The 239,999-nt window shown below is 33.7% G+C and overlaps 4 protein-coding genes and 1 long non-coding RNA gene across 6 annotated transcripts; 1 reads left to right on the top strand and 4 right to left on the bottom strand.

Moving 5' to 3' along the window:
* Positions 1-8,236: 8,236 nt before the first annotated feature.
* Positions 8,237-10,950, bottom strand: LOC126879088 (uncharacterized). Its single transcript, XR_007695966.1, has 3 exons — positions 10,153-10,950; positions 9,360-9,517; positions 8,237-8,417 (listed from the first exon to the last, which is right to left on the bottom strand). It is a non-coding gene; the product is annotated as an uncharacterized LOC126879088 (long non-coding RNA).
* Positions 10,951-12,913: 1,963 nt separating this feature from the next.
* LOC126879080 (integrator complex subunit 10) lies at positions 12,914-15,112 on the bottom strand. The gene has a single exon (XM_050641995.1). The coding sequence runs from the start codon at positions 14,872-14,874 to the stop codon at positions 12,943-12,945; it is 1,932 nt and encodes a 643-aa protein (XP_050497952.1). The 5' UTR covers positions 14,875-15,112; the 3' UTR covers positions 12,914-12,942.
* Positions 15,113-15,139: 27 nt separating this feature from the next.
* Positions 15,140-19,877, top strand: LOC126879086 (DNA-directed RNA polymerase III subunit RPC8). Its single transcript, XM_050642002.1, has 3 exons — positions 15,140-15,485; positions 15,539-15,982; positions 19,742-19,877. Exons 1-3 carry the CDS (start codon positions 15,375-15,377, stop codon positions 19,790-19,792), a joined length of 606 nt encoding a protein of 201 aa, XP_050497959.1. The 5' UTR covers positions 15,140-15,374; the 3' UTR covers positions 19,793-19,877.
* A 19,064-nt stretch (positions 19,878-38,941) lies between these two features.
* Positions 38,942-113,925, bottom strand: LOC126879085 (F-box/LRR-repeat protein 16). The gene is made up of 8 exons (XM_050642001.1): positions 113,590-113,925; positions 107,587-107,801; positions 77,590-77,702; positions 55,383-55,563; positions 55,035-55,326; positions 54,055-54,250; positions 47,816-47,964; positions 38,942-41,831 (listed from the first exon to the last, which is right to left on the bottom strand). The coding sequence occupies exons 1-8, from the start codon at positions 113,753-113,755 to the stop codon at positions 41,683-41,685; spliced, it is 1,461 nt and encodes a 486-aa protein (XP_050497958.1). The 5' UTR covers positions 113,756-113,925; the 3' UTR covers positions 38,942-41,682.
* A 2,311-nt stretch (positions 113,926-116,236) lies between these two features.
* LOC126879081 (dynein axonemal intermediate chain 2) lies at positions 116,237-207,191 on the bottom strand. 2 transcript variants are annotated; one of them, XM_050641997.1, is made up of 8 exons: positions 207,131-207,191; positions 145,426-145,639; positions 144,726-144,987; positions 135,474-135,735; positions 132,281-132,673; positions 127,600-127,837; positions 122,644-122,860; positions 116,237-117,189 (listed from the first exon to the last, which is right to left on the bottom strand). In XM_050641997.1, the coding sequence occupies exons 2-8, from the start codon at positions 145,576-145,578 to the stop codon at positions 117,077-117,079; spliced, it is 1,638 nt and encodes a 545-aa protein (XP_050497954.1). In that variant the 5' UTR covers positions 145,579-145,639; positions 207,131-207,191; the 3' UTR covers positions 116,237-117,076. The 2 variants fall into 2 exon arrangements, with proteins under 2 accessions (XP_050497954.1, XP_050497953.1); XM_050641996.1 differs by lacking the exon at positions 207,131-207,191 and adding an exon at positions 154,744-154,904.
* Positions 207,192-239,999: the final 32,808 nt, after the last annotated feature.

Raw genomic sequence — 239,999 nt, 5'->3', positions numbered from 1 at the left:
TTTTTTCAAATGTTTGTCAATGTTATTTCTATACTAAACGTAAAAGCGTTGACTGATAAATATACTGGTATACTACATTCGCTCTCGCGAGATTTTTTTTGACACTGACGTTAGTAATTTCTTTTTTGAAAAATTCAGTTGTCAGAAGTGACTGGAAATTACTACAAAACCAACGCACCTGCTATATCCAATATTATTAATAGTAAACAGACATAAAAATAACATAAACCTTACGCCAATCAATATTTATTTATCTAAACCATTATAATGTATTGATAGCAAATGAGAAAATTATTTATTGTACAAAATAAAAATATTTTGTAGAAATAAACTTCACAAAATTTTATGAGATTAGTAGACACTCCCACTATTTCTAATAATTCTTCTTTTTTTAATGAAAGATTAAGTTGATTTGAGTTGATTTTAGCAGTTAATAGTGTGAGGTAGGAATTTTTGTGTTGTACGTTTCCTATTCCGAATGTCTCAAAAAAAATCTCGCGAGAGCGAATGTAGTATACTATATACTATACAGTGTGTCAATTTTAAAACTTACAATGGCTATATCTCACGAACAAAAGCTGAAAACGAAAAATGCTTGAAACCGTTTCTAGGATAGTAAGGGGGAACTAAAATGGCATGAAAGAGAACTCACCCCCATCAACCCCCTAGGCCCCACCCACCGCAACCAAAAAAGTTTAAATTGCAAACCCCTACTTGTGATACATCATTGAAAAGTCTATAAAAAATGCTATCCAATGGTATAAACAATAATTATACAGGGTGAAGCAATAATTGTGAAACTTTGGCTTAAATGAAAAATTTAATGAGGTTTTGTTGAATTGCAAATTTGATAAAAATGTCAATTAAGTAAATGTGTAAAGTGAGTTCCGTTGTTTTGTAAACAATAATACAGTCTATTTTCAAATTCTGCACGAAATTTGGCAAATGTTTTTCTAGTAATAGGGCGACATGCTTGAGTAATTATTTCTCGCAATTTCCCAAGTGACGCAACTTAAGTTTTATAAACAACTGATTTAAGGCAAAAATAGCAAATTAAGTTTTAATTAACAAAAAAAAGTACGAGCGGACACTTACCATTTAAAATAATAGTCCGGGAGATACCATTACAAATACAAAAGTCATAGTAAGCCAGCTGATATTAACACCCTGTATAATTATTATTTATACCATTGGATGGTATTTCTTATAGTAGGATAGTATATTACTTTTTTCTATGGGGTTACCTTAAATCAGTTGTTTATAAAACTCAACTTGCATCACTTGGGGAATTGCGAGAAAGAATTACTCAAGCATGTCGCCCTATTACTAGAACATTTGCCAAATTTCGTGCAGAATTTGAAAATAGGCTGTATTATTGTTTACCAAACAACGGAATTCACATTAAATATTTACTTAATTGACATCTTTAATCAATTTGTAATTCAACAAAACCTTAGTAAATTTTTCATTTAAGCCAAAGTTTCACAATTATTGCTTCACCCTGTATAATTATTATTTATACCATTAGATAGCATTTTTTATAGCCTTTTCAATGATGTATCACAAGTAGGGGTTTGCAATTTAAACTTTTTTGGTTATGATGGGTGGGTCCTAGGGGGTTGATGGGGGTGAGTTCTCTTTCATGTCATTTTAGTTCCCCCTTACTATCCTAGAAACGGTTTCAAGCATTTTTTGATATCAGATTTTGTTCGTGAGATATAGCCATTGTAAGTTTTTAAATTGACACACTATAAATATACTGATAAATATCCGTATTTATCAATCAACGCTAATAATATTGTTGATAGACAGGTAAATGTCATTTTATACCAGGTGTAACAATCATACTGTGTTTTTTCCTTAAATTTTGGAGCACTCTGGAATATTATCGCATAGATAAAATATTGAAATTAAAACTCAACTGTAGCTTTAGGCTTTCTTAACATTTTCTTTTTTTGATTCATTTGCTTATGTTGGATAATAAAAAAGTTAGGTACTTTAACAACTAGCCATGCTCTTCATCAATACAGGGTGTTTCTAAATAAGTGCGACAAATTTTAAGGGGTAATTCTGCATGAAAAAATAATGACAGTTTGCTTTATATATATATATGGATTCAAGATGGGGTTAGGGATGGTGAAATTGTTGATACAAGTATGTATAATTTAATACGGGCAGATAGGGATTTAGAATTTACTGGAAAAACTAGAGGAGGGGGAGTTCTTGTGGCAGTAAGAAAGGAGTATAAAATTGCACAAATTTTCAAACATTGTACAAAATTTGAGGCAATAGCGATTCATATTAAATTAGCAGGTAATGAAAAACATACAATTTTTGCTTTATATGTACCCCCAAACAGCTCTGATAATATATATGAACAACTAGTAAATTTTCTTCAAGATAACATTGTTGATATTGAAAAGACGTATATATTTGGTGATTTTAATATACCAGAAATTAAAGGTTACGTGAGTGAGATCAATGTTTCTAATACTAAATTAAATATTTTGCAATCATTTTTAGATTTTAATTCATTTAAGCTTTTTAATAACATTACAAATTTTCAAGGTAAAACACTTGACTTGATAATATGCTCTGAAAATCATTCATCAAAATATGTAGTAACACAAGACTTAACGCCATTTGTGAAGGAAGATCATTATCACCCTACTCTTAATTTTAATATAGTCTACAATAAAAGTAATAAGCAAAAATTTGAAGTAAATTTGTCCAATGAATATAATTATAAAAAAGCAAATTTTGAACTTTTGGTTAATAATGTCCGAAATACAAATTGGGACGCAGTAAAAAATGAAACAAATGTAGACTTAGCTTTAGAAACTTTTTATGAAATATGGAATAAAATTATACAGAATTGTGTACCAAAATTTAAAACATTCAATAATTCCAAATTATTTCCTAGTTGGTATACACAAGAAATAAAAGATTTAATTAAAAATAAAAATAAATTCAGAAAATTACAGAACATCTCAAATTACTATTTAGAAAAATACAAGGAAAGCAGACGTGCATTAAAATACTTAATAAAAATAGAAGAGAATAAATATTTAAAAGAAGTGCAACAAAATGTGGAGGGTAATATAAATTATTTTTGGAACTATATTAAAAACAAAAAATCCAATTGTACTCATGCTGGAAATTTTGTTTACTTAGGTCAGAATGTTGATGGTGAAAATACAGCTGAAGTATTTGCTAAGTTTTTTGCATCTACATACAACTCAGATAAAGCGACTTATAATTTAGATTTTGGTAATAGTTCTTACTTGCATAATGATTTTTTCGCAATTGAATCAATAGATTACAATGATTTTAAAGAAGCTGTAAAAAAATTAAAGCCAAAGAAAGCTGCGGGTACTGACGGTATTCCACCTTATATATTAAAAGGTTGTAGTGAGTGGTTGATTGAACCGATGGTACATATTTTTAATAGCATAGTTAATTCTAAAGTCTTTCCTACAATTTGGAAAACTGCAGTTACTACACCAATACATAAATCTGGAACATTACAAAACATTGAAAACTACAGACCTATAGCAATAATGTGTGCTCCCGCCAAACTTTTTGAACAAATTATACATAACAAGTTATATTCATATATAGAAAAGTACATAATGTCTCAACAGCACGGTTTTGTGCTAAACAAGTCAGTAAATACAAATTTATTTATTTTTGCAGATCAGGTTGCTGACACATTAAGCACTAAATTGCAACTTGATACGATATACACGGATTTTAGAAAAGCTTTTGACCGCGTTAATCATGATGTGTTACTAAAAAAGTTAAGTACTTATGGCTTGTCTAATAATTTTATTGAACTCATCAAAAGTTATCTGGAAAACAGACGTTTTATAGTTCGACACAAAGGTAATGTATCAGGAAAGTTTTACGCCAATTCCGGAGTTCCTCAGGGTTCAAATTTAGGACCTCTTCTCTTTATTATATTCATTAACGACCTTCCTTCTATTTGTAAATATACTGAGTGTCTTTTATTTGCAGATGATTTAAAAATGTACAAAATTATTCAGTCAGTACGTGATTGTATTAAGTTACAGAGAGACATTGATAGTATTTACGAATGGAGTATAGTTAATAAGTTAGAGTTTAATATTAATAAATGCAAAGTTATGACGATAACTCGGTTACAGGAACCAGTTATTTTTGATTATGAGATGGGAGGTGAGAGATTGGCTAGGGTTACTGAAGTAAAAGACTTGGGAGTAACATACAATCAAGTTTTTTCGTTTGGGAAACATATAAATCAGTCGATCTCAGCGGCAAACAAATTGTTTGGATTTATTAGAAGACAGACAATGGCATTTACAAATATTAATACAATAAAATTTCTCTATTTTACTTTAGTGCGACCTAAATTGGAATTTGCAAGCGTAATATGGTTTTGTGAGTATATGTCAACGCTTAAAGAATTAGAAAAGGTACAAAATAAAGTTCTTCGGTATTTGTATTTTAAAAAACACAAAAAATGCCCTGATTATAATTCTGTTAGGTCGGCTCACTTGAGAAACGAGTTTAAAATATTGTCTCTAGGACAAAGAAGGGACTTAATGGTAATTATGTTTATATACAATATAATTAACAATAAGATTAACAGCCCATATTTACTTTCACTCATTCCATTCAATATTGCTCCTCGTCGGACACGATCTTCATTCATGTTCAATATACCTTACAATCTTGTTGCAACAAGATCTCCCCTTGCCAATGCACTTAAGTTATTAAACAATTTTAACAGTTTAATTGATGTAGATTGGTCCTTGAATCGGACAAAGTTCTATAAATTGATACTAAGTCAAATTTTAAACACCTCTATGTAAAAAATATTCAAGCCTCTACAATGCTGGAAGTGATAATGAGATAATTTGTATAATTTTTATATAACTCAGAAAGTCATCTATTTAAAACTATAGAATTGTAAATGTATATTTTTTTTAGCCATGTAATGAGACATTTAGTCTGTATGGTTAATAAATAAATAAATAAATAAATAATATATATATATATATATATATATATATATATATATATATATATATATATATATATATATATATATATATATATATATATATATATATATATATATATGTCCGCAAATGCTTCGTTTCCGAGATACGGGATGTTGAATTTTTTCTTACAAACTGACGATTTATTTTTTGCTGATTGAGATATGCAAATGAAGTTTGGTAAGTTCTAAGATGTAGTTATTGCGCATTTTTAGACATACAAATAAGAATTTTATATTCACCATTGGTGTGCATACGAGTATAAACATTTTAGATATATTCCGTATGCACGCCAATGATGAATATAAAATTCTTAATTGTATGTCAAAAATGCGCAATAACTACCTCTTAAAACCTACCAAATTTCATTTGCATATGTCAACCGGTTTTAGAACAACAAATAAATCGTCAGTTTGTAAGAAAAAATTCAACATCCCCTATCTCGGAAACGAAGCATTTGCGGACATAATGTTTATAAAGCAAACAGACATTATTTTGTCATGCAGAATTACCCCTTAAAGTGTGAGCGGCCGTGGGTAACGGCATAAACGCTGGCCTCATACGCCAGTAGACGTGGGTTCGATCCCTGCCAAAGACAAACCATTTTCATTTCCAATAATGACACGAGCCGTCTCACCGTGCCTCGGAGAGTACGTTAAGCCGTCGGTCCCCCTGGGCTAGTGTACATCGACACTAGTTACTTGAAACAGGGTTAAAGATGTAATTGGCGCTGGAACTATCCGAAAGGATCTCCCCGGCAAAAATGCCATACGATATTATTATTATACCCCTTAAAGTTTGTCGCACTTATTTAGAAACACCCTGTATTGATGAAGAACAAGGCTAGTTGTTACCTAGAAAGTACCTAACTTTTTTATTATCCAACAGAATCAAATGAGCCAAAAAAGAAAATGTAAAGAAAGCCTAAGGCTGCAATTGAGTTTTAATTTCAATATTTTATCTATGCTATAATATTCCACAGAGTGTTCCGAACTTTAAGGAAAAAACAGCGTATGATTGATACACCCGGTATAAAATGACATTTACCTGTCTAGCAACAATATTATTACATTGATATTCTTAAATAATAAGGCTATAACATACTAAAAAAAAAAGAATGTGTGTGTACTTTGTACGCCCGTAAGAAGTTATACTTCTATTATACATATGACTTCTACGAAATATAAAAAAAAATATAAATAGGTTATATACAATAAATACGAAATATAAAATAATTTAAATAGTTTATTTTTATTTTATTAAACTAATTTTAATACTTACCACTTTCTAAAAATCCAAAAATTAAAAAAAGACAGCACTTGTCCGCATTTGAACCCGGAAAATGTTTTAATATTACGTATTATCTTACTCTTGAGGAAGACAAATCCAAAGACACAAAAATTATACATACTAAATATATTTACTAAAAACACTAATATACTTTTTCCACACCTTTTTTGGACTGATACATACATAACTTAAAAGATTTAGCAACGAATAACATACTGTATCTGTGCGCATGCGCGCAGAATAATAAAAATTCACTCTCTATCGGGCCTAAAGAAGTGTAACTTCAAAAATCACTCAAATAGGACAACAGGTTTAGGAAATTCGAGACATAAAACGTGTATAATTCATCGAGTGACCCGATTTTTTTGCTCGCAAGTGTAGTTAAAATGCGTAGTTTCTCATAATCTATGGATAAATGAGGAAATGGTGCCATATTTTGAGACATAGATGTACATAAACGGAAAACGAAACGAAATGGGCCAAGGAGAAACCGTTGTGCTGGATTTGTTGTCAGTTATTCAGCGAAAATCTAATCATCACATATTTTTTGATACCTTTTTCTCAGCTTACAAGGTATTCGGTTTTAAAGAAAAAGGATTTTAAGCTACCGGAATAATTGACGAAAACCATACCTGTAACAGTACAATGGAAAGTAAAAGAAGATTGTGGTACTTACGATTTTTTTACGATACTGAACAAAGTGCATTGTTAGTTAGATGGAATAACAATTCTGTAGTGACAGTTGCAACAAATGATTGTGCCATTTGAACCCCTCGCAGTTGCAGAAAGATATAACAGAATACAAAAGAAAAACCAACTAATTCCTCAACCAAAATAGATGAGTATAATCAACATATGGGTGGTGCTGATTTGCATGATAATGGCATATCAACCTACAGAATAAAGTAAAAAGGAAAGAAATAGTGGTGGTCCCTTTTTATAAAGATGTGTTTGATAGTGTTATTGTTAATACATGGAAAATATACAGGGTGTCCCGAAAAGATTGGTCATAAATTATACCACAGATTCTGGGGTCAAAAATAGTTTGATTGAACCTCACTTACCTATATACAATAGTGCACACAAAAAAAGTTACAGCCCTTTGAAGTAACAAAATGAAAATCGATTTTTTTTTCATATATCGAAAACTCTCAGAGATTTTTTATTGAAAATTGACATGTGGCATTTTTACGACAGCAATATCTTAAAAAAAATTAAGTAAAATTTGTGCACCCCATACAAATTTTATGGGGGTTTTGTTCCCTTCCCTAATAACACAAAACATTCCATGAATGTTCCTAGAATGTACACACAGGACATTGAAAACATTCCTGGAATGTCCCCAAATGCACACGAATGTCCCTGGAAAGTACCAGGAAAGTGCTGTGTCAGCATTTTAAATATTCTTAGAATGTTCTGTTGGAACATTCCATGAATGTCTACGAATGTTCTTTGGACATTCACAGTCTATTTTTTAGACTGATTGTCTTGTTGGAACATTCCATGAATGTTCTTTGGACATTCACAGTATATTTTTAGACTGAATGTCTTGTTAGAACATTCCATGAATGTCTACGAACGTTCTTTGAACATTCACAGTATATTTTTTAGACATTCACTGAAATATATCGTCAGTAATGTGACAATATCTCCTGTTTTTTCATGAGGTTTGCAGGAGACGAAAAACATTTTTTAAGGTCACTTTCTGGTTTCGTACGTATTCTGACTTTTTTTGTAGTAAATAGATAGTTGAATTTACTGCAAAACAAGTCAAAAAATATATGAAAACAGGAGGTGGCCGAAACAAGTTTTTAGTCTATCTTACAAATCTCTTGAAAAAAACAGATAGGAGGTACTGTCACATCACTGACGATATATGGCCATACCAAATAATACATCCTTGATAAATATAAACATTTTTATTGCAAAAAATCTTTACATACATTTTTTAATGTAATTTGCTGACATTCCTAAATATTATAAAAAAATGTGTCACATTTGCTTTGTAAACCGATCTTTTGCTTTTCGTAGCCACATATTCCGTTTCCTTTCTGGTTTTTTGTAGACCACTTCTCTCAGCTGATTCTAAAAGAAAATAAAATAAAAGGTAATTTTTCTATCCTTTACAATTAACAATCAGAAGAAATATTATTTACAGGTAATAATATGCATAAATAATAATAATAAAAAAATAAATATTAAATAATATTTAAATAAATAATAAATAATATTTAATAAATAAAATAATAATAATGAACATTTTGTATTTTGACAACGACATCCGATGTGGAAGTAGAAACCTTAATAAAATTATTTTTTCAAGTAAATTGTGGCTTATTTCCCCATTAAAATAATTAATTACAAAAAAGCCACAAAGAAATAGATTTTTCACAAACAAATAAGTATTTAATATTCATTATATTTATTGTTTTTATTATTTACTTTAATGTCCTACTGGTACATTATTTGACAAATAATGACATTTCGAAGTCTGTTAAGTACGATATAACGCCCTTGGGCATTAAATTTAAATAACGACTTAGATACTGTCAAGTTGACAAATATCAACCTAAGTAAAACTATGGTTACCACAATTACGTTACTACTGTTACTGGTAAATGTACTTATTTAAAAACTAATCAATTCAAAATTCATTCAAATTTTTCGCATATAAAGAATAATTTAGTCGGACATTAAACGTTAAAGGCACCACAGGTATTATAATAATAACGCTTTCGGTCAACGTATATCCCTATAATACCCTTGGTACCTTAATAACTGTAACATAAGATTATACCTTAATTCTTGTTTTCGATTTCTGATGTTTTTATTTATTTACATTGAATATTAATCTATTTTGTTGTATAATCTACTTTGCAATAATTATGTGATATATTTGACTTAAAATGAATTCAAAAATTTTTTGTAGTTGGGCAACAATGTCAACTTAGATCTCCGATGTAGATAATGAATTACAACAGTATCTATATTGTACGGACTGTATTATTAATTAGGTTATACATATACCTGTGTGACATAAGCTATTGGAACAGCACAGTCTCTCAAACGAACAGATGAAAGTGAAGTTCTGTCAATATCTTTTTCTAAAAAGTGTTTTGAACATACTCCTCTATTAACAAATCTGATCTATACTTCATGTCTTCTTCCCAGGATCTTCTGGAAAGCTAAAAATACAAAATATATGCATTACTAAGCATTATTAACAAATTTTAGTTTTAAATAAAAAATATGATTAATGAACTCACAAAATTATTATAAAACAGCTTAGAAATTGTTTATTAGTATAGTCGGTTCCCCAAACTCAGACACAACTGGCTAGTGATTTTAGTAGGTAATTTTTTTTGTTTTTGGCCAATTTTGCCAAAATTACAGTAATTAGTACTGAGACTGAGTTTAGCAAATCGACTATAATATTCTGTGTATTCATTAGTTGGTACTGCATATTATAGTGTGTGGTCTACCATGCTATTTATAAACGCATACACTAGCAAAAACGCAAAAAGAATTATTTTAGTTTTACAAATCCTTTTGTTATTACCTATCTCTATTTACTATTTTAGTTAGGAATAAGCGAAGTTTGTGGCTTATTCACAATTATTATTAAAATAATAAATGGATATGACCAATTATTAACTTATAAAATAAAATAATAATTCTTCTGATTTATGCCTTTTATTCACTTTGTTATATCTACATTACTTAAAAGATTTTTTATGAATAGTATTATTAGGGTATTAATAGTATTAATTTATTTTCTGAAATACAGGGCATGCTTTCGTTTACATATTTGCATACTAACCTTTTAATAGGGCTTTTCATTCACAGTCATTTGTTTTGAGCTTCTGTCATAATTGAAACGTTATTCCTGCAGATTTTTTTATCTACATTTGTTTCTGCTACTCCAACTGCGTTAAAAACAGGACACCATTTTATGCACTATGTTAATAATACTATTAAAGCTATTATAAAAGTATCCGAATTAAAAAAATATTCTTAAAAAGCACAAATAATACAAACAATAATCCACGGCAATGCAAAGTCGCCAAGATGAAGATGACAGATGAAGATGCCAAGATGGCCGAAGCGAGGTCGTTGGTTGGTCGTTTTTAGTCACGTGATGCCCTCTCAAGCGCCATGCACAAAAATGTATGCACGGCGAATTTGAAAATGAACGCAAAAGAAATAAATATAAATGCCTCTCTTGGGTTTTGCATAAGTTATAAGTATTTTTTTTATTAACAAAATCGCATTCCAAATTGAATATTCGCGAACAATAATTTTTATTACATTTGTATGTTTATAATATTGTATTAATTGAACTTGGGAAACTCTTTAAATTTGACATATTATTGCACTGTAGGCCTAAAATGTCACTTAGTTTGTCTGGTATGTTATAAGTAATGTTGTATCTCTTACACGTATGTATTATTTCGCAACTTAAAATATAGGAACATTGGTAGTATGTTCACAGAATGTCTTATGGTAACATTCCAGGAATAATTTAAACAGATGTTCACCGAATGTTCCCTAAATGTCCAGGACATTCAAATATTGATAGAACTTTGGTAGTACATTCCTGGAATGTTGTGTGTTGTTAGGGTTAAACCCCCCCAAACTTTTGTGTACGTTCCAATTAAATTATTATTGTGGCACTATTAGTTAAACACATTATTTTTAAAACTTTTTCACTATAATTTTGTTTTTAAGATGTTCCTGACATAAGAATTATACATCTCCATTTTCAATAAAAAATCTCTAATAGTTTTCGATATATTGAAAAAAATCGAGTTTCATTTTGTAACTTCAAAGGGCTGTAACTTTTTTTGTTAGCACATTTGTACTAAGGTAAGTTAGGTTCAATCGAACTATTTTTAACCCCAGAATGTGTGGTATAATTTATGACCATTATTTTCGGGACACCCTGTATAACGTGACAAATAAAACCAACGCATGTAACAAATATAATTTAAGTCTTACATAGCAGTTATTCTTATGAGCATGGAAGTACCGCTGATTAAAGATAACATCCAATGAGAGGGTATAGTTCGTCCGCTAGAACTTTTCCCATGCGTCACGATTCATTTTCAAACAAATTAAGTCAAAACATAAAGTGAAACGTACGCCTATGTGTGTAGTATATATACACTATACAAAATGTATATACACATCGACGTTCGTTTCACTTTATGTTTTGACTTAATTTGTTTGAAAATTAATCGTGACACATGGGAAAAGTTATAGCGGACGAACAATAATATCAGCTTCAAATGATCAAATCAAGAATCCTACAAGACCCAATTGTGGATGACTATCCAGAAACAGTTTGTTGTTAGAAATTATATTTGATAATGTAGGTCATTTCATTGCAGAGGAGGAGAATAAAGCAAGACAATGCAAAAGTATAACTGTATATACAGGATGTTTTGTTCTATAAACATATGTCCGACCATACTAGGTTTCCAAGATACGGGGTGTTGAAATTTGTCTTAAAAACCGAAAATCTATTTGTTGCTCTAAAACCGGTTGAGATATGCAAATGAAATTTGATGAGTTTTAAGAAGTAGTTATTGCGCCTTTTTCGACATACAATTAATAATTAAGCACGCCACTGAGATATTTCAAATTAAAAATTATTTTTAAAATCCTCCTTTAATTTATGATAAAAATCCTTTGTTTTTTTTTATGAGAGATACCAACAAATAAAATATCTTAAACATTTACAATGTATTTTCTATGCAATATATATTTGAATACTTTGTAAGCGTCAATATATTTTATATTTTTGCATAAAAACGGCGCCTCATATGAAAAAAGGGAAGATTATATTTTTTGTCACAAATTGAACGGGGAATTCACAAATGCCTTTTAGCTACAAATTATCTCGGTGCTGTACTATTTTTTTTCTTTAAAAAATTAAGCTCAGTATCTGTATGATCACCAATGATAAATATTAAATTATTAATTGTATGTCAAAAAATGCGCAATACCTTCCTGTTAAAACCCACCAAACTTCATTTGCATATCTTAACCAGTTTTAGAGCAATAAATAAACTTTCGGTTTGTAAGACAAATTTCAACACCCCGTATCTCAGAAACGAAGCATTTGCGGATATACATTTATGGAACAAAATGTCATTATTTTTTCATGCAGAATTATGGCTTAAGTTTGTCATACTTATTGTATGTGTGTGAAGTGTAAAATTCGTCTACATCCAAATTCCTTTGAACAATTTCACAGTAATTAAAAATGAAAAAAAAATTGTTCTGAGAAATCCTATCCCTAAGCAATCTTTTGTTATGAGAAAACTAAGGACTTTATTTTTTTTTAACTTGGTAAAATATATTTTTAGCAATAAAATGTAATAAAAAAACAAAATCTTTTTTTTTCTAAAAAGTGATCTAAAGAACAATGTCAAAAAACACTATTAATTTGCGAGGTAACAATATCAACTGTGCTATCTTGCATTCTCGCAAGTCCGTATTGCATTGATGTTTGCCAACATTTGGAACAGATAGGGACCGAAAGAAAAAAATATTTAAAGAAAATGTATCACATGAGCTTATTTTAATTATTTATTATAAAACAATATTACATAAGACTCTGTAAAATCTGCTTTCTTTCATTCATTATAAAACTTATTAAGAGTTCATCTAGTTTTTCATTACTTCTTGAAATTTGTCGTCTAATAGCCTGTTTAATCTCCTCTTTGACTCCTTTATCAGCACCTCTTGTACCAATTCGCCTTTGCCCTAAATGTGGAAGTATATCCAATTGAATCTGCCCTCCTTGGGTGGTCCATAGGTATGTTAACTCTTCCAAAATATCTACATTTACTATATAACTTTGGAACAAGTGGTACTGGAATGTTCTTCGTTGTTGGATGTATTCTAGGAGAGGTGGAACAAAGTCTTCCTCTTGAGGCCAATCTAGCTGAGTCAGAACAAAGATGTGCCCCATACCTAGATCAGTGCTGCTGTGCTTAGGCATGTTTTCTTTAATACATCTTAACAACAGTTTGACTAAATATTGTAAAACGTTCAGTCTTGTAAGAGGAAGGTAATGTAAATGTTTTTGGTGACCTCCGATGATGAGATTATTACTTAATGATCCTTCATTAGTAGGTAATAAAGGCAGTGCTAAAATTATAGGGTCTAAACAGTCTCTGTAGTTCTTTTTATTATACAATATACTAGCTATCCTTATATACTTCTGTAAAAACATGGAGGAATCTGAAATTTTGTGTATAAATACTAAGGCATCATCATATAGACCTTTATACAAAGTATAATCAATGAGGAACCCTGACAATAATTGATCTAATTTTAAGTGTGAGTTTAGTTTAATAAATTCCCTCCTCAAGTTTTCAGATGAGTTGATAAGGTCCCAACTGTTCAGGCATAACATAAAATTGTTCTGGATACACTTCAACTGTGGTTTTTCAACTGTTATGCAAGGAGCTGCAAAATGCGACATATCTGCATCATTTTTACGCTTCTTTCCTTTTGGTTCTGTCACCAAATTTGGTAAACTAATATCAGAAAATGCTTCAACCATTATATATGAAGTAGCTGTTTGTCCAGGACTTGATTCGGGAGTTAAACTATTATTGTAATCAAACAAGCAGTGTACAAAAAATATTGACAAGCAAAACCACAGCTGCTTTTCATTTAGAGGATAATTCTTGGATTTAGTTTGACAAAAAGTTACTATCCTCTGCCAGTAGCTTTCTTTAGACCAATTATTCGAGAAATTAATTAGGTATGGTTCCCAACTCAATTGTGTTCCAATGAACTCTATTACACTAAACAGGCTAGCCCAAGGATCTTCTATTTTTGTATCACTGTCTTGCAGAGCACCTTTATTTAATCCTAAATAGCAAAAATAAAACTCAATACTCTTATGTAGCAATTTGTGTAGAAGTTTTGAAGGTAAATCTACTTTAACCTTTTCGTTTGCCAAAAGTGGCAACAAATCACAAACTAAAAGTTTTCTGTATGGATTAACTGGAAAGTTGCCATCAACACTATGTTTTTCAGCACTGATCAAAGTATCTACAAGTCGCGGACCATTGCTAGATATAGCTGTTGGAAATCGTTGCAAAAGTAGCAAAAGCAGTCTACAGTGTTCCATAGTATCTTCACAATGATCAGCAGTGAAGAGCAACAACTTATGCTGAACATCTGATGATAAATGCCTAAACATTTCGCACAAAAATTGCTTTTCAGGATCGTTGTTGTCAGCTTCAGCTCTTAAAGCAATTGTAAGTTTCTCTATTTCCTTCCAAAGTTCTTGGTGTTGCTGAAATTTGATAGTCAGCTCGCTGAAACATTTCGCAGCCTCTTTAACATGTCCAGCATTTTTCTCTATATGATAGGCTTCGAATTGCACTCCGAAATTGTTGGGGTACATTATTTTTGCAGTGATCATCCATGCTTTGGCAGCAACAGGATTGTTTTTAAATGAAGCTTTTGCTTTTTCAATAACGTAATCCTCGTCAGATATCTCTAAGTCAATCTCCATCTTAGTACACAAAACTCAAAAAAACTAAAAACTCAATATTCATTCAATAATCTGCCTCATTATTTGTTATTATTATTTTGACTTGCTTGACATGGACATGCGGAGCAGTTTGAAGTTAGTGATGTTTTCTAACCTATATTGCCTATATCATCGCCTATTTTCTTCTTCTTTCGATGCCTAGACCTAGGTCCCCTAACGTTGACATGTTCTTGAACCATGACATCAGCTCCTTTGAAATTCATCTGCAGCCCTCTATTTTACTTCTCATCATAAGGTGAAGGCTTATGTACTGGTCTCCTCTGAATGTACCGTACAAAAAGGTCTAATTTTTAATAGTTTTCAATTATTTATTATTCCTCTTTTGTGGATTGATTATCATTCGGTCTCAGTCATATTCATCATTCTTCTTTTTTTAAAACGTCAGTGTCAGATCAAGAAAGTAAGGTTATGAAATGAAAACAACATTTAAATTCTTGAGAAAAGGCATTTAAAATGACAAAATGTTTATCTTAGCAGAGATGAAAAATGTGACTAGGATACCACCAGAGCTATTTAATATGAAACTGAATGACGCAATTGCTGGAGAACTAAATGAAAAGCTTGCTAATAAAGTAAGTAATTTTTATATGCTATTTCATTATTTTTATTACTTATTTTTTGTTAGGTAGTACTTAATGTTGGCCTCTGCATTGCCCTTTATGATATCATTAATCTTAAAGAATCTTTTATAATACCTGGAGATGGAGCTTCACACACTCGAGTCAATTTTCGCTTTATAGTATTCCGTCCTTTTATCGAAGAAATCCTTGTTGGAAAAATTAGGAGTTGCAGCCAGGAAGGCGTTCACGTAACTTTGGGATTCTTTGAAGACATTATAATACCTCCAACTGCTCTACAACATCCCTCTAAATTCAATGAAACTGAACAAGCGTGGGTTTGGGAGTATGATACTGGAGATGGCAGTAAACATGATCTTTTTATGGATGCTGGAGAGACTATAAGGTTTAGAGTGACTGCTGAGGCTTTTAATGAGACTTGTCCCACTGGGCCAACTACAATTCAAGATTCTCAAGAGAATACAGAGAGTAAAATACCATATATGCTTACAGTAAGTATATGGTAGAATATTGTAAAATTCAGTAACCTTTTTTTAACAGAATCAATCAAAATGATGTTGGTTTTCTGTTTTTAACTTTGTTTTCCAATGGTTTTTACAACTCAAATAACTATTTCCTCCAGGCCCAGATATACAAATTTTGGTCCCCCTAAAAACCACACAAAGGGCCCCCATGAGCGGTTCTAGTCATTCCAGGTTCAAATGAAATACGCATTTAAATAAATAAAACACAAAATACCAAATACATTACATTCCAACACCATACTTTTTTCTATTCTTTCAAAATTGCATTGTTGCAAAATTTTGTTGGTATTTTCCTCCTGTCAAGTTGGGCAGCTTCCTCTGAGTTGATTGCCAATAATCCAAGGCTACTTATTCTCTCCTGACTCATATCATCCTTAAATAACTTTTAATTCGATTTAACACTGAACATGACCTTTCAGTTGATGCAACTGAAAAAGGCAACATCAAAAATAACAATAGGTCAGTCAGTATTTCAGGATAACTTAAAGATAGTGTATTGAACTGATTAATTAGTTGGCAGGCCATTTCATATACTGTTGTTAGTGTTGCTAAAGTCTTTTTACCCTATGACGGCCGATATGCAATTAATAGATGATCAGTGGGTCTCAAACAGTAGGACGTTAATATTTAATTCCGACCGCTTGAAAAGTAAAAATATTTAATTTCCTGTATTTTATGTTCAGTAAGAATATTGGATTTTACTCTATCAAAGGCAAATAAAATGAATATATGTATATACAGGGCATGTTAAAAGAAGTGGGATGGAATATTTCAAATACTCGAAATTATTTGTCGACATCAAATGTTCATTAATGTTCATGCAGTAAAATTGGAAAATACTTGACAAGTTGCTGGTATGTCCAAATTTGAATAAAATACATCCAGGATTTTACTTTCTATAGACACTGTATTAAATATAACCTTGAAACAAACTGGCACTAAATCACTTCTGAGTTTTCAACAAAACAAAAGGTTTAAACAAGTGTAGTGATTGCAAAAACAGTTCGCATGTTTTAAATAAGATTTTTGCTGATTATGTATTTTGCTAAAATATTAAATAACACCAACACAATTCACAATGATTGTTGACTTGTTGTGGATAACAGTGTCGTTAATAGATATTTTTAAATACCATGAATCATTTTCCAATGATTGGGTGGATTTAAGAAATACATTTACTAAACAAATTTTTTACATGTATAAAGGAGATTATAATAATTATGACACATGGTACTCCTTCTATTTTTTAAATAATATGGTTTTGTAAAGGCATAACTTTGACTATTGGCTAAACCTACATTATACTATATGTCACAAGAAATTAAAAAAAATTAACATGTAAATTCACTGTTTATACGTGTTACCCCCCCCTTAATAACTTATTTATTTCTAGCACATAAGCAAAACACTCGGTCAGGTCGATTTTTAAAATAATGAAAGTATATTATAACATCAATTTAAAGAATTATGTTGCAAATCGTATTTAATGTCTCATGTGGCTTCTAAATGTGTTTTTTAACTACGTGTAGTTTAATGTAATATTTTGAGTAATGTAGTATTTTTAATGCTTGTATTGTTATGGAATATTTTAAGTGTTTTTTTTGTTTTTTGTTTTATTTTTATTATTATGGCTTGGATATTGTATCTTAATAACACTTTCTATTGTCAAATAATTTAAATTGTATTTACATATTATAAAATATCTCAGTTGTAACTGTATATTAGGGTTACCTAATTTTGAATAAATTCTTCTTCTTCATCAATGTTTCGAACTTTAGGCAATCCCTCTTCAGGTGACAGGCAAAACTTTGATTTTTTTAAAATGGGAAAGTACATCATGTGATAGCTCATTTAGAAGCGTTAAAAATACTGTATTACAAAAATGTATAATACTTTAATCCTTTTTAAGGGCGTAGGCGCAAAATTTCGATCGAATTGTTTTTAAATGCATTCATTTTTTTCGAATCCTGAGAAAACTATTAAGTATTTTAGAAAAATTTAAACACAGAATAAAAGATTACATTATTACCGAGGGCTGAAAGTCCCTTAGAATAAACAAAAATTTCTTTTGAATGATATATTTGAAATAAAAAATCCGACTAAATTTTCTTTTTTTTTTCACCCCTGTGACTTAATAAAATAATCATTATAGAAGTTCTCAGGGACTTTTGACCCTCGATAATATTGTAATATTTATATAATTATAATAAGTATTATATATTTTTGTAATAACTCTTTCAAAAGCGTTTAAATGAGGTGTCACATGATGTACTTTCCCATTTAAAAAAATCAAAGTTATCACTGTCACCTGAAGAGGGACCGCGTAAAGTTCGAAACATTGATGCTATAATATACTATGATTATTTTAAAAATCGACTTGTTCGAGCGTTTTGCTTATGTACTAAAAATTAATAAGTTATTAAGGGGGTAACACTTATTCCAGCGCACTGTATATTTCGTACTATTGCAATAAAATATTAAAACGAATAAAAACTTGTTGCGTAGTGCTGATTGACACAACAGACCAGTAAAATGTTATTCATACATCATCATCATCATCAATGGCGCTACAACTCTTCGTGAGTCTTTGCTGCGTTTACTATTGCCTTCCATGTTTGACGGTCCTGTGCCACTAATTCCCATTGTCGCACTCCCATTTTCTCTAGATCTTCGTTGACTGCATCTTTCCACCTTTTTCTAGAACACATTCATACAGATAGTGTAAAATATATCGCCGCTTATCTGGTCCACTAGTAATAAAGTTATCAGCTTATAATTGCAAAGCGGTCTTCTTAGGTGGAAAATACTTTATTTCAGTTTTCAACTCTTCCCGAAGAGAAATTAATTCCAATGGTAGAGAAGCGCCAATATCATTTTCATACTTTTTTTGAAGCTTTTCTGCTTTTTGCATAGTTTCATCCTCGGTCAATTTTATAAGCACAGTAGGAAATATGCATGCAAATGTATCAACTACATCCTGCAGAGAACTGAATCGTTATACAAGGTCTGTTCCTTTGTTTTCTAGTGGAATACTTTCGAGTATAGGTTCAATGACATATAATAAATGTAGACTCCGCTACTGCTGTAAAAGGTGGGAAGAACATGATTATCTCGCCGAGGTAATTGCGGAGGTAATTTTGTTCATTGTTTTGATACGAAGTAGGAGAAATCTTTATGTCGTAAAAAATCAATAAAAACAATAAACAAAATTACTTCGGTGAGATAATCACGTTGAGATCCCACATTTTACAGCAGTTGCAGAATGTACCTTCATTATATGTCATTAAGCCTACACTCGAATATCTTGTTGGATTCAACTTCTTCAAAGTCCATTGGATTCACCTGTCAATGACGACAATACAACTAACTCCGATGTCTTTTTTTAACGTAAATGTAACATAATAATTTCTTATCAGCCTTTCAAATGAATATAGTCCATTTGATTCTTGCGTCGGGGCCCCCCAGTCCGCCGGGCCCCCCCGCATTGTGGGGTCACGTGGTTCCTAGATCCGAGCCTGATATTTCGCCATCAGCTGTTTTGCTGAAGTCTCTTTTCTGTTTTAACTTTCATATTTTTTCTCGAATGTTCTTTTGTGATAATAAAAAAGTACATATTCTATAATATAATTGATTGATCTTCTTTCTTTCTGCGAATGTTCTTTTGTGTTAATAAAAAAGTACATATTCTATAATATAATTGATTGAACTTCTTTCTTTCTGTTTCAGGGAAGCATAAACGAACCTGGTTTGGGTTTGTTAACTTGGTGGGACAATTGAACTTTTTATTACAAATATTTTTTACTTTTATTGTTAAAATAAACTATTAAAAAGGCTAAAAAATAAATTTTAGATGTATCTTTTATTAAGCTCTTTTTTCTTAGGTATATTATTATAGGAATATACAGTGAGAACGTTTAGGTTGGAATAAATTCACTTTCTCGATAATGGGTGATTTTGGAGATAAATCCCGAAACAGGTTAATTTTTATTTTTGAATTATGATTTTTTGGCAGGTATATTTATATGGCATTTATATGTATTTATTTCATAAATACACATTGCTTTTTGCTTAAATTCAATGTTCAAACTGCTAAGAGACAGGTGGGTGCCAGCTTTAACATAAAATTTAAGTGAAAAACAATATTTTTTATTTGTCAAACAAACATTTCTTTTTGTTTTCCGACAGCACTAAAATGTATTTTTAATTAAATGAATTACATATGTATTCTTCTTTTTGTCTCTATTTATTTTAAAATATTTTTTTTGGCCACCATGTATAAATAATTATGTTAACGTTTATATTACTAAATAGAGAATGAAATAACCGTTCAAATGAGCTATCACGTAACCCCTACTCTCATTTAAAAAAAAATCATTGATTACGTCATCACGCCCAGATGTATGACATGTCACTAGCATGACATATATGCCAAAGAATCATAATTTAAAAATAAAAATCGACCTGTTTCAGGATTTCTCTCCAAAATCGCCCATTCTCGAGAAAACAAATTTATTCCAACTTAAACGGCCTCACTGTATAACAATATCATTCCTAGTATCATTCCTAGATTGGAGATTATTGAACAATTGAATCAGTTATTTCCAAAGCTCCAAAAATCATAAAAAATAAATATACAGGACAAGCAAAAACTAATTTTCAGAAATAGTATTACATATTTAGAAAAGTATGTAGTCTTTATGTGAATATTTTACATGTGTTTAATTTATTAATTTTGATATCTTCAATACATGGTCTAATTTTCAAATACATACCTAAATATTATCTTCTTTTAAAATGGAAATTCTTAAACATTTTAAAAGGCATAAGGTTTTTCAAAAAGCCAATCATAAATTTCCCTTACAACATATGGAGCGAAAGGGTTTGTAATTTGCGCTCATATATCACAAGAAGAAAGTTCTTTGTCTTGTCTTCTGCATTACTACGAAATAACTTGCAACAAATATCGTTAACACTTGTGCCTTTTGACAACCCAAATTCAATAGGAAAAGGGACTTATCTTTTTCTATCTCTGGGGATAGAAGCTAGGACACATCCTTTCTGATTGGTTAAGTGCAGATCAGATTCCAGTCAACGTGCGAAACAAATGTACGTACTCTTGTGCTAAGAAGCCACTCCAATCAATGGTGCATCTTTAGTTACTACGAAAAGGGGTGAGTGGAAAATTGAAATAACTATTATGCTGTGTAGTAACACAATTACCAATTTATTTAAATACCTATACATTTTATTTCCTTACGTTATTTATTGAATCATATATGTCTTATTTTAATTCTTTATTACGTACTTAACCAATACATATTATTGGATTTTGATTAATCAGGTAGTAAGGCCATGAAATCAATTCTTTTAGGATATATACCGGGTGTTCACTTATATTTTCCCCCATTTTAACTGCCTATAACTTCTAAACGGCTTAAGGTAGAAATATGCGGTTTTCGATGAAATGTTTTATTTTAGTAAAAGTTTTGTCTGAATGGATTGAATTTTTTATATCGCTTTCAAATACGAAAAAAAAATGGCGGATTTTTGAAAAAAACGTTGTTGACTTTTTTTTAATGGAACACCCAGCATATTTTTTGTTCAGCGATATAAAGTTTTTCAAAATCGGTTGTCAAATCACTGAGTAATTTATTTTTAAAATGAGGGGTGCAACGTGGATATCACATACCTAAATAACATAACTGAGCAAAATGATATTATTATGTTATGTGATTTCCACATTGCATCTCTCATTTTAAAAATTAATTGCTCAGTCATTTGGCAACCGATTTTAAAAAATTTTATATCGCTGGATAGGTAAATGACCGTTTTTTCAAGATACAAAAAAATATACTGGGTGTTTTAATAAAAAAAGTCAACAACGTTTTTTTCAAAAATCCGCCATTTTTTATTTAAAAGCGATATAAAAAATGGTCACTTACCTAAAAATTTGAAAAAACGGTCATTTGTCTATCCAGCGATATAAAATTTTTTAAAATCGGTTGTGAAATGACTGAGCAATTAATTTTTAAAGTGAGAGATGCAATGTGGAAATCACATAACTTGGTTAGTTATGTTATTTAGGTATGTGATATCCACGTTGCACCTCTCATTTTAAAAATTAATTACTCAGTGATTTGACAACCGATTTTGAAAAACTTTATATCGCTAGATAGGTGAATGACCTTTCTTTCAATTTACAAAAGAATATACTGGGTGTTCCATTAAAAAAAGTCAACAATGTTTTTTTCAAAAATCCGCCATATTTTATTTCGTATTTGAAAGCGATATAAAAAATTCAATCCATTCAGACAAAACTTTTACTAAAATAAAACATTTCAGTGAAAACCGCATATTTTTATCTTGAGCCGTTTAGAAGTTATAGGCAGTTAAAATGGGGGAAAATATAGTGGACACCCGGTATTATAAATCCTTTTTAGGAGGCATTAATGGACATCTTTTATTATACTCTGTTTTTAAACAAGGAGGAGTAAACTCAAAAGACATATTCACAGCCAATAATGTCACTAGAAAAATCACCAGATTCATCTTCTTTTTTGGTTGATCAAGTTTGCCTTCGACGGCAATCCATAAATATTATATTATATTAATAATGTCACTAAAGAGTAACGCAGAAAACACACAAAATCGCTGATATAACTTAACCTATGACTCTTAAATGCCAATAATGTCAAAATTTTATAAATTTCAATGGTGTCAAAAGTTCATAGTTTAGTGGAGTAAATTTGTCTGCAGTTGGACCAATTACAATCAAGCATTACGGCTTGGTAAATTTGAATTACTCCTCCTAGTTTAAAAACAAAGTATAGATAGTTTTACTGTATTCTTAGTGCTATAATATTAAAATGTTCGTGAAAATAGTTGTCACACATAAGGAAAAAACTATTTATAGTAGAGGATTCTTTCTGCTCATATGGAAATGGATGGAATAATGGAATAAGTTTGAAATAATTATTTGAAAAATATCAACAAGTGTTTAAGAATGTAAACGTGTTGTTAGCAATTGTTGAGAAATGTTGTAACAGTGGTAGTGTGTTGTGGCAGCTCAACCAATGTTACGGAAGACCTCAACGGTAGGCAACATTGCACTTTTACTGGGGCCTGCCTGGTTAAACTCTTGCGGACATTTTTCAGACACTTATTTCAAACTTGGGCAATTATTCTGTATATTTCTGTTTGAGCAGAAATAATGCTCTCCTCAGTTGTGAGAACCATTTTGATAGTAGAGCACTGTAAATATGCCAGTTAATGACATATTGGGCTATGTATATCGTGTGTGTAATTTCAGAGCTGTCTAAATTTCGGTACTGGTTTTTTTATCAAATACCATATTTTTATGAATAAGAAAAAAAACAATTACAGTTTTACGCTTTGTATTTGAAGATTTACATTAAATATCATTACCATTACCTATACATCTCCTTTTTAGTTGATTCTTTTCGTTCAAATGGCAGTGTCTGAAAATGAAAAGGAAATGCGATGTAGGAAGAAATAAAAACACATTTCTTACAAAATATCTATATTTGTCGACATGACACTTAAACATGGGCTTTTTAACATATAATAAAGTCTTGGAGATCACATCACAAAAATACTATGTCAAATGGTCCACAAAAATAAATTATTTTGAGTCAATTTTTCGATGATTAAATTTTGGATGGCCTCATCTTTTATTTTATTAAACTATAGCTAAGCTAAGATATGATTTTTGATTGTTTCAATGGAATTAGTTATAATAAATCTAATAAAAAAGTGAAAATCGGCAAGATAAAAGGTAGTAAGTACATACATTTTTTTATAGGGATACTTTTTATAGTCTGCTCATTTATATAAGTAAAATTTTCTTAATCTCGGATATAGAATGGGCAAAAAAAAGACTTGGTATGGCATGTTACGCAGATGATGCAGCAATTATTGCCGAATCAGAAGATGATCTTCAGAGACAGCTCTTTCAATTCTTTCAAATAAGCCGCCAACTAAATATGAACATTTCTACAAACAATACTAAATGTATGACAATAGCAAAAGATCCGCTCAGATGTAACTTAGTGGTTGAGAACAACCCCATAAAACAGATGATGCAATTCGGATATAGTAAAGGACCTGAGGAGTCAGATCAAAAAAGCATCTGCATTGTCAGGATGTCTACAGGAGATAGTCTGGTCAAATCCGTATATTCGCACAGACAGTAATTACAATCAAGACAAAATTATAATCAAGAAGACTTGCATACGACCGATCATTATAGCCACATCTCAAATGCACAAGGGAGGATTTCCTGTAGCTGGCTGTATAACATTAATTACAAAAATTGAAGAAAAATCTTCTGCGTAAAAGGTATATCCCAAAAATGGTATATCTCAAATGCTTCCAATGCACATATCTTCGTTTAAGATTCAACGATTCAACACCATAAAGGAGAGAGAAGACGCAGAATTCTTACTTTGATAACAAGAGAGAGGTTGTTGCTCTTAAAGTAGGCCCCCATCCGGTTGAAGATCAGGTCTTACCTCCTGGTTGTTGGTCCATTTTTCATTTATTATGGTACCGAGGTAGTTCTAGTGCCTCACTCTTTCTACAGGGGTTTGGATGACGTGCTTTGGTCACGTAATCTCTTAATTTGATGATATTATATTTTACTTATTAATAGTGGATCTTCACAAAAATCGGTAGGTGTTATAAGTCGTGGCACAGTGATATGTGACAAAAAAAAATTGACAATAAAACAATAATAAATAAAGCAATAATGACATGTTTTGCTCGTAATAAATACATTTTTTCTAAAATCACTAAAATGAAAATATTTTAAAATCGACTTTATTTATTATTTATTTATTATTGTGACTGGCCTATTTACCTATACCTACATTTGATGGCCAGTAAAACCAGTAAAATTTTCCTAATTTAATTATGTGATGTCTTCTCCACCACTTGAAGTACCTAAACTGACAGATTTCGACAGAAGCAATATCCTGTTAATAAATGCAATAGGTTAGCAATAATATTATGTAATTCCCACAACTTTATTAAAAATCTTCCTTATGTGTTAAGACTAAGCCTGGCAAGTACTTTTTTAGTACCTACTTACACTCTAATTACTAGCACCCAAAAGTTTTCTCTTGGGATTTATTAAAAGAGATTCTTTATCCCCAATATCCATTGTAGTTCTTTTTAGTCTATGCGCCAAGAGGCACCGATTGCTGAAAAGATGAAGGTCCTCAATAAACGTCAACTTTTCATTATAACTGGTAAACAAAAGCCTACTTTATTAAGCGATTTTAGACAAATAGGTACTATTTAATCGTATGAGTTAGAAAATTTGATTTTACATATTGTTCTGAAGCTGTTTCTTTATGTCATCCTATGCAATTTACGGGAAAATTGGGAAATAAGCCACAATTTAAGTTAAAAATGAAATTTATTGACGTTTCGACTCCCGGAAGTAAGTACTTCTATCGTTATCGTATTTAGATAACGACTTCCGAAGTGTGTCTTATTTTCATTTTTAATTTAAATTGTGGCTTATTTCCCAATAAAATAGTAAATTGATTTTACACAATTTAAATATGATTTAAACGATTAAATAAATGTATCATGCGATAGCGCGTTAAGAAATTATTGTTATCAAAATAGTACAATACTTTAAGACGTTTTTTGGCAATCAGTTATTGCTTCGTAAAATTATTGCATGTGATATGAATGTTTATTTCTCTTTATGGACCATTCGAAGACTCAACGCCTATAAGTATAAAAATCATAGTATCGAAAATAGCGAAAACATGGTTGAGATGAGTTTCAATGAAGCAAAACTCCCAAAATTTCCCGATCTTATTAATGCATTGGGTACCTATGAAAAATTATTACTCGCAAACACATTTTTTTGAAAATGCGTTCTTAACTCGTTCAGTGCCCACGTCGACAGTGTGTCGGCACGAGAGTTTCATCAAAAGTACCGACGACGCACGATTGTCGGCGGTAGTACTGCGTTACTAAATATACCATTTAAGTACGTGGTACCAGTTATGTGGCGTTTGTTCAAGATGGGCACCGAACGTGTTAAATATTTATTTTAATAACCGTAAAAAACATTTGCCAAAGGAAAATTAATTGGACAGGCCAAAACTTATTACTACATAGCTTACTACAAATTACGGAACATATTGTCTGTTTAAACTTAAAGCGATATGTATTTTACTTTGTCAACGGCTTTTTACAGTTAACAAACTCAAATTATACATGATTCAGTTATGTAATATCTTTTTCCGTGACGAACTTCTCGTAACACGACAGTTCGTAATCCCGAAAATTGTAACGGACAATTAGTAACACCGACACGTCGTCACGTCGACAATTCGTAACTATAACTATTCGTAACGTCAAAATTGGATTATTCTAAAATCCACAAGGAAAATAAATTCCTGTATCTGGCTGTATACCATAAATCACAAAAAATATTAAAATTTCTCTTTGTAAAAGGTATATTTAAAATACCTAAAAAATACTACATTACAACAGAACGTTTTTGAAATTAAGATATCAGAACACAGAATCTGTGTTTATCACAGGTCACATTACATGTTTTGGGCCACCAGATATATTGATAATAATAATAAAATTGTTTTTATTATTATTATCATAATGTTGTTTTTAAACCTAGTAAAAACCCTAAGTTGTTTTAAAGTTATAAAATTACCTACATTATATTATTCACTGTGTGCAAGTACTTGGAGGGGATATGAGAAACGATCGTGCGCAAGTAGCGGAGAAATCTTGTAACTTTCTTAAATAATTGATATGGTCAATATTTTTAATTATCATATTGACATATTTTTACCTATTGTCATTAAAGAAAATGGGATTTCGCAAATGTTGTGATATACATTGTAAAAATACAACAAAAAATTGCCAATTTAAGTTCTATTCGTTTCCAACTTCTATGCACAAATTAATACAAAAAGAAAAGTGGATTTTCATCATAATAAAGCAGAACTAATGCATGGTTGCACCAACAGATCTTAAGCTCCAGCTTAGCTAAGCTCTACTTAAAGATAGGTATCACTTATCCTTGAGTATCACTTATGTTGCACCATAATTTTAGATTCTTACCTTATTATCAATTATATCTATTATTATATTATGGTATTCTTATTGTAATATATTATAATTGTATTATATTAATTCTTATGATATTCTCGACTTAAGCTTAAGATCTGTTGGTGCAACCGGGCAAAAGTGACTTTATGTACTTTATGCATTTTAGTCTATAATGAATCCTAGTTAAAGTGTACTTTAGGTTGTCATTATGAAATCGGGCATTTATGTTGCTTCACAATATTGATATCATATGTAATTATTAAAGTGAGAAATAAATGGAGAAAGTAGGTACTTTGACAGCTTATTACATGAAGAATTTGACAGACAGCCTGTAGAGTCAACGGAGACAGTAGCAGCAATGGTCACCAAAATACCCAACGAGGAAGTGGCACAAGCGCTTCAAAAAATAAAGAAAGGAAAAGCGGTAGGACTAGATGATATTCCTAGGGAAGTATGGAGAGCATTGGGAGAGACAGGAACAAGGTGGCTAGCAGGTCTATTTAATAGAATTATGGAAGTTTGACAAATGCCAGACGAATGGAGAAGCAGTATACTGGTACCTGTTTACAAAAACAAGGGAGATATACAACAATGTACAAACTACAGGGCTATAAAACTGCTTAGCCACACCATGAAACTATGGGAAAGAATAATTGATAGACGGATACGTGAAGAGACCAAAATATCCGAGAATCAATTTGGCTTTATGCAGGGTAGATCAACAACAGATGCAATTTTCATTATAAGGCAGTTGATGGAAAAATACAGGAGTAAAGAAACAAACGCTCATATGGTATTCATTGATCTTGAGAAAGCATATGATAGAGTTCCTCGAGAGATTCTGTGGTGGAGACTCAATAAGAAAGGAGTCCCTGGTGAATATGTAAAGATTGTGAAGGATATGTATGAGGGAGTAACGACTAGTGTTAGGACAGGTGTGGGAGAGACTGATAAATTTCATGTGAAAGTAGGATTGCATCAAGGTTCTGTGCTTAGTCCGCATTTATTCTCATTAGTTTTGGACCAGATAACAGCGAAACTACAGGGTAACATTCCATGGTGCTTAATGTATGCTGATGATGTCGTGTTAGTAGGAAATAGTGAAAGAGACTTAGAACAAAAACTGGAACAGTGGAGACAAGCTCTGGAGGAAAAAGGTTTAAAACTTAGTAGGACAAAAACATAGTATTTGGAATGTTCATTTAAAGATGGAGCTACTACAAATAAAATGGTATCTTTGGATGGTGAAATGATTGTGGAAAGCAATAGTTTTAAGTACCTAGGATCGGTATTACAGAGTAATGGAGAAATAGATCGAGATGCATGCAGTAGAATTAGGGCTGGATGGATGAAGTGGAAAGAAGCGAGTGGTGTGTTGTGTGACAGAAAAATCCCAATGAAGCTGAAGGGAAAATTCTATAAAACAGCCATAAGACCAGCTATGATGTACGGAACTGAATGTTGGGCAGTGAAAAAGAAAGAGGAACAACGAATGCATGTGGCGGAAATGAGAATGCTTAGATGGATGAGTGGAGTGACAAAGAAGGATAAAATTAGAAATGAGTATATTAGGGGAAGTCTAGGTGTGGCACCAATTGATGCCAAAATGAGAGAGCATAGGTTAAGATGGTTTGGTCATGTTCAACGTCGAGACGTTAACCACTCAATACGAAGAATAGCTGAAGTGCAGATTCCTGGAAGGAGTAGGAGAGGAAGACCAAAGAAGACCTGGGGGAGACGATAAGGCAGGACATGTTGGTAAAGGGGCTTAACATTGATATGGCCCAAGATAGAATTGTGTGGAGAAATGCAATTAGGGAAGCCGACCCCGCATAGGGATAAGGCAAAGAGAATGATGATAATGATGTAATTATTAAAGTGAATTTAATTAATTGTGTTTTAATTGTAATACTGCATTTTAATATATAATTTTTTTACTACATACATAATTAGCCAATATAATTAAAAGTGCTACAAATATTGCTGAGCTATGACACTAGGTGTCGCTCTTCCGAACTTGCACGGTCTCAATAAAAATTGATGTGATGTTAGAAATATTCCTGGATTTACTCCCTGCATCACCCGACTCTCCCCATGCTGAGTTGCCACTTAAAGTCCGTTAAGTGAGGTCTAACCTTTAGACATAACCACCAGCATGGGAAGAGTGATAAACAGTGTTAATGGTGTCTTAATTCCGAAAACGTTTTGTTGTGTTTTTAGGGATTTTTAAATATACCTTTTATAAAGAGGAATTTTAATATTTTTTGAATTATTCTGTTTATTTCTGTTAACGTGGAAACCAACTTTTATCACAGTTGTAATTGAAATTACGTTTATCAATTTAACGAAGCAGCATCAGGATAAACATTTCATAGTTCATATTTCGTCGAAAAAGATATTTTGAAAATTGTTTCTTAAAATAAATATAACCTATCTGTAACAGTAGCTTTACGCTTTACTACCTTAAAGTGATAATTCATGATCCTCCTCCTCTATGTTTTTTCATTCGTAAGGAGTAAGGATGTAGTGGAGTCATGTAATGTTGTTTGACTATTTCTGTCTAATTACTGTTTAACTATTTGACTATCTCTATCATGTGCGTGTTGTTTTGCTTCGGAGAATGCGTCCGACCATAATACTGGAAATATTCCTCTGGATATTTCGCTCTCTACGACCTCTACGTTGCCTCCAACTATCATTCATTCCATCTCTTCTCTTCTTCTAGTTACATAGTTACATGTCCAAAATACATATCTCAGAATATATTGGTTGATAGTTCTGGTGAGTCTAGTTTTTATGTTAAGTTCTGCTAGAATTGAAGTATTTGTGCGATGTGTGGTCCATGTTATTCGCAACATTCTACGGTAAACCCACATTTCAAATGCCATGATACGTTTCGAATCGGCTTTTTCGATCGTCCATGTTTCTGAAGCCTAGGCTAGCGATAGGAAATATCAACGCTCGAACAAAGCGTAATTTTGTGTCTTTTGTAATGTCAGTGTTCTTCCATATTTTTGTGAGTTTAACTGTAGCCGATCTGGCCATAGTGATGCGCCGACGAATCTCGTCTTCGTATCATCTATTGTTAGTAATACGGTAGCCTAAGTAATTAAATTGTCTGACCACTTCGTAACCTGCCATATTTCTTATCTCTGCTTGGTTGTTTCTGATTCTATCGATGATCATTACTTTGGGTTTCTTTATATTTCTTTATATATAAGTTCTTCTGGTGAAGACGTAAATATAACAGTGTCATCATCATAACGTAGATTTTTGATTTTTCTTCCTCCTATAGTTGCACCATCTTGCTCCCCACGAAAACCTTGACGCATAATGTGTTCACTATATTATATTGAATAGAATGGGGCATACTAAACATCCTTGCCACACTCCAGATTTTCCATTTTTCCAAACCACATTATTAACTTTAACTTTAGCGGTCTTATTTATATTCTAATAAATAAATTAGATGTTCTGACTTACCCATTTCTCTAAGTATACTTCACAGATTATCCCATTTTATATTATTGAAGGCTTGGAGTAGTCAACAAAGCACAACTATGCTTCTATGTTAAACTACTCTCTAGATTTTTTGATAATTTGACAAATGTTAAGAATGTGTTCTCTTGTTTCTCTACCCGGGACGAATCCGTATTGTTCTTGGGAAATTTGTGGTAAGAGAATTGATTTTAGTCTTTCATTGATAATGGTTGGATGCTATGCTATTCTATTACTGCAATTTGTCCGTTAACCTGTTTTAATATGAGAATAAACATGATTTACCTTAGTCGTTTGGCAATTTTTCGATATTCCAGATCTCATTGCAATTTCTAAACGTTACCTACTTCCTCCCTAATTCTCCCATTTCTTTGAGTATTTCAGCTGTTATTCCATCTTCCCCTTCTGCTTTTCTGAATTTTAGCTTTTTTATTGCCGCCTCAATTTTTGATTTCAATTTTTGAGGTTTTTTTTCATAACTTCTTTTCACTGTATTATTGTCATATAATATAATTCAGAATAAAAAATTTAAAACAAATCTTTAGTTGTCATATTTACAAAAATACATGCAAACATATATATGTAGAATTTATTTAAAAAGAAGTGGTCTTAAAAAAGTACCACTACTTTTTGTGTAGGAAAGTATGCAAAATACATTCATTGTATACATTCAGTAATGCTAAAAAACTAAATGTTGGCGTTACGAATTATACCGTTACGAATAGTTATAGTTACGAAATGTCGATGTTACGAAGTGTTGCCGTTACGAGTTTTGAAGGTGTTACAAATTGTCCGTTACCATTTGTGCGGTTACGAACTGTCGCGTTACTAGAAGATGTCACGGAACCATCTTTTTCTTGTAGTTTTAACAGTTTTATCATATGTACAAAACAGGCATGTACATATATAGATATCAGGAAATTATTTAAGTGAAGGGAAAGTTCTAGGAGTTTTCATAAACCTAACAGTGCTATAGAAACTGCCTTAGAATCACAAGTAGGTATTTTATATGGACTAGATTTAAACTTATAAGGAACAAGGCTGGCGGAATGATGAAAGTTTTAGGTAAGAGTATTAAAACTGAGGTATTGACATGTTAACAAAAAATCTGCACTTAAATATAGCAATCAAATAAGGTTTGAGCTACTCAAGTAATAAAAACACTACGGAGCTTAACATAAGAAATCATATTTTGATTACTGGAGGAAGTTTTAATAAATAACAAACTTTGTACAGATTTTTGATTAACACTTCAACCCCATTTGAGTACTAATATGTGAAAATATTTGTCACTTAAACAAAAGAAGCCGTCATTTGAAAGAAACAAAATCATTTTAATAAATTAAATTTTATTTATACAAAAACATAATTATGTCTGCTCACAACACCATAACATTTTCACAGAATATATTGTTAATCTTTTACGTGGGAATGAAATAACTTTATGGCTGTATATGCGAATTTTTGTTCTCTTTGTTTGATTTTGTGTATTTTTGGTGTGCAAAAACTTAAGCCGAAACAAACCTGTCGAGACTCTCCCCTATTCTTTCTACTGCTATTTTACGATTCTTCTGCTGATTAATTTATTTTTTTAGCGTATGGCATTTCGACACATTTACATATTACAATAGGTTAGTTAAGTTAAAATTGACTCGATATAAAAATACTTAAATCATGCCCAATTTATAGGCAAACGTGGAGATTGTTTATGTAGTTGATAGACACGATCGTCCCAAACAGAAAATCCTGGGAACTGCTCTCGTAAGCTCGCTGGTGGCACTCCTCCGTTATGTGCTTGATAGATTGGACCTCGCTTACCCCATTGATGGTAGCTTACCCCATTTGTGCAACATATACGCACATCGACCATGTTGAGTTCTGATGGCGGTTAAGTGTGCACCTGGTCTAACGTGGTAGGTCAAATCCAGGAGGTGTCTCTGTGATACAAGGTATAACTGAATTTGCTTGAGCTTCCGACCATTCATGGATCCATTTGGTGATCATGCTGAATCCGGTGGCTGCGGTTGATTCTGAGGTTTGTATTGGAGATTTTCAGGAGTGCAGTAGACTTGTGGTTGCATCTTCTATAGTTATAAATCGGCAGCGCCCTGTTGGTAAGGATCTTTTTATATTCTTTGGTTATATTAGTAGATAGAGTCGGTGAAGGTGCGGTGGTGGAATTTCGCTCATCACCAGTAGCCAATGGGTTGGTGTAGATTTGATTACTCCAGCAATCATTCTTATGGTGTTATTCATCTGGACATCAATTTTTTGAAAGTGAGCACTGTTGACCCATATTTGTGAGCAATATTCAGCTACAGAATAAACAAGAGCTAAGCCTGAAGACCTGAGTGTGGATGCAAATGTCTCCCATGTTGTACAGAAGAGCTTCTGAATGATGGTATTTCTGGTTTTTAGCTTCTCGGCAACTGTACTTAAATGTTTTCTAAAATTTAACATTCTGTCTAAAGCCACGCCTAGGTATTTTGGATGTTTATTGTGGTTGAGTCGTGTGTTATGAAAGTGAAAGTTAAATGTTCTTGACGCCAGTTGTTGGTTAGATGGAAGCAGGTTACTTCGGTTTTAGAGGCCAGTTGTTGGTTAGATGGAAGCAGGTTACTTCGGTTTTAGAGGCATTGGGGCGAAGTCTCCATTTTTGAAAGTAACTTTCCATAACCTCTAGGTCTTCCGTCAGAATCTCTTCAGCTTCTTCTAGTGATTTTGTTTGTGTTAATAAAGACCAGTCATCAGCAAAGCCAAACTTGTCTATGGTCTTTATATTATATTATATGTATATCTATGGTCTTCAATATTAAGTCTAACCAACTCTTCTGTTTCTTAACTATGCACAACATCTAACATCAGTAGCTTCGTCAAACCGCATAACAAAATGTGAGCTCTCTAACTTTTTTGACTGTTTGACAATATCAAACAGATTTATAGCGTCTGTTGTCGCTGTCCATTCTGTAGACTCCTCCTAGATCTTCTTTTACCTAACTACATCTCATCGTAAAAGTTTCTCTAGCACATTGAATTCTAATGTTACGTTCCCCATTGTTTTGGTTCTATACCATACCCATGACTCCTGCGAAAATTCACACTCTACACTCTGATTACTTGTAAGTGAGTTCCCAGTTTTGATAACTCAAACGATTACGGCACTACAGGCCCTAGAGTCCCTTGGCTTCGATAGTCTTGACTAAGTTCTTCCACTTTTTCCGGTCTTTCACTTGCTCTCTCCAGTCTCTTGTACCCATTTCTTTTATATCAGTCCGGACGGCATCAAACCACTTCCTTCATGGTCTGCCTCTTCTTTTCTTCTCTTGTTCTCCTGCCAACAAAACTCTTAGGACTTTTCTTTCTTGTGGCGTTCGTGAAACATATCCCAACAATCTAACTCTCTGCGCCCTGATTGTCTACGTTATTTTAGGTCTCTTATACATCTCCATTAGCTCCTGGTTTGATCTTGTGCGCCATTCCCCGTTAGCCTCCTTTATACCACCAAAAACAACTTTTCTCAAGATTTTCCTACCCCAAATCTTTAACTTTTTTTCTTCTTTCTGATTCATTATCCAAGTTTCACATACATACAACACCGTTGGTCTCACCAGGCTCGCCGAGAGAGGGGTACAGCCGGTACATTTTACCGGGGCCCGGCAATGTAAGGGGCCCGGCGTCGACCAGACCAAAGACGTAGTTTTTTCCGTTTTTTTTGCTCTTCACTTTATGTGCATAATGCGTTTGGTTAACACTCTGCTATATTTTATATTAGTTTTACTTCTATTTTGAAATATGTTTTATTGTTTTAGTCTAAAAACGGCGCAAGAAACTTGGCAGATTTTTTGATGATTTGCCTAGGCCTAGTAGTGAAGAGACTGATAATTTTGAGCCCGACGAAATATTTAATCTTGTCATAGATTGTTTAAGCAGTTTAACCCGCTGAAGAGGAAAGATCGTTTTGTTGTCTTTCTCGCATTAAAAATGCTATAAAATCTACAATGAAATAGGATCGGTTGACTGGCCTAGCAACTTTATGCATTGATAATGATTTGGCAAAATCATGCGATTTTTCGAAAATTATAGACATCTTTGGCAATCAGAAAACTCGAAAAGCACCTGTATTATAAAAAATTTCCCTTCTTCTTTAGCCCACTTCTATCTAACTTTGGACATAGGCCTTCCCTAAATCTTTCCATAACTGTCTGTCCTTGGTTGCGCTTTTCCAGTGAATTCCTGCAGATTTTACAATATCGCCCTTCCATCTCCATCTGAGGTCTTCCTCTTCTTCCTTTCCAAGGTCTCCAGTTTTGTATTTCAGCATTCCATCTTTTATCTTCGTCTCGCATTGTGGCCCGTAAATCTCCACTTTAACCCTGTTATATGTTCAGTCACATTTTTTACTTTTGTTTTCTCTCTTATCCATTTGTTTGATTTTATATCTTGCAGTTTTATTCCCAACATGGATCTTTCCATTTTTCTCTGAGTTATTTCTATTTTGTTTATGTTGGCCTTTGTTAATGTCCATGTTTCTAAGCCATACGTCACAACAGGAAGGATGCACTGGTCAAATACACGGGTTTTTAGGTACTGTTGTATCTTTGCGCTTTTTAGTATCCATCTTAACGTTCCAAACCCTGGCCACGTTAAATTTTCCCTATTATAACTATAATCAAAATTTAATAAAATTTATATTTGAAATGTTTCTTATTATTTAAAATTGATAATTTTATACCTTATAAAAATTAAATAATTTTTTTTGGCTGTTTACTTTTTGCGGGGGCCCGCTCTTCACTTGTTACCGGGGTCCGCTCATCCCTCTCGGCGGCCCTGGGTTTCACTGTTGTTTCATAAGTTCGAATCTTGACTGCCTTGGACACGTTTTTTGCCTTCAACAGTGCGTTTAATGATCCTACTCCTTTGCTACCTTTCAGTAACCGTCTATTTGTAACTGTTACTCCAAGGTAAGTACTCAAATTCAGTTACCTTCTCAAATTTATACTATCTGTCATTCGTCCTTACTTCCATTTATTTTCTTCTGCATTTTCCCCTCTCATTTCCATATATGTACTTTGTTTTTTATTGGTTTATAGTCAGGCCATATTTTCTAGCTTCTTATACAAATGATTTGTACATTTTTGAAGTTCTATTCACACTATAATATATGCAAAATAAAAAAATATATATACAGTCGCCATCTATCACCTACAATACGAAAAGCATTTAAAAAATATTCGAAATTTATAATTTTTCACATACTAGCACATATTTTTATTAATTTTTCAAAATATGACAAAAATTTAGTAGGTTTTTTGTTTCGTGTATTGCTTTCTAGGAATTCATCAAAAGAAACGGTTCATTAATTCATCAAACTATTTGTGTATGTTTTAAAGAGGCCATTTTCTAACATTACTGTTTTCTAGACAATATTATGTATATAAGGTAAATTTGTTTTGAATGTCCAAAGGCGTATTTCTAAAGCTAAACAATGCAGTGTTCAAAAATTTCATTAAAAAACCATAAAATGCCATGATATACAGAAAAATCAGTGAAAATTCACAAAAACTTCTTTTTACAAAATTCTGGATGCCATCACAATTAAAACTTTTTACATAAAAAAACTTCCAAACGGTATGTTACGGCATTAAGACGCTCTTTTTAAGGTTATATTTTATTCGTCTTTTTTAATAGCGCGTATTCGTTACAGAATGTTGATTTTATTTATTACTGCGTTATAAGTTTATACAGTCGAAGAAAAGTTTAAAATGATCTGGCCATAGCTTAGGGCTTAGGCAATTTAATTTATTTTTCATACGTGGCAACGTGGCGGCCTGATGTCAACTCTAATTTATAGCATCCCTTAAATTCTCCCGATTTAGTAACATGTGATTTTTACTTTTGCACAGATTTTTCTTTTATTTCTGCATACAACCAAAATATAGATAATTTCTATATTAACTTTGGGGTATATAAATATTTCTTTCAGCTAAAGTGACTCCTAACAAATTTTTAGAACTAAACATGAAATTTTTATTCATCTTGTGCCTTAATATATATTTGCCTTCTCTTTATTTATTAATGAACCATTCCACTAAACTACTGTACGTAATTTGCTTCTGGGAATAATTTTCTTTTTTTAAATTTTTTATTGCGTATTTTGATAATTTTCGTATACTGACGTTATTACTGGAATTATTCATAAATAAAATAATAAATTAAGTTTCCAAAGTTTACAGAATCTAAAATAACAAACTACACAAAAATATTGTAAAGAGATCTATATGTTGGAAACATATGCAGCATTCGATTGATGGCCAAAATAATTGGACGTATCGAGATAAATCCATACCACAATTTTTTTCTTCTTCCCCTTTATAAGCAATTCTGTTTATTCATTGGCGAATTCATTCCTCTATGGAATGTTGTAACTCCATCTTTTGCGCGGTCGACCGATTCTTCTGCCGATTTATTATTTATCTCTTGTTATTTTAACCACACGGGTCTCCCCTATTCTGGTTATGTGGTTATTCCATTCTATTTTTCTATTTAGTGTCCATTCATTTATACACTGTACGTTACATCGTCTTCCAATGTCTTCACTCATCTTTCGATCTCTCAGCGTATTTCCTGTAATTCTTCTCAGGACTCTCATCTCTGACGTTTCCAATAGTCTTTGTGTTGTGGCTTTGTCGCATGTCGGGCCTTGTTTCTGATGCATACCTAAGTCATTATTCGTCTTACACTGGCTTTATAAATCTTGACTTCATTTCAGTGTTAATATGTCGGTTTCGCCATATAGTGTTATTAAGTCATCCTCTCAGTCTATTTGCTTTTTGTACTTGATCTCTCCTTTGTCAAGGCCTCCATAGCTGGACATTGTAATTCCAAGATATTTTATTTCCAGTACTTGTTCAATATTGATGCCATCAATTTCTATTTTACTTCTGATTGATTCTTTGCTTATTACTATTGTTTTAGTTATCTAAGATGAGATTGCCATAATAAATTTTTTGCTCTTATGCTTATGCTAGATCTGTGGACAAGTCTCTTCAGACTATCTTCTTCGTGGGTTATCGATATTGCGTCGTCTGGATAAGAGAGTATTTTTATTTCTTTGTTTTCCTTCTATTGGCACTATTCTCTTCCTTTGTTAATACTTTTGATGATTATATCCTGTGATTCAGGTGTATTCCCATCTCGGCTCACTATAATAATCCTTCAATCCTTTATGATACCCCAGGTACATTTTAAAAAACCCCCAGGCTGGCTCGAAGATTAACAGGTAGGTATTAGTAGGTATAGGTAATAATAATTTTATCTAGGAATTATAGATTAGGGACAATTTCTTATTAACATAGAAAAACATTCTACCCTGAATACCCCTTCATTCAATATTGTACAGAAATTTTGGGTTCTTTGCGAATTTAAGAAACATTTTATCTTGGTTGGAAATGTTGGCCGTGGAATCGATTTCGCTACTGATACCTAGGATACAGCTTGGTTAGATGTTTAAGACATATTGACTGTTTGGGTATTTGCTACGCCGCTGCTCATGTAGCCAAAAACAATTATTTCTAGTTGAAGGTACACTAATGTCACTGTTTTTGCACTATGTTTTACAAAGCACGACAAAATACGGACCGATGTTACTCGCTCGACACCTCGTAGAGGAATCAATTTATCGTTCAATTAACTACTAGTTCAGTATCCAGACAAAATAGAGTATAATGACATCTTTAAAGCCCAGTATAAATGAAAGGTTTAGTCAAAGAGGAAAATTGTTATTAATTAGTGTGTGAACATTATAAATTTAAAGAACAAATACGAAAATTAGCTTCAGGTGAAACAAAGTGGAGATGTGTAAAGGATAATTGCAAAGATTTCATCAAAACAATTGGAAAAATAAGAATCGAATTACAACTAGTATAAACAATAATCATATTCATGATCCAGAATCAGAAAACCTATTAGAAGGACAAGTCTTAAATATTTTATAATACAATAACTTGAATATGATATTGTATAATATATCTATTTAATAAAGTTATTCTATAAATGTATTTTTTTTCAAAATTGGAAAGAAATCCTTTGTAAAGGTATAAAATTTTTTTTTTATTAAAAATCCCTTAAAAGGGCGACATCACAACAAAACGTTTTCGATTTTTATAAAAAATCATCATCAGTGTTCGATAAACTGGATGCTAGCTGAGCCACAAAAGAAAAATATTTGGGTAAAAACCCTTTACATAAATTAAATAATATTTTATGTAAAGGGTTTTTACCCAAATATTTTTCTTTTGTGGCTCAGCTAGCATCCAGTTTATCGAACACTGATGATGATTTTTTATAAAAATCGAAAACGTTTTGTTGTGATGTAGCCCTTTTAAGGGATTTTTAATAAAAAAAAAATTTTTATACCTTTTACAAAGGATTTCTTTCCAATTTTGTGATTGATGGTATACAGCCAACTACAGGAAAACCTTTTTCTTTTCCTTGTGGATTTTATTTTTTTTCATTGAGATGTAAAATTATTTGATAGTAACAATTGATATCCCATGAGCCGAGCTGGTATATTTTATTTCGGGCAGTTTTAATCTTTGCGCCGACTTGGGACATTTTTAAGAGACCTACCTGTTTCTTGGGCCGAGATGGGCACTGCTCGTGATTCATTAGCGCTTATAAATTTTTGGTGGTAGTTTTTAACAAGTTTATACATCTGTAGTTTTCTGGTTTTTATCTCCTATTTTTTGAATAGTAGCATTAGGTCGGTCGTTCTCCATTCTTCCGGTATTTTGTTATGTTTTATAATTTTATTAATTGATGTTTTTAATGTTTATTAATTAATTGTGGCTGCTCCACAATATTTCAGCAATTCATTTGGTGTTTCGTCTTTGCTTGCAGCTTTTCTGTTCTTAACTTACTGCAGCTTAACTTCTTCATTCGTGGTTACTTCTGGTGTCTCTGGTTCTGTTCTGCTATTTTTTAAATAAATGTAAAATTTGCTCTTATTAAAATGTTCCTTAACTAAAACGACAGAACATTTTAGTTAAGATTCCTGAATTCGACATAGTTAGGTTCTCACAATGTACTGGTTGTTATATTAACCAAAGAAGAAGATTTTTACTAACGAACTATATGATACTTCGGAATCTCTCTATATAATATTAGCCAGATGACGCATCTTATCATTATTTTCGGCACCTGGCATCTTTGACATGGAAGTAAAACGAAATTACAATTATTTCCGCCACGGACCGAACTCAACATCTATTTACAATATTATTATAAAATATAAACATTCGTATAAAAGTAAAAACAGGTGGCCGACAAATAAGTATATCAATTTATAGTTTAAATAATAAAAGCTTTACATCACATGATCAACATTATTTATTTGCTCAAAAAGACATCAATTAGTTTTTAGTCAATAGAGTTTTTTTTATAAATCATACAAAAATGGCCTAGATAACTAGTAAATATCGCGTCCCTATAATTTCTTTTCTTAATTATTATTACAACTCCCTTTGACATTAATTTTGGTAGGGGAGACCAAGCGGGGATTTTTGCAGTTACTCGAGCGCGTCAGACTATCACATGGAAGAAACCTTGTACCTTGTAAATGTACCTCTATCATATATTGGGTCTTAATACAGGGGAGTTCGTTAAGGGGGGTCCGAAAAAAAAAATTATCCTTAGAAAAACTCGAAATCGTCATCTTAAGATAAGGTAAGTTAAGTACATGCAAAAGAGTGTATATTTAAAAAATCTGACGATTTGAGCGAGGCGTAAGGAAATGGACGAGTCACAAAGTTTCACAAAAAAAGCGAATAGTTCGCGAAATGAACGTCAAATCGAAAAAGTAAAAAATGTGTATTCAATATTTTTCAAAAATCTATCGAACAATACCAAACACGACCCCCAGGGAGAGGGGTGGGGGTAAATTTAAAATTTTAAATACGAACTTCGCAATATTTCGCGAAATGAACATCAGATCGAAAAACTGCAAAATACACGTATTCAATATATTTGAAAAATCTATCGAACGACACTAAAACACGACCCCCCACGCAGAGGGGTGGGGGTAAATTTAAAATTTTAAATACGAACTTCGCGAAATGAACATCAGATCGAAAAACTGCAAAATACACGTATTCAATATATTTGAAAAATCTATCGAATGACACTAAACACGACCCCCCACGAAGAGGGGTGGGGAAAAATTTAAAATTTCAAATACGAACTTCGCGATATTTCGCGAAATGAACGTCAGATCAAAAAACTGCAAAATACACATATTCAATATATTTGAAAAATCTATCGAACGACACTAAACACGACCCCTCACGGAGGTGGGGGGGGGGGGAGTTACTTTAAAATCTTAAAGAGGAGCCCTTAATTTTTATTGCAGATTTTGATTCTTTACGTAAAAATAAGCAACTTCTATTCGAGACATTTTTTAGAATATGGATAGATGGCGCTATAATCGGAAAAAACGATTGTTGGAAATGGAAAATTAAATTAAAAAATGGAAAGTCCCCACTAAAATGGAAAACTTAACTTATCAGGTTATACTCATTTTAGGTAAGCACTGATGATGATTGGTCATCCAATCGAAAACTAGTAATGGAGCCCTTCTGTGATGTAGCCCTTTTTAGTGATTTTTAAAAATATACCTTTTATAAAGAATTTTAGTCGTTTTTTGTATTATATGGTATACAGCCAACTACAGGAAAACTTTTTACTTGTGGATTTTTAACTTTTTTTGGTATTATAACCTATTCTTCAAAACTCAATAGGTCCCCATAACGCTCGACTGACTGCAAATTTAGCATACTTTCCTCCCCTACTATTTGTCAAACAGAGCAAATTAAGTACAGTCCTATAAGAAAAACTTATATAAAAACCTTTTAGTATACAAAGCGAATCAACCTAAATAAATATAGTTAGTACTAAAGGTGTAGAATATATAAAAGTTGTCATGAAGTAGTTGTAGGTAGGTTTCTAGTGTTATTGCACAGTCAGTATCAAATGTAACAATTATTGGACAAATTGGCGTGTTACTCTATGACGAGGCAGCGAGGAAGATGCTCCCTAAGGTAGTCGAAGAGTTCCCGAGACGCTCCTGGACAATTTGTTAGTTCTAGTTCTCGCATGTGTCGCAGCTGTATCAAGCTGGACAGGCCACTGGAAGTCAACAACGGACACCCTGAAACACACATTTTTGTATTTGTAAACTTTAAAGAATATTTGGTTTTTTCCTTGAATTGTCCCAGTAATTTATTGTTATGATAAATAAAATCACAGGAATCAGAACAATCCTTCTTAAAAATAACCAACAAATAAGTATAGGCTAGGTATATGTATGTGACAACAGTCCCGGCCCTAGGATATAAGATGCCCACCTGCAAAACTAGCATAGACGCCCTTCGTTTTTTTTAATTAGTCCCTATTTTGTATAACACCAACAGAAATAAGCTCATTTTGGCGACTCCAAAAAAGGGCGTCCGCCTGCAGTGCATACCTTACAGGCCCGTTATCGCCGGCCCTGTGCGACAACAAAATATTGTGACAAAATAAAGCAAATGGTAAAGACGACAAAATACTAACAATTTACATATTTATTAAACTCTGGAAAGTTGACAGACATAAGACTATAAGGACCGGTTGTTCGAACGCTAATCAACAATGATCACTATCAAATATTTAATTACTGTCACCGACTGTCAATGTCAACTTTGATTGGGTAGTTGAAAACAATTGATTACAATTATGAGATTAGTTAATCAATTAACATAACAATTATTAACATAATTGATTAACTAATTTCATAATTGTAATCCATAATTCTGTGCTCTGTGCGTAAAGAGAGTTTAGTCCTAAAACACAGTTCTGAGATAAACGCGTTTAAAGTTTGCAACGTCCCGTGGCGCAATTAATAACTCATTAGTGTACAGTGTGTTAAGTCCCAAAATTGTGGGACTTAACACACTGAGTCTTCCTGTTTCTTAAATAATCATGCGTCTAAGTTCAGGACTTAACACGCTTTACACAGATTGTTTTTCATTAATATCTCAGTTTAGAAATGGAATTGGACTTAACAGATTATACACACATGTAGATATTAAATTCTAACATACAGATAGTGCAATGGCTAATTTCGACCATTTTTGGACTTAACTTGCTTTACGCAGAGAGCACAGAATTATGTTTTCATCAACCCAAACAAAGTTGACATTGACAGTTGGTGACAGTAATTAAATATTTGATAATGATCATTTTTGATTAGCGTTCGAACAACCGGCCCTAAGTGTTAGTTTATCTGTTTGTACTTTTTCTTTACATATTATTAATATTACCGTTGAACACACGCAAAATGGTTGGTGGAATTTCTACTATTAAAATAATCGTAAATAATTTGATAATTCACAAACCACAGTTTGTAATATTATTATAGCATAGAAACAACTGAAACAATCTCTGACAATAAAGATAAATGTCAAAAATCTGATCTGATCCCGAAATTCAGAAATAAACCTTTTTTTCGGAAGCCGTCTGCCAATAGGGAACTTGCACTAAAAAATGTTTTTGCATAAAATTGTTAATTTATGTTTTAAAATGTTATATTCAAAATATTACGTCTTAACAATGAATAGTGTACGTACAACATATGGTCAAAGTTCCGCGCCTAAAATTTCCGTTTCAAACAACTTCAAAAGCGAGAGCTGGGCTCTGACGTCACAGGCCACTCGTATCGTTTGCCCGTTCGGTGGGCTATTGCATTTAATGCAGTTCGATGCAGTTTGCCCATAGATAAATAATAATATAGTTGAAATATCTTGTTTTACTGTGGCAAAAATGATTTTTTCTGTGACAGGCAAAATATTAACATTTGATCTCTGTTGACATGTATCAAAAAGTTCTTTTTTATGAAATTACTTTTGTCGTTTCTTGTATTGAAGAACAAAGAAGAAACAAGTAACTTAAAAATAAACAAAACTTTTAGTAACAAAAGTAAGAGTAACTAAAAATATTGGTGCTACTATAGTATGCGGTCTACAGTCGGGTTTCTACTATAGCTTGCGGTCTACCAGGGATGCGGTGTAAGTATAAGCTGAGATGATAAAGATATTAACTTGAATAATGATTCTTCTTATTTATGCGTATTATTAACTTTGTAAAGAAGGATTTTGTTGGCTATGTACACGTTCTATCGGTACGTCTGCCAATCACCATAATCTTTTCTCAGAAGGCTTTGAACACAATAATGAAAGGCTCCAGTAGGTACTAATAAACATTACAATAAAATATAATCTTTATTATAATGCAAATTACACCGTAATCTTTTTCAGGATATACGAAATCCTTCGATTAGAGGTAGGTAGATCAAACCCACGGAGTAAACCGTATACTATAATATAATGGTACCAAACTATTGTTATAAACGGTTTAAACATGCTTATTAATAACTCTTACTTATTTGCCTTGACACCTCGTATTTCTCCAATAGAATAGCTTTCACTACTTTTTATAAAAGTTGCCACCATGAAGACATCAACGGTAGGTAAGTTGTCAGACTTACCCTCGCCCGTCATATTATGCGTTTTAAACTCTTTACAAAGTAGCACTCAACTTTATCAATTTCAGTTTAAAACTAAGCTGATTGGGGAACTACTTATTACAATATATAAGATGAACATAAATAGTACCTAGGCATTTTCCATTAAAGACGATTAAAATGTAATATACCCGTGATACCTACCCTAATCGCTTGTTTCCGACTGCTAGGCCTGGTTGACCGTGGCCCGTGACGTCGAACCAATAGAAGGACGTTCAAGAGCCTCCTAAGATATTTGAATTTTATAGCATTTTCAAAGCGTCGTAATTAGCGTACGGGTTAAAAATATTTGTTTTTTTCGCATGCAAGCAACGAACTGTCAACACTGATGGAATCGCCATAAAACGAAGTTAATGGCGTCAGGATGAGATAGAAGATAATCAGGTAAAGGAGGGAAGATAATCGGACAATGCTAGTCACCTAGTCAGGTACGTTGTAGTTGTAGCTTTTACCTGAAAATTCTCTGTCTCTCATGTCTCTCTAGAAGTGCTAGAACCTCTCTCTTGTATGTTGGCGCCTATCTCGCTTCACTGTTGGAATGGGATGGGGCCATTCCATCAGTGTTGACAGTTCATTGCATGCAAGCGTTTTAAGATCATGTTACCTTATATTTTTTAATATCATTTTAATATTTAAAAATTTATGCAAGTTCCCTATTGACTTACTATTCATCATTCATTTTATCACTATACTCATTTCAGTACTAATTCTGCGACGAATATATGTTCAAATATTTTGTGCATTTTGCCATGTTCTTGACCGGGTAAACTTTCCCAATGAGACTTTCAGATCTAGGTTTTCCCCGGTCGCCGACAGTGCTTTTTGGTACTTCTAAGGCAAGCTCCGAATCTATGTATTTTGTAGCTGATTCTCTTTCTAGCAATTTCATCAGCTCTTTCATTGTAATATGTTCTCAGACGACCTGGCACCCATACAAGAGTGAAACTGTTATGTTCCACAAGTGATATAACCTATAGAGGAATTATTTTATTTAGCCTTCAGCTACTTATTTGGTCACAGTGTTTGTTCATAATCGATCAACGATTCAAACGGGCATAGGTAAATTGAGTCCCGTATACCTGAATTAAAAAGGGTCAAAATATTTAGATGGTCGAATTGAGTCCCGGGCATCGTAATCCTTCTAATTACCTTTTAATAGCTTTTTAATTTGTAAGTATTTTGTTGGTTATGCATTTATGGTAATCAAATATAAAAAGTAATAGGTATGTACACTATAAAATATTTAGTAAAGAGTGTGATCTATCTGTATATGATACGGTGTTGATTGCCAAAATTAGTTCTGTGAAAATTGTTCTTAGTGGAAAAGGAAAACAATTGATTGTGTTGAATGGCTTCAAATATCGTTTTCACAAATTTTTAAAAAATGACTGCAAGCGTTGGATTTGTTGTACGCAGACGAAAGAAAAATGTAAAGCATTTTTAAAAACCCAAGGGAACAACGTAGTGACGGAAATTATGGATGACCACAATCATAGTGAATTAAACAATGTTAAGTAAAAAAAAATGTTATAACTCCTTGAAGCGAAAGACCGTAGAAGATATCAGTGAACGACCTATGAAAATGGGTGATATGAAAAATATGCATAAGGAATCACGAAATGGCGATATTAGTACCTTGACAACCAAAGATATGGAATTGGTCCGAAAAATATTTATAACGCCCGACGATCTTTTCTGCCTAAATCGCCAAAAAGTGTGAAAGAAACTCATTAAGAACATCACAATATTTTAGTAAAAACCAACAAAAACGAGGATTTTCTAACGGTAAACGACATAGAATTCAAAATTATTATGTTTTCCTGCAACAGCAATTTACAATTTTTAGCAGGTTTGGACACCATTTGTACTTATAGATGGAACTTTTGAATGTTGCCCAAAGCTCTTTAAGCAAATGTTCTCCATCCATGCTCTAAAAGAATATAATTATATACCTTTGGTTTTCTTCTTATTGACAAATAGAGAAAAACATACATAGACTGGCGTTTAAATACCTTACTTAGCATGGATTTAGCATGTAAATGTAGGTTATATTGTTTACTGTAGATATTTGAGGTATTTCTTTTGTGGTAATAAAATTATATGTTATAAAATAAATTATTGATTTCTCATTCCTAAAAAACATGACGTACACCGACTAAGCCCCAGGTAGGCACGGGACTCAATTTACCCATCTTCGGGACTCAACTCGGCTATTGGAAAGACGGATTATAAATTCTGGGACTCAACTAGGTTACTCCGATTCAAACATACGTCAGATTTGTGGACTTCGAAAAGACGTTCGATTGGGAACGCCTTTGAACTATGGGAGAAAACAAAGTAAGAGCCCGTGCGTGAATCTATAATGAGAAAGAAATGTACATGTACATGCATTGGCCACAGACTTAGGAAATATGAAATAATATAATGAAACAAGGGTCGAGTACGAGCCAATGGGTAAAAGAAAAAAAAAGAACACCAGTAAATACTTTACTGGTTTTTAGAGACTTTACTTAGAGAAGTAATAAATAAAGGTAAAAACAGAAATGAATGGAAATCATCAACAAATAAAATAAATAAAGTATGAAGTGCCTACATAGCAAATAGTGACTAAGGAATTGCATCGATCTAGCTAATCAACCACTAGAAGCCATGCTTGGCAAAGAAATAGTTAACGCTTCCTTTGCTCCTTTTAGGAACTGAATGTCATGGAAAAAGAGAGAGAAGGAAAGAGTGAGAAATAGGAGAAAGAGAGAGAACTTTGACAATGAGCGAAACTTGAACCCACGACTTGACGACTTTACTTGGCTTAAGAAGGAGAGAAGTATAAGTACTGTAATTTGTGCAATTAAAGGAAGAAATCTCGAAAAATCTGCCACAAAATGAAATATCCAAAAATGATTTTTCACTAAGACAGTATGACAAGGCGACCGCAATCATGACAAAAAAATGTGCATGACATTAAATGCACTTAAAACTGTTTTTGCATCCGCCGTATTCTTCAGATCTCTCTTAGAGACTACTGGCTCTTTGAAAACCTTAAAAGAATGCTCTAAGGAAAGAGATTTGGAGCAAATAATGAGATTATTAAAAGTCCGAACTTATTTCAATGCTATACAAATCGTTATATAAAAATATATTAAATTGATAGAGAAGGTCTGGAATGAATCTATCATCCGACAAAAAACTATTAATTGAGTAAAGTTTTTTTTAGCACCTTTTTTTAATTAAATAATAATAACGAAAATATGTATATATTCCTTGTTCTCATCTCGCTAAGTCGCGTCGAATAATATATCGCTTGTATTATTTCGGCGACTTTAAAATAGTACTTCTGGTTGCAACTTTGGAACCGGAAGCCCGAGGTCAAATTTCTTAACTTTAATACCATCTTTGGGTTATAAACTCTCATTCGACAACTCATTTGCTATTCTTTCTGTTTTAATAATGGAGGAGTTGTGTTTCTAATAACAAACATGGATACTTCAAGGTTTTCACTTTTTAATGTTGTTCAATGCTTGCAAAAAACAGGATAAATCAGCATTATATTATTCTAAAGGAATTTAATCTACACTCACCTGCTAAAGACAGTATTTGTAGGTTGCGCATTCCGCACAAATGTTGCAGTCCAAAATCTCTTATTTGGGAACACCAACGCAAATATAGGGAAGATAACGACAACATTGTAGAAATATAACCAATACCTATATCTGTTATATGTACACACCTAAAATGTGAGCCCAAGTGAGTAATAATTTTTAAATATTATATTTATTTAACAAGTATTTTTATAAAACGAGTTGCGATAAAATATTTTTTCTACGACTATGCAATAAAAACTCTTAATGTCCGACTGGTATATTATTTGACAAATAATGACATGCTTTCGAAGTCTGTTAAGTATTATATAATGTCCTAGGGCGTTATTTTGAAAATAACGCCCTAGGGTATTAAATTTAAATAACTAGTTAAATATTGTCAACAGTGGCGACGCGTGACTTTTTCTAAAGTGTTACCAAAACCCGTTGCCTAAATCGACTAACCAATGAACATTAAGGGTGAGATTACGTCACGAGAGTTTACTATCATTTGAATCATAATATGATTTTTTTCGAATCCTGAGAAAACCAAGTATTTTAGAAAAATTTAAACGCAGGATGCAAGATTACATTATTACCGAGGGCGGAAAGTCCCTTAGAATAAACAAGCAGATTCTATTGAATGAAATATTTGAAATTAAATATCACACTTCTCTTTTATTTTCAGCCCTGTAACTTATTAAAATAAACATTATAGAAGTTTTCAGGGACTTTCAGCCCTCGGTAATAATGTAGTCTTTCATTCTGAGTTTAAATTTTTCAAAAATATTTATTAGTTTTCTCAGGATTCGAAAAAATTTAATACAATTAAAACACATTGAGAATTTTGACGTGCGTCAAAGTTTTGCATTAACTCAATGTAAAATTCTGAACTGTTGAATTCCAGCTTCCCTAATAATTATTTTACATCAAAAGACATTAGAAACTATTTGAAGAGGATTGAAATCTGTATTGGAAATAACTGTTAAAATTGGTCTACGTAATTAAACATATTCCAAAATTTTGTAAAAATGTAATACATTTTAGTTTTCAGCCCAAACTTAGGCCACACACAATGCAATAATGTTCACATTTTTGAACTGTCAATATTTTTATTTTATCACCTATAGGGCTTTTCATCGATTGTCATTTGTTTCGAGCTTCTGTCATGTGTCACATAATATTAATATATCTACGCCATACGTCTTCGATTTGTATTACTGTATATACCAATAACGTATGACGTAGATATATTAATATTATGTGACACATGACAGAAGCTCGAAACAAATGACTGTGAATGAAAAGCCCTATTGTTTAAAAACAATACAGTTGATAAGATACCCTAAGTTGCGGAGAAAGGATTAATAATAAAGACTTTTTTTATTCAGTCAATGGTGTGAGCACAGTCAGTTAAATAGTAACGTGTGGCCTTACTTTTACACGCAAACCTATTGTGGCAAATGTATCATATTTTTCAAAATTTTGGAATGCATTTAAATCGTAGAACAATTTTAACTTTTGATTTTAATACAGATTTTAATTCTCTACTAGTATTCTCTCATGACTTTTGATGTAGAATAATTAGGGAAGCAGGAATTCAACAATTCAGAACTTTACATTGAGTTTCCTATGACCCTTTTTACGATTCGCCACCCGGTATAAGATAAAATGTGTACTATTTGTCTTATTATTTCATAATAACACAAATAATACACATATATACACAATAACACACATTCAATGATCGAAAATAATTTAAAAATATGGGAATGTAAACTCTTGTGACGTAAAGTCAAAAATATAAGTCTCCCCACCACCGTCGGACAAGACAACCGTAATAAAGTCTAATAACCGTGACCAAAACCAGATGCAAAAAATCTTATTTAAAAAAATGAAGATATAGCTAAATGTATCAATAATATCATTTTGTATATCACTTGAAACTCTTGAAAAAACAGTTGATGTTTCTAGATGTTGGCAAAGTTGGCAATTAATGCATTGGCATCTTTTTTGGCAATTAATGTTAACAATTCCCTGTAATTGCCTCGATTGTCAGAGTCGTCGCACTTTCAAAATGACCACGAAACGCTAATTCCTGTTTGGCCAAAAAACATACGGTATCTATTATAAGTGTGCTAAGGATATACCTATCTATTTTTTAACAGACTCATTATGTTTAGCAATATTTGCTTTAAAAGCTTGGTTAAGAGATCTTTCGATTCTTGTTTTGCCAAACTGAATCAAATTGGGTATAAATCTTACATGTAGGTAACAGAGAAATTTCATGTCTCCTTTTTAAAACTCTAAAACTATTTAAATCGTGAACCTGGTCCACCCATTTTTTCTGTAGGAACCAGAAGACATTGCCAACAATAGAGTCTATTTTTCTTGCAGCCACATAACCAAGGATTTTCACGGTACCAACTAACTTTAAAATATCGAACTACTTTTTTTGATTCCTTTTTTAAATTTTTTAAAATAGGTCTTTGGTTAACTGAACGCACACTTTTTATAGGTACTGTAACCAAATTTAAATCTGGTAACAGGGCTACTGATATACAAAGCGCGCTCACGCCGTCGCTGCTTCAAAATTTTCAGACACTAGCCGGTCCCGAGCGACAGCGATGATGTAACCATTGTAACCACAAATGAAACTGGTAACAGAGTAGGTATAATAAGGTGTAACTGAGTCACATAAACTCGCCAATATTTTCGTGTGTCTACGAGTAGTTGGCTATTTGAATTAGGTACTATTAACACATAATATAATAATTATATTTCTATTGGTAAAAATATAGGTAAATATATTCATCCTCATAAAATATTTATTTGTAAGATTTTTAACTGTTGCCAATGGTAACAGTGGTTACATGGACGCTTTGCCAGTGATTGTCAAGTTGACAAATAACAACCTAAGTAAAACTATGGTTACCACAATTAGGTTACGACTATTGCTAGTAAATGTACTTATTTGAAAACTAATTAATTGAAAAGTCATTCAAATTTTTTGCATATAAATAATAATTTAGTCGGACATTAAACGTTGAAGGCACCACGGGTATTATAGATAATAACGCTTTCGGTCAACGTATATCCCTCGGGCCAAAGGCCCTCGGTATATACACCATTGACCTCAAGCGTTATTATCCTTAAAATACCTTTGGTACCTTAATAACTATTACAAACCACATATTTAAATTAAAAATTGTCATTTGTGTTATTGGTATTAATGTGTTGTTATCAGTGGGTGATCTAGACCTTTGCCTTTTGGGGAGGGGGAACTTCCAATGAAGTACCAACCAAAAGAGAAGATAAAAAAGATAAACTCAAACTACATAAAAGATAAATAAAAACTTATATACATTAAGTTCCCTTAATTTCCCTAACTATCGTGTTTATATTAGGTTGAATTTGTCTGTCGGTAGTTTAAGATTCATGTTAGCTAACATATGTTTATGTTTCAATAATTTTTTCCTTTAATTTTGGACCGTGTTGGGAGTCGGAATTTCCCATAATCCCCCTAGATTCGCCACTGGTTCTTATGTTATTGGTACTACTTATCCAGTAGTAGTCATGTAAATTGTTATTGAAAGCAGTTGTTACTGACATTGGCACAGGGGAAGAAGTCCATTCCTCAACTTACAAAAAGAAGGAGACAAAGTGGCCAAGCTTCAAAAGACTAGTTAGCGAAGGAAGTGGAAATAATTCAACCATAAACAGCCCAGAATAATTAGAGGCAAGGGTCCTAGCCCTAGACACTACCGAAGAGATATCAGCAACAGATGTAGAGAGCCAGAAGAATAAGAGCCAAAGGCGACAAAAACAGAGCAAACAGACTAAATAGACAGATCAAAGATGGGCTCAAAAAACACGAGAGCGAGAAATGGAACAACCATGTGAAGCAACAAGGAGAAAACGGAAAAAAATTGAACATATGTAGAAACTACAGAAAACCCTAAGAAACGATAGGAAACCAATATGCCACCTCTGCATGGAGCAAACAACGTAGTATACACCACCGAAGACAAGGCTGAAGTCATGAAAATCATCCTAGAAAGACATCATCTTCATGATGTCTATGGGACATCAATGTTACATGATGTTCCCAGATGTTATCCGAGAATGATGAGGTCGGACGTTATCGTTTATTAGAAGAATGATGAGGTCGGGCATTATCATTTATTAGAAGAAAATCTTTCTCTTTGTTGAAAATATGTCGCAGTAATGGGCAGAATATGAACCAAATCAGAATTGAACCAAGTGAGAATTGAACGTGTCTCACAATACAACTACTTGATACCCAAAAAATCCCAAGAGATTAGATGTCGCAGCGGAAACTCAAAAAGTGCATTCTTGACTATGAGCTCTGTGTTTAAGAGCCATGACCTCACCCTAGAAAAAAAAATAGGGCTTCTTAAATGTTACGTGTACTCAGTGCTTCTATACGGAGTAGAAACGTGGACATTGAAGGCGGAAACTCTATCGAAACTTCAGGCTTTTGAGCTATGGTTGCACAGATGGATCCTGAAGATACCATGGACAGATAAAGTCGCAAATGAAGAAGTACTAGGGAGGATGAACACAACCGCAGATTTAGTCAACATCGTGAAGGGCCGTAAGCTGCCGTATTTGGGACATATAATGAGAAATCAAGGCAGATACGAGCCACTCCAATGCATTTAGCAAGGTAAAATTGAAGGAAAAAGGGCCCCAGGACGAAAAAGAATATCCTGGCTTGCTGACCTGGGATCATGGTATAAAAAGACCTCAACACAACTATTCCGCATCGTAACCAACAAAATCATTATAGTCAGAATGATCGCCAACGTTCGCCCCTAAGAAGAATGGGTAGAATGTAAAATAGTCAAGTCTCTATAACTTTCTGCATTAATTATCGATACTATCAAGACTTATCCCATCCCAAATTGAATAAACCACTTCCGAATGTTACAGTAAGGCCGTTATTTATTTTTTGACCAATCATATACCAATATATTTTTCTTCATAGTCTCGTGTTGGTGCACACTTGTACTACATTTTTTTTATGCTTTATTGTCAAAAATGTTTACGAATTTGTGGACAAAGCTTATACAAAATAAAAAAATACAATAAAAAACAAAAAATAATAAAAAACTACAAACAAAACAAAAACAGAAACAGACACCAAGTAAATGGCGTGAGTTATACTACTTAATATAATCTTATAGTTATTAAGTACACATTAAAAAATTAAAAATTTTGCAAACAATATGTATACAACGTCAGAGCAAAAAGAAGGCGAACGAGGAAAAGAGAAAGGGAAAGTAAATCAAAAGTTCTATGCCGCTGCAAATATGTATAAAAGTACTCGAAAGTAATAATCCTGCAAGTCAATTTGCTGAATTCAAATCGTTTATAAAAAAGTCACTCACTGTATAAAAAGCTCTCTCCAGCAAATAAGCTTTCAAGGCCTTGCGAAAAGCGGGAAATGCTGCAATAAATTTGATGTTAGATGGCAGGTGATTGTACATTTTTCTCGAATTGTATAGTATAGAGCACTTAACCAGCTCAGACCGTGGGGTTGGCAGATAAAGATTATGCTCCACGTTTCTAAGGGGATAGTTGTGAGTGGGTCTCTCTGGACCTTCTGATGCATGTTTGCGGATTAAACAAACGGATTCAAAAACAAACAAAGAAGGAAGAGTTAATATCTTAAATGTTTTAAAGAAAAAAATTTTTTCATTCACATTTCATGTACCTATTTTCTTCTCATCAAAATATTTATTTAGAATGAAATTAAAAAAAATTAACAATCTTAAAATCTGGGAATATAAAAAGTATATTCAAGCTTGCTTGAATCGTCGTCGACGTTCATTTTCATTTGTTTCATCGTTCCCCGTTAGAGGTCAGTCTCACCATACTCCGGTGTAAATATTTGAATATTTACACCGTCTTCTCGGTGAGCTTTATTTCAGATCAGTCATCTTGCGAAGTCTCTTTGATAAGGGGTAGACTCCGAAACACGGTGTCAGAGGACGGCAAGAGACTCGATTTGAATCAAAACGAAACCGTTTATTTTGTTTTTACACTTTACTCAGTATACGAGTATACAAATGATGACGATTCGCATAGACAAGCTGAAATGCATCGATGGAATATTTTCCCTAAGCGTCGTCCGTTTGATATATCTGGGCTAACAGCTTGCTTGCATCGTCGTCGACATTCATTTTCGTTCATTATATAAAAAAGTTATTTACCTATCTAGAGTAAGTTCTTCTAACTGGTTAAGATCGCACGCTATGTATTCCAAGGCAGCATCAGTGATCCTAGGACACCATGACAGATCTAGCGACCTCAATTTTTGTAAATTCTCGGCTATCAGTTCGACTCCGTCATCGGTGATTTTACTACAGCCAGATAAGCTCAAAATTGTTAAATTCGGTAGTGAATGTACTAAAACAGAAAACATTTATGTTAAAAAAAATAAGTTGTTAAATTTTTCACCTGCGAAAAATAATATTTTATTTTTCACTGTATCTTATCGTAAAATCTCGACCTTAATATTAAAAACTATTCCTTAAACAACTCCTTAATAATAATTCCTCCTCCTGACTTGACCCACTCCTTTAAAAATACAGACATTCTTAGATACTGCAAAATGAAAATTCTCTCTTTTGTTGACCCCCACAGGCAACATACGTACGAATAACTCTCTCTCTATCTCTCTGCTTTCTTCTTTTGAAGGCAACATACGTGCGAATAACTCTCTCTCTCTCCCTCCCCTCTCTCTCTCTCTCCCCCTATCTCTCCCCCCCCCCCCCTCTCTCTCTCTCTCTCTCTCTCTCTCTCTCTCTCTCTCTCTGTCTGCATTCTCCCCTTAAGTGCGACATACGTCCTTAAGTATCACGAATCGCTCTGATTCCTCGTAATACATAAACGTTTTTTTTCCTTGTGAAATAGTTTAAAACGCAAACAATGGCGTGTACAGGTATACTCGCAAAAGACACAGTCCTGATATCTCTGAAATTATTTTAATAATTTCACATGTGTACATGCATTAATTGTCCATATTTTGGGCTTTTCGAACCGGATAACCAGATAAATGTTTATTTCTCTCTCTCTCTCTCTCTCTCTCTCTCTCTCTCTCTCTCTCTCTCTCTCTTTCTCTCTAATTATTTCTTTTGCATATCTCCCTGGTCCAATTGTGTACAAGTATCAGAAAATTTGAAGGCTTTACCTATATTTACAACACCGTGATTGGTGATTTCCCAACAGGAATGCAGCCTTAGCACATTGAGCGAATTGCTTTGCTTCGGCGAAAAATATCCTAAAGCGGCATCAGTGACGTGGTAGGCTTGCAGGGAGAACTCGTAGAGCGCGGGTAGTAGCTGAGCGACCGCCCCTACAGCTTCGTCGGCTACGTTTATGCAGTCGGTGAGGGTAAGCGAGACTATCCGAGGGTTGAGACACGCCCACAACCCAGCCTCCGTTATCTCGTTACAACCAGCTAGTTCCAGTTCATAAAGAGCCTAAAATATCATGGATTAGTAAAAAGCTTTTGATAGTGTACATAATGTCGTTTTACCTGAAGATGATCGAGAAGCGTTTCTAGTCCTCTATCAGTAATGCTAGAACATCGTAAACTAAGCGTATGTATATGTTTTGAAGCTAAAGGAAAAGTGTTCACTAAGTCCATGGCATCTTCGTCAGAAGCTCCCATCAACGACAAACTGTGGAAACCCCTCCTAAGTAACGATCCATATAATCTGGAATATTTTGCATACATTAATAAACAATAGCTATTAGCCATAATTATTAAGCTATTCCTTTATTTATTGCAAAGTGTTATCAATAAACAATATGATTGACAGAGATAGAAAAAAATGACACAGTGGGAGCTGCACCCAGTGGTGAGCTCCTTTTACTTATATTTAGTTCACATTACCAAACTTCTCATTTTTATACAAATGAGTAAATTCTATCCAGTTCCTAGCGGTAGAGAGATCTAGAGTCAAGAGGATCGAACCCTTTTAGGGTACGAACATGCCGAAGATACATGGATGAGCGCGGTGTAGGTCGCGATCGCGGTCGATGTTTACATCCATGACGGGCAGAACATACCCAAGATATAATACCTTCCTTTCAGTGTTCTTTGCGGTTTCCATATAACCAAAACTTGTCGTAACCTGATTACAAGAAATGAATAAATACACCAGCCGTATCTCCAGCGAATGTCACGTGGTTTAAAAACCACCAATAAACTTTAATTTACCACCCGATCAGCAGCTCTATCGCGATGTTAAACAAACTATTTGGTTTCGGCATCGACATCGCTGTAAACCGCGATGATAGGTCGCGAGGGTGAACGGGTGACACATCCTTGGTATGTGCGATCTCATAAGAAAATAAAGGTTTGTTTTGACATCGATGTAGCGACCGCGATCGCCACCTACACCGCGCACATCCATGTATCTTCGGCATGTTCGTACCCTTACTCATCGCGGACTTACTCGGCTCGCCGTCGGTGATACACGGCAGACGTAAAGTACGCGGTTGTAAAGATCGCGGTCGCCGTCGGTGGTTTGTGCTATTTAGGAATTTTATCGTATTATATACTTCGTATCGTATCCTATCGTGTTATATATTTGTAATACTAATAAAAAAAGACGAAATCGAAAAGTGTGGGTAACAAACAAAATATCATAGATAAGAGGGTAATATTTTCACCAGAAGGATAAAACAGCCTATAAATAATTAGGTTTACTCAAAAACAAATAATCAAAAATAATTTTTTTTTATTTAGCTAATGCCTCGACAACTAATGGCCATTGGCATGGTAGGTACGGTAATTTTGAACAGTTAGGTACCTAGTGTCATGTGTAGTGTGTGTGTTGAGTAAGTGTCTTGTTACTTTGCAAAGTCGACGTCATTGTCTTTGCAAAGAGACGCTAATTGTATCCGAACGTCTGCGGTCCCTCCGGTGAGTACAAAAATAATTTAGTATAGCTTAAAATAGTGTTTTACGGTTAAACTTATAAAATGTAACTTGTCTCCTTTCAACAATAAGCGATTGAATTATTTCTAGGCAATTTGCTTAATTAGTGAAAATATAAGTGTAACTTTAAACGCAATAACATGATGGCTCGAGGCTCGTGGCAGTGATACACGTACGGGTTACGTGTAAGATTTCAAACTTGTTGGATCGACGGCGTACTTACTCGGCGGACTTAAAGTACGCGTACTTGCTGTGATACACGCGCGAAAAAGGTCGTCGAGCCATAAGCTTGCGTACTTACTCGCGTGTGTATCACCCATTTAAGCAGTGAGGTCAGGATATCATAGGCAGGAGCGTCATTTGAAATTTTGATAGGGGGGGGGGCAAGCATTATTTATTGTATATACAATATTTTGTAAGCAAGCATTGTATATACAATACATTTATATGCAAACATAATACAAAATTGATCTATTTTTTGTAAATTTCAGTAATTTTCAGGGTCAGGGGGGGGCAAATGCCCCCCCCTGTCCCCTATCAAATGACGCCCCTGATCATAGGCGAGTGGATTTGGATGAGCTGATAGTCTTTTGAAGTAGTTTGTACACTGAGTAACGGTTGCTTCTTTAACAGTTGTTTTAACATTCAGGTCATGATGAATAGCAAGCATATTTTAGTACATACCATGGGACATTGCAGACATCAAGAAGGACTTTGGATTGAAATCTTTCTAGTCTGCAAATTTGTATTATTGGCTTTTCACCAGATTTGAATCCCCTGCATCTAGATCAATCGTAGTATTGCTTTATAGAGAAGAAGTTCTGTATATGTAAACCTCATAAACCAGTATATTATGATCTATGTGGATAGCTAGATATTTGACATCTTCCCTAACAGGCAGTAATTTTCGTTTTATATAGAGGGCAGTTCTCTATTTTAACGCGAACGTTATGTGATTTGATTTAGTATTATTTATAGTTTTGCAAATTTCTGGTCATCTGCATACGAAGCAATCGTAATATTATTTGTGGGAGGGATGTCAGCTGTGTACAGAAAATATTCGTTCCGTGCATGACTGACGCGACACCTAGAGTAGTCGCCTGACATTTTTGGCGACCACAATTTTTCATTAAGAGGCTACAGTAGCGATCAACAGGTAGCAACAAACGCGTTCCAAGATTGCGGCTCTAATTTTGAATATTTTGTCGAGATATTTGGCACACATATTCGTAATATAATAAAGAATGGCGGTACAGAGCCCAATTTCAGAAATATGTTAGTACGTGGAAATTACTCTATAACTAAATAAAATATTGAAAAAAGGAGCCTGTACCGCCATTAAGAAGAAAAAATAAAATATGTGTAATCTTGGAACTACTAAAAATTTTTATTTCTAACAAGAAATCGAACATAATATTATAACTAAATAACTAATTAGGCAACATAGAGAAATTATCACTGTCATTTTGACAAACCTGCGTCAGATGATTTTCTCTAATCTGTTCTTTCTGTCATCTTTATCGATATCTGTTCAGTGCAGTAGTGTGTTAATTTAAGAATTCGTTTTTGTTGTTTCATAGGAAAGTAGTTTTCATTGATAGTTAATTTATTATATATTTGTTGTTGTTGTATAAGTTGTTGGCCTCTTTGAAAGAATAGATTGTTGTTAATTGTGAGTTTTAGTTATATGTAGGTAGGTAAGTATATTTTACGTAAAAATATTTCGAATTCTAACGCGAGTACCTATATAAAGTTTTAGGAGGATTTTTTATTCTAAAAATATTATCAATAGTTTAACAAAATGGAAAAAGTAAATCAAACGAAAAATAAAGTGAAACCTTCCAAGAAAAAGTCCATTAAAAACCGTGCCAAAATTATGCGAAAATCGAAATTTGTTTCGCTTCACAACAAAAAATGATTATTTATTATTGTTTTATTATTAGATATTTCATGCAAATACCTTTCTAAATACCTATCTTAACATAAAATTATCACCCATTTTGGTTTATTTTTATAAATATCTATTTATTAATAATAAAATCGTTTTCTATTACTTCCATTTAGCGCGACTATGATATTGTCAAAATATTAATCTTAGGTAATGTTAAAGATTACCACTGTTGCCAAAGTTTATGATACTATCTCCCGTTATATTTTGTTGCTACCTGTTGATCGCTACTGTTTACTCTTAAGCATATGATACACATATGACATATTTGACGTTATTATGTAATATTTATTTACCATTTTTGATAAATTGTTATATAAACATTAAGTGGGTTCGCGGAGACAGTCAGGGACTAGTCCACGACAAGTGGAGCATGCGCACTTTAAAATAATATAAATAATACCGTTGATAGATAAATGTACAAGGTATATTAATAATATTATTAATTAATTATTAATGTACTGGTATATTTATCAATAAACGATAATACATTAAATAGGAAGAGGGAATATACATTGGGAATACGATAATATGGTTCATTCCACGAATATACGGCTGTTTTGGATTATCGCGACAACGAATATTTTAGTGTACAACACAAGAAGTACGAAAGTAAATGGCTCTAATAATTATTCCAATAAACAACAAAGTAATTTGAAATTTACTTTCGTTCTTCATATTTTGCACAATAAAATATTCGTTGTAGAGATAATCCAACACAGTCGTATGTTCGTGGAATAGGGTATACATTGGCAATAACAAGAAGAGATATAGTACAATAGTGAGAGGGAGGACTAAAGTGACAGATGTCATAGAAAAAATTGCACAAGCCAAATGGCAATGGACTGTTTAAATGGACACATGGAGCACGTTTAAATGATAATAGATGGACCAAAAGACTCATGAATGGAGACCTAGAGAAGATAAAAGACACTGAGGTAGACCACCAAAAAGATGGATGGACGACTTCAAGTACCGGCGCTAGGGTATAAGGTGCCCGCCAGCAAAACTAGCATTTGCGCCTTTTAGTTTTTTTGTTTAAATTAGTATTTTGTATAATACCAACCAAAAAAGCTCATTTTGGCGCCCTCCAAGCAGGGGCCCCCGCCTGCAACGCATCCCTTGCAGGCCCGTTTTCACCGGCCCTGGATGACTTGAGAAAAACAGTGGGAAATTGGATATGGAAGGCACAAGATAGAGAACCGTGGAAGAATATGGAGGATACCTATATCCAACAGTGGATGCAAGAGGCCGAGGAACGATAATGATAAATGAACTACAATGAAATCCATAAATGATTTATAAAGTTATTTGAAATCACTCTTTATTTTTATCCTTTTTTATCGGTCTTTCTTTATTATGGCTTATTGTTTTTTATTTGTAGAAACAGATTGCAATAAATAAAGGATGTTTAAACAAGAATTATCAGTAGTAATTGCACAAGAGCTCTGAAATTATTGAATTTTTCCCGAGTGACACTTTGACAGTTTTAATTTCACGAGCCGAAGGCGAGTGAAATTATGTCAAAGTGTCACGAGAGCAAAAATTGTATATTAATTTCAGAGGTCGAGTGCAATTTGTTGCGATTATTTCATGAATAAAACTGTTCAAAACCAAAATTTTATTGTAATTTATTTATGTAAGTACCATTAAACACACAGTTTTTATAAATATTTTACGATTGAAAGTCATCACTTTTATAATTTTTAAAACATTAATTGTCATTAATGTCACATGAATGTATTTTTTCGTAGCAACGAAGGGCATCTGACGTAATATACTTAACGACGGGAGATTATCAAAAATTATCGATTTAATTCAGATTTCTGTAGCTTTCTATTGGTCAGAATCTCCTATGAATGAAATAATCCAAAAAACAACAACTCAACCGAATGCGATAATTTGAAAAAGGTTCCATATGATTGCTCGAGCCACTATTGGAATGACATCGTGAGTTCAAGCCATCGCACGTTCAAAATTATTGATGTGTTAAAGGAACGTAAGGGCAAAATAAGACAAAACGGACGAAGTACTAATACAACGAGGAATCCGTCAGCGATTCGTGCTATACCCTTTGTTATATTTTCGATAAGACTTTACAAGATAGAGCCAATGGTATAAAAAGAAATTCCGTCTCAGCATTGATTAAAAGCTACCCACTGTGTAGGTAGTTATTAATCTTCTTCTTCTTTTTTATATAGGCAGTACTGCCTGTTTTTCTTCAACGGTGCCTTTCATTCTGCCCCTAAGTTGTCATTCCATCTTTTCCTTGGGCGTCCTATACTTCTCCTGCCTAACGGCGACTTGTCCCTGGCTATTCTTACTATCCTTGATTCAGACATCCTGCTTATGTGCTTATTCAACTCTTCTTTTCTGTTCTTTACCCAGGTATTTATATTGTCTACCCCACATATGCGTCTGATTTCCTCATTTCTTACCCTATCCTGTAGTCCTTTTCCAGCAATCCTTCTTAAGATCTTCATTTCGTTGGTTTCCAGATGTCTTCGTGTTTTGCTTGTTAGTTATTAATCAATTGTGTCAATTAAATATACAGGGTGAGTCATAACTATAGGGACATAGACTAAGGACAGGTTATTTGGACCAAAATATGGCTATTGGGCCAAATATGCCTTAATAAAATGTTGCTGAGAAAAAAGATACAGTTTCCCTGTATATTTATAAATTGCTATCAAAATTGGCACAGAGGTATAATCTTAGACAAGAAATAGTATTTTATCTACAATTTTACGTTTTGTCATAGAGGGCGCCACGTGGATCATTCCTGATGATCAAATTGAGTCTAAACTTTTTCTGATGAAACTTTTTAGTAATTTTTTACGTAAAATTGGTACTCTTGTTTAAACATGATAATTTCAACCGTTTTCGATAAAAACGCAATTGAAGATTTCAGGAACTCAGAAGGGGATATCAAATACCAAACTAATAAATAAAGTTGCAACTGAAATGATTGTGACGAGGCATTTCAATCAAAAAAGTAATGATTACTTTTAAAAAATGCAACACTACACTACACTGCCACATCAAAAATAATTTACTCTGAACAAATGACATTTACCAACAACAATTATCTGACAGTCCAAAGCATATTTTTCAAAAGGGTTGAAATTATCATGTTTAAACAAGAGTACCAATTTTACGTGAAAATGATGTTTACGTCATATTTCTAATAAAAATTACTAAAAAGTTTCATCAGAAAAAGTTTAGACTCAATTTGATCATCAGGAATGATCCACGTGGGGCCTCTATGACAAAACGTAAAATTGTAAATAAAATACTATTTCTTGTCTAAGATTATGCCTCTGCGCCAATTTTGATAGCAATTTATAAATATACAGGGAAACTATGAGCAAAAAACGAAAAACAAAAATTAACTTTAACACCCTGTATCTTTTTCCTCAGCAACATTTTATTAAGGCATATTTGGCCCAATAGCCATATTTTGGTCCAAATAACCTGTTCTTAGTCTATGTCCATATAGTTATGACTCACCCTGTATATATACTATATGCAGATAATACTCTGATTATTGCTGACAACCCGAAAACGCTTCAACAACTTCTAAACTAGGTAATTCACGAAGAAGATCTATTGGGCCTTAAAATTATTGCTACCTATACGAAGAAAATCATTATATTTCACTATTTTCTATATTCTTCTATATTAGAATTTTCTTAATTTCTGTATGATCGTTGGTTCCGTAACTTTTTCTGAATTCCACCTGTGTTCTAGGTTGATATGTCACCAGTTTTCTTTCCATTTTTGTAACTATTAATCTCGTAAACCACTTGAATCTTGTCTCTCTGCCATGAAGGTTGGCGATTGCTTCTGCAAATTCGTCTCTATCCAGTGGCGTAGCTGAAGATTGCCCCCCCCCCCCGCGACAATTTTTGTGGGTCCCCGTATTACAAACATAACGACAACTAATATCAATACAATTACTAAAATATGTGTAAATGACAATAGGTACATATTTGGTCTGCCTCTTCGTCAGTTAATGTTAATAGATTTTTTGGGAATAGACATGAAAACCTTCATGTCTCTTAATCCGACAAACCTATTAGTAAGTTGTTGCAATATTATATCTAGATTTACATTGAAAACATTAACTTCAAAACTTTTTTTGCTATAAGTTATTTTTTCGTCGCAGCTGAGCTTATCGTAATTTTTTTTAAAAGTTTTATCCATTTATGTTTAAACTCCGGTAAAATCCCTACTATTCTGCTACTCCTGCTGCTTCTGCTAAAATTTCGGAAAACGAATTTCTCAGTTCTCGAAGATTTATCCACGAGTTTTTTCAAAAAGTTGAAGGACCGTTAACTCTACTGTTTCAGATCGCAAAAGTTTTGATGTTAGATGAATAAAGTTAAGTATTTTAGATTGAATAGTAATGTGAACGGCAAATTCAAAACTATTCATATGGTCTAATAATGCATTAGCTTTTAGTTTTTCATAGTTTTTTGATAGCAATAAAATTTTCGTTAAAGATTTCATTACTTATCGGAAAGCTCGACGCAAAGCCATAACAGCATCATGTCTGGATAACAACCGGTTTTCACATAACCTTTTCGTGTTGGCAAATGCGGTGAATCCAAAGTCGTAATAGTAAATCCCAGCTTTTAATACTTGCACTAAAAAAACATACAATCTCTTAATTATATCGTAAAAAAAAACAACTCATATACACCAGTACACCAGCAACGGCATCATTCAACACTAGGTTCAGATTTATAGGATGCACAATGAACATAGGAAACTGTTTTTTCAATGTCAGTTATGCGCCTGCGGGCCTGTCAGCTACGCCACTATCTCTATCCTATTCTTATGATAGGCCTGGATCCCGCGTACCAAAAAAAGTTTATTAATAGCAAGCTGAAAATTTGTTAATAGCTTAACGGTGTCTAGTCGGACAAACTTTGACGTACGGGAACACTGGAACAGGGGAAGTTTTAATTATGGAACGTGATTTTAATTGGGGTACTTGCCATCCTGACAAGTTTATTGTGAAACTTAGCAGGTTGTTTTTAAGATTATTCAATAGCAAACTTTATATAATATATGAAAAAATATTTGTCCGGCAATTATGTTGATCATTTTAAAAAGTCCGACACGTAGAACATGTCAAATGACAGGAGTTAGATTGGTGGCAAATAGCAGTCGGATTTTTGTATGAGAGTTTAATGAAAGGGTAACAAATCAATTGGAAGTTCTATCCGACAAAATACATGGGACGTTTTCGTAGTCTGACGTTCGGAACCTGTAACCTGTTCCACAATTAAAACTTCCCCTGTTCCAGTGTTCCCGTACATCATAGTTTGTTACTATAGACACCGTTAAGCTATTAACAAATTTTCAGCTTGCTATTAATAAACTTTTTTTAGTACGCGGGATCCAGGTTTGTTAGGATTTAGAGGTCCAGTCCTAAGGTACAAGAAAAGAAGCAACTGTGGAAAAAATACCTAACAGATAGAAAGCAATAAAGCTATGACAAGTACAAAGAGAAAAGAACAGAAGTTAAACAGATGGTTAAAAATAACAAAGACAGAACGTGGATAGAATTTGGAAATAAATTAACAGAAGCATTCGGTGAAAACCAGAAATTGTTCTATAGCACACTTAAGAGCATGAGAAAACCAAAACCAAATACATTGAAAATCGTGAAGGATAAGAATGGAACCATACTCACAGAAGAGAATGAGATTATGGAGAGGTGGAGAGAATACTTTGAAGAACTCTTGGAAGTGGAACAACTAGAAGGAGATAAGATAGAACAAAACAAAAATCAACACACTCCACAAGAGCAACAGGAACAGATAGGAAATATATCACAAAAAGAAATAACAAATATAATCAACAAAATCAAGATGGGAAAAGCACCGGGACATGACGATATAACTGCAGAAATGGTGAAATACATGAATGAAGAAAGACAACAAGAATTACTAAACATCATGAAACAAGCTAAAAATGAAAAGAAAATACCACTAGACTGGCAGATAGGCATTATAACACCATTGTATAAAAAAGGAGATAGCAAAGAATGCTCAAACTATAGAGGAATAACACTTGGAAGTACAGTAGGAAAACTTTATGTTAGTATACTAGAAAACAGGCTAAGAGAAAAACTGGAAAACACCTTTGAGGAGAGCCAGAGTGGTTTCAGAAAAGAAAGAGGGACGAACGATCAGATTTTCATAATAAGACAAATAATAGAAAAAGCTCTTAAAACAAAAAAAGAAATACATGTATGTTTCATGGATATGGAAAAAGCTTTTGACAGAATTAAAAGAGAAGATATTTGGAAAATACTAGAGAAGAGAAAAATTGAAGAAGATCTAATAGGATGCATCCAGAGTTAATACGAAAAATCGAAAAGCTATGTAAGGACAAGAAATGAAAAATCAAAAGTATTCGACAGCAACATTGGATTAAAACAGGGTTGTGTCCTGAGCCCACTACTCTTTAACCTAGTACTAGATGACGTAATAAAAGAATGCAAACACAAATCGAGAAAATATAATGTAGGGTATTGGAAGTTGAGAATGATACAAATAACAGAACTATCCTACGCAGACGAACTGGTGATCATTGGGGAGCCAGAAAAACAATTACAAGAAAATATAAACATATTGTATGAAGAGCTTAAAATCAGAAATATGAAAATAAACAAAGAAAAATCAAAATCAATGATAATTGGAAGACAAAAAGGAAAACATGAAATAGAAGTAGATGGCAAGCAACTTGAACAGGTAGACAGATATAAGTATTTGTGGGTAATCATAAGCCGAGATGGAAAATTAGAAGATGAGATAAATGAACGAATTGGAAAGACTGGTAAGCTGTACAATATTATTAAGAGTAACTTTTTAAAAAAGAAAGAAATATCTAAGAATATAAAAACGGAAATAGTAAAAAAGATTGTGAAACCCACTCTAACCTATGCCTGTGAATCTTGGGCATTAACAAAAAGGTAAAAGAATAGACTAATAAGCACAGAAATGAGATTTTTGAGAACAATAGAGGGGAAAACAAGGAAAGATAAAATTAGAAATGAAACCTTTAGAGAAAATCTGAAAATACATCCAGTTACAACAACAATCGAACAACGACAACTTAGATGGCTCGGACATGTACTGAGAAGAGGAGAAGAGAAAATAATAAGACAAATATATGAAGCGAGAGATATGGGAAGAAAGAAAAGAGGAAGACCAAGAAAGACGTGGACAGAAGAAGTGAGGGAAGCGGCCGACAAAAGAGGAATAAAATGGGAGGAAACAAAAGCATTGGCCATGGATAGAAGGAAATGGAAGGAAATGTGGAAGAAAACGACGGAGAACCTAACTCCGTAATAACTCACACCGGAAGGTAGACGAGTTCTGGAATAAGTAAGTAAGTAAGTAAGTATGTTCGGCATTTTAATAAGTCCGACACGTAGAACATGTCAAATGACACTAGTTAGGTTGGTGGCAAATAGCAGTCAGATTTTTGTATGAGAGTTTAATGAAAGGGTAACAAATCAATTGGAAGTTCTGTCCGACAAAATACATGGGACATTTTCGTAGTCTGACGTTCGAAACCTTTTCCACAATTAAAACTTCCCCTGTTCCCTGTGTTCCCGTACATCATAGTTTATTCCTCTAGACACCGTTAAGCTATTAACAAATTTTCAGCTTGCTATTAATAAACTTTTTTTAGTACGCGGGATCCAGGTCTATTAGGATTTAGAGGTCCAGTCCTGTCCAGTCCTTGATGTATTGTTTTTCTTTTTATCTTTTTACTTTTTATCAAGTAAAACTGCCAGTGTGAAGATAGAAGTCAAAAAGTAGTAGTAATTTATTTAAGTAATTCTTCTCCTCCAGCTTTATTACTTCTGCCACTACAAGTAGGTATATCATCTTTACTTGATACTACACACTACTCTTTTACGAATTAAATGTGAGTTAGGGAGAAAATGTTTTGATGATAAGATCGCATGACCCCATAAAAAACACTTCTGTCAGACTTATGTGGCTGACATGGCACGCAATTTATGTTAAGGATTTTTTCCCGTGTTAATTACCCAGCAATTCTACATTTACCATAGAAGAATCTAATAATTTCTTTTTGTACTCACAATTTCTTAGAATGTTCTGATATTCAGTTTTGCTTCGTTTTTTATGATCATCGTACCAGTAATACCCCGTTCGTGTTTTTCATAAAAACACTCATAACTCTATTAAATCTACAAAATGCCATTGTGAATTGTGAATAGTCTTTTGCGTGCTCAAACTTGACTCGAGTTTCGACTACATAAAGGTTAATAGATTTCAAAATCAATTTTCCTATAGTGCAGTCACTTAGTGTCCAAATACAGCCTGCGCGAACCTCTTTATTTTATTTTGTCATTTTGGATTGGAAGTTCCGTTTAGTATCCGTATTTTAAAAAATTTTCTTCCCATCGATTTTGCAAAGTCCTCTCCATTTTATTTTTCAATAACAGGATTTCGGTTTAAACTAAAAAATTAATTTAAGTACTTTTTTTATGAACACCTTTAAGTACCTTTTTTATAAAAGATATTCCCATGAGATTTTTTTGCACAATCACATTCGTGAGACACCCCAGAATAAGGTTCAAGAAGTCGCCCACTCGAAAAGTGGTCCAAATTTTTTTTAACAATTTTTTTTTAATCAAAGTGCAAAAATCAATATTTTTGGCCCGGACAAATTTTTTTTAGGTTTTTTGGACCATTGTGGACAAAAAGGTCTCTTTTATACTTTTTCTTTAAAGTTGATATTTTTCGAGTAATAAACAGTTTAAAATTTGAAAAACGCGAAAATTGCCATTTTTAAGACTTAATAACTCGGTTAAAAATTATTATTATGAAAGTCAGAAAGTTACTAAATCAAAGTTTAAAGCCCCCGCTACATGATCCTAAAGAAATCTGCGTCATTAATTTATTACTTAGCTGTTATGTTTCATTAATAACAATGAGCGGTTAGATCGTATAGGGCTTTTCATCGATTGTCATTTGTTTCGAGCTCCTGTCATATGTTGTATAATCTGTGTATAATATTAATATACACTATACACGGGTCACGGATTATACGGCATATAACAGAAGCTCGAAACAAATGACTGTGAATGAAAAGCCCTATTGACGCGGCTGTAAATGTGAGTGCGATTAAGATGCACAAGTGGACTGCCGGAATGGCATCTCTCTCGCACTCAGCATTTACGGCCGCCTAACACGTGCATGGCGCTCATTATTATTACTTAAAAATAACAGCTTAGTAATAAAATAATGACAAAAATTTCTTCAGGATCTTGTAGGGGGGGCTTTAAACTTTGATTTAGCCACTTTCTGACTTTCATAATAATAACTTTTAACCGAGTTATTAAGCCTTGAAAATGGCCATTTTCGCGTATTTCTAATTTTAAATTGCTTATAACTCGAAATAGTCCAGAAATCCACTGCGCATCCGCTAGGAAAAATATTCCGATTTGGATTTTTTGCACAATCTTACTCAAAAAGACTCCTTTTAACAAATTTGCATGTTGCCAGGACCAAAAGTGGGTCAAAAATTTTTTAAACGTTTTTTTTTTTGTTTTTTTCCTAAAATTATTTTTTTTAATGGAACAAAGTTTTTTTAGGTTTTTGGATCATTCCAAACAGAAAATGTCTTTAGAGACTTTTCTCTAAAGTTGATAGTTTTTGACATATAAGCGATTAAAAATTTTACCTTCAAAAACTATGTGAAAAACTTAAAATTTGAATGTTGCCAAGGTAGGTAGATATTCTTTAAACAATGATTGATGAAATCCCGAAGAGTTTTTTGCAATACAGTGTTCAAAACTCCTTTGTTTTTTAATTTCTAATCACGCGTGCGCGACACTATTTTCCACCGTTGCATGTGTTTACAGTATGGTGCAAATGAACGGAATAAATTCATTATTTCGTAAACCGGCGACTTTACAAAAAAAAAAACCCGAAACAGGTCGATTTTTATTTTTAAGTTATGATATTTTGGCATACGTGGTATACTAGTGACGTCATCCGTCTGGGCGTGATGACGTAATCGATGATTTTTTAAATGAGAATAGGGGTCGTGTGCTAGCTCATTTAAAAGGTTCTTCAATTCTCTATTCAGTAATGTAAACATTTACATAATTATTTATACAGGGTGTCCAAAAAATTTTCATTAAATTAAATTATTTGACAAAAAAAGAAGTAGAAGGACACCCTGTATACACAATTATATAAATGTTTATATTACTGAATAGAGAATTGAAGAACCTTTCAAATGAGCTAGCACACGACCCCTATTCTCTTTTAAAAAAAAATCATCGATTACGTCATCACGCCCAGATGGATGACGTCACTAGTATACCATATATGTCACAATATCATATCTTAAAAATAAAAATCGACCTTTTTCAGGATTTTGCCTTAAAGTCGCCGGTTTACGAAATAACGAATTTATTCCTTTCATTTCCATACTGTCAGTGGAAAATAGTGTCGCGCACGCTTGATTAGCAATTAAAAAACAAAGGAGTTATGAATATTGTATTGCAAAAAACTCTTCGGGATTTCATCAATCGATGTTTAAAGAATATCTACTTACCTTGGCAACATTCAAATTTTCAGTTTTTCACATAGTTTTTGAGGGTTAAAAATGGCTGATTTCGCAATTTTTCAATTTTTAATCCCTTATATGTCAAAAACTATCAATTTTAGAGACTAAAGTCACTAAAGACCTTTTCTGTTTGGAATGATCCAAAAAACCTAAAAAAACTTTGTTCCATGCAAAAAAAGTAATTTTAGGAAAAAAACAAAAAACAAAAAAACGTTTAAAAAATTTTTGACCCACTTTTGGTCCTGGCAACATGCAAATTTGTTAAAAGGGGTCCTTTTTGAGTAAGATTGTGCAAAAAATCCGAATCGGAATATTTTTCCTAGCGGGTGCGACTGTTTTCTGGACTAAAAACGATCAACTTTAGAGAAAAAATAATATAATATACCTTTTTTGTCCAGAATAGTCCAAAAAAATCTAAAAAAAAAAAAAATGTGGGGGCCAAAAATATTGATTTTTGCAATTTGATTAAAAATTGTGTCTCACGAATGTGATTATGCAAAAAAATCTCATGGGAATATGTTTCCCAGCGAACCCGCCGTTTTCGCCTTGTCTATAACACATTACTGCCAATTTTATAAATTCCTTAACTTCTCGTTCGACTAGACGTCTTTTTGCTGCTCATGTCTGTATTTTATTATTTTCTGCTACCTTAAATCATATTACAAAGTAGATCACTGCCAGTTTAAAGACATAATTAAAACTCCCCATTAGACCATGGCATTTATCACAAAATAAATCGATTTTTAAATACAGCTCTCAGAAACGTTCAACTTTTTGCATTATGTTCCGGATGATATCAAGATAAAAGTCTACAATATAAAAAACGGTGGAAATGCATGAAATGGGTGCAATGTAATGAACCCGCATTTTAAAGTGAATAAAATACATCCAAAACTGCATAAACGTGTCAAAATAAGTGTATTAAGGGTCATATTTTGTTATTCGGGGTTTTTGGGGTCACTGAAGACGAACACGTCGTCAGAATGGACCACCGGATCACCTGGTGCCAAGGTTCTCTGCTAAGTTATCTGCACATCATCTGGAGTTTCGAGGATTTTCGGCACTAAATTGATGCAAATAGATTTTACTCGAGGGTTTTTGGGTTTGTTGAACAAAAAAAAAACGCCATCAGAGCCAACTCCAGAAGATAACATGTCTGAGCAGTGACATTGGACACCAGGTGGTCCGGGAGTCAGTTCTGATGTCATATTCTTGTTCAGTAACCCCAAAAAACCCGTCAGAAGATGACGTGACCCTAGAGACCAGGTGCTCCGAGGTCGTTCTGATGGCATATTCGTTTTCATCAATTCCAAAAAACCCCCGAGTAATATGTTTGCATTAATTAAGTGCCGCTAACCCACGAATCTCCAGATGACGTGCCATAGCAGTGAACCTGGGCACCTGGTATTCCGGATGTCGGTTCTGATGGCGTAGTTGTGTTAAGCGACCCCAAAAACACCCGAGTAACAAAATCTGGCCTTTAATATGCTTATTTTGACATGTTTATGCACTTTTGGATGCATTTTATGCAATTTAATGCAATTTATCCATTCCCACCTGTGACGATAATATAATTTTATCGTCTAGAGTACGCCAATGAATTAAGTAAAACGTGTTTTTGTACCGTCTTGGACGATATAAAAGTCGGATCGAAAAGCCTAGTTGATTATTATTCTTGGAGGGTTGATCGAAGAATAATAAACAACAGCGAGGTATAAGAGGTGAGTTTATGTAGGTAGTATTTCCCGACCATTTCCCGCTGTCGTTTTGACGAGCTGAGCGAATCCGACAGTTTTCCTCTTACCTATCCTTTTACCTATCCTTATACGAGCGGTGATCGTATATCCCTAATGTCTTTTCATCTGGCGAGCTGAGCGAAATTCCCTTTTCTCCATTTTCTTATATATTCATGTCGTATTAATAAAAGCAATTCCTATTTCACGCGATCGTCAAAATCATTCATTCATGTACAAAATATCGTCACATCATCGGCCCAAACCGAAAGCTCGATGCGTATATTATAAATATATTTTATTAATGAAATTAACGAGTAATTAAGGCTAATTATCTTATCTTTTGTATGTTTTGATTCCAAATAAAAATTTCTTAAAAAGCGAACTCTTTTCTTCGACTAATTTAGTTACCTGTAGCAACAACGCAACGACCTCGTTACATTGGCGCCCGAGTATTTATTTTAACAGGGTTTAAGACATTTAAACAAATATATTATAAATATGGCGGAATCCGAAGGTACCTACGTTAGGCTTAGAAATAGCAGATGAGACGGTAGGATGGGTATATAAATTAAAGAAAGAGGAATTAAGCAATGTTATGGCAGAATTTAACTTAGATACGACAGGTAAATTAGACGATCTTCGATCAAGAATGGTCTTACACTTACGCTCAAAAAAGACCGGCACAGTTACCAATATCGAAACTGAGGACCCTAAAACAGACGATACACAAACGGAAAATGAACACAGTCAAATAATGGACACAGTTAGAAATTGGGGCTTACATTTTGACGGATCCAAAGTAGGGATGGGAAAAACCTACCGGTTTAAACCTAAAACCGGTTTTTTACTTCGCAATAACCGGTTCTACCGGTTGTTTTTTTGTCCCGGTTATAACCGGTTTTTTCTTTTTAAAGTAAAAACCGGTTATTAGGTTTTTACGGTGATTAGGATTAGGTTAGGTATTATTTTAAATCCCAATCATAATTATTATTCTCAAGTAATTATTCCAAACAAAACCATAATTCAAATTTTATTTTATTTTATAAATGCAGAAGCAAACTGAAAGTGCAATCTCACATCAACCAGAAACATTTATTAAGTTTTATTATAATATTTCCTTGAAAAGGTATTTGTAATCACAACATTTACATAAGAAGTCACCTGGTTGAATTAGACGCAAACATCATCTATTTTTCACACTTAACTCTTGACATTGAAAGTGGGTGAATGACTTTTTCTGATTACCAAAAATAATGCTCTGACTATGAATATCGAATTACTGATTACGAATACGAATCTCCAAGAATTTCCCTACGTTTTCAAAACGATACACCCATACAGGAAGTATTAAATGAGTTAAAATGTATCTATTCTACAAATATACAAACGTGTTAAAAGTAATGCATGATAAATTTTTTTGATGGTTAGTGTAGGAAACAGAGGTTGAACCTTGCAAAATGGACACAAGTCGGGTTTTATTTTTTTTCTGGTAGATCAAGGGGTGCTTATTATAAGACTAACTTTTTCTGAAAAAATTTCGCCCCGGAACCCCCTTTTTCACCCCTTTAAAGGGGGTAATTTGTGGTTTTTGCGAAACGTAGCCCTTCCTGTACCTTTTATAAAAAAATTTTTTTATAGAAATATAAAGAGGACTATATTTTCTATGATTTATTTCCCGACAGCATAGGTCTATCATCCACCGTTTAGCGGGGGTGGCGCCCCAAAGTTGACAAGTTTTTAAAAAAGATGTTTTAAAAAAAAATATATTTTTCCCTAACTTCAACGGAAATTAAGAAAAAGTGCTGCGACAATTTTTCACAAATAAGTGACTGATTTTTTGGTATAGGTTTCACTTAAGGGTAATTGCCCTATTTTTAATTACAGGGTGTTACATTTTAAAAAACCCCTTTTTATACCATCTTAACCGTTTATGCTAGAATAAAAAGACTTTCAGCGATTACCCATGTACTGGTGGTATTTACAAATTTATATAATACATCCCCATTTTTCCCCGGAACCACCCAAAAAAAAAGAAGAATTAATAAATAAAGTGATTCTCTTGGAATCCTTCACACACAATGCCCTTTATTAATATGCTTCATATATCATTTTGTGAACGTTATTATTACCCATGCATGGACACCAAAAGCGATTTCCTAGTGCAACCCCTGTAGCCAAAAATAAATAAATAAAATGGGGGTTGAAATTTTTTTTTGTTTTTTGCTTTTTGATCCATATGGGCATATGCCTCATCAATTCTGCTATTCAAAAATATATATGGTTATTGCAACATTCCTGCGGAAACCATCCCTATCCTTGAAAATATACTGCAGAAACTACCCCTATCCCTTGGCGAGCATATTTTTACGATTTTCTCATTACCTATGCATTATTTTTAAACAAAACTTATACAAAGTTAAAGATCACTATTAACTCTAAAAATTAGGTCCTATTCATTTTTTTCGTATAAGCAACCGTTACGGCACAGTGGCGCCGTAAAGTTCGTGATATGCTTTGGCGGGCTGCAGTTTTTGTTTTTTATTTCGTCACTTGTTTGTTTTATTGATAAAGTACTTATGTAAAATAAAACAACACAGTGTAAGCTACAAATTATGACCTATACACATTTTATATTCTTTGCCCCCCAAAGCCACAGTGGTGGCCCAAATTCAATTTTTGCATATTTTCGCCACCTACACGCATTTTATTTCATTAATGCTACCTTAATAGCACAATATTCGCCCTTAAGTGGTCGCTAAGCAGTGGCGGATCCAGGGAGGGGTGATGGGGGCGATCACCCCCCTCTCACACCAAAAGTGATATTATATTTAAAGATTATAAAAATATTCATTTATTTTTATAGAAATTTAGCCAATTGGCACGCCCCTTAACGATGCTGGATCCGCCACTGTCACTAAAACATAAAAAGGACGCCATCATTATAAAAATAATAATATAAGTATTTCTATAAAAATAAATGAATATTTTTATAATCTTTAAATATAATATCACTTTTGGTTTGAGGGAGGGGGGTGATCGCCCCCATCACCCCTCCCTGGATTCGCCACTGCTTAGCGACCACTTAAGGGCGAATATTGTGCTATTAAGTTAGCATTAATGAAATAAAATGCGTGTATGTGGCGAAAATATGCAAAAATTGATTTTGGGCCACCACTGTGGCTTTGGGGGGCAAAGAATGTAAAATGTGTATAGGTCATAATTTGTAGCTTACACTGTGTTGTTTTATTTTACATAAGTAATTTATCAATAAAACAAAGAAGTGACGAAATAAAAACCAAAAACTGGAGCCCGCCAAGCATATCACGAAGTTTACGGCGCCACTGTGCCGTAACGGTTGCTTATACGAAAAAAATGAATAGAACCTAATTTTTAGAGTAAATAGTGGTCTTTAACCTTGTATAAGTTTTGTTTAAAAATAATGCATAAGTAATGAGGAAATTGTAAAAACATGCTCGCCAAGGGATAGGGGTAGTTTCTGCAGTATATTTTCAAGGATAGGGGTGGTTTCCGCAGGAATGTTGCAATAACCATATATATTTTTGAAAAGCACTATTGATGAAGCATATGCCCGTATGGATCAAAAAGCAAAAAACAAAAAATAAGTTTCAACCCCCATTTTATTTATTTATTTTTGGCTACAGGGGTTGCACTAGGAAATCGCTTTTGCTGTCCATGCATGGGTAATAATAACGTGCACAAAATGATATATGACGAATATTAATAAAGGGCATTGTGTGTGAAGGATTTCAAAAAAATCACTTTATTTATTAATTCTTCTTTTTTTTGGGTGGTTCCGAGGAAAAAATGGAGGTAAATTATACAAATTTGTAAATAGCACCAGTACGTGGGTAATCATTGAAAGTCTTTTTACTCTAGCATAAACGGTTCAGATGGTATAAAAAGGGGTTTTTTAAAATGTAACACCCTGTAATTAAAAATAGACCAATTACCCTTAAGTGAAACCTATACCAAAAAATCAGTCACTTAGTTGTGAATAATTGTCGCAGGATTTCTTCCTAATTTCCGTTACAGTTAGGGAAAAATACATTTTTTTTAAAAACATCTTTTTTAAAAACTTGTCAACTTTGGGGCGCCACCCCCGCTAAACGGTGGATGATAGACATATGCTGTCGGGAAATAAATCATAGAAAATATAGTCCTCTTCATATTTCTATAAAAAAAAATTTTTGTAAAAGGTACAGGAAGGGCTACGTTCCGCAAAAACCACAAATTACCCCCTTTAAAGGGGTGAAAAAGGGGGTTCCGGGGCGAAATTTTTTCAGAAAAAGTTAGTCTTATAATAAGCACCCCTTGATCTACCAGAAAAAAAATAAAACCGGACTTGTGTCCATTTTGCAAGGTTCAACCTCTGTTTCCTACACTAGGTAGTAAAAATAAAAGATGAATTGCATTATCCAATTTATTTTTAAGTAAAATATTTATGTTGATATTATTTTTTTAAATCCCATTTCTTGTAACCTATTGGATTAAAAAAACCGAAAACCGGTTTTTCCAAAAACCGGTTTTTTTGGCCGGTTATAACCGCCAGGTTAAACCGTAAGCAAAAAAAAACCGGTATAACCGAAAACCGGTGTTTTGTCAAAAACCGCCATCCCTAATCCAAAGACCCCACAGCATTTTTGGAGAGGCTATACGAACTAAAAAGCTGTTACCGGATTCGAGTCGATGCTTTATTGAAAGCACTAAGAAGTATTTAGGAGAAAAGCGATACTATGGTTCCGAAACAACGTCTATTTTTCTATTGTAGACTTTTTTCCTGACATCATCCTAAACACAATGCAAAAAGTTGAAAGTCTCTAGGTGCTGTATTTAAAAATCGATTTATTCCGGTATTTTTAGCACTAAATGCGCTGGTTTACATAGATCCAAAAGGTTTGTGTGGAATTTTTTACTAAGTCAATACTTTTCGAGTTATTTTGCGAGTGAAAAAATTTTTTATTTTCAACAAAAAACCACGTTTTCAGACGGTTTTTCGCAAATTACTCAAAAGTAAGTATTGTATCGAAAAAATATTCGTATCAAAACTGTAGCCCATAAAAAACGAAAAAAAAAAATGGTGTATTTATAAAGTCTACGGATCCAGTAGAAGCAAAATTGAAGCTCATGAAAAATAGGTTCTTATTCGTCAAATTCCAAATGGAATATTTTAACGTGAAATAAACAAAAAATGAAGCTTTTTTGGGGAAAACTCATCAACACTTTTTTAAAGTGTTTAAAAAAGGCTTAAATTTTTTTTGTTAGTTTTTAGCATTAAAGCTAAGCGAGTTACGCTCAAAATAAAGTTCTCCTTTTATCTTTATAGTTCTCTATCTCTATAAGGTTCTCTTTTTTTTGGTGAAAAAATCGTGAAAATCCCTCTCTAACTAGCACCTCAAGTGAAATTAATCGTTACCACTTTACAATTTATTTATTGATATATTGTTTATTTGATCTGTAAGTTTGAAAGGTCCGAAGTGCATATTTTCGATACAAAGTTGGTTTTGCAGTAACAAAATTTAATTTTGAAAAAATGCCCTTTTAAAGAAACTTTAAAAGTATTAGTGATTCGAAAAGTCTCAAAGAGTAAGAAAATGTATGTTTTCCTCTTTTGTATGGATATTTTCTATAAGACAAAAATTGGTTAAAATATTATAGCTGTTAAAAGTTTTCATACACTTGTGATTAGTGACTCGTTCAAGCCCTTTCAACAACAGCACTTTCAAAAATAGGAGTTTAAAAATTAATGTAAATAATCTTATTGCCTTAAAAAAACCTTCAAAATGGCATTTCATAGCTTAAAAACTAACCGAGTTAGATATGAGTAAAAAACCAATAACATATTTAAGGAGAAATCAGAACGCATGTACTTGAGCATTGTAAGATATAAATAATGTGCTATATAACCTTACACCAAATACATCGTTTCTTTTGTTTTTTTGAGCTACATTTTTGTAAAGAATATTTTTTTCGAAAAAATATTTCTTACTTTTTGAGTTTTACGAAAAGTCGCCTGAAAACGTGAACTTTTTCACTCGCAAGTAACTCGAAAAGTATTGACTGAGTAAAAAACCTCTATATAACGAAGTTGCTTAGAATTAGTCGATTTATCCATTTACGGACTTATCTTGAACGTATGTTTTTTTTGACCCCTCGAGAAGAGGTGGCTTTCACCCCCCAAGTAAAAGCAACCCTGGGCTCAAGTCCAATAATGAAGTTGAGGGTAAGATAAATCCAAATCCAAATTTATAATATGCAATTTGGTGGTGACACGGAAAATTACACGGTATCGCCATATTTCACGTTTATTTACTGGTATTTATATGATTAGCAGAAAAAAGGAATAATGTTGTCGAAAAAATAAAAGCTGTGTAAGCTTGTATTTAAATTTTAAAGTACACAATTTTTTAAGTTTTAAATAATTCTCGGGCCACAATGTCCTTACTATAAAAATACTACTCACCTAGCACGCTCATTAGTTTGAGAGGAGCGCATTTCTCGGCATTGCAGAACTGGCACCAGCCCCGACCAATACCGTGGTGATCTGTACAAAACATCCCTCCATCGGGTGCAGACCTGTTTACAGATATTCATAGTTTTAAACACCGCCGAAAACGGAAACTTTCGTATATACGCGAACATGATCTGAATAGTGTAATCGATAATTTTTAAGTTTGTGGAGAGCCCTCGATTCCGGACTCCTAAAAGGCAATTCCGATACAGGGACGGATCTACTAAAAGTTGTCCCGGGTCCCGGGCGTAAATACTTTCGCAATCATTTTATCAAAAAGCTGTTCATTGAGTTTAAAAGTATATTCAATAATAATATACACTAAAAGAAAAAGGCAGACGATTAAAAACACCGCCACATTGTATTTTGTTGTGGACCACATGATGGTCCACAATATAATACTACAATGTAGAACGAGGCAAGAACGCTAGAAAGTAGAGGTATACGTAAAATGTGGATAGAATACCTGTGTATGCAGAAGAATCACAAGTAGGATTCTGGAACAATTAAATGACGCACACAATAATAATATCGGACTATGATCATTCCAAATGATGCAATACATACAGAATATATAAAGTATAGGAATATATAAGTTAAAATTACAATGGAGTTATTAAATATTGTAGGGCAAAACTATTAGGTCTGGATCCCGCGTATGAAAAAAAAGTTGATTAATAGCAAGCTGAAAATTTGTTAATAGCTTAAGGGTGTCTAGTCGGATAAACTTTGATATATGGGAACACTGGAACAGGGGCAGTTTTAATTGTGGAACAGGTTAAAAATTTGGAACGCTCAGACCACGAAAACGGCACATTTATTTTGTCCGACAGAACAGACTTAAACTCTCCGAACAGAGATTAAACTCTCATGCAAAAATCAAACTGCTATTTATCACCTGTCATAATTCCTGTCATTTGACATATTCTACATGTTTCACTCATTAAAACGCTCATTTGGTGATAAATAGCAGTCTGATTTTTGCATGAGAGTTTAATCTCTGTTCGGAGAGTTTAAGTCTGTTATGTCGGACAAAATACATGTACTGTTTTCGTGGTCTGACCGTTCCAAATTTTTAACCTGTTCCACAATTAAAACTTCCCCTGTTCCAGTGTTCCCATATATGAAAGTTTGTCCGACTAGACACCCTTGAGCTATTAACAAATTTTCAGCTTGCTATTAATCAACTTTTTTTCATACGCGGGATCCAGACCTAATGGCGTATGTTTTTATAAACATTTACATAAACCTATGAGATTTTGGCAGACTTTAGAGGGAAACAAAAATAAATCGATTGATCCATGTTTTCTCTTTCGATGCAACATCGAAAGAAAAAATATGGAACATTTAAATAAAGTATCGTTTAAAAACTATCAAGAAAAAAATCTTAGGTATTGAGTGAAAGGAATAAAAACAAAAGATAAGGAATGTAACACAACCAATCACAGGATAGATGAAACACTATCTCTAAGGAATTAGAATATATTTATATAAAATGTTTTGACATCACGTTATATACATATACTAAACATTTTATATTGCATACCTTCACTGAGAAATAGATGCTGAAATAGCTATATGGAGATGGTGGTCCAACTCTGAATCAAATAAAAACAAAACCTGCCTTTATCTTTATCATCTTTACTCAGATTTGAGTATGGACCTTTCGGTCCTTTTCCTAGACGAAAAGAAGGTAAATACGTGGCTAGTGTCCTTTATTTGCTTTCTTCTATATTCGTCGTCTCTTGTGCTTATATATTGTAAAAGCCGGAGATATAGGATGCAGCCAGAAAGCAGTTTCTCAACGAAAAGTCTTGGATTTAAAATATTGTTTATTATATTTTTATTTCAATTATTCTAATTGTATAAAAAAACTTTGTATCTAGGGCTTTTCGTCTTCCTCGTATTACGAGAGATGTCGCTGTTTTGCGTCTCAAAAGGTGGAAACATTGCATTGCGATGTTTTCCCTTAAATAGGCAGGATTGTTGATGTTTGTTTCAGAGTTGTGACTGCATAGCTTCACTGAGGATGCATAGATGCTGAAATAGCTATATGGAGATGGTGGTCCAACTCTAAATCAAATAAAAACAAAACCTGCCTTTATCTTTAAACATTTTATATTAGAGCAAATACAAGAATAAAAAACCGCCAAATTGCGGTTTTGCAAAACTGCCATTTTGATAGAAAATAAAACTCTAGTTTTATTTTGAAATATTTTTCCATATACAATATGCTAAATTTGAAGTAAAACGCGCCACAAACAAGCTTCAAAATGCAAACTTTATCAAAGTTACTCTTTTGTGGCGCGTTTTACTTCAAATTTAGCAAATACGAGTATATGGAAAAATATTTCAAAATACACTAGAAAAAAGTTAATAAAACTAGAATTTTATTTTCCATCAAAATGAAAATACATTTTCGCGCCACGTAATATTCATATCAGCTCTTTTGTAGCTGAAATATTGTGTGCGCCACTCATTTTTACAGCGTTTAGCGGTTTTTTATTCTTGTATCAGGAGTTTTTCATAAGTTTTTTATAAATTAAATGTATGAAGTTGAATGTAATGTTTTTCGATTACACGTTAAGCGTTATAAATGGTCGCCTTTGTCGCATCATCTCCCAAATGATCTAGTGGTTACGATACTAAACTTGTGATAGGGAAATCCAAGTTCATATCCCAGCCATCCTAATACTTTTTTTTCAATATAATTCTTTGTGTCCATCGAATGTACACTAGATTTTATTCTATTCGAAATAGAGTGACATAAATTATTGAAACTGCCGGCAAATGAACTCGGATTGCCGGATAAAATGTAGCGTCGTAACCACTACAACTACATTTCGGTGATAATAGTTAAATGGATTATACTTTTGGAGCTCGATAACTTCTAAATAAAAACCGATTTTGATCACTAACACTAAACGTGAGTTTGACACGTACTGACAAGTAGTATATGATGCATCCAAGGCCAAGTATGATAACTGAAGGTATTACAGGAATTATTGAGCTTGAAAAACCGTTTTCTCCCATAGGAAATAGATTTGATCATACTTATGAAGCCTATATGTAACTTAAAAATAGACGTGCATTGGAAGGGATCAGTACTATCCGAAGCCGCAAAGGTCGGACTTAAATTTTCGAAATTTTTGGGAGTTTTGGGGACGAGAACGAAAAACAGACCCTAAATGGGAAGGGCCGTAAAATCCAAACCCTTGGATCAAAATGGATGGTTAAGATATGGAAGGGCGAATATTTTCCCAAACTTTAAAAAGGGATTTGGTCTAATTTTCAATTCAGTCAGATTTAAAAAATCTAAAATTTCGTGTACATGTAGTGTCGCATGTACGGGGGTTGTGCGCGATTGGGGAGGACTTCCGTTCTCTAGGATAAAAATCAAAACAAAGTCGTCGACATGAACTAAAAAATTGTGAAAGATTCATACAAAAAAAAAAAAAATGTAAAATAGGTATAGAATAATAGGACAGGAAACTATTATTTGTAGTTGTATGATTCTTTGCCGCAGGTATTGTACAGGGTGGTTCATCTTATTCGCCTCGGTGTCTGTACGGAAAATCATTTGATCTTTTAAAAAAATTTCTTCACAGAAATATACAGGGCAATTATTACTACAATCTAAAAATAATGTGAATTATACAGGGTGCTCCAAAAAAGCGTGGTATATCAAAGTTATATTTTTTCTTATGGAATGCCCTATATCTGATGACATTATTGAATTGACCTTAAAAAATAAGCTATACTTTCATAAGGGTTCCCTATACCTAAATACAGGGTGTTTTGATTTATTTAAATTTTTATGAAAATGTAAGGTTTTAGAAAAAAATAAATATCTACGAATCTAAGCATCAGTAACAAATTCTTTCTTGGGTCTTAATAATATACTATTTAGCATACTTAAACAGATGCTTATTGCAACAAAGTTTCTTACAGGGTGGTCAAAATATGAGATTGTTCTATTAACAAATTCAAGCTGTAATATCTTACTTATTTTAAATGGAACACCCAGTATCTTACTAGTCTATCGCGTAGAAAATTTACTTAGCTTTCAATTTGTATTGGGGTTTCCTATACCTATCTTTTTACAGGGTGGTCAAAATATTAGATTGTTAAATTCAAGCTGTAATAACTTACTTATTTTAATTGGAACACCCTGTATCTTACTAGTCTATCGCATAGAAAATTTATTTAGCTTTCAATTCTTATTGGAGTTTCCTATACCTATCTCCCTTCATTTTTTTAAATATTTAAAGATTTCCTAATTTGTAAGCTTTAAAAATTAGAATTAAGTATCTATGTCGTGGTTATGTACAACACTTCGCCAACACCGGCAATACACTTAGACAAGAAACTGTCATTAATAAAATTTTGATTGTTACCATGTAATCATACAGAGTGTTGTATTATTTTAGTTGATTTTGGCCTACATGTAACATTGAATAATATGTTTATATGTATTAAACTGCATACCCTATATTAGATGCCGTATTCTGGAAGATATTTAAATTATATTTCATTCCGTATAAGTATTTTCCATATCTGAAACTAACGGTTATTAAGTAAATTTAAGAACACCACTTTTCGTTTGAATCTGTGAATCGCAATTACAAACAATTAAATGCAATGGCTACTATGACGAAAACGAGCCTATTGTACAAAAATATGTAAAAATGGATATTTACAGAATAACATGGGAATTTATATTTACAGAATAACATGTGTATTGAGAATATTTACATGGAATTGAAGAGATTTTAAATATTTTCCATTATAAAGAATAGAATATCGAGTATGTCATTTAAAATAAGAGCACTCTGTGTGATTAAATGATAAAAATGTGAATTTTATTAACGAAATTATCTTGACTAAGATGTTTAAGTATATTTCCGGTGTTGGTGATGTGTTGTACATAACCACGACATAGTAGGTACTTAATTCTAATTTTTAAGGCTTACAAATTAAGAAATCTTTAAATATTTTAAAAAATGAAGGGAGATAGGTATAGGAAACCCTAATATAAATTGAATGCTAAGTAAATTTTCTACGCGATAGACTAGTAAGATACAGGGTGTTCCATTTAAAATAAGTAAGTTATTACAGCTTGAATTTGTTAATAGAACAATCTAATATTTTGACCACCCTGTAAAAGATAGGTATAGGAAACCCTAATATAAATTGAAAGCTAAGTAAATTTTATACGCGATAGACTAGTAAGATATAGGGTATTCTATTTAAAATAAGAAAGTTATTACAGCTTGAATTTGTTAATAGAACAATCTTATATTTTGACCACCCTGTAAGAAATTTTGTTGCAATAAGCATCTGTTTAAGTATACTAAATAGTCTATTATTAAGATCGAAGAAAGAATTTGTTACTGATTCTTAGATTCGTAGATATTTATTTTTTTCTAAAACCTTACATTTTCATAAAAATCGAAATAAATCAAAACACCATGTATTTAGGTATAGGGAACCCTTATGAAAGTATATCTTATTTTTTAAGGTCAATTCAGTAATGTCATCAGATATAGGGCATTTCGTAAGAAAAAATATAACTTTGATATACCACTCTTTTTTGGAGCACCCTGTATAATTCACATTATTTTTAGATTGTAGTATTAAAGAAACTGTATATTTCTGTGAAGAAATTTTTTTAAAATATCAAGTGGTTTTCCGTACAGAGACCGAGGCGAATAAGATGAACCACCTGTATACAAGCTAATTTGGCGAGAAGAAAAAATGCCAGATGAACCGAAAGAAGGAGTTATTGTATCAATCCACAAAAAAGAAAACAGAAAGCACTGTATTAACTACCGGTGAATAAAGTTCCTAAATACCACTTACAAAGTCCTATAAACATCTTGCTAGAAAGGACCAAAACATACACAGAAGAAATCGTTGGAGAATATCAATGCAGATTTAGACCGGCCGCTCTACTATTGACTGGATATTTACAATAAAATAGATAATGTAAAAATGTTGGGTGTTTCATCGTGAGCTTCATCAGTTGTTCATAGATTTTAAGCAGGCATTTGATAGGTTATGCAGAATAATTAGACTTTAAACAGCGATTCAGAAGTATGGCTTTCCAAAATATCTAGTCAATTTGATACGGATGTGCATGGAACGGCTAAGACGTAAGGTTAGAGTTAGACAACAATAGTCGGAGACATTTGAAATAAACAGAGGGCTATAACAGGGAGATGTATGTAGGTACTTTCACCACAACTCTTCAATTTAGCTCTGGAACATATATAACGTAGCGAAACGTGGACGATAACAAAAGTAAACAAAGAGCGACTACGAATTTGGGAAAGAAAAATCCTAAGGAAGATCTTTGGGCCTGTGCTTGTGAAGCAGCAGGACAATATAGGATGAGAACTAACAAAGAGCTTGAAGAACTACATAATATGTCGAGATGCTAACATAATAAAAGAAATAATGTCCAAAAAACTCCAAAGGGCAGAACAACTCAGAAAATTCTGACGAATAATAAGGCTGGTATGGGAAGCAGTTCCAACTGGAAGAAGACCACGTGGACGATCTCCACTTCGGTGGCGAGATACTATAGCAGGAGACCTTAAAGCTATGCGCGTGGAGAATTGGATAGAGATTGCTCAATACAGAAAGGAATAGAGGAGTGTTGTCAAGTCGGCTAAAACGCACGAAGGGTTGTAATGCCACGGAGTAGAAGGTATAGTATGATACAATTGATCCAAAAGATGGCCTAACCCAGACATCCAAAGTGAAAGTTATCCTTCAACACGAAATTGTTCTATATGGTCCACATAATGTTTAGAAAAAAGTTACAGCCTTTTGAGCGTCGGGTTTGGGGGGGGGGGTGAGAGGAGGAGAAATCGGTAAATTCATAGTTTTTTACGTTTTTCGTCAATATTTCTAAAACTATGCGGTTTAGCATGAACAACCTTATACAGTACGTAAATTGTTCAGCTGGACATAGGGAACATTCATTGTATATATTTAGATACATAAATACATACATTGTATTATATTGAGATAATTGTGGCAACTGAGCTCTCTCGATGACAATATGGTTGTTAGCATTAAGGGGCATTAACCTCAAAACTGAATAAACGTCAAAATATGACAATGTAGTAGCTTAATATTTTTGGCCTAAGGGAATGGGAAAACTGTTTAGTTTAAAATGAGTTTCTAAAGAAAATTTTTTAAAAAAATTTAAGTAAAATTATTAATTCATTAATCATAAACTTTGTTTTTGATTCATTTTTGGAGAGCCTTGCTTCAAAACTCACTCATTATATTCGTTCTAACAGCTCTATTGCACCAAAAACTCGTTCTCGAACAGAAGCTTCAACTAACACAGATTAGCGTAGTTGCCACAATTCTCTCAATGTATATTCCCTATGTCCAGCTGAACGATTTACGTACTGTATATAAAAATATTCTACATTAAATTTAAAATAAAAAAGGTCCTATCCATAATCCTTCTAAAATGAACGGTTCCAAAGTTACAGAGGTAGTATATTATAACCCAGATATCCAAAGTAAAAGTTTTCCTCCAACACCAAATTGTTCTATGTGGTCCACAAATTGTTCAGTAAAAATTCATTCATTTTGAGCGTCCGGTTCGGTGGGTTGAAAAGTTGGTAAATTAGTAGTTTTATTACTATTTCTAAAACTATGCTTTAGCGTAAACAATGTTCAATACAAAAATGTTCTACATAAAATTTAAAACAAAAAAGGTCGGATACATAATTTTTATGAAATCAACGGCTCCAGAGTTACGGAGGGTGAAAAGTGAAGGTTTTCGATACTTTTTATATTTTTTGGGAAATTGATGATGATTTTGAGTGGTAAGGTTGACGTTTCTTCAAGGGCTTATCACTAACATACCATGGGCCACTGAAATAATGTTAAAGAAAATTTCTTTCATCAGTAATAATATTATAAATTGCCCAAAAAATATAAAAACTATCGAAAACCTCCACTTTTCACCCTCCGTAACTCTGGAACCGATGATTTTATAACAATTATGTATAGGGTCTTTTTTGTTTTAAATTTCATATAGAGCATTGTTTACGCTAAAGAATAGTTTTAGAAATATTGACGAAAAACCCATCTCCCCCCCAAACCGGACGCTCAAAATGGTGTAACTTTTTACTGAACAATATGTGGACCATATAGAACAATTTGGTTTTGGAGGAAAACTTTTACTTTGGATGTTTGGGTTAGGCCTTTATTTGGACCAATTATATTATACTACCTCCGTAACTTTGGAACCGTTCATTTTAAAAGAATTTTGCATATAACCTATTTTATTTCGAATTTAATGTAGAACATTTTTGTATAGAAAGTTGTTCATGCTAAACCGCATAGTTTTAGAAATATTGACGAAAAACGTAACAAACTACGAATTTATCGATTTCTCCCCCTCTTCCCCCCAAACCCGACGCTCAAAATGGTGTGACTTTTTTCTGACCATTATGTGGACCATATATAACAATTTGGTGTTGGAAGATAACTTTCACTTTGGATAGTAAGATTTTTGCCACACTTCCCTTTTTTAGCGTTTTTTATCGTTTTTTTACTCTTTCCTACTTTTGGGAATGCCTTAAAATGTTTTTAAGGATTTGTTACTGTTATATATGTTACAGTTCAAGTTGATTATCCCGTTGGAGTTGACTCCAACTAGTTGGAGTCAACTCTAACGGCTGGTTTCAGTAAAAGTTGATTATAAATATAAAATGAAGATTTATATTCAACATTTACTAGTAAAAGTAGACTCCAACTAGGATTAGTATACTCTTCCCAATGCCATTTAGTAAAAGTTCATTCTGATTCACACAAACAGCCGATTCTAGAAATTAAATGTTACTGAATATGTTCAAATTAGTCTAGGCTGTATCGTCGCCATCGTTAGGTAAATTACTCCGATTCGAATTTTCTGCACAAACTTACTCAAAAAGAGGTCCTTATAACAAATCTACTGGGTGCCAGGCAGTACCTTGATCGATAAATTGTTTAAACAATTTTTTTTAGACAAATTCACAAAAATAATTTTTTCACTTCGAACTATTTTTTTAGATCATTTGGGTTATTCTGAGCAAAAAAAGGTATTTTGTGATTTTTCTCTAAAATTGATTGTTGTCGAGTTATACGCGATTTAAAATTTGAAAAATGCGAAAATAGCCATTTTCAAGCCTTAATAACTCGGTTAAAATCCATTATTATGAAAGTCAGAAAGTGACCAAATCAAAGTTTGTAGCCCCCTCTACAAGATCCAGCAGAAATTTTTGTCACTATTTTATTACTAAGCTTTATCTTTAATTATTAACAATGAGCGCTAAGTGCGTATTAAGCGGCCGTCAATGGTGAGTGCTAAAGAGATGCACCATTCCAGCCGTCCAATGGTGAATCTCACTCGCACTCACATTGACGGCCGCCTCAATACACGGTTGGCGCTCATTGTTGATAATTAAAAATAATATCTTATTAATGAAATAATGACAAAAATTTCTTCAGGATCTTATAGATGTAGCTTTAATCTTTGATTTTTTTAGTTTCTGATTTTCATAATATATAGTATCTTATGGCATTTTTGCCTTTCGGACAGTTCCGGCGCCAATTACATCTTTAACCCTGTTTCAAGTAACTAGTGTCGATGTACACTAGCCCAGGGGGACCGACGGCTTAACGTGCACTCCGAGGCACGGTGAGACGGCTCGTGTCATTATTGGAAATGAAAATGGTTTGACTTTAGCAGGGCTCGAACCCACGTGCACTGGCGTATGAGGCCAGCGATTATGCCGTTACTCCACGGCCGCTCGCTCGACTTTCACAATAATTATCTTTAACCGAGTTATCAAACCTTGAAAATGGTTATTTTGGCGTTTTTCAAATTTTAAGTCGCTAATAACTCGACACCAGTCAATTTTAGAGAAAAAAAGGCCCAACGGATCTAAAAAAAATTGTACGAAGTGAAAAAATTACACACACCGGCAAAATTAGCCGAACACCTTAAAAATGGGACATGTTTGATGTCTCGAATTTCCTAAACCTGTTGTCCGATTTGAGTGATTCTTTTAGTAAGTTATAGTCTTATTAGTTGAGAATATCGGTGTAATAATATTGTTGCTAGACAGGTACATGTCATTTTATACCGGGTGTTACAATCATACTGTGTTTTTTTCTTAAAGTTCGGAACACCCTGTGGAATATTCTAGTATATATATTTTAAAATAAATTAAAAGTCGATTGTAGACTTAGGCTTTCTTAACATTTTCTTTTTTGATTCATTTGCTTATGTTGGAATATAAAAAAGTTATGTGCTTTAACAACTAGCCATGTTTTTTATCAATAAATCCTCATAGTAGGGGAGGAAAGTATGCTAAATTTGCAGTTTGTAAAGATGTCTCCTATTTAACCCCCCAGTCCACCTCCGTCGGGGTCGTGTTTGGTGCCATTCGGTAGATTTTTGAAAAATATTGAATAGGTGTATTTTGCAGTTTTACGATCTGATGTTCATTTCGCGAAATATCGCAGGGTTCGTATTTAAAATTATTAATTTACCCCCCTCCCCTCTCCGTGGGTTGTCAAGAACCTCTACGGAGGTGGGGTGGGGATTTAATTTAAAATCCTAAATAGGAGCCCCCAATTTTTATTGCAGATTTGGATTCTTTACGTAAAAATAAGCAACTTTTATTCGACACATTTTTTCTAATTGTGGATAGATAGCGCTATAATCGGAGAAAAATGATTGTTTCAAATGGAAAATTAAATTAAAAAATGAAAAGTCCCCCACTTTATGGAAAATTTAACTTAACCTCTTTCTGATTTTAGCACATACTCTTCACAATCCAATAGGTTCCCATAAAGCTCGAGTAACTGCAAATTTAGTATAGTTTCCTCCCCTACTATGAGAATTTATTGATGAAAAACATGGATAGTTGTTAACGCACATAACTTTTTTATTATCTCACATAAGTAAATGAATCAAAAAGAAAAATGTTAAGAAAGCCTAAATCTACAATCGAGTATTAATTTTAATATTTTACATATGCTAGAATATTCCACAGGGTGTTCTAAACTTTAAGAAAAAAACACAGCATGATTTGTACACCCGGTATAAATTGACATTTACCTGTCTAGCAACAATATTATTACAACGATTTTCTTAAATAATAAAGCTATAACCTACTAAAAGAATCACTCAAATCGGATCAGTGATTTAAGAAACTCGAGACATTAAACATGTCCCATTTTTAAGGTGTTCGGCTAATTTTGCCGGTGTGTGTATTTTTGCGAATTTGTTTAAAATCATTGTTTATCGCCAAACGTCACTAAAATCATTCATTATTGTACTCATTTGCCCTCATTTTCGGCAGTAAAGTAACACTTTGTTGTATTGAAAGAAGAATGTTACTTTACCTGCCGCGATAATTAATCAAATTAACCGAGATTGAATGTAAGTGGTCAATGGCAGTAATCGATTATTTATTTGAGTGAAATTAAAATTTATTTACTTTAATTATTAAAAATATTGTACAAAATTTACCTTATTATTAATAAAATTTATGTCAAAAAGTAAAATTCTGTAGTGTTTCGCAATTATATTCATACAAAATAAATCAAAACTTTAGAGATTTAGTAATTAGGTAGGTATACAATATTGATAACTATCGATTAAACATCAAAGCCGGCCATCATGCAAAAGTCATCTGTCATTACTGTCATTACTGTCATACGAATTTTTTATTTCGTCTAAAATTAAAAAAATTTCCTCAAAGTTGTAAGTAAGTGTTAATGTTTTTTATGATTGACGATACATTTTTGTACGCACCACCTCAATACTCTTTATCGAACGCGTCTGTTCCTCTGCTCGTAATATCAGACTCGTTCGATAAAGAGTCCCTTTACTGACTGACTTTACTGAAATTAGTTAAACAATTTTTCGACCGCGGTACCGCGTGACACCCTGTGTATTTGTTATAAGTATTGTTATACGGATGTATTTCTTTGACTAAGTTTGTGCAAAATATCGAATCAGAATAATTTACCTAACGGGGGCGATGTTACAGGCAGTAGTTGAAACGGTCAAAACAAAGAAACGCACACTCATCAAAAATGCACTTGAGATTCTCGTATAATCAACATTTACTGAATCGATCCAGGAAGAGTCAACTCCAACTAGTAAAAGTTGATTTAAATTTTTAAAATCAACTTTTACTGCTCGTTTCAGTTGGAGTTGACTCGAACTAGGAAAAGTCAACTCTAACTGAGAATCAACTTGAACTGTAACATATATACTACACATCTATTTATATTCACATCTGAGTGGATAGCACCTAGAGAAAGCCGTCCAAAGCGACCAAAGACTCAACAAATGGTCGGAAAGGTTATGGCCTTTGTATTTTGAGACCTCCAAAGAATTATTTTCATTGACTATTTGAAACATGGAGAAACAATCAACAGCGACTACTGCATTGGTTTATTGGAGCATTTGAAGACCGAAATAGCAAAGAAAAGGCCTCGTTTGTTGAAGGAAAAATTGTTGTTTCATCAAGACAAATGCAACCGTATCACAGTCGATGAAAACGATGACAAAAATGCACGAATCGAGCTTTAAACTGCTTTCGCATCCACTATATTGACTATACAGGGTGGGGCAAATAAAGGGCCTATTAGAAATATCTCGAGAACTAAAGGCAACAGAATCATGAAAATTGGAATAAAGGGGTTTTGAAGGATGATCTATTAAATGAAAATATTTTCATCTCTTTGCAACTTCCGGTTATACCGTTATAACTTCGTTTTTTTTAAATGGGACACCCTGTATATTTTTACATTTTTGGATTCTCTTTGATGTCTTTTTTCTTAAAATATAAGGATTTGTAATATTATACAGGGTATTTTAAAAGATATTTACGTTTTTTTTATTAATTTCGTAGCAAAATTAACACCCTGTAGAATTTTAGTAGTTTGACATCTAAAACTCTACTTACGTTCAAATGATTTTTAATATACTCTACTATTGTCAAGAATCATTAGTATAGCTAAATTTTTAATTTTAGTATACAGGGTTGGTCGACACTCGGAATGAGTATTTTCTGAGTTTTCTTAAATGGAACTAACCCGGCCTATATAGACATTTCAAATAACAAAAATTGCCGGAGAGCCAAATTTTGGTGGAGAGCTAGGGTATACCATAACAAATAAAGTTTAAAAAGTCCCCATCGATCCCATGTGTGCGTCAAAAGTTATTCGGGGTCAAAGGTCAAAATTTGAAATTATTTGGATTTTTTTCGAAAACCGTAAGTTTTATCAAAAAAAAACCTTAAACCAAAGTTGTAGATCTTAAAATTCTCTACAAAAATAGTCCTTACTATTTTTTTCTTAAGAGTTGCCATTCCTGAGATATCGCGATTCAAAGAGTCACATTATACATGATATGCTCACGTTTCCACACCACCTGTGAGGTAGTCTACTCGGCGCGTTTTTTTACCGTGGTTTCCCCTGTAGGCCTACTCCACTAACTGTTTTGACAATTTTAGGATAATTTAAGAAAACAATACCGGTCAAGTTCTAGATATTACCTTATTATTGATATTAATTATTGATATTGCTATTGATTATTAGATTAACTATTGTTTTGATTTCTTTAGATACTTTAATCAGATTCATATTCTTGAAAGTCTACTTCAACAGTCAAGTCTTCTTCGATTTCATCTTCTTCCTATTTCTCTTGCTGGATGTTCAAAAATTGTTCAAATGTGACTGAGTCATTGGTCTCTTCATTAAAATCACAGGAGTCTTCCTCTGTTGTACTAAACTGGACATTTGAGCAAGACTGACCTTGGCAGTTGGTACACACTAGAGAACACAGCAACCCGACTTTTTTACATCCACATTTGGCACTACAACCTTTTTTGCAATTGCAAAAAATAGTATTAAGGAGTTTTTCTGGAGCAGGTGGGAGTAAGGTTTTAATCGGTTCCAGAGTATTATCTATTAATTTCCAACCCCAGTCTTCTGGATTCAGTTCATTGCCTAGCCATGTTTGAACTTGATAATATATATATATAGTTTAGCTCTCCAGGCCTAGAAGGCCCATGGCTTGGTTTACTATTCCTTTCCAATCTCTCCTATTTGCTGCTTTATTTTTCCAATTTGTGATTTTCAGTTCTTCTATGTCTTTTTCAACATCTTTCTTCCATCTGGTTTTCGGTCTACCTTTCTTCTTCTTTCCTCCTATTCCTCCCGTTAGTATTTTTTTGGGAAGTCTCGTGTTTGGCATCCTTTGGATATGTCCCAACCATCTCAGTCTTTGTGATTTTACGATCCCTACTATGTTTGGTTCACCATACATCCTCTCCAATTCCACATTTGGTCTTCTTATCCACATTCCATTCCATATCTTTCCGCCAAATATTTTTCTTAGGACTTTTCTTTCCCATACTTTAAGCATGACTTGCTCGGATTTGTTCATCGTCCATGTTTCACTGGCATACAAGACTATAGGTCTTATCACTGTCTTGTATATTCTTATCTTAGCCCCTCTAGATATGTTCTTATTTCTCAATAAGTTGTTTAGAGCAAAGATACAACGATTACCAGCCATAATTCTCGCTTGGATTTCTTCTTTTATATTTGGTCTCCTAGTGAATGTCGCTCCTAGATATTGGAATCTTTCTACTTCCTCGAATTTATATATTTTTGCCTCTGTGTTTATTGTCAGGTATTGTCCTTGTGTGTATTCTCGTTTTGTCCATTCCATATATTTAGTCTTTTCTTCGTTTATGTATATCCCTTTCTTTCTTCCTATCGCCTCTAGTCTTTTTAGTATTTCTTGTAATTCTTGTTTGCTTCTGGCTATCATTACTATGTCATCAGCGAATGCCAAGCATTGGTGTTTTCGTTGGTATACAAGTCCTGTCCTGTTAATTTCGGCTTCTCTGATGACTACTTCAAGAAGGATACTAAACAACAGTGATGACAGTGGGTCTCCTTGTCGTACCCCTTCACCGACCCTAAACTTATCTGTTTCCTTTCCATTTATTTTAACCCTGTTCTCTGTTTCTCTGAGTGTAACTTTTACCATCTTTATTAATTTTTTACTAATTCCAATTTCACATAGTGCTTTGTATATTTCTTTTCGCTTAACTCTGTCAAAAGCTTGTTTAAAGTCAATGAATAGGGCCATTGTAGATTTTCCGTATTCGTAGCTTTCCGCTTGTATCTCACGCAGCAGGAAAATTTGATCCACCGTGCTGCGTCCTCTTCTGAATCCACATTGATATTCTCCTATGTCATTATCTATCTTTTGTGTTATCTTGTCTTTTATATGTACTGCAAGTATTTTATATGCAACGTTTAGTAGGGCTACTCCCCTGTAATTATGGCATAAACTTTTGTCGCCTTTTTTGTGAATTGGACACAGTGTGGCTTCAGTCCATTCTTTTGGTATGTGTTCTTGTTCCCAAATTTCTTTTATCAGCTTTTCCAAATGCTTAATTAGTACTGGTCCTCCATATTTAAACATTTCAGCTGTTATTTCATCCTTACCTGGGCTCTTGTTTTTCTTTAGTTTTTCTATTATTTCTTTTATTTCTTTTTCATTAGGCGGTCTTTCCTGCATTTCTTCTTGATCAATATTTTCATTCGGTCCTTCTTCTTCTTCTTCTGCATATTCTGTTGTGGGAATTTCATTTAGAAGCTCTTCGAAGTATTCTCTCCATCTGCTCAGTATTTCTTCGTCGCTTACTAAATTCCTTCCATTTTTGCTTTTGTAGTGTACAGGTTTTCTTTGGAACCCCTTTTTCTCATTTTTTACTCCTTGATATAAGTTCCTGACTTCTCCATTTTTATAGTTTTCTTCTATGCATTTCAATTTATCTTCGTTGTACTTTCTTTTCTTTACTCTTATGATTCTTTTAGTTCGTTTTCTTTGTTCGTTGTATTGTATCTCCATCTCTGGTGTTTTCACTTGCATCATTTTGAGTCTTAACTTATTTCTTTCATCCAGTTCTATTTTACATTCTTCATCAAACCATTCTTTGAATCCATCTTTTATATTTCTATTACTGACTTGCGCTGCTTTGGTCATACATACTTTTATTTGCGTCCATTTTTGTTCGATGTTTTCATTTTCTGCAATATTTTCCAGTTCTCTAGTGACTAGTCTTTCATATTTACTTTGTTCTTCTTCTGACAGTAGTCTAATAGGTTTAGTTACTTTGTACCTTTTTTTCTGTTGATTTCTAAGAACTGGTATAACCTGTTTAAGTTGTATTCCGACTATAAAGTGATCTGTGTCTGCATCCGGTCCTCTATATGTTCTTATGTTCTTTATACATTTTTCCATGTCTTTTTCGATGAGCACATGATCTATTTGATTTATGGTTTTTCCATCTGGTGATCTCCATGTTCCTTGATATATTCTTTTGTGTTGAAAGTACGTGCTCATAACGATCATGTTTTTTTCTTTTGCAAAATCTATTAAGAGGTGACCATTTTCATTCGTTGTTTCATGCAGACTATATTTTCCTATGGTGGGTGTGTATATTTCTTCTTTTCCTATTTTGGCATTAGCATCACCTAGTACTATTTTTATATCGTATTTGGGAATATTTTCGAATACTGTATCTATTTGACTGTAGAAGTCTTCCTTTATCTCTATGTTTTTCTCTTCAGTCGGTGCATGTATGTTTATAAATGTTATTTTTTGGTATTTTCCTCTTATTCTTAGTATGCATATTCTCTCTGAAATTGGTTTAAAGTCAACGATTAGATCTTTCAGCTTTTTGTTTACTACAAATCCTGTGCCTAACATTCTATTTTCGCCTCCGCTATTGAAAAATAAATAGTCATTTATTTCCATTGAGTTTTGGCCTAGTTGTTTCGTTTCTTGTAGTGCTACTATTTCGAATTTATATTTTTTACATTCATCTACTAGGTGTTTCAGTTTTCCTTCTTCGTATGTTCCTCTTACATTCCATGTTCCTACTAATATATGTTCTTTTATGGGCTGCTTTTCATTAATAATCTGTACATTTTGTCTATTTCGTGTACCTGTACTTTGCCATGTCATCTCCGTTATTTCAGTCTGCTTTCGTTGTATTGCTAGTTTTTTGGTTGTATATTTTTCTCTTTTATGAGTTGTTGTTGGTTGTTATTCCATGTCCATATTTCACCATTAATGATTAGCTTCTGGTATCCTATTTTTACATTTTTTCCATTATGCCTCTCTACCATAGCCTTGCTTCTAATTTCTTTCTGAATAATTCTTTCTTCTTTTGACATATCATCATTAATATAGATTCTTTCGTCCTTTTTGGTTTTTAATTTACTTTTATTTTTCATTACTTCTATTTTGTTTTTCACGCTGTTGAGTTCCACTATGACAGTATTTTCTCCTATTTTCCTTGCTCCATTTACATCTACTGAAACTTGTAGCTCTTTTTCCATAAAATTCTCCATAGCCCCTCGTAAAACTTTCTGATCATTTGTATCAATTTTTATTCCTTGTATTATTACATTTTTTCTCTTTCTTTCTCTTTCCAATTTCTCTATTTTTTCATTTGCTATACTAATTTCTTTTTCTAATTGACCTATTTGTTTTATAGCTTTTTCGTTTGTTTCTCGCAGCTTTTTTATTTCATCTTTGTAGCCGCTTTGTTGATCTTTCAGTTCTTTAATTTCATTCTTTAGTTGTGTGATTTCGTCTCCAGATCTATATTGTTCTTTTTTTATGTCTTTTATATCCATTGCTAATTCCCTCATCATTTTCATCATTTGTTCCATTCCACTTATGTTATCTTCATCTGTTTTTTGTGATGTTCTAGCTGTTATTTTTGATTTTTTGCTGGGATGTTCCTCCTCTTCCCTTCTCCTTTTCATTTCATCATCTAATTCGCTATCTGAACTCATTGTTCTTAATTCCTAGTTATTTTTCGTGCTAGAGTTATTAGTCAATGCGTCACGGGTGAAGTTTCGTGGAGAACTCTACTCACAGTTCAAATTCCCACCCGCACCCGCGCTAGCCGTTACTACTTTTCCAGCACTTTTATTCCTAGGTAAAAATCAAAATCAAAATCCGGCCCTGGTTATCTGTTTATAATAAAATTAATTATATTATAATAAAGTTTTCTACTTACAGCTGATTCTGTTTATTAATATGCTTTATTTTCCTGTAGAAATACACCATTCACAATATTGTTTTGTTTCCACCTACTGCAAAAACCTGCTTTGTTTATATTCGATATCACACAAGTTTTTATCACTTTACACAAGAATTTAATTCCTTATCGTTGGAATTACTTTTTTCCGATTTTTTCACTGTATAATTAGTTAACTAATTAGGTTGTTTATTTGTGTACCTACATATATTGGTTTATAGTTACACTGCACTTTTGTATAACACAATTGTTTTATTGCTATATCTGCCCGAGAATCGAGTTAAGATACGAGCTAAACACGTGTGTTCTATTCGCTGGTCAGCGACCGAAACCGAACTTGATAATATATCGAACGCGTCTGTTCCTCTGCTCGTAATATCAGACTCGTTCGATAAAGAGTCCCTTTACTGACTGACTTTACTGAAATTAGTTAAACAATTTTTCGACCGCGGTACCGCGTGACACCCTGTGTATTTGTTATAAGTATTGTTATACGGATGTATTTCCAGCGGCGGCTCGTGGGTCAATCTTCAGGGGGGTCATTTTGGTTTGAAAACTTCAAACTGTTGATTTTTTAAAGTATTTAAAAGATCTTTTAGCATTTATATTTTAGATAAAAAATACAGACTTAGATAAAACTCAATACTATTTACCCTAGTTTTCCGAAAATTAAATTTGTCTTTTTTTAGAGTAAATCTTTTAAAAAATATAGGAAAAATGGTATGAACAGGTTATTGACTGATATATAGATAGGAATATTTATAGTATAATAAATTGTAAATTTATTAAAACGAAACTTACTTTAAATATTTTTATATTTTAAGTCAATTCTTCTATCCTTTAGTTCTGCAAAATAGTCTATGACCTTCTCATTGAAATTTGGAATGCTCTTGACAAGCGTTTTCTCGATGCTCAGCATAGACAAGGCACTAAGTCTAGGTTGTCCCATCGTATTACGCAGGAATGTTTTTACTCTTTTTAAAGTAGAAAAACATCTCTCACTTTCCACGGTTGTCATAGGGAGTGTGCACAAAATATTTAATAACTTCACTGCTTCAGAAAATGTTTCAGACAAATTCATGTTAATAAAAAGCTGAAGTATGGCTACTGCACCAGCACTATTGCGAAAATCCTCACGACAATATAAGACTTCAAGTTCCGATTTTAGTTTGGAAATATTCACTGTGGGATAATTAGCCGTCACCATTTTTAAAATATTTTGCGGAAAGTTGGTAGTGTATGCTTCAAATTTCTCTATGTAGAATAACTGTGAAATCATGAGATGATCATTGAAACTAAACCTGTGATTTATTTCAGATATAATAATATCACAAATTTCAAGTGCAGTTCGTCGCTTTGGATCCTCTGCAGTAGTTTTTCTTTTTTTTGCTGTTGATGTGCTTGGTACTTCTGATTCCAAAATAGTATTTCTAATTATTTGGATATTGTTGTTAAAAGACAGGATACAATTTTTGACAGATATAACATCAATGTCTCGCATTTGCAATTGTTTAAACAATATATCAACATGGGGCATTATTTTATGGAAAAAATTTAACCAAAATAAAAAATGCTCATCTTCCAAATGTCTTTTTAAACCAGTTGCTTGATTTATATTGTTACCATCTTGCTCCTCATCAATAATTTCCTCTAAGCAAGATTTTAAATCATCTTTATAAGTGTATACAATTTCAACACATTTTGTATTGAAAGCCCATCGAGTAGGCGCAGCTTTAGGTAGCCTTACTTTAACCACTCTATCCAGAACCATCGTACGTTTTGGAGATCGGCCGAAAAAGGACGAAAATCCGTGTAAATTTGCAAAAAATATTTTTATCGGTTTGTGTTGACTCGCCGCTTTTTGGAGGATAAGATTAAATTGATGGGCATAGCAGTGAATGAAGTGTGCATTTGGGTATATTTCTTTAATTTTTGTTTGTACTCCTCCCAGTTTACCGCTCATGACTGATGCACCATCGTAACTTTGGGCAATCAATTTTTCAGGTGCTTCATTAATTTTTAATAATTGAAGTTCTTCCAATATTACATTAGTTAAATGTTGTGCTGTAGTACCTAGGGGGTTAACAAATTTCCAAAATCTTTCATGTACAATACCAGTTAATACATATCGCAATATGATAATCATCTGCGTTTTATTGGAGCTGTCTGTGGTCTCATCTACTTGAATGGCCACAAAATTTGTCTGGCCAATCTCCTTCATGATATGAGTATGCACAATGGCTAACATTGATTCTAAAATATCGTTCTGAATTGTTTTCGATGTTCCTTTAAATACTGTACTTTTTTCAATGTGTTCTTTAAACATTAAATCCAGTTCAGAAACAAAATCGATAAGGCCCAGAAAAATTCCACGATTATTGGAGCTGTCACTTTCGTCATGACCGCGCAATGCAATTTCGAAAACTCCACAAAATTTTACACAGTCTATTAGTTTGTTTAAAATATACCTATTTTTAGATACCAATTCATTAAAGTCATGCACAGATTTACGATATACACTATCAAGTTGCTGTCTTATGTTAACACGTCCTAAACTTGCGTAACTCATTGATGAATTTATATGAGTAGTTGAAGAGGCATGTTTTGTAATTTTCACTTTTAAATGCTTAATGTCAGTTACTCCATTTTTCGCCCATACAGCGTCATTCGAAAACAGTAAACACGGATAGCAAAAAAATGCATTTCTCACACTGCAGCCACAAATCCAATCACACAAATTGTACATTGATTCTTTAAAATATCTTTGAATGTCCTTACCCCTATCCTTTGTTGTTTGTTTTAAATTCATGTTTGGTTTTGGTCGACCACTTTCTTTTTTCTCAAGCCGCCGTTCATAATTTAGTGTTCCAGCAGATTTTAAGGCAATTATTTCGTCAACAACACTCATCTTGTTTTTGTTACAATCACAAAAAAATCCAACAAAACAAAATAAATTACGCAAATACGCCGCGATCGATATAGACCTGCCGTGAAGTGCGGTCAGCAGACGGTAACTAACTAAACGTGAGGCCGTCGACTCTACTAGAGGTATACGACGGAAAGGTCACTCCCACTCTCGCCCACGAAATTGCTATCTGCCGTCTCTTTTCTATTTTACATGCATTTGTCCATAAGCCATAAGAACTGTATATAGACAATTTAAAATACGGCCCAGCCACGGGCTTGTGTATAGCGCGAGGCGCGACGTTATTATATCTATTATATTTGTTTTGCCAATGCAGACTGCTGAGAGAGAATTTTATATTTCAGAGTGAAGTTTTAGATAAAAGATATTTTTAATAAAATTGGTATTTTTATGAGATTATTTTAGGGGGGTCATTGACCAATTGACCCTAAGGAGGAGCCGCGCTTGTGTATTTCTTTGACTAAGTTTGTGCAAAATATCGAATCAGAATAATTTACCTAACGGGGGCGATGTTACAGGCAGTAGTTGAAACGGTCAAAACAAAGAAACGCACACTCATCAAAAATGCACTTGAGATTCTCGTATAATCAACATTTACTGAATCGATCCAGGAAGAGTCAACTCCAACTAGTAAAAGTTGATTTAAATTTTTAAAATCAACTTTTACTGCTCGTTTCAGTTGGAGTTGACTCGAACTAGGAAAAGTCAACTCTAACTGAGAATCAACTTGAACTGTAACATATATACTACACATCTATTTATATTCACATCTGAGTGGATAGCACCTAGAGAAAGCCGTCCAAAGCGACCAAAGACTCAACAAATGGTCGGAAAGGTTATGGCCTTTGTATTTTGAGACCTCCAAAGAATTATTTTCATTGACTATTTGAAACATGGAGAAACAATCAACAGCGACTACTGCATTGGTTTATTGGAGCATTTGAAGACCGAAATAGCAAAGAAAAGGCCTCGTTTGTTGAAGGAAAAATTGTTGTTTCATCAAGACAAATGCAACCGTATCACAGTCGATGAAAACGATGACAAAAATGCACGAATCGAGCTTTAAACTGCTTTCGCATCCACTATATTGACTATACAGGGTGGGGCAAATAAAGGGCCTATTAGAAATATCTCGAGAACTAAAGGCAACAGAATCATGAAAATTGGAATAAAGGGGTTTTGAAGGATGATCTATTAAATGAAAATATTTTCATCTCTTTGCAACTTCCGGTTATACCGTTATAACTTCGTTTTTTTTAAATGGGACACCCTGTATATTTTTACATTTTTGGATTCTCTTTGATGTCTTTTTTCTTAAAATATAAGGATTTGTAATATTATACAGGGTATTTTAAAAGATATTTACGTTTTTTTTATTAATTTCGTAGCAAAATTAACACCCTGTAGAATTTTAGTAGTTTGACATCTAAAACTCTACTTACGTTCAAATGATTTTTAATATACTCTACTATTGTCAAGAATCATTAGTATAGCTAAATTTTTAATTTTAGTATACAGGGTTGGTCGACACTCGGAATGAGTATTTTCTGAGTTTTCTTAAATGGAACTAACCCGGCCTATATAGACATTTCAAATAACAAAAATTGCCGGAGAGCCAAATTTTGGTGGAGAGCTAGGGTATACCATAACAAATAAAGTTTAAAAAGTCCCCATCGATCCCATGTGTGCGTCAAAAGTTATTCGGGGTCAAAGGTCAAAATTTGAAATTATTTGGATTTTTTTCGAAAACCGTAAGTTTTATCAAAAAAAAAACCTTAAACCAAAGTTGTAGATCTTAAAATTCTCTACAAAAATAGTCCTTACTATTTTTTTCTTAAGAGTTGCCATTCCTGAGATATCGCGATTCAAAGAGTCACATTATACATGATATGCTCACGTTTCCACACCACCTGTGAGGTAGTGTACTCGGCGCGTTTTTTTACCGTGGTTTCCCCTGTAGGCCTACTCCACTAACTGTTTTGACAATTTTAGGATAATTTAAGAAAACAATACCGGTCAAGTTCTAGATATTACCTTATTATTGATATTAATTATTGATATTGCTATTGATTATTAGATTAACTATTGTTTTGATTTCTTTAGATACTTTAATCAGATTCATATTCTTGAAAGTCTACTTCAACAGTCAAGTCTTCTTCGATTTCATCTTCTTCCTATTTCTCTTGCTGGATGTTCAAAAATTGTTCAAATGTGACTGAGTCATTGGTCTCTTCATTAAAATCACAGGAGTCTTCCTCTGTTGTACTAAACTGGACATTTGAGCAAGACTGACCTTGGCAGTTGGTACACACTACAGAACACAGCAACCCGACTTTTTTACATCCACATTTGGCACTACAACCTTTTTTGCAATTGCAAAAAATAGTATTAAGGAGTTTTTCTGGAGCAGGTGGGAGTAAGGTTTTAATCGGTTCCAGAGTATTATCTATTAATTTCCAACCCCAGTCTTCTGGATTCAGTTCATTGCCTAGCCATGTTTGAACTTGATAATATACTCGATACAAATGTTGAAAAGCAGATGCTGATGTTGGAGGAAGACATGATAGTTGTACTTGTTTCTTGTTTCGCGTATTTTTTACAAAAGTTAAGTATCGGTATTTATCAAAACAAATAATTTTTTTTGGAGCTTAAAACCGCAAGAAGAAAGCGAATTCCTTCCGTAATTATTGTTTGCGGTGTAAAATCAAGTTCTGTAAAAACTTTACAGCAGTCAGTCAAATCTATTTTTTCGAATAATTTAAGTACTGACGTTTTGCCCCTTCTGTACATTGCGGACGTAGTGTCGCAGCCGGTTATCGCATGTAAAAATAAAATGTACTTTTGGCATTTGGGATAAGCCGATAAACTATTCGAAGAATATATCTCTGTTCGCTGTTGAGCCCTTCCAGGGCCTAGATTCCGTGCACTGTTGTAGATACCTACATGTCGCTTTCTATCGATATTTGAATATCAAAATATTTGAATTTTTAGCTTTAATTGAATTATGTTCTAGTTTTGCTAGGTTATACTCTAATTGATAAACTAGAGCAAAACTAGAAAATAATTCAATTAAAGCTAAAAATTCATATATTTTGATACTCAAATATCGATAGAAAGCGACATGTAGATATCTACAGTGCACGGAATCTAGGCCAGGTTTCAGAAAATAAATAACTTTATCTACTGGAGTCCTTGCAGTAATCAGTACCAACAAATCAACATCTTCACCAACTACAATTGTTGTGTTTGTTGCCTTAAATTTTTCAATTGCTGTCTCAATTATAAGGACATCTGCGTCATTTTTAGCTTGTTTCACTTCAATATTCGCAGCTGTTAATTTGTCAGTTAACATGGAAATGAAACGAGATTTATTATTAATGTTGGCGAAAAATTGTTGTTGATTCGCTGGAACTGTTATATTTTCATCAAAGATAATCTCGGAACCCGATGATGTTTTTGTAGTTCGACAACGTTGTTCTGCAGCTTTAATATTCTTTGTCGAGTCATTGTAGCCGTCAAATACCACTGTCACTGTAAGCCCGTAATGTCTGCGTAGATACTGAACATATTTATCAAAAATAACGCTAAAGGTTTCTTCTCGATCCCACACAACGTGATGTACCCTCCATCAATAATGTAAGTAGCGTTTCTACGATCAACTTCAGTATTGACTGATTCAAAGCAATCATAAATTTCTGACTTTGTTGTTTTACTGTATCCAGCTGCATCGAAAAGTGTTAAGGGGTAAGGAGCTAATTCATACTCAAACAATTTTTCAATCTCATCCTCAAAAGCTTCAGTGATACTCATGCGGACCGCGGATTTTTGTTTTGTTTATGCAGAAATACATACAATATATTTGTTTATAATGCAGGTGTTTTATTCCTTGTAACTAAAACGTATATACATATGTACATATATGTTTATGAGCTTTGTATGTATTTTGAACATATGTTCGATAATCCGAACAATTTGATAATCCGATCTACCCCTGTACCAATTAGTTCGGATTATCGACGCTCTACTGTACTATATAAAAGAAACACAAATAGGCATTTATACTTGTCTTAAGGGCCACATATGTATATACGTGGCTTATATGTGCATATAATGTATAAAGTAACTTTTAAAATCGCGATATCTCAGGAATGGTAACTCTTAGGAAAAAAATTGTAAGGACTATTTTTGTAGAGAATGTTAAGATCTACAACTTTGGTTTGAGGTTTTTTTTTGATAAAACTTACCGTTTTCGAAAAAAATCCAAAAAATCTCAAATTTTGACCTTTGACCCCGAATAACTTTTGACGCACACATGGGATCGATGGGGACTTTTTAAACTTTATTTGTTATGGTATACCCTAGCTCTCCACCAAAATTTGGCTCTCCGGCAATTTTTGTTATTTGTCAAGCATTTTGATGTCTAAGTTGACCGGATTAAACACCCTGTATTTTAGTATTGTAATGAAATGATATTTTATGGTACTTTTTTATTTCTTAAGCATTCCCTATACCTAACTGCTTTAGTTTGTGCTTAATTGTTAATCGCACCAACAATCTTAACTACGTCGATATTTTGATAGCTAAACCATTATTGGTAATTTTAAGGACCAGTCTGGATTAATATGTATTTATTTCTGAAAAATTATTTGGGATTGAGTATTTTCACGGCCAACCTAATAAAATTTTACATATATTTTGTTGCAATTAATATTTAGCTTGAATCACCAATAACTCACAAATTAAAGCAGTTAGGTATAGGGAATGCTTAAGAAATAAAAAAGTACTATAAAATATCCCTTCACTACAATACAAAAATACAGGGTGTTCCATTTAAGAAAACTCAGAAAATACTCACTCCGAGTTTCGACCAACCCTGTATACTAAAATTAAAAATTTAGCTATACTAATGATTCTTAACAATAGTAGAGTATATTAAAAATCATTTGAGCGTAAGTAGAGTTTTAGATGTCAAACTACTACAATTCTACAGGGTGTGAATATTGCTACGAAATTATTAAAAAAACGTAATTATCTTTTAAAATACCCTGTATAATATTACAAAACCTCATATTTTAAGAAAGAAGACATCGAAGAGAATCCAAAAATGTAAAAATATACAGAGTGTCCTATTAAAAAAAAACGAAGTTATAAGGAACTTCCGGTATAACCGGAAGTTGCAAAGAGATAAAAATATTTACATTTAATAGATCATCCTTCAAAACTCCTTTATTTCAATTTTCATGATTCAGTTGCCTTTAGTTCTCAAGATATGTCTAATAGGCCAGTTATCTGCCTCACCCTATATAATCCCGATCTGAGCCTTAGCGACGACCACCTTGATCCGATCTAAAAAATGCACCGTTGCAAGGGATATCGCTCCGATAAGGAAGTAATCGCCGAAACTGAAGCAAATTTTGAAGGCAAAGATCAATTGTTTTACAAGAGCGACATGGAAAAATTAGAAAAAGCGTTGTAATGGATGTATCGCCGCGAGATTATTTTGATGGATAAAAAATAATTATGGCAAAAATGTTTTACTAGTTAGGCCCGGAACTTTGTGACCGACGTAATTAAACATTAATTAAGTATTGACTTTTGGATTGGTCGACAATTTTAAACAGCTGTATCCCGAATAAAGTACGTGCCTCCTAGTGGCGGGATACGGACAACAATACATTGGCTTATAGGGAAGTCCTTACAGTAGGGATCCTGGCCTATACAGAAAAATGCAGGCGGGTGTGGGGTAATACTGCACTTTAGTTGCATTGGTGGTGTATTGGCTAAACGTGCAGGGCAGGGCAGGGTATGGTGCTGATAGAAAAGGCATTCAGGCATCAAATATCCAAAAGAAAAGCTTTTCAGGCCATAAAAATGAAAAGACCTTCTCCAACGCAACAAAAACTTATACTGAAATGATGGCATCTCCTGAGGTAAAATATTCCGGAAGTAAAATGAGCCTCCGTTCGGATCTCCGGTGAGGACTATCTCAGGGGGAACACCATTACAGGTTAGACAAATCAGGATAGGGTCTTGGAATATTGGTAGTCTTAAAGGTAAGAGTCTGGAGTTAGTGTATGCGCTCAAATGAAGAAGAGTTCAAATTGCTTGTATTCAAGAAACTAGGTGGAAAGGACAAAAGGCGAAAGAACTAGGTGAAGGATACAAATTGTGGTATGTAGGGAGTAGTAACACTAGAAATGGAGTTGGTATAATTGCTGATAGTGAAATGAAGGATAATGTAGTAGAAGTTGTAAGAACGAGTGATAGAATGATGTCAGTGAAATTTGTAATTGATAAAGAGGTATTGAATGTTGTGTGTGTGTATGCTCCCCAAACAGGTCTGGGTGAGAATGAAAGAAGAGCTTTCTATGACCAATTAGGAGACGTACTTAGTGATATTCCAGCAGAGGAGAAAGTTATAATAGGAGGTGATTTCAATGCACATGTGGGCCAAGCCAAGGCAGGATATGAAACAATACATGGGGGATTAGGCTTTGGAACTAGAAATAAAGCTGGAGATGACATGCTTGAATTAGCAACAGCATTGGATATGGCGATTGTTAACACATTCTTTAAAAAGAGAGAAACTCAACTTATTACCTACAAAAGTGGACAACATCAATCCCAAATAGACTACTTCATGATAAGGAAAGAAGACATACGTGAATGCAAGGACTGCAAGGTAATAGTTAGTGAGACAGTCAGCCAACAACATAAGCTGCTTGTTCTGGACATCGAAGTAAAAAGCGAAACTAAACAAAAATATCGAAGAGGACCATAAAAAATCAAATGGTGGATGCTAAAATATGAGAAAGAAGGTCTATTCAGGGAAAGAATAGTAGACAAAATATATTGAAACATGAAAGGAAGCCCTAACACAATTTGGAGAAAAATGGCCACCATTATCAGAGAGACTGCTATTGAAATACTTGGGAAAACGTCAGGAAACAATTTTGAGGATAAAGAGACTTGGTGGTCAAACGAAGTACAAGGAAAAATAAAAGAGAAGCGAACATTATGAAAAAGTGGCAAGAAACCAGATCCGACACAGATCTTCAAAACTATATGGTGGCGAAAAAGAAAGCGAAAGTAGCAGTAGCAAAAGCCAAAGCAGAAGCTTATTCAAGCTTATGCGATCAAATTGATACCAGGGAAGGCGAAACGAAGATATATAAAATAGCCAAACAGAGAGCAAAGAAAGCAAAAGATTTTAATCAGATTAGATATATCCGAGATGAAAATAATAAAATACTAGTTCACGAAAAGGATGTCAAAAAAAATGGAGAAAGTACTTTGATAGCTTATTAAATGAAGAATTTGACAGACAGCCTGTAGAGTCAACGGAAAAGGAACGAAAGGAAAAGCGGTAGGACCAGATGATATTCCTGTGGAAGTATGGAGAGCATTGGGAGAGACAGGAACAAGGTGGCTAGCAGGTTTATTTAATAGAATTATGGAAGTTGGACAAATGCCAGACGAATGGAGAAGCAGTATACTAGTACCTGTCTACAAAAACCCGGAGATATACAACAATGTACAAACTACAGGGCTATAAAACTGCTTAGCCACACCATGAAAATATGGGAAAGAGTAATTGATAGACGGATATGTGAAGAGACCGAAATATCCGAGAATCAGTTTGGCTTTATGCAGGGCAGATCAACAACAGATGCAATATTCATTATAAGGCAGTTGATGGAAAAATACAGGAGTAAAGACACAAAAGCTCATATGGTATTCATTGATCTTGAGAAAGCATATGATAGAGTTCCTCGAGAGATTCTGTGGTGGGCACTCAATAAGAAAGGAGTCCCTGGTGAATATGTAAAGATTGTGAGGGATATGTATGAGGGAGTAACGACTAGTGCTAGGACAGGTGTGGGAGAGACTGATAAATTTCAGGTGAAAGTAGGACTGCACCAAGGCTCGGTGCTTAGTCCTTATTTATTTTCATTAGTTTTGGACAAGATAACAGCGAAACTACAGGGTAGCATTCCATGGTGCCTAATGTATGCTGATGATGTAGTGTTAATAGGAAATAGTGAAAGAGACTTAGAACAAAAACTGGAACAGTGGAGACAAGCTCTGGAGGAAAAAGGTTTAAAACTTAGTAGGACAAAGACAGAGTATTTGCAATGTTCATTTAAAGATGGAGTTACTACAAATAACATGGTATCTTTGGATGGTGAATTGATTGTAAAAAGCAATAGTATTAAGTACCTGGGATCGGTATTACAGAGTAATGGAGAAATAGATGGAGATGCATGCATTAGAATTAGGGCTGGATGGATGAAGTGGAAGGAAGCGAGTGGTGTGCTGTGTGACAGAAAAATTCCAATGAAGTTGAAGGGAAAATTCTATAAAACAGCCATAAGACCGGCTATGATGTACGGAACTGAATGTTGGGCAGTGAAAAAGATAGAGGAACAACGAATGCATGTGGCGGAAATGAGAATGCTTAAATGGATGAGTGGAGTGACAAAAAAGGATAAAATTAAAAATGAATATATTAGGGGAAGTCTACGTGTGGCACCAATTGATGCCAAAATGAGAGAGTATAGGTTGAGATGGTTTGCTCATGTTCAACGTCGAGACGCTAAATCACCCAATACGAAGAATTGCTGAAGTGCAGATTCCTGGAAGAAGTAGGAGAGGAAGACCAAAGAAGACGTGGGGGAGACGATTAGACAGGACATGTTGGTAAAGGGGATTAATATTGATATGACTGAAGATAGAATTGTATGGAGAAATGCAATTAGGGAAGCCGACCCCGCATAGGGATAAGGCAAAGAGAATGATGATGATAATTTTAAACAGCTCGATTTAAAAATGAACACTTGTATCACTGACCTGTGCAAGGACACATCGTTCGCAGGCGTTAAAATACATGAAAAAGTTTGGAAGGAATTTGTCGTCCATCATGAGCTGATCCCAAGAGAGATACGTCGGTAAAGGACGGTGTCTTCTAGGCGTCACGATGGTACCTCCTCCGATGGATACTCCGGTGTTCGCGTTTTTTGATAGACCTCTACTAGGCAGTAACCTCGAAGGTTTTTCTGGAGCTCCTGAAAGTAAATGAATTAAATGCATTATTATTGTTTAGTTAACCAACAAGCAAGGGAAGAGTTCAGAAGTGTTTAAAACCTTCTTTGTTTATTTCTCACTAGCCATTCTAGAAATTTTTATTACCTAATAGGAGAAGTTGAATTAGTTTTAACAACCACATTTTAAGTACAGTAGGCATACTGTAGTACACTCCTTTTTACTATATGTATTATCATGCCTTTACATAAATCCTTAAAACTCCTATAATTTTCAAAAACGATTCATCCTCATGAAGATATTGTTGGACTATATTCAGTACTCCCAATAAAAAAGTATATAATCCTCGATTGTGGTATGAATTAAATACTTATATTATTAATATAAGTATTAATATAATATTGTCCTTTTCATGATCATTTTTCAGTGCGTAACAAATGATAGGAAAAAGGGTAAGTCCGTGATAATACACATTTATGACATTTATTCTAACATGACATTTTAGTTAAATCTGACAGTTGTCACATTTTATTTTCAATTTGGAATAAAAACAAATCAAATGTGTTTCTTGCATTTATAAAATGGTATTTTCTTTGATTTGTATAGTCTTATAAATTATACAGATTATATTTGTAATATTATTATCTAATTAAAAAAAAATTATTTTTTTTATTATGGCGCCTTCTATCGACAACTAGAATAACTAGAATAAATGTTATAAAAATGTCACCGACGAAATGTAATCACCCACGTGCCTTTTTTTCTGTCACATACAATTAAATGCGTTAGAAAGAAATCGAAAAACTGTGACGCACTGAAAGATGATCATGAGAAATACTGTATAAGAATTAATATAATATAAGAATAAGTATTAATATAAGAAATAAATACTTATATTATTAATATTCTATGGTTATGTTACGTGTGTACCGGTAAACCAAAGGGACTTGCAAATGATAACAAACTTTTACTAGAATCAAAGAGCACAAATTGTAATAGACGACGAATCCAGTTCAAAAATTTAAATCAGGAGAGGAGTTAGGGAAGAATGTATTACGAGTATGTCTCCATTACTATTCAATTATGTGAATCCATTTTTGAAGAAGCGTTACTATCTGAAAGTGTGAAAGTGAATAATAGTAACATAAGATAATGTAGATGACGCTGTAATTATGGCAAGGTCTGCTGAACAACTCCAACTACTACTAAATAAAACAAACAGTTCCTGTGAAAAATATGAACTAAAAATAAATATAAAAAAGACTAAATGTATTATAATAACTAATAAAACAAATATACAAACAAACATGCATTTGGGAAATATACCGATAGAAAGCGTTGATAAATACAAATACCTACAACCTGGATTTCGGAAAATAATGCCCAAACAATAAAAATAAGGTTGGAACTGAGAGTTTAGAGTTCTAAGATGCCACGTGTTCTCGATACTACAATATGAACTTAAAAGCAGGACACTGAAGCAAGAATACATAAATAAACTACAGTGATTTGAAATGTGGTGTTACAGAAGGATGCTTAGAATAGCTCGTACATAGAAGAACACGAACGAACGGCGTAACCAGGATGGCCCTAAGAGGGGTTACAAGGCCCAAAGGGGGGGGTTACAACTACTGGAAGGTCTCTAGCGGGTATGGTGTTAAGCGTATAGAGCTTAAAGTACATCCCAATGGGGGGGGGGGGTTATAACCCCCAACACCCCCCTGGTTACGCCTATGACACGAACACGGAAGTATTGCGAGAAATTGGCGAAGAATACCGAATAATCAATAAAAATAAGAAAATTACAATATCTGAATTATGTAATGAGGGGCAGCGATATGAAAGGCTAAGACTGACAAATACAGTGACAAATAAGAGGAAAAAGGAGAGTGTCATTGTTGAAAAATTTAAGGGACTTGCTTAAATGCAATTCTATAAAATTTTCAGAGCAGCAGTAGATAGAATAAGGATAGTGATGATGATATCCAACCTTCGATTGGGAGACGACACATAAAGAAGAATAAGTACCTCCCGTAAAAACTGAAATTAATTATGGTAGGGGAGCCCAAGCGGCGATTTTTGCAGTTACTCGAGAGCGTCAGATTATTACATGGGAAGAAAACTTGTACCCTGAAACTGTACCTCTACCATATATTGACTCTTAATGCAGGGGAGTTCGTTAAGGGGGGGGGGCGAAAAAAAATATCCTTAGGAAATCTTGAAATCGTCAGTTTAAGGTAAGGTAAGTTAAGTACATACATGCAAAACAGTGTATATTTCAAAAGTCTGACGATTTCAGAGGGGCTTAAGGAAATGGGTGAGTCCCAAAGTTTCACAAGAAAAAAGCGAATATTTCACGAAATGAATGACATGTCGAAAATCTAAAACAAAACGTGCTCAATATTTTTCAAAAATATATCGAATGATACCAAACACCACTTCCCCCAGAGAGGGGTGGCGGGTTTTCGAAATATTTTTTCGAATTATGGATAGATGGCGCTATAATCTAAAAAAAAACGATTGTTGGAAATGGAAAATTAAATTAAAAATGGAAAGTCCCCACTAAAATGGAAAACTTTACTTAACTTTTTTTGGTTTTAGGACCTATTCTTCACAACCCAATAGGTACCAACAACGCTCGAGTGACTGCATATTTAGCATACTTTGCTCCCCTACCATTAATAGTATATTTTAATTTGATACTTATATGGAAAATACGTATATTAATATTCAACTAAAGATAATAACCAGTGAGTATTCATATTTTCAATAATCTATTGCTTTGAAATTGAACTTTCAAGTCAATAGTTTCATAAAAACACATAATAGCCATTATTTATTATTTAATGTGATAAACTTGAATTTGACGATTATTTTTTCTCATCCACTATAATTTTTTCAAACTCACTATAATTTTATGACCCTGACACACTCTTCAGGGCAGGAAACACTGAGTTGACTACTGAAGGCAATATTTTGATAATATGAACAAGAATATTTGAAATCCCTACCATAAAAAAGAAATATAAATCATACAAAAATAACAAAATTTATAATTTTCCTTTCTTTTTTAGTATTGGTTGGTACTCCAATATGTAGTGTATTATTATCCTTAGTATAATTACCCTGCAATTAATGCAATTAATGTAATTTAACATCGTACAATTTTACACCTACGTAAATTCTGAATAATTTATCATTGTTATTACTTGTTTATTAACCTTATAAAAAAACACGAACAATAAGTATACACGACATTGAACTATACGTGTTGTTGATATAGTTTCTTGTGAATAAATACAGACTTAGGTACAAAGACATGATTATTCGTATTTATTATTAGACGTAAATATTTCAAAATAGTCCGTTATATCAGTATTGTAACTGTTGGCAGTTGTGGTTCGTCACGGTATGTGATAGTAAAGATAATGCTATTAGAAATGAAATAGAGTTTTATTTAATACGGACCAAAGAAGCAGATTCAATACCCATCCTTTCCTTTCATCAGTACAACAGATATTATTTTTACATGTTATTTATATTCATATACTACAGTGGAACCTCGATAAGTCGGACCCCGATAACCCGGAAGTCCGGCTAACCCGGACCGATTTTCATCAGACAAACATTTTAACAATAAATATGTATGTATTATGTTAAAACATTTTATCTGTAGCCTCTTCTGGAATGTTTTAAAAATATCGAGTTTCATTGATAAAACTTCGCTTGGACCAGAATATAATATTTGAGAGATAATACAGTAGGAAAAATGAAAGAATACCCATGAATGAACATATAAAACACGCTGTATTTTCCTGTCACCGTGTCACACACAAAATTGGCCAGCGCAAGTACATGTAATAATTATTGTTACATGTACTTGCACTGGACAATTTTCTTTGTGACACGCTGACAGGAAAATACAGCGTATTTTATATGTTCGTTCATGGGTATTCTTTCATTTTTCCGACTGTAGGTATTTGTGTAATTTGAACTATACGATAGTAAAAATGACTCATGGCACATGGCGGTGGCAAAGCGACATTCATTACTCGGGCTATCGTAAACAACAAGCACCTGTTATTCCTTTATTTATTTCCAACTGTCTTTTAAAAAATTCTTACAGTGGTCTTTTAAACAATGAAAGAGCCACTGTTCCTGAATAACATAACATCGTTCCGATGGCAGACAAAATTGACACAACCGAAACTGACTTAGTTTTTTTACCTAGAAATGAACAATACTCTATACTGTCTATACTATACTCTATACAACTACTATAGGTAAGTTAGATGTGTACTGTGCATATATATTTCATGTTATTTTAATTATAACGGACTTTATCTATAAGTATACCGTATTTTATTAATTTTTACCATGCTCTCCGGCTAAACCGGATTTTCGATAACCCGGATCGTCCGCGGTCCCGATTAATCCGAGTTATCGAGGTTCCACTGTACATGATTATTTTCTTTCCTGACTAATTTTTAATTTAAGTTTGCCATTTTCGATCTAAATAGTCTCTCTTTGCCTGTGGTACCATTGTTGAATAAAAAACGTAAATTAACGGAACAGTAGTGAAAATTCTCAAATATGCAGACGAAACAATGCTCCTTTCAGACAGCAGCAAATTTTGGTTGATCGCATTACGCAGTACTGCGAGAGGCATGGAATGGTTCTGAACAAAAATAATCTTGATTGCCAGCAAGAACAAGATTGAAGACGAAACAATCTACGTTATAGGAAAAGCTTTAGAGAAAGTACAAAGTTACAATTACTTGGGCTGTGAGCTAAAGAATAAGCACTTTCAATACGATGAAAAGTAGTATTATGCAATGGAAAACTGGGAATAGAAATAGGAACTAGTATTGAGATGCTACGCATTCTCTGTCATTTTATATGGAGTTGAAGTCTGGACAATTAAGGAAGCAACTGAAGAAAGACTTGGCAGTTTTAAGATCTGGTCTTATCGAAGAATGTGGAAAATCTCACTGATACACCATGTAACAAGAATCATTAAGGATACACCACGGAAACATTAAGAAAGATGAAAAAAAAAGAAAGACTAACACTATGAATGAAAAAGAAATGAGCTACTTTGGTCATGTACTAAAAAATGAAGTAGGTATATGAGTTGATTCTATTGGTTATACAAGGAAAACTGGAATAAAATGAATTTTTGAAACTAAATGTTTTTTGTTTAAATTTATTTTTTAATTATCTATTGTTGATTTCAGTTTTTAATATGTTTATTTCCCCCGAATGTTAAAGCAAAATATAAGAGATCAATAATTGACGAATGTTTCTTTAGACTATATTGGACAAATTAGCTACACATTCCTGGACGTATTACAGAGCATAAAAGTCCTTGAACATTAGTAAATATCTCCCAAAATATACTTGATATTCATTTTCTTTTGAGCTATTGACATAATTTACATAATATATCTCCAAGTAAAATTATCATGCACATCTTGTTTCCAAACATTTTGATTACGAGTACGTTTTGTTTTTTCTTATTCACTATGTGACCTTTTAAAAGCGAGGTTAAGATTTTTTATAACATATTACATTAAAGTCGACAAGCTGTCAAAATATTTGTAAATAAGCGCAATTTTTGTAACGGTAAATGTTCACTGATGAGTACAATTATTATCGAAACGTTTGCTGAACATGCTAAATTTATTGTTACTTTAATCTAAGACAAATTATTTAGTGTTTTTTTGTAATATTTTTTATAATGATGTGTTATGAATAATATAGAAAATGAATTTTTGAGTTAGTGGTCAAAGAGAAAGAAAATATACGTACCCACAACTGAGTTATTGCTTCCTCCACAAAAGACGTTAGTGACTCTTTCCATAACGCTGCCTTTGGCAGCATGGTGTTTGCTACTACGAAGTCCCAAACCGTTGATCCTCTTGGACAGTTCCGCGGAGGCCCGTTCGACAACCCCTTGTGCCGAAATGGACGACATTTTCGGACGTCGTCTCCGGCGTACGAGGAACTCCAGTCACGATATCATCACCGAGAAAATCGACGGGGCCAAACGCACTGATTTGGCCGAGTGTGGCGGTGTTTGTCAACTGATTCCAGTCGATATCGCACGGTTCACCCCCAATCGCTGGCGCTTTCACAGAAATCAATACTCGCCCTCTTTGGCAGGGGTGGAGAACACGGAGGTCGTTGGCGGTTTCTGCCGTTTGGGAGATATTTTGGCAGGATTTCCGTATCGGATGGAATAGTAACCAGCTGAGCCGCATTACCAATCTACCAGGCGAGTCAATAATTTGAGGAAACAAATATTTAAAGGAACTTTTACTTTCTAAATTGGAAAAGACAATTTTTAAATATTGTATATATTAAAAAAACTTTTTTTTTGACAATTTTAGTTGTTTTTCACCATTACATGGGGGTCTTCCAAAAGATGCATTTTAATTTGGGAGACACTTTTCTGCCTGTCTGTAACACTTTTTTTTTTTTAATTACAACGGGATTCAATTCGTGAGATTTAGAATCAAAAATTGCACGCGATTTAATAAAAAGTTCAAAAAACGTCTATTTGGGGGTGAATTTACAACTGTACTAAAAAGGTGGCGTGGTTCTTTCACTCTGAGATTGGTGCAGCAGATTTTGAGAAAATAGTCTCCCCGTTTTGAAAAATGTGATTTTGATAAAAAATCATTTAAAGTAGGTACATAATTTTACTGTAATTTTATCAAATAAAATGGTCATTTATTTTTGTAGGAACCTGTAATCAGCGATTCCTGGTGCATATTGGGTGCATTTGCCTTCATTGTTCATTAAAAGCTAGAAGTGGTCGTTAAAAACTTTTTTTTCATATTTCTTTTATGTTCCTTTTTTTGATGTTCCGCTGATGCTTCTATTGGCTTCATCAATACAAGCTTCGTAGATATCTTCCGACCAACTCTATTCTACATATTTCTCCAAATTTTATTCCCATAAGATCCATTACTGTGAGGTTGATTTTAGCTCCTTCATTAAACGCAGAGGTTGCTCTTCAAGAGGCTATCTTTACTATAATTTGGGTCAATTTTCCAAGTTAAATACTTCAACTGTCTTTTAAATAATCACCAGATTCAGGCATTTTTTCCGATTTTAAAAATAATAATTTTCGATAAATATCAATAATATAAAACACGTGCTCCCCTTATAAGTTTTAGAAAGCAACTGTGAATTGCATATGCACAAGTGAGGCGTCGCGCGCCCCGTGTTGTACACAAAAACGAGTTTTAGCTAGGGTACGTACCGTTATGAATACAGCTATAACTTAGTTCCTATTTCAAATTTCTGAATAACATTTTAGGACAGTAATACTATGTTACTATTTCTTCTTCTTCATGTGCATTGGCAATTAACATGGCTATTTTGACTTTGTTTATGGCAGATCTCAGTAGTTCGGCAGATGACAATCCGAAAAATTGTCAGTGTCTTCTCCTCATTGGACCACTTCTGCTGTCTATTTTCCCTTGGATGATTAGCTGTAGTACTCTATATTTATTGTGTCTCATAACGTGACTCAAGTATTCCAACTTTTTTTTTCTTTATAGTTATTCCTACCTCTCTATACTCTGTTACTAAGGAATGTTTTTACGTAAAAAAACAAAAATCGATTTTTTCAAAACTTATAAAGTAAAAGAGCCCATAAAATAGAAGTTTGACAAAAAAAAAACAGAAACTCATGAACAGCTTTAACACACAATTTATTAATCCAAACTTTAATAAAAACATATAAAATAAATTGCAAATTTATATTGGGTACCTGTATGTATTTGCTTTCGTTTACCTTGTTATTTCTTTTAAATTTAACATACTTTAATTCATATTATATCCAATAAATTAATATATTTTAACTTATTCGATTCTATTCGATTATTGATTCTATTCGAGTCGATTCAATTCGATTCGATAATCGATGCAATAATCGATTCGAGTCGATTAAATAATCAATTCGATTCACTTTGATAATTAATTCGATTCGATTCGATAATCAATTCGATTCAATAATCAATTGGATTCGATAATCGATAATAGATTAACAATAAATTCGAAAATCGATTCAATAATCGATTCAACGATAAATTCGAAAATATATTTAATAATCGATTCAATAATAGATTCGAATCGATTCGAAAAACGATTAGATTCGATAATCGATTAGATTCGATAATTGATTCGATTAGATGATTCCAGTCGACATTGTACGGTTCATCCCCAATCGCTGGTGCTTTCACAGAAATCAATACTCGCCCTCTTTGGCAGGGGCGAAGAACACGGAGGTCGTTGGCGGTTTCTGCCGTTTGGGAGATATTTCGGCAGGATTTCCGTATCGGATGGAATAGTAGCCAGCTGAGCCGCATTACCAATCTACCGGGCGGGTCAATGCTTCAAGGAAACAAATATTTAACATAAAAGTTAAAAAAAAATACTCAGAAACAACTTTACACGCACAATTTATTAATTTTAATAAAAACGTATAATATGTATAATAAATTGTAAATTTATATTGGGTATTTAACTTTCGTTCATTTTTTTTTAATTAAACATCTTTTACATTTTCGTATTTTCGAACACTACAATATCTATCGTATTGCGTACCAAAAAAAGTTGATTAATAGCAAGCTGAAAATTTGTTAATAGCTTAACGGTGTTTAGCCGGGCAACCTTTGATGTATGGGAACACTGGAATAGGGGAAGTTTTAGTTGTGGAACAGGTTAAAAATTTGGAACGTCAGACTACGAAAACGTTCCATGTATTTTGTCGGACAGAACTTCCAATTGATATGCTACCATTTCATTAAACTCTCATGCAAAAATCAGACTGTCAACATGTCAAATGACAGGACAGACAGGAATCATGTTGGTTAGTAATAGCAGTCTGATTTTTGCTTGAGAGTTTAATGAAAGGTAACAAATCAATTGGAAGTTCTGTCCGACAAAATACATGGAACGTTTTCGTAGTCTGACGTTACAAATTTTTAACCTGTTCCACAATTAAAACTTCCCCTGTTCCAGTGTTTCCATACATCAAAGTTTGTCTCAGTAGACACCATTAAGCTATTAACAAATTTTCAGCTTGCTATTAATCAACTTTTTTTGATACGCGGGATCCAGGTCTATAAGTTAAAATTCCTACTTATCATTAGCGATTAAAAAATACGATAAGACAATAAAAGAAAATGCAATCATGTGGACTGATTCCATTTTTATACTTTATATTATTCAGCACAGTTTTACAGTACCAATTACCGACTCTACTGAATAAAACTATCATTCATTAATGAGTATTAGTAGCTTCTTCATTGGTCGTTGTTTCGTTACCTCCATTATCTTCGATATCACCCGTAATCTGATCTTCTTCTCCTAGAGTGTCTTCAGGTTCCTCAATACCTATAAAAATAATAATATTTAAATTACAACATTAAAGAGAATGTACAGATATCATAACTAACATCACAACAGAATAACTTGAGAGGAAAGTAACGCATACTATACTATAACAAGTAACATATCAAAAAAGAAAACCCCATGGTTTAAAGAGAAAGTGAAGATAAAATATTAAGAAAAGAAGAAAGCCTTTTTACAATACAGAACAAAACAAACACAAGAGGCATAAAATCACTACAAACGAATCAGAAACGAAACGAATACTTTAGTCCGAAAAATAACAAGGGAACACTGATAGAGCTTCTCAAAAACAGATGGAACACGACTTCTACGGAACACAAAAAGAAATTTGGAGAACAATTACAGGAAACAGAAAAGAGATAACCGAACTAATAAAAACTAAACACAGTCAGAAGGAAACATGGCCAGACTACTTCCGATCTTCCAAACATAAATAAATAAACAACAACACCAGGAGAGAACAGAATATCGAACGATCTCCTAAAGTACGGAATTTTTAACAAAAAACACCTACGCCGAAGTCGTTCATCCACCAACTTCACCTAAACTGAAGCAAATTCTACTAAACTAGCAAATACTTCAAAAGCGTAGTACATCCTTCTATGTATCTGGTAAATAGTATCATCTGCTACTATTTACCAGATACATAGAAGGATGTACTACGCTTTTGAAGTATTTGCTAGTTTAGTAGAATTTGCTTCAGTTTAGGTGAAGTTGGTGGATGAACGACTTCGGCGTAGGTGTTTTTTGTTAAAAATTGGCAGCATTTATGAATGTTCAGCATTTATGAATAAAAATTCGTCGTAGAAAAATCTACAAACCAGGAAGAAGATACAATGATGATATTTATCGTAAAATATTTAGGTAATTATCATGAATTGTGCAGTTTTATTCATACAGTGCGGTGGAATAAGTATTACCCCCCATATTAACTCATTTATTTTTAGTATGGAAGCAAAACGCTCGGAGAGGTCAATTTTTAAAATAATCATAGTATATTATAGCATCAAAGTTTAGAACTTTACGCAATCCCTCTTCAGGTGACAGTCATTTTGATTTGTTAAATGAGAAAGTACATCATGTGACACCCCAATTAAAAGCTTCTGAAATACTGATTACAAAAATGGACTCCTCCTTCGCACTAGGATATTTGGGAGCTCTGCCTGTTAGTTTTTGGCAACCAGAATTGGAACTAAAAATAACGTTTTCATCATTATTTTTTTGTGATGAAACCCCAATCTCTCTGTTACATCGGCCTGACAAGCACCTGGTACCCTGTGCAAGACTGGATTTTTTCCAATGTTCCATAACTCATAGAATTTTCTTTGTCAGTCAGTACGATTTTCTTGTTACCAATTTTTTTACGTCAACAATTTTTTTAACCTTTGTTTTCATGTTGTTGAATTTCTTTAAAATCTGTTTTGAATCTAGGTTTTTTTCGATTATTTCATTAAAGGTAACAGTTAATTTATTCAATGCAGCTTCTTTTTCATTTTTAATTTTTGGGATCATTCTTTTATAAAATAAAATTTGATAGTTTTCAAGAAGATTTTAACCAACAATACTTTTGTTTATTTTTATCCTTTCCTAACTCTTTTGTCGCTTCGGAATCTGAACCATTCATTTTTACTCACTACTCACTTATTCTAATAATAATTAGGTACGTAAAAATGTGAATTCACAAAACACAAAAGCACATGGAAAAATAGTTCTACTAATACAAGTGGTGTGATGCACACAAGGGCACTACGGCTGGCGCTACGTGTAGTAGTAGATCCTTCGGGTCAGTAGCAAGTACTTCGGTTGTGTAGTACGATCTTCACAACAAAGCACCTCCTTTTATGTAAAAGATAATGCTACAAACTAGATACTATTTGCTGAAGCAATAGCATCTACTACGTTTTATGCATTCCACCCATTGGGTGGAATGCATAAAACGTAGTAAATGCTATTGCTTCAGCAAATGGTATCTAATTTGTAGCATTTTCTTTTACATAAAAGTAGGTGCTTTGTTGAGAAGACCGTACTACACAACTGAAGTACCTGCTATTGGCCTGAAGGATCTACTACTAAACGTAGCGCCAGCCGTATTGCCCTTGTGCGCATCACACCAATCGTATTAGAACTAGTTTTTCCATGTGCTTTTGTGTTTTGTGATATCACATTTTCACGTTACCTAATTATTATTGGAATAAGTGAGTAGTGAGTAAAAATGAGTGGTGCAGATTCCGAAGCGACAAAAGAGTTAGGCGAGGATAAAAATGAACAAGTATTGTTTGTTAATCTTCTTGAAAACTATCAAATTTTATTTGATAAAAGAATGATCCCAAAATTTAAAAATGAAGAAGAAGCTACATTGAATAAATTAACTGCTGCCTTTAATGAAATAATAAAAAAAAAACTAGATACAAAACATATTTTGAAGAAATTCAACAACATGAAAAGAAAAGGTTAAAAAAATTCTTGACGTAAAAAAAACTGGTAACAAAAAAATCGTACTAACTGACTGGCAAAGAAAATTCTATGAGTTATGGAACATTGGAAAAAATCCTGTTTTGCACAGGGTACCAGGTGCTTGTCAGGCCGGTGTAAGTGTAACAGAGGAGATTGGAGTTTCATCACAAAAAAATAATGATGAAAACGTTCTTTTTAGCTCCAATTCTGGTTGCCAAAAACTAACAGGCAGAGCTCCCAAATATTCTAGTGCGAAGGAGGAGTCGCTGATTGAACTACAGAAGACCTGCTTACGAAAACAAATTGAAGCAGCCGAAGCTCAAGTTTCTTGTGCTCGAGCTCAACAGTGTTCGGCAGAAGTTCAGGAACGAGCCGCGAATGCATTGATACAGTTTGCTGAAGGTGGTGAGCAGTTTATCAACCCTATAGAAATGTTCTTTTAATGATAAGTGTATTTGAAATTAAAAATCATACTAAATTTTCTCTTCGTTTTCACCCCTGTAACTTATTTAAATAAACAACATAGAAGTTTTTGGGGACTACAACAGAGTAAGGACTCAAACGAGAAGACTTTTGAGAAGAAAAAAGAAACAGTACCTAGAAGCACGAATACAGCAACTCGAGGAGGAACATAGAACCGGTCAGTCTAGACAGTTTTATAGGGACATAAAAACAATGACGGGCAACACGATCAACAGCCCAAGATTTATAAAAGACGATGCAGGACAATTGCTCACTGACGACGAAGAGATAAGCCGCCAATGGAGAAAGTATTTTGAGCAACTCTTAAATACAGAAAACCCCACAACGACAGGGCAACAAAGACAGTACCAGTTAGCCGAACCTGAAATACCAGGGCCCACACTAGCTGAAGTAAAGTCCGCAATTTTGTCCCTAAAAAACCATAAAGCCCCAGGCCCAGACGGCATACAGGCGGAACTACTAAAAAAAGGGGGAGACAAACTACATCTTGAGATATATCATCTTATAAGAGAAGTCTGGGAAAGAGAAGAAATACCGAAACACTGGCATGAAAGCCATATAATACCTATTCACAAGAAGGGAGACAAACAAATATGTCGGAACTATAGAGGAATATCGTTAATTAATACAACATACAAAATTATATCCATAATACTGTTTAGAAGATTAACTCCATACGCAGAGGAAATAATAGGCGACTACCAAAGCGGATTCAGACCGGGAAGGTCGACTATAGACCAGATCTTCGTCCTACGCCAGGTGTTGGAAAAAAACTGGGAATTCAACCGCGATGTACACCAAATCTTCGTGGACTTCAAACAAGCTTACGATTCTGTTAGCAGAGAAGCATTGTGGGAGACTATGGTAGAAATGGGAGTACCTGGAAAACTGGTACGATTAGCAAAGGTGAGCACGGAGAACGCTTCCGCACGAATCAGAGTTGGCAGCAACACGTCGGAGGAATTCCTCATTGACACCGGACTTAGACAAGGAGATCCTCTCGCCCCCCTGCTGTTTAACTTCGCACTGGAACATGCAGTAAGGAAAGCTCAGCCACAACTGACAAACGGATTTGCCGCCCAAGGATCAAAAATACTATTAGCCTTTGCGGATGACGTGGACACAATTGCACAATCCACCAGAGATGCAAAAGAAGTTTTCACCCTATTCGAGAACGGAGCCAAGGAAGTTGGTCTTAAGGTCAACGAGGACAAGACCAAGTACATGGTGGTTACGAAGAACTTCAGACCAAGGGTTAGACAGGGTCAGATACCTAATAGGACAAGTGATGGAGTTTATATCTAGGCATTACACTATCTAGATACGGAAAGCTCGAAACAGAAGTGGAAGACCAAGTGAATAGAGTAGAGCCAGGTTGCCTGAATGAAACAATATGGGGAAATAAAAATATCGGAAAAGAACTGCAAGGCAGGATTTACACAACAGTAAAGATTGCTAGAAACAGAAGAGATGAAAACCCTTCGAAAATTCGATGGCAAGACACTATGGGACAGAGCTAGAAGTGCAGATATACGAAGAAGATGCAAAATGGAGAACATTAATAACAGGGTAAGAAACAGAATAGTAGACTGGAATGACCACATAAGCCAAAAGCCACATAAGCCAATAGGAAGACGATCAGTGGGAAGACCACTAAAACGATGGAATGACAACTTACTGAAGGCACATTGAAAAAACAGGCAGCCATGTTTATACAAAAAGAAGAAGACGAGAATATACATTTTGTGATTTAATATCTTTCTTGGATTTAGTATTCTTCTTTACATATATTTTAAAGGTATTTGACTAAATTTACGGAAATTAAAGAAAGATTATGTGCCCAATAGTGGGATATTTAAAAAGTTTAGTCTAGGTCAGAGACATAGGTTCCACTTATCTCTTCCGCTGTGGGCGGTTATCTCATGTGGACGGCCGTAGCTCAGCGGCAAGAGACTGGTTTCATAAGCCAAAGTTCGAATATCGACACCAACGATATTTTCATTATTTCTAAAAATGATACGAGCCGTTCACCGTGCTTCTGAGGGTACGTTAAGCCGTTGGTCCCCCGGGCTAGTGTGAGAATCGACACTGCTTACTTCAAACAGGGTTAAAGATGCAAGTAGCGCCGGAACCTGTCTGAAAGGATCTCTCCGGCAAGAATTCCAATATTATTATTATCTCTTCCGCGGGTGCTGTTGTCATCGATTTTATTAAAGCATGTTTCTTAAGATCGTCACTCCCCATCTGATGACTATCTTTGTACTTTGCTTTTTTATTTTACTTTTGCTACTTTGCCTTTTGATTTGTTTTTTTATATATTCGTTAACCTGTTCTGTTATGTTTTGTCTTATTGCCTTTGATGTGTTTTCACCTATGTTTGTCAAAGACTTCGTGTACACGTATTTATTGTTTTTAAATACTTATGTGGAATTATAATCAGAAAACTAAAACAATAGTAATCAGCAAAGAACCAATCAGATGTAAAACTGTTATCATCACCTTTCATTTTGGCCATTTCCTTCTCTATCGTAGTATAAAATTCACCCTCTGAGTTCTTCACGAAGTTATCAAATCTTTCAACTCCCACCTTTCCATCATCGTCTTCATCGTCATCCACAGCGTCTTTCGGACCAGGTTGCTTCTGTCTTTGTTTTAACCGCAGTTCTCTGTTGCGCGCTTCCAGGATCTTTTCTCTGCGAGCTTCCCTATCCAACATCTGAAAAATACAGATAATGATAATATCTACAAATATTTTGTACAAAGCAAAAATAAAAACATTAATATACAGGGTGTCCTGAAAAGAATGGTCATAAATTATACCATAGATTATGTGGTCAAAAATATGTTGATTGAACCTAACTTACCTCAGTACAAATGTGCACATAAAAAAAGTTATAGCCCTTTAAAGTTACAAAATGAAAATCAATTTTTTCCAATATTTCGAAAATTATTAGAGATTTTTTATTGAAAATAGGCATGTGGCATTCTTGTGGCAGGAGCATCTTAACAAAAAATTATAGTGAAATTTGTGCACCCCATAAAAATTTTATGGGGTTTTGTTCCCTTAAACCCCTCCCAAACTTTTGTGTACGTTCCGATTAAATTATTATTGTGGTACCAATAGTTAGACACAGTATTTTTAAAACTTTTTTGACTCTTAGTCTTTTTTCAATAAACCAGTTTTTATCGACATGCGGCTTCTTTTCATTTTTTTATGTTTATTCATTTTTCAATTTTTATGTTTACATAAAAATTGTATGGGGGTTTCCTTCCTTTAAACCCCCCAAATGTTTGTGTACGTTCCAATAAAACTTTTATTGCGGTACCATTAGTTAAACACAGTGTTTTAAAAACTTTTTTGCCTCTTAGTATATTTTCATATTATAAAAATGTAAATTATAGATTTTTCATATTATTACCAGGTCTCTATAATCGTACTTAACCATATACAAATAGGTAGTGGATTTGACAAATATTCAAAATATCTCTATAAAAACTGACTTTTCGAGAAAGTACTAAGAGGCAAAAAAGTTTTAAAAACACTGTATTTAACTAATAATACTTTAACAATAATTTAATACGAACATACACAAAAGTTTAGGGGGGTTTAAGGGAACAAAACCCCCATAAAATTTTTATGGGGTGTACAAATTTCACTATAATATTTTTTGTTAAGATGCTTCTGCCATAATGCCACACGTCTATTTTCAATAAAAAATCTCTAATAGTTTTCGAAATATTGAAAAAAATTGATTTTCATTTTGTAACTTCAAAGGACTATAACTTTTTTTATGTGCACATTTGTACTAAGGTAAGTTAGGTTCAATCAACATATTTTTGACCCCAGAATCTGTGGTATAATTTATGACCAATCTTTTCGGGACACCCTGTATAGACGACATAGTGTTTCACATGTCCCTGAATGCGTCTGTACTTCAATTAACTGTGTAATGACATGATGCCTGCAGCCGGCGTTCTACAGATCAACCGTAGAGGATCGAACTAGTTTCCATACCGGCGCAACCCCACTACATGCCACCTGGATGGTACCGAGAGGTGCCGAGAGTGTATAAAATCAGTCCCTCTTGGCGTACTGAACCTGGAAGAATTCAAACGGCAGAGCTGCAATGGATTGAATTGGAATCTGCCGAGATCTGGCGCGCTTTGTAGTGAGGAGGTTCCGCCGGAACTGTATCCGCAGTGAGTGGTAGTGGCCATCTCCGCTCCGGATACGGTGGATGGGTGACCGTGTGTCGGTGTTTGATTGTTATCGCATTGGATTGAAATGTGATAAGTTACGAGTCTGAGTGTGTAGATAGATTGACTCCGTGTAGCGTGATTGCTATTGTATATACTGTGTTATGTATTGTATTATTCTAATACAGTGGAACCTCGATAAGTCGGCCCCCGATAACCCGGAAGTCCGGCTAACCCGGGCCGATTTTCATCAGACAAACATTTCAACAATAAAATTGTATGTATTATGTTAAAACATTTTATCTGTAGCCGCTTCTGGAATGTCTTAAAAATATCGAGTTTCAATGATAAAACTTCCCTTCGACCATAATATAATATTTGAGAGAAATGGGTATTTGTGTAATTTAAACTATACGATAGTAAAAATGACTCATGCACACGACGGCGGCGGCAGAGCGACGACGTCCATTAAATCTGGCTATCGCAAACAACAGGCACCTGTTATTCCTTTATTTATTTTCAACTGTCTTCTAAAAAATTGTTTTTTAAACAATGGTCTTTTAAACAATGAAAGAGACACTTTTCTTAAATTACATAACATCGTCCCGATGGAAGACCAGACGAAATTGACACAACCGAAACTGACTGAGTTTTTTTACCTAGAAATGAACAATACTCTATATTGTCTATATACTAAACTCTATACAACTATAGGTTAGATGTGTACTGTGCATACAGGGTGTTTCATTAATAATTGTCCATATAGTAACTGGAGAAACCTTAGCACAAAATACGAAGATTTAACCTAAAACACTTAAATAAAAATGTGGTTCCTTACTGAGTTACAGGGTGTTTTATCTAAAAATTTAAAAACTATTTTTGCTCAGCATTTTAAAACTATTCGACGTATCCTTTTCATACTTACCAGAAAGTATAGGTGCTGTGCAAACTACTAAATTACGTTAAACAAACGTTTCTGGCTATTACCAGAGGCGTACGACGGGGGAAAGTGAATGGTTGACCCTTTCCAAATTCTACGCTACTGGCGGAATTGCTATTTTAGTTCAATTTTTGGATTCTCCAATACTTTCTATGAAAATAACATACTCTTCATTCGTAACGATAAAGTCATTAGTTTTCGAGATATTTGAAGTTAAAAATGAAACGACACGGTTATTTTGATTAATGTATTGTGTCGCTTCATTTTTAATTTCAAATATCTCAAAAACTAATCATTTTATCGTTACGAATGAAGAGTATATTATTTGCATAAAAAGTATTGGAAAATCAAAAAATTACACTAAAATAGCAATTTCGTCAGTTTCGTAGAATTTGGGAAGGGACAACCAGTCACTATCCCCTGTCGTACGCCTCTGGTAGTAGCTAGAAACGTTTATTTATCTTAATTTAGTAGGGTGTACAGTGCCTACACTTTCTGCCAAGTATGATAAGGATACGCCAAATAGTTTTAAAGTACTGGGTACAAATAATTTTTAAATTTTAATCTTATAAATCATATCATAAATTAATCAAAATAACTGTGCCGTTTCATATTTTACTTCAAATATCTCGAAAAGTAATAACTTTATCGTTACCAATGAAGAGTATATTATTTACGTAGAAAGTATTGGAGAATCTAAAAATGGCACTAAAATAGTAATTCCTCCAGTGGCGTAGAATTTGAGAAGGGTCAACCATTCACTATCCCCTGTCGTACGCCTCTGGTAGTAGCTAGAAACGTTTGTTTATCATAATTTAGTAGGGTTTATAGTAGTCGCACTTTCTGCCAAGTGTGAAAAGGATACGTAGAACAGTTTTAAAATGCTGAGCAAAAATAGTTTTTTAATTTTTAGATAAAACACCCTGTAACTCAGTAAGGAACCACATTTTATTTAAGTGTTTTAGGTTAAATCTTCGTATTTTGTGCTAAGGTTTCTCCAGTTACTATATGGACAATTATTAATGAAACACCCTGTATATATTTCATGTTATTTTAATTATAATGGACTTTATCTATAAGTATACCGTATTTTATTAATTTTTACCATGCTCTTTGGCTAACCCGGATTTTCGATAACCCGGATCGGCCGCGGTCCCGATTAATCCGAGTTATCGAGGTTCCACTGTATTGTTAATATGTTTTGGTGACAGTAATAAGTATAATGTTATTTTTCCTTTGCAGGCATCCGCCTGGGGAGCTTGCTCTGGAACGGGAGGAAGATATAATAATTTTATTTTATTTTATTTATTTTGAACTGTATATAAATAGTTTTATACTGTATAATAACTTATATTTTAACTGTATATAAATAGTGTAATAAAAGTTTTTTAACCTGTGTTTTACTGAGTCTGTTGTCCTGAAAGAACTACCCGTTACCACTGAACATGTGAGGATGTGATAAAAACAATCATAATGAAAAAAATATATCGAATAATGGACCTGTAGCCTTATTTCTATCGAAAATCTCTACAAATCGATAATTATTAAAGAATTATATTTCCGAGCAGACAATGCTAGAAATTATATGGATATTGTAAATCTAAATCTAAAATATCGTAACGAGTTACGGTAACTACATGCGTTAACAGCATACTATTTTCTTCTTTAAGTAATCGGAGTAATCAGAGGTTGAATATCATCACCATCTATCTACCGCTGTCTGAAGAGTTCGATGTATCTGCATTTAAACCAGTCCCTTAAATTTTTCAACCATGAAAGTCTCTTTCTTCCTATACTCCTTCCTCCTCTTATCTTTCCCTGTCTTGGCATTTCATATCGCTGTTCCCACTAGCTCTTTTCAGATATTGTAACTTTCTTATTTTTATTGTATTTATTATTTCGTATTTTTTGCCCATTTTTCTCAATACCTCCGTCTTCGTTCTTTTCTGTATGCATGCTTTTCTAAGCATCCTTCTGTAACACATTTCAAATTACTGTAGTTTATTTATGTGCTCTTGCTTCAATGTCCAGCTTTCAAGTTCATACTGCCGTATCGAAAATACGTAACATCTCAGAGCTCTCACTCTCAGATCTAATCTAAGGTCTTTATTGCAAATAATTATTTTTATTTAAACAAAACGCATTTATTGTTATTTCTATCCTGGCCCTTATTTCTGTCGTTTGATTATTATTTTCTGAAAGGTTCCCAGGTATTTGTATTTATCAACTCGTTCTATCGGTACATTGCCCAAAATGTTTGTATATTTTGTTTTTTAGTTACTAACAACATGTACTTACCGTAATTCTACATCACTTACCGATGTCAACAACATCTTATCGTTTTTTACTGACAATGCGAGATTTTCACTTAATTCCACTAAATACGTCGTCCCATTTTGATTTCCAAGAGCTATAAGCCGTCCTTGATCGTGTGCTTTTAAGCAAGTGAGTCTTTCATCACATACACGAACACTTAAACTTGCTTGCTTCTGTTGCTGCAACATGTCCCAAACATCCAGCGTCCCATCAGCTCTCGTAGTGAAGAATACTGACAGTCTGTAAAATATGTAGAAAGAATTAAATGATATCAGTATAAGCTATACATTATAAAAAACCGAGTATTCTTTCTGAGAGAAAGTAGAATGGGAAATAACATTTTGGATTTAGAACTGGTCTAGGAACTAGAGATGCACTATTTTGTATGCGCTTCCTCTTAAAAAAAGCTGTGAGTTCTTAAAGAACGTTTACGTTTGTTTCATTTACTTCGAGAAGGCATTCGACCGAGTAAAACACGATACACTTTTAGATTGCCTGCAGCCAGCAGGATTTGATCACTACGCTATAAGACTGCTAAAATACTTATACAGTCGAACCCGCTTATTGGAATAGCCTTCGTGCCAATCAAAAGTATTCCTATATCCGGGATATTCTAATAACCGATTATTGATCGCTATTAGAAACGTTTCGGGACCTCAAATTGTTATTCCTTAAACCGGGATATTCCTTTAAGAGGTATTCTAATAAGCGAGTTTGACTGTATTACAATTAAGTAGCCTCTATCCAAATTGCAGGTAGTCGTACTGAAAAAGTACCCATCAAACGTGGAGTACGACAGGGTTGTGTTTTATCACCCAGTCTTTTTAATCCGTACTCTGAAGAAATCTTTAGGGAGGCTTTGAACGACGGACAAGAGGGAGTAAGACCAGAGCAAGTAATCTACAATATCAGATACGCTGAAGATACAGTAGTTCTTGCACAAAATTTACAAGATCTCCAGATATTAGTGAAGCTAGTCAGTGAAGCAAGTTATCGGGGAAACGTTAAAATCAACACTTCAAAGACAAAATGGATAGCAGTTAGAAATATTAATATAGATCAAGGTAAATCAAAAATGAATAACCATTTTCAATTTCGTTGCAAAACGAAAATACAGCCGCATCATATTCTAGTCCAGTCAGAGAGTGCAGCAAGGGCAAGCACCTCTACCGGTTTCGAAACTTATTAGTCTCTCATCAGGAGGCACATATGCTGCTCTCTCTGATCCAGTGGCGTAACTAGTCTGACCTGCGCCCCAATGCAAGTATTCCTCGTGCGCCCCTATTCCCAGACTTATTCTCCACCCCCCAACCTCCAACGAAACTAACAACGACAGAAAGATTATACGAGAGAAAGATTATACAAAGAAATATAATAGTAATTTTAAAGTTAATCATTAAAAAGTTATTATTCAAAAAATTAATTGAAAGTAAAATTAAGGGGCTATCTTAGTGTAAAAGTACGAAATTCGTATTTTTACACTAGGATAGCCCCTTAAGTTACTGAACATTTCCAAATACCAATAATATAACTGAAGTAAGGATCACATTATATACTTACAATTAATTAATGTACTTTTTAGGACGATAAAATACACACTACTTAGTTTACTTAACATTTTTTATTTATTCATTGCCCTATACAGTATCGTATACATGATATCGCAAGCAACAATATAATGTTTATGTTCCTTTTCTCAAACTTTGGTTAATTTTACCAGATAATGCATTCTTACAGTCAAACCTACTTACAGCTCATAGGAACAACACTGTACGTTAAGTCCTATTCCCTGACAAAGCCCCTGCGGCTCTTAGTTTCTAGGAACAGTCTTGCTAACTTTTCTACATCTAAAGACCGAACTTTACGTTCGGTCATACGTAATTTACTCTATGTCCTTACGTCATTTACGTAAGGACATAGAGTTCCTTAAGTAGTTCTTTATTATTTTTAGTTTAGAAAAAGTTCTTTCACTACTTGCAACAGTTACGGGTTATGTAAGAAACATTATTAATGCTGTACTTAATTTTGGGACACTTGATGCAATTTTATTCCTAATCAATAGATAATCAGTTAAGTGGCTGATTTTGCTTATTTTATTACTTTTGATATCGTCTTTGACTACATTTCTAAAGCAAATTACTTCATTGATCAAAGCATGAGTCACATCAGATTCATATTTTTTTACAAAACTCAGAGGCTGACTTTACAAGTTGTTTGTCAGAAAAATGTAATAAATTATCTTGGTTTAAAAAACTGAACGTGTCAGTTATACATACCATAGATTTAAACCTTTCGTTTAACTGTGAAATAAGAATATCAGCAGCTCTCAAAAATACCTTAACTTTAAAGCAATGCACAGGATCACTAAACTCATAGTCACTAGAAAGTTCGTCAAAAAAGTCTTTACTTTTCTTTTGCGTTTGGAGGTCATTGAGGAATCAATATTCCACTTCGCAGCTAACTTTCTGGCTTGATCCAGGATATCGTCGAATTCTCTTCGCAGTTCGCTCACAGTCATTAAACACTTCTGAATGAGATTCTTTGCATCATCTAGATTAATATCGGATCTCTGTAGGGTTTTCGATGTAATCTGGATCCTTTCTAAAATTCGACTTTGAAACACTAACATCAAAACAAAATCAAATGAAGACATTTGCTTTATAAGACCATTTGCTTCTGCAACTTCATTGTTCTTGTTCGAAGTCAAAATTATTTTTGTTGGACTGACACATGACAGGGACACGTTGTCCTAGTTACTAAAATAATACTAAAATATTTTACCTAATTATCTTTGTAGCTAACAACGATAAATAAACAAAAGCAGTTGTGATGAGAAAGCCATAAACACAGATGTGCATCGTCGCGCTGAGGAGATAAGATAACGATAATAGTAAACAAAAAAATCACCAACATTCTGTTGTGACTGAACGGAAGTGAGTGAACGGAATAAAATACCACGAATATTTTTTTACATTTTTTATTTTCGGGAAGCTACAGGGAGTTTTGCTTAAACATATTTTTTAGCTAAAATTTTTCCAGAATATCAGTTTTTTGCGCCCCCTTAAGGCCTGCGCCCCAATGCACCGCATTGGTTGCATTGGCGTCAGTTACGCCACTGCTCTGATCCAACCAAAACAAACCCAGGCGTGCAGTCCGATTGCAACGAACGAAATGGCATAGATGCCCTAGCGGAAACTGCTAGCAAAACTGCTCGCATATAAAACAACTTAATGTTACTCTACATCCCACCAGATTGAAAACAAGGTCTGCTTTCTTTTAATGGAGAGGAGATAGAACGTGTAAATCATTTTAAATACCTTGGCAGCTAGTTAAATGTAAATTTTGACTCTGATAAAGAGATAATAACCAGGATCAAAATACCTATTGATACATATTTGCAAGAAGGTCCTGAAATGTTATAGGTGGTATATCCTATTGCCTGGTTGGGAAACATGGACGTTAAAACCACAGTGCTACAAATTAGAAGTATATAAACATATAAACAAATAATTAGAAATATTAGAATTGTGGTGCTATTAACGGATATTAAAGATATCGTGGGTTTCACACAATTCCAATGAAGATGTTCTTAAAATGATGAATTCGGAAAGTCTTCTCATAAACATCATAAAGAAGAGAAAACATAATACTTTGGCCATATAATCAGAAGACCTAAATATCATCTACTTCGCCTTATAATACAATGAAAAGTGGAAGGAAAGGGATAGAGAGAATAGAGCTATAGAAGTAGAATAATGATTTCGCGCATCAACCGATAGAGAAAGGATTCGAGCACGTGGTCAAAAATAAAATTATAAACTTTATAATAAACACGTCTGAAAAGTTTGTCTCATTGAAGCCGACAATGGGATAAGACAGGGGGATTCCTTGAGTCCTTTATTGTTCAACCTGATCATGGACGAAATAATAAAAAAAGTAAGAACTAAAAAAGGATACCAAATGGGAGAAAAACAACTTAAAATAATCTGCTATCCGGACGATGCAATACTAATCTCTCAAAGTGAAGATGATTTACAACGTATGCTGCACCAATTCAACATAATCGCCAGAAAATTTAACATGTTAATTTCCTCACAAAAGACAAAATGCATGATTATAACAGCAGATCCAATAAAATGTAAATTGGAGCTGGAAGGTCAGATAATAGAACAAGTGATGGAGTTTAAATACGTAGGCATCACACTATCTAGCTACGAAAGGCTCGAAACAGAAGTGGAAGATCAAGTGAATAGAGCAAACAGAGCCCCAGGTTGCCTGAATGACACAATATGGAGAAATAAAAATATCGGAAAAGAAATGAAAGGTAGAATTAACAAAATAGTCATCAGGCCAATACGCGGCAGAAACACGACCCGACACAGAGAGGACAAAAATATTGCTCGAAACAGCGGAGATGAAAACCCTTCGAAAAATCGATGGTATTATGGCATTACTAACTGAGTAAGAAACGGAAGAATAGAATGGAATGACCACATAAGCCGAATGACAACAAATATGGTAGTCAGGACAGCGAGAGACGGTTCTAAAATAGGAAGACGATCAGTGAGAAGACCACGAAAACGATGGAACGACAACTTACTAGAGGCACATTGAAAAAACAGACAGAGTCATGTCTATACAAAAAGAAGAAGAAGAAGAAGAACAAGAGAAAAGTTTGTATACCTTGTTGGACTCCACGCACCATCAGTTAGAGCCGCTTTGTGAAAGCTGGTCCAGATTATACAGCTCTCCCTACAATCCTCAGACCAAATTTTCGCCGTCCAATCCCCTACAGTCAGAAAGTTCTTCGGGAACGCCGGGTTTCTCTGTAAAGCCATAATTGGCCCAAGGTGTGCATTTGGGATTCTCAGTGCCATTTTTTCGATAGCTGTCTTTCCTTTTCTGTTACCTGATATTATCATGCCTTGTTCGGTACCTACCATAAACCGGGTGGGGATGGTTCCTTCGTATTCTAAGATAGAGGCACCAAGAGCGTTCGATACCTGTTGTTCTTCGTCTTTGGCGTAGTCCAGAATGAGAGTTTCTGTAGGATCTGAAAGCTTTCTGGTGTCCCACCTAGAATATAGAAAATAATAAAAAAAAATGCAAATCTCACATCGACATACTCTTTTGTGACCATTATGAATAGATTCAATTACATTAAAATAAAATGACTACATATACTTCTGAGATAAACGTGATACTACTTGAGACTTACTATGGTCCAGTAGATTCTTGTCCTGTTTTCGCGATTGATATTATATGTTACCGGCCACACCCGATTTCAGGACAAATTAGTTTCGTCTAGGCTAAACTAGTTCTTCCTATACGCGGTAGGATTAATTAGTATAGTCTTTTTCTTCTTAGTAGCCTTCTATCGCTTATTTTTGGATATATGCCTCTCCCAACTCCTTCCATCAATCTCTATCCTAAGCAACACACTTCCAATTTGTTCCGGCTACTGTTTTTTGATATCATCTACAATCTCATCTGTGGCCTTCCTCTCGGTCGTCTACTTTTGTAAGGTCTCCAATGTTGTATTGTAGCATTTCAACGCTGGTCTAGCATTATACATCTGGGTGTTTGTCGGTAGTTTCTCTGTTGTCTTCTAATACGCAAGTAGGGGAAAGGGAATTGTGGCCGCTGGGGTAATGGTAGCCATGAAATATTTACATTTACGGCCTAATATTATTTCGCGTTTAATACCTGTTGCGCCATCTAACAGCGTTTCGTTCAAACTGTACCTAAAACAATGACGATGTTTTGCCGGTAAAGAAGGAATTTTTGAAAATGTCATATTTTGTTGGAGTTGATGTATTAGTGCAAGATTTTTAAAGGTATGTAGAAGTATGTAATTAAGTTCATTTAGCTGCATAATTGGTACGGTACCCATTTGTTAAATTTTTAACGTAGTTTAAGACTATATAAAAACATCTTGCTCTAATTTAAGTGATTAATGATTATGAGTTGATCAGTATACGCTCTGAGCTTCGCTGGTGTCGCTCCTAGCGGTTACTAATTCAACTTTCACCGGTAATTTTTAAATTTATTATTTAATTGTTATCGCTTAATATTTACAACGCTAAAAAGTAATTAAATTGTAATAGATTTTTTTAAGATTTTGCTAATCATTTTGACGTTCTATTGATGAAATATTAATTTCTTACTTCGAATACTTTCACAATTATCATGTAGATGGCGCCAAGATTAATTTATAATTACATATTACAGAACATTAAAAACGCAAATTCAGTATTTAAAACGTAAGTGTATTTAAGGTAAAAATATAAACCACAGCGTTGATCAACTAATATTTTTTATAATTAATGTTTTTAATTTTAATTTAAAATTAATCACTTTGACATTTATGTCAAATTTCCGGTAAACGTTTACAGACTTGTCACTACTGGCGCTCACGAATTTATAAATATCCCCTCTACGTACGAGCTCACAGCGTATAAATATGTATTTTGGGGTTATAATAGCCACGCGCCTGGAGGTACCTAATGCTGGCTGCCCACTATTACCCCAAATTGTATTTATATAATACAGAGTATTTCTTTATAAATTCTTATATTTCAGATGCCTCGAGTTTACAAGAGAAAAAGTGACAAGTGAAAAAGTGACAAGTGACAAGTTGCAAGAAGTTTTGCAATACCCAGATCTACAATTCAACTACGACTAAAGCGAAATGATACAACAGCTGCTTCTTTAGGTCGTAATTCGGTATTTACCAAAGAAGAAGAAGAAGTTTTGACAAAGCAGGTCATAAAGTTATCAAAACATTTTTATGGGATAATTCCCACAGAAATAAAAAAATGTGCCATAAATACGCTGAAGAAAAAAAATTACATCATCCATTTTCCAAAGAAAATGAAATTGCTGGAAGAGATTAGCTTGAGGGCTTCCTTAAAAGAAATCCAACTATTTGATTAAGAGAACCGGAGGTGACAAGTATTAACCGCATATCTGCTTTTAACAAAACTGAAGTAAATCTATTTTTCTCAAATTTAAAATCTATATTGGATAAATATAAATTTTCGGCATCCAAAATATATAATGCAGACAGACAGGCATAACAACCGTCCAAAACCCCGGAAAAATACATGCTGAAAAGGGACAAAAGACAGTCGGCTTTATTAAAAGCGCAGAAAGAGGTCAAACAACAACCATTATGTGCTGCATACCTAAGTGCCTCAGGAACATATATTCCACCTTTGTGTATTTATGCCCGCAAAAGGATGAAACTCTTTTAGGGCTTTTCTTTCTTGTGGCATTCGTGAAATTATGTCCCAATCGTCTAACTTTCTGCGCCCTGATTTCTGTGTTATTTAAGTTCTATTATAACATCTCCATTAGCTGCTGGTTTGTTCTTCAGCTCCATTACCCGTTAGTCTCCTTTGTACCACCAAAAAGTTTTCTTAAGATTTTCCTCTCCCAAATCTCTAGCTTTTTTCTTCTTTCTGATTCATTGTCCAAGTTTCACATGCATACAACACCGTTCGCCTCATTATCATTTCATAAGTTCGAATTTAGGCTGCTCCGGTCACGTTTTGGCCTTCAACGGTTCGTTCAACGATCCTACTGCTTTGCTACCTTTCAACAATCTATCTATTTATCTATTTCTCTTTTTCCTCTCCTCTATTTGTAACTGTTACTCCAAGGTGCTCAATTTCAGTTACCTTCTCAAATTTATACTCTGTCATTCGTCCTTACAGAAATCCATTTATTTTCTTCTGCATTTCCCCTCTTATCTCCATATACTTGGTTTTCTCTTGGTGTATAGTTAAGCCATATTTTCTAACTTCTTCTTCAAATTCTTTGAACATTTTTCGGAAAAGAAATCGCTTATTTCAGAAGTGTTAAAATATCTTACCATTTTATTTGACCATCACTGGACGAACTGAAAAACTCCGTCCCGGTTTTAGAATTGATCCAAAGAACATTCAATACTGGATCCACGAAGCTGTTTTCTCTAATACTCATTTCAACTGGTTCCGCACCTTTCCTGATATCCCATATTGCCACTTGTCCATTAACCTGTCCGCTAGCCAGAATGTGCGGGTCCTTCTGATTGTATTCCAAACATACTATCGATTGTTCAGGTTTTAAGGTAATAAGAGGCCTGTTGGGGTTTTCTGAAATAAAAAATGTACGAGTATATTTAAGGAAAATTCAAATGGAAAAGACAATAACAAAAATGGCCGGACCAAAGGTATCAAATAAAGAATATAAGCATGGATGAACTAAAACTAGTAGTATCTACTAAAGTTGAAGAATAATAAGAACATACGTATAACAAAAACCCAAGGGAGAAGCCAGTATGGACACATATTGATAACAAAGACTAAAAACATCTTAAGAGTGTTCACAACAACTAAGAGAAATTGATCCGAATTCCTCCCAGGATCTCATGAAAGACATTCGTAGAAATTTGCGTCTAGTAGAGAAGAATAGACACTCCACATAATTTGATAGTATAGTTTAGTTAAGCATTGAGTTGTAATTTATGATAACAAATTAGTGTTTAAATAAATTTCTATATTTACAAAAAAATTCAATAAATACAGTTGAGTCCCTGAATCTTTACCCGTGCGTCATAATTTAAATAATTTAAAGCATACGAAATAAGTCGATGATAAGTCGAAAATTGAAATTTACTAAACGCAACAGCAATTACTGTCACTTGCTGTTGCGTTTAGTAAATTTCAATTTCCGACTTATCGTCGACTTATTTCGTATGCTTTAAATGATGACGCACGGGTAAAGATTCAGGGACTCAACTGTATTTTGTGCCAAAACTTTTAGAGCATATGTTAAAAAATAAAAAAAAACATTACTGAAAATAAGATCGAGAGAGCAGGTCTAAGACGACACAAGACCGATAAAGATAAGATACATAGAAAAGAAACTCAATAAACACAGAAATTGGTTGATCTTCAATACCTAGTTTTTCAACTTCGTATTGTCTTCTAATCGAGTGTTAAGAGTACGAAATGGACCGTGATAGTGTGACGTCAAAACGTCAAAAAGTTTCCAAACAAAGCAACTGTCAATTGATTATACACGTGATTTATGTAATCATTTTTAATTTTATTTTGTTTTAACAATCATCTGTACATTTTCTCTAAAGACACAATCCTTATTAGTCATATCAATCATATTGCTTTTAATTTTGTAAATGTCCTTTTACAAAATCAAGGATTTAGACACTACCTACATAGTACTACTTACTGCGTTTCTTCAGGTTTTTAACCAGTCCTATTTGAAAATATGGTGGGAAATATACTATGAGCATTAATTATACAATCAGGGGTACCCAACACATTAAAATTTTGTAAAAATTAAACTTCCTACAAGCATAATATTTCAATTATAAAAACGAAAACAAACACAATGTGTGAATTTTTGCTTTGTTTGGAAACCATTTCAGAGTAACCAACATTGATTTGACGTCACGACTATCACGGTCCATTGGAAAACCAAGGCGAAGGATAGGAAGGAATGGAAGTTGATGATAGAATAGGCCAAGACCCAGCAGGAGTTGTAGAGCTAATGATGATGATGATTAAAGCTCGGATTTATAGGCAACAAAAATTGAAGAAAAAGGCGCCTATATAGGCAAAGATTTTTATTAAAAAAGGCAGGAATATTAACATTTAGGCAAAATATAGGCAATAAAGGAATATAACTTATTATTTATTGTACAAAGTGAATTAGCGTAATATTAACTTAAGGCAGGTATATTTACACATTAGTATAAATAAACTAGTAACTAAATAACTGTTAATTAATAATTAAACATTGTAACCACTTAAAATTTTATCATTAATAGAAACAACTAAATGTTTTTCAATATTTTCGGTCTTAAAACTATGTCTTCGATCACTTAAAATTAATTTGTACATTGAAAATGAACGTTCGACATCGACAGATGTAATTGGAGCATATTTCAGAGCGGATAATAAATCTGGCATAATTTGTAATTCCTCGGAAAATGTCCCATTCAAAACTTTAGCAACATTAGATAAAAACGAAAAACCTTCATTCTTGTCGAAAACATATTTCATTTTTTAATAATTAATTGACCGTTACTTCCAGGTGCCGATTTAATTTTCGTCTCTAAATTATCGATTAATTTTACTGACTCACATAAATTTATCTCTTGTTTTTCTAATAAGGTAATTGTGGTAACTATTAATTTATAATTGTCATTGATATAAGCGAGTTCCTGTTTCAATTTGGGATTTTTTAATATTTTTTTTGCTTCTCGAATGGCTTCGGAAATATCATCATCAAATTATGACATAACTAATTCTATTTCATTGCAGTGTTCAAAGTAAAAAAAACTGCTTCGAGCCAGGTTCCCCACCTTGTAATTAGTGGTTTAGGTTGCAAAGGGACACCGGGAAGTCTTTCTTTATATATTTGCACCCTCAACGGAGCCTTTACAAAAACTTTTTTCATAAAATTTATAAAATTATTTACCAACGGAAACAGATTTCTTATTTCTTCAGCAATTCTATTTACCCCGTGGGCTACACAAGTGCAATGAATTAAATTAGGATAAAAAATCTTTAAATTAACAGCAGCTTTTAACATATATGCCGCAGCATCTGAAAGCATTAAAACTATTTTATTCACTGGTATAGGGTTGGGTAAAAAGAGGTTTGTTAAACTATCTTGTATAAATCGACTTATTGTTAAATTGTTTGTTTTTTCCAATTCTTTAACGGCAACTAAATAAGGTTTTCTCGCAAAGTTTTCGTTCAAAATTCCAATCATTAAATTAGCTATATACCTGCAGCATACATCTGCCGTTTCATCCACGATAATATACAAAAAATTGCCCTCTAACTCCCGCTTAATTTTTGAAATACATTCCACATAACATTTTTCCACAGTATGTTTTCTCAATGTACTCTCGTCCGGTAAGGATTTATTAAGATATTTTTCGAAAAAGCATTTAAAACTAGGGTTATTAACTTTATATAGAGGAATGTTGGATGCAATCATCATCTGGCATAAATCAAATTTAAATGCGTCTTCCACCTTTTTTTTTGAACTGCTTAAACTATCCCGCAGAGATATTTGGGCTAACTTAGAGGAATTTAATTTTTCCAAATTACGTTTATGAAGTGGGGTTCCACAATGCTGGTCAATAAAGTACTTTTTTCTACTTGAAATCTGAGAATTAAAAAAAATAATTAGAATTCTAAAACCGCTTTAGAATTTAGTTATGTTGTGGGACGAGAAAAAAAGAGAAAAAATAAAACTTACCGATTTGCCGCATGGTTTACAAAATGCTCCATCTCCTTCTAGAGAAAGTTCCGAATAATGTGCGATCCATAGCCTTAATTTAGATGTCATCTTTTCACACAAATGTCTAAAACGTTTTAAAACGTGTTCTTTGCTTTTCGGTATACGCAACAAAACTAAACTAGGATATAGCAATTTGTGACTAAACTCTGATACAGTAACCGACTGTACAACTGATAATAAACTAATAAAGCTTAGGGATTTCCAAATAGTTAACCCTCAAGTCTCGATCAGGTACATTTTCCTAGAAATCTGTTATATAAACAAACCATTGATATTTTATTATTGACCCAAAATTTTATTATAGAATGGTTTAGTAATAGAATAATATCATGGGTGGTACCATGAAATTTTAAAAAAGGCACAAATAGGCGGAATTTACGAAAAAAGGCAAAAAGTGCAAAAAACAATTATAATAGGCAAAATAGGCAAAAAAGGCATTTTGCCTATAATCCGAGCTCTAATGATGATTGTCTTTTAATATTTATCTATATTTAATTCGCTACCTATTAATTTGTTCTAGTTACACGCACAGTTTTATTAATTCATTTATCTCTAACATTTTTTCCTCTTATATTAAAAACAATCGGGCTTAAAAACAATTTAAGGCTTGGCTAAATATCGATCTACTAATAGACCAAAATCTGTAATTGTAAAAATATTAGTACTATATTTGGATGTTGAGACGTGACTCATATTTTTTTGCAGAAATTGCTAATCTTTCCAACACCGGACCAAACCAAATCAGATGGCAAACATCAAGCCACAACGGTTCTTCTCAGAGCCAACACTGACGGTAGCGAGCATAAATATCGAGGGCATCACTACAGCAAAACAAGACATCTTATCAGAATTCTGCAAACACACGAAATGCGAGGTATTGTGCATCCAGGAAACCCACAGAGACCTAACTGCAGTGAGACCGAAAATCTCAGGTATGAAACTGTCTGCGAAGATACCACATAATAAGCATGGGAGCGCGATATTTGTGAGAAGTCAAACCATAGTCTCATCTGTGGGAACAACAAATGTAAATGGAATAGAGGTAATAACCATTGAGATCGGAAAGTGCACAATAACCTCGGTATACAAACCCCCAAACGAGCCTTTTATATTTTCACCCCCAACTAACTTCTATTCACAATCGAATCAGATTATAGTGGGAGACTTTAACAGTCACAGTTTACTCTGGGGCTATGCAAATTCGGATGCAAATGGAGACGCAGTAGAAGCATGGGCTGAAACGAGTGGCCTCGCGCTAATTCATGATCTTAAACTTCCACCATCTTTTCAGAGCAAAGTTTGGAAAAGGGGATATAACCCGGATATCTGTTTTTCAAGTAATAACCTCGAAGACCGATGTACCAAAATAGTATATGGCCCCATACCAAAAACTCAGCATGGACCAATTGGTATAAACAGCTTTCCAATTGTCAGACCACAAACTATTCCATTCAGAAGGAGATTTAACTTCAAAAAGGCAAACTGGCAAAAGTATGCAGACATACTGATTCTGAGCTGCTACGTCTTGAGCCAAAAGTAAAGAACTACGAAAAATTTGTAGAGGTAATAAAAAATGTGTCTAGGAAAGCTATCCCCAGAGGATGTACGCAACAATATGTTCCCGGGATGTCCAGCGAGGTCAAAGAACTAATGAGAACAAGAACATACAAAACCCTCTATTCCACTGACCCTTTTAGCCAAGAAACGGTTGACTGCGGAGCAGTCCTACTTCAACAGCTAAGTCAAGCCAGAAAAGAAAAGTGGATTGAAACCCTGGAAAAAATGGACATTACACATAGTAGCAAAATAGAATGGAACATTGTAAAAAAAATTAGCGGTAACCCAAACGAATATAAACCACCTTGCAAAGTTACAGCAAACCAAGTTGCTACTCAACTCTTTATGAGTGGAAGAACTAAGAACACATGTAAAGACCCATATACTACTAGAAGAGGATTGAATCAGGAGACAAACCACCTAGGAGCTCCTTTTACACTAAAAGAACTCCACGACGGTATGAACAGGTTAAAAAACGGGAAAGCTGCAGGTGTGGATGATACATGCAATGAACAAATAAAGCATCTAGGCCAAGTAGCAAAAAACTGGATCTTGCAACTTTACAACACGTGCTGCAAATACTGCAAAATTCCAAAATCATGGAGAAAATCTAAAGTGATAGCCTTGTTAAAACCAGGAAAGGCCCCAGAAAATCCCAGTAGCTACAGACCTATTTCGCTGTTGTGTCACTTTTTCAAATTATATGAGAGGCTCATCCCCGCCAGAATAGAAAAAAATGTCGACAAGCACCTCATCCAACAACAAGGAGGATTCAGACCCGGCAAATCTTGCACCGGTCAAGTCCTCGCACTAACAGAACACATTGAAGACGGCTTTGAAGAAAAACTCATAGCAGGGGCTGCTTTCGTAGATTTGACAGCAGCCTATGACACAGTAAGGCACAAAACATTGCTCCGCAAATTATACGACACTCTCAATGACCACCATCTGGGTAAGGTCGTATATTCCTTACTGCAAAACAGACGTTTTTTCGTTGTGCTGGATGGCAAAGTAAGTAGGTGGAGAGTCCAAAAGAACGGCCTCCTACAGGGAAGTGTTTTAGCACTAATGCTTTTCAATATATACACAAACGACCAACCTACGCCGACTGAAACCAAGCTTTCCTCTTTCCAAGGAAATAGCTTTGAAGAAGTGGAGGAGAAACTCAAACTACCTTAAAAACAATGACAGAGTACTATCTTCAGAATTCCCTAAAACCCAATCCCTCTAAAACACAAGTCTGCTCCTTCCACCTTCGCGCCAAGGAAGCCAAGCGAAAATTCAAATTGTGTGGAATGGTAATATACTAGAGCACACAGACCAACCTATTTATCTTGGAGTAACTCTGGACAGGTCCCTCACCTACAGACAACATTGCATAAAAACGAGACGGAAAGTAACAACTAGGAACAGCATACTAAGAAAGCTAAGAGAAAAAGTAAATGGGGTGCATGTCCTGGCGTCTTAAGAACAACGGCACAGGCACTGTGTTTCTCAACCGCTGAATATGCGTGCCCAGTTTGGGGCAGAACTACCCATGCTAAACAAGTTAATACTGCGCTAAATGAAACATGCAGGATAGCAACAGGGTGCATGAAACCAACGCCACTTTCAAATTCAAACCTATATAAAGCAGCGGGTTTTGCAGAACCCTCAACACGCAGAAGCGTTGCTGAACACATAAAGAGAATTAAACAGATTGCGGACGAGCGTCATGCCCTATACAAAGCTCGAACACCACGAAAGCGACTAAAATCCAGGAAAAGTTTCCTTTGAACAGTGCAGGATGAACCGCCTGAGTATTTTCCTCTTCCTCAGGTTCAATGGACCGGCCAGTCTCTAGACTTTAAAACTTGGAAAACTATGAATAGCAAATACGCAAAAAAAATCATTTTTTCAAAATGATTCAGGACTAAGAATGAAGCAGACAGCAAGTTAATTTTTTTTTACATATATGGAAGAATACCGTACCTTTCATTTACAATTTGCAAAATTCAAATCGGTTAACTACCACAGCGTCAGGAATTTTTTTAAATAAACATTAATTTTTGGTGCTACGCGCAGGACAGCGGATAAGTTTGCTCTGATTGGGCATTCCAATGACCTTTGATAATAATTGATAAATTTTAAGTTTTAGTACATTTTGACATACTTATACAGCGTGTCTACTTGAGTTGGAAACATATGGGAAACTTTTTTATTATTAATTTTACGAAAAAAAGTTATTCTTTATAAAAAGTTCTGCATGCCCCAAAACCTAAGATTCAATTATCAGATATCAAATTTTCTCAAGATTATACGAGGTATGTCAAAAAATATGAATTTCGGCTAAGGGTAAAGTACCTTTATTTCTCTCAATATCGAAAATTCTTATGATAAAAAGTTGTTTGGAATTAAAAACTAAGATGAAATATGCAATTACATGCTTCTTATTGAAAAAAATATTTTTCTCAAATTTATGGATACCCAACATCGTTTTTAATTATTACAAATATCATAACTCGTTTATTATTCATTTTTCGAAAAAAAGTTATTCTTCATAAAAAACTTTGCATGGTCTAAAATCTAAGACACAACCATGATATATCAACTTTTATTAATTTTATACGAGGTGTGTCAAAAAATATGAAATTCGCTCAATATTATAGCACCTTTATATTTCACAGTATTTCAATTAGAAGGATGTAATTGCATATTGACACATAGTTTTTAATTCTAAACAACTTTTTTAATAACCGTTTTCAATATTGTGAAAAATAAAGGTACTTTACTCTTGAGTGAAATTCATATTTTTTGACATAACTCGTATAAAATTAATAAAATGTCATATCTGTTGGTTGAATCTTCGGTCTTAGGACATACAGAGATTTTTATAAAGAATACCTTTTTTTCGTAAAAGTAATAATAAAAGAGTTATCGTATGTGTAATGAATAAAAACGAAGTTAGTATCAATAAATTTGAGAAAAATTTGGAAAATATTTTTTTCCAATTAGAAGCATGTAATTACATATTTGAGCTTGGTTTTTATTTCCAAACAACTTTTCATAATAAGAATTTTCGATATTGAGAGAAATAAAGGTACTTTACCCTTAGCCGAAATTCATATTTTTTGACATACCTCGTATAATATTGAGAAAATTTGATATCTGATAATTGAATCTTAGGTTTTGGGGCATGCAGAACTTTTTATAAAGAATAACTTTTTTTCGTAAAATTAATAATAAAAAAGTTTCCCATATGTTTCCAACTCAAGTAGACACGCTGTATAATTAAATTTGTTTATTGTAAAATAAAAACACATACTCTGTCCTTTGAAATAACATTTTTTTTAGCAAAAGGTTTCTTTGTTCATATATTTTAAATTAGAGAATAAAAGTTTATTATTTTTAAACATATGCAATTGTTTAAACAATATTTCAAAAACAATAATCAAATTAGTTTGATTTTTGCCGAATTAAAATATTAAAATACAACAAAATATAGAGTAAGAAAATAATATATTAGATAAACATTGGAAGAAATTTTGGTGGAAATCAACTTGTGTGGATCGAACACCGCTGTCCTGCGCGTAGCACCAAAAATTAATGTTTATTTAAAAAAATTCCTGACGCCGCGCCGTCTCATATTATGTAAAAAAAATCAACTTGCTGTCTGCTTTATTGTTAGTCCTGCAACATTTTGAAAAAATGAATTTTTTTTGCGAAAGCTGGATTGCACAATTTATTCTGCAAAATCTATTAAACCGATCATAATGAAATTTACAGTATTGTTTTATTATGTCATAAAGTTTTTCTGGGTAAAATATAAAGGTCCTAAGTGAAAAAAAATGGTTGATAAACGTAAAATGCGAATATTTGTTTTTTATGTTTTTTCGCAATTATTGCTATTTTGCAACAAGGGTGACAATTTTCACAATTTTTAAACAATCTTATATTGTAGGAAATTTAATTACGCAACTTTTATCTTAGTACAACTTTTCTCGGAAGTGAACACTTTTAAAATTATAATCAAAAAACGGAGAAAAAAATCGGATTTTTCCTTATTTTTTGACATTTTGATTATTTAGACAATGTTCCGGACCTTTTTGAGTGAGAGGATAACTCAATTATTATTATGTGGGTTAATTCTAAGCAATATCTGCAAAACAATATGAGTCACCTCTCAACGTCCATCTCAAAACATATGCGCCCTGGACTATAAAGAGTTTCATTCAAAATTATTCAAATATACTTTTTACTCTCAACATACCAACTTCCCAGATATACGACACGTGTGCTTGTTTCGCAACAACAGTTTGAAATACTAAATTACAGTGAGATATGGCCAGTTTCGTTTGGTTATCTGGAGACCAAGATATGTGCGTCACGGGTCTATTAGGAGTACTTTGATCTTGATATACATTCACAGTTCTTGCAGAGCTTCGTTCCACCAAAGGTGTCGATTCCACGTCGGAGAAGTACTGTTGGTAGATGTTCACGGCGTTGTTTTGTAAAATACAGCTTTCCATGTTCTAGGAAGAAGAAAATTTAATCAGAGATGTTAATGTAGTGACTTTTCAAATAGTGGATGAAGAATATGATGTCGTAGATAAAATATAATACTTTACTCGATAGCAGTCTTTTTAAATAATAATTGCTGCTTCCATATTATAGGTAATTTTATTCTCTTTTGATTCCTTTCTCCAATTAAAGAACCGTTTAAAAATGTATTAAAATATTTAGTAAAAAGTTATGGAACAAATCGAGGAAATCGGGACAAAGAGAGGGAAAACAGTGCAACAGATGAAGGAAATGGCAGGACACCGGATTGCGTGAAAGAAATGGGTAAAAGATGGATAGGTCATACCAAAGTCCTACGCTCTTATAGGGCATAAGGACAACGAGAAGAAGAAGTAACAAGTTATTCACATTTATTAAAAAATTATTAATATTAAGTGTACTTTACATACTTTGAAAAGCGCCATCATGACGTGGTAGAATTGTTCGTCTTTCTCTATCTTCCTTCTGTATCTCTTCGTCTGTTCCTCGTCGGTGAGATTGATGTCTTTCGGCCATCCGCCTTCGAAATGGTTGAGGCTGCTGTTGGTGAATTCGGCCCTCATGGTATTGAGATAATGTTCTGACTGACACGGAGTACATTGTTGAGCTCTTGAGACCGGATCCCTAATCAACATAAAAAATGATTAATAACCGAATATTCTGAGTGGGAATTCTAGAAACAAATTGGAGGCACAATTTACTAAAAATCTTCAATGGTGAAAGCCTACAGACTATTTACTCTACTGCGTTAGACTAAATGCATTCATTGATTTTGTAGTTCTTAGTAGGAATACAAAAGGGTTACTAACCCTTGTAATTCTTTTCCATGTTTTACAAGCAACAGTTTTTACCTCATAGTCTGTTATCACACTGTAGGGAGTATTTCTTTTTCAATATACATATACACATATCCTCACAGTAGTGATGTTGAAGAAGTAACTATTCGTTACAAAGTACTCGTTACTTACGAACACCGAAAGTAACGATTACTATATAGAGAGGCAAATCGTTACTTTGATTACTCTGATTACTTCGTTACTTCGTACCAATCGTATCAGAGCGAGTAACGACTATTGTATCTACTTTGATTACTCTGATTATTTCGTACCAATCGTAACAGAGCGAGTAACGACTATTCCCAGCAAACAGGTTTGAGCCCAGTTACGTGATGATTACGTTAAATTTACGGCAAATTTCAACGAATACGTAACTCGGTGATTTATGACGGGAAAAAAACGTATTTCAGTGCCAAATCATTCACCTATATATTAGGGCTTCCTTTATACATGTTTGACATTAGAAATAATATAAAATCATAATGACGAATATAGTACATGTTTTTTATAATAGGTGTGAATGTCGGTTACACCGCAAAGGTACGTTTATTTCACGTAATAATCACGAAACAGAAATAACTTCCTTTGGTTAAATTTTGAGAAATATTTTGGAAAACAAAATTTTACAACGGTGTTGGTTAAATACGTATCGCTTGAATTTTACTCACTGTATTTTATGGACGTCGAAAAATTAGATGTATTTCACGTAAAAGTAATGTAAATAATACCAATATTTAAACAAAAAGTTTCTCAATTCGCTTTTAAAATCATCTAGCATAACTATTTCAATCCAACCTTGATTTGACGCTATTTTTTTCTTTAAAAGTATCACAGGAGCTAAAATGATGAAAGTATCACAGTTGAGTCTAATTTTCAAATCGCCCGCGGTGATGACGTACTACCAAGCCTTTCTCCTCCTTTAAATACTATCACGTGACCAAGGTACATGATTAACAGTTGGTTCGAAAACTAAATTAATCGATTTATCGAATAATAGATACGTTTCGATAGGATTATTTTTTTATATTATTCTGGTATTGAAATAGATTTTTAGTAAGACCAATTAGTTAATAGTAGAAGAAATTTTAAAACAAAAAGAAAATACGTAATACTAATTTAAAGTAAGTAGAATATAGTTTAACTGTAATTTAAAAATAATCGATTTTTAAAATCGATGATCATAACCACTATAATCAGCTTCTCACTGTTCTCACAACAAAAAGTGAAAGTGAAAGTGAAACGTGAAGAGCTTTATTTCCTTCGTTTTATTTTAGGCGAGTTTATTTATAATAATTATGTCTTCCGTATTAACGTTTACCTCACTGCTCGAGGGTTGAAGTGCCGATGATGCAATTAGAAAAAAACAAGAAATTGTCGAGTGTCCCCCTAGAAATAAAAAGTGAAAAGTGACCTGTGTACTCTGCCTGTGTTGTGTTTTGTGTTGGCAAATTTTTTAATGTGTCTTTAGGTCGGTACCATTTTTGGTTCATTATATTGTATAATAATAATTATACAAGACAAATGTTTTAAAGTCTCTAAATTCTACTAAATAAATACATTGTTAATACTTTATATTATGCTTGTTTTATTTATATCATATGATAATAATTACGTGATTCATAAGTTAATTAAGGTCCAATTATTTACGTGAACCTAGGACGTATCTTTCACGTGAATACTAATATATACATTCCCTAAAAGATACGTTAATCAACACGTATTTGCAACGTGAATTTCCCGAAACATTTTATTGCTATTTAATGTAAATAACACGTCTATTGAAGATGAGTTATTCACGTAATTTAAAGACGTATTTTCAATGTGACATTCCAACCAAATTTTCACGTGAAATTCACGTAAGCAATTTACGTATATTGGTGACAAATGTACCCAAAATTCACGTAATTAACACGTCGGTCTGTTTGCTGGGTTGTATCTACTTTGATTACTCTGATTACTCCGTTACTTCGTACCAATCGTACCAGAGCGAGTAACGACTAGTGTATCTACAGCCAGTACACTTGATTACTTTCTATCAAAAATACCAATCGTATCCTAGCGAGTAACGGACGTGACCGGTATTTTACGAGTTTTATCGAATATCGTTATCGGTATGAAGCGTTTTAAGGGTGTGACAAAATACCTATACAAAATACCTACCTACTGAGAAATGCGATTCTCCATATGATTACCGGTACCAAATACAAAAGTGACAAAAGTAATCATAAGCTTTGTTCCAACATGAAATTTTGGACGGTCCACGACGATCACCGTCCTGCGCAGTACCATGGAACGTATTATTTCGTCCCCATGGAACCCATAGAACGTTAATTATTATCTAGTAACGAAACGGTAATCTGACGGTTCTTGGTCGTGTTGGAACAAACCTATAGTAACCAAATAATTTTTATCCCTTAAACAGATCGGTGAAGGCCGTTGTTATATCGGAATCCCTGTACAAAATACCTACCTGCTGAGAAATACGATTCTCGTTATGATTACCGGTACTCAAATACAAAAGTAACAAAAGTAATTATACTAATCAAAGTAACGAATAGTATAAATAATTACTTTATACAAAAGTAACGATTCATCCCTTAAACAGATCAGTGAAGGTAGTTGTTATATCGGAATACCTATACAAAATACCTACCTACTGAGAAATACGATTCTCGATATGATTACCGGTACTTAAATGCAAAAGTAACAAAAGTAATTATACTAATCAAAGTAACGAATACTGTAAATGATTACATACAAAAGTAACGATTTATCCCTTAAACATATCGGTGAAGGTCGTTGTTATATCGGAATACCTATACAAAATACCTACCTACTGAGAAATACGATTCTCGATATAATTACCGGTACTCAAATACAAAAGTAACAAAAGGAATCATAGTAATAAAATCATTTTAATCCTTTAAACAGATCGGTGAAGGTCGTTATTATATCGGAAGACCTATACAAAATACCTGCCTACTGAGAAATACGATTCTCGATATGATTACCGGTACTCAAATACAAAAGTAACAAAAGTAATCATAGTAATCAAAGTAATGAATACTATAAATAATTACTTTATACAAAAGTAACGATTCATCCCTTAAACAGATCAGTGAAGGTAGTTGTTATATCGGAATACCTATACAAAATACCTACCTACTGAGAAATACGATTCTCGATATGATTACCGGTACTCAAATACAAAAGTAATCATAGTAATCAAAGTAACAAATACTGTAAATGATTACTTTATACAAAAGTAAAGATTTATAACGAATACTCGAAAGTAACTATAATCAACATCACTAAGTCGGAAAAGGAGTTAGACAGAGTTGCATACTATCACCAGCATTATTTAACATATACTCTGAAAACATCTTTAGAGAGGCCTTGGACGAATCAGAAGATCATATTGCAGTAAATGGACAACTTATAAAACAATATTAGATTTGCAGACGATAAAGTATTGCTGGCAGAGAGTGGGCAGGGGCTCCAAATGATGATGGATAATGTTGTAGAAACATGTAACAAATACGGAATAAAACTAAATTGTAATAAGGCAAAAATAATGATCGTTAGTAAGAACACAGAACACCAACATAAACGCCCCAATTACAGTAAACTATACACCACTAGAAAGAGTACAGAAAACATGCTATCTGGGCTGCAATATTAAGGATACTTGGGATTATAGCTACGAAATAAAAACTCTTATTGAAAAAGCCAGAAGCTCTTTTAACCGTTTTAGGAAGATTCTCTGCAACTTATGTTTAGGTATCAATAAATGCCTAGAAATTCTTAGATGTTACGTCTTTAGTGCCCTCCTCTGCGGAGTAGAAACTGTAGTCTTAAGAAGATGCCATAAAACGATTAGAGGCATTTGAAATGTGGTGCTACCGACGTATGTTGAGGGTCTCATAAATACACCACACAACTAATATAACTATTCTCCAGAGGCTTAGAAAAGACAAATAAATAAATAACACAGTAAAGAATAGAAATTGGCTTACTTCGGCCACATTGGACTTCTACAGTTAATTCCACAAGGCAAGATTGGCATTGATCTCGTTAGAGACTCCATCCTATTGACAAAAGCCATTTTCAACAAGGTGGAAGGAAAGCAACAAGCGAAGTAGGGCTGATGATTAATGGAAAGAAGACGAAATATATGTGTATAAATAGAACGACACGAATAGACAGGATAGGACAAAATGTAACGGTCAACACCTTCAATTTCGAAAGAGTACAACGTTTTAAGTGTCTGGGGGCCGTAATCACAGGTGACAACGATGTGTCTGAAGAAATAAAAGACAGAATCCAATCAGCAAATCGCTGTCTATTCGCACTGGATAAGCTTATAAAATCAAAAAATCTTACAAAAAGTTCCAAGATCAAAATCTATAAATCCATCGTCACACCTGTACTAAATGGATGCGAAACGTTGGCCATGACCAAAGCAAACGAAGAAAAGCTGAGACGTTTTGAACGAAAAATACTTAGAAACATTTTCGGACCTCACCACGACATTAACACAAACCAGTATAGGATCAGAACCAACATCGAATTAAAAGCACTCTACAATGACACCGATATTGTCCAAGAATTTAAATCCCAGCGACTAAGATGGGCAGGCCACGTTCACAGACTTCATAACGAGAGACTTGTAAAACTGGTATGGGAGGAGATTCCTACAGGCAAAAGACCACTCGGACGTCCCAGAATGCGATGGAGAACAATCAGATCTCCGAAAAATGAACATTCCATTTGACCCTAGGTTGATGGAAGACCGAACAAATTGGAAGAAAGTTGTACAGTCAGCCAGGACCTACCCATGGTTGTAGCGCTACGTGATGATGATGATGAAGATTGGCTGGCCAATTTTAGGAAGTGGACTGGTCTAATATCCACTAATCTATTTCGAGCTGCTGTGAATAGACTAAGATGGGTCAGTGTGGTCGCCAAAATCTCTAGAAGATAGGCACCTTTAGAAGATCCTCTTAGTCCAGAGAAATAAGATATTCCCGCGACTTTGACTCGACCAGGTTTCTGACGTTTTTTAGTTCTATTGACCTCGATAACCTAAACCTCTATGTTTCCTGAAGTGGGTTCGGTTGACTTTTAAATCATTAACAATTTAAGGAAAAAAATGCACCAATTTAGAAACTTTCGTCTACCCGTAAAAAGTAAAGCATAATAAAGCATCGTGCACAAATTTAAGAGGTAATTAATTTGATACAACACGTTTAAAGCTTTTTTCTACGAGCGTGCAAAAATGTCTACTTTCGCTCACGCGTTTTAGTTTAGAAAGTTTTACTTTTCCGCACGCGTTTTACTTTTCCGCACGCGTTTAGATATTTTAATATGGCCTTAAGATAATTATAATACACGCAATAAACTAATATTTAGATATTATTTACTATTTTATTTCAAATGTATCTTATTGTGTTCCTGTTTAATGAAATTAAAGCGATTATTTCATTCATAGGAGATTCTGACCAATAGAAAGCTACAGAAATCTACATTAAATCGATAATTTTTGATAATTTCCCGTCGTCAAGTATATTACGTCAGATGCCCTTCGTTGCTACGAAAAAATACATTCAGTGACATTAATGACAATTAATGTTTTAAAAATTATAAAAGTGATGACTTTCAACCGTCAAATTAATATTTATAACAACTGTTTATTCATTGTACTAATTTGTACTTACATAAATAAATTACAATAAAATTTTGGTTTTGAACAGTTTTATTCATGAAATAATCGCGACAAATTGCACTCGATCTCTAAAATTAATATAGAATTTTTGCTCTCGTGACATTTTGACATAATTTCACTCGCCTTCGGCTCGTGAAATTAAAATTGTCAAAGTGTCACTCGGGAAAAATTCAATAGTTTTAGAGCTCTTGTGCAATTACTACTGACAAGTCGATGAAATAAAATTATTTTGACATAATATTCGACAGTCAAATCGGTAAACAATAACAGTCGTTTTGAATCATCGTCATGGAAACCAAGATCGTCGTCATGCTAATTAATTATATTAAAAGTTTGGTTTTGACAACCTTGTCAAAGAATTAATTTGTGTATGTATTTTCATATTAATTAAATTAATTGATTAAGATTTGGTAATCTTTTAAATACTCGTAGAAAAAATATTGTTCCTAACTCTTGCAGAAAGTCTCTTTTCCGCACTCGACTGCTTGCCGAACTCCCTCTTCGCGTCGTTCGGCAAACTGCAGTCGCGTGCGGAAAAGTATGACTTTCTGCACTTGTGAGGAAATAGTATATTGTGCAACAAGTGCAGAAAGGTACTAATTTCTCACGAGTTTGAAAAGTTGCGGTACGAGCGCAAGCGAGTGCCGCAATTCAAACGAGTGAGAAATTACCTTTCTGCACGTGTTTCACACTATACTTTTTCTACAAGCACAGTTTTTCCTAAAAATAAAAATCACAATTTCCAAACGACGATTAATTATAATAGGTACCTATGTGATAAATTTTAAACTGTATTTAATTAATACCTACTAATCAATTTAAATTCCTTATACCTAAATAAATTGCACAGAAATCAGTTAAAAAATTAATGCACTGCCTTAATTTGTTTAAATTTAAACAATTATTACACATTATTGACATTATATTTATGCAGTCACGGATTTACACAAAACCTACTTCATTCGACGTCTCTTGCACAGGTTGCGAAATCCTTATTGGTTATTTGATAATTATAAAATGTTTAATAAGAATAAAATTGTAAAATAAAACAGTTGTAACATCCATAATTTAGTTTCTATGCTATAGTTAAATATAATAATTGTCTTATAGGTTATATATTTGTCTAAAGTTTAACCACGGATGTAAACAGAATATAACGTTACTCAGAATGCGGTAGTCCACGGATGTAAACAGAATATAACGTTACTCAGAATGAGGTAGTCAACTGTGCAGAAAAGAACTTTGCGGCACAGAAACGTCACTTTGCGGCACAGAAACGTCACTTTTCTGCACACTAATGTCAAATATCTTATACTGTGAGAAAATATCAAGTTTGCTAACATAAAACCGTGCAGAAAAGTGCACTTTGAATAGTGGTTGTAGAAAAATAACTATTTTCTCCAGCCGTCCCGAAAATAAAACTTTCGGTATGATTTATTAAATCGAAAGTACCATTTTACACAACTCGTATCGAAAGTAGCTACTTTCGAGACTAATTTTTTCACTTTCGGGACGATTTTGGGCAGCTAGGTAACGGCTTTGATAATAACATCAACTTTGTATTTTATTATGACAGATTCACAGATTGAAAATGGCCGCAATCAAATTAATATCTCAAAAAATAGTAAAAGTACTGACACGTCTAATTTCAATACTGCCACTTCTGTTAATATTCCTAACAATATCAATGTAAGTAATTGTTATAATTGTGTTATTAATATTCATAAGTAAATTTTTCTAATGTTGAATTCACGGGAGTAACTTTAAAGTGTTTAATAAAATTTCATAAGTAAATTTTTTCCATATATTCTTTTTAACATACAAAACAGATGCAGAAAAAATATTGTACGTAACACGATCCAAAAGTGATTTTACGAGACTCGCAGGATTCCAGAACTCGCCTACGGCTCGCCCTGGAAACTTCCTACTCGTCTCGTAAAATATCACTTTCGGAACTTGTTACGTAAATTACTATAAAATGACGATTTATACGATGTTGATTTACTAGTTTGTTGTTTTGAAAATTTTTTGCTCAATTAGAAATCCAATGAAATCAATTAATTTGTGGTCATCTGATTGAATACAACCAATAAAACCAACATTATACTGAAAACAGATCCCATGGGCTGTTTTCACTCAATCATGTAGCTATGGATACCTACATTTCGTTTCTTTTCGATTTTGACATTTCAAATATTCAATATTTCAAAATGTCACGATTTGGTTGTAATACTGATGAGAATATTAATGAAATTATCGAATCAAATATACCAAAGAATACTTGTTAATTGCACATTTAAATAAATTGTTTCTGCTCTGTATTTTTTTTCATGACCAGCAAAAAATTTTCTATCCGAATAACCCTCGAACATTGATAAATGCTCAAAAATTTTTTAACAACTTTCTCAAGCTTGTTGCTTACAGGCAACAGACCTCCGCCTACGGCGTCGGTCTGTTTCCAAGCAACAAGCTTTCGAAATCTGTTAATCTGTTATAAAATTTTTTCGAACAATTATCAATGTCCTTGGGTTATTACTACTGAAAACAGTAAAAAATCTAAGACATTTTTGCAAATAATCTATGCCTATGTTTTGTCAACAAAAATCGTCTTAAAATTATCGTATTTTTTTCTAAAATTATTTAAACAATTGACAAGGTTAATTTAACATTTAATTTATTACAAATGGTATATTCTTAATGAACGCAAGTAGTATATACCTACACATGATAAAATGAACCGTCAAAACCCATCAAAAAGAACCGGAGATATTTTATGGCTCGAGTTGAAGTTCATATTTCATTTTTCGATATTGTCGATTTGAAAAAGTCCAGAATATTTCGTCCAGTTTATTTCGTCCAGAATAGTCGTAGGATAACTTGTTTTTTAAACTTGTCAGATTTTCGAATATGAAAAATAATTTTATATAAAAAGAAATAACAAAAATCTAGAGGACATAGAAAATCCAAATGAGAGTATCACTTTTTACTTTGTATTATTTGTCTATATCTAACAACTAAAATTACTACCCTTAGGTGTAGAAAACATAAGTTTTTTCGGTTTTTTTTAGACGTAAAGTTTATGTCAAAAAATATATAGATAATGTTTCTCTTGACGATATTAACTTTACAAATAAATAACATATATTTACTCATACTATAATAATTACTTTAAGATAAACTCCTTTTGAAGCTTTCGATTAGCGGGAAAATTATCTATGAGGTCAGGTCCTTTGTCGGAAAAAACACATTGTCTTCCGAATTCACTTCTTTTTTTCTGATAAGGAAATGTTAAATCCATGTTTGTTATTTACATTAAGCTTTGGTGCACAAAATCAAAATAACTTCTTATTTGATCGATAAGGTGCAGCAATATGGTTACTGTGGTGATCATGTTTGCGCGGGGATTCAAATAACAGTGGATATTCAAAACTACAAGAAAAATACGTGCTTTGTTGGTACATCATGAAATTTTTTCAAGACATAGCACTTAGAAAAAAAGACATTAGCAATTAAAAATAGTAGCAAATGGGTCAACCAACTGCAGAAATTAAAAGCCGAATAGAAGAAGCCAAAGCTACCTTTGAAAAAACGTACTTTGGAGCCACGATCTAAGCAGCCTTCGCGTTTGAATGAAATGTTGCTACATATATCTAGACCTACTCTGTATGGAGTGTAAACGTGGACTCTAAGTCAGTGGCGTAGCTAGCCCCACACGGGCCCCATATTAAAGTTTGTCGCGGGGTACTTTTCCACCATTGATATGGCATAGTGCTAAAGAAATGTTCAACAAAAAAGCAAAAACTCTTGTATGTAATAGAATAGAAATATGCTTTATTGTCACTGAAAGTTTTATAATTTTATGGACAAAGCTTACAAAGATTAGGAACAAAATCAATAACAAATACAGTTTACTGAAATTACATAAGTCGTCAATATTATTACAAAATAAAACAATACAGGGCGTTTCATTAATAATTGGAAATATTTTAACTGTAGATTCCTGGGCTCAAAATATTAAGGGTTAACCTAAATCACCTACTCCGAAAATGCTCTCTAGGGGAGCTGGATTTCTTTGAAGATAGTGTCTTTTAATTAGTTTTTTTAAATACCTCTAGAACACTTCTATTTAGAAAAACAAAACTGGTACATCTAATTATCTTTCAGAGATAAATCGATTTCATAAATTGCGAATTTCTAGTACCGGTCATATGCGTCCTCTTTGGGTACAAAACGGTTATTTTATTGCATAACTTTTTGTTTTTGTCTTTTAGGCATTTTGAAACTTGATTATTAAATCGTGATTTATTCTAGTACTAAAAGTTACTCTTACTTTAAGTCGGTACAATACGCCGTTTTCTAGAAAAATCGATTTGAAAATGTTTCGTTTTTTAAATTTTAACAAAATTTGAAAAAAATTTCAAAAGACAACAGTGTATTTTATCGACCTAAAGCAAGAGTAACTTTTAGTACTAGAATACCTAATAATTTAATGATCTAGTGTCAAAAATGCTTCAAAATTCAAGACACAAAAAATAATGCGATAAAATTAGCGTTAACCTACCCAAAACGGACGCATATGACCTGTACTAGAAATTCGCAATTGATGAAATCGATTGATCCCTGGTACCAGTTTTCGTTTTTTGTTTTCATATTTTTTTTTAATTTTTCTCAAATTAATAAAATACAAAATTTTCAAATCAACAAATCTAGAAAACGGTGTATCCTTTGTACCGACTTAAAACAAGAGTGCCTTTTATTAGTAGAATACCTCAATTTAAGAATCCAGTGTCAAAAAAGCTTAAAAGTTAGAGACAAAAAGCGATTACAAATGAGGCGTATCATATCAAAAGTGACAATCTCTCACCTAGACCAATCTGAGCAAATTTATAAAAACGATTTAGACATAAAAATCTGAAATTTTAAAACATTTATTTCTACAGGTACAAAGTTGTTACATTCATAACTATAATAAAAAGAGTAAATAACTTGTAGTCTCATTAATATAAAAGAAAATCGCATTAATATAATGGATATTGCTGACTTTGATATGAACCGTTGGAGATTGTTTATTTTGTTGTGATAGCATATGGAGATTGTTGACTACATATATGCACCAGATAATTTAAAATATTCGTTTATGAGTGAAGATGGGGATTAATGATTAACATTCAACTTAAATTATAATTTATTGTTATTTAAAGTAAACAAATTATTTAGGAATTAAACTTAAACGACATATTGTATAGTGTAGATATACAACAAAATTATAGGCTACATACCTTGATTCTTTCTTCAAAGTTCTTTTCCAATTCTTCGAATTTGAAAGTCTTTGTCTGGAATTTTCTTGATTTGTTTCAGTAGGATATTGTTTCAGAATTAAAAATACGTTATACCACTCCTCAAAACTGAATACTTTTTGTAATAAACCAAATTTTCTAATTGTGTTTTTCACGAAACAAGCACCATTTTTATGTTTACAAGCATACTAAAATGACATTATCAACATGAAGTGTGGTTAAGTTACGTGATGGATATCTTGATGTTCATTAGTTGAATTGGATATTGTCAACTATGCTGTGAATATCCCAAGGAGATTGTTAACTTTGCAGCAAATGCCAGTTTTATTATATAAATTTGTCAGGGATTTTGTCTACTTTGACAAAAATACTCCGACTTATTCTATAAAGAAATAGCTAGAGTGCAAGGGAGAACGAAAATCTCAATTTTAATAAAAATTGGAGATTGTTAATTTTGATATGACACGACTCAAATATTGCAATTTGGCATTAGGTATACATTTTACAATGTCTCACACACATCCAACGGTGAACAGACAATCAAAAGTAGCTTGAAAACAAAAAAGCTCTGTAGTTATAGAAAGGCGAGAGACAGAAAATAGATAGATACCTGTACATAAATATAGTTTATATATAGATAAAGAATCCATTTCACGAAAATGTTGATATACAAACAATACACACTGTTCAAAGCGTTTTAATAGTGAAATAATTGTAGAATATTTTGTTCAATTTTTTGAATGGAATTTTGTTTCGACATGCCGCGCTGATTGATACGGCTGATACGGCGGTAGCTACGCCTCTGCAGTCTAAGTAAAGCCGTAAAGCTATGCTTAAACGTTTGAAAACCTTTGTATGCAAAGAGGCATACGGCATAGGCAATTAGAAACGGCAGAAATGAGAGTACTGAGAAGAATTACAGGAAATACTCTGAGAGATCGACAGAGGAGTGAAGACATTAGAAGAAAATGTAACGTAAAGTGTATAAAAGAATGAACACTTCATTATCATCATCACGCAGCCTCTTCCGTCCACTGCTGGACATATGTAGGTCTCTCCCATTTTTCGCTACTCTCCACGGTTCTGTGCATCTTGTTGCCATTTCTTGGTCATTCATTTAATGTCCATCCAGCGTGTTGGTGGTCGTCCTCTGCTGCGTTTGTCTTCTCTTGGACGCCAGTCAATCAATTTTCTGGTCCATCTTGAGTCTTTTAGTCTCGCTGCGTGGCTTGCCCAATCTCATTTCAGCTTGGCTATGCGTTCGATGACATCAGTGATACCTGTTTTTTCTCTCACATCTTGGTTCCTTATTTTATCTTTTTTTTGTTACGTCGAGAATCGATCTTTCCATGCGCCTTTATGACACTCACATTTTTAGTGCTGTTGTTTTTGTGAGCGTGAGAGTTTCTGCTCCGTATGTCATAATTGGAAGAACGCATTGGTCAAATGTCTTCCATTTCATAGCTATCGGCAGTGCCGGTTTAACTTAATTTCGGGCCCTGGGCATTGGACATTTAGGGCCCCCTTCATTGCTATACGTTGTCAGTTTTTTAACAAAAGAACACATGCATTAACTATAAATGTTTATTGTAAAATCCATACGATAAATTTTTTAAAACAAACAAGAAAAATAGCAAACGTAAAAAATATTCCAAATAATACATTTTTAAAAATACAAAAAAAAAACAGGAACTTTTACAAAACAACACATGACAAACAAAAAAACATATTTTAAAAAATACATAAGAAAAAATTAGCTCACTTTATTTCTTGACTTAGCATTAGCAAACTGCCATATTAGTAGGTACCTACCTACTATCAAAATTCAGTTGCTCCAGTCTTTAATTTTCTATAGCACAATAGTGATAATGCTTCTAGGTTTTCTTGACCCAAATGTGACCTTTAATATATGTACCTTTATTCTTTTTAAAGCCGAAAAAGACCGCTCGCCTGACGCATTAAAAATTGGTATCATCAAATAAACTTTCAGTAAAGTTCAAAATTGGGAAAATCTGCCTTTACATCCTGGATGACACTAAATTTTTCAAATGTTTATTAAAATTTTGGCTTAACGTTACAAAAGAGTAGTTTCACCAAAAATTTTTATATTTCTCGCATAAAATATTAACTTACGTCTTGACTTCTTGTTTATTTAGCGTAAAAAAACATCTAACAGCTGATGTAACATCTTTGTAGCTTATATCCTCTTTAAAAGATCTTGAGTAATATTGTCGCCTATAACATTACAAATAGGTACCTACTTCAATTCTAAATCTCTCTTGCCCCTTTAAAATTGTTTCACTTTCAACTTCTGCATCGAAAACTGTTTTTCTTTTCTTTGTCCTTTGAAGGTCAATTCTATAGAATATATTTGAGATATCCTCGCCTTCGCAAAAAATATTTTTGGCTTCTAGTTTAATTTCGCTTAATTTATTTCTCACCCCTTCAATAAAGCTCAAATGTCATTAATTCTACTCCAATTGACACATTCGAGTCAACAGTTTCTAACGTTTGCTTGTTGCATTCACGCGTTTTAAAATTTTTGTCCAAATCGGTGTCAATAGAGCTCTCTCAAAGGTATCCATTTTATTCTGCAGTGCCTTAGCTTCACTTCTAACTTCTGATTTTTTGTCTCTATTATTGCTTAATTGGAAAAAATATGTTTGATGGATCCGCAGTTTTTAAATAAAGCATTTACAGCGTCAACAGTTTCTACAAGTTTTGTTTTCATCACTTCCAGGAATTCATTACAAATTTGGTCAGACAGATAGTTAACTGAACCTTTTGCTTTATTCGTATTCCTCTGTAAATGCTCATCTAAGAAGTTGTGAAAAGCCAAGTATACAAGACAACTTAATTAATTACCTTTATGACGACTCGTTAATTCCTCATGAGATCAACGGAAAGCTAGTCCTTAGAAGCAAGTAATTTAATCGTGACAACAACTCTTCTTAGGACCTTTATCCAATAGGCAGCTTCGCGTTCTACTTGTTCGTTCAAGCCAGCGTCTATAACTCCAATCTAACTGATGATCCATATAACTCCATATAACTGATGATCTTGTTACTAATGTAACCATAGTTTAGATAAAATTTACTTTCTTCCTGAGATTTGAGCAAACTATTCAAGTGTTTCCAATGGGGAAAATGCATCCAAAATCAGTTAAACTATTTTTTTCAATTGAAAATAATTTGCATCGGCAACAATAAACAGCATTAACCCTTTCGTGTTATATTAGCCAATCTCTCTTCTCTTTGCATCCATTGGGTTTTACTCTATAATATGTGCTCTCATTAATCGTCTATAACAAGCTTTGTCTCCAGCTTCATACATTTCATACAATTTTCTAAGGAATCACTCTGGTTTAAAAGTTATCACGGTCTTACAAAGTTATCAGGTATTTCGTAGTCTTTTTCTCTATTTCAAATAATAATATATACCTCGATTATTATCGGACTTTATTTTGTTATTAATAAAAGGAAGGACCACTTCGGGCGCACCCGCCCCAAGCGCCCAGTGGATAAACCGACACTGGCTATCGGGATGAATGAGAATGGATATTAAATAGAAAAAAAAAGGAATGAAATGACGACGTAAGTAGAATGTAGGAAACAAGTTAACAACTAATGACAAGTATAGCAAATATGATTAAATGCAACTTGCGTGAGCAATTTCACAGCCTTCTTAATTTCGGTACTGTTTATTTTGGCGGATACCAAAACGTACCAAAAATACGTACATGAAAAACTATTCCTTGACACGAGTAGGTACACTATGTAACTTAAGCGCTGAACAAATACCATCAAACTGACTCAAACTTCTAAATGACGAGGATATCTCTTCTTCTTCTTAATGTGCCTATCCGTAATGAATGTTGGCGATAATGATGACCATTTCTTATCTGAGGTTCTTTAACCATAATGTTCTTCTTCTTGTACCTCGCTTTTGAAATATTTTTCCTTGCAGGATGACTTGTAGGATGTAGGAGTTAATATCTCGATTCATTTCACATACCTACCTAATGTGTCAAAATAATGTAACTTTCGTGATTTGATGGCGGTCAGTAAGTATCTTTGTTTTTTTTTTCATTCTTTTGCTGACCTCGAATCTCAAATATAGCCCCATCTCAAATGCTTTCAATTTTCTTCATGGGTATATCTTCGTTCAAGGTCCACGATTTTGACCACGATTTTAAATGAAACAGCATTATTTATGAACCTGAACCACCCGAACTGGATGGGGAAAAATTTGACTTTCGAAAGAAATATACTTAATACATTTTCGCGTAAAGAATTTAGACGAATTAGTCCCCATGAGTCACTCTCTCAAACTGATTTTCAAGATAATTCTCAGTAGTAATAACCCAAGGACATTGATAATTGTTCGAAAAAATTTTATAACAGATTTCGAAAGCTTGTTGCTTGGAAACAGACCGACGCCGTAGGCGGAGGTCTGTTGCCTGTAAGCAACAAGCTTGAGAAAGTTGTTAAAAAATTTTTGAGCATTTATCAATGTTCGAGGGTTATTCGGATAGAAAATTTTTTGCTGGTTATGAAAACAAAAATACAGAGCAGAAACAATTTATTTAAATGTGCAATTAACAATTCTTCCACCGTCCGATTTCCATCTAATTCATATTTTCTATCATTGCAAAAGTCCATAAACGCTTTCCATACAAATTTTTTACTGTAAACAGTATTCTTTGGTATATTTGATTCGATAATTTCATTAATATTCTCATCAGTATTACAACCAAATCGTGACATTTTGAAATATTGAATATTTGAAATGTCAAAATCGAAATGAAACGAAATGTAGGTATCCATAGCTACATGATTGAGTGAAAACAGCCCATGGGATCTGTTTTCAGTATAATGTTGGTTTTATTGGTTGTATTCAATCAGATGACCACAAATTAATTGATTTCATTGGATTTCTAATTGAGCAAAAAATTTTCAATACATCAAATCAGAAATATGTATGAAGAAACAATGGGAACCAAACAATTCGGTTTCAGAGAAGCATTGAGAACAAGGGAAGCTTTGCTTCGGAAAAAACTAAAAGTTGCGTTGCTGGTTGCATAGTTAATAGGAACAGATTATTATGCAATCTGTTAGAAATGTGAATAAAGTAGGGATGGGAAAAACCTACCGGTTTAAACCTAAAACCGGTTTTTTTACTTCGCAATAACCGGTTTTACCGGTTTTTTTTGTCACGGTTATAACCGGTTTTTTCTTTTTAAAGAAAAAACCGGTTATTAGGTTTTTACGGTGATTAGGATTAGGTTAGGTATTATTTGGGATCCCAATCATAATAATTATTATTCTCAAGTAACTATTCCAAACAAAACCATAATTCAAATTTTATTTTATTTTATAAATACAGAAGCAAACTGAAGTGCAATCTCACATCAGCCAGCAGAATCAGTTATTAAGTTTTATGTAATATTTCCTTGAAAAGGTATTTGTAATCATAATATTTACATAAGAAGTGTCTGTATGAATTAGACGCAAGCCAAACATCATCTATTTTTCACACTAAACTCTTAAACTCTTGACATTGAAAGTCGGTGAATGATTTTATCTGATTACCAAAAATAATGCTCTGCCTATGCATATCGTATTACTGATTACGAATACGAATCTCCAAGAATTTCCCTACGTTTTCAAAATGATACACCCATACAGGAAGTATTAAATTAGTTAAAATGTACCTATTCTAGAAATATATACAAACGTGTTAAAAGTAATACATGATACATTTTTTTGATTGTAGTAAAAATAAAAGATATATTGCATTATCCAATTTATTTTTAAGTAAAATATTTATGTTGATATTATTTTTTTTAAATCCCATTTCAAAGAGTCTGGGAAATTTTTTATAAGTTGAAATGGTTGGGGAATTTTTTGATTTTGGGAGGAGAGGAAAATTGTAATTGTAAATGTAACTTTGTAACCTATTGGATTAAAAAAACCGAAAACCGGTTTTTCCAAAAACCGGTTTTTTTTTACCGGTTATAACCGCCAGGTTAAACCGTAAGCAAAAAAAAACCGGTATAACCGAAAACCGGTTTTTTGTTAAAAACCGCCATCCCTAGAATAAAGTCATCAAAATCAAATACATAAACATCATGATTTAATATACCTATTTATTTAAATATTTGTAGAATTCCAGTGGCGACGCGTGACTTTATCTAAAGTGTTAGCAAAACCAGATATTAAATATATACCAGATATATTATATATTATCTATATATATATAATGTATTTTATAAATATTTTTATATATACAGTGTTCCCATACATCAAAGTTTGTTCGACTAGACACCGTGAATTTTCAGCTTGCTATTAATCAACTTTTTTTTGGTACGCGCGATCCAGGTCTATTATAAAAATAGATGAAATACAGAAATAAAATTAAAAAATTAAGAATTTAAGAAATTATATAAAGTATCTACAAACTAAAAACATATTTGCTGTTTTTAGGTAAAATATGTATTATATCACCTTTATACTTTATTAAAAAATCCAAATTGTATAATTAGTATACTAATCAGTACATTCATTTGTCATTTTTAGCCTAAAATATTAAATAATTTTTATTTTATTGATTATACACTACAATGTACTGTATAATCAATATTATTGTATGTCATATTATAATAATGTTGTTGTTAATTAATATATTTCGACAAGTAATTAAAATCGATTAATATGATTTATATAGGATAAAAGGGTATAGATATGTTATCTGTATAATAAGCAAGTACAGTTACAAGTTATAAACTAATAATTAATAATGCATATTATGCAATAATCCAATCCAAAGGGCCGGTACGGTTAACTAACCGGAGTTTAATCGAGAAAATACCGGCCCTAAGAATAACAGACTTCATAAATGGAATTATAATTATTACCTAAAATTATAATAATAATAAAAATTGCATTTATTAAGTCTGATATTCTTACGGTCGGTATTTTCTGTCCCGATAGACACCGGCCCTACCTAGCGTCACCAAATTAAAATTTGGTAATAAGTACCAATACTAATCCACAGCGGTTTCAGAGCCATCGTGCCCGCAAAATTTTCAGAGACGATCCAGTCAAAGATCGTTGCCACACACAGAAGTGGTAAACGGCGCGGCGCACGGTAAGGGCACAGTATAAATAAATATGGAACCTCTTTATACTGTGGTAAGGGCGTATTATAATAACGTGCAACCGATTTTACATAAACTCGCTGATATTTTCGTGCGTCTAGTTGGCTATTTTACTGAATTAGGTAGATACTATTAACAAATATTTCTATTTTTAAAAAATATAAATGGAATTATTTCATAGTAGTCATAAAATATTTATTTACAAATTTTAACTGTTACCAATGGTGACAATGGTTACATGGATGCTTCGCCAGTGTAGAATTCATTGTATCCTTCAAAATATTATAAACTGCTTTATTAGATTTGATAATCTACTCGTAAGTGTAGGCTAACATCAGCTGGTTACAACAAAACTGACATTATAATAGCTGCTTACATTTAAATGTAGTAGTAGGTTCCTATATTACTTAATTTCAGAAGTTTGAACTTTTATTTCCGGAGAAATAAACACTTCTCTTGGAATCAGATTCTGATTCTGGTTACTCCTGTGCAAACCAAACGAACGATGTATGAAAGAAGACTCAGGGAAGTCTACAATTTGCACTTCACTACCTTTGTACCTATTCATCAAGGTAAAAATTCTTGGTCTCTATACCTATTCTGGTAGAAGTTAACTGATATAAAATGTAAATAAGGGACATCTTATATTTCAACTCGTTCAGAGAGAACCATAAACAATTTACATAGGTATGTTTCACCCTTATTAGTGATTATCGGAGGGGTTATATGTTTACCTCTAGAGGTAACCATATATACCCCTCATCTCAAACAACTAGAAAATTTTTTTCCAGAAATTTGAAAAAGAAGCGAAAAGATACGGACTAATAATAAACCAAACAAAAACGCAATATGTGGAAATGAGAGGAGTAATAATAAATGATAGCAAATATATCAAAAGAAAAGGAGCAGAGGCTATATAGAGCAGTAGGTATTCAAAAAATGTAGCCATAACGAACATGGGAAAAGAAGGAACAGAGAGAAACAAAAAATTTGTGAAGACGATCTGAGCATTAGCGTCACTAGATTCAACACTAAACGCAAAAAATGTGTCCAGAACAGCTAAACTGCGACCCTACGAGACAGTAATTAGTAGTTAGACCGACAGTGATATATACCAGCGAATTGCGTTCATAACGTGGATTATGCCCCTGAAGAAAGACAAGAAAGTAGAGATCTGGGAAAGAAAGGAGCTCAGAAAAATCTTCGCATGAATATAGACGGCAGAATATTTGGATAAGACGAATAAATAAAGAAATAACAAGGATGTATGGAAACTGATAATTATGGCAAAATACAAGCCCAAAGAGCTAGATGGCTTGTTTACATTATAGAAATACCAGAGAACCGAAATATTAAAATCATACTGAAGGAGGGAGAAATGAGAAAAAAGAAGAGAGCTTCCAAAGAAGAAATGGTTGGAACTATGATCTGTTTTTAAAACAGGAGGAGTAATTCAAATTTACTGTGCCGTAATGCTTATTTGTAATTGGTCCAGCCTCAGGCAAGTTTACTCCACTCTTATGAAATTTTGACACTAATGACATTTATGAAATTTTGACACTTTTGGCATTTCATAGGTTAATTAAGTTATATCGGCGATTTTTTAAAGACGATGTATTTGGTGATTTTTCCAGTGACTTTATTGGGTGTGAATCTGTCTTTTTAGTTTACTATTCCTGATTTAAAAAGAAACCATAATAAAGGAAGATTTGTCTGAAATAGACATGAAAGATTGGAGGAAAACAGCAGGAGACGGGAAAAAATGAAAGGAAGTAGGTAGGTAACCAAGTTTTTGGAAGCCAGGCGCTTACAAGGCATGCAGCGCTGTTTCCATGTGAGTTTTTTCCTAAAATAATTCGTGAGTGTTTGGCATCGAAATTCACTGAAACATCTATCTCATTGAGCCAACTACCACTCTGACACACACACACACATCTATCTCATTATTGTAGGATAAAGGCAGAAAAGCATTAGAGAGTCGTGGACGCGACTCGTCGCGGACAAGATCGCGTCCGCAACTTTCAAATGTGTTCATTTAGGTTAAAAACAACGTAAAGAATCTGAGCTAGTCTAGTCCGCGACGAGTCGAGTTGCGTCCCCGACTCTCTAATGTGTTTCTGCTTTAACTCTGACTCACATTTTGTTTTGATTTTACTGAATAGCATATCTACATATTGTTGCGCCATGACTCATAAGATATATTGTGTGGCGATCATCACATTATTGTGTATTTCTTCTTCTTCTTCTTCTTCTTCTTCTTCTTTTTGTATAGACATGACTCTGTCTGTTTTTTCAATGTGCCTCTAGTAAGTTGTCGTTCCATCGTTTTCGTGGTCTTCCCACTGATCGTCTTCCTATTGTAGAACCGTCTCTCGCTGTCCTGAGGTTGTCATTCGGCTTATGTGGTCATTCCATTCTATTCTTCTGCTTCTTACCCAGTTATTAATGTTATCCACCTTGCATCTCCGTCGTATATCTGTACTTCTAGCTCTGTCCCATAGAGTCTTACCATCGATCTTTCGAAGTGTTTTCATATCCGCTGTTTCGAGCAATATTTTTGTCCTCTCTGTGTCGGGTCTACTAAAAATCTCATGCAGTAAAAAAATGTAGATTTTGCTTTTTTGAACATTTTGGGGTCCTTGTTTTCCTGTAATACAAAAATTGGCTGTTCAAAATTTGCATATATACTCGTGGTTAGTGCAAGCCCTTTTAACTACATACTTTTCAAAAATAAGTATTTTGAACCGATGAAACTTTAGATCGTATAAATAAACAATGCTTACGTAAAGTAGCTTGTGGTTAATCGGTAACGATTAATTTTATTTGAGATGCATAACTTACATAACATTATTTTGAGCATAACTTACTCACTTTTGATGTTAGAAACTTAAAAAAAAAAACAAAAATACAGCTTCTATTAAACACTTTAAAAAAGTTGTTATGAGTTTATAAGTGAGTTGTTATAAGTGCTTGATTTTTTGGTTATTTTACCTTGAAATATTCGATTTGGAATTTTACGAAATAGAACCCACTTTTCATTAACTACAACTCTGCTTCTACTGGGCCTCCACACTTCATATATACACCATTTTCACTTCTTTATAAGCTATACTTTGCTAAGAACATTTTTTTTCGATAAAATACTTACTTTTGGAGTTTTTTTTGCGAAAAACCGTCTGAAAACGTGTTTTTTTTTGTTGAAAAATGAACATATTTACTCCCAAATAACTCGAATTAGAAAGGTATTGACTTTAAAAGTCGGAGATTTGGCAGTAATTTACCGTGAGTGAATGGAACAAATATAATATGAATTCTAAAGTTCAATTTTTTGCTTTATTTCAAGCACCTACCTACCTAAAAAATAAAGGAACATGAACCAAAATGCTTTAAGGGGCGCCAAAATTCTTTTTTGCACACGGGCGCCAGTAACCCTTACGGGGGCCCTGTATGGAATCATCTGATATTTCTTGTTATTTCGTGCGAATTTAAAAAAAATGAACACACGAAGTCAAACATAATTTATTTTAAAGCAATTTAATAACAAATACGTAACAGTAACAATTAAATAAACAATAAAGTATTTAACAAACAAATTGAAACTAGTTATCTTAAAGTCAATAGAATAAAAAATTTCAATGTAAAACTAATAATGCTTAATTGTTTTTATTTATTTTTTTAATTTTTTTTGGTAGTCAGTCTTATCACCTCTAGTCCTATGCAAGCTTCAGTTTGCGTGGGCCGCTCCTAATCAAATTTCAACATTTTGTTGTGGTAGGTTGCTCCATTCTTCAAGAGCAGCTTATACTAGCCGTGCGGTGTTTTGTGGATTATCCCGGCGAGCTCTAATTTTTCTTTTAAGCATATCTGACAAATACTCCATAGGGTTAAGCTCGGGTGAGCAAGCAGTCCACTCTAAACAAGGGATACATTCTGCTTCAATGATGTCTCTAGTCACTCTAATGGTATGTGGAGGTGCATTATCATGCATGAAAATTAAATCTTCTCCTGTTGCATCTCTCCAGAGCCTAACTACAGGTTATCAACATATCTGTGAGCAGTTAAAGTCGATTGGATAAAAATTAAAGGAGTTTTTTTACGGATCACAATTCCTCTTCAGAACACTATACTTCCCCTTGTATATTTGTGAACAGATCTGACAGTTTCAGCTTTTGCTTGTCCTCTTCGACCTCTAAGTAGGCACGATATCGTGGGTCATCTGATTTTACACCAATCCTGACTTTTTCTGAAAATAGCATATTTTGTCAATTCCCAATGTTCCAGTTTTGGCGGCGAAGACACCAATTTAGGCGATCAGTCTTGTGCTGCCTGCATAACTCGGGAACTCATAACTATCTCCTGCTGTATACTTCTTGGCACCAACTCTTCTTCTTATCGTTTCAAATGAAAAAGTTACACGTGTAGCTTCCAAAATCTGCCTTCGGAGCTGCAGGTGAGAAATGGTTGGGTGTTTTCCAGCTGATTGGACAAGTAAACGATCGTGGCTAGCCGTTATTACTTTTTGACGATTTTCCCTTGCTTTATTTTTAAGCTTTCCTAGTTCCTCTTACCTACCATAGGTTTTGGACAGAACGCCCTGTGTAACGCAGAGCTCTACAGCCATGTCCCTCTGAGAACATTACTTTCTCCACAAGACCGATATATATTTTCGTTGTAATTTCTATAACCCCACATGAAGCATATTTTCGTTTTTGGACCCAAAAGTTAGTTTATTTATTTTCGTTCAATTTGCAACTCAAGCAAATAACCTATACCGTACCGAGCTGTACTATCTGATTGTCTTAACGATTTGTTTATTTTCAATAAAAACCTTTATTCTTTGCAACAATAACAAGTTTTTTCAAAAGAAATAAATATTGCTTTGAAATACATGGTGATTCCATATCAGTTTGGTTGTGTGTAGTTCAAAGGAAGTTATAAACTGGTACTGAGTAGATACGTACCGTTCCAACCATTTCTGCACGGCTAGGGCGGGTACTGTCAGTGCCGTGGTAATTTAAATATCGAGTGGTCTAACGACGTTGTGTTGGAATTTTTATCATTGCATGAATTAACCAGCTTACTAAAATTTATACCGCCAAGGGTGGATACGTTTCATCGGAATGGTCGAACCCAATTTATCAAAAAGTAAATATTTAGTAATTTCACAGTAACGTGAGGCGCCAACTGTACTCTCGATTCTTTTTCTTGGGATTCCTTCTTTAGGTTTCCTAATTTCTGACATAGTTCTTAAACATACACAATATGTAACACAAAATTCGCTAATAACCTCGTTTGTAAATAAACTTTAAATGTATATACAGGGTGTCCAGAAACTCTACCGACAAACGAAAACAGGAGATTCCTCAGATAATTTTAAGAAAATTTAACCCTATTCACCTAGTCCGAAAAAAAAGGGAGCTAGAGCTCTTTGAAGATGGCGTCTTGGAATTAGTTTTTCTCAAATATCTCCAGAACGCTTCTATTTAGAAAAACGAAAACTGGTAAGCTTAATAAACTACTAAAGATACATCGATTTCATCAATTGCGAATTTCTAGCACCGGTCATAAACTCACGTTTTGGGTAGGGCGGCGGTTATTTTATCGCATAACTGTTTTGTCTTTACCTTTTAAGCATTTTTGACACTGGATTATTCAATCGTGAGGTATTCTAGTACTAAAAGGTACTCTTGTTTTAAGTCAGTAGGATGCATCATTTTCTAGCAAAATCGATTTGAAAATATTTAGTTTTTTCAATTTTAAAAAAATTAAAATTTTTTTTTTTTTAATAAAAATGGTGTATTTTACCGACTTAAAGGAAGAGTAGCTTTTAGTACTAGAATACCTCATAACTTAATCATCAAGTGTCAAAAATGCTTAAAAATTAAAGACAAAAAAGTTATGAAATAAAATAACCGTTGACCTACCCAAAACGGACTCTGGAAGATAAATAAAACTACCAGATTTCGTTTTTCTAAATAGTTTTTTTGTATTTTTTTTTTCAAATTCAACAAACTAAAAATTTTCAAATTAATTTTTCTAGAAAACTGTGCCTCCTACCGACTTAAAGCAAGAGTACCTTTTAGTACTATAATACCTCACAATTTAATAATCCAGTGTCAGAAATGCTTTAGCGTTAAGGACAAAAAATTATGTGATAAAATAACCGTTGTCCTACCCAAAACGGACGCCTATGACCGGTACTAGAAATTAGCAATTAATGGGATCGATGTATCTTTGGAAGATAAATAGGCGTATGGGTTTTCGTTTTTCTAAATATAAGCGTTCTGGAGCTATTTAAAAAAAAAACTATTGACAAAACGCAATCTTTAAAGAGCTCTAGCTCCCTTAGGAAGCATTTTCGGACTAGGTTAATTGGACTAAATTATCTTCAAATTATGTGAGGAATCTCCGGTCTTCGTTTGTCGGAAGAGTTTCTGGACACCCTGTATATTATTCTGCCGTCCTAAGAAAGAAGGTGGCCTCCACAAATGTAAGTTTCGAGATAATGCAGGTTTTAATAACCGGGACTGAGCCACCATGAAAATATTTATGGATTTCAAAATTGTTTAACTGCGTTGTAGTTTTTTTTTCATATCATTGGATAAGTTTATTTTTTTATAAGATATTTTTATAAATTTTAATGAAAATGGCGGTTACTGCTTTTAAACAAGGTATGTTATTACACACTCGCTTAAAAGTAGTAAAAGTAGTCAAGCAGTTGCTAGATTAAAAAGCAGTATCTCCATTTTTTTCTGTAGGAGATAGGTACTGCTTTTTAGGCTTGTATAAGACACTTACTGCCTTTTAACTAAGTAATGCCTAACAACAAGTTGAGTTACTGCAATTTTAATAGTCTACCAGACCCAGGAATGAAGGCTTACTGCTTTCTAACTTTGTTAGGTATATTAATAATAATTGTATAATAACCCATATAAAAGAGCAAACTCGAAAATTGTACAAATTGGAGATACTGCCTTCTTGCTTAGGACGGCAGTATTATTATATAAACAAATTGGAAGGACAGTGTAGATAGAAAAGTAAAAACAAAATTAAGTACATATATCTAACAATCTCATTCTAATTATAGGTACATAACTAAACTTTCTCAAGGAAAGTAAATGTTCGTTCAATAATTATAAACTAATACAAAACACATGTTAAATAGATTAAAATGTAATATATGAATGTTAGTAAATCATTTTAATTGATTGATGTAATTTTAATGATACGGTCATTTTTATATCAGAAATTTATTCTTTATGAAAATATAGGTACTACTATTTCTAATAAATTTTGTCATAGAACTGATTCTGATCATATACAGGGTTTTCGAAATACATATTATATTATTTTTAATAGGTGCTACTATAGGATGCGGTCTACCCCCCAGGATGCGTGATCTACCTGTGTATATCTATCATAGTGTGCAAAATAGGGCTTTTCATCGATTGTCATTTGTTTCGAGCTTCTGTCATATGTTGTATATTTTGTGTATTCTGTGTCAATATACACGGACTATACGACATATTATGACAGAAGCTCGAAACAAATGACTGTGAATAAAAAGCCCTATAATCAAATTTTGCAGCTTATTCCCAATTAACATAGTAAATTGATATGACAAAGTATTAATTTGTAAAATTAAAATAATAATTCATCCGATTTATGCGTTTTATACTACTTTGTAAAGATTTTCATTCTTGTGTGTAGAAATACGAAAGTTACAATATTTCGGCCATGCAATGAAACATCCAGAGAGGTATAACCTTCTACACATCATAATACGCGGCAAGATCGCCGGAAGGAAAGGCTCAGGCCGAAGAAGAAGATCTTGGTTCCGAAATCTCCGAGAGTTGTATCACGAGAGCACCGCTAATCTGAATTCTAATATATCTGTAATTTATTACCAGAGAACGGCAGTTCTCGCCATTGGCTCACAATACCCCATAATTACACGAAATTTTCGATTTTCTAAATCTGACTCAATTGAAAATTTGGCCAGATCCCATCTTAAAGTAATCTTCAATTCTCTATTCAGTAATATAATATATAGTTTAGCTCTCCAGGCCTAGAAGGCCCATGGCTTGGTTTACTATTCCTTTCCAATCTCTCCTATTTGCTGCTTTATTTTTCCAATTTGTGATTTTCAGTTCTTCTATGTCTTTTTCAACATCTTTCTTCCATCTGGTTTTCGGTCTACCTTTCTTCTTCTTTCCTCCTATTCCTCCCGTTAGTATTTTTTTGGGAAGTCTCGTGTTTGGCATCCTTTGGATATGCCCCAACCATCTCAGTCTTTGTGATTTTACGATCCCTACTATGTTTGGTTCACCATACATCCTCTCCAATTCCACATTTGGTCTTCTTATCCACATTCCATTCCATATCTTTCCGCCAAATATTTTTCTTAGGACTTTTCTTTCCCATACTTTAAGCATGACTTGCTCGGATTTGTTCATCGTCCATGTTTCACTGGCATACAAGACTATAGGTCTTATCACTGTCTTGTATATTCTTATCTTAGCCCCTCTAGATATGTTCTTATTTCTCAATAAGTTGTTTAGAGCAAAGATACAACGATTACCAGCCATAATTCTCGCTTGGATTTCTTCTTTTATATTTGGTCTCCTAGTGAATGTCGCTCCTAGATATTGGAATCTCTCTACTTCCTCGAATTTATATATTTTTGCCTCTGTGTTTATTGTCAGGTATTGTCCTTGTGTGTATTCTCGTTTTGTCCATTCCATATATTTAGTCTTTTCTTCGTTTATGTATATCCCTTTCTTTCTTCCTATCGCCTCTAGTCTTTTTAGTATTTCTTGTAATTCTTGTTTGCTTCTGGCTATCATTACTATGTCATCAGCGAATGCCAAGCATTGGTGTTTTCGTTGGTATACAAGTCCTGTCCTGTTAATTTCGGCTTCTCTGATGACTATTTCAAGAAGGATACTAAACAACAGTGATGACAGTGGGTCTCCTTGTCGTACCCCTTCACCGACCCTAAACTTATCTGTTTCCTTTCCATTTATTTTAACCCTGTTCTCTGTTTCTCTGAGTGTAACTTTTACCATCTTTATTAATTTTTTACTAATTCCAATTTCACATAGTGCTTTGTATATTTCTTTTCGCTTAACTCTGTCAAAAGCTTGTTTAAAGTCAATGAATAGGGCCATTGTAGATTTTCCGTATTCGTAGCTTTCCGCTTGTATCTCACGCAGCAGGAAAATTTGATCCACCGTGCTGCGTCCTCTTCTGAATCCACATTGATATTCTCCTATGTCATTATCTATCTTTTGTGTTATCTTGTCTTTTATATGTACTGCAAGTATTTTATATGCAACGTTTAGTAGGGCTACTCCCCTGTAATTATGGCATAAACTTTTGTCGCCTTTTTTGTGAATTGGACACAGTGTGGCTTCAGTCCATTCTTTTGGTATGTGTTCTTGTTCCCAAATTTCTTTTATCAGCTTTTCCAAATGCTTAATTAGTACTGGTCCTCCATATTTAAACATTTCAGCTGTTATTTCATCCTTACCTGGGCTCTTGTTTTTCTTTAGTTTTTCTATTATTTCTTTTATTTCTTTTTCATTAGGCGGTCTTTCCTGCATTTCTTCTTGATCAATATTTTCATTCGGTCCTTCTTCTTCTTCTTCTGCATATTCTGTTGTGGGAATTTCATTTAGAAGCTCTTCGAAGTATTCTCTCCATCTGCTCAGTATTTCTTCGTCGCTTACTAAATTCCTTCCATTTTTGCTTTTGTAGTGTACAGGTTTTCTTTGGAACCCCTTTTTCTCATTTTTTACTCCTTGATATAAGTTCCTGACTTCTCCATTTTTATAGTTTTCTTCTATGCATTTCAATTTATCTTCGTTGTACTTTCTTTTCTTTACTCTTATGATTCTTTTAGTTCGTTTTCTTTGTTCGTTGTATTGTATCTCCATCTCTGGTGTTTTCACTTGCATCATTTTGAGTCTTAACTTATTTCTTTCATCCAGTTCTATTTTACATTCTTCATCAAACCATTCTTTGAATCCATCTTTTATATTTCTATTACTGACTTGCGCTGCTTTGGTCATACATACTTTTATTTGCGTCCATTTTTGTTCGATGTTTTCATTTTCTGCAATATTTTCCAGTTCTCTAGTGACTAGTCTTTCATATTTACTTTGTTCTTCTTCTGACAGTAGTCTAATAGGTTTAGTTACTTTGTACCTTTTTTTCTGTTGATTTCTAAGAACTGGTATAACCTGTTTAAGTTGTATTCCGACTATAAAGTGATCTGTGTCTGCATCCGGTCCTCTATATGTTCTTATGTTCTTTATACATTTTTCCATGTCTTTTTCGATGAGCACATGATCTATTTGATTTATGGTTTTTCCATCTGGTGATCTCCATGTTCCTTGATATATTCTTTTGTGTTGAAAGTACGTGCTCATAACGATCATGTTTTTTTCTTTTGCAAAATCTATTAAGAGGTGACCATTTTCATTCGTTGTTTCATGCAGACTATATTTTCCTATGGTGGGTGTGTATATTTCTTCTTTTCCTATTTTGGCATTAGCATCACCTAGTACTATTTTTATATCGTATTTGGGAATATTTTCGAATACTGTATCTATTTGACTGTAGAAGTCTTCCTTTATCTCTATGTTTTTCTCTTCAGTCGGTGCATGTATGTTTATAAATGTTATTTTTTGGTATTTTCCTCTTATTCTTAGTATGCATATTCTCTCTGAAATTGGTTTAAAGTCAACGATTAGATCTTTCAGCTTTTTGTTTACTACAAATCCTGTGCCTAACATTCTATTTTCGCCTCCGCTATTGAAAAATAAATAGTCATTTATTTCCATTGAGTTTTGGCCTAGTTGTTTCGTTTCTTGTAGTGCTACTATTTCGAATTTATATTTTTTACATTCATCTACTAGGTGTTTCAGTTTTCCTTCTTCGTATGTTCCTCTTACATTCCATGTTCCTACTAATATATGTTCTTTTATGGGCTGCTTTTCATTAATAATCTGTACATTTTGTCTATTTCGTGTACCTGTACTTTGCCATGTCATCTCCGTTATTTCAGTCTGCTTTCGTTGTATTGCTAGTTTTTTGGTTGTATATTTTTCTCTTTTATGAGTTGTTGTTGGTTGTTATTCCATGTCCATATTTCACCATTAATGATTAGCTTCTGGTATCCTATTTTTACATTTTTTCCATTATGCCTCTCTACCATAGCCTTGCTTCTAATTTCTTTCTGAATAATTCTTTCTTCTTTTGACATATCATCATTAATATAGATTCTTTCGTCCTTTTTGGTTTTTAATTTACTTTTATTTTTCATTACTTCTATTTTGTTTTTCACGCTGTTGAGTTCCACTATGACAGTATTTTCTCCTATTTTCCTTGCTCCATTTACATCTACTGAAACTTGTAGCTCTTTTTCCATAAAATTCTCCATAGCCCCTCGTAAAACTTTCTGATCATTTGTATCAATTTTTATTCCTTGTATTATTACATTTTTTCTCTTTCTTTCTCTTTCCAATTTCTCTATTTTTTCATTTGCTATACTAATTTCTTTTTCTAATTGACCTATTTGTTTTATAGCTTTTTCGTTTGTTTCTCGCAGCTTTTTTATTTCATCTTTGTAGCCGCTTTGTTGATCTTTCAGTTCTTTAATTTCATTCTTTAGTTGTGTGATTTCGTCTCCAGATCTATATTGTTCTTTTTTTATGTCTTTTATATCCATTGCTAATTCCCTCATCATTTTCATCATTTGTTCCATTCCACTTATGTTATCTTCATCTGTTTTTTGTGATGTTCTAGCTGTTATTTTTGATTTTTTGCTGGGATGTTCCTCCTCTTCCCTTCTCCTTTTCATTTCATCATCTAATTCGCTATCTGAACTCATTGTTCTTAATTCCTAGTTATTTTTCGTGCTAGAGTTATTAGTCAATGCGTCACGGGTGAAGTTTCGTGGAGAACTCTACTCACAGTTCAAATTCCCACCCGCACCCGCGCTAGCCGTTACTAATTTTCCAGCACTTTTATTCCTAGGTAAAAATCAAAATCAAAATCCGGCCCTGGTTATCTGTTTATAATAAAATTAATTATATTATAATAAAGTTTTCTACTTACAGCTGATTCTGTTTATTAATATGCTTTATTTTCCTGTAGAAATACACCATTCACAATATTGTTTTGTTTCCACCTACTGCAAAAACCTGCTTTGTTTATATTCGATATCACACAAGTTTTTATCACTTTACACAAGAATTTAATTCCTTATCGTTGGAATTACTTTTTTCCGATTTTTTCACTGTATAATTAGTTAACTAATTAGGTTGTTTATTTATGTACCTACATATATTGGTTTATAGTTACACTGCACTTTTGTATAACACAATTGTTTTATTGCTATATCTGCCCGAGAATCGAGTTAAGATACGAGCTAAACACGTGTGTTCTATTCGCTGGTCAGCGACCGAATTCAGTAATATAAACATATACATAATTATTTATACAGGGTGTCCAAAAAATTTTTATTAAATTAAATTATTTGACAAAAAAAAGAAGTAGAAGGACACCCTGTATAAATAATTATGTAAATGTTTACATTACTGACTAGAGAATTGAAGAACCTTTCAAATGAGCTACCACACGACCCCTATTCTCATTTAAAAAATCATCGATTACGTCATCACGCCCAGACGGATGACGTCACTAGTATACCATATATGCCACAATATCATAACTTAAAAATAAAAATCGACCTGTTTCGGAATTTTTCCTTAAATTCGCCAGTTTACGAAATAACGAATTTATTCCTTTCATTTGCACCATACTGTCGGTGGAAAATAGTGTCGCGCACGCTTGAAAAGCAATTAAAAAACAAAGGAGATTTGAATACTGTATTGCAAAAAACTCTTCGGGATTTCATCAATCGATCTTTAAAGAATATCTACCTACCTTGACAACATTCAAATTTTCAGTTTTTCACATAGTTTTTGAGGGTTAAAAATGGCCGATTTCACAATTTTTCAATTTTTATCGCTTATATGTCAAAAACTATCATTTTTAGAGAAAAGTGACTAAAGACCTTTTCTGTTTGGAATGATCCAAAAAACCTAAAAAAACTTTTTTCCATGCAAAAATAATAATTTTAGGAAAAAACAAAAAAAAAAACGTTTAAAAAATTTTTGACCACTTTTTGGTCCTGGCAACATGCAAATTTGTTAAAAGGAGTCCTTTTTGAGTAAGATTGTGCAAAAAATCCGAATTAGAATATTTTTCCTAGTGGATGCGCAGTGGCTTTCTGGACTATAGAACATTTCTGGATTATCATTATTTTGTACTGACATTTTTGTTCAATTTATATTTTTACGTTTTGTAATTTTTTTCTTGTTATTATTAATGTTAAATAAAACCATTTTGTTTTAGCTATAAATATAAATTTGCTTTTAACTTGTAATATTAAGATAATAGAGTAAATAAAAAACACAATACTAACATATTTATATTATAAAAGATAAATATGCTTGATGAGTAATTTCAATTAAAATTTTATATTGCATTTCATGAATTCCACAGGATGTTACACATTTTATATATAAAAGCCATTCTTTGTAGGTAATTGCTATACCCAGTGTACAAAACTATGCACATAATATGTTACTATGCACATATGTATACAGAGTGAGTTTTATGTATGGAAACTCTCAATTATCTCGGAAAGGGCTTTAACGATTTTTATAGATTTTGGTGGGTAAGGGTTTTCTAATGCGATTGATATTATAGTGCTAATTACATTGTTGTCAGGTTTTCCGTTTTTCTGAAAATCTAATGAACTTTCTTATTTCAAATGGAAGACCCTGTTTATTTTTTGCTTTTTGAAGTCCTTAAGAAATAATAATTATTTATGCCATAACTTCGGAGGTTTTGCTACATTTATTTAAAAAAAAATTTTAAATAAATTATAAAAATCAATTTTTTCGGCCCGAGTAAACATAATTTTAGGATGTTTGTATCATGGGGAACAAAAAAGATTTTTTTTATTTTTCTCTCAGCCCGATTGCCCGTCCACTCATATGCACTTCATTAATAATTAAAAAGCAATGTCCCCAGGACTATCTTCAGAGGTTGCATCTGAATTTCAGAAGATTGCATCTGAATCTGTACATATTATTAACCAGTATAAAATTTACAACTATACATGCATAGCTATGTAATTTCTTTCCGGACAGGTGAGTGCGATTGTTATTTTGACAGGGTATATTTTAATATTGAAAATAAATATTCTAAAAAGACAGGTTTTTTTCTGGTGAAATTGTCTAACTGGGAGGTGATGAAACAAATTACACATGCATGTGAATGAAAAGCGCTATAGGTAAGCAGTAGTGTGAGAAAGAGCGTATAACGATAGCTGTTTGCGTCCTTTAACGCAGCAAGTCCGCTCGCTCAAGCAAAATCACGCAACCTGTCGATACCCATGTTGTTGTGCCTCAAAATGTTGGAGTAATTATTATATATATTAGATTTTCAAGCAACTTTTTATTGATTAAAGGAAAATAATACCTACTATACAATAGATTTTGCAAATATGATAGAAAAAGATAAATTTATTATTATAAATATTAGGTAGAAAATTATAGAAATATACCTATAAAATATATAATATATTCTATTATTACGTATAATAGAATGTTCATATTATGTATGTATAATATATTTCTGAAGAGCTATTTTTTTGTTTTTACTTTCCACTACTTTAAATTTTTCAACCAAGATATGGGTCGCCTTACCGGTTCTCTTTTTTCTTCCACTTTTCCTTGTATGTCTAATTGCATCAACTCATGTTTTTCATTTCTTAGTATGTGGTCAAAGTAGCACATTTTTCTTTCCTTTACAGTGTTGAGTATTTATTTTGCCTTTTTCATCTTTCTTATCCGTGTTTGTTACGTGTTGTGTCCATGATATTTTTTTACATTATTCGAAGACACCACATCTAAAAAGTGGCAAATATTTTTTCAGATACTCCCGTGATTATTCAGGCTTCGACTCCGTATAAAAGGGCAGAGAATTCGTACCAACTCAATTAATTAATTATTACCAATTAATTTTTAATTAACTCTAAACACATATTACAACTACATATTTACAAATCATATAGAAAAGGAGTCTGAGTCTCGAGGGGAGTCTGACGGAGAAGAAGAAAATGGATATTTTAGCTCAGATGTAGAGTTTGAAGAAGAAGTATGAGATTCGGACACATAATTAATTTAAAAGACTAAGTTTTCACTCTAATGGCATATAACATATCCCACCAGAATGAAAACAATGGGAACCTTCTCTGGTTACACCTCCGAGGCTTCTACAATTTGCAAGCCATACGGATGCTGAGACTAAGGAAGATGAGGGAATTCTACAATTTACAATTCACGTCACATCTGCTCAGCGCGGTAAAGTTCCAACGAGACTGGTTCCCTTCATACTCCACACAGAGTAAATGTAAATCAAAAATGAATAACCATTTTCAATTTCGTTGCAAAACGAAAATACAGCCGAACCATATTCCAGTCCAATCAGAGAGTGCTGCAAGCACCCCTACCGGTTTCGAAACTTATTAGTCTCTCATCAGGAGGCACATATGCTGCTCTCCCCGATCCAACCAAAACAAACCCCAGCGTGCAGTCCCGAATTGCAACGAACGAAATGGCATAGATGCCCTAGCGGCAACTGCTAGCAAAAGACTAAGTTTTCACTCTAATGGCATATAACATATCCCACCAGAATGAAAACAATGGGAACCTTCTCTGGTTACACCTCCGAGGCTTCTACAATTTGCAAGCCATACGGATGCTGAGACTAAGGAAGATGAGGGAATTCTACAATTTACAATTCACGTCACATCTGCTCAGCGCGGTAAAGTTCCAACGAGACTGGTTCCCTTCATACTCCACACAGAGTAAATGTAAATCAAAAATGAATAACCATTTTCAATTTCGTTGCAAAACGAAAATACAGCCGAACCATATTCCAGTCCAATCAGAGAGTGCTGCAAGCACCCCTACCGGTTTCGAAACTTATTAGTCTCTCATCAGGAGGCACATATGCTGCTCTCCCCGATCCAACCAAAACAAACCCCAGCGTGCAGTCCCGAATTGCAACGAACGAAATGGCATAGATGCCCTAGCGGCAACTGCTAGCAAAAGACTAAGTTTTCACTCTAATGGCATATAACATATCCCACCAGAATGAAAACAATGGGAACCTTCTCTGGTTACACCTCCGAGGCTTCTACAATTTGCAAGCCATACGGATGCTGAGACTAAGGAAGATGAGGGAATTCTACAATTTACAATTCACGTCACATCTGCTCAGCGCGGTAAAGTTCCAACGAGACTGGTTCCCTTCATACTCCACACAGAGTAAATGTAAATCAAAAATGAATAACCATTTTCAATTTCGTTGCAAAACGAAAATACAGCCGAACCATATTCCAGTCCAATCAGAGAGTGCTGCAAGCACCCCTACCGGTTTCGAAACTTATTAGTCTCTCATCAGGAGGCACATATGCTGCTCTCCCCGATCCAACCAAAACAAACCCCAGCGTGCAGTCCCGAATTGCAACGAACGAAATGGCATAGATGCCCTAGCGGCAACTGCTAGCAAAAGACTAAGTTTTCACTCTAATGGCATATAACATATCCCACCAGAATGAAAACAATGGGAACCTTCTCTGGTTACACCTCCGAGGCTTCTACAATTTGCAAGCCATACGGATGCTGAGACTAAGGAAGATGAGGGAATTCTACAATTTACAATTCACGTCACATCTGCTCAGCGCGGTAAAGTTCCAACGAGACTGGTTCCCTTCATACTCCACACAGAGTAAATGTAAATCAAAAATGAATAACCATTTTCAATTTCGTTGCAAAACGAAAATACAGCCGAACCATATTCCAGTCCAATCAGAGAGTGCTGCAAGCACCCCTACCGGTTTCGAAACTTATTAGTCTCTCATCAGGAGGCACATATGCTGCTCTCCCCGATCCAACCAAAACAAACCCCAGCGTGCAGTCCCGAATTGCAACGAACGAAATGGCATAGATGCCCTAGCGGCAACTGCTAGCAAAAGACTAAGTTTTCACTCTAATGGCATATAACATATCCCACCAGAATGAAAACAATGGGAACCTTCTCTGGTTACACCTCCGAGGCTTCTACAATTTGCAAGCCATACGGATGCTGAGACTAAGGAAGATGAGGGAATTCTACAATTTACAATTCACGTCACATCTGCTCAGCGCGGTAAAGTTCCAACGAGACTGGTTCCCTTCATACTCCACACAGAGTAAATGTAAATCAAAAATGAATAACCATTTTCAATTTCGTTGCAAAACGAAAATACAGCCGAACCATATTCCAGTCCAATCAGAGAGTGCTGCAAGCACCCCTACCGGTTTCGAAACTTATTAGTCTCTCATCAGGAGGCACATATGCTGCTCTCCCCGATCCAACCAAAACAAACCCCAGCGTGCAGTCCCGAATTGCAACGAACGAAATGGCATAGATGCCCTAGCGGCAACTGCTAGCAAAAGACTAAGTTTTCACTCTAATGGCATATAACATATCCCACCAGAATGAAAACAATGGGAACCTTCTCTGGTTACACCTCCGAGGCTTCTACAATTTGCAAGCCATACGGATGCTGAGACTAAGGAAGATGAGGGAATTCTACAATTTACAATTCACGTCACATCTGCTCAGCGCGGTAAAGTTCCAACGAGACTGGTTCCCTTCATACTCCACACAGAGTAAATGTAAATCAAAAATGAATAACCATTTTCAATTTCGTTGCAAAACGAAAATACAGCCGAACCATATTCCAGTCCAATCAGAGAGTGCTGCAAGCACCCCTACCGGTTTCGAAACTTATTAGTCTCTCATCAGGAGGCACATATGCTGCTCTCCCCGATCCAACCAAAACAAACCCCAGCGTGCAGTCCCGAATTGCAACGAACGAAATGGCATAGATGCCCTAGCGGCAACTGCTAGCAAAAGACTAAGTTTTCACTCTAATGGCATATAACATATCCCACCAGAATGAAAACAATGGGAACCTTCTCTGGTTACACCTCCGAGGCTTCTACAATTTGCAAGCCATACGGATGCTGAGACTAAGGAAGATGAGGGAATTCTACAATTTACAATTCACGTCACATCTGCTCAGCGCGGTAAAGTTCCAACGAGACTGGTTCCCTTCATACTCCACACAGAGTAAATGTAAATCAAAAATGAATAACCATTTTCAATTTCGTTGCAAAACGAAAATACAGCCGAACCATATTCCAGTCCAATCAGAGAGTGCTGCAAGCACCCCTACCGGTTTCGAAACTTATTAGTCTCTCATCAGGAGGCACATATGCTGCTCTCCCCGATCCAACCAAAACAAACCCCAGCGTGCAGTCCCGAATTGCAACGAACGAAATGGCATAGATGCCCTAGCGGCAACTGCTAGCAAAAGACTAAGTTTTCACTCTAATGGCATATAACATATCCCACCAGAATGAAAACAATGGGAACCTTCTCTGGTTACACCTCCGAGGCTTCTACAATTTGCAAGCCATACGGATGCTGAGACTAAGGAAGATGAGGGAATTCTACAATTTACAATTCACGTCACATCTGCTCAGCGCGGTAAAGTTCCAACGAGACTGGTTCCCTTCATACTCCACACAGAGTAAATGTAAATCAAAAATGAATAACCATTTTCAATTTCGTTGCAAAACGAAAATACAGCCGAACCATATTCCAGTCCAATCAGAGAGTGCTGCAAGCACCCCTACCGGTTTCGAAACTTATTAGTCTCTCATCAGGAGGCACATATGCTGCTCTCCCCGATCCAACCAAAACAAACCCCAGCGTGCAGTCCCGAATTGCAACGAACGAAATGGCATAGATGCCCTAGCGGCAACTGCTAGCAAAAGACTAAGTTTTCACTCTAATGGCATATAACATATCCCACCAGAATGAAAACAATGGGAACCTTCTCTGGTTACACCTCCGAGGCTTCTACAATTTGCAAGCCATACGGATGCTGAGACTAAGGAAGATGAGGGAATTCTACAATTTACAATTCACGTCACATCTGCTCAGCGCGGTAAAGTTCCAACGAGACTGGTTCCCTTCATACTCCACACAGAGTAAATGTAAATCAAAAATGAATAACCATTTTCAATTTCGTTGCAAAACGAAAATACAGCCGAACCATATTCCAGTCCAATCAGAGAGTGCTGCAAGCACCCCTACCGGTTTCGAAACTTATTAGTCTCTCATCAGGAGGCACATATGCTGCTCTCCCCGATCCAACCAAAACAAACCCCAGCGTGCAGTCCCGAATTCCCTCATCTTCCTTAGTCTCAGCATCCGTATGGCTTGCAAATTGTAGAAGCCTCGGAGGTGTAACCAGAGAAGGTTCCCATTGTTTTCATTCTGGTGGGATATGTTATATGCCATTAGAGTGAAAACTTAGTCTTTTGCTAGCAGTTGCCGCTAGGGCATCTATGCCATTTCGTTCGTTGCAATTCGGGACTGCACGCTGGGGTTTGTTTTGGTTGGATCGGGGAGAGCAGCATATGTGCCTCCTGATGAGAGACTAATAAGTTTCGAAACCGGTAGGGGTGCTTGCAGCACTCTCTGATTGGACTGGAATATGGTTCGGCTGTATTTTCGTTTTGCAACGAAATTGAAAATGGTTATTCATTTTTGATTTACATTTACTCTGTGTGGAGTATGAAGGGAACCAGTCTCGTTGGAACTTTACCGCGCTGAGCAGATGTGACGTGAATTGTAAATTGTAGAATTCCCTCATCTTCCTTAGTCTCAGCATCCGTATGGCTTGCAAATTGTAGAAGCCTCGGAGGTGTAACCAGAGAAGGTTCCCATTGTTTTCATTCTGGTGGGATATGTTATATGCCATTAGAGTGAAAACTTAGTCTTTTGCTAGCAGTTGCCGCTAGGGCATCTATGCCATTTCGTTCGTTGCAATTCGGGACTGCACGCTGGGGTTTGTTTTGGTTGGATCGGGGAGAGCAGCATATGTGCCTCCTGATGAGAGACTAATAAGTTTCGAAACCGGTAGGGGTGCTTGCAGCACTCTCTGATTGGACTGGAATATGGTTCGGCTGTATTTTCGTTTTGCAACGAAATTGAAAATGGTTATTCATTTTTGATTTACATTTACTCTGTGTGGAGTATGAAGGGAACCAGTCTCGTTGGAACTTTACCGCGCTGAGCAGATGTGACGTGAATTGTAAATTGTAGAATTCCCTCATCTTCCTTAGTCTCAGCATCCGTATGGCTTGCAAATTGTAGAAGCCTCGGAGGTGTAACCAGAGAAGGTTCCCATTGTTTTCATTCTGGTGGGATATGTTATATGCCATTAGAGTGAAAACTTAGTCTTTTGCTAGCAGTTGCCGCTAGGGCATCTATGCCATTTCGTTCGTTGCAATTCGGGACTGCACGCTGGGGTTTGTTTTGGTTGGATCGGGGAGAGCAGCATATGTGCCTCCTGATGAGAGACTAATAAGTTTCGAAACCGGTAGGGGTGCTTGCAGCACTCTCTGATTGGACTGGAATATGGTTCGGCTGTATTTTCGTTTTGCAACGAAATTGAAAATGGTTATTCATTTTTGATTTACATTTACTCTGTGTGGAGTATGAAGGGAACCAGTCTCGTTGGAACTTTACCGCGCTGAGCAGATGTGACGTGAATTGTAAATTGTAGAATTCCCTCATCTTCCTTAGTCTCAGCATCCGTATGGCTTGCAAATTGTAGAAGCCTCGGAGGTGTAACCAGAGAAGGTTCCCATTGTTTTCATTCTGGTGGGATATGTTATATGCCATTAGAGTGAAAACTTAGTCTTTTGCTAGCAGTTGCCGCTAGGGCATCTATGCCATTTCGTTCGTTGCAATTCGGGACTGCACGCTGGGGTTTGTTTTGGTTGGATCGGGGAGAGCAGCATATGTGCCTCCTGATGAGAGACTAATAAGTTTCGAAACCGGTAGGGGTGCTTGCAGCACTCTCTGATTGGACTGGAATATGGTTCGGCTGTATTTTCGTTTTGCAACGAAATTGAAAATGGTTATTCATTTTTGATTTACATTTACTCTGTGTGGAGTATGAAGGGAACCAGTCTCGTTGGAACTTTACCGCGCTGAGCAGATGTGACGTGAATTGTAAATTGTAGAATTCCCTCATCTTCCTTAGTCTCAGCATCCGTATGGCTTGCAAATTGTAGAAGCCTCGGAGGTGTAACCAGAGAAGGTTCCCATTGTTTTCATTCTGGTGGGATATGTTATATGCCATTAGAGTGAAAACTTAGTCTTTTGCTAGCAGTTGCCGCTAGGGCATCTATGCCATTTCGTTCGTTGCAATTCGGGACTGCACGCTGGGGTTTGTTTTGGTTGGATCGGGGAGAGCAGCATATGTGCCTCCTGATGAGAGACTAATAAGTTTCGAAACCGGTAGGGGTGCTTGCAGCACTCTCTGATTGGACTGGAATATGGTTCGGCTGTATTTTCGTTTTGCAACGAAATTGAAAATGGTTATTCATTTTTGATTTACATTTACTCTGTGTGGAGTATGAAGGGAACCAGTCTCGTTGGAACTTTACCGCGCTGAGCAGATGTGACGTGAATTGTAAATTGTAGAATTCCCTCATCTTCCTTAGTCTCAGCATCCGTATGGCTTGCAAATTGTAGAAGCCTCGGAGGTGTAACCAGAGAAGGTTCCCATTGTTTTCATTCTGGTGGGATATGTTATATGCCATTAGAGTGAAAACTTAGTCTTTTGCTAGCAGTTGCCGCTAGGGCATCTATGCCATTTCGTTCGTTGCAATTCGGGACTGCACGCTGGGGTTTGTTTTGGTTGGATCGGGGAGAGCAGCATATGTGCCTCCTGATGAGAGACTAATAAGTTTCGAAACCGGTAGGGGTGCTTGCAGCACTCTCTGATTGGACTGGAATATGGTTCGGCTGTATTTTCGTTTTGCAACGAAATTGAAAATGGTTATTCATTTTTGATTTACATTTACTCTGTGTGGAGTATGAAGGGAACCAGTCTCGTTGGAACTTTACCGCGCTGAGCAGATGTGACGTGAATTGTAAATTGTAGAATTCCCTCATCTTCCTTAGTCTCAGCATCCGTATGGCTTGCAAATTGTAGAAGCCTCGGAGGTGTAACCAGAGAAGGTTCCCATTGTTTTCATTCTGGTGGGATATGTTATATGCCATTAGAGTGAAAACTTAGTCTTTTGCTAGCAGTTGCCGCTAGGGCATCTATGCCATTTCGTTCGTTGCAATTCGGGACTGCACGCTGGGGTTTGTTTTGGTTGGATCGGGGAGAGCAGCATATGTGCCTCCTGATGAGAGACTAATAAGTTTCGAAACCGGTAGGGGTGCTTGCAGCACTCTCTGATTGGACTGGAATATGGTTCGGCTGTATTTTCGTTTTGCAACGAAATTGAAAATGGTTATTCATTTTTGATTTACATTTACTCTGTGTGGAGTATGAAGGGAACCAGTCTCGTTGGAACTTTACCGCGCTGAGCAGATGTGACGTGAATTGTAAATTGTAGAATTCCCTCATCTTCCTTAGTCTCAGCATCCGTATGGCTTGCAAATTGTAGAAGCCTCGGAGGTGTAACCAGAGAAGGTTCCCATTGTTTTCATTCTGGTGGGATATGTTATATGCCATTAGAGTGAAAACTTAGTCTTTTGCTAGCAGTTGCCGCTAGGGCATCTATGCCATTTCGTTCGTTGCAATTCGGGACTGCACGCTGGGGTTTGTTTTGGTTGGATCGGGGAGAGCAGCATATGTGCCTCCTGATGAGAGACTAATAAGTTTCGAAACCGGTAGGGGTGCTTGCAGCACTCTCTGATTGGACTGGAATATGGTTCGGCTGTATTTTCGTTTTGCAACGAAATTGAAAATGGTTATTCATTTTTGATAATTAATTTAGTTTATACTTTTATACTTTTGTACCTATATATTTATAATCATAAATTTATGTTTTTCTATCACATTTGTAAAATCTATTGTATGCTACGTGTTATTGTCCTTTAATTAATAAAAAGTTACTTAAAAATCTAAAATATATAATAATTACTCCAACATTTTGAGACACAACATCAGTATCGCCAGGCCACGTGATTTTGCTCGCGCTATTCATTCACATGCACGCTTAATTTGTTTGATCACCTGGAAGTTAGAAAATTTCACCAATAAAAACCTCTATTTTTAGAACCTTTATTTTTAATAGTAAAAAATACCCTGTCAAAATAACAATTGCACTCCCCTATCCGGAAAGAAAGTACATAGCTATGCATGTATAGTTGTATATTTTATACTGGTTAATAGTATGTACAGATTCAGATGCAATCTTCTGAAGTTCAGATGCACCCCCCGAAAATAATCCTGGGGTGCCCATGCAAGCATCGTGCAGAGTTAAAATCTCTCACAAATCGCCTGGCCTATCTATTTTCTTTATATTTGAATATTTAAATTTACTTTAAAGTCACATCAATGCTATTTTTTGTAATAACAATTTTTACCCTTTCTTTTTAACTTTGGGGGGATTTTTGGGGAAAATAACCGCTACCCGTCAACCAGACCGGCATTTTTGTATTAGGCTATCATGGACGAGTTACTTGAAAAATTTTCAGATTGCCTAAAATACCTACTCAAAAATATCTAACAGCTCTCATGCTACCACTCATCCATCTAAGCAATCTCATTTCCGCCTCCGCCACATGCATTCGTTGCTGAATCTTGCATAATTCAACATGCATTCATTGCTGTGGCTTAATCCTATATAAACACAATATTGATCTTAGATATGTTACCTGAAAATAGTTTCAGAAGTGGTGGAACGATTGTCAAAGTACACATATCTTGGCACAGTGTTAAATGATTGACAACATGAAGTTAAGTTACAGCATTTAGTCCAAGAGATGGGAGCGGATTTTGCTCGTGATAAGTAATATGGAAAAACTATACGGGGATAAATATGTTGAATCAGTTGTGTACATGACTTTCCCCAACGGACGGAAACCAGAGTGGGGGACGAAGGTAGTTACAGTTGAGTCCGCGAATCTTTACCCGTGCGTCATCATTTAAAGCATACGAAATAAGTCGATGATAAGTCGGAAATTGAAATTTACTAAACGCAACAGCAAGTGACAGTAAGTGACTTGCTGTTGCGTTTGGTAAATTTCAATTTCCGATTTATCATCGACTTATTTCGTATGCTTTAAATGATGACGCACGGGTAAAGATTCGCGGACTCAACTTGTATAAGGGGTCAAAGCCGCGGTTTTTATTATTTTTTTTATGACGCTCATGATCGAGATAGTGCACCAAAATTTGGGAATAAGTAGGTCATGACGTAACTAAGTAAAACCTCTAGGGGCGGAACGCTGCGTGGCCGACAAAGGGGTGGGGGTAGGGGTGAATATAAAAAATATAAAGGGTTTTTTGCGACGTTCGTGATTGAGATAGTGGACCAAAATTTGGGAATAAGCAGATCATGACATTACTAAGTAAAATCCCCAGAGCCGGAAACCAGAGTTGGGGATGAGGGTAGTTATAAGGGGTCAAATTCGCCGTTTTTATTATTTTTTTTTGTGACGCTCATGATCGAGAGAGTGCACCAAAATTCGGGAATAAGTAGGTCATGATGTAACTAAGTAAAATCTCCAGGGGTGGCACGCTGCGTGGCCGACAAAGGGGTGGGGCAGGGGTGAATAGAAAAAATATAAGGGGTTTTTTTGCGACGTTCGTGATTGAGGGAGTACACCAAAATTTGGGAATAAGTAGGTCATGACGTAACTAAGTAGAATCTCCAGGGGCGGAACGCTGCTTGGGGTACAAAGGGGTGGTGGGCAGGGGTGAATATAAAAATAAAAGGAATTTTTTGTGACGTTCGTGATCGAGATAGTGCACCAAAATTTGGGAATCAGTAGATCATGACATAACTAAGTAAAATGTTGTGCTGCGTCACAAAAAAATAATAAAAACTGCGACTTTGACCCCTTAAGACTACCCTCGTCACCATCTCTGGTTTCCGCCCCTAAAGATTTTGATTAGTTACGTCATGATCTACTTACTCCCAAATTTTGGTTAACTATCTCAATCACGAACGTCACAAAAAATCCCTTATAATTTTTATATTCACCCCTGTCCCTACCCTTTGTCGGTCACGCAGCTTTCCGCCCCTGGAGATTTTACTTAATTACATCATGGTCTACTTATTCCCACATTTTGGTGCACTACCTCGATCATGAGCACCACAAAAAAATAATAAAAACCGCGACTTTGGCCCCTTATAACTACCCCCGTCTTCCACTCTGGTTTCCGCCTCTGGGGATTTTACTTAGTTATGTCATGGTCTACTTATTCCCAAATTTTGATGCACTATCTCAATCACGAACATCACAAAAACCCTTTATAATTTTTATATTCACCCCCGCCCCCACTCCTTTGTCGGCCACGCAGCATTCCGCCCCTGGAGATTTTACTTAGTTACGTCATGACCAGCTTATTCCCAAATTTTGGTGCACTATCTCGATCAGGAGCATCACAAAAAAAAAATAATAAAAACTGCGACTTTGACCCCTTATAACTACCCTCGTCCCCCACTCTGGTTTCCGCCCGTTGGGGAAAGTCATGTACACAACTAATTCAACATATCCCCGTATAGTTTTTCCATATTACTTATGACGAGCAAAAACCGCTTCTACCTCTTCGACTAATTGCAAAAGCCAAACATCCTGATAATAGTTGAAACTAGCCACATTTTTGGTTACTTAAACCTTTAAATTACATGGTAGATAATAAGGAAAAAGACGTTATATCACCAATAACAATGGACAAATGGGAAGAATATTTAAAAAAATTACTAACAGAACAAAGACCAGAATTTACTAACATGGAAGACAACACGATAGGTTTATATATAAATTCATCACCATTACTTCTTCTTCTTCTTCTTCTTCGTGCGACTAGGATACCTCCTGTTTGTCTGCCTCGTATTCTGTTTCAGTTGTTGTTGCCTGTACATTGTCTTTCCACCTTTTCGGCGGCCTCCCAACGGGTCTTCTGCTATACGGCTTGTTGTTTTTACAGATGTTTGCTAATCTATCTGGCTCCATTCGGTTTACATGCTCGTTCCATTTTTTCTTTCTTGTTTTTATCCACCTGTTAATATTTTGAATTTTGCATCGATTTCGTATACTTCTGTTGCTTTGTCTGTCTCTTAATGATGTGCCCGCTATTGCTCTTAATACTTTCATTTCGATATTGTTGATTTGCTGTTTTGTCTTTCTTGTATCGGTCCTTGTCTCCGCTGCATATGTTAGGATAGGTCTTACTGTTGTCTTGTATACTTTTATTTTGCTTTCCGTGGTCAGATATTTGTTTCTCCATATGGTTTCTCGGAGGCAACCGCTTACTCTTTCCGCTTTTGTTGCTTGTGTTGTGGTCTCTGTTCTTATATTCCTGTCACTAGTGATCTCTGCTCCTAAATAGCTAATTGAATTTCATTACTTGTTCTACAATTTTGACGTCTATTTCTAACTTGCATCTACGTGGCTCTTTACTTATCACTATACATTTAGTTCTTTCTACTGATATTCTCATACTAAGTTTATTTGCTGTGATATTGAAAGTGTGGAAGTGTGGAATATTGAAAGTTATCAGCAATTAGTACTGCATCATCGTAATTTTATGCGCTCATAAGTAGTATGCATAACGTTTTTCTTACTTCGTGAATTATTTGATTCATCACCATATTGAATAACAATGGGCTGAGCGAGTCTCCTTGGCGGATTCCTGGCGGACTTCTTTTAGTTTTATGCGTTATGTTTCTCCTGTTGACATTATAACTCTGGTATTGTTGTTCTTGTTAATTTCATTAATTAGCCTTATTATTTGGTGGTCTATTTGTTCAGCTTGTAATAAATTAAGATGTCATTTCGCCTCACTCTGTCAAAAGCACTTTTTAAATCTACAACGCACATGTATGCTAGTTTTCCATATTCAATGGACTTTTCTACTATTTGTCTGATGATAAAAATGGCATCTATTGGCTGCGGTTCTTCCGGAAGCCTTGTTGTTCATCTGCCATGTTTGCTTTTTCCTCGATTTTATCTTTTATGACTGCCGTCAACAATTTTAATGTTCATCAGACTAATGCCTCTATAATTTTCAGGATTTTTCGAGTCTCCCTTTTTGAGTATCGGTAGCAGGAGACTTTCCTTCCATTCCGCTGGTACTACTCCGATATTTATTATATCGACAAATAATTTTAGGCGCCCTTTGAGTAGTGTTCCTCCTCCATATTTTATCAGTTCAAATTCATCACCATTGCAAATAAGTAAATCGGAGATAGAGCACAATAAGTAGGATGTCTGGGAAACTTATTAAGAACAAAATAGAAAATGACTATAGTGATTACGAAGTAGAGGAGCAAGCTGGCATTAAGAGCTGGACGGTCCACAGTTGACGACCTGTACTGTATTACGCAAGTTATTGAGAAAAAACAGCCGTCAATGAAGAAGTTCACCTGGTTTACGTAGACTGACAAAAATCATGTGACAGTGTGCCCCTCAGCAAACTATGGTCAACCCTACAACAAACCAATATTAAACATGGTCTTATCAAAACAGTCCAAACTCCGTATAATAGAACGACTGCAAAAATTAAGACTGGATCAAGGATGTCTGGGGGATTTAAGGTCACGAAAGGTTGCTGTATTTCTCCTACCCTTTCAAAATTTATCTGGAACAAGAACTCAAGCTGTGGAAAAGAAAATGTAATGGCATGAGAATCCCTCTCAATGACGAGACAACACTCTACACTTTATGTTTCGCTGATGACCAAATTCTAATTGCTCAGGATTATGACGACTTGAATTACATGACGCGGAAGCTAATAGAAGAATATAACAAATGGGGCTCCGCAGTGAACATTTAAGAAAACTGAAGCCATGTGTATTGGAGGGACAAAGCAGCCCATTGCATTAGATTAGACGATGGGTAGAAATTGAACACTGTGATGAATACAAGTATCTGGGCATGAAGATAACTCAAGATGGAACACTCGCTGCGGCTATAAGAGACAAAAACATACAGGGTAGAAAACCCATAATTATGATTAATGGCATTCTGTGAGACCAAATAATGTCTAAAGCGAACAAACAGTTGATATATGTATAACACCATTTTCACGTATGGTAGTGAAGTTTGGCCACTGAAATAAAGAACAGAGCAAATGTTACTAGTAACATTACTTCTATGAGATACCAAAATGGGAGAATACGAGAAATGATGGGAGTCACACATACAATAATTGATGACATAAAAATAAAAAAACTAACTAATATGGTAAGGCCATGTACAGGCTGTAAGGCCATGTACAGAGAATGACAGATGACAGTATCGCTAAACAGATTTTGGCGTGGACACCACAAAGGAGAAGGAAAAGAGAAAGGACGAAAAGAAGCTGGAGGGAGAGAATTGAAAAAAAAACTAGAGGAAAGGGAAATCCCTCCAGGCCTACGGTTAAACAGAGAAGAATGGCGGTTAGGAGTCGGAAGGCATCGGAGAACGCTGTAAACAGATAGTAGTAGCAAATTACATGGTAATATTATTAAATTGTAAAATTATGATGACACGAGGTTGATGTTAAAGGATTCACTTTAAGGGAACATATACATGTCCCGGCTCGAAAAATGGGCAGTTTGTCCGATGAGTGATAAAAACCAACTGAGTTGGTTGATTTCACCACAAAATTAGCTTCTATCACTCATCCGACGAACTGTCATTTTACGAGCAGGGACATCTGTGTTTCCTTAAGGGGAACGGTGCAAAAAAGAATTTTTTGACGCCTGTCAAAATTTTTAAAGTGATTTAAATCTATTAATTTTTTTTTGAATCCTGAGAAAACTAGTGAGTATTTTTGAAAAATTTAAACGCAGAATGAAAGATTACTTTATTACCGAGGTCGGAAAATCCCTTAAAAACCCTTAAAAAGTTTTATTTTGACTGAAATATTTGCAATTAAAAACCACACTAAATTTTCTCTTTTATTTTCACCCCTGTAACTTATTTAAAATAAACATTATAGAAGTTTTCGACCCTCAGTAATAATGTAATATTTCATTCTGTGTTTGAATTTTTCAAAAATATTTATTAATTTTCTCAGGATTTCAAAAACACATTGAACATTTTGACAGGCGACATTTTGCCCCCATGTCCTTAAAGTGAATCTTTTAACATTAACCTCGTGTCATCATAATTTTAGAATTAACTATTTTCAATGGGAAATAAGCCACAATTTTACCAAAAAAATGATTTTATTAACGTTTCGACGCCCAAGTCGGGTGATAAATACAAAATAATACTCGTATTTTGACAACGACACCCAACTTGGGCGTCGATACGTTAATAAAATATTTTTTTGGTAAAATTGTGGCTAATTTCCCATTGAAAATAGTTGATCATAAAAATGCCACAAGGAAATAGCTTCAGAACAACAATAATTTTAGAATTTATTAATATTACCATGTATGTAATTTAAAGGTTTTGATAACCAAAATTATGGCTAGTTTCAATTAAGATCAGGATGTTTCACTGATGATGATTCGACTGGATCGAAAACGTTCTGAAAACTTGAAATCCATTTGGATGATTCTTAACTTTTTTTACCATCATACGTTAGAAGTTTTTACTTCATTGTAAGTTTATTTTAATAACCTCATTGAGGAAAACCTTTTATTGTTCTTTTAGTGGCAGACTGATTTACTGGTAGGTACCTAACTGAATTTATTACAAGACTGAAAAAACATATTATTTAAATATTTGATGATGTCACCACTGATGAACCCACCACAGATTTTTTTGACAAGATGGGGTTTCGTTGTATTCTTAAAATTATTTGAATAATAATTAGAAGATGCAGTATAGAAACAAAGGAAAAAAATATTATAAATGCCTTTTCATTTTTTCATCATGTGACTAGTGCATTACTTGTCATAGATACTTTTCTCTGTTACTTATTTACCATACAAATATTATCTATAATTTTATTCTAATTAATGATGTCAATCAATTTTCATTACTTGCCGAAATATGTTAAGTAACAACAATATTATTATAATGTTTAATGAACAAGAATAAAAAAACCGCCAAACGCCGTAAAATGAGTGGCGCATGCAATATTCCAGCTACGAAAAGATCTGATATGAATATTACGTGGCGCGAAAATGTATTCTCATTTTGATGCAAAATAAAATTTTAGTTTTATTTTAAAAGATTTTTCTTCGTAATCTTCATATCAGATCTTTTGTAGCTGGAATATTGTATGCGCCACTCATTTTTACGGCGTTTAGCGGTTTTTTATTCTTGTATCAGGAGCTTTTCAAAGTTCTTTTTATAAATTAAATGCATGAAGTTGAATGCAATTTTTCTCGATTACACGTTAAGCTTTATAAATGGTCGCCTTTGTCGCATTATCTCCCAAATAATCTAGTGTCCATCGAATGTACACTAGATTTTTTTCTATTCGAAATAGATTGAAAACAGTTTTTGGGATGGCCGGTTAATGAACTCGGATTGCCCGTTGCCAGATCAAATTTAGCGTCGTATCCACTACAACTACATAAACTATTTCGGGAATAATCGTTAATTTTATTACCATACAGTCGTGATGTGAACAAGTCAGATTCGAGCTCAATGGTACCTAGAGCATATTACATGGAATATTTTGAACATCCATGTTTAATTTCACATCTTAAGTCGACTTTACATTACATGATTTATCATGTGATTTGTCATATGATTTGGTCATGGAGTGAAATTTACATGTTTACGCTGTGTGATTTGTCATATGATTTTGAATTGTTTATACTGCTCGTTTTGTCATAAGCATTGTCATGCGGCTCGTCATGGGAAAAATCGTATGATAAATCACATGATAAATCATGTAGTGTAAAGTCGACTTTATTTCTATGTTCCTATGACGGATTAATTGTAAAGGGGTTTTACCCAAATATTTTTTACTTTGGTGGTTAGCATGTTAGATTCAAGCAAACACTGATGATGATCGGTCAACCGATTGAAAACTAGTTCTGTTCTGTGATGTAGCCCTTTATAGGGATTTTAAAAAATATACCTTTTATAAAGAATTTTATGGTTTTTTGTAATAAATGGTATACAGCCAACTACAGCAAAAAATTTTTCCTCGTGAATTTTATCATACTTTTGTAGCTTAATAACTTCTAAACGGCTTAACCGATTTTGATCACTAAACATGAGATTGAAACGTATTGACAAGTAGTATCTGATGCATCTAAGGTCAAGTATGATAACTGAAGCCATTACAGGAATTATTGAGCTTGAAAAACAGTTTTTCCCATAGGAAATAGATTTGATCATATGTATGAAGCCTATAACTTAAAAAATTCGAATTTTCCCGGATATGAGGTATACACCGTCAGATTCGTCTAGAGTCCTTCTATAAACGCTCAGTTATTGGCGCAATTCGTAGGTTGAAATTTTGAGTAATTGTCGAAAAACCAAAATTTTCAAAGTTTAGTTTTTCAGTTTTTCGGCGATACTGATCCGTGTGTATGTCTGATCCTGATAGCTTAGACACCATTTGAAAGCTTAACTCAACGCTATTGATTTAGCGTATTTGCGGTTCTCCTATCTCTTCTTAAGCTGAAGATATGTACCCCCAAAAATATGCTGTTTTGTACCTACCAAGTCCTAAAGCTGGCTTATAGGTGGTCAAAAGTCACAAACTACACCGGTTCTGAATTGGCCCTGACCCCCTCTTTAAACACAGAAAAAAAATTCAGATCGGTTTAACTTTTCCAGCCACATACATACATATCCGCAAACATTTTCCCTTTCTTAAATAGAAATTGAGTCATACTTCTGAGCTCGGTAACTTTTGAATGGTATAACCGATTTTCAAAATTAGACATGCGTTGGAAAGGTAATGATCAGTACTATTAGAAACCGTAAAGGTCGGACTTAAATTTTCGAAGTTTTTGGGAGTTTTGGGGACGAGAACGAAAAACAGGCCCTAAATATGAAGGGCCGTAAAATCCACACCCTTGGACCAAAATGGAGAGTTGGTATATAAATGGGTGAGTCTTTTCCTGAACTTTAAGATGGAAGTTGGTACAATTTTCAATTCCGTCAGATTTAGAAAATCGAATATTTCGTGTGTATATAGTGTCGCGTGTAGGGGTGTGTGGGTGTGCGCCACTGGCGAGAACTGCCGTTCTCTGGTAATAAAATAGATCATTTAATATTTTAAGGCTAATAAAAACAAATGCATGTAATTACCTCTGGAATAGTATTTTTGATATAAATAAAATATTTTTACCTTTGAAATATTTATAAAATAATATAAATAATTCTAACAATAAAACACTGAAAACGTTTGTTTTCTATACTTCCACAAAATTTATTAAAACTATGTGACTGCAGCTGTTTCGGCAGAGTGCCTTTCTCAAGTGATTTAGTTTACAATGGTTTGTCTATTTAAAGTCTTTAACAGAAGAGGTTGAGGAGTGGGGAGCTGTTTGTCTCGAGTTGGTCATTCAGAATTATATCTGTATTTTTCAATTTATTAATTTCCATCGATTCTAATAAAGATAGCTGAAGGTCTTTATTTTGAATAATATTATTTGCAGAATATTATATTATGCAGAATTTGAAACTGTTCATTAAAAGAATGATTATGATCTAGAAGGTGAAGTGCGTATGTAGAAGTATCTGTTTTTCTATTGTTGAAAGCCCTTTTGTGTTCTGCTATCCATTTGTCAAAAATTCTGCCAGTTTGACCGATGTAAGTTTTCGGACAGTCACCACAAGTTAGTTTGTAAACACCACTCTGTAGTTGTTTTCTCTTTCGGCAGCAACTACAGAGTGGTGTTTACAAACTAACTTGTGGTGACTGTCTGAAAACTTACATCGGTCAAACTGGCAGAACTTTTGACAAGCGGATAGCAGAACACAAAAGGGCTTTCAACAATAGAAAAACAGACACTTCTACATACGCACTTCACCTTCTAGATCATAATCATTCTTTTAATGAACAGTTTCAAATTCTGCATATTCAAAATAAAGACCTTAAGCTATCTTTATTAGAATCTATGGAAATTAATAAATTGAAAAATACAGATATAATTCTGAATGACCAACTCGAGACAAACAGCTCCCCACTCCTCAACCTCTTCAGTTAAAGACTTTAAATAGGCAAACCATTGTAAACTAAATCACTTGAGAAAGGCACTCTGCCGAAATAGCTGTAGTCACATAGTTGTAATAAATTTTGTGGAAGTATAGAAAACAAACGTTTTCAGTGTTTTATTGTTAGATAAAATGAACTTCCATCAGTAACGGTCGAATCCATCAATTATATAAATAATTACATATTATGTTAAATTACATATTGTCTTAAAATTATTTTTGTAGCGGTGGTAGGGAAGCCCAAGCGGGGATTTTTGCAGTTACTCGAGCGCGTCAGAAAATCACATGGGGAGAAACCTTGTACCCTGTAAATGTACCCCTGCCAGATATTGGCTCTTAATACAGGGGCGTGTGTTCAGTGGTGTCCGAAAAAATTTAATCTTAGAAAGGTAAGTAAGATAAGGTAAGTTAATTACGTGTATATTTAAAAAATCTGACTATTTGAGCGGGGTGTATGGAAATGGGCAAGTTTCACAAACATATGTGTTCAATATTTTTTTAAAATATATTGAACGATACCAAACACGACCCCTACGGAGAGGGGTGGGGGCAAATTAAAAATTTTAAATAGAAACCCTGCGATATTTCGCGTAATGAACATCAGATCGAAAAACTAAAAAATACACGTATTCAATATACAACAGTCACTACCCCTCACGGAGGTGGGGTGGGGGTTACTTTAAAATCTTAAATAGGAGCCACCATTTTCTACAGTATGTCCCTGTAAGTTGTATCCATATGGAAAACTTTTTTATTATTAATTTTACGAAAAAAAGTTATTCTTTATAAAAAGCTCTGCATGATCCAGAACCTGAGATTTAACCATCAAATATCAAATTTTTTGAATATTATACGAGGTATGTCAAAAAGTTTGAATTTCACTCAAGAGTAAAGTAGCTTTATTTTTCACAATATTGAAAATTGCTATTATGAAAAGTTGTTTGGAATTGAAAACTGTATTCTAGTATGCAATTACATCCTTCTAATTGAAATTTTTTTTTTTTGAAAATTTATGGATAACTAACATTATTTTCAGTTATTTTAATTCAAATACCTCTTTTATTATTAATTTTACGAAAAAAAGTGATTCTTAATAAAAAGTTCTGCATGGTCGGAAATCTAAAATACAACCATCTTTTGTCAAATTTTATCAATTTTATACGAGGTATGTCAAAAAATATGAATTTCGCTCAAGAGTAAAATACGTTTATTTTTCACAATATCGAAAATTGTTATAATGAAAAGTTATTTAGAATTAAAAACTATGTTTCAGTATGTAATTACATCCTTCTAATTGAAATATTCTGAACTATAAAGGTACTTTACTTTTGATCTAAATTTATTTTTTTGACATAGCTCGTATAAAATTGATAAAATTTGATATAAGATGGTTGTATTTTAAGTTTTAGACCATCCAGAACTTTTTATTAAGAATCACTTTTTTTCGTAAAATTAATAATATAAGAGTTATCAGAATTGAAATAACTGAAAAAATAATGAGATCCATAATTTAAAAAAAAAATGTTTTTTCAATTAGAAGGATGTAATTGCATATTAGAATATAGTTTTTAATTCCAAACAACTTTTCATAATAGCAATTTCCAATATTACGAAAAATAAAGCTACTTTACTCTTGAGTGAAATTCAAACTTTTTGACATACCTCGTATAATATTCAAAAAATTTGATATTTGATGGTTAAATCTTAGGTTTTGGACCATGCAGAGCTTTTTATAAAGAATAACTTTTTTTCGTAAAATTAATAATAAAAAAGTTTTCCATATGGATACAACTTACAGGGACATACTGTATAACAGATTTTGATTTCTGATTTCTTACGTAAAAATAAGTAACTTTTATTCAAGATATTTTTTCGAATTATGGATAGGTGGCGCTATAATCGGAAAAAACGCTTGTTGGAAATGGAAAATTAAATTAAAAAAGGGAAAGTCTCCACTAAAATGGAAAACTTAGCTTAACTTTTTTTTGGTTTTAGGACCTAATATTCACTACCCAGTAGGTCCCCATGACGCTTTAGTAACAGCAAATTTATGCTACCGTAACTGCTACCATTCAACAAGTAATTGTAACGGCTTTAAAACGATATCTTATTTGAGCCCCATTGCCATTTAAAAATGTTGGGATGATTCTTACCCTGCATTAGGGGTAAAAGTAAAATTACTGAAAATACCGCAAAAATGAGTCCCCTTTAATCAAAAATTGACCTCTCGGTGGATTTTCCAAAAATGTTATCGTAGTTGAATATATAAAAATAGGTACTTAAAGAAAACACTTGAAAAGTAAAAACGTAGAAATTTCGAAAAACCATTCAGAGAAGAGAATAAAATGGAAAAATAGGAACGAAATACATCTCTAATAGCCTATTGATTATGTACTATAGAAAGGAACTACAACGTTAACGGGGTTTTATTATTTCATATAGTCAATGAATCTCTATATATGAAAAAACCGCGGAGTGCTACCATTTAAAGGGGTGCGTTTTTGAGAAAGGGGTGAATTAGTCCCTGGGCACAGGTTACATTAGGGAGAGTTAGTAGGGGACGTCTACATAAAAATTGTTCCTGGTTAAATTTCCTATCTAAATATAACTTTTTAAAGTCAAGGATACTTCTTTTTACAAAAATATATTGAAAAGAAAAAGCACAAAGAAACCCAAAAGAAAGAAATTTTGTTTTTTGTCTCATAACTTTTGTCCACGGAGATATAGGTATAGACATTGCTTCACAGAAAAAAAACTTACATATTTTCTCTTTAAAATGGTGTTTAGTAGAGGCCATTAGGATTTACAGTTTTCGAAATATGATTTTTCAAAGTTTGTCACTCACGGCAATTTTGGGCAATTTTCCTTGTTATTTCGCAAATATTGTTCCGTAACTTTTTTCTACGAAACTTAAGCGTCGTTTAAACACAACGATAAGTCACAGCAACTAGTTGTGATGACAAGTTGAAACGCTGTTTAGACGCTGCGATTCAATGCGATACCACCTTCAACCCAACTCCAACTTTGATAAGTTGTGCGATGCACCGTTTAAACACAGAAGCATCGTTTAAACACAACGATAAGTCACAGCAACTAGTTGTGATGACAAGTTGAAACGCTGTTTAGACGCTGCGATTCAATGCGATACCACCTTCAACCCAACTCCAACTTTGATAAGTTGTGCGATGCACCGTTTACACACAATGATAAGTTGCAACAACTCGATTGACCTTGATAAGTTGTTTGATTTATCGCTGTGTTTAAACGATCCTTAAAGGGGCGTTTAAACACAGCGATAAGTCCAGCAACTAGTTGTGATGACAAGTTGCTGTGATTTGTTGAGGTTGAAACGCTGTTTAGACGCTGCGATAAGTTGACCACAACAAGTTGAAGAGGGGACCATTGTGTACATTAGACCCTTTTAGACCCTTCAATGAATTATAACTAGTTTTCATCGTAAACAAATAGATCCTGTTACTTTCAAAATATAAAGGTTGGGTATGTTATACAGGGTATTTACAAAGTTATAACCAATTTTATATGAAAATCGTAACAAGTTCAACTCACTGTATAAATAAAAATAAGCACAACGGCAATGGTTTATTGATGCCATATTTTATTTATTGTCAAAATTTTTAAAAATGATTGATATTGCTAATTTACTTTATATCTAATAAAGGGTGAGTTAAAACTCAAGTAGGTAGGTACATTATTTTTTCAGTAAAATTTAAATGGGATACCCTGTATTTTATATCACTATTAAAAAGTACCATTACCGTACTTTAATTTGTATACAACATTCCCTATTCGTCTGTCTACGCAAAAGAAAAAGTAATTAAAAATGCGTGATCAAGGGATCAGGCACGTCAACTTCTGTCGGTTTTTCAACAAAAGCTTTGATGGTTCGCAATACGTATTTGGACGGGTTTGCGAGTGGTTTGTTGGTTTTGGAGCGCCTGAGTTGAAAATATCAACAAAAAACATTCATACATTAAAAATTTAACTTTGTTTCTGGTGAAGCAACACAGTTGGAAAAAGCAGCTGATATAATATTATAATTGTCACCGGAAAGCAAAAAAGGTAACGCACAACTTGGAAGAACCTATAGTTTTCTAACTTCGCTTCTGGTGAAGCAACAGGGTTGGAACAACCAGATATATTATAATTGTGTCACCGGAAAGTGAAAAAGGTAACTCACAACTTGGAAGAGCCTATAGTTTTCTAACTTCGCTTCTGGTGAAGCAACAGGGTTGGAACAACCAGATATATTATAATTGTGTCACCGGAAAGTGAAAAAGGTAACTCACAACTTGGAAGAGCCTATAGTTTTCTAACTTCGCTTCTGGTGAAGCAACGGAGTTGGAACAAGCAGATATATTATAATTGTGTCACCGGGAAGCGAAAAAGGTAACGCACAACCTGGAAGAACCTATAGTTTTCTAACTTCACTTCTGGTGAAGCAACAGGGTTGGAACAACCAGATATATTATAATTGTGTCACCGGAAAGTGAAAAAGGTAACTCACAACTTGGAAGAGCCTATACTTTTCTAACTTCGCTTCTGGTGAAGCAACGGAGTTGGAACAAGCAGATATATTATAATTGTGTCACCGGGAAGCAAAAAAGGTAACGCACAACTTGGAAGAACCTATACTTTTCTAACTTCGTTTCTGGTGAAGCAATGGAGTTGGAACAAGCAGATATATTATAATTGTGTCTCCAGAAAGCGAAAAAGGTAACGCACAACTTGGAAGAATCTATAGTTTTCTAACTTCGCTTCTGGTGAAGCAACAGGGTTGGAACAACCAGATATATTATAATTGTGTCACCGGAAAGTGAAAAAGGTAACTCACAACTTGGAAGACCCTATAGTTTTCTAACTTCGCTTCTGGTGAAGCAACGAGTTGGAACAAGCAGATATATTATAATTGTGTCACCGGTAAGCGAAAAAGGTAACGCACAACTTGGAAAAACCTATAGTTTTCAGGGACTACCTTTTTCGCTTTCCGGTGACACAATTATAATATATCTGATTGTTCCAACTGCGTTGCTTCACCAGAAACGAAGTTAGAAAACTATAGGCTCTTCCAAGTTATTCGTTACCTTTTTCGCTTTCCGGTGACACAATTATAATATATCTGCTTGTTCCAACTGCGTTCCTTCACCAGAAACCAAGTTGGAAATCTATAGGTTCTCCCAAGTTGTGCGTTACCTTTTTCGCTTTCCGGTGACACAACTATAATATATCTGCTTGTTCCAACTGCGTTGCTTCACCAGAAACGAAGTTAGAAATATATAAGTTCTTTCAAGTTGTGCGTTACCTTTTTCGCTTTCCGGTGACAATAATTATAATATTCTGCTTGTTCCAACTGCGCTGCTTCACCAGAAACAAAAGTTAAATTTTTAATTTATGATTGTTTTTTTATATACTGATAACGATTTCCGAAGTGAAACTCGTAACGTCAAGTAAACTTGATTTCAAACTCGAATTGTGACTTATGTCCAAATAAAATAGTAAATCTTATTTTGTATTTCTCACGCCGGTAAGAAGACAACAATGAAATGACCTTTTTTACATTGGTCCGCATGTATATTTTTTATTTCAGCTTCGAGATGGATGACGTCACTAGTATGTAAATGCCAAAAAATCATAATTTAAAAATATGTCCGGATTTTTTAGTCGTCGGTTTACGAAATAATGAATTTATTCCATTTGGTTTTGCCACACTGTAGAACGTAGAACTAATAATAATTATTAAGTTACATAATATTTATTTAATTATAAAATTGCATAAAGTTATAAATTTAAAAAGCCATCGTCGTCATCTGAATAGGGAATCTTACTGATTCAAAAACAGCTTTCTTTGAAACACTTCCGATATCAGGACATCGAGATTCATTTTTCGGAAAAATAACAAAGAGTGCGAGCGGAGAAATCAAACTTGTTTGGTTTCGCTGTTTTGCTCTATGATTTCTGCCACTATGTTATCGAACACCCTATGTAACATTCTAATTAATTTTATAAATGTGAATCTAAAAGTTGGCTACAATTTTTGTTATTAACTTTTATTGCTATCTATTACTATAACGGATCTACGTAGCTTTACCCCACTAATCAATCACCCTGTACATTATTTAATTATATATGTAAATAAATTCTAATACGGTAAGATTCTCCTAAATAGATACGACCCAAGTCCAATGATAAATCGCTGTACCGTTTAGACACGACGATAAATTAAAACAACTCGATCCTTGTGATAAGTTGATACCAACCTCAACCCAACTCCAACTTTGATAAGTCGTGCGATGCACCGTTTACACACAATGATAAGTTGCAACAACTCGATTGACCTTGATAAGTTGTTTGATATATCGCTGTGTTTAAACGATCCTTTAAGCGTCGTTTAAACACAACGACAAGTCACAGCAACTAGTTGTGATGACAAGTTGAAACGCTGTTTAGACGCTGCGATTCAATGCGATACCACCTTCAACCCAACTCCAACTTTGATAAGTTGTGCGATGCACCGTTTACACACAATGATAAGTTGCAACAACTCGATTGACCTTGATAAGTTGTTTGATTTATCGCTGTGTTTAAACGATCCTTTACACACAATGATAAGTTGCAACAACTCGATTGACCTTGATAAGTTGTTTGATTTATCGCTGTGTTTAAACGACCCTTTAGGCATATGCAATGCTACATGTAAGAGGAATAGAAATCAATTACCTTTAAAATGTTCTACTGTATAATGTTGTACGACTTCTTTTAAAGAGGTTATCTTTTTCAAGATTTTATACTTTTAGCGAGTTTTTATATTTTTTACGATTATTTTTTAAATTTCCCATTATAACCTTTTTTTCTACATTTAGGTATATATTATAATAAAAAAGAAAGCTTAATCTATTTACTTTAAAATGGTGTATTATAAAAAATTCTAGGATTATTTTTGAATAAGATATGGTTTTTGAAAATGTAATAAGTACTTGCATCGATTTTTATTTTAGGATTATTTTTTAAATTTCTCATTACAACTTTTTTATGTGATTGTGTGTTATGATTGAATCTTATTTTTTATAGGTACCTAATACTTTGAATCCACTTGACTCGGCCGGGCAAACTTCAAAGTATGGATTAATTCCAATATTTACTGTCAAAGCTCCTGCACCACAAGCTTTGCTTGAAAGAATAGCATGTAAATGTACCAAAGGAGGTACAAAAAACTGCGGTTGTAGGAAGATAGGAATTAGTTGTTCAATATTCTGCGAAGGGTGCATGTGCATGGGTACTAATTGTGGAAACTCTAAGATAACTGAAGTGTCAGAGGAAGATGTTGAAGCTAATGCTAACGAAGAGATGGAATTTGGTTTTGAAAATTTTTTAAATGTCAACGTTTAAATAATTTTAACTAAAGTGATGTTTTCTAAGACTAATGTTTATGTAATTTTTGTAAAAGAAATAATTTTAAATAATACACGTAAAAAATATCAAAGAATCACTCGGTTTCCATTTTTTAAATATAGATGATACAACATTTTAAAGAAAAGAAAATAAGCCCTCTTTATTGAGCAATATATAGTATATTCACTTACAAGAAAAAAAAATTATAATGAAAAATTTAAAAAAAAATCCTAAAATCAAAATTCGTTGCAAGTACTTATTACATTTTGAAAAATAATATCTTATTCAAAAATAATCCTAGAATTTTTTGTAATACACCATTTTAAAGTAAACAAAATAAGCTTTTTTTATTATAAAATATAATATATACCTAAATGTAGAAGAAAAAAAGTTTTAATGAGAAATTTCAAAAATAATCGTAAAAAATGTAAAAAATAATATTTTTTATATTAGGTATTATATAATATATAATATAATATTATATTATATATACTATATATAATATAATATTATATAATATATAATATATTATATAATAACATTATTTTATTTTTATATTATATTACAAACAATCGTTAAAAGTATAAAACCTTGAAAACCCATAATCTCTTTCGAAAAGAAAAAGTCGTACAACGTTATACAGTAGACCATTTTAAAGGTAATTCATTTCTGTTCCTATTACGTGTGGCATTGCATATACCTAAAGTTACGTAGAAAAAAGTTACAGAACAATATTTGCGAAATAACAAGGAAAATTGCCCAAAATTGCTGTGAGTGGCGAACTTTGAAAAATCATAATTCAAAAACTATAAATCCTAATGACCTCCACTAAACAACATTTTAAAGAAGAAATATGTAGGTATATCCTCGTGGACAAAAGTTATGGGACAAAAAACAAAATTTCTTTCTTTTGGGTTTCTTTGTGCTTTTTCTTTTGAATATATTTTTGTAAAAAAAAGTATCATTGACTTTAAAAAGTGATATGTAGATAGGAAATTTAACCAGGAACAATTTTTATGTTGACGTGTTTGTACCAAAAGTTCATAGAACTCTCCCTAATGTAACCTGTGTCCAGGGACTAATTCACCCATTTCTCAAAAACGCACCCCTTTAAATGGTAGCACTCCGCGGTTTTTTCATATATAGAGATTCATTGACCATATGAAATAATAAAACCCCGTTAACGTTGTAGTTCCTTTTAGCTATCTTATGTTGAATATAATCAATAGCCTATAAATAGAATATGGTATACAATGTAATGAAATACTTTGTAATTTTGTAGTCTATAGTCTATAGCAGGGGTCACCAATTAGATTCCCTGAGGGTCCGTTTCGACAACCTATGACACTTCCGGGGTCCGGATTTAATGCTACATGTGTCTGGTTGTTCTAATTCGGTTTCTTTGCGGATTCTTGTTAAAAATTATCCCCTATAAACAAATCGGAAGGGTGCCATGCAAAATTTTTGGACAGAACAATTTTTTAACGCATCCAAAACATCACCTTTTTTTTCCACTAAAATATGTTTTTAGCATTTTCGAGTCATCCTAACAAGAGTCAGTTTTCTCAAAACTTAAAATCTGAAAAATGCGAAAATAAGTATTTTCGAAGCTGGAAAACTCATGTGTAAATTATTATTTTTGCGATTGTCAAGTGCAATTGAAGTTTATGCAAGATTGAAGTTTAAACATTCAATTTCAAGATTCTGATGAGTATTTGGGACTTATTTCAATTTAGACCGTTGTTTTTCTTATCTTATATAATTAGCACATTGACAATAATTAATTGAATAAATAAAAAATGAATGAATTATTAAAAAAAACTGTATTAATAATAAATTATAAAATTTTAATAAATGTCAAGTATTTTTGTTGGGTATTTTTCGCATAAGTACCTATAATACGTGTCGACAGAGACGCAACATAAACTGAGACGCGCGGCGTCTTTAAAGTCGAATAGAGGCGTATAATTAACAATTAAAAAACAACGGTCTATATTGAAATAAACCGTGACTATGTATAAGAATATTGAATTTGAATGTTTAAACTTCAATTCAGGTACTCGGCAACTTGAAATCGAATAATTTACATATAAGTTTTCAAGCCTCGAAAATGCGTCTTTTACAGTAATAATACAGTAATAAAGTTAATTTTTGATAAAGCGGCTTCGCACTTGAGCCAAACATAGTACACAATCTCATGGCCAAACATTTTCAAAATTGCCAAACACCTTATTCTGAATTTAATGGCGGTCCGCACAAAACTAGCCCACGGTCCGGATGCGGACCGAGGTCCGCCAATTGGTGACCCCTGGTCTATAGATTGATTTTTTTAAACTTAAGATCACGAAATCATTAGGTATATATTAATTCTCTACTCACTGTTGATAGGTTTAATTTGTTATACTTCGGCCAGTTTTGATCATGTCTACAGCTGTTTCGGGTTTTTAGTCAATGTATTATCTGTTTGCAATTGAAAAAAAATAAGAGTCATCGAATGTTTACCTACTTGTTGCATAACAAATGTTCGTTATATAGTCCATTTACACACGGTTTTTGCTCTAAATTTTAAAGAACAGCTTGGACTAACATGAAATTTGGCATACACATAGCTAAAATGCCAAAGAAAAAAGTGATAGTGTGCTTTTGCCCTAGGGGTGACTATCACCCCTTCTCGGGGGTGAAAACACAACGTTCAAAATAAGTCCAGAAGTGGATAAACTGACTAATTCTAGGTAACATTTGTTCTATAGGGTTTTTTCACTAAGTCAATACTTTTCGAGTAACAGACGTGTTCATTTTACAACAAAAAAAAAACAAAACACGTTTTTAATCGGTTTTTCGCAAATATCTCAAAAAGTAGAAATATAGTCGTAGCTAATGAAAAGTAGGATTTTATTGGTCAAATTTCAAATCGAATATTTCAACGTGAAATAACCAAAAAATTAAGCACTTTTCGGGGAAAACTCATCACAAATTTTTTGAAGTGTTTAAAAAGCTTTATTTTTATTAAAGAAAAATTTCTAGCATCAAAAGTAAGCAAGTTACTCTCAAAATAAAGTTGGTCCCTTTTTGTGTAAAAAAGTCGTGAAAATCACCCCTCCAATTAGCATCCCAAATGAAATTAATCTATTTCACTTCAAAAGTTAATTTACTTATGTATTGGTTAAATGATCTATAAGTTTTATCGGTTTAAAGTACTTATTTATGAAAAAAAATTGTATTAAATAAAAAAAATCCTTTTTTGTTCGACATAACTTAAAAATTATTAGCGATACCAAAAATCTCAAAGAGAAAAAAATGTAGGTTTTGCTTTTCTGAATATTTGGTATTTTTTGTTTTTCTATAAGACAAAAATTGTTTAAGATGGTTCAAGCCCCTTCAATTACAGTCCTTTCAAGGATCTGAACCGATGAAATTACAGACCATAATATAAACAATACATAAGTAAAGTAACTTGTGGAGCCATTACGATTAGTTTCATTTGGGATATTAATTGTTAGGATGTGATTTTCACGAGTTTTTTTACCAAAAAAATGGACCCTCATTATTTTGAGCGAAACTTGCTTATTTTTGATGTTATAAAATTTTTTAAAAACAAAAATTAAAAAATTATCTTTAAACACTTTAAAAAAATTGTGCTTCATATTTTGGTTAGTTTACGGTGAAATATTCAATTTGGAATTTGACGAATAAAAACCTACTTTTCATTAGTTATAACTGTGTTTATACTGTTGTACAGACTTGACATGTACACCATTTTTTTACCTTTTTTAAGCTATATTTTTGCAAAGGATATTTTCAATTGCGATTTTTTTCGATAAAATATTTATTTACTTTTCGAGTTATTTGCGAAAAACCGTCTAAAAACATGTTTTTTTTGTTGAAAAATGAACATATTCACTCGCATATAACTCGAAAAGTATTGACTTAGTGAAAAAACTCTATAGAACAAAAGTTGCTTAGAATTAGTCAATTTATCCAATTCCGGACTTATCTTAAATGTACATATGTTTCTCCACCCCCGAGAAGGGCTAATACCCACTCTCAAGGCAAAAGCACACATCGGCACAGTATTACTGTTTTCCTTGACATGTTAGCTATGTGTATGCTAAGGAGAGGGATATGAGTGCCCACCACAGATTCTGTGGTGGGACTCAATAAGAAAGGAGTCCCTGGCAAATATGTAAAGATTGTGAGAGATATGTATGAGGGAGTAACGACTAGTGTTAGGACAGGTGTGGGAGAGACTGATAAATTTCAGGTGAAAGTAGGATTGCACCAAGGATCGGTGCTTAGTCCTTATTTATTCTCATTAGTTTTGGACGAGATAACAGCTAAACTACAGGGTAGTATTCCATGGTGCCTAATGTATGCTGATGATGTAGTGTTGATAGGAAATAGTGAAAGAGACTTAGAACAAAAACTGGAACAGTGGAGACAAGCTCTGGAGGAAAAAGGTTTAAAACTTAGTAGGACAAAAACAGAGTATTTGGAATGTTCATTTAAAGATGGAGTTACTACAAATAAAATGGTAACTTTGGACGGTGAAATGATTGTGAAAAGCAATAGTTTTAAGTACCTAGGATCGGTATTACAGAGTAATGGAGAAATAGATGGAGATGCATGCAGTAGAATTAGGGCTGGATGGATGAAGTGGAAAGAAGCGAGTTATGTGTTGTGTGATAGAAAAATTCCAATGAAACTGAAGGGAAAATTCTATAAAACAGCCATAAGACCGGCTATGATGCACGGAACTGAATGTTGGGCAGTGAAAAAGAAAGAGGAACAACGAATGCATGTGGCGGAAATGAGAATGCTTAGATGGATGAGTGGAGTAACAAAGAAGGATAAAATTAGAAATGAGTATATTAGGGGAAGTCTAGGTGTGGCACCAATTGATGCCAAAATGAGAGAGCATAGGTTAAGATGGTTTGGTCATGTTCAACGTCGAGACGTTAATCATCCAATACGAAGAATAGCTGAAGTGCAGATTCCTGGAAGGAGTACGAGAGGAAGACCAAAGAAGACCTAGGGGGAGACGTTAAGGCAGGACATGTTGATAAAGGGGATTAACATTGATATGACCCAAGATAGAATTGTGTGGAGAAATGCAATTAGGGAAGCCGACCCCCCATAGGGATAAGGCAAAGAGAATGATGATGTTAGCTATGTGTATGCCAAATTTCATGTCAATCTAAGCGGTTCTTTATAATTTAGAGGTTTTGCAATATTTTACCGTGAGTGAATGGACTAATATGTGTATAAGTACACAGAACCAAACATAGGGAACCATCTGATATTTCTTATTATTTCGTGCGAATTAAAAAAAAAACGAACACACGAAGTCAACCAATATTTATTTTAAAGTAATTTAATAACAAAAACATAACAATTAAATAAAACAATAAAGCATTTAAAAAACAAATTGAAACTTGTTGTTTTAAAGCCAATAGCATAAAAAATTTCAAATTAAACGAATAATGTTTAAATTGTTTTTATTTATTTATTTTTTTTTTGGTAGTTATATTACCAAAACCTCAATCAACCATCTTAGGCCAACTTTGACTATAAAGTCAGACTTTATAGTCAAAGTTGGCCTAAGATGGTTGATTGAGGTTTTGGTAGGGTTTCACCATGTTCCCATAGGCTATATCCTTTAACATCGGTGTTTAGCCAGTTTAATATTATTTTTAAATAATGTAAATTGAATTTTAAATTCAACCATTGTTTGGTTCTGGGGCTATTTAGCAAGTATGCATATTCACTGATGATGGACCGATAGGTCTGAAAACGTTCTGAATTGGACATATTTTATTCAATCCATTGGGATTTTTTAAGTTTTAATAAATATACCAATTTACATAGAAGTGGTTTTACTTCTTGCTAGAGTTTTTTAATTATATGGTATACAGCCAACCTAGGGAACTTCTCTTTAACTTAATATTAAGTAAAAAAATATAATTTACACATAGCTGCCACACATTTACACAGTGCCGGATTTACCACTAGGCCGACTAGGCCGCAAGCAAACAGGGGCCGCAGAGTTTTGTAAAAGAAAAACTTTTTTGGTAAAAAAATTTTACTAATTGAATTAAAATGGATAAAGAGAATGGATATTCTACTAAACACGTGGTACGGTATTTTACAACGTTTTGACAAGAGTAGCAAAACATTAACTGCTACAGACTTAAATGTGACTTGCAACATACAAATCTCTAAAGGAGTATGCATTGAGTCGGAGAGACAACTTTGATTCCTATGAAAAAAGAGGAAAAGAGTTGTCTAAAAATGAAACCAACATTCTTGAAATAAAAAGACGCCCGAAAAGAAAAGATCTGCCTGGCTAAGACAAAGAAGATAAATCTACTGAATCCCACTTTAATCGCAAAGAAAACTTAACAATTCAATGTTGTAATTGACACACTTTATTTAGAATTGAATGAAAGGTCTGAAGTTTATTTCAGTCTTAATGAAGAATTTGGATTTAAAACAACTTATCATCAATCTTCAATGAAGAAATCGGGGTAAACGTTTCTATTTTGACTAAAAAGTATCGAATCGACATAGATGGCGACTTTGGAGAAGATTGTGTACAGTTCAAAGGCTTTGTTGAAGATATGTTTGATGAAGAAAGAGAACCTCATGACAACAAGATTACCAAGCCTCCGAGAAATACACTTTTGGAGTATCTGAAAATCATTCATAAACAGTTAACAACATTATTTCGGAATATGGACACGGCTTTGCGCATTCTACTATGCATGATGACAGCTAATGCATCTGGAGAAAGATCATTCAGCGTGTTGAAAAGAATCAAAAACTACTTGAGTAATTCTACTTCTGACGAAGATTCTAGATTGTCTAGTTCGGACAGTTTTATTTCAAATGCTGAGATTTTTCAAGCCTTAGACTTGAAAAAGCTAGAAAAGTGAGTTTTTAGAGTTTAGATATGATATTTATTATAAGATAATAATGAATTGAACGATCTAGAAGTTTATATATTGTACTCAATATTTTTATTTTTCAGTACCGTAGAGTTCATATTATTTTGCTTTTTCTTTTACTTATAATGTCTGAATGAATGAAACAAATGATATTTAATTTTAACAATTAACTACAATACTAATTATTTATAATATAATCATGTTAGCAGTATTAATAATTTTACAAATAACTGCTGTTTGCTAACATTTTGAATTATATATTTTCTATCTTCTTCTTAAGGTGCCTTCTCCATTACTGAAGGTTGGCTATAACTACAGCAAATTGTTATCTATCTTGAGCGGTTCTTCTTACGTTTTTCAGCCAGGAGCATTTTCTTCTGCCTGAACCTCTTCTTCATTCCACTTTCCCTTCCCAAAAGTTGAATCTTTCTCCTATGTAGGTAAATTATTTCCTAGATAACTCGTTTTTCTGTTTTTACAATATTTAGGAATTCTCTCTCAGTCTCCGTTCTTCTCAGCACCTCGTTGTTGGTCATGTGATCTGTCCAAGAGATCTTCAGCATCCTTCGAAAAACCAACATCTCAAAGGCTTCTATAAATATAGAATTCTTTCTATAAATTTTCTTTTTCGAAATTTCTATAAATATAGAAATTGTTAGAGCTGTTTTGGGGTTTTAGCCAAATTTGCAAACCCAGATTATTTAATTAGTAAATACATTTCAACATATTTATTTCCGTATTCAAACAGAATATTAGATGCATTTCTATTCATTTATGTTATACTTTGTATTATGAATTTTAAAAAGTAAAATTAAAATAAACGTTATTATTATTATTAAGTCTTTATGCTTTAATTATATAATCGTGAAGTTATCGGGGGCCGCTCGGGGTAATCTGGCCTAGGGCCGCAAATATCCTAAATCCGGCACTGCATTTACAATGCACTGCAATCACCTGGCCACTTTCGAAAAGGACTACCATTTGACGTTGCCAAATTTCTACTTCATGGCTTATAAATGTAGGAGGCTGTGCTCTAATCTTTATGCAAGCTTCAGTTTGCGTGGGGACGCTCCTAATCAAATTATCAACATTTTGTTGTGGTAGGTTGCTCCATTCTTCAAAAGCAGCTTATACTAGCCGTGCGGTGTTTTGTGGATTATCCCGGCGAGCTCTATTTTTCTTTAAAGCATAAGCCACAAATAAACTATAGGGTTAAGCTCGGGTGAGCAAGCAGGTCACTCCAAACAAGGCATACTTTTTGCTTCAATGATGCAGTGGCGACGCGTGACTTTTTCTTGAGTGTTACCAAAACCAGATATTAAATATATACCAGATACACCTATTATATATTATCTATATATATATAATGTATTTTATAAATATTTTTATATATACAGTGTTCCCATACATCAAAGTTTGTTCGACTAGACACCGTGAATTTTCAGCTTGCTATTACTCAACTTTTTTTTGGTACGCGCGATCCAGGTCTATTATAAAAATAGATGATATAAAATTAAAAAATTTAAAATTTCAGAAATTATAAAGTATCTACAAACTAAAAACATATTTGTTGTTTTAAGGTAAAATATGAATGATATCACCTTTATACTTTATTAAAAAATCCAAATTGTATAATTAGTATACTAATCAGTACATTCATTTGTCATTTTTAGCCTAAAATATTAAATAATTTTTATTTTATTGATTAGACACTACAATGTACTGTATAATCAATATTATTATATGTCATATTATAATAATGTTGTTGTTAATTAATATATTTCGACAAGTAATTAAAATCGATTAATATGATTTATATAGGATAAAAAGGTATAGATATATTATCTGTATAATAAGCAAGTACAGTTACAAGTTATAAACTAATAATTAATAGTGCATATTATGCAATAATCGAATCCAAAGGGCCGGTACGGTTAACTAACCGGAGTTTAATCGAGAAAATACCGGCCATAAGAATAACAGACTTCATAAATGGAATTATAATTATTACCTATAATTATAATAATAATTAAAATTGCATTTATTAAGTCTGATATTCTTACGGTCGGTATTTTCTGTCCCGATAGACACCGGCCCTACCTAGCGTCACCAAATTAAAATTTGGTAAGTAACACCAATACGCGGTTTCAGAGCCATCGTCCCCGCAAAATTTTCAGAGACGATCCAGTCAAAGATCCTACTATCGTTGCCACTCACAGAAGTGGTAAACGGCGCGGCGCACGGTAAGGGCACAGTATAATAAATATGGAACCTCTTTATACTGTGGTAAGGGCGTATTATAATAACGTGCAACCGATTTTACATAAACTCGCTGATATTTTCGTGCGTCTAGTTGGCTATTTTACTGAATTAGGTAGATACTATTAACAAATATTTCAATTTTTAAAAAATATAAATGGAATTATTTCATAGTAGTCATAAAATATTTATTTACAAATTTTAACTGTTACCAATGGTAACAATGGTTACATGGACGCTTCGCCAGTGCAATGATGTCTCTAGTCACTCTAATGGTTGTAGAGGTCCATTATTATGTAAAAATTTTATTTTCTCCTGTTGCACCTCTCCAGAGCCTAACTATAGGTTATCAAAATACCTGTGAGCAGTTAAAGTTGATTGGATGAAAATTTTTTTTTTTGAGTTTTTTTACGGATCACAATTCCTCTCCAGAACATTATACTTCCCCTTGTATATTTGTGAACAGATCTGACAGTTTTCGTTCTTGCTTGTCTTCTTCGACCTCTAAGTACACGATTTAGTGCGTCATCTGATTTTACACAAATCCTAACTTTTTCTGAAAATATCACATTTTGTCAATTCCCAATGTTCCAGTTTTGGTGGTGCAGACACCAATTTAGGCGAACAATCTTGTGCTGCCTGGATAACTCGGGAACGACGGGAACCCATAACTGTGTCCTGCTGTATACTTCTTGGTACGAACTCTTATTCTTATCGTTTCAACTGAAAGAGTTACACTGTAGCTTCCAAAAGCTGCCTTTGGAGCTGCAGGTAAGAAATGGTTGGGTGTCTTCCAGCTGATTGGACAATTACACGAATGTGGCTAGTCGTTACTACTTTTTGGACTTTCCTAGTTCCTGTTACCTATAGACTGGGAGATATTATACATAAGTTCAGCCACGATTTTCTAAGTCCTGCCTTTTGCAATACTGGAAGGGTAGACGATATACTTACAATCTGTGGAAACATCCACAAATTTCCTGTGACATTTTCCTGTAAAAATGAGATTTTCCCAAAAAATAAAAAGAGGGTTTTGCGATGAATTTGTAAGTCCTGCCATATCCGTAGATAGACAGGATACTATCGATTTTATGAAGAAAATTTTTTGGGCAGGAGGGTTGCAAACGGGGTAACGGAGTATATATGACATATATATGACTTTTTCGGAGTATATATGACTTTTTCACGAATTTTCTTACAAATCTAGGACTCCTGCCGTCTTACAAGAACCATTTAACCTTCCTGCCGAGTACCGAAAAGGTATTGATTGTATTTAAGTATTATAACTTTTTAAAGACAGGACTAAGAAAATCACGGAATCAGGGTGAAAATTTTCCGCAGAATTTTCCAAAGGACAAGTATACTTAAACATTAGGAGACGTCATGCCTATATTTTTTTTGAGCATTTTGAAATAAATATGTTTAGTTTATTTAGTTGGCAGGACCTAGAAAATCATGAAAATTTCATTATTTTCCTTACATGTTTGTATACATTGTATACATGAAAATTTCATTATTTTCCTTACATGTTTTTATACATTGTATACAAACATGTAAGGAAAATAATGAAATTTTCATGATTTTCTAGGTCCTGCCAACTAAATAAACTAAACATATTTATTTCAAAATGCTCAAAAAAAATATTGGCATGACGTCTCCTAATGTTTAAGTATAAGAAAACCCTTGTAAAATTCTGCGGAAAATTTTCACCCTGATTCCGTGATTTTCTTAGTCCTGCCTTTAAAAAGTTATAATACTTAAATACAATCAATACCTTTTCGGTACTCGGCAGGAAGGTTAAATGGTTCTTGTAAGACGGCAGGAGTCCTAGAAAATTCAGGATTTGTAAGAAAATTCGTGAAAAAGTCAACGATTTGCTGAGTCATGCCATTTTGCACATGTTTCAAGAATCTTAATATAAGTCTATTTACAAAGAGGCAGGATGGTTTTATAGTTATTTTGTATACAGGGTGGGGCATTAGTGTGACAAAGTCCAATTACTCGTTTGTCGTAAGATATACGAAAAAAGTTATTTAGGTAAAACATGGGCTACAGATAGGACTATGATTTAACAGTATTTTCTAATACACAGGGCTACCCGTTTTGACAGGGTGACACAAATTTATGTTTTTTAAATGGAATACCCTGTATATTTTTACATTTTTGGATTCTACTCGATGTTTTCTTTAATAAAATATAGTGTTTTGAAATATTACACGAGGTACTTTAAAATACAATTACGTTTTTTTGTTAATTTTGTAGGAACATTCACACCCTATACATATTGTTAGTGATTTGATATCCAAATTTCTATTAATTTATGTTTAAACGATTTTTAATATAGTCTACTATTGTCAGTTATTAATAGTATACCAAAATGTTTAATTTTAGTATACGGGGTTGGTTGAAACTCGGAATGAGTATTTTCTGAGTTTTCTTAAAATAATGAGTATTTTAGTATTATAATAAAATGATATTTTATGGTGCCTTTTTATTTGTTAAGCATTTTCTATACCATATTTATATACTAATTTCGGCAGTAAATTGATACAGACAGATTACTCAGGTGGTTTTTCGGGTTTCTGAACAAGAATGTCACATTAGAACAGATCTTTACCTAGTAGTCGGAGAGATATTTTTTTTATTTATTATTTATACATATGACCTGGCCTCTAGTGACTAATCCAGGTCGTTTTTTCCTGATGGGATTAGAGATATTTTTTTTTTATATTATTACATTTTTTACTCAACTATTAAATCTATTTTTACAATAACAATTTGCCATAATCTATTAATTACGTATAAAAAACAAATTTAAATAAACAATTTAAAATATTTTTGGTACTATCAACTCCCTTCTAAGTTATAAAGACAGTCCCTCTATTTTCAGAAGAGAGTTGGTAGTTTTTTTTTTTTTTTTATGAATTATGTATTGAATTATTATTTTTATTTATTTATTTTATATTGAATTATTATTATTATAATTGTAAATATCTATTTTTGAATTTATATTTTATTTTATTTATTTTAACTTTATCTTACTCAACTTCATCAGGGTTGGATTATTGGTTGTCTTCTTCTATTATTATAGATTTCTTGTTGTTTTTTAGATATTATTTGTGTGAGATTGTTTAATATTTCAAAATATTCTTCATTTTGTAATATATCTCTTATTTCAATTCTTTCTAATCTTCTTCTCATTTCTCTATGTTCTTCATTTTCTATAGTATTTTCACAATGTAACACTATATGTTCTGGTGTACCTAGTTCTCCACATTCACAATATGCATCATCTTTTAAGTTAAATCTTTCCAAATATGTTGGGCAAGGTCCATGTCCTGTTAAAAAGTGTATTAAACCTTGTTTTGGATTAAAATAATTTGGAATGTTTTCTAATATTGGTATAAAATTGTATAAACGTCTAGATTTTGTTGAATTTTCCCATTCATTTTGTTTTTTTCTATTTATTATTTCTTTTAATTCTCTTTTATTTCTTATATCTAATCCTATTATTTGTATTATTTTTTCATATTTTTCTTTTTTTAGCCAATAATTACATGCTCTTTTTTGTGTTTCTAAATGCATTGGCATTACTCCAGTTAAAATTGTGAGTGCCTGTGTTGCAGTTGTTCCAAATGCTCCCGTCATTCTTACAAGAAATCCTCTCTGAGCTCTATTTAATTTTTCTGCGTTTTTTTTATTTATTAATCTATGTGCCCATACACTTGAACCGTACCCTACAATTGATGCAAGTATTGTACTTAGGTATATTCTCATCTGTCGGAACGAAATTTTATATTCCTTCTGTGCTAGACTAGCAATGCTATGCATGATCTTTGTTGCCTTTTCACAGACACAATTCATGTGTTTTGTAAATAATTTTTGTTCGTCTATTATAATACCTAAATATCTTGTTTCCATTTTTCTTTTTATTGTTTTCCCTCTAATTTTTATAATTGGATCTCTTTCTAAATTTCCTTTTATTAAACTATATGTTGTTTTTGAATCTGATATTGTTAATTTTACTTTATTCATCCAATCATTTACTCTTATTAATACTTCATTTGATTTATTTTCTAATTCTCTTCTTGAGTTTGCATCTATGATCAACAACAAATCATCTGCATATGCTATGCTTCCAAGCACTTCAGGATCTATAGTCAATTGTTCCAACAGTTCCTCTAGCATTACATCCCAGAACATAGGTCCACAAACTGATCCTTGTGGACATCCTTTTGTGATATGTTTTGTCTTTTTTCGTGTTGGACAGCTTAGGCTTGCATATCGGTCTTGACAGTAGTTTCTGAGACTTCCGTACAGATTCTTTGGACATCTCATTCTTCGAAGTGTTTCAAAGAATGACGGCCACCAAAGATTGTCAAAAGCCCCAGACACGTCTATAAAGATCATTAAAACATACTTTTTTATGCTTTCGTTTACTATTTCAAATACTTTATTTATTGCATCTTCTGTTGATCTACCTTTCCTAAAACCATACTGACCAATATGTAATCCAATTTCTGTTCTTATTTGATTTAATTTTTTACATAGTAATTTTTCTTGTAATTTTCCCATTGTATTCAATAAACATACCGGTCTATATGATTTCGGTAAGGCAGGATCTTTATCTTCCCCTTTATAGTCGGAGAGATAGAAGCGGATTCTGTGCGTGATAAGTAATATGGAAAAACTATACGGGGATATGTTGAATTAGTTATGTACATGACTTTCACCAACGGCCGGAAACCAGAGTTGGGGCCGAGGGTAGTTATAAGGGGTCAAAGTCGCGGATTTTATTATTTTTTTTATCACGCTCATGATCGAGATAGTGCACCAAAATTTGGGAATAAGTAGGTCATGACGTAACTAAGTAAAACCTCTAGGGGCGGAACGCTGCGTGGCCGACACAGGGGTGGGGGTAGGGGTGAATATAAAAAATATAAAGGGTTTTTTGCGATGTTCGTGATTGAGATAGTGGACCAAAATTTGGGAATAAGCAGATCATGACATTACTAAGTAAAATCCCCAGAGCCGGAAACCAGAGTTGGGGATGAGGGAGTTATAAGGGGTCAAAGTCGCCGTTTTTATTATTTTTTTTTGACGCTCATGATCGAGAGAGTGCACCAAAATTTGGGAATAAGTAGGTCATGACGTAACTAAGTAAAATCTCAAGGGGTGGCACGCTGCGTGGCCGACAAAGGGGTGGGGCAGGGGTGAATAGAAAAAATATAAGGGGTTTTTTTGCGACGTTCGTGATTGAGGGAGTACACCAAAATTTGGGAATAAGTAGACCATGACATAACTAAGTAAAATGCTCAGAGCCGGAAACCAGAGTTGGGCATGAGGGTAGTTATAAGGAGTCAAAATTACCGTTTTTATTATTTTTTTTTGTGACGCTCATGATCGAGATAGTGCACCAAAATTTGGGAATAAGTAGGTCATGAGGTAACTAAGTAACTTCCAGGGGTGGAACGCTGCGTGGCTGATAAAGGGGTGGAGGTAGGTGTGAATATAAAAAATATAAGGGGTTTTTTGCGACGTGCTAGATTGAGATGACGTGCACCAAAATTTGGGAATAAGTGGACCATGACTTAGCTAAGTAAAATCCCCAGAGCCGGAAACCAGAGTTGGGGATGAGGGTAGTTTTAAGGGGTCAAAGTCGCAGTGTGTATTATTTTTTTTGTGACCCGGCACAACATTTGTCCCCCACGCAGTGTTCCGCTCCTGGAGATTTTACTTAGTAATGTCATGATCTACTTATTCCCAAATTTTGGTGCACTATCTCGATCACGAACGGCAAAAAAAACACCATATATTTTTATACTCACCCCTGCCTACCACCCCTTCGTACCCCAAGCAGCGTTCCGCCCCTGAAGATTTTACTTAGTTACGTCATAACCTACTTACTCCCAAATTTTGGTGCACTATCTCCATCATGAGCGCCACAAAAAAAAATAATAAAACCGCGATTTTACCCCTTATAACTACCCTCGTCCGCCACTCTGGTTTCCGCCTCTGGGGATATTACTTAGTTATGTCATGGTCTACTAATTCCCAAATTTTGGTGCACTATCTCGATCACGAACGGCAAAAAAAACACCATATATTTTTATACTCACCCCTGCCTACCACCCCTTCGTACCCCAAGCAGCGTTCCGCCCCTGAAGATTTTACTTAGTTACGTCATAACCTACTTACTCCCAAATTTTGGTGCACTATCTCCATCATGAGCGCCACAAAAAAAAATAATAAAACCGCGATTTTACCCCTTATAACTACCCTCGTCCGCCACTCTGGTTTCCGCCTCTGGGGATATTACTTAGTTATGTCATGGTCTACTAATTCCCAAATTTTGGTGCACTATCTCGATCACGAACGGCAAAAAAAAACACCATATATTTTTATACTCACCCCTGCCTACCACCCTTTCGTACCCCAAGCAGCGTTCCGCCCCTGAAGATTTTACTTAGTTACGTCATAATCTACTTACTCCCAAATTTTGGTGCACTATCTCCATCATGAGCGCCACAAAAAAAAATAATAAAACCGCGATTTTACCCCTTATAACTACCCTCGTCCGCCACTCTGGTTTCCGCCTCTGGGGATATTACTTAGTTATGTCATGGTCTACTAATTCCCAAATTTTGGTGCACTATCTCAATCACGAACGTCGCAAAAAAACCCTTACATTTTTTTATATTCACCCCTGCCCCACCCCTTTGTCGGCCAAGCAGCGTTCCACTCCTGGAGATTTTACTTAGTTACGTCATGACCTACTTATTCCCAAATTTTGGTGCACTATCTCGATCATGAGCATCACAAAAAAAATAATAAAAAACGGAATTTTGACCCCTTCTTTCCCGACTCTGGTTTCCGGCTCTGGGGATTTTAATTATTTATGTCATGGGCTACTTATACCCGAATTTTGGTGCACTACCTCAATCACGAACGTCGCAAAAAGCCCCTTATATTTTTTATATTCACCCCTACCCCCACCCCTTTGTCGGCCACGCAGCGTTGAGCCCCTAGAGATTTTACTTAGGTACGTCATGACCTACTTTTTCCCAAATTTTGGAGCACTATCTCGATCATGAGCGTGATAAAAAAAATAATAAAATCCGCGATTTTGACCCCTTATAACTACCCTCGGCCTCAACTCTGGTTTCCGGCCGTTGGTGAAAGTCATGTACACAACTAATTCAACATATCCCCGTATAGTTTTTCCATATTACGTATCACGCACAAAATCCGCTCCCAGCTCTTAGACTATAGTGATCGGGGTGACTGATATACACGCCATATTCTTAAATTTCGAGGCTTTCAGACACTGAAGTGATGCAAGTAGATTACTCGAGGAGTTTTGTGGTTGATGAAGATGAATACGCCATCAGAATCGACCTCCAAAAACCCTCTAAATTCGAGATCAGTCACCCTGGGCACCAGGTGCTCCGAGGGTCGGTTGTAATGTCATATTCGTGTTTGGCCATCCCAAAAACCCTCGAATAATCTGTTTGCTTTAATTTATTGCCGATATCCCACGAAACTTCAGATGACGTGCCTTAGCAGCAACTCTGGGCACTAGGTGATTCGGAGGTCGGTTCTGCTTGCTTATTCGTAACTCCATAAACCTCGCAAATAACAAAATGTTGCCCTTAATACACTGATTTTGACAGGTTTATGCACTTTTGGATGCATGTTATGCACTAAAATGCAATTTCCACCCATTTTTATATTGTACACCTTTTCCTGATGTTATCCTGAACACAATGCAAAAAGTTGCAAGTAGATAGGTGCTGTATTTAAAAATCGATTTATTCTGGTGTTGTTAGTGTTAGGACATTTTGCTATTAAATATAGGAAACAATATGAGGACAATATCTACAATCTTACAATATCAGGAAAACCAGTTGAGTGCGGCAACTTAGCGCCTGTTACATGCGTGTGTATATTGTGGGAAGTAAGAAGGCGGGATAAAATTGCTATGCAACAAAAATATATTGATAACAAAAAACAACGTTTTATGAAAATAAAACACGGCTTAACAAATCTTAAAGTCCGCCTACCAATGAAACAAGTGTGATTCATGCTCATAAAACATTTTTATTTTCGGAGAGTCGCATAAATGGCCGGACGTCTATTTGTTTAGCAGTGTTTTATTTCCATGAAACGTGATTTACGTTTCATGTTTCTTTGATGTGCGGCCTGCCTAAGGGAGCTAAAGCTCTTTACAGATGGCGCGTTGTAATTAGTTTTTATATCTCCAGAACGCTTCCATTTTGAAAGACAAAACTGGTCCGCCTTTTTTCTTCCAGAGATAAATCGATTCCATCAATTGCGAATCTCTAGTACCAGTCATAAGAATCTTTTTTGTCTTTCCCTTTTAGGTATTTTTGACACTAGATTATTAAATTGTGAGGTATTCTAGTACTAAAAGGTACTCCTGCTTTAAGTCAGTAGGATGCACGGTTTTCTGGAAAAATCCATTTTAAAATTTTTCGTTTGTTGAATTTGAAAATTTTTTTAAAAAAATTAAAAAAACGGTGTATTTGCCGACTCAAAGCAAGGGTAAATTTTAGTACTAGAATACCTCATAATTTAATACTCTACTCTCAAAAATGTCTAAAAATTTAAAGACCAATAAGTTATGAGATAAAATATCCCTTGATCTACCCAAGACGGATGCCTATGTCCAGCAGTAGAAATTCACAATTGATAAAATCGATTCATCTCTGGAAGAGAAATAAACGTAGCAGTTTTCGTTTTCCTAAATAGAACTTTTCTAAATTCTTTTAAACACAAAAAACCAAAAAACGAAAAATTTTTCAAATCGATTTTTCTAGAAAACTGCGTATTCTTCTGAGTTAAAGCAAAAATACCTTTTAGTACAAAACTATCCCAGAATTTAATAATACAGTGTCAGAAATGCTTAAAAGTTAGACAGAAAAGTATTCGATAAAATATCCGTTTCCGTACCCAAAACGGACCCCTATGACCGGTACTAAAAATTGACAATTGATAATTGACATTTGACAATTGACCTCTGGAAGATCAATAAGTGTACCAGTTTTCGTTTTTCCAAATAAAAGCATTCTGGAGCTATTTTAAAGAAACTAATTACAAGACTTCGATATGCTTCTTCTAGACGAAGCATATCGAAGTAGAGGTCGTCCGCCGACCAGATGGTCTGATGACATCAAACGGATCGACAGAAACTTGATGCAGACAGCACAGGACATAAATGCACGGAAAAGACTGAGGGAGACCTATATCCAGCAGTGGATAGATCCGGGTTGAATTATGACGATGATGAATTACAAGACGCCATCTTTAAAGAGCTCTAGCTTTCCACGGAAGCATTTTTGAACTAGGTGAATTGAGTTAAATTTTGTTAAAATTATCTGAGGAATCTCCGGTTTTCGTTTGTTATGAGAGTTTCTGGACACCCTGTATAATATAATGGGTAGGTAAATTCCCTACTATAACCAATAAATTGTAAAAATTGTTTATTTACTTTTATTGCGTTTACTTAGATAAAAATATGATCTAATCACTTAAAATAAATGTTACAGTTTGTTATTAGATTTGAAAAGTGTGTAAAAATTCCGACACATTATTCAGGAAAATAATATTTAATAGGATACGATTGTTTTTATATTATATAAATTCATTTTTTGTATTATTCATCTTTGCGGTCATCCTGCCAAGTTTTAAACGGTTTTAGATTAGTGTTTTTTAAGCATACTCGACATGGCATGACTCAGAAAATTGTGGTGATATGAATATGTTTGTATAACACCCTGAAATAATTTTACAGACACACAATTTAATTTTTTTTATACGAAATAACTATACAACCATCCTGCCTCTTTGAAAATAGATTTATATTAACCTTCTTGAGATATGTGCGAAATGGCATGACTTAGAAAATCGTGTAATTTTCCAAGAATTTTCTTACACATTTTTTAACTCTATATAGTAAAAAAGGTGTAACTAAACATCCTGCCATTTTGAATAATGTCTACTGAAATTATTTATTTTATAACAAAATTTATTTTATGACTTAGAAAATCACGGAACCAGAGTGAAAATTTTATACAGAATTTTCCAAGAAACAAGTGAAGTTAAACATTAGGTGACGTCATGCCAACATTTTTTTTGGTCATTTTGAAATAAATATGATTAATTTATTAAGTTGGCAGGACTTAGAAAATTATGAAAATTTCATTATTTTCATTACATGTTTGTATATCTGTATACTCCCTTAGTCCTTTTGCAACCGTCCTGCCCAAAAAATTTTCTTCATAAAATATATAGTATCCTGTTATTCTATGGATATGGCAGGACTTAAAAATTCATCGCAACTCCCAATTTTTTTTTCGTGGAAAATCTAATTTTCACAGGAAATTTTATTTATTTATTTAGCGTATGGCTTAAGTATATCACAGAATATATTTAGATTTATGCATTATACAATGCATCACAAACAGATGTCCAATTTTTTTATATATTCGATTGACCCTTCGGTTGCCATTACAAAGTCTATAGGGTCGCCTGTGTATGCTCTGCGTGGGCAGTCCTGAACAATGTGACTGATCGTCTGTCTTGCAGCGCCGCAGTCACAAGAAGGCGAGGGGAGTTTACCCCATCTGTGGAGGGAGTCGGCGCATCTTCCACAGTTTGTTCGAATTCGATTAAGGGCTGCCCAAATCTTACGGGGACGTTCAAATTCGCCAGGTTTCCCTATGATGTCCGGTAGACTATGGTAATGCGGATCTGTCCTACTTTCCCAATCTTCTCTCCATCGGGTATGTAAGTAAAAGTTGGATTGCTGCAGCGCTTGAGCAGATTGTAGAGGGGGTAACCTGGATCGGAGACGGTTTCCAAGAATATCGGGGATGTCGTTGTGGACTAGAAGCTGGCGACTGTCCATTATTTTGTTATATTCTTTAACCAATGCATGTTCGCGGCGTAGGTTGGGTGGTGCTATATTACTAAGGGTAGGTAGCCACATTGTAGGGGTGGGCTTAATTGTGCCTGTTATCATACGCATAGTACGGTTTAGTTGGGTGTCGACCAGGTGGGTATGTCTGCTATTTAGCCACACTGGAGCACAGTATTCTGCCACCGGATATATCAGGCCAAGAGCAGAGGATCTTAATGTTGATGCTGTGGACCCCCATGTCGTGCCGCAGAGTTTCTGTATTATATTGTTGCGTGTTTTCAATTTTGCTGCTGTTTTCGTCAGGTGTTCTCTGAATGTGAGCGTTCTGTCTAGAGTAACCCCAAGGTATTTCGGGTATTTATTGTGTTTTAACAGCTTGTTATTAAAATACACTCGCAATTCTCTGTTTGCCAACTTGTTGTTTAGATGAAAAGCTGATACTTCAGTTTTTGTAGTACTTGGCAGTAGTCTCCATTTCTTAAGGTATTCGCTGAGGATGGATAAGTCATTCGTGAGAGTGATTTCTGTAGTTTCTAAAGATTGGTGGCTTGTTGCAAGGGTCCAGTCGTCAGCATATCCAAACTTCCGAGATTCGGTTTCAGGCATGTCAGCAATATAGAGGCTGAAAAGTAAAGGGGCAAGGACAGAACCCTGTGGAAGACCATTGTTAAGTTTCATCTGTCTACTCGTCTCCTTTCCCATTATAACCTGGAAGGCTCTGTTGGTCAGCATGTTGTCAATGAGGTTAATTATTATTCTGCAGGGGATAATGCGGGCCAGTTTATATATTAATCCCTGTCTCCAAACAGTATCATATGCTGCTGTTAGATCTATAAATACTGTTGCTGTCTTTTGTTTCTTTTGAAAACTAGCTTCTATAAAAGTTGTTAATGACAGCACTTGGTCCGTACAGCTTCGATGAGGGCGGAAGCCAGCTTGTTCAATGGGGACATTTTCTAGTATCCTGTGACTAATTCTGTTGAGGAGAAGCTTTTCTAATAGTTTATATACCATGCTGAGTAGAGCTATGGGGCGGTAGTTTTCTGGCTTATCGTTTGATTTGCCCGGTTTCGGAATTGCAATTATCTTTGTTCGCTTAAGTGAGAAAGGAATGTTACCTGACTGAAGTATATCATTAAAGAACATTGCAAGCCACTGTTTCGTGTATGCACCACTGTGTATCAAGAACTCTGGATGGATACCATCAAAGCCAGGTGCTTTACCTGATTTCATTTCTTTCAGCGCATGTGTGATTTCAGAAATAAGTATTCTTGCTGAATATTCGGAGTTCGTTCTGTTCATTTGTTTTAATGCCCTTAAGTCTCTTTTCACGTTGGTAGTATGTGTTCGATCTCGTGGAGCTCTGGATAGAGATACTATTCACAGGAAAATGTCACAGGAAACCAGTGGATTTTTCCACAAATTGTAAGTACCTTCTCTAACCTTCCTTTATTGCAAAGGGCAGGACTTAGAAAATCGTGGTTGAACTTCTGTTAATATCTCCCGGTTTACTAGCATAGGTTTTGGACAGAACGCCCTGTGTTACGCCTAGCTCTACAGCTATGTCCATCTGAGAACATTACTTTCTCCACAAGACCAATAATCTTTCCTCGTTGTAAGTTCTATAACCCCACATGAGGCATATTTTCGTTTTTTGACGCAAAAGCTAATTTATTTTCATTCAATCTGCAAATAACCTATACCGTACCGAGCTGTACTATCTGATTTTCTTAAAGATTTGTTTAGTTTCAATAAAAAACCTTTATTTTTCGCAACAATAACAAGTTTTTTCAAAAGAAATAAATATTACTTTGAAATACATGGTGACTCCGTATAAGTTTGGTTGTGTGTATATTATGTGCATTGATTTTTTCTCCAATTTAATATTAATAAAGATAATAATGCCTCGTGTATGTAGTTAACAATGAATTTTATTTTATTTGTATAGGGTGTTTTCGAAAGTATATGGTAAATTTATTATCGGTTGTTTCTGAATTGTTTATTATGCTCTAATGGACATTCTTATGGAAATATACAGGGTGTAACAAAAATACAGGTCATAAATTAAACCACATATTCTGGGACCACAAATAGTTCGAATGAACCTAACTTACCTTAGTACAAATATGCACACAAAAGAAGTTACAGCCCTTTGAAGTTACAAAATGAAAATCGATTTTTTTGAATATATCGAAAACCATTAGAGATTTTTTGTTGAAAATGGACATGTGGCATTCTTATGGAAAGAACATGTTAAAGAAAAATGATAGTGAAATTGTGCGCCCCATAAAAATTTTATGGGGGTTTTGTTCCCTTAAACCTCCCCAAACTTTTGTGTCCGTTCCAAATAAATTATTATTGTGGTGCCATTAGTTAAATTCAATATTTTTAAAACTTTTTTGCCTCTTAGTATTTTTTCGATAAGGCAGTTTTTATCGAGTTGCGGCTTCTTTTTAATATGTTTACATAAAAATTTTATGAGGGTTTTGTTCCTTTAAACCCTCCAAATGTTTGTGTACGTTCCAATTAAACTATTACTGCGGTACTATTAGTTAAACACAGTGTTTTTAAAACTTTTTTGCCTCTTTGTATTTTTTTGATAAAGCATCTTTTATCGAGATGTGGTTTCTTTTTTAATATGGTTCAAAATATACTTAAAAATGGAAATCATAAATAAATTTTCATATTATTACCAAGTTTCCATAATCGTACTTTATCATATACAAATGTGTGGTGGATTTGACAAATATTCAAATATCTCGATAAAAACTGACTTTTGGAAAAAGTACTAAGAGACAAAAAAGTTTTTAAAAACTTGTGTTTAACTAATGGCGCTACAGTAATAATTAAATTGGAACGTACACAAAAGTTTGGGGGGGTTTAAAAGAACCAAACCCCCATAAATTTTTTATGGGGTGTCCAAATTTCATTATCATTTTTTCTTAAAATACTACTGCCATAAGAATACCACATGTCCATTTTAAATAAAAAATCTCTAATAGTTTTCGATATATTGGAAAAAATCAATTTTCATTTTGTAACTTCAAAGGGCTGTAACTTTTTTTCCGTGCACATTTGTACTAAGGTAAGTTAGGTTCAATCGAACTATTTTTGGTCCCAGAATATGCGATTAAATTTATGACCTGTATTTTTGTTACACCCTGTATATTGAATTTTATATTGTAATGAAAAAAACTTAAATAATATTAAACAGTACTACACGTGTGAACAAATAAAAGTAAAACATAATGTATTTACTAAATTTAGGGGAGTCAATAGAGAGTTTGATTTCGGAAAAAATCAAACAAGATAGAACTTTTTATAATTTGATTAAGAAATGTCTAATATACGTGATATCAAAAAGCTCTACTACAAAAGTAGGTGCTTCATTTTTATTAAACAAATGAACTGCGAACTTAGTTGTTTTTTTAAATAAATACGAAAATATAAATCTTAGAAAAAAACTAACTTGACCATTGTAAAATTCACAAAATTTTACACAAAAAACGTTGTATAAAGATTTTTCTAAAATTAAATCTATAGCTTGTATAATTTTTTATCTATAACGCTAAAGTCACCCTTCTCACAATCATTGGCGCACTTTATACTAGCGGTTGAGTTATTTTAATATAATTCTTTAACTAATACATCAAAGAAAATCTTACAAATTGGACATTAAAACTCTAAAGCTATGTTATAGTCATAATAAAAAAAAATTAAATTATATGGGCATAAGTACGCTGTGGGTGGAAAGTGACCCGTACATGAATTTTGTTTAAAAATGATTTAAAAATGAACAACTTTACCTGAGCAATTTTACCTATGATTCAGTGAATTTGTACTCTACGAGCTCCCTAGTGGGAAAGTTTTGGGGTAGTTCTGATTTCTTTTATTATATATGGATTTTGGGCTGCTGAATCCGAATATGAGGTTTACGGACAAAATTTCGTGACGGAACATTGAAAAAATCACGAAAAAAGCGAAAAATTTCAGCTTTTTTCCGCTTTTTTGCTCAAATCTCGAAAACTATTAACTTTTAGTAAATGGCCTGTTAATAGAAATTAAAGTACTTAAAATTATCTACAAACATCACTATTTACTTTTTTTCAGACGAACCGTTCGGTCTAAAGTGCAAGTTGAAAATTGCCAATTTTTAACGGTTTTGGCAAAACCCACTTTTTAATTCCAAAACTATATTTTTTATTAGAATGCTGTCATTTGATAAATTTCTCCTAGTTTTCTGTACAAATAATAAATGTGAGTTCATAATATGGATATGGTGTGTCTCTTCTCACAGCTTCCATGAATCCATTCCATCCTAAAATACCGAGAATCACTCTGCTTTTCACTTAGAGCCACAGATCAGGCACAAATGGAGTCGCAGTTTCAGTTGGTGTGAGCATCCTTCGGATCTTGATTTCTGATAAACCTTGAGGTTTTTTCCTTTCAAAAGGTATTAGTTGAACAGCTCTCTGACTTCCATAAACCTCAGATGCGGGTTTAGTTTTTAGCCGAGGAATGGATTGGTTAGGAGCTATTGCATGTTTTGGTGCAATACAATAAATGCCACCCATGCCGTAAAAAGTGTGGTATCCATCGATTGTATGTACGTTAACCCTTTCTGTCCCAACGCTGCATATATATGTTTTTGAAAAAGTGGGTCTGTATTCCCAGCCGCCGTATATATACGTTCAAGGTGTTACGGTGTCAATTTACCAAAGCCGAAAATATGCACTGCTTATAAAATTTTAGACTCATTGGTGTCCCAATGCCATAGAAATATGTCCGAAAATGTTAGATTATTGTTCCCAAAGCCTCAAAATGTTGGCACCTAAGAGAGGTCATGCGGACCCCTTGCCGTATATATTTGTTCACATATTTTAGATATATGCTATATTGTAGTACTGGTGGCAACGTTTATATGTATCTGCTAGAAGGTGAAGCGTTTGTAGCCACAGAAAAGACCAGAAAAAAAGAAGCGAATCGAAACGAAAGATGACCTGCCGTGCTTTACACAGCAGGTGTACGATAACGCTGATTTTAACGTACATGCCAAAACATGCAGTAGCTCCTAAGCAATCCATTCCTCGGATAAAAAAGAAACCCGCGCCTGAGGTTTATGGAAGCCAGGGAGCTGTTCAACTAATTCATTTTAAAAGGACGAAACCTCAAGGTTTATCAGAAATCAAGATAACAGATCCGAAGGAAATGTTCACATCAACTGAAACTGTGACTCCATCTGTGCCTGATCCTTTGTGGCTCCAAGGGAAAAGCAGAGACATTCCCGGTCTCTTAGGACGGAATGAACTCATGAATGCTGTCACAAGAGACATACCGTACCTACGAACTAACATTTATTATTTTTACAGAAAATTAGGAGAAATTTATCAAATGACAGCATTCTAATAAAAAATAAAGTTTTGGAATATAAAAAGTGGGTTTTGCCGAGACCGTTAAAAATTGGCAATTTTCAACTTGTACTTTAGCCCGAACGGTTCGTCTGAAAAAAAAGTAGATAGTGATATTTGTAGATAACTTTAAGTACTTCAATTTCTGTTAACAGACCATTTACTAAAAGTTAATAGTTTTCGAGATTTGAGCAAAAAAGCGGAAAAAAGCTAAAATTTTTCGCTTTTTTCGCGATTTTTTCAATGTTCCAGCAAGAAATTTTGTCCGCAAACCTCATATTCGGATTAAGCAGCCCAAAATCCATACATAATGAAAGAAATCAGAACTACCCCAAAACTTTCCTAGTCAAAACACAATTTTATTGAATCACTATATAACTCTAAAATTTGCACAACTTACTTTTGAAACATCTCAATAAATGATGTTTCATTAAAAACATCTAAAAGAATTAATTCAAATGATACGACGTCTCAAAAAATGTAATTTTTGAAAACTAATTAGTCTTACAGAATTACTACCAATTTAAGAGGGTATTACTGAAGTTTGAACAAACATATTACAATTTTATAGGTGTTCTTTTAAAAATTAAGATGTAATCTTTGAAATGCACTACAATATTTTACTTTAGACATAAAATGAACAACTGCTTTTTGAGAAAATTGAGAAAGATAAAAAATGTAATACAACATCCGAAAAATATCAGTTAAAAAAATGTTTGTACAAAGTCATCAAAACTTTTTTCCGTACAATTTACCCAAAATACATTTAATAACAAGCTTAAATAATAATAAATATTAATTTTTTTGAGCTCATACAGTATTGATAACTTTTTTATTATTAGTTTTACGAAAAAAAAAATTCTTTATAAAATGCTTTACTTCGTATAGAATCTAAGATGCACAGATAAATAGATGAACAGAATGATTTTTTCATCAACAAAGCAAACATTTTCATGTTTACTCCGTAAAATATGAAAATCTATTTGTGAGATATATTATTATGTTATTTGGTTATGTTATGTTAGACCAGCGTTTCTCAACCTTATACCTCTTGCGACCCAATTTTCCATAATTATTTTTACCGCGCCCCCTCGTACAATAACAATATATCTATGCAACAATAATTTACCTTGAGTATTTCGACAAAAAACAGTATGATGTTTTCTGCACTAAAAACCAAAGCATTCCGTATACTATTACCGTTTTCAACATCCTACCTTTGCGAAACAGGATTTTCCGCGATGGCTGCTTTGAAGACCAAATGTAGATCACAGCTAAATACAGAAAACGAACTGACAGCGTCTATTTCTTATGTTACACCCTGTTTCGATAAACTTTGCTCTGCAAAACAGGCCCAAGGAAGTCTTTAATTGAGGGGTCTAGATTCAAAACCGGACATTTCCACTTTTTGGTCAAAATTAGTTGAATACACCTCTGTAATCTGTGATTAAAGGTCCACATATTAACAATTTGATAAAGAGCAAAATTTGACAGTTCCTAGTAGTAATTCAGTGTGAAAGAATTGGTTCAGATGCAAAAGTGGACTTTTCCTTCAATTTGAGATAGGGAAAAGTAAAGTTGTAAATTGTTTTTTTTTAGTTTACTCAGAATGATATAATGTGGAAATGTCCGGTTTTGAATCTAGACCCCTCAATTTACATTAAACTTGTTGATAATTAATTTAGTATTCAGTGCTCTTTATAACTATAGCTCCTGATCAGTGTTCATGTGTATTTTATTTTTCATTTTGTCAGAATTTTGTTTTGCGTTGATTTTAGTAAATTAGTCAATATTGTTGGTGGTTTTTCTTTGATATGCTCACGGCCCCCCATTACGAAAAGCGCGCCCCCCTAGGGGGGCGCGCCTTACAGGTTGAGAACCACTGTGTTAGACACAAAACCAACTAATTCTCACATCGTAAATCTTATAATATTTAATCTTAAGTGTTTTCCTTAATTTGAAAATAATTACTAGTCATTTGGTCAAGTGACCATAGATTAATGAGAGCAAAAATAGTCATCAATAAAAAATTAGAAAGAAACAAATTAATCATGCAAAAAGAACTCTAACAACTAAAGAACTTACACAGTACCAATTCAAATGCAAAACAGTACCAATTACCAGAAACATCTTGAGTCTAACCTAAAGTCAATAGAACAATTATTAAAAGAACATGACATAATGATTTGGAAGAAACTATAAGAACGAGTATAATCAAAAAAACCCATACGATGCCGAAACCGAACAATAATAAATTAAATACAGAAACACAACAGATGATTAAGGACAGAAGCTACCTGGTTCGAAATTCACTAATAGTACCTATTATAAGGAACTTAATAAAGCAATAAGGACAAGAATAAAACATGCAAACACAATAATACCGAAAAAATTGAAAATATAGAGAAAAATAAGAGTATGAAACTGTTAAAAATTTTAAATAGCAAAGGCCGACAAGTACATTAGATAAAAGACAAAAACTGAATCATTCTACTCGTCCAGTGTAGCATACTACACTGTATAAGCAATTTTCATTTCGACATCACCACTTTAGTTCACAAAATTTTCTAACGCTCTTACGAATCGAATGCAATAAATTGCATTTAGATTAATCCAACTGCAGAAAGCGGGTAGGTTTTGTGCCTTTTACTTCTCAATATTTATTTTTCTATTAATAATATACGTTTTTATATTTTTGTATATATTTGTATTTTATTTTTGTAATTATTTGTTAATACACTCACAGGCACAAAATTCTGTCACCCAAAATTTTTGATTAAGTTTGACAATAATTTATAACTTTATTATTTGTGCTTCGATTTTCAAGATTCTTGTGCCAGTTTGTAGGTACATTATTATTCCGGTAACAAGAAAATTTTGTTAGCATGGCAATATACAGGGGTGAATGGAAGCGTTGTATTTTCTCCTAACTTTAAAAAATTCTGTGGAAAAATGGAAGAGCTACTTTTGTTTCATAGTCCTGTCGTAGTACTTTGAATTACCCGAATATCTTTTTTATTGTAAGAGCTGTACCATTATTTGTAAATAAAAACACTGATTGACTCATAAAATAGAGGTTGGATTGATAAGATTAGAATGGCCCGCATGCAGTCCAGATCTCAATCCTATTGAGCATTTATGGGATGAACTAAAAAAGCTATTCGCCGTCATCCTCGGCCTCCAGAAAATTTGGTACAGTTATGGCCTTGGTAGAGGAATATTGGGCTATTTCCCAGGCCAGGATAACACATATTTATTGATACCAAACAGATTGCGAGCAGTCGTTGCTGCAAGAGGTGGACCTACACGCTATCGAATTGTTTTGTTTTGTTAATTTTAAGGCGTTTAATATTTTTAATTAAATAAATTTTCAAATCAGAGATAATTCAAAAAGCAAAACCTTAGTGATACCTCCAGGATAATAAAAAAGGAGTTTGAAGCAAAATAAACCCTTCAATTTTTCCACAGAATTTTTTAAAGTTAGGAGAAAATACAACGTTTCTTTCACCGCCGTATAATGCCATCTAAGCAAAAAAAAATTGTTATCGGAACAATAAAAAACGATATCAATACATGTACCTACAAACTGATGCAAGAATCTTGAAAACTGGAGTACAAATAATAAAGATATAGATTGTCAAACTTAATCAAAAATGTTGGATGGCGGAATTTTGTGCCAGTGACTGCAGGCGCGGATCTAGAAATTCATAATAGGGGGAGGGGGGGCTGGACTTCCCGAAAATGTTATTATTATTATTATCCAGATTTAGCCATACGTACTGAAAAAATATTGTACATAGTACCAATGAACGCCAATCATTGACTTTTTTTACATTGATTCAATGAAAATTTCGTTAATACTATAAACACGTAGTCATTAAGTAATGACCATATTCATTATTACAATTTAATTGTATTCATTAAAAAATAATGAATAGAATCATTAATTCAACGAATCGTGTTATCTATCCAATGACTTTTTTCATAATACTAATAATTTTTTCATTGTGTATATGAAACTATACATCAGACATTATGCGGTTAAATTAATGAATATAAAACCTTGCACTAATGTACAGTGTTCATTAAATTACGAACTCGATTATTGAATTAATGTTTTCGTACATTAAATCAATGTTTTCGACTTTGATTAATAACTCGATACATTGTTTTGATGTAACGCAATCATTGTTTTAATGTAATATACCTGAATCAATGATCAATACATTGTAACAACATTCTTGTACATAAACCGATACATTTCTTAAAACTCTATAAGTGTTTTTATTGGTGTAAAAAAATCACGTGACAACAGTTGTAGCCTCCTAGCAGACAGTCACCCTGCAGCTGCAGACACTGAAGAGCGGTGTTTGGCACTAGTGATTTGGTCGATTTTTCTAAGTTATGTATTTACATATATTTTTAACTATTTATAAATTGTTTTGTTGGATTTCTATAAAAAAAAGTTGTACTTCTATTTTCACTTTTGCAGATTGATATGGACTTTAAGTTTAAGAGTGGCATTAGGAAATGGAAATGGACTTATTGATGGATGGGACAGCAATTTCGAAAGAATTATCTCCTTTCTTCAGTGTGAAAGTCATATCAAGGATAAAACAAATAAATTTTTATTTGAAAGGTTACCTACCCATGAAGACATTACGGAATGTAAGTACCTATTTCATTATTCAATCCTACATATCTAGTATTAATTAATTTTTTTTATTTACCTAATGCCTCGACAACTAATGACCATTGGCATGGTAGGTACAGTGAATTTTTTCACTCAGGTACCCAGTGTCATGTGTAGTGTGTGTTGAGTAAGTGTCTTGTTACTTTGCAAAGTCGACGTCATTGTCTTTGCAAAGAGACGCTAATTGTATCCGAACGTCTGCGGTCCCTCCGGTGAGTACAGTGGAACCTCGATAACTCGGATTAATCGGGACCGCGGCCGATCCGGGTTATCGAAAATCCGGGTTAGCCGGAGAATATAGTAAAAATTAATAAATAACCTCCATTACAATTACAAAAACATGAAACACATATGCACAGTACACATCTAAATTACGTATAGTTGTATAGAGTGTAGAGTTTTGTTCATTTCTTGGTAAAAAACTCAGTCATACTGTAGAGATGTACCGACACCATAATATGGTAGGTCTGGATCCTGCGTACAAAAAAAAATTGATAAATAGCAAGCTGAAAATTTGTTATTAGCTTAAGGGTGTCTAGTCGGACAAACATTAATATATGGGAACACTGGAACAGGGGAAGTTTTAACTGTGGAACAGGTTAAAAATTTGGAACGGTCAGACCACGAAAACGGCACATGTATTTTTTCCGACAGAACAGACTTAAACTCTCCGAACAGAGATTAAACTCTCATGCAAAAATCAGACTGCTATTTATCACCAAATTGGCGTTTTAATGAGTGGAACATGTAGAATATGTCAAATGACAGGAGTTATGACAGGTGATAAATAGCAGTCTGATTTTTGCATGAGAGTTTAATCTCTGTTCGGAGAGTTTATGTCTGTTCTGTCGGACAAAACAAATGTGCCATTTTCGTGTTCTGACCGTTCCAAATTTTTGACCTGTTCCACAATTAAAACTGCCCCTGTTCCAGTGTTCTCATATATCAAAGTTTATCCGACTAGACACCCTTAAGCTATTAATAAATTTTTAGCTTGCTATTAATCAACTTTTTTTTCATACGCGGGATCCAGACCTATGGTAGCATAATATCATATTATGATGCTGCAATAAATTTATTTTAAAGATTCGTCTTTATCAATCCTAAATAATGTTTCTAGTTTCTTTTCCATTGTCACTGCAACATTTTTACGTTTTGTTACCATTACGTAGACAAAGCAAACACAATCTGAAGCACGATTACATTACAGAACGGAAGTGATTAATAGGCTGTACTACACACAATACAAGAATTTTTAAATAGTCACGTCTTTTTTAAACAATGCTAAGACAGTTTGACATAAATAAAGAAAAAGGAATACAGACAGGTGTCTGTTCTTTCCGATAAGCTGAGACGGTCGCTCTGGCTGCCGCCGTGTGCATGAATCATTTTTACTATTGTACTTATGTGTTCAAATTACACAAATACACATTATCTCTGAAATATTATTTGGCCTACATACATTTTTATTTGATAAAATTTTTAAATTGTTTATTTGTTAAATTTTTGTCTGATGAAAATCGGTCCGGGTTAGCCGGACTTCCGGGTTATCGGGGGCCGACTTATCGGGGTTCCACTGTAATTAATTTTTGTTCTCTGTAAATTTTTTGAAAAGCTAATTCGACCAATGAATCGCCTATTTATGAAAGGCCTCTTGTCACAAAATGTAAATTTTGGGAAACAAGAAAAAACTGTTTACTTTTATAAAAAACGATTGTATACTTTTCTGATTTTTCGAAACATTTTAAGGACCTTAAAACTCAAAATAAATCATGTTAGTTACACTTTTTAAAATCAATACTGTATTTTTTTATTATTGAAAATAGCTGACAAAAGGCCTTTCCTAAACAAAAGTGTTGTTTTACGGGAAAATTTTGATTGGTGGATGAATTTACACCGTGTTTATTTATAATTAATATTACTTTATTAAAACAGTTCTAAGACAATACAATTAGCTAAAATTAATTGCCATTTTATACATTTTTGCTCATTTTTTGGTTGCAACTGTAGGCCATAGGGCAAGCTCATTGTAAAACCACTTGTATTCTTGAGGGACGTACTGCAAAAGTTTCTTCAGGTCATTAATTTTTTCTTGATGAGTTGGTACCTTTGATTCATGAATTTTCCTTGCTAATGACTAAGGGGAAGATGGCTCAGCAATAGACAGTGGATTAGATAATAATTTAAAGGTTTTGCTAAGAAATTCACCTATAAAATCAGGTACAACAACCACTCCTTTTTTAAATCTTTCGCAAGTAAATTCATGGTAAGAAGAAACAGTAAACATTTCTTTTTTTTTGTTTTTCTCAATTTTACTTTCTTCTGAAACAGTATGTTGCTAACAGTATTTTTATTTATGAAAAGTCCCTTGTCATCGACATGAGGCTTTTCATGAGTAAACGATGTGAGAATATATGGGTTATCATTTTCTAAGTTAAACTAAAATTTGAAAAAAAGTGACATGAGGTCTTTCATAAATGAGAGGTTCAAATAGGTAAAATAAAATAGGAACCATTTGAAAATATTTCTAAATGGTATAATCTTATAAAATAAAAGATGAGTAAATTAAATCTTTAGATGATTAACCGTAAATAATTGAAAAATATTATTAACTCTTGCAGTTGGTAGTATCTATCAAATTAAAAATAAACATCTCGACATCTAGCAATTTTTTTCAGGATAAATTAAAATATTTCTATAAAAAAAAAGTGATACCCAAAAATACAACTATGTTCACTATTTAGATTTATTTTTTTATAATAATTATTAATATAAATTGTAGATGGCCAATATGCAGTTCTTCTTTGGGTTCTACATCGATATTTTGTACGAACCAATAAAATGGTTAAAACAAGGTCTTAATGGACAACCAAATAAAATATACCTTCAGAGATTTCCAGTATTCGTTCTTACATTGGGAAAACCCAGCAAGTATTTATTTTCACCATATCAGGTATACATTTTTTATATAATATAAATATATAGGTACATATATATATTTTTATATATTTTATAAGAAGAATCAATTTCTGTTATATGCGTAATTAGTTATTCAGTTTTTTCCAAATTACATTATAAAAAGTTGTTTGTATTAATTAAAAATATATGTTTTCTTTTCTTTAAACTTTTAGATATTTAATATTAGTTTGAGAATCGGCAAAAAATCGTTGCTTCAACCTATATTTGTAATATTTATTTAGATATTAAGTCGTCATTTTGTTTACTTATTAACTATTTGTATGTTATATACAAGTATATATGAATATGACATTCACTGAACCAAAAAGTACGTAAATATAATGAAAAAAAAAACATTGACTAAAAAAAGGGGAACATTAATTTTCGTCCAAAGATCAGCATCATTGGTCCAATATAAGTAGATACATTAACTAATGCTCAAAAACATTAACTTCTATGAATTAGTACGTTCATTCAATGTACTTTCTAGTTAAGAATTGATGTACCGATACATGGATTCAATGTACCGATCCATTGATTCAATGTAACGATGCATTTATTCAATGTACCGATGCATTGATTCAATGTACCAATACATTGATTTAATGTACCGATATATTGATTCTTAACTAGAAAGTACATTGAATCAACGTACTAATTAATAAAAATTAATGTTTTTGGGCATTAGTTAATGTATCTACTTACATTGGACCAATGATTCTGATCTTTGGACGAAAATTAATGCTCCCCGTTTTTGAATCAATGTTTTTTAAAATTATATTTACGTACTTTTTTGGTTCAGTGCGCACTCCCCCTAAGGCTCTGAGTTGCGGTCCCAGTATAGCTTGTAGTTATCGTTTTGAAGCATTTAGTCAGGGATGTATTGATAACAAGGGAGATGGTCGGTTTGGAGAAGTCCCAGTTTACTGGTAAATTCCTGGTGAATAATCTTTCCTCTGCTTCGGCAAATATCCTTCCTGATATCAACCAGTAGTTCGACTCATCCAGGTTTGCATTTTCTTGCTGAGAAAAGTGGTTTATGCTCATTGCTTTTTCCATCAGTTTAAACTGCGCTGTTTCATCTAATGCCCAAATTGCGCGATTTAAAGTAGATATCTCGGCTTACGTCTGAAAATAGGTTTTTAAATTAGCAACCAGCTTTTCTATTTGCTTGCCTATACACATAAGTCTTCTTCCTCCTGGATACCGCGGTAATGTTGTTCTCTCTACTGTACTCAATGGATTGAGCTCTCGTGCTACTATCTCTATCCTATCTCTATCTACCCTATCTCTTTCCGTGCTACTGAGCCCTAGGTGACTTAGTATGCTGGAGTATCTCCCAAAAATAAAATTTTCGTGTATATCTGGTCGATTAAAGTGGTACAGCTTTCAGCATGTTCTATACAGATGTTCATTCAGACCCAACTATTTTATGTTTTCTAGAAGGTTCTTCGGAATAACTCCAGTAGTAAAGAGAATAATAGGTATGTACTGTTGCGGTACTTCCAAATCTCCGTACTTGGCTTTCTTTTCATTATATTTGACATGCAGATTATTGTTGTTAGGTATCGCCACATTAATTAGTGTTTTGTATCATGAATTTATTAACGAATGAGATCTGTTCTATTATATATGCCACTGTTTAGTCTGCTGTCCTAGTAATTGTAATTCTCAAGCATACTCTCATGGACGTATTTATAATATGGGAAAAATAAAATAAGCCACAATTTTCTTAAAAAAATGATTTTATTAACGTTTCGATGCCCAAATCGGGTGTCGCTGTCAAAATACAAAAAAAGATTAATGTTTTTTTGTATTTTGACAACGACACCCGATTTGGGCGTCGAAACGTTAATAAAATCATTTTTTTAGTAAAATTGTGGCTTATTTCCCATCAAAACTAGTTAATTGCAAAAATGTCACAAGAAAATAGCTTTATTAATATTTTTTGTATTTTGACAACGACACCCGATTTGGGCGTCGAAACTTTAATAAAATCATTTTTTTTTAGTAAAATTGTGGCTTATTTCCCATCAAAACTAGT

This window comes from Diabrotica virgifera, chromosome 1 (assembly GCF_917563875.1).
Source record: "Diabrotica virgifera virgifera chromosome 1, PGI_DIABVI_V3a".
Taxonomy (NCBI): domain Eukaryota; kingdom Metazoa; phylum Arthropoda; class Insecta; order Coleoptera; family Chrysomelidae; genus Diabrotica; species Diabrotica virgifera.
The sequence above is the reverse complement of the archived record's forward strand: the minus strand, read 5'-3'. Positions and strand labels throughout refer to the sequence as shown.

Bases quoted from the DNA above. Each gene is read 5' to 3' on its own strand.
- LOC126879080 (XM_050641995.1), bottom strand. From the start codon at position 14,874: ATGGAGATTGACTTAGAGATATCTGACGAGGATTACGTTATTGAAAAA.
- LOC126879086 (XM_050642002.1), top strand. From the start codon at position 15,375: ATGTTTATCTTAGCAGAGATGAAAAATGTGACTAGGATACCACCAGAG. The intron at 15,486-15,538 runs GTAAGTAATTTT...ATTTTTTGTTAG, and splicing joins ATGAAAAGCTTGCTAATAAA to GTAGTACTTAATGTTGGCCT. The intron at 15,983-19,741 runs GTAAGTATATGG...TTTCTGTTTCAG, and splicing joins AAATACCATATATGCTTACA to GGAAGCATAAACGAACCTGG.
- LOC126879085 (XM_050642001.1), bottom strand. From the start codon at position 113,755: ATGTCGTCCATTTCGGCACAAGGGGTTGTCGAACGGGCCTCCGCGGAA. The intron at 55,564-77,589 runs GTGAGTAGTATT...AAAATATTCCAG, and splicing joins CAAACTAATGAGCGTGCTAG to ATTATATGGATCGTTACTTA. The intron at 47,965-54,054 runs GTAAATAACTTT...CTCACATTTTAG, and splicing joins GAAGAACTTACTCTAGATAG to GTGTGTACATATAACAGATA.
- LOC126879081 (XM_050641996.1), bottom strand. From the start codon at position 154,874: ATGGATTTAACATTTCCTTATCAGAAAAAAAGAAGTGAATTCGGAAGA. The intron at 135,736-144,725 runs GTATGTTGAGAG...TTTTTATTTCAG, and splicing joins GTCGTATATCTGGGAAGTTG to AAAACCCCAACAGGCCTCTT. The intron at 117,190-122,643 runs GTGATGATAACA...TTATTTTTATAG, and splicing joins GGAAATGGCCAAAATGAAAG to GTATTGAGGAACCTGAAGAC.